This window comes from Aptenodytes patagonicus, chromosome Z (genome assembly GCF_965638725.1).
Source record: "Aptenodytes patagonicus chromosome Z, bAptPat1.pri.cur, whole genome shotgun sequence".
Lineage (NCBI taxonomy): Eukaryota > Metazoa > Chordata > Aves > Sphenisciformes > Spheniscidae > Aptenodytes > Aptenodytes patagonicus.
The window spans coordinates 3,647,999-3,935,066 of NC_134982.1; the positions used below are offsets into that span (position 1 = coordinate 3,647,999).

Sequence of the window (287,068 nt, forward strand, 5' to 3'; positions counted from 1 at the left end):
TGATGGCATCGGGGATGACTTTCCTCCGCCAGCAGAAGTTGTTTATTTTAGAGGCTGCTGATGGCTTCTCCCCACTCTATTTATACACCCGTTGCCCAACTGAGTGCTGGAGATGAAAGCTGTGTGGCTTCCCGAAGGAGAACGCGCCACGGGAAGGGTAGTTGCAGCAGGCACATTAGTGCCGCTGCCGCCGCCGCTGCCGGTGTTTGTAAAACCTCCACGCCAGGAGACATCAAAGAGGGTATGGCACCCTCGGCTCCCAGGCAGCGGGGAGGTGAATTGCCCTTCCAGTTCAGGCATGCCTCAGAGTTTGCTAAAAAACCCCACTTCTTATTAATCTGCTATTGAAACTGTAATTATGTCATCGCTCTGAACAACCCCATCGACAAGTTCAGGCATGGGGAGAGCCTGAACGGTCGAGGCTGGCGCGCTGCGCGCCGTGCACAGCCCAGCCTGGCCTTTCCTCCCGCGCTCGCCGTCAGGGTTATTCGGGCTGGCAAACCCCACCGTGGTCCATGGTGTCCTCTCCAGTGGGGCCAAAATGCCTGCCAGGGTCCTGGGGGGCAAAGCTGCTCGTGGGAGGCGTGGTGGACTCGCGTGGTGTTTGGTCGCTGTCCCCCTGCACCACTGCTGTAGTCTCGTGGTTGCCCCCACCCTCGTGCCACAAATCTGGGTGCCCATCTATCACCACCTTGCCTTCACCCTGCCTTCACCAAGGTCGCCTTCCTGCATTTCATACCTGACTTGGCATCCCTTTGCAAACGCGGGGCTCAGCTGCTTCTGCAGGGTACTTAATCCAGACAGCAGACCCTCAACGCAGCCAGCACCTCAGCTGGGGGGGTGTCTGGGTCCAAAAAGGGCCTCAGTTTCTGATGCTGCTGGTCTCCCACCTCCCTAAATGCCACCTCAGGTGGCTGGTGCTGCCATTGTGCCACTGCACAGAGCCCCAGGAGCCAGCGCGCAGGGGGCATCTCCCATCCCGGGGATGCTCAGCCCTTCCTCCACCCAGGGCTGTTTGACCCAGCAATCCCCCAAAACCACATCTCTGAGCTTTTGTCTCCCCAGGAGCTTCCACCTCTTCAGGTGCCCCTCATCCCCTGGGAAGCCAACCCTGCTCCCCCAGCCCCACACTTGCCTCTGTTTGCTCCGAAAACGCTGGTTTCAGCTTTCATTGCTCTCAGATATTTTTTGGACCTTATTAAACAACATCGCAAACGTTGATGCTAATTAAAATTCCTCCTAACCACTCCCTGCTCACCCTCGTCTCGTAACCCCTCCTTAAAACCTCACTCATTTTTGGGACCTTCCCAGGCTGAGGCTCTCCAGACCCAGCTTTATTCGGCGTGCTTCTCCATGCCACAGGCCTCCTCTGTAAAAAGCTCTGAGATGCAAAGCATCTGTCTGCTTTTTCTTCATCACCATCTTACTATCGTTTTGTCTGTCCTTGGAGCTTAAGCTTGAGGAACATCAAAAGGATTTATCGCGCTTACGCTGGTCTTTATCTGTGCCAGGAACGCAAGAGCCCGCACTATCGACAGATACATAACATCTCGTGGAAACAAGTCTTCATCTCCCACGTTCAGGGTTGGTACTGGGTACATCTCTCCGAAAGACGACATTTTAGGAACCGAGCTCCCATCTGTTCAGCACTGGACCTTAAATATCTGGAATAATGTCTACTAAATCCCTGGGGTTTGCCGTTAGTAATCTCTGCTCTAGGGTTTTTGGTCCCCTGTGTGTGCGGGGTGTGCGTCCTTCGGAGATTTGTTAGCCTTGCTGGAGGAGAAGACGTCTTCCCTGCAGGAAGACTGGTCTGCAGACAAGGGAGAAAAATGCTGAAGTGAGACATTTCCTTAAATTTCAAAATGCAACCCAATCAAGGAGGAAAAATAAACTGAATAACAGAAAATGGGGCTGGAAGAGAGCACCGAAAATCAGCTAATCCATCCCTAAACCCAAGGGCAATTCAGCTATCCTTAAACCACCTGTGATAGGTGTTTTTCCAACCTGATCTTCAAAATCTCAACTATTTTTTCAGGCAATTTTTCCAGGCCTTAATTATCCCCTCCGCTGGCAAACTGCTCTCTGTCACCCAGGCTGCATCTTCCTTCCTGCAGTTTAAGCCCGCGACTTCTTAGCCCTTCCTCTGTGATTATGAAGAGTTTATTTCCTTTCTCTCAGTAGCTATATTTTACGATTTACTATGTCCCCTCGCTGTTTTTATTTCTCTAGACTAAACAACCCCAGGTCCTTCAAGCTTCCTTTTTGGGATCTCTTTTAATTTTCGAAGCACTTCGCACACTCTCCTCCAGACTCCCTCTAGTTCACCACCTTTATTACTAAATCGTTATCTAGCATTCATTAGACAACACTTATTCAGGTAAATGCTATTTATTATAATATCTTTATTCTCCTCATTATTATAGAATAGAATAGCTGTTGTCCAGCCATCTGCCAGCTCTTTATGGCTTTGCAGAGGTGAGAGACGGGTGCGTTACGAGCAGTTGTTCTCAGCACCAAATCGCAATAGGACCCTAAGGGAGCTTGGGGGGTTTTAACGAGATGCTCTCGCTCGGTGGTTCCCAGACTTCCCAACCGTCGCTCAGACGTGCTCGAAGACCCCGTCCCCAAAGGGGTGTGAAACATCACCAGAAATACATCGTTCCTCTGAGGTCTACGTAGGTTTGGGGAGTCCCTGGGCTGGTCCTCGCAGGGTCCTGTGGAAAATCAGGGTGAAGTCCCCAGATTTGTGCTGGGCAGGGAGGAGCACAGCAGCCCGGCCAGGCATTAAATGAAAGCGAGGACAAGAACACCGCTTTTTATCCCTTTTCAAATGATGTTTTTCCCCACAAAGACATTTTGATAAGAAAAAGTATTCTGTGTTATTTATTGCAATTCGCTCTGGGTATACAGTTGACTCCGCTGAAGATAAGGACCCTGGAACTGCAGAAACAGCATCACCAGTGAGATAAGCGACAGACATCAGCGCACAGAGGGTTTCCGTTTCAGACGGAGGACGTCAGACCCCCCGCTAGAATAAAAACTTCCAGCCCTACCCAAACACACGCAGCTAGAAATATTTTTTCCAGCTGAAGACCTGTCCTGGGATCTGTACAATACAGCAGCAAATTGTTGTGCGTGCACTGCATGTCTGCTAAGGACGTTTTGAATGCAAAAGGGGATTTTGAAATAACGCGTTCCTTCTTTTTTTCCCCTGCTTGAACGGTATGTTTTTGGTGGAGATGTCTGCATTCAGTGCAGAGGTTTTGGTCAAAGAGCTCCGTTTACTTTCCTGCAGATTTTAATTCAGGCCATTTGAGACTAAAATACACACAAAAATACACCTAACTGTGTCTTCACTAGCATTTTTGATGGCGTCGGCTCCGTGAAGGGTGATGATCCCAAATCAAACTTTCTGAGGCTCTGTTTCAAGCCCACCATTGCTTAAAGAGGTGGGAGGAGGTGAGGTGTCCATGGAGCGGACATCATTCTGATGTCGAGGCACCTCCGCTAATGACGGGCAGAGCAGTGAATTGCCCCCAAAGCCCTGCTCTCCGGAGCAAACGCGTTGGATCTGGGAAGGGACGGCTGATCCCAGAGGAGTTTGGGCCTCTGAGATGCTTAGTCAAGTCCTGCGAGCCCATTACTTGAGAGGGAGAAGATGCTCAGGCGTCAGGAAAACAGAGGGGGAGCGTGGGGAGTAGAGGGCTGGGGAGGAGGCATGAATTTCCCTGCGGCATCCCGGTGGCTTTGTCGCTCCTTGCTTCACCTTCCTCCTCTTCTTTTCTTTCCTAAGTTCCAGGTACCTTTGTGGAGTGACCCTTAGACCAGGCTGTTTTAGGTGAGCAAAGCCCCTGCCAGCCGCTGCCGATTAATTATTACTTCCATCCTCCTGCTTCCCAACCTTGGGAAACTGCTCTGTATTGGGTAATTCCGATTTTTTTTTTTGTTCACAAATGGACAACAGTCAAAATATAACTCACTCATGCGCTTAAAACCCATTTCCTACCAAAACTGCAGGTCGGAGACGAGAGACCCCTTTGGAAAGGGGTCCATGGATGGAGGGATGCCCATGGGGATGTCCCACCTCAGAGGCGGAGGTTAATCTGCACCAGGGCAGCGGTATTTGGGAGCAAGGTTTTGCCATGACGTTAGTGGCCTGGCAAAGGGACACGGCGGAGGCTGGCTGTTACGACACTGAGCACTTCAGCCCTCGGCACGATTTCCATTGGCACCTGCATCGGGAGCCAAGCGGGAGACCTTTGCTCAGCTTCCTATTAACCGTTTAGTTTTAATTAAAGGCATTCGCCAGTCAGCTGTCACTGCCCAGCTGGGAGACGAAATGGGTGGTCCCTAACCATCATGTCCACCTTTTTTTTTTTTTTTTTCACTGATCTGGCCATTTTTGGTATTGCGGGGGGGGGGGGGGGGAGATGGGTTTAAAGGGGGTGCTTAGGAAAAGAGGTGTGAGGTTGTGCCGGAGCTTTTGGGGAGGAAAGGGAGGAAAACCCTTATGCTGCATCATGCGCAGGGATGAAGGACTGAGCAATGCAAAAGTCCCCTTAGTCCAGCCTGAACTTGAACTCGAACCCCCTCCCACATTGCGAATGGCCACTTTTGGGTGTGCACACCCAAGAAGGAGGGGGAATGCATCACCCTAATCTACCCCAAGTGCTTCGGTCCCAATGCCACCCGGCTGTCCCAAAGGGCTGGGGAGCTCAGGCTGCCCACGCCGTGCCCAGCCGCTGGCCGCAGCGCTGCAAGTACCGCTCTGACGGTGTGTGTGTCCCCCCCCGCCCCGGCACTGACATCTGTCCCTTGTGAGTCAGGGGGGGACAGCAACAGGGTGACCAGGCTGTCGGCCGGCCCTTATCTCCTTCCTCTCTGCCTTATCTGCTTCCAGTAGAAATCGGATTGGGAACGGGCGCCCCGGGAGTGAGGCGGGGAGCTCGAAATGGAGTGGCCGATGGGGGCGGCTGATAACAGCGTTTCCTGGAGACGGAGCACTTGGGCAAGGACTCCTAGAAACAGCTTGCAGGGACGGCGAAGCTGAGATGGGTGAGATTAAAAAAAACCCCTCTGCAGCGCTGGATTCCTCATCTGCCTGCAAAACAGCCGGCGCTGAGATCCCGTGTGACACTTCGGAGGCGAAACAAAGCGGCGAGAGACCCTGAGGACCTGGGATGACTCTGCGAGGCTGGGGAAGATGGACGATGCTGGCGGCCGAAGCTGCAGCTCCCGTGAACTGGGAGTGAACAGGGCGGCTCTGCACCCAAAGCAGTGCAGGGAAGTGGGTGATGGCTGGAGATCAGGACTTGTCCTAAAAAACACCCCGAGGCAGCAAGGTCAGGTAACTGCCTGTGGGGTGAGTGACGTGGGTCACGCCGTGGTAAATACCCCTTGTAGGCAAGCACAGGTACGGTCCCCTGGGACCAGCGATGCAAACACGGGAGGGATTTGCACCAGGGCAACCCACTGCCGTGTGCCCTCATCCCATGCGTAGGTGGTCCCACGCGGTAGGGTGCAAATCACCCACCCCCCCCCCCCCCCCGCGAGGCCTTGGGCTGATGTGGGGTTGGGGTTTGCACACACAAGGGTGACAGTAAGGGACAGAGGCCACCGGTTGTCCTCCAGAGACCCCGGCTGAGTGCCCTGGGTGGAAAGCGTGGCGGTGCCCTGCCGTCTGGGCTCCCTTCCAGGCTCATCATGGGACTCCCAGCAAATCCGCCGGGGCAATCCGATCTCTGGGACGCCGGGCACCTATCCCTCCCTCCAGCACGTCGGGTTTTCCACGGTTTAAGGTGCCAAAGTTCATTGACAGTCCTGGCGGCTCTGGCACACCCACAGCCTGTGCCACCCTTCGTGGGACAACACAGGTCACCCAGCGAGGAGGAAAGAAAGCAAGGTGCCACAGGGATAAAGCCACTTTGCACCCGTATATAAAACCTTGGGGGAAAAAAAAAATAAAATCACCCTCGTGGCACATCCTACGTAAACACCAGAGGTTATATTGCTGCTAGTAGATGTTAGCTGGTTTTATTTCACGGAGCAGTCAGACTTGATGATGAAACTCTGTCTGAAGCTTCACGGAGACAAATGACACATGTTTCCCAGTAGTCCTTGAATGGCTATCAAATGTGTCATAGTTAGGAGCCAGCCTGGAGGGACTTTTTCTCCAGTAGCTCCTATTCCAGGAAATGAGTCTGCCCTGTGCATTCCCTAAATTTGTCAGTGCTCTAGGAGGCATCTTTGTTAAAATTAGAAGGTCCGTTTTGGTAAAGTTTCTATTAAATCTTGAGTAATTTAGGAGGTGAAATAACCACACAGTAAAAGTCTCCCATCTGTTCTGGGAAGAGATGATCGGCTCATTGGGAAACACAACTCGCCCAGGAGTGATGCAGTGCCATTTGCCCCTTTGCAGCTCTGCTAGGGGTCCGATGTGAAAGCTTCACGACCATGTCCTTGTGCTCCTGCTTGCACCAGCTCCCATGGCCCAGAGGGGACTGTCACCCCCCCCACCCCCCCCCCCCAGCCCCGAGTGAGGTGCGCAGCCCCGTTACGTGCTCTCTGCACCACCCACACATCTTCGTGCGGATGTCAGCAGCTTGCACAACCCACGGGGCCGGGGTCAGGGACGTGGAGCACGGCTCCGGCTCCCAGGTCCCTTGGCACGCGTCCAGGCAAGCAACTTCATCTCCACTATGGGGTGGCCACAAGAAAACTGAGGATTAGGAGTAGCGTCAGGTCCGCATGAGCCCCTCGGCGATGCTGGAAGGTTGCCTGGGGGCCCAGCCAGTTGGCACGGGACAAAACTGTGCCAAGAAGCCCTCGAAGGATCCCCAGCGCGGAGTACTGTGGTCCTTTTGCGTAGCGTGGTACCCACCAAAACCACTCCAGTTTTCCCCTTTGCCTTCCCATCCTGGGCTGGGCTGGGACAGACCCAGGGCTGAGCTAAGGGCAGCACAGGGAAGGCTTGGTCAGCCCTGCACTACCCCAACCCCAAATATCTGACACGGACTAAATGACTGTGGCAGTATTTGAGCCACCACATCACCATCTTGAACTGAAACTACTGCGAGAAGAGCTTTTCCAAGCAGATGAGGCAGTCAAATGCTAGCAAAATCACAGAAAAAGCAAGTTTAAAAAAAAAAAATCCAGCGCCCCCCTCCCCCCCCCCCCTTGCCTCCCTCCCCATGAACTCTTTTGAACTGGGAAAAACCAAAACAAAACAGGGCTGAGTTCAGCCTCAGTTCAAGTCGTAGATAAAGTTCAACCTACTTCTAATTTTATCCCGATGGTTCCCACCAGAAAATAGGCTCCGGCGCGGCGCCGTGGGGGTAAGCCAGCCCTGACCCTTACCCCTCCGCCAGCCCCGCTGGGTGTCCCCCAAACCCCCTGCCCACCAGCTGCCCCGTCCAGGTGGGACAGCGAGAACGAGGCCACGTGCCCCAGCCACGCGGTGGGAGCATCTCCCGGAGGCGGCCATGGTGTATCACCGTCCCATGGGGCTGGTTGTCCCCCGCCGTGTCCAGCCAGGGCCACCCTGGGCCGGGCCAGGTCTCCACGTGGTGACTGCTGTTGGACTTGCCTTTGCTCAGGGCTCCTCTGGGGTTTGGGGTTTGGGTTTTTTTTTTTTTCATTGCTTCCCTTAGGAGTGGCGCTTTGATCCAGCGCCACGGGGGCAATTAGGTGGGGGAATTGGGAGGCAACGGGTTGTGCATGGAGGGGCGGGAGGGGCAGGGGGACATGAGGCTCCCTGCAAACCCCCTTGCAGCATTTCCACGGGTGACATCGATGCACACGGCTGGTGGCGATTACTGGTGGGATTTTGGGATGCAAACCCGGCACACCCCAGGCAAAGTGTTTGCAGCAGCAGAAAGTGTTAAAAAGGGAGAAAACCCTTGTGCAAGGTGCTGGGGATCTAAACGGGAACTGCAGGGATGGTCACCTGTCCCCAAAAAGGTGAGTGCAGATGGGGACTGGCACAAGGACAACTCATGATCCCTGAGGAGGAGATATCCTCGGCTGTGGAAAGGGAGCCGAGGCGGCCAAACGTGAGAGCACAGAGCTGGAGAGGGGAAGGAGCCCTGTCTGCAAACACCGAGGGAGCAAAGGGAAATTTAAGTTACAGGACAGAGAGCAAATGGGGGAAAAAAAAATGGGTAAATTGGGCTGAAAAACAGAAGCCAAGCAGCAGAGCCGGGTGATTTGGGCTTAGCCCCCGCCGGGAGAGCGGTGAGCCCCCGCAGCACCGCTTTTAAGTGCTCACAGAAGCAACAGAAATGCAATTTTTATATAAAGAATATATACAGGAGGACGCGTCCATGCAATGATTGTAAAAACCACTTGCAGTCTCCACTGCAACACAATCCCTCTCCCAAATGCTTCATCACCCTCCCCCCCCCAAAAAAGACTGCGTTTATCTTTAGGAAATCAGCACAAAAGCTTGTTTTCTAACGAATGCGCCGCATTTTTGTGCTTTTAAAGAAGAGCACAGCAGACCTGCAAACTGAGTTTGATTTCTCACACGAGTTGTAAAATACAGCCCTAGGGATAGAAGTTACCTTAGCTGTAAAACAATCCACGAACTGGATTTCACAACCTTTGTCGTCTTTCTCTCCCCAGAGCAATATTTTACAGTGTTTGCCCTCAAACCAGTTTTTCATCAGACGACACGTGTAATTACCACCAGACAGGTTTTTGGTAACCCATCTCCTGACGCAGTTTTTCCTCCCACCCTCGTGCTGCGTAGCCGCCGATTTACCGAATCTGGCCTCTTCCAGACTTGCTTTGAAAGGTGAATTTGAGCTTTTGGAGCTCAAAGTTTAAAAATATCAAAAAAACGTAATTTCAGAATTGATCTCTGAGCTTGAAGGGTGCTCTTCGCGCCCCAGCGTGCCGGTGGCATTAACTACTGGGAGACGTGGTCTCGCTTCTCTATTCACGGGGCTGATGGACGAGGAGAAATGCCTGGAGGTTTCTGTAGGATCAAGGGTTGGGCTGGGAGTTTTTGGGAGGGCCAAGCCCCAGCTATGGTCCCTGATTGCCCAGGAAGGTTTGGAGGGGAGATGGTAGGTGAAGAGGATGGTCCTGCAAGGCTGCTGGAGAGGATGAACCTCCAGGAGATTGGATCCATCCCATTGCGACGGGCCCTTCTGCAATGCATTAAAACGCAAATTTCCCCTTGGCACCAGCGCTGGGACCTGTTTGGGGGACACTCACCTGCAGTGAGGGAGATACGCAGCTCTGGGGCACGGCTGGACGGCACACAGGAGGATTTCTCCCTGCCCAGGATAAGTCCAACCTGTAGGAGAACCACCAGGATTCAGGAGATGTTATCGAGGCAGGGAGTAAGTAAATGCTGATCAGGATTTCTTTCGGGTTTTATCCCATGGACAAAAAAGTGCCAATGACGGATAGATTTGGCTGTGGTTGACACATGGGACCTGGGGAACCCCCAGCTCAGCCGATGCCTGACCACGGCACGTCAGGCTGATGCTGCTCATGACCCGCCTGGGCACGGCACCCTGGTTCCGGCTCCTGGCCCGTGCCAGAGAAAAGCCCAGGCTCCTGCAGAGCTCACTATTGTTATTTTTAAAGGTAAGAGCGAGCTGCTTGTTCCCCATCTCCACGCGTAGGATGACAGGTAGAAGGAACTCCTCTCTGGTGCATGCATGAAGCAAAAGCCGATGGGATTTATCTCTCGGACCAGGAAGCCCGGGGACCCCGCCGGTACCTCCGAGCATCCCCCAAGTGAAACCCAGGCTCGGTGCTGCCTGCAGAAGTGTGGGAACGGTCTCCGTAACCACCCATTTGGACTTCGCACAGGTCCTAGACGCCGGGGAATCTCAGGGACCGCTTTCTCCACCTCTCACGCACATGCAGACACTCATTGCGGTCCAGTTCCTCAGCCGGTTGTATTCACCGCACCTTCACCAGTTGCAAAGGCACCGATCTGCTCCAGGACCTGGTTTCTTCTCACAGCTCCATCATCAACGACCGCCGTGGGGTCACCGGCAGCACCAGCGGGGTCTGTGCAGCTCCCTCCCCGTCTTGGCTGCGGGGCCACATGTTCATGTCATGTATTTGGGCGTCTAAGAACGACGCGTGTGGGGACAGACATTAAACCGATGCATTTCCCTGCGGCGGGGCTGGGAGAAGAGGCGCAGAGGCTGAAGCAAGCCCAGGACCACGCAAAGCGCGGTGGAGGTGGTTGCTCCCATCAGACCTTCGCCACCTCCCGGCATCGCTTTCCCAAAGTGGAAACTTTTGACGGGAAAGCTCTATGGGAAGTTATTGAAAAGGTCGGTGCTAATGAAGTCCAAACACTTTGTTTAAATGTTATTGCTACAGCAACATAACATACATTGAAATGAAATGCTTTGTTTGGTGAAAAACTTGGACGATTTTAGGGCAGAATGGAATTTTGAAATCTCGGCATTTCTCTTGAGAGGGACTTTGCATTTTTTCCCCATTAACTCTGTGGCATGGCTACGACTGGTGGGAAATGGTTAGCCGGCTTTGATCCGGCACGGGATGAGGCATCGGCTTAGCAGCCAATCCACCAAGGCTTTGCTCTTTGCAACGCCGCTAACCCACCTCGAAGGCTGCAGCTCCGAGGGGAGCGATGCCTTTGCACGGGACGGAGGAAGCCAAACCTCCCTAAGAAGGCTGCGCTTCGGTGGCCTGCCCTGGGACCATCCATCCTTGAGACCCTGCGCTCATCTTTAACAGCGAGGATAACCAGAGCAACTCTCCAAGAGTTACAGGCAGTGGCTGCGCCCCTGGAAATGTTTAAATCATTAAATTATAGCCCAACGATGGGATTTTTTTTGCAGAAATTCAGCTCTAGGAATTAATTCAGAGAAGTCCTGAGCAGTGGGAAAGACAAAAAGCTAGGCTCAGCAGTCACATTTATGTAGCCACACAAGTCTCCGGCTTTATAATTAGCGATCACAATGTAGGATCCAAGACGAAGAGGCCGTGTAGTCCTGTAACGTGCATTATTGTTTTAATATCGTCGTTCTTCTTGTTGCACCCCAAGCAATAATCATTTAAGCTACAGTTCAGCTTGCAAACACGGCAGCAATGCTGTTACGTTAAGTGCGAACATGCTTTGTCACTTAAGATTTATCTTCGTTACCCATTTTGCCACCAGCACGAGCATTTAACCCCCCCGCTTGTTATTCGGTATTAGAAGCGGAGCTGCTGGAAGAGGAGACCACCCCAGCTCTTTGCAGGTTTGCCGTGTTTTGGGAAAGCCAAGCAAACTTTGCTTCATGGGGTTTCTTTATTTGCTGCCGCCTGGGTTTTTGGCAGCCACGAGGAATTCACGGAAATATTCCTGTATCTTGAAAGCTTCACATCTGCAGCAATGCCCATCCATCTGCTCCAAAATTTTGGGTTTACCGCAGGTTATTTTCTCATTTAATGCATCTCGGTGGTCCCAGGGGCCCAGGGACCGTCCCCGCTCTCGGCTTGGCTGCTCCCGGCCCAACTCCAGTGCTGATAAGCTCTTCCCAAAGCTGGTCCAGATGCTCACAACCTTGATTCAGTGGAACAAGCCAAACTCCTGCTCCAGCACGCCATGGAGCTGTAGGGTCTGGCTGTAGGTTGGGGCGGTTGATGGGGATGTTTAGGGATGGATCCTTGGAAAGGGTGGCTTTGGAGGAGAGATTTGGATGGTTTTACCCCTCGTTTACCAGCAGTGATTTGTCTCGCTGCGAAAGTTTCTCCCACTTGCTTGATGCAGCAACAGAAATTACGGGAAGGACCCGGGAGTAATTAGAAGTAACACGACAAAACCAGTTCCTACTGGGTCAGCTTTTCACTGGCAGATGGCACGAACCAGGTTTTCCCTGTGCTTTCATCAAAATAACCCAAAGCAACGTCTGACGATTGTCCAAAGGACTAAAGAGGGGGTTTATATATTTCTAATTTATAGCCCTACGCTATCATCCAGGAATGACCCCGTTGCCCATCACCAGACGTTTTGGGGAGGCAACGGGCAATCTGCCCTCCATCACCGGAGGTTTTCTGAGCAGGTTGGACAAACCCCGCCAGGAAGGGTGCCGGTGCGGTTGGTCCTGCTTCGGGGCAGAAGGATGGATCAGGTGATGCCCCACGTCACGAGTAACGCTGCCTGGTAGGTCACGTCATCTACCTTCCGTGTCAGTACGGAGAAGATCAGGTGTGGGGACACGGTTGTCCCCTGGGCAGGGGACCCAGCCTGGGTGTGCCGCACCGGGGAGCTGCAGCAGAAATGGGCTTTCGGGGGCAAATAAAACACAAGGGCTTATGAAAAAGGAAAGCAAGCATCATGGATCAACTCGGTCACATTAAGGACACGGGTCACTCCCCACCACCTGACCTTGGCTATGTCTAATTTACCTAACGTGGATGTTGCTTATGATGGCCGAGACCTCGACTGCAGGCTTCAGAAGAGCAGAAAAAGCGAGCTCTTTGGCAAATTGAGTTAAACTCGTATAAAATTCTTTGCATGGACTTTAAGGTTAATTTCTAGCTTCTAGGAGATGCAAGAGGAGGTGATCCTGAAAGCCAGCAGCGCAAGTCAGGAAGCATTTAAGAAACCCAAGGCTCTTTCCCTAAGCAGATAGGGGGTTGCATGGAGCGCTGGGTGACTTGCACTGGTTGCAAGTGGCCTGCACCTCATTTTAACACCTCATCTATTTATTCACGGCCTTACAGCAATGAGCTGAGCTCCCAGCCAGCGGTGGGGATCCCTCTGCCACGGCTCCACCTTCTTCCGCCTCCTTTTTGTATTTATTTTGCAGCTCAGCTGCTTTGTGGTGAGCTCCGAGCGCACGGTCACGTACAGCATTTTGCAAGAATACTTCTTCAAAAGCAGGACCCATTTCACCTCCAATTTTCTGGCTGGAGCCCGATGACACACGGGCACAAACCACTCACCTCCAGTGAACCCGCGTGGCTTCCCGGGCCAACGCACGCATTTCAATTAGCCAAAAATTAATTTGGGCTAGAGAAGGGTTTTCCAGAGGGGACTTCTTAGAAAAACTGGTTTTGGTTTTTTTTGTTAGCAGGCTGAATGGAGTAAAAGGCAGAAGTGGTTTGCGAGCCTTCGGCGCTGCCGCACGCTGTAGCGTTGGGTGAAATGGATGTGATAGATGGGGAGTCCTCCAACGGACACCCAGGTCCAGCTGAGGTAGGACACAACCAGACGGCAAATCCCCTTGGGACAGTGGCAAGGGAGCAGGGGAGCGGGTGGCTGCGGAGGCAGAGCCAGGAGAGGGGCCCAATCCCTCACCCGTGGACCTCCAAACCCTTTGCACCGCTCCCACGGCCTTCATCCTCACCCCCCGCGAGAAGCGATGGGGAGAGGGACCAACCCCAACCGGAGCCGCAGCACCGCGCAGGATCCGACCTGGCACCAGGAGCATGGGCTGAGCCATCCCCACAGAGGGAAGGATCCGTCCCTCCGCTACGTTGCCCAGCAGACACCATTAGGGATATCCCCCCCCCCCCCCTTATCTTCCTTTTCTTCCGTCCTAAACAAAAGGAAGGTCTCTCCCAGACCACCACTAGTGATAGCGCGTACCCACAAAGAGATGGGGAAATGTCAAGCTTTAAACATTTATTACTCAGATGATGCATTTTATAGCATACAGTGGGTCTGGATGTTCTATAAACAAAGACTGAATTGCCACAAAGAGTTATTAGCTCCCTTGTTTTAACAGTCTCTGAAATGCTGAAACGATGAGTTTGTGTTTTCTCTAGTATGAATATCTAGTCTTTATTCTCCCCAAAACCTTTTTCCTTTTTTTTTTTTAATTTTTAAAATTTTTTTTTAAAGCGCTTAGTTTAACAAATATGATTAAATTAAAAATGTCGCTTTTTCAAATGCAAATAAATACATTAAAAAAAAAAAAAAATGAATTGCTAGCGTTAACTCCGTGTTCTGCAGGACACTGCAGCTCCCTTGGCTATCGGCAGTGGACTTCGCAACCCTTAGTGTTGTTTCTCCTGGAAAAATACTGAAAGTATCTCCGGACTGGCTAATAGCTAACACCAAGAAGAGCAAAATTAGTGTAAAGCCATAAAATACCCAGCGGGGCAATTAAATAAAAAAAAAAAAATCGTGTTTAAGATTTTGAGAGACTTCCAAGTGAGGGATGTTATAAAAATAAGCAGGAAAATAAATCATAAGTTATTCTGACAAGTTTTCCTTCAAAGCCATCAGTCATGCCAAGAATAGATACTAATTAATCTCCTTCGGGGGAAGAAGGGAACCAAGCAAATCACTTACTTTTCCTTTTTTTCCCCCATTTTCATTTCACCTCCGTATACATGAGACTTCTCCAAACAGGGGTGAAATCCCTCACGGGGAAACAGAGCAAATCACTTGGCGGGTAGCAAAAATCCTCAGTTTGGAAATAATTCCACCGGGAATGAGGTGAATTAGGTGCTGGGGAGTCTGGCAGGGAGCAGGCAAAGCTGCTCCGCATCCGAAGGGGGACCGGCACGGCAGCGGTGCAGAGCACTGCTCCTCCGCAGGTGCTCCAGCCACTCGCCTTTACACCAGCCCGAGGTTTGGCCCCACACATATTTGGCCCGAGGAGGTTATTTTCCCCTTTGCTGACGCAGCCGTATGGGGAAAAATATATTAAAACCCCATGCGGAGACTTTTATTGAGCGGAGAAGATCGAATCTGGCTAATCTGGGGAGACGTAGCCGGTGGCTTGACACCTTCAAAAATACACATTGTAGAATTACCCTCTTTGGCGACCGTTTCTGAAGCAAGCCAAAAAAAGAGAAGAAAATACTCGATGACATCCCGAGGTGCTCTCACCAGGAATCCCCAAAACTTCCCAGCGCTGCTCCCCATCCTGCCCCGTCAAATGACCTCGTGGTACCTCTTTTCCCAAGACAGTACCATGGTGAATGACGCCATGTGCCCGCCGGCTTCCTACTGATGGACTTCAGAAAGATACCATTGGCAGCACGTAATTTTTAGGGAAAGAAACCCCATTTTTGGTCAACATTTTGATTCTCACGTCTCAATGGAGCGGCTGACGTACCAAAGCGGTTAATGGCTGGACGAACGTACGGTAACAGCGGAGATAAATGGCAAGACATTAAAAAACCGACGGATTTCACATAAAAGTTCTTCGGTGGGAGAAATCCTGGTGTTGGAGGGGAAAGTCATGGGCCAAGCCTGGTCGGTGGGGGTTGCAGGATTGCACCCCAACGGGAAAACTGAATAAACCCTCATGGCTGGTAGGGGTAGGGAAATGCTTAAGCAGAAATTCTGCCACGTGGCTTACACTTCGCCTCTGAATGCCTCCTGATGCGCTGATGGGTGAAAATTCAGGTTTTTAGAAGCAAAATCTCCAATCCTCTGGGTTTTTCTTTTTTTTTTTTTTTCCTTCTTTCACTACATCCCGAGAGCAAATTCCGGGGGAAGGGAGAAGCTGCAGGGGCCGGAGCGGTGGTCTGGATCGCTGCCGGCAGGATCCCTGGCACCCCGACCCATCAGGCTGTGCCCCCGTTATAGGACATTTCTGTTCTTTCGGGGGGGGGGGGGGGCGGAAAAAATCGAGACAAAGCTGGTTTTCAGGTCTTCTCCCAGAAGACTGATGCCGTGCCTGGGCACGCTGCGATGGGTGTCAAATCCCCTTCTCCTCCGCTCCCCGAGAAACCAGGCAGCAGGAGAAGCCAAGAGCAACGGGCGCAACCCTGAGCCTTATAATACTGATGGGCTTTGCCGCCTTAAGTTCAGCGGCTTTGCCGCCTTAATCAAGTTCAGCTGCTCCTTAATACTATCAAACCCCATCGCTACTAACGGAGCTGACCCAACGCGAGGCGCCGTCGCCACGTGAAGCTCCCGGGCTTGAATCCACGAGGCAGAAATTAATTTTTCCAGACAAGTCCAGCGCATCCAGCAATAATTTTGCTGCTTTCTGGGTAGACAAGAAAATTGAACCTCCTGTTTCCAGCTCGCTCCTCTTGCTCCGTGTGTGGATTAGAAACCTTATCAGCAGACAACCAGATGAAAATTCAAATAATGTTGAACCGCAGCATCAGGACTCTCATCTCCTGCAACGCATTCTCTGCTGAAAATTTCTGCCCTTAAAATTTTGCAGCAAAAGCTTCCTCCCCATTGCGGACAGACCAACACATTCATAAGGCACCCGAGAACATACTGCACATCCAAAGAGGTTGGGGTGACATCTCTCTTCTCTACAAGCCACCAGAAATTCAACACTTTGCTTGGAAAAAGGGGTTTGAGCTGCTGAGTTCGAACCCAGCCTGCCTGGTCCGGGGTCCGTGTGTGCCAGCTCCGCAGCATAAATTCTCTTCTTATCACCAGGAAAGGAAAGTAAATTGAGTAACGGGAAGAAAATGGGACGGGCTGCCGGCATCGTGCCTTCCTTGGCTCCTCTTCCACTGCGCAGATGGGACGGGGCAGCTCGCACCCCCATTAGGCTTCGCCGAAACAAGCACCAGAAGTGATTTAGTAGGTAAAAGCATCACTAGACAAGAAAATAAGGAGACCACCAAGTCTTGTTCATGATTCCGGGAGCGATGCAACAGCGTGGCGCGTCCCTCCGTACCAGCCTCCTCGCCCTCCGGGCATTTCCTCGCCCAGGCGGCATCTCGCCATCATCCCCCCCCGCAGCCGCCCTCTCCCTCAGGATGCTCCGGCATGGAGCAACCCGGGGATCCCGGAGCAACCCGGGGATCCCCGAGCAAACTCTCCCCCTCCGAACACGTCATCCATCCCTCGAAGACACAGTGCCACTTACACCTACCATGGGACAGAGCCGCTCCTGTACACCGCACACCTGGAAACACTGGATAGCAAATTCAGCTAGTTAGAAGCCAGGCTCAAAACCTCTATTTTTGGCTTTTCCTATTTTTTCCCTCTTCTTTTTTCCTCCTTTTTGCCATACATTGCTTGTCTTCTCTTTACCAGTCTCCAAAGAAGAACATCAAACCTTCATTTCTCCCTCGCCCTGTACATTATTAGGCCCGACTATAACAGGCCTGGATTTAAATGTATAATTACAACCATGACAGTAATTACAATAAAGCACTCCTTCAGTGGAAACAAAAAAAATTCTTACAAAAAAAATAAAGGGGTTATAGTGGCTGAGGGATAAACGGTGACTTGAACAGCAAGAGCCACAGAATCCCCTGTTTCTTAGAGCTCCCAGCTCAGAGGACACGTTTCTCAATCCATCGAGGAGGCTGCTGGCAAGACGATGGTGGCTATGTTACTTCTGCAGTGGCTTTTGGACTCCTTTAAAATACTCCTTCTGCTTCAGCATCTTCACGTAAACCATTAGTCAGCTCGCGGGAAGGCGTTGCTTTCCCCGCCTCCGAGCTGCTCGCAATTGTCCGTTCAACGATACAATAAAATAAGAAGAAAATACAAACGCCCGAGAAAAAGAAAACCCAGTGCAAATAAGAAAGTCGTCCCGCTCTCCGATCTGCTTTCGAGGGGGTGGCGAGTAGGGGGACACACACAGAAAGTTGAAGACAAGAGGGAGGGGGGGAACCTAACGCAAGCCCCGCTCGACAAAAGCCATCAATTATGAGCGTCTGGTGTAGTGTGTGTCTGGCTTTGTCCTCCCGAGACATCTGCTGCCTGCTGTCTCCTGCCAGTTGGCCGGGGCAAGGCAGGAGGACGGCGTAAAAACAATACTAGCCCCCACTTGGATTCGTGTTGTTTCGCCCCCCCCACCCACCCCGGCCCCAAATTCTCCGTCTTCTTTCGAAAGCCAAACAATAACCCGGCGGGATGCGTTGCTGCTGCTTGAGCAATGAGTTCAGAAAAAGAAACCCCTAAAACAAAACCACGGCGGGGAAGAGGGGTGGCACTTGGCGACGCGGCTGGAAAAGAAACATGCTTCTCCCTCCCCACCCCACGAACGTATTCTCGAGCATGCTGGGGTTTGGTCTGCCGGGGGATTTGAATCGGAAAAGCTCTCGCCGGATCCCGTCAAGGTGCATGTCTTCTTCTCGTCCCTTCCCACCCCACCTTGCCCTGCCCCTCAAGCCGTCAGTTTTTGGATGGTCTTGTTGTAGTACTGCGTGATGGTGGGCGTCAGGGGGTTCCAGTTGTTGGCGTGCAGCTCGATGACCTCCAGCAGCAGGGACCGCGTCAGCATGGACTCGGAAGGACACAGCATCTTGTCGCGTGCTATCGCCAACAGCTCCGTCATCATCTCGGGCAGCTGCTCCTCCAGCAGCCGGCCGGTGCTCTGCAGCTGTCAGGAGAAGAAGAGGTCAACCATGGCATATTGATCCTTAGGGGTCCCTTCCAGCTTGAGATATTCTATGTTTCTATGATTCTGACATTAAAACACCGTGCTGGCTTTCGTAGACACCCTCCACCCCTCCAGTCCTCCCCTGCTCGATGCGGCGGGGCGGGCAGGCAAGGTTAAAGGCGTCGTGGCTTTTGAAAACCAAAACCACCCGGCAGCAGGCTCCAAGAGCCGACCACGAAGGGCGAGGTTTTCAAAAGCATCCGCACCGGGCTGCTGGAGGAGCGAATGGTTCAGCTCTCACTGACTTCAAAGGCGGCAACGCCAGATTGCTTTTGGGGAAAGGAAAAAAAAAAAAAAAAAAAAAAAAAATCCCACCTCAAAATCATGCTATTGTCAAAACAAAGTGCAGGCTGTGATGTGGTATTCCTGCCTTCTACCTGGCCCTTCATTTACTCGCTGATTCACAGCTGTCAGTGACGCCCAGTCATTAATCGGAATGAGCAGAGCCCTCCTGTATGCATAACAAATCCTGCCCTGCCGAGATCTGCATTTATACCCATCCCGCCGCTCCTCTGAGAACAGCCAAGGGTTTTTTTAAAACAATTACTCCTTGGAGAGCCTCCACGGAGCAGCATAAGCCCTAGATGGTCCCACAGTGGAGAAGGTCCAAGCTTGGAGTGGACAGCAATGAGTCCACCGTCACGGAAGGCTCGTGGGGCTTGAACGCAGAGCTCCCCGAAGTCCTAACCTGAAAAATGCAAGCGCTCCTCCTCGGCTGCCTGTCGCTTTGCTGAATTTCAGCCATTCAGGCTGCAATTTCAACCGCTCTCTGCAAGGAAAGCATCCATCCCCACGGGCCAATCACTTCCCAAAAGCGAAGTTAATAAAACTCTGCTACACTTGTACCAGCATTTCTCTGCAAAGCTGCTGCTGAGCACAGCAAACCTCTCTGTGTGAGCCACGGGGCAGCTTTTGCTCCAATACAGGTGTTTTTGCGCTTAAAAAATAAATGCAGGGTGAGATTTGAAGGAACAAGGTGATATAATTTTGTGATGGGACCCCAGCTACCAAACTTTTTGCACCCATTTTACATGCATCAAAAGTCCAGTGATTAAGAGTCTTAAGGGCCATCTCTTATCTCACAGTGATGTCTTTTATTTACTCCGCTCTGGTGAGACCCCCCCTGGAGCCCTGTGTCCAGCTCTGGAGCCCTCAGCATAAGAAAGACACGGACCTGTTGGAGCGGGTCCAGAGGAGGGTCACGAAAACGATCAGGGGGATGGAACACCTCTGCTATGAGGACAGGCTGAGAAAGTTGGGGTTGTCCAGCCTGGAGAAGAGAAGGCTCCAGGGAGACCTTATTGCGGCCTTTCAGTACTTAAAGGGGGCTTATAAGAAAGATGGGGACAGACTTTTTGGTAGGGCCTGTTGCAATAGGACAAGGGGGAATGGCTTTAAACTAAAAGAGGGGAGATTCAGACTAGATAGAGGGAAGAAATGTTTTACGCTGAGGGTGGTGAAGCACTGGCCCAGGTTGCCCAGAGAGGTGGTGGATGCCCCATCCCTGGAAACATTCCAGGTCAGGTTGGACGGAGCTCAGGGTTGGGGGAGTTGGACTAGATGACCTTTGAAGGTCCCCTCCAACCCAAACCATTCGATGATTCTATAATGCGAAGAGGCAACACGGCTGTTTGGGTTTGGAAACATCTAATAGGTGCTTGGCACGTGCACAGCCAAGGACACAAGGGGCAAAGCAGTGAGGACCGGGGCGGGTGGTGCAGGTGCTTCCCTACCTCCATGGAGCAGCAAAGCACAGCGTCTTCCTTCACATCCTGAGATTGCAACAACTGCAAAAGAGAGAAGACACAGGCGGTGAGAAATGCGTGCCCTCCTCCTCCCTTACGACCTTTCTTCCATCTCTTCGTCCAACTTGGCTTTTGCCACTTCCAGGAGGGAAGGACGGAAAATCAGGAAGAGGGGAGGAAAGACATTATCAAAACAAAAAAATTACGATAAACAGTGACAAAACACGGGGTGAAGGGTATCACCAGTGTATCCGCTGCTGAGAGCCAGCAAGCGGGGCAGAATATAGATAATTTAGATTAACAGCTTTCAGAATAAATTTTATTTAGCTTACATTGCTTTTTTTATCCCACGGCAGGCAATGAGAAAACGCACTCGTTTCACATACATGGCGACTAAATACAACCATCAGGTGACAACACTCAAGCAGCACGGCCCTGGGAGCGGCTGTTTGGAAGGGAAGGGCTCTGCCCGAGAGGCAGCCACCTACCACCGAACCTCTCAGTCCCCGTGGGGACGCTCTTCTCACAGCCACAAAATTACCTGATGGGAACGCATTACTTCCAATACGCCGTAATTAATACGGCTCCTTCTAGCCTGATTATATAGTGGTGCAAGTGCAATGGGTTGCAGCGAAACTATGGTGTCTTAGGTGCACCAACCCCAACCCTGCTCTGCTCTCCATGAACTTTGTATTACAAACATGATGCTTGCAAGCATGAGCAACTTTCAAGAGACCCAAAACATTGCTGTGCATGGCATGGGATGGTGAAGGAAGATGCTCGCCCCTCTCGGTTCAGACTCAGGGCATGCGGTGAGGGTCAATGGCTCTACTTGGCAATGGCAAAGCGTAGGAGCTCAGCACGTCTCACCCCACAAACCTTGAAACCACGAGCAAGGACCCTCGAAACCGGATCAAAAATACACATTTTTCTTTGTTTTCATCTTTATGACTTTGTCATGCACACAAAGACATCGTTTCAGGCTTTTTGCTAAAACCACAAGAGAAAACACAGTTTTCTGGTTGTTTTTCAAGCAGATAAAAACCACTGAGATTCTCAATCAGCCAACGAAGTGAGCTGGAGTGTTATCAAACCATGAGGCGGCTGATAAAATCACCGGTGCTGGCAACACTTGAAATTATGGCCGCTTCCACTCCATCACCTTGGGTTGAACAAGCCTCGCTGGCCCTGAGCTAATCCCTGCGTGCAGCGTGGAGCTGAATGCATGCACTAAACACTGTGAAAAAGGAGAAAAATTGGGAAAACTAGCTTTATTAGTATCTGAAATTCATCAGGGAAAGGCAAACTTTGGAAAAGTGGTTGGACTAATTAAAACTGCCCATATAAAAATTGCTCAGCGTAACTAAATGTGCTCCAAAGTCACATCCTTTAGTTCAAATCACAGTTCTGATTCTCAGCCTTATCATCTCTCCTTCCCACTCTCATTTTTTCATGTTTCCTTTACAAATAAACGCCTATTTGTTTACCAGCTCCACAACTGCTGGAAAACAGCTAGGGAAAAAAAAGAGGTAATTCAAGGAATTATCATTGCTCTCAAAGTTTTGTCTTCACCCTCTTCTGTTTTCAGCAGACAGCAGTTTGTTTGCTTTGAAGACGATGTTTACAGCATCTCGATGAGCATGCGGTCCATCGGTTTTTATCTCGCATTAGCCAAAGGTTCAGCCAGGGTTTTGAAGACATGCAACAGTCCGTCATCCCCCCCCCAGTTTATCTTTCTGCTGAGTTGTTTGGAAAATGTTAGTTAAGCCCAAGCCGCATGCTCTGAGATAAGTTCTCACAAACAGTTCACAGATTCTTCGCGAAAAACCATGAGATTATTTTAAACCCAACAACAACAAGGAAAAAAAATATCAATTAGGGACAAATATAAACAGGCAGTAGTCCAGAAATTAACTCCTGGCGTATTTAGCTTGTGAACATGGCATGAAGCAGGGCTGCAAATTAAATATATATTCACCTTTCCTATTTTTGCTATTCTTTAGTAAAGAACATAACGTGAAAATTAAAGCAAGAAAACTGGAGTTAGGATTGATTAGGAAGGACCTATGGTGGCCCAATTCCAGCCCTTCCTCTGCCGTGGTCTCCTTGACGATCCTGCTCTCTGCCAGGGATACGTGGTCAGGGAAAGGCTGCAACTTCACTTGGGCTTTCCTTGCCCCAGCTTCCTACCCGCAGAGTTGGGACACGCTTCCCTACCTCAAGAGGTGGTTGTGAGGATGAATATGCCACTGTCAAGTGCTTGGATATTTGGCTAATGAGGAATAGTCTTATCTACCTATGATGAAACAGGGACACCTACTCCCAGACTTGGGCAGGCACCCTCTACCTTCATGCTGCCCTCCTGGACCTCATCTGGCGTGACCTGGCTGAACAAGGAGAATGCATGTGCTCCATCTTGTCCATCAGGGCACCATGCGCTCCACCTCATCCGCTGAGACACCATGTGCTCCACCTCATCCATCCAAGCACCACGTGCTCCACTGCTCCATCGAGGCACCATGTGCTCCACCTCGTCCATCCAGGCACCATGTGCCCCACCTTGTCCATCCAGGCACCACGTGCCCCACCTTGTCCATCCAGCCACCATGTGCCCCACCTCGTCCATCCAGGCACCATGTGCTCCACTGCTCCATCGAGGCACCAACGGGTATCAGTCCCAAGGGCCACAGTTCAACCTCTGCCTGTGATATGTGGGTTGGGGAGGCCCACAACCTGCCCACCAAACCCAGGCACGGCCCTGCGCGGCAAAGCAGGGCCCAACAGGCAGATCTGCTCGTGCTCTGGGAACCAGAGTCCAAGTCCATGCCCACAGATGGTTGTCAGCCACCTGCATCAGTGCAACGGTCTGAAGCCAGGAGGATCAGAAAGATGTCACTGTTTCTCTGCACGTTCCTGATCATAGCTATGTTTCTAGCACGCTGGAGGGGGGCTCTGGAGCTTCCCTGGGGTGTAGGCACCAGCTATCTGTTGCTGACCCCTGCATGCTGGGACAGGAGGAGATCAAGGAGCCCAGTTTGCTCTCCCTAGCCTGGCATGGGCACTGAACTGCTGCTGAAGGCAGACAGTAAGGGTTGGACTGCAAGGACCGTGCCGCCTGGGGTCCTGCCATCGATGTCCTCACCCACCAATGACATCTTGCATGTATTTCTCAAAGGGTGCTTTGTCCCCACCCACGGCTGCCCCATCCGAACACCAGGCACCCCAAAGCAGCAGGGTGGTTGCTTCAGCAAGAGCACAGTGTTTCCCCAAGCTCTTTGACCCCCCCCGTCAGCCCTGACGGCGCTGCAAGAAAGAATGGTGCAAATGGTTTGAGACCTCCAGGGAAATCACAGCCCTGAAGTACCGGCACTTACGTGACCATAAACCTGAATCCAACCAGTTGCATTCGTCATTTGCAATCTAATTCATATTTACTTAAAATATTTTAATGTAAGCATGCTATACCCATTAAATTAGCACTCCCACATTGGAATTATTATTTATTTAACTATTTATAACCGCTCCTCCCTGCTGCGTGCATCTGCCCAAATCCCACCACGGGCACCATCCCATCCCTCTCCACCAGGTTCCCACACGGTTCAAACTGGCTGATGAACGTGGACGAGGGAGTCGAAAAAGGAGCGTGAGGCAGACAACAGGGCAGGTGAGCTGAGACTCACACGCTTCTCGGTTTAACCTGTAATCATCCCCCGGAGGCTGGGGCTGTCTGCGAGAAAAACTTCCCTTTGCTCTCCAGCCGGTTTCCCCCGTATCGGGCGAAGCCGGGCAATGAAAGCAGCAGTTCCTGCTGGAAAGCAGACAAAGAGTCTGCTTGATTTCCTAAGAGAGGAGGCTGCATGCCAGAATCTGCCCGGCCAGTCATATAATACCCAACCTTGGTTGCGAAAGGCTTCTCACTTTTGTTTCTGGTGCTGGGCTAGCAGCTTTGCAGACTGGTGGAAGACATCGGGCTCCTCCTCTTCCAAATTTCTGTGTCCTGCTGAGAGATGGAGCACTGGGCAAGGTCCTCTGTGAGGCCAGCGTGGCTGGGTGGGCTCCGGGTGCTAAATATTTTCATAAGCAACCCAAAATAAATCATAGGGTCTGCTCCTGGAAGTGTTGCGTGTGGTGGGGGAGCTGCAGTGCCCTGCAGGGTGGCTCTTGAGTGCAACCGGTTTCAGTGGCATGCTAGTGGGACCAGTCTCCCCTGGCCTCCGTGGCCCCAAAAGCTGCTCTTTACATGTTTGCAGAGGTAAGCATCATAAGCCCCATGGGGTGGGCATGTAACGGCGGTTGAGGGGGCAAAGAAGCCCCAAAACTGCAGCTGTGCTTCATCACGGAGAGAATCGGCTTGGTCCTCCTGAACAGCAATGGACGTACGTGCACGCGATGCAGACCACCAGGAGCAAACCAGAGAGCTAAGTTGATGGGATTCACATACCCACGAATATTTGGGTTTATTATCTGCTTTCTGAGATCATCTGGGCTGCTGAGAAGCTAAAGTGCTTACTTGGTATTCTCAGGGGTGCCCACGCCATAAGCAGGACCGGAGAACCTGCCCCACCGTCCCTTATCACCAAACCGCGCAGGTTTAATTGTGTTCTTCAGCAATTCTCGCTGGGAAATGGAGTGGGAGCAGCCCAACGCATACATTATCCTTTCCAGCTGCAAGGATATTTCTCCTGCAAGGCACAGTACTAATTATTGTGTACGATATCACTCGCAAAATGACATATAAGCAACGCTTGCCACAAACTACTTCTTAGCATGCAGTGTTTTCTGATGCTTTGGTGATGACTCTAGCATGAAAGCACAGAAAGCTTCAAAACATCCACCCAGAGCCACGGAGAGGTTGGGATGTCTTTGAGACCCAGCGAAAGCTGGACTGACCGCAGCCCACGCGCCGCTTGCCCCGGCTCCCCGACGGGCATCTCAGGTTCATCCATCCAGGTGGCAACACGCATGGACATCTAGACAGCCTCGGGCATGAAGCTCCAGCCTCGCAACCGCTCTGCGGTCCCTGCCCACAGGTATGCTTTTCATCTAATGCGTAGGTCACGAGGAGGTGCCTGCCGGTATTCCCCCTGGGGAGCGTGGACCACGACCGCAGAGGAACCAACGTGCTGCAAATGCATCATCCAGGTGTAGCGACCAGCTCACTGGTGTAAAACAAGGCAATGGGTGAAAACAGAGTCACATTTTCATGAGGAAGAAGGAAAAAACCAGCTACTTGTGCCACTCGGAGCTTAAGCAGAATAAACATACTGCACTTGAAAAGGTGCAGGAGAGATGGTGCTTCCCAGTCCTGTTTTTAACCAGAGGAGCCCTTGGGAAGGGCCATGGTGGACTTTGTCCTCAACAAGATGGATCTGTTCCAGCTCTGCAGTCGGGATCATCACGGAGACCCCCTTATAAGGGGGCTTAGAAGAAAGATGGGGACAGACTTTTTAGTAGGGCCTGTAGCGACAGGACAAGGGGGAATGGTTTTAAACTGAAAGAGGGGAGATTCAGACTAGATAGAAGGAAGAAATGTTTTATGCTGAGGGTGGTGAAGCACTGGCCCAGGTTGCCCAGAGAGGTGGTGGATGCCCCATCTCTGGAAGCATTCCAGGTCAGGTTGGACGGGGCTCTGAGCGACCTGATCTAGTTGAAGATGTCCCTGCTCATGGCAGGGGGGTTGGACTAGATGGCCTTCAAAGGTCCCTTCCAACCCAAACCATTCTGTGATTCTATGGTTCTATGATCATCCCCTACAACCAGGAGCGCTGTTAAGGCGCAGGGTGTGCTGTCCTGCTGACACGGCTCTGAAGCACTCTTCGTGGTCACAGTTGGGGAACTCCTGCCCCAAAAACCTCCTGGAAGCCCCGCGGTCTGCCAGATGGGTCCTCCTGGGAGCACAAGCCAGTTCTGCTGCACTTCACAGGCTCTCCGCAGAAAGACATTGATAGTAATTTTCTGCTTTTCCAGCGGCCCCTTATTGACCTACTGTCGCAAGTCTTTAAGGAAGATGCCTGAGATAAGATCCATGGGACTGCTCGGCTGCTCTGCATGGGGAGAGTCACGCACTTCTCTGAGCTACAAGCAATTGCTACAACTCCACTTTTCTTATTGTCACACGGCATGGGGTGGTGAAAACAGCCAAGACTGGGGAAAATGCAAAGTACAAACAAGGGTGTGGGGGATGAGTAATTACAAAACGCTCCACCAGCAAGGCCAGTTTCAGGATTTCTACAATCTGTTCCCATTAGAAGTATCAGCTCCTCGACCCAGGACATCAGAAGGTCAGCTGGGCTGATCCTGCACCCACCAACAAGCTGTGCCAGTGCCACCCTCTCTAAAGGGGTACCGAGTCCCTCTCTGGGCGTACCCTGGGAGCTAGGGAGGTCAGGTGAGACCTTTCCCTAGAGAAGAAACAAGTCATCACTTGGAAACAGAAGCCCTTTAGAAGTAAGTCCACAGGCATAAGTGGCATTTTCTCAGCTCCCATTTGATGCTGAGGTTGCCCAAACACAAAGTTTTGGGGAAAACCTCTCCTTTATGGAGCTGCCTGTGCTGATCTCTGCATGAGGCACAGGCTCTGCCGTGCTCCAAAACGTTGTCGGGCTCCGAAAACCCGAGCTGGGTGGGAGAGGCAGGCTGCGTCGGGCTGCAACCACTAGCAATGGTGCTTCCCTCTGCATGGCCTTCTGCTCACGCCTCTCTGGGGATCTGGTGAAGTCTTCATGTCCACTGAATATGCACAAGGTGCCACCAGCCCATGCATCTCATGGAGGGGTCCCTCTTCCCAGTTCCCTGACCGGGGTGGCCTGGTCTCAGCCTGGGTGAGAACATGCTGACAGCAACTTGCGCTGCTCCATTAGGAAGAGGCCACCAGCATGGGTCACTGCTGGTCCCACAAGCAGCTGCCCAGAGGAGGTGGCACAGGGGGGGAAGGAGCTCTGGGCTGGAGCTGCTTGTGCCGGCACGGCTGTGTCGAGAGCTGTGTCCATAGGAGGCACTTTCCCTAATGTATTTTGGACACCTTGAAGGAGTTTGTTTGGTGGCACCCACTCCTTTTACAGTGACGTGCTGCTCTCAGCTGAGGAGGAGACTTCTGTTCTATTACCCAACCAGGACTCCCTGGGAGGATGGTTAGAAGAGGTTAGTTTGTTTATTGCATCGAGTAAACCAAAATGTTGGTTATCATCCTCCTTGTCAGGCTCCTGAGGAACTCAGAGATACTTAACAGCAAACTGAATTAAGGGCAGAGGAACAAAATCCTGTACCCAGTCGTGGGAAACTCCTCCTACTCCTTTCCACTGTAGGCAAGGGAAACCATGAAACATGACTCTCTCCCCCCGGATCTGGAACAGCTGAAGGGATTCCTGCGAAGATGGAAACCATTAAGAGGCAATTACAGGAGACAATGATGAAGAAAATCTGGTCACTCATCAACCCAGACACTGCAATCCAACAGTAGCCTGGTGGTTACACATCCCCTGGCTGGAGGTGCACCTTCAGGACCCAAAGGTGGGTGAGATAGACGGACAGAGCCACCCCGTCTGCACGCACAGGGAGACCGAGCCACCCAGACGACCGGCTTCATCCTGCCCAGCCGAAGACATAATAACCCTGGGAGAGGAGGATGTGATCTCATCCCAAGGGTCCCGGGGAAACACAAAACATGGAAAGAAACAGCGGCGAGACCATCGCGCTTGATTGCGACGGGCTCCACCCTGGCTCGCCGGACGCTCTCCGCTTTCCTGGCTCTGCGGAGGGAGAGAGCGCATGGTGGCAGATGCAAATAGTTGTGTTTACATCCCATTGAAAGGGTTTTTGGGAACTAACAATGCCTGGTACGGAGGGCGAAGGAGAAAAACAAAGCCACGCGAGGAGGAGGGACCATCCTGTGAGATGGTATCTAGCTTCATTTCTTTATCTGCCCTAATTGCTTCCTCTGCCTTCTCCATGGGTCCCAGAGAAACAAGGGTGGCATTTCCCCTCCCCTATTTAAAATACGCCATTACGGTTTTAATGCTGGGACTAAACGAGTCCCGTAGCTTTCCAAGAACACATGTTCCTGCACATAAAATACTCAACAGAGCAGCTGGGCTCAAAGGCATCGCACAGCCCTCCTCGTTTTGGTCTGTCCTCATCCACTCCCAAATAACACCTGATCTCCTTCACCTTAACTCTGCCCTTTGACTGAAATGATGCCGATCAAAGGGAATTTTTTTTTCCCCATACAAGCTGCATTCACAAGAGGGTTTTTGCCAGCGCAGCTACGGGGGTCTGCGTGCGCGGGAGCTTTTTGCACGGCTATTTATTTATTTATTGCACGGCAGGCACGGAGGCATGGGGACAGCCATCCCTGCCGGGAGCGTGGTCCTACAGACAGTCACGCGCCCGTCCCTCCTCTTTGCAGACCCCTGCTCCCACACGCTACCTCCTGCCATGGCTCTGAAGGTCCACATCACCCCACACATCAGTGTATCCCGCTTGCTCCAAATCCCAGACTTTTCTCCCAGCTCTTCCAGGTCTTCAGTCCTCTTCTGGATTGCCACGACATTTCCCCACTTGTTTGCTCTCCCCATTTCTCCTTCCTTCCCGTGTCCCTGACCCACAGTCTCCTCTTTCTCCCTCCTTCCCTGGTATCCCTTCCCTCCCATGCCTGCATCCCTCATCCCTCTTCCATCCTTTCCCCCCACAAACCACTTCCCAGTTTGTCCCAATCCCGCCGGACTGCAGACCAAACCACTGATTTTTGCAGAACCAGATGGGGGGACCAGAAGGAGACTTTTATGAGAAAGTAAGGCCTCTTCTTCACAGAGGACTTATTTCCTCTGGTCAGATCTGGCCTCATGGAGCTACCAGGGTGGAACGGTGGCGCCGGGTCAGGATCTAGCCCCCTTGGTGCCTCTGCTCATTCGATAAAGGAAAAATTCTGTCTCATTCTCTGACTAGGAGAATAATCTCAAAAACCCGAGCATCTCATTACACTGTCAAAGATCCCTTTTTGACTCAAAAGGCTGATACTTTTTAAAAAGTGAGAGTGATTAAAAAAAAAAAACCAAAACAACCCACGTTAAAAGATACAATTTTCTTTTCCAAACAGCACCACCCTCCTTGATCATCTGGCTGCAGCCGGGAAGGTTTTCCTCTCTCTTCCTCTGAAGGAGACAGTGAAAAGGCAGTGCCCTCTTGAAGTTCAGACGTTAATTACCGTGTTAGAATATTTTGCTAAATTACACAGCATGGCCCCAGGAGATAACAGGCACTAAGAGAAGGGAGGGGAGTGGATACCCGTCTACATGCTGCACCGCAGACTCAGACGTGGGGGAAAGGCAATTAGACGGGGAGTATTTATCCTCCCTGCACCACCACCCCGAGGCTTTCAGTTACCAGCGTGTACCAAGGCAGGGAAGCGATGGGAGCGTGCCAAGATTTTAAACGATGCTGAAATGGGACCGTCTCTGCCAACCAGACTGGAGGCAGGAGACAACTCCTGCAGAGGAGCAACTGTCCTGCCTGCTGCCAGCCTGCTGGGTCTGCTCCCCGCCGCCTCTGTGGGGCTGATTCACTGCTCCCGGGCGCTGCCCTCAGTCCCCAGGGTTGGTAATAAGACCATAAAAGCATCGGTCTTGGATCAGGTCAAATGCCCACATCTCCCTTACGGGTGGTGGTACCCCCAGGGTACCCACCCAGCCCCAGCAGCAATAACCCCCTCAAGCTGGAGGGACCTCTGTGAATTGGTCCGGCAGCCACAGCCTCCTGCACAAAGGAGTTTTGCAGTTTAAGTAGTCTCTCTGTGATGAGCTACTTCCTGGGGTTGGCTCCGAACCTGCCCCAACAGCCCCGTCCGATGCACCCACGGGTGCTGAGTGTGGGACGGTGCCGCAGCAAGGCGTCTCCCTGTCACCCCTGGAATCCAGTCCCCTTGTGTCCAAGCTAGGACATCATGGGTGGACAACCAGATGGGTAAAAAAACTGGTTGGACGGTTGGGCTCAGAGGGTTGTAGCTACTGGGTTACAACCCAACTCCACCTGGAGGCCAGTGATGAGGAGTACCGAGGCGTCTATCCTGGGACCTGCCCTGTTTAGCATCCTTATCCATGACCTGGAGGAGGTGAGGAGCACACTCTTGTGAAGTTTGTAGACCAAGTTGGGGGAAACCACTCAATGTGCTCGAGGAGCTGCCATCCAGGGGGACCTCAGCGGGCTGGAGGAAGGAGTCAAGAGGAACCTTAAATATTCAACAAGAAACAAGTCCTGCGCAGGAGAAGAGCACAGGGACATGGGAAAGGGGTGGGATAGGGTTATTATGAGAGGTGAGAGGGGCAGAGCCCACCCTGTGTTGCTTGCCCTTGTCGGACCCCAATGGGCAAGGTGCCTTGAGGGGACCACAGTGACATCGCCACCTGGCATCTTCTCGAGCTTTAGGTCCTACAAGCCAGTTTTTCCACCTCCTCACTCTGCTGCCGTAGGCAACTGCTCAGGTTACCTGGCTGTAAAGCCAGGTCTGACTGCTGAATGGCATCATAAAAATAAACAAACGCATCCAAAGCAGCACTCGACACCAACCACGTTGGCTGGAAGCGGCTCCTCCTGGCAGAGGGCTGGCAAGAAGGTGGCAGCTCCCAGGCCCAGAGGCATGTCCTGGGTTGGCGTCCCAACAACATCCGCTGAGGATGAGATCGAGACACAAGAGGAGCCAAACCTCCTGATACCACTCATCTGTCCCGGCTTCTGCAGAGCATGACCGTGGCTCCAAGCTGGCTACGATCCTTCCTTCCCTGCAGACCTCAGCCATCACCAAGAGCTGGGCCAGGTCCCTCAGGACCCAGTCTTAATGCTTCTCCTCCCCAGCAGCACCAGGGGATGAAGCAGGGAGGGCAGCGAGTTGGGCTGCCTCATGCCATCCTCGTTGACACACACGCAGCCATGGGCAGCACAGAGCTGGATGAAGAACAGCCAGCTCCAACCATGCTTAGGAAAGAGCTAGGAAACACAAAAGTGGTGATAATCAGTGAAAAACAGATGGTAAATAATAATATTTATTATCTCTATGTCTTCAGTAGCCATGGGGCACTTGTTGCACCAGGCACAGGGCTCTGGAGTGCTCCTGCCGCTCGTCCCTGGTCTTAACCCATTTTCTACATTTTGCTGACTCTGCCGAAGGCCACAGAAAAGAAGAAATATGGCCAGGCTGCAAGAACCAAAGTCCCTTGGTTGTTCTCCTGGTTTTAGTTGGTTTTGGGGGATGTGCAACGTGAAGTATTGTTGGAGTGGGGCTGAATGTGGTCCTCGGTGTTTGGGCATGGGGCAGAGGCTTCAGGGCAGCAAGGATGTCAGCACTTTTACTCCCCACCATCCTGGAGGGGCATAAGGAGATGTACAGGGACAAATGTGGGGTGGTTTTGCAAAATAAAGTGAGGCCAGAGTTGAGAGCACGTGGGCTGCAGGGCTGGGAGAAGACAGTGGGATGTCCCTCTTGCTTGGACCATCAAGCGCGGGAGCCAGGACAACTTTCTAAAACCGCTAAAAGTGTTTTCATCGAGCCAGATAAAAGACTCGCGGAGGAACGTGGTTCTGGAAGATGCCACCACTGGTCCCATGTGAGGACAGCCAAGGCTGGAAGCAGGCAAGGGCCAAGCCTGCGGTGCCCTGGCTGCAGTACAGCCATCCCGGGGGAAAGCCTTTCCCCGGGAACAACGCCCTCTTTCAGCTCGCCCTCGATTCCCTGAAGCTCCAAGGGAAGAATAGAAGGAAAGCTCTTTCTTTTATTTCTATTTAACTTCTCTGCTTTGTTATTCTTTTCCCAGGCTCCCCAGATTTGATGGCTGCAATAGTCCCCTGGCTCTCATCTGCAAAGGGGCTCTCCTCTGCTCACCGTAAAAATCCCTCCTTACCCCCGACCATCTTCAATGCCGATCTTTGGGCTGGGCTTGGGCATCCCATTTCCCTTCTCCAACTTAAATTACACACTACTCCAAGCAGAAAAACGCGTTTTGATCTAAAGCAACACCCAAACTCACCGTGCACCATCAAACCATTTTAACGAGAGCTGGACCCACCTTTTACTTCTCTTGGCAAACCATCTCTTTGCCTAAAATCCCAATGTTGACCCCACCAGACCTTGTTGTCAAGACACTCTCCACCTGCACAAATCTCACCCCAAACCCTCAGAACAGTTCTGGAAATTAAACTTTTTGAATCTTTGGGGATCCAGCTCCTGGGAGAGGCAGTCACTATGTCAGACATGGTGGTAGACCCTTCCTTCTCCCCCCACCCTGTTTTCCAGCAGGCAGAGGAGGATGCGGCAGAGCCCCCCGGGATGGAGGCTTGGCGTGGACCACATTTGTGCCAAGGGGCACAGACACTCCCTTGGCTCCCGAAATGCTGCCCAGGCGAGGTGGTAGCTCTGAGCCAAATTTCCTTTGCCGTGATTAAACACCCGTTCCCGTGGCTGACATCAAAACACAGTGGTCTGCCCGCATCCCCGAGGACGGTGATGAACGCTGGTTCGATTAACCGGCAAACCCCAGCATTTATCACTCCAGCCTCGCCTGAAATGAACTTCCCTTTTGATTTTTTTTTTTTTTCAGCCCACAAAACCAACCCATCCACACCGCTCAATAAATAACGCTGGCATCGCCACCCGATGCCCCAGCCATGTCCCCAGCTCCTCCTCACCGGGCCACCCAGCACTGATGTTCTCACTGCCATCCTTGCTTCCTCCCACCCAGCTCCACAACTAATGATGGTGTTAATAAGCTTTTATTTGGGGGGAAAGAAAAGAAGCTGAAGAGAGGAAGCTTTGCAGGGGGAAGGGAAGAGACATTCCTGCCTCAGTCATCGGGCAACTTTCCCCTTCCTCTTGCTCACTCCCTCGCTGACCTTTGGCTGAGTCTGCCAAAGCTATAAAGGAAAAGGGAAAAAGGAAAAAAAAAAAAAAAAGACAGAGAAACTAAAAAGCAAGAGGACCTGAAAGGACAGGCAGAGGGAGAGACGTTATCTCACCTCTGGTAATGATTTATCAGCAAAGGATGGGTGGATGGAGGCAGAGGGAGCTAAGCATGACTGTGAGCAGCACAGAGGGGCTTTGCTGGGGGATACCCAAGGGGGAAGGAGTTAGGGGCGAAGGTCTGAGATTGTACATGGGGACGTATGTGCTGATCAGCAGGAAGGGGAAAAAACCCATGATGAGTGCTACTACAGCCTGTGAACCTGTCCCGAGGCAAGTGGAGGTCCCAAACCTTATAGGCCATGGTGACACTCCCTCCTGCCCTGGGACACCAGCCCATGTGCTTCATGAAGATCACCAAGGGATGAGCACTCTGCACGATTAGGAAGTCTCCACCATCTCACGGAGCACCTGGCAGGGCCAGCCTGTGCAAATGTCCCTGTCCTCTCCCGGGTGCAGCTGGAAGAGCACACCACCACCTCCTCGTCTGCGTCTACAGCCTGGCTTTGGCTCTGGCAACCATCTCAGAGCCTGGCACCTATCACTGCTGATAAATAGGCGGTCCTGTTCTCCTGGGTTGGCCCTGTGCGTCAAGATTAGCTGACGGTGGCAAAAAACAGCAGCAAGACAAAAACCCATCCCAGAGCCATGGAAGAGGAATGGCATGAGTCAAGGTCACAACCCTGCAGAGCGAGCAGTCACAGAACAACCGTTTTGGGTCAGGAGAGCTGGAAGACTCAGGCTCACCCATGTCAGCTAAGCTAAGAGTCGTCTTCTCTGACAAACACCACCACGGGTACAGAGCTGTCCTGCTAAGGAACAGAGAGACGTATTTTTAAGAAGCAAATTTATGCATGACGTGTTGATATAATTAGCAAAGGCTTTTTATGGAGCTGCCCTGTAGCAAAAAATATCCCTGATACGTGAAATTCATGTCCTTCCGTGCACCTCTAGATCATTACCGTGTCCCCACATACCGGCAAGGCAACAAGAGGGACCGTGATGGCATGGCGAAGGCAGACAGGAGTGGGCAGGGAAAAATCCTCGCAGAATCAGGGCTGGGTTGTGTCACGACTGTGATGGGAAGCGGAGGGGAACGGGGACTTTGCTAGACGCCAAGATCTTCCCCATAAGGTGACACACACCCGCTGTGGGCAGAGATTTGGGGGAAGTTAGGCTATTCTTAGCATCCCTCTCCCACCTCCTCCTCTGGATATGTGTGCCTCATCACGACGTCCGGACTCCTTCTCACTGCTACAGTCACCGTCTGTGAACCCTACCCACAATATTACTGCGAAGACAACATGTTTATGATGTGTTTGCATTCAGAGAGAACTTCCCATGCGTGTAAGAAAGTCATAGCCGGCAGTTTCTTTATCCTTCCCTTGCCCAAGGTCTAGCGGAGAACTTATTTTACAGCGAGTTATTTATGGCTCGAGAGAAGCACTACTGACAATTTGAGATTCACAGCTCCAACCCTGGGCAACGAGGCAGATTTTTCTGAGAAAGTCTTCTACAGACAGCAGCAGGAGACAAAACCATCTTTAAAACAGGATGGGGGAAAGCCCTCTCCTGTTCTATTGAACATTAACACTTGAGTTGCCTTTTCCGTTTGTCCTTACCGACGTTTCTGCCACCACCCTGAACCAGGAGCTCAGGCTCTGAAATGTCCCCAACCCTGGTGGCAGGGCTGGGTTTCTGCTGGACTAGGTGGGGAGTAAGGACATATGGGACCTCACCTCTCTCCCTCTTTCCTCCCCTCAGTCTGTCTCATCTATTCAGGTGGCTTCACCTGCTTTTAAGAAGCTTTTTAAGCCCCTTCGGGGGGGATTTTCGCAATGTTGGGATTTGCAAACTCAAACACGGGGTTTGCAATCCCAACCGTTGGGCTTTGCAGACCCTTAGACAAAGGGGTCTTGCTTGGAGCACGTGCTTTTAATTAGCAGAAACACAATATGCAGGAAAAGCCAAACATCCCTGCAGATGTAGGTACTGTTGGGGTGAGAAGTGTTGATGCTGGCAAAGCAAACCTCTAGGAATCATAAAGCAAACATCTACGAATCACGGGCACCTCAGCAACGCAACACAACGGCTTGGCCCGCCGGCGGAGAAGGACAAACTCTGAAGGCATTTACCTCCCTGAGGCAGGTATAAATGGGGCAGACAAGGACTCGAAAGGGCTCTCCGGTGCTGCTCCTCATGGTGCCGAAGACTTCGCAGAGAAAGGTGATGAACCCCAGCCAGCGCTCCACATCCCGCTGCTGCAACTCCTCCCGCATGGTGAAATCCTTCTGCAAGAGGGACAGAGACAACAGGCTGCATCAGCAAAACCGCATCGCCATGGGAGAGGCAACGGCTGTCTAGAGAGAGAATTAGGAGGAAATTGAAACTCAGGGTGGGGGGAGGAAGACAGACAGACTGACTCTTTAGTAACAGCGGGGAGATTACTCAACGCACACGGAGTGGCCGGAGTTTCAACACAGCAAAGCCACCAGAAAGCAGGTACTGTAGAAATATCACCAACCCCTGCAACAACGGTCACGGCTTGCGCTAGAGACGGCGTCCCCCGTGCCCTGCCCTCCCCCTCAGACAGACATGGGGACTCTTTTCCATACGCACAACCAAGATCGAATAAAAGCAGCAATGAAGAGGTTAAATGAAATGCAGGGGAAACGCAATGAATGCCGGTGGCCACGCCGGGCTTGGTGGTCCAGGTGGACCTGCCCAGCCCGTTCATTCCAGTATCTTCAGCAGAGCCAGTGTCCGGCCGGGGGCATCCTAATGGCCTGGCTGCTCCCTGGGGTCTCACGAAATTACGGCAGAGACTGGCTCTCTGCCTGACCAGAAGAAGATCAGGGCAGCCCGGGCTTGGCATTAAAAGGTCACCCTGCTCCCGAGCTGATGGTTGCCATGACCAAGGATTATCCGAATGACGTGATTTATGGAGCAACATCGGGAGGAAGCGTGCAGGGAGATAGCTGCCTCCCCATCAGTCTTCCAGCTGAGGAGAAAAAAAAGGGTTTGCCCGAAGGCAAAGATATGAAAAGGGATGTGCGTGTTGGGAGTGTGTGGCAAAGAGCAAGGGGCAACACAGAAAAGCAAATAAAAACCTTTCTAGAGGATGGCACAAGAGAGCGCATCGCACTCAGAGCCAAGAGGGTTTCCCTGGGCTCTCAGCAATGCTGCAGAGCTTCTTGCAAGATGTCCCAGGCGACTTTGCTTGTCTGTCTCCATAGTGACCTTTCCTCGGTATTAAAAATTAGTAGACACTAAGTAGGGGAAAATTAAAGAACAGGACAAGTTCGTTCTCAACACCGTGTTTTCCCAGTGCGAGTTGCACAACATTTGAAATCCAGCAACTAAATAAATTATCTTGTATCTTTTTCATCTCAGTTTATTCCTACTGCCTGAAACAAAGGGCTTTGCTGCTGCTAATGCTCCGACCTGCAGCTGCACTCCGCAAAGCCAGGGAGATATAAAAGCCACCACACCAAAGTTTGCTTTCATGCCCCGGACAACACACTGGAGATCTTTTTTTTGAAACAAAGGTAAGTAATACAGCTGCTAAAGAAAGCCAGGCAAAAGCGCGATGATTATTTTCATGACACAACCATATGCAGGAGCTATTTATATGTTTCATTACAAAAGGAAAAAAAAATAATGTATTTGCATATGCAGGAAAAAGACTTGTAAAATAACCAAGGCACTTATTAACCAAACAGTGATGACTAATTCCTCTCTACACCCATTTCTATAAGGCAATTGCCCAACTGTGTCTGCGACTCCGAAGTCAACCTGCAGCCAAATCCTGTCGGGTCTTTTCAGACTTTCTGGGGGAGTTTGCAGAGTTCATCCTTTCATTATCCAGCCAGTCCCAGGGCGGTGGTGGAGGAGAGAGTCATTTGCCAGCTCAGGTTATCACCCCAGGGTTACCAAATTACTCATTCTGGAGTTTTCACTTGAATTTTAATTAAAAAAAAAGTCAAAGAGAAATGACCTCCTGACTACTGAGAAATTAAAAAACCAAGCGAGAGCATCCCGTACCCCTCATCTGCACCAACGGGGACCTCCAGCCTCGCCCACCCATAAGGTCACCCACCAGCCACCCTCACCCTGGGACAAAAAGCACACTTTGAACCCTGGAGCTCTTCCTTGATGCCCCGAGCCCTCTCCATCCCCTGGCACTGAGCTGTCTCCTGCATCTCACGCAGCATCCCACCCGGCTCCAGCCCCCGAGCCATCCTGCCCCTCCCAGGCTGGGTGCTCCCCAGCAGCCCCCGTCTCCTGCCTGTCTCATCAGTCCACATTGATGCGCCCCGGGAGCTGGGCTGTATTTTGGGATCCCTGGGGCATGCTGGGAAATTCCTAGCAGCTCGGGATAACCACATGGGCTCTGCGGTCTCAGATTAATGGGAAAGAATAAAAACCACTGAAGGAAACTCTCCTCCTTCCCATTCCTGCTTCAAATACATCGCCCCGCTCCACAGCCTCGAAAGAGAGAAAACTGACTCTTCAACATTTTCTCTTTAAAAAAATATTTTCTGTAAAAAAACCCATCAAACCAACCAACCAAACAAAAAATTTCCATAAAACAACCACCAAACCAAACCAAACTCATCAGGCCTGGGATGGGAGCTGGGCAGGAAGGGATGCCACCAGCCAGCACCCTCTTTTTTTCATCCCACGGCACCCAGTGGGTGATGCCACCCAGCAGAGACATCAGTGAACACTCTGCCCCCAACTTTGCAGCTGAAGACGACCCTTGAGAAAGAAAAGGGACTGGGTTCCTCTCCCAACCCCTCCAAGCCACAAAAAAACTTGTGCAGACTTTGATGGATCCCTATGGAGGACAGGAGTGGGGGATGGAACATGGGATGGATGCAGAGGTCACCGTGAACATTTTGACCCAGAATGTGATACTGCAACGGGAATAATTTTGCTCCATTTGCTGCCTCAGGTTGGGCCAAATTTCGCAAAACGAGACCGTTTGCATGTACTCTGCAAAAGGGGGGAGGGGGTAATACCGATTCCTTTGACAAAGTAGGAAAAGCACCTTGCCAGAGTGCCAAAAATTACGTTTTTTGGACCATGCCTGCCTACAGGCAAGAGTTGGGCTTGCCAGGAGCTGAACCTCCATGGTAGCTGGACTTGCAGCATCAGAACTCTCCTGAAGCATCCTGAGATACCCATCTGCTTCGACCCCACAGGGCGCTGCTACACCAGTGTCACAGCGCGCACGAGGAAGGTGGCCCGGGGAGCTTTGTCCTTAAATTTGGCCTTCAGACAGCAGGTTTGACCAGTACCACAGCACGCACAGATGGGCAAGCCAACACGAACGCTGCCCGTGCAGAGATGTCCCACCTCCCTTGGAGTGTCCACGTTTAAGACCACTGTTGTCATCTAGGTAATTTGGTCAACAGAGTTACGGGTGCGATTCACCTGGCTGCACGTCGGCCATGCTCCCAGCAGGACCTGCAACCCATCACGCCGGGCATGGAGAATGTGAAGAGCAGCTCAATCGCTTCTCCAAAGGTGTGCAACCAAAATGGATGAGCCAGACCAACAGTGTGGGGGAGGCGAAGAGCTGGCCAGCAGCGAAGAGTGGCTCAGCAGAGAACAAAATACATGTCCCGTGTGCCCGGGGCACATCCAATGGAACCGTGCCCTGACCCACAGGCCTCCACACCACCGATGAGAAGCCCTGAGGAGGCTGAAGAGTGCTGAAACCAGACGGCCGGGTCACTGCCCTGCCCAGTGAACTTTATTTGCTCTGGAAATGCCTCACGGAGTTATATAAAAATAACCTGTGGATTGGCTTGCCCCATGCTTTGGTGGTGATGTCAGGGCAGTAAGCAAATTATCTTTCATCAGTTTGGCTGTATTTTTAAACATGAATTGTATTACTAATTTGGGGGTGCCCTGGCCTGTAGATAATCTGGGCGCGTTTACTGGGTGACCTTCCTTCAGTGCCTACAGTTTAAAATAAAATGTATTTATACCAGGTAGCAGGGTTGACCTCCCTTCGCTGCCTGGTTTGGGAGAAGAGTTCATTGGGAAACCATGCGGCAAGGTGGGGGGGATGCCAAGGGACCTCTAAAGAGGTCTCATACAGGACAAGTTTGGGGCATAAACCTGAAGGCTAAGCATGTTCAACACGTTGGGCCTCACCACGCGTGATGGGTAGGTCAGGGGTTGCCCGTGTTCATGCATGATAAAGATGGGCCACGGCTCAGCCCACCCTCTGACATCCCCCCGTTGGACCCTTTCTAAGCTTGGCTGAAGCTCCTACCAGCAATGGAAACAGAAAATGCCTTTATCTTGGGGCTCTCCACTCTTGCACCCAAGTGAAAGCCCACTCCTCATCTCGGTGTAGATACAGCTCATGCAATGTTGTCCTTTCTCGGCCCAGACACGAGACCTCTCCAAGACCAGGACCAAGCTGGAAGAGCCAAGAGGACTGGCCACTCCATGGGAGAGGAGGAAAATCCATCCTCTACCATTTTTGGTGGGCAGCAGAGTCAAGCGGGACAAGAAGCAGCATTTTGCCATCGGATCTAAGCCCTCGCTCCAGCCCGGACAGCTGCAGCCGAAAATTCATCCCTTGGGAGTTCGCCACACTTTTTTTTAAGACGAGTCCCAAATAACTTTTCCCCAGATCTGGGCCCACCGACTCATGGCTGACTCTGTCAGCAGCAAGTTAGAGGGCAAAAGTTTAGCATGGGATAAAAATGAGGGTTAATTTAAGCATCGCCACCTTCTGATGGAAAAAAAAAAAAAAGACACATTTGGGCTTGTTGCTCTGTAAACACAGGGCTCTTCCTCTGGCAGCCCTGCTGTTTACTCAGTCATTGTCAAGGAGGCAGGAAATACTGAGTCAGAAATACTGCGCAAAAAAAAATATATAACGCTTAGATATCAGTGCTAGGCACTATATAAAAAGCTGAGAGAGGCTGTGCTAAATACTTGGTCTTACTGGCAATGGGCTACAAAAGGCTGGAGCCTTAAATGGCTCTTTGGAAAGGGCCCGAGACAAATAAAACGGGTTGGAGGAGGGAGCTGGCGGGTAGAGGCTGGGACAGCATCCGTCCCTTGTTGCTCTTCTGGAGGAGCACACCCTCCGCCTGCTCCCTCCCCAAACCCTCCTAGAAAGGGCTCCAATAAATGACATTTTGCACACTTAACAATGCTGCATTATTCTCTGTTTATAATTTAAATAATATTTTTATTTAGGTCCTGGCTTGGTGGAGGCTCTGGAGAGTAGCTTTGCTTTCTGGGGAGTATAACCCAGTGAGATGAGTAGTTTATAGCACCGGCATTCAGAAGAAGCTCAGGAGGTTGATGGAGAAACCTGTGGAAGCACCAGGGAGTGATCGAAAACCTCTGCCCATGGATGCTCGGGATCTCACCGAGCACCTCTGAAGCAGAACTACCACCCACAGCTTCATTGGGAACATCTCACTCCACATGGACACCACTACACAAGCTCCTTTGCTGTACTAAACCACCAGAGATGGTGGGACACGAGGTGGGACCATCAGCTCTTTCATGGGCTCTGCTCTTCCTCCAACCACCCGCAGCAACACTCCAGGCCTCTCTGCCTGCACCCCACTGACGCTCCCTGAGGACCAAACCATACCGAGATCCCACCACACGAACCCTGCCTATGCTACTGCCAGCCCAGGGACAATAAGACAAAGCAGAGTAAGACGATGATAGAAAACCTGCTTTGAGCCAACAGCTTCCACGCAGGACTGGGCAACCGCAGCACAGGAGACTGAGATTCATTTCCAGTCCTGCGTGGGCTCCCATCACCTCTGTACCCTGACTCCCCAGCTGGCAAACGGGAACGATTTACTCATCTTCCTCTGCAAAGTGCTCTGGGGCGTGTGACTGAGACATGCAAATCACAGCAATTATTGTTACTCCAACAAAGGAGCTATTGACATTCAAAGCAGATAAAGCTTTTAAATTACGGATGACACCCTGTGCCCAGCCTCGCAAAGGTCCCGGCTTCACCCACCCATGAGGCATTTCACTCCCACAGACTTTCATCATGCCGTTTCCTCCAAGCTGGATCTGCACCAGATGAACGTGCACCAGCTTCTTCTCGGGGTGATTTGGCCACTTTGGGAAGAGCAGCAAATCCTACCGGTGGCCTTCAGCGCGGACCTGGTTTCATGATGGCCACAGCTCTGTGAAAGTTTCTAATCACAGATGTCTCCAAAATGCATCGCATGGTGAAGGTCCAGGTTACCAGGACTGTGACCACCACCCTGTGGGCACCTACCACCCATCAACCGACCACCAGATGATATATAACTTGCATTAAATGCCACTGACCAATTCTACAAGAACAACTCACCAAAGATCCTGCAGCCATCGGACAGACACAAATAGTGCTTATTCCTCTCAGAAGGATTTGGGCAGGAAGGGGAAAGTAAGGTCAGAAAACTCCTGGTTCTTCTAAAGGAGATGCTGAGCAAACTCCCAGGATCAGGAACAGCCATGAATTTTAAATTCCTCGGGTTTAGGTAACCAAGGCAGCTGATAACCAGAGCCAACAGCAGCTGCGGGTACTTCCAGTGTCTCCAAACGCCCCGAGGTGAGCAAGCGGGTGGTCACTTGAACCTCCTGCCTCCTGGTCTTGCCGTGACCTCTCCGTCTGGCTCCAAATCTGGGATCAAAGGCAATTACCCACCCGATGTGGACATCTCACAGCTTGAGCCGGCGATGTCCCTGAGGTCCTCGGGGGCTGCAGAGGTGCAAGCAGTTAATTATTGATTTAGTTGAGGTTTAAAGCACCCAGGTGGGAGCATAATGATGGATGTGCAAACAGAAAAGCGTTGCTGTTAACCTAGCAGTTGCTAGAGATCTTGAAGCACTGTCTCAGTGGAAGCTCTGAGATGACTGCGAGGGTGAAGTAGCGTGGTCTGCACACCACGAACAGCAAACACTATTTTGTCCTGGTGTAAAAAAATCTTCTTTAATGACCCTCTGAGCACAGAGAAAGCAGAGCGGGGAGAAGGGGCAGCCCAAAGGAAATCCCCTGGTCTCCTGTTATCTCCTTCTACTTTTCTCTCATGGAGGGGAAAACATCAGAATTGAGATGTGGCCACGTCCTGGGAAGACATCGTGTCCCACAGGTCAGCAGAGCTTACTGCTGAATTGGAGCAAACATCATTTCCATCAGAACACATTCGCAACTCCGCCGAGTTACCAAGGCCTATACCACGTTATCGCAGGAGTATCTCTCCAAATAATTTTCAAGCGGGATAATGCACAGAGGAGGAATACTCTGGAAAAGAGAGCGGGATGCTCTGGGAGCTCCGCTTGCTTCTCCAGAGGATGCTTGCCAGCACTTCCTCCAGCGGTACCCAGGTGACAGAGTTGTCTTCCTCATTACCTAATTTTTACTGCCGCCCTTCCTACCTAGCACCTTTCTGGATTCCCAAACACGTGGCAGGGTGTCAGCTCAGCTGGGTAACAGCAGTTTATCACAGCTTTAAAGCCCTGTTATCCCACGAATCTGGACACAAACACACAGCAAAACGGCATCGCCTGCCCCAGCCAGACCTTACAGCGAGCAGAGGGACACGGGCAAACGGCAGGACACAGGGACATAGGGAACCAATGATACCTTCGAGAGCCAGAAGCCAACCTCTCAGTCCCGTGGAGAGGGACTGGCAGGGAGACAAGGGACCACGAAGAAATACAAATTAATATCCTTGATGGCTTGTCGTCAGAGCAGCCGGGGCGCCCGTTTGACCCGGCCCTGCAGACACCCCACAGCTGTAATGCCCGGAGGAGGCAGCTCCCGCTCGGCAGGCTTGCTCCTCTGGAGTGTTGCAGAAGATCCTCGTTACATTTGTTTAAGTCCCGGTACTGTGGGAATCCTGAGGCAGTGACGTGCCCTTTGCCTTTGCGAGCGTGCATGGGAAAACCTCGGGTCACCTTTGGATGTTGGGAGATACTGTGCACCCTCTCCTGGGCAGCTGTTCCCCAAGGCGGGGGCAAAGCATCCATGTCCCCAAGAGCATCCCGTCCCCGGGCCAGCAATCCCCTCCCCGCTACACGGAGGTGGTAGGAAGAGAGGGGATCAAGCACAGCGGATCCCTGCCCATCCCAGCATCCGCAGAAGCACTGGCACCCCCGCTGCATGGAAAAATATATTAATATAAATCTCCCAGCCCACGGGCCGCGTTTCCCAAAGCATGAGCTCAGTGTAAAACCATGCTGGTTTGAAGAAATCCCCCAAGTAAGTGTATAAGGGCTGTTTTATATGGGTGGGGATGGTTTGATGGGCAGATTTCAAGCCCTTCCCTGCATCGGGGCAAGGTCTGAGCCCCAGCACCATCCCCAGCATTTGCTCAGAGGTCACTTCTATGCCTGAAAAAACACCCATCCCACGCCCAGTGCCAATGTGGGGTGATGACTGGCACCTCAACGGAGGCTGACGGATGGATCCCGCTTGCAAATGCCGCAGCCAGAGATGCCCAGCCTTGCAGCCCGGGGGGGATGCACAGGGACAAGCTGGATTTTACCAGCAGGCTGCATTCTTATTTTAAGCTCTGCACGTGTCCTCTTTATAAGGCGGAGGTGCCGAGGGGTCTATGGGGATGGGCCAAGTTTGCAAAGAGGGATATAAGAGGAGGAAAAGTGGCCATGGGGGCAGGTGCTGCTTCGTCCAGGCACCGTGGCTGGAGGAATGCAGCTTGCATTCAAAGTGAAGCTGCGCCCATTGAAATGCCAGCCTGCCCCCAGATGAATGAAACCAGGCAGGGAAAAAAAAGCAGGCAGCTAATCCCGTTTGCCGTCAGGAGCTTTTCTGCCTGGGCGCTCCTGCTTTACACCGTCTCAAGTCCTAGGAGGGGTTTTCCTGGGTGCCAGGGAGCTGGCAGCAGGACGCTTCCCCTGCAGGATGCTAAGACCTTTCTCGTGAGTACGTGCTTGGTGGTCCTTCACCATGGGGTGGGACCATCAATCTGCTGAGCTGGCTGTGGAGTGCAAGACACTGATGCTCAACCTCTGCTTCTCTTGCAAGCCAGGACTGATGGATGAATGAAGCCCCGGTGGCTTCCTCCATCCCTGAAACCTGCCCCTGTGGGGGAAGCCCCCGAGCTGGGCGGTGCAGGGAAGCGGACAACCTTTGGATGGACCTCAATGCACACAGATGGCCACAAACAGGTCCAAGAGGCATGGGGCGTTATAGAATCATCACAGAATGGTTTGGGTGGGAAAGGACCTTTAAAGGCCATCTAGTCCAACCCCCCTGCAACAAGCAGGGACATCTTCAACTAGATCAGGTCGCTCAGAGCCCCGTCCAGCCTGACCTGGAATGTTTCCAGGGATGGGGCATCCACCCCCTTTCTGGGCAACCTGGGCCAGTGCTTCACCACCCTCAGCGTAAAACATTTCTTCCTTCTATCTAGTCTGAATCTCCCCTCTTTTAGTTTAAAGCCATTCCCCCTTGTCCTGTCGCAACAGGCCCTACCAAAAAGTCTGTCCCCATCTTTCTTCTAAGCCCCCTTTAAGTACTGATAGGCCGCAATAAGGTCTCCCCAGAGCCTTCTCTTCTCCAGGCTGGACAACCCCAACTCTCCCAGCCTGTCCTCATAGCAGAGGTGTTCCAGCCCTCTGATCATTTTTGTGGCCTCCTCTGGACCTGCTCCAACAGGTCCGTGTCTGTCTTGTACTGAGGACTCCAGGGCTCTATTATGGCCAAAGATCTTGGCTTTCTTCTTTAAAAGAGAGCAAAAAAAAAAGAAAGATGGATGCATGAAAATGCGGCGGGTGGGAGAGCAGCAGGGGTCCTGCGGGCAGCCGGCCAGATTCGTCGTGGGATGGGTTTTCCCTTCATCTGCCCAGAGATTGAACTGCACGGGCAAGGAGGGAACCCGAAGAGTTAACAGACTCCCAGCCAGAGATATTCGTGGCACCCAGAGTTCGTGTAAAGTTTCATACCGGGACCCTTTTCTAAATTCTTTTGGTCATGGGAGAAAACATTGCAACTGTTTAGTCTGCAGGGAGGTGGTGGCTCCGGCCCAGCACTCAACGTCGCTGAGCAAACATGCTGGAAAGCAAAGGGGCTGACAACCCTCTTATCTCCTCCGCCTGCTTTTCACCCCGTCTCTCCCACTGCCGTGGCCAAGCATCCGACGGGCATCGGGTACTGGTGCCAGAGCTCCCCGTTGGAAATGCAGCTCCAGGCTCCCTGTGATGGGGGACAAACGACCACCGAAAGCCGAGACTTGGAGGTGAAGTACCAGTCTGCTAAAAAAAGTTATTTACACAAAAGAGCTCAGAAAATCTTTCTCAGGGGCTAATATTTACAAATCCTATGAAGCCAGGGAGCTTCTGCTATAGCAAATGTATTTGGCTATTTATTTTTTAAATGGATGTAAAAGATGCATTAAACTTTTCTGCTCATCCCCTGAAGCATGCAGGTACGGAGCACGTTACAACGCCTCTGAAGCTGCCCGTCCGCGCCAGAAAAGCTGAGCTTACAGAAAAGAGTTGCAGAAAACAACATTAACCTGCAAAACCCCTCGATCCCTCCAAACTTCCTCTCTCTAAAGGGATGCTCATGATTACCATGGCATATTTTGCAGCATATTGGCAGAGCGGCTGACTAGGAGCATCACCATGTAAGACCACTGGATGGCATGGGCTGGAATGTTAAAGAGACGCAAGGAAACACACCTTACTCTTATTAACGAAGCAGAAATGGAAAGGTTTTGTTTTTCCAGCCTGACACTATTTCCTTAGCCGGCGCACACTTTGCTCTCGCTGTCTTCGCTTTCAGTTCCTGCTGCTCCTGGACTGGAGGTGATATCGCTGGGTTTGGGTTCCCAGAGCTGCCAGAGACGCTCCTCCCACCCCCTCTTTATTAAAAAAATAATATGCAGAGCAATAGTAATTAAAAAAAAAGAAAGGAAGAAAGAAAGAAAGAAAAGTGGAGGAATTTATCACCGGGAAGGGAAAAGGAAGCACTGGTTTTGGATGCTCGGCGAGCAGGGAGAGCATGGGGGGGACCCCGTGGGTGGCAGCACCACTGGTGAGACCAGAGGACGTGTGACGATGAGGTAGCATCACCCAGCCATGCTTCGTTTGCTCCTGTCCTCAAGACTCAGAGACTTCTGTTTTGTACCGGTATCAGCCCTGTTTACCGGCCAGGCGTGGGACACGGACCTGAAACACTCCTCATGCATCTCATTTCTCACCCGCCGTGTATCCTCCAGCTCCTCCGCTCTCGGGACTCTTCCCACCAAAGCCACTTCATGTCATCATTTTGCATTTGCTTGTTTAAGTGTCAGCAGCAGGAAAAGATGAGGCTGTGCAAAACGATACCCACGGGGGAGGTAAAGGGGATGTGGACTCCACGGCTGCATTGATTCTCCAAATCCAGATTTTGACAGGTAGGTACACACAAAAACATCCAGTGGTGGAAAAAACTGAGCCTAAGCCTGGCCAGGGGATGCTGAAGGTGCCCATGCTGTGACACCCACGCTGCAGGTCCCATGGGACCGTCCCTCCAGGGCGCCACCGTGGCAGGTCAGCTGTAAAGACCAGTCAAAAGCCGCTTGTGCTTGAGCACAACAATCAAGCCCACGTAGCTGGAAATTAAAATTTGGTATAAATTCTTGTGGGTCAGCTAGAAATCCTTTTAAAAAAAAGAGATTTCCTGCAGGAGCCTGGCTGGTGAGCACAAGAGCATCCCCTGTATCCCGCCTGCCTGCAGCCGAGCGATGCCAGGGATAGGCAAGGCACAAGCTACCCCATTTCCCCCCTTCTCATGAAAGAAAAAGAGGTGCTGCCCTCTCCAGCATCCTTCTACCCAAACCCCAGCTCTGGGCTGACTCTGGTGCCTGCGTCTGCTCTGGCCTTGGCTCAGGAGGTGGCATCCCCGCATGCTCCCCTGCCACAAGGATGTTTCATACCCTAGCAAAGTGACTGGGGGATGCGGGGGGTTTGCAGGATGGGTCCCAGGCAGATGGATCCCATGGTCCCGATGCATCACAGGGTCCCAGTGAGCCTCTGAAAATCCTGTCCCCAGGCGAGGCGAAGGGAAGCAGCTAAGAGCAGGGCTGGGGATGGCAGGGCAGCTGCGGGTACCGGCAGCAGGGATCTTCCAACCCCGCAGCATCCCAAAATCCCCACCTCGGGGCAGCTGCAGCAGCCTGAGCTGTATTTATGCCAGAGCAAGCAGGAGCAGATGGTCTGGCGGAGGGTGCCATAGGCCGGCTGAGTGCCTGGGCTGGCAGGAACGTGCTCCCGCATCCCGGGGTTGGATTTGAGCCTTTCGGGAGAAAATGGAGAGCCAGAGCTGATGCCAGTCCAGCCCGGTCTGAGGGGATCTCAGTGCTGAAGTGCCCCCCCCTACCTCCAGCGTAGCAGGTGGAGGGGGTCCTCAGGCATTTCCTCACCTCTCAGTCAATGGATAAATGGATTTTGAGGCTTTTTTTTTTTTTCCCTGCCTCTCCTACCAAAGCCCCAGGGGGACCCTACCTGGCCCCGAGCATCCTCACCCACCAGCAATGGCTGGGAGCAGCTAGGAGCCCACCCCACCGGTAGCCCGCTGCCTGGCTCTGGCCCAGAGCTCCAGGCAGGCTGCAGGCAGGCTGCAGGCAGGCTGCACAGTCTGCAGTCTCCACCTAGAGCCCGGCGGAGCCTCTGCTCCGCGTTGCCTGCGCGCTGCAGCCCATGCACAGGGTGTGCACGGGTCCCACCACCCGAAGTCCCCTGGTCTGAACCTGGCTGGGCTTTTAGCAGGCAGCAGCTGCGGCGGCAGCAGCAGCAGGCAGCAGAAGCAGGCAGCAGCAGGAGGCAGCAGCTCAGCCGGGGATGCTCCTGACATTGCTCACCACCAGCCTGCGGGACCAAGAGGAACCTCCGTTGAGTCCCACCACCACTGGGAAATGCCCAGATAGGGCATCCACTGGTCAGTGGAGATGATGGGACACCAAGTACCACCCCTGAGGTCACACCACGCGCCGGAGCAGGGGCTGGTCCCCACCTTGCAGCCTCGGCCCCTCCAGGGTGGAAAGGAGCCAGGAGAAACCACACACAACTTATTTATGGAGTAAAGGTGATGGCTATTTTTTCATGACACACCTGAGCATTGCAATGTAAAATCTTACCAGCACATTGAATTCAAGTCGAATATGTCGTTCTTTACATTCTAAGACTTTTTTTTGGTTTTTTTGCAGCTTAGTCCTGCTCCCCATCAATCTCTCAACTGCACCATGCCCTGCTACTCAAAACTAAACACCTTCTCTGTGCAGAGCCATGAGCGTGGCTGCGTCGGACAGACTCTAGCCCCCAGCTACCTGCAGCGCAATGGGGACGATGCATCCCCTGTGATACCCACTGGTACGTCGGTGGCCCTGTGGCCACCTCCAGCTGCAACTCAACTCCTCAAGGGGCTGCGAGCCCTGAAACCCACCCCTGGGCTCGGGCTGAGGACTGATGTGCAGTGCAACCCCGCAGCTGATTTAATTTGGGGTCCGGCTCAGCTATTCCCAGCTCGGAGGGCTCCTAGTGCTTGTGGGGCACAGCTCCTGTCCTCATCCCCTCCTTCCTATGAGTGGGAAATTGTTGCCTTTTATTTGCACTCCATTAAAACCCCAGATCTTGGGTTAAACCCCTTTTTGCGCTCCATTAAACCCCCCCTCATCTCACCATCGGCCTCCAAGGAGGAGATGCCCAGCGCTCCCTCGCCCCTGCCACGTTCCCACATCATGGAAAGGCTGCAAAGGAGCCGGACGGCTCCTACAGCCATCGCTCCGCTTGGGAAAAGCGGCAAGTTTAAAGCACACAGCTCGATATTTAATCTGGGGCTCTCCAATGACTCACAGACCCGCATGGGACCTGTCTGCCAGTGGCTCCCGTAACCTCGACGGCAAAGCCGGGCGAGCGTTATTACTACGGGCAGACGGCGATGGCTTGGCCAGACTCACGGGTAACGGCGGGGCCAGCTCTAATTGATGCCCGGCTCTGCCCTTCACCTGCCAGCGCGGGCAGGGTGCCAGCCCGCTCCCCTGGCTCCCTCTCCTGCCCGCTGCCGACACTTGCACGGGTTACGTTTGGCCCCGGATGACTACACAAAATAGCAATAAAATAATAAAATAATAAAAATATAAAATGATAAATCCAAACCAATAATAAAATAATAAAAATATAAAATAATAAATAATAATAAAAATAAAACAATAAACACCTTGTTACAGAATTACAGAGCATCTTCAGAGACACGATTTGGGGCAAACGAGAGGGACCGCGTCTCCTTCCCACTCCTCCTCTTCTCCGTGCTTGAGAGCAGGAGGATGCAGGCAGCTAGGGATGCTCCTCGGAGCCACCCGCGGGGCTGCGCTCCCCGTCCCCCTCCAAGCCTGCATACATACATATAACGTATATATGTGTGCATGAATTTAGAATTCCCTGGGTGTATAGAAAATAAATCCCATCTGCAAAGCTGCATTTCGCAGGCAGCTTTCGTTGGTGTGTCCCACCACGGTTTACAAAACCAGGAGAGCGCTGTCAACATCAGCGCAGAAATGTAAGGAGAAAGGTTTCCAAGCTCTGCAAGTTTCTGCAAACCCCCAAATGAAGGTGTTTATACAAGGACAGCATCATTTGCTATTTCCCTGCCTGTGCTGGGCTTCTGCGGGGCTGGCAGAGCCCATGCACAGATCAGCTCTGAGGTTCACCACCGAGACGTCCCTCATCCCCCGAGAAGAGCGGTGGGGAGCAGCTTGAGCCGAGGAGGCTTTCCCCATTGAATCACCACTTCACCTTGGGAAGAGCTCATCAAACTCTTCTGGGAGAGAAACCAAAGGCAGCGGCGCTGGGCTCATGCACAGATCAAAGAGATGGATGTGGTGCTGCCGCATGGAGCTGAGCGCGCAAACCCTCACTGCTGTGGCACTCGCGACATGGCTTTAGGGTTTGCCCCAGGGACCTTGGGACCTTTTTTCCCCCCATCTTTCAGTGAAGCAACCTCTCTGATGTCCCCCGGGCAATGCCTTTCCCAAGACAAGTGGTACCACTGTGTTTTCTGTGCACGAACTGGACCATCTGTAATTAAATTAAATTAAAAACAGCCACGGAAAGAGGGCCAATGGGTTTTGCAGTCAATGCGGGACATGGCGTACAGGTCAGATGCTCTCCAGCCGTGCTCGGATCCTCCTGCCTCTACCTCTGTCAAACCACAAACCGTTCCCCGCTGAAGACCCAGACCTTAATCATGTTAAGGGGGAAAAAAATCTGCCTTTCAGCATTAACCATGTGTATTACTTCCATGTCCCAGTTCTCACAGCATCCTCTTGGTGTCTTTATCCTCACAACCCCTACGATGCAGAAAGGGCTGCTATCACTGGGTGGTTAAGTCATCTGCTCAAATGATGAGGAAGCCTACGGGAAAGGAGGGATTTCAGCTCATTCCTCCCAAATCCTCATGCTCAGCATGGTAAACACTTCCCTTTGCACCCCAATTGATTCTCCAGTACCCAGTGCCGCAACATAGAATCATAGAATCATTAAGGTTGGAAAAGACCTTTAAGATCATCGAGTCCAACCGTCAACCCAACACCACCATGCCCACTGAACCATGTCCCTAAGCGCCTCATCTACACCTCTTTTAAATACCTCCAGGGATGGGGACTCCACCACTTCCCTGGGCAGCCTGTTCCAATGTTTAACCACTCTTTCAGTAAAGAAATTTTTCCTCACGTCCAATCTAACCCTCCCCTGGCGCAACTTGAGGCCGTTTCCTCTCGTCCTGTATCTACATCCCAGGAAGGGTTCCAGCCTAAATTTGCCTCTTCCATCCTCCGCCTGGGCTGACAACAGGAGGTTTCATTTTATGAGCATTTATGCCGACCATCTTGGTTGACCCCTCCAGAAGTGGTCACACCGACCATCTCAAACCCAGCCGAATCCACTGAAACCCAAGCGCGACCTCTGCCAAAACCCACGGGATTCGACTCCAGTTTCCACAGCCAGAGCGAAGCACAGCACCGAACCAAGAAAGGGCCATCCCTGGGGCCTCCAGAGGTTAAACTAAGGTGACGAAGAAACCCTGCGTGGGCATGCGATGGGGTGTGCAATAGGGTATGCCACTGGGTATGCATTAGGGTGTGCATTAGGGTATACAATTTGGTATACGTTATGGTATACATTAAGGGATGCAATAGAGTATGCCGTAGAGTATCCAATAGGGTATGCATTAAGGGATGCAATAGGGTATGCCATAGGGTATCCAACAGGGTATGCAACGGGGTATGCAACAAGAGGGTATGCAGCAGGGTTTGCAACAGAAATAGCCCTTCTCCACCGGCACCAAGGCATTTCCAACGGCAGGGACGTAGCAGGCGCTGGCTCTGGCTGGAGGCCGGCGCGCGCTCTGCAGCGGGCTCTGCTGCCCTGTGTCGAGATGTGTACTTCGTGGTGGGGTTTTTTTGGTTTGTTTTTTTTTTTTTTATTAAAAGAAGGTATCAGCCTTCTGTTTGATGTGTTGTTGGCCGCGGTTGCTAAGGGGAGCAGTGTACAATTACAGCCCCAGTGATGTCCACTCTAATAATACACTTGGCTCTGCATAGCTCAGATGCAGACACAGCTCTGCTATAAAGAGCACGGCCATTTCAACAGAGGAATACTCCAACTTATGTTACATGTGAAGGGTTTGTGGCACATTGCTTAACACCCCCCCACTGAAAAAGCACCACAGCCAGTACAAACCAGTGAGCGAAACCATGACAAGCAAAAACCTCTCGCCGGAGACCTACTTTCAATTTATTAATTAAGAAGGTATTTCTAGAGGGGTGAAGAAACCATACATGTGTCCACCAAGATGTTCTTGCATGCCCCCATCCACCCAAGCTCCCTGGGCCCAATTCGGCCAGGTCCATCCCAAGGGCTTGCGCAGCCCAAAATAGCTTCTTGTACCAAACACCAACCCAAGCTCAATGAGGAGAAAATCAAACCCAAATGACCCCCCTCAGTGCTGAGCCCCCACATGGCAGCATCTCCCTGAGCTTGACCAGCTGCCCACCCCATGAGTCCCCTTTCCGCGTCTCCCTTCAGCATCCCGAAAGGTTCGCAGCACCCAAATTCAAGACGCAGCCAAGATTTGGGACCAAAACACAGAGGGAGGGATAAATTCAAACCAGAGTTTTCCCGATAGAACCCCTTAGAGCCTGAAATGGTGCAACGCCGGCCGGGGGGGATGCTCTTTAGAGGAGCTGCCTGCAGGGAGGGGGATGACATGACAGTATTCCCATGCCGCGGCGCTGGCATCTGTTTTGGGATCAAAACAAGTCCCCTGAGATAAGCTGCGAACATGTGCAGTCCCCGAGCACAAGCACCTTGTCAACAGCTGAAAATATAAGAGGAGCCAGGTTAAAAAGGCAGTTTATTCAGTTTATTGCCTGCTCTGCGGGAAAACGCCTTGCTGCTTGCTTTAAGGTCCAGCGGCGTATAGGGATGCTGTCTATAGGTACCGGGATGCTGGTAGGGTGGCTCAACGGGTTAATGCACTAATTTATGAGATCCTCCGGTGGGGCTGAGCTGTTGCCATCGCAGTCCCAAGAGAAAGGGACAAACAAGTCTCTACAAAACAGGAGCATCTGCCGGGAGCAGATGGGGGGGCGAGCGATCCGGCCCCAGGCGCCAGCAGCACGGAGGGGGGATCACATTGATCCCGATTTATCACACCCCGGCAGAGTAATTCCCCAGCTCGCCGGTGCCCGGCGAGCCGAGCTCCTTACGTCCGGGGATCAGATTAGTCTGAAAGGTGCTAGAGAGACATAAATCCAGCTCTGGAGCAAGCGTTTTATTAAAGGTTTGGTTTTTTTTTAATTAATGGTAAATTATCTAGAAATGGCTGATGGAAAATATCTGATGGTGGAGGGGCCAGGACTGGAGCTGGGTAATGTTATATCATCAACCATATATCAATATATCATATTGATATTGATAATACATCATATATCAATACCATCAACCCCTTCATTTCACATCAAGGCAGCTGCAACAGGTCTTTTGCGCTTCATACCTGGGTCTGTCTCCAGCCAGGGCTATCAAGCCTAAATGCATCACAAAAAATCCCAGTTTCGGGCTGACCAAAATATTTCATGAATCATGTGAATGCATCCAATGATTTTGGTTAGAAAAAACTCCTGTGCTTGGAGAAAGTCAAAATCCTTTACTATCAGAAAGGAAATATTACATTTTTTAATTTCACATAGCACTTTGCTTTTGACCTGTAGTGATCTGTCACCTTTTGCCCCATCAAGACGTTTTTAAAAGATGTGCAGTCTGGGGCTGAGCAAATCCCTTTTGCATATTTTTCTATGCTCTTGCACATGAAATCAGTCACCCGCACACCCTGCTCACCCTTTACATTTCATTTCTTCCCAGCCTTCCACAACGGACATCATGTGCCCTTCACGCCGAGACTGGCTACATGTTCCTGGGAAGCACCTTGCGACTCTCTGGAGATATGAGATATATTATTTATCCGACATCCATGCTATGAAGAGCTGAATATGAAGCCAGTTATTGCAGATGACATTGTAGTATCTATCAGTCTACTGGGTCTGTTGGTAGGGGTGGCAGTGTTGGGCCAAGAGAAGAAAGCAAGTTGGAAGACTCCTCCCCAACCCAGAAGCACTGCCATCATCCTCAATTTTTGGGTAACACCCTGCTGCTCCCTGGCCATCGCTCCTGGACTTTATTTTGGATTTCTTAGCATCGCTCAGCCAAATGGAGGAAGATGTAAGAGCGACCTGGCATGGGAGGAGTGGGATGCTCGGTTGGGTTAGAGCCCCTTCCAGCCCTTTGCTGCTAAATCTGGGACTGATGTTGACCACAATTTGTCTCCTCCTGCTTTATAATCGCTTTGGAAAGAAATCAATCAGGAAAAAATCACTGCCTGGTACACACGATGGGCAGATGTGTGTTGTGCCCAAGGGCTTTGCGGGGGAGAGCAGAGAAGGAGTGGGCACAGGGAGAGATGCTGGGTTTGATACGCACCCAGGGCAATGAGAAAAGCAAAACCAGACCAGTGGCTTTGCAGAATTATCTTAGTTTACGTTAAATATTGATTTTCATTATTTTATTTTGCTCCTTATACCCCTGTTTCCCGTGTTTTCCCCATCATTATCCAGGATGGAAAAACCACACGGATTCAGCCCAGCGCAGCCGCTGTAGCCGCTTGCTGAGCAGCTCCTGGCTGTTTCAATGGCAAAAAAAGCCAGAACACCACAAGGACAGACTGGTTCTCAGGTCTGCTCTGCCGTTTCCAACACCTCTCCGGGCAGGTATCTCCTCCCAGCCATCCTCGGGGGGTTTGCCCTGCCTGCGCACAACCTGCCGGCACAAAGCTCTGATCTTGGTTGGGATTCTATCTCCTTGGACCTAGGCTAGGCCAGATCCAGGTGGGCTTTCTAAACCTGGCTCTAACATTACAGCTACACCCTGGTTTTCTCCAGCTTCCTGCTCCATCAGCCTGCACACCTCTGCATGTAGTCCTGGCACGTGGACATCTCCCTGCTATGGCATCACGTGGAGCTGAAGCAGAGGGAGATGGAGGAAAGACCTGCCCAAGGTGAAAGGCTGATTGCTCACACAGCAAACCTAAAAGCCCTGAATCTGGTAGATATCCAAGCCTACCAGACTACTGGCTATCACCTTCCCTCTCATTTTCATATGAAAATCCATTGCCAGAAACATTTTCCTGAAAATACGTATTTCTAGGCCAAGTTTCCATTTCAATCAATTGCCATTTTCTTGGGGGGGGGGGGGAGTGAAAAAAAAAATCCAATTCCCAATATTCCCAGCGAGCACTGCTATTCTGGATGCTGCTGCCCACAGACAGCGACGGCGGTGGAGGTGGCAGAAGAAGACAGCTTCTTCTCTCCCATCCCTGCAAATATGAGTGGCAGCCCTTTGCCCGCTGAACAGACATGAGAAGGTATTTGGAGAGCAGGAAGAAACAACAATCTCATTGCAAGACTTCCTCCACCGCAGGACCAGAAGCATGGGTAACAACCACATGTGGCTTGCCCAAAAGGCGACTTGGCCCAGACAAGGCACAGCATCCAAGGGAGAGGTCTGGCAAGAGCAAGAAGGTCAAGCAGATGTGCCAAAAACTGGAGCGATGCTGGGCACCGAACACGTGCCGAGAACAGAGAGACAAAACAAGAGCTTTGTACGTGCCGCAGATGACACGTGAGGGAATGGCCAAATGGAAATGCAAATTAAATGGATGGAAATTCATGGTTTCAGCTCTACACGTCCTGTCTCCAAAGAGGCAGAAAGATGGAGGTCCATGTGACACCCTCCCCAGACAGCAAACCCCCCTTGCATGGCGGCGGTACAGTAAAACATGCTCCCCCCAGCAGACCGTGGGCAGGTGAGGACAGTCCTGTCTCCCCATCATACACCATTATCATGGACCAGTTATGCGAGTCACTGCCTTTTCCTCCCCCCCAACTTTGCTGTCACTGATGGTTTTGGAGCAGAACAATCAACCAGTACTTTGTATACCAATAAACAAGTCACTCAGAATAATTAGCACATACACAAACTATTTCTGTCTGGGTTGCAATCAGAAACCAGGAGCAAGCCCTTCAGCCAGGTGATGCAACCAACAGCCTACGCAGGGACCATGACTTAACTCGGTATCTCTGGTGCTGAGATGGACTTCAGCCGAAAAGAGCAGCATAGACCCTCCACTGTAAGACCCTCCAAGTTCACTTCTCTTCATGCCATGGGGATGCTGCCACAAGCAACCCACTCATTTCACAGATGGGCCCTGGTGTCAGATACCATAATTCCACGTACAGCTCATTAAATGGGAATGAAGAGCAACTTGACAATGCCCTCAGTGCCACGTTATCTATGGTAACCATTAAAGATGTGCACAGACAAAATCGCAGGTACACTTCTGTTCTCTCATCAACTCGCTTCAAAAGGAATTTGGTAACAGCTCAGCTCCTGTCCAAATGCATGGTAAGATCAGGCGGGGTGAAGCTGCAGACATCTAACCAACTAATTTTATCTCATTACCTGCAACATGTTGAGGAGCAGACTCCGGAATTTGGTTCCTTCCACCATGAAGAGGGCCATTTTGTCACAGAGCTTGGCTGCCGTGGAAGCAAAGCTGCGATCCGTCACCGCTTTCTGGTAGATGGTCTTGACTATTTCCCCCAGCATCTCCTCAGAGTTGGTAGAATTCTGGGCCTCCTCCATGAAGGTGGTGAGCTTGGAGTCAACGTCACTGCTGTTGTTCCTCATGCTGTTGAGGATTTCAATTAATTTGTCCATTTTGTTCTTTTCGGGATTGGTGGTTTCCACCGTGACTTCGTCCTGGTCCGTGAAAAGGGAAAGACAAGGCGTCTGTTACACAAGGAAAAAACAGACATATCAGCCCTTGTCCTTCCACAAACAGCGAAGGGGGAAGGGGATTGAGGAGACACACAAACAGACACAGAAAAAATCAAAGCATCTTTTAGAGGCACAATGGTCTCATCTCAGCATTGAAAACCACAAGTGAATGAGTCCTTCCCCAGAAACGTTCTCTTTCCCCATTTCCCATAGCACTCAATCCCAGAGTCCACCCCCTAGGCTCAGGGAGAAGATGTGCCCAAGGGTCCTGAGCTGGGATACCGAGGTCTGACCACCCCTGACTGCCTTCGGCATCTTGAACAGGCTTCTGGGGGTGTCTACAACATGGTGATAATGGACATTTTTTTGCCTCTATTTTGAAAGTGCACTGATGTTTGCAAAATGCTCAGATAACAATCCTACAAAAATATCTACTTTTTAATATATATTTAACGATCTAAATTGAGCTCAAAGATGTCACATGATCCCGGCATTAGAAAAACTCTTAACTTTTCCATCTCTTCGCTGTTACGCTTTTCACTTCACATCATTACCATAGAATTTATTGCTTCTTTTCAACATTTAATTATGCATTTGTTCCTTTCCCCCAGAGTAAGGCAGAGTAAGGTCTGCTCCCTTCTCCTCCTCTAGTTCAATCTGGAAATGTGCTACACAATACAAACCTGTGGCAATTGTTTGGACAACCCCAACGCCAACCGGCAGTTGGAGTTGTCCAAAACTCCCATCAGGAGGCCAGTCGTGTTGACTACATCCACCCACGAGTGGGTGCTTATGTGATGTCTTATAAGACTATAAATTCGCAGAGAAAGCATTAAAATGAATACTCTGAAAGCCTCTGCTATACTCCCATTGCTTTAAAGAACATAAAAATAACTAACAAAATCTCTTCGTCCCCCTCTTGCCACATACATAAATAGTAAATGCGCATGCATTCAAAGGTATACATTTCCAACATGCACTCCCATGGAATTGTATATGTTCAGGTTATTTTTGCTACACATTTTGGAAATCTCATTGGAGATACCCCCACAGACTCATTTTCCAGTCTGACAAAAGAATCTCAAGAGAAAGAATCTGAGTTTCACAGGGGGCAAGTGAAGATATCATCTCCGAATTCCTCAGAAATCTACGGCTGAATATTGTTTCCAAAAAGGATTTCTCCTCCGTCACTTGCATGCAATAGTTTTGTTATTGTTGGGTTGTTGGAAGGAAGGGGGAAAGATAAGGGCGTTTCAATTCATTGCTGAGATAAATGGATATCAACTTTTAAGTAGCTGACTCCAACTATTCAGCACTCAGAAGTCAAAGGTCTGTAATTGTGGAGACAAATTGCCTTTTTTAGACCTCTTTACAAAGCCGATGAGCTCTGCAGACCGGGAGGCAGTCAGTTGGGATCAGCCCCCGGGAAAGGAGCACCCGCGTTGCAGCTCACGCGTGCACCAGCCTTCTCCGAGGGCCTTTGCGTGGGTAGGGGGAGAGTTCCCAGTCATTCTTGGAGAACACACGCTGGTAGCAACCTCAACCTCAACCTCAACCAAGGAGGCGAGCATTATGTCAATAAAAGGCCTCCTGAAGAAGCATGAAGACACTTTGAGAGAAGTGTTGACGCTGGGAGATTAAGATAAATTGGGTGCATTCATGGAAAGGTCCCTTGAGCCCAACCCACCCTTTGTAAGGAGAATGGCCAACAGCCAGACTCTTGGAAAAAGGGAAACTCAACATTCCCCTAAGAAATAGTACCTTTTCTTTTAGTCTCCTCCGCAGCCTGTCTTTGGAAGACTGAAGCAAATTGATCTTGGGTCTTTCCCCAATGCGCTCGTGAATACTGTCTTTCCGCTTGGTCTCCGACTCCTGGATGTACTGCTGAGACTGCTTCTCCACAGCCTCTGGGCCCCGGTGTGTCTCCACGGGAATATGCACTGTGCAGATGGAGGTGTCCTCGATTTTCAAATTCTCAGTCTCTTTGGCGTTTCTGTGCGTTTCTTTGTCGTTGGGTGAGTGCTTCTGGTTGTGGTGCCATCTCCGGTTCTGGCTGTAGCCGTGGTGGCCTGTCCTGCCTGAGGAGTGAGGGGCCTGGCCTCCTTGGTAGAGTTTCTGGTGGTCCCTGTTGTGTTTGGTGCCACCTTGCTGATGATCTGCGTGCTGCTGAGACTTGTTCCCACCGGGAAGTCTCTGCTGTCGCCTGGAAAGTCAAAGGAAGTTGTTAGTACATCCTTTCCTGCATGGTCCTGTTTGGTCAACACATCTTCTGTCCCACCAAACACCCTGGCCCTTGGCAGGTGGACTCTGTGGGTCTCCCCACCACAAAAGGGGAGCCAATTTCTTGGCATCTAACACAACCTAGTACCAACTCATGCCTCTAAATCTCTTTCAATAACAGGCATGTTTCAGCTGAAAGTTTTCATGAACAGTTAGATAACATGACTTTGGTTCCCAGGAAAACCCCAGGTTTCTGTGTTTTCTATGCTACTTCCACACTAAACCAGGGAAGACTTGGTTAGTCCCAGCTCAGCAGCGGGAAGTCAGGCAGGCAAGAAATAGCAGGAGATTTTTTTTTTCTGAAGACCTAAGGAGCTCCTGATAAGCCTGGCCTACAGCACCACTTGCTCCTCTTGCTTGCCACCTCTGCTGTACCAACATGGCATTGGTTTGCAGTGCATCATTTTAAGCGTATCAGGAATTTCTAAGAGAGCAAAAAAAGCTAAAAAGCGAATTACCGAGTAAAAGAGGTGCCCACACCAAACGGTTTTTGTTTGGCCTTTCTTTATGCGTGTCCTTCATCGTTGCTATGCTGGGAGAGGACGCATGTGTGGATGAAGAAGCTGAGGACCACGCATGGCTTCGGCAGCACGGGGAGCCAGGACCATTACCTCTGGATAGCAGGCTGGGTACATATGGCTCCAAACGGATAACATGGAAATTCAACAGGCACAAAGAGGAGGAATTGCCTGCAAATGGTTTGCTCGAGAGACTACAGCGGCTCAGAAGGGGTAAGCAAGCCCCTGTGTGCTGGCCATAACTGGTAGCCGAGATGGCAGGTCCTCAAAAAATCAATGGTTGAACGGAAGAAACGCTTTGGCAGCCTTGGACATTTCAGATTTCCACACGAGCTGCAGCATGGCTCTCCCCAGTGGAGAAGGCTGAGCCGGCATGCCATCGTCAAGGATGCAATTAAGATGGAGACGGTCCTGGCGTCGGCTGCCTTCGCCTGGGACTCTGCAGAGTTAGTCCTAAGCACGACAGCAGCTCCCTGCCTGCCTGCTGCCTTTTTAACGCTTGGTATTGGCTCTGAGAGCACGTGGGATGCTTTAATGCTCAGCTCCTTACAAGGCTGCTGGGAGCAGTGTTGGAGGCTCGCAAGGGACATCTCCCCAGCATCGTCCCCCGAAACAGGGAAACAACTGTGAGCGCTGCGGTGACCACACTGGTCTGCATCCGTACTGGTTTTGTAGCCGTTATAATCCCCCTGCTCGCCTTATCCCTTACCCCAAGCCCCCGCCCCCGTTCGGATAAATACCAGCGTTTATTTAAAACCCGTCGCATAGCAATTAATTTTATTTTCATCATCTGCACCGCTCGGCTAAGGGCGCTCGGATGAAGGAAGCGGCCATTCACAAATACATTTCAATGGTCAGCGGCTAAACAGTCTCCAACCCTGCCTGCCAAAGCCATCTGCCCATCAAATCTGTATTCCTTGGCATCCCCAGGAGTTAAAACCTATTTTCCGAGGCCAACTGGCTCTTAACCATAAAGAGCGAGGGCTCATGTTTGGCGAACGCAGGACGAAGAGGCTTGTTCGTGGTGGCAGTGGAAGGAATTTGTGTTTAGTCTCAGACCAGCGGATCCGGTTTTTGGAGATATTCAACGTGGTGGGTTTTTTTTTGTTTTTTTTTTTTTTTTGCAAGCTGAATGGCAGGGAATTAAAAAAAAAAAAAAAAAAAAGAAGGACCTGGGGAAAGCTTTCCTGTTTGCTGGAGCTTACAAGCATTTTATGAGTACAGATTCTCCACATCAAGTTTTCCTGGCATTTCTTTGTTTCCTCTCAGTAACGCAATCACATAAACCGCTTTGTAAAGAGCAACGCTTATTAAAAGGGGAATGTCAAAATAAAAGTTAGTTAAAACCCTTATCTAGTACTGAGCCCTCACATGCTTAAGCGTGCAAGAGCTTTGCTGATATAATTCAGCGTTTGCTTTCTGTGGTTTTGCTCTTCTCTCGCCTCAGACATCTGAGTTTAACTGTTTGGGTGCACTTTTATTCCTGGGTCATTAGCCAGACAGGCTGCTACTGTATTTAAGCTGCAAATATTGCACAGAAATGACAAAAGTTGCACACAGACACAGCTTTAATTTAAGCAGAGGTAAGGCAAAATGCCTGGAAACGAGCTGGGAACCAACCTCTGCTGTAAATTCCTGCAAGAAATGCGTGCAGGGACATTTTTTTTTTTCCTAAAGACATAATGATATTATAAACCAAACCGTTTCTGTTTAAGGGCTGTGAAAGAAAAAAAAAAAATGGTTTAAGATTACAAAAAACCACTTAAGCCAATGTGGAATGTGCAAGATTGTTCGGTTTGGGGCTTTTGCAATAGGACAGGGAGAGGACAGGCAGCTCCGTCCCCTTACAGGACAGCTAAAAAGCAGTATCCCCATGGCAAGGAGCAGAGCAAACACAAACCGAAGCTCTGCAGTCACTGACCACAGGACGGAAAACACCAGAGTTAAACAAGTTAGGAAAAAAAAATTGCAAGAAATGAAAGGCAAAGGAAGGAGAATGGCAAACAAGAAGCAATGTCCGTGACTTGGCAGCAGGCAGGGGTCTAGACGATAATCCAGCATTCAGGCAGAGACTCGTTGTGTGCTTTTATCTTCCCAACACCCCAGCGAAGAAGAAAAGCCAAGAAGAAATAGGACTCTGCAGCAAAGAAGAGCCAAAGCAGGGAGAACGGGGCCCAGATCTTAAAACTTTTTTGACTGCACAGCATCGCAAAGCCCGGGAGGTTGGGATGACCCATCCTTGCTCTCAGGTGTGACCAAGGTGCTGGGGACATAGACAGCCCCAGGGAGGGGCAAGATGGGGACAAGGGCACCCCACCACATGCATCCGCTGGGGGCTGAGTTGATGGAACACAACCTCGTGCGTGCTCGAGAGCAGGAGAGCCGAGATGGTGGCCTGGGGTGACCTGCCAAGCTTAGGGAACCAGACCATGTAGGAACCCAAAGGCACCTCCCAGCCCAGGGTTTTAGGCTTGCCATGCCGAAGGGAGGAACAGCTGAAGCTTGAATCCCACAGCAACATCTCCGAGAAAAGGAAGAATCCACCCCAGAAAAATGCTGCAGCTACTGGGAAATCTTTCTTCTGTCCCTCTCTGCTCATCCTTTGCTGTAAGGACACGGTGCCTTGCGGGGAACCCGGCTTCAGCTACAAGAAAAAGTACCTAGAGAGCACAGCGGTCTCTTACTTCTTGCCTCTGTTTAATGTTAAATAACTCTTTTCACTTCAAAGGCCAGATTCTGATTCAGCTCAAAACTCCCCCTGACTTCAGTGGGACCAGGGGTTTGGCCATCAGTCAACGTGGAGACTTAAAGAGACGTTCAGAGTTACAAAGAAACTGCAGAAGAACTAAAACCCAAGGGGAGACAGTCAGGGTTGCCAAGCTGGAAATAGGATGGTATCGCTTGTGCTATCATTTCTCCACTGATTTTTTTATTTAATTAACTAAATGAGATACCTTTCAACAGAATTTAGATCTGACAAATGTCTGCTCTGTCAGAGGAGCCTACGCAAACAAATCTAAGGCTTCAGCTGTCTCGGTGATTACCAGCCTACGTGCTCAGAAATACGGGATTCCTGCAAGTTTTTACTACATCGTTTGCTCCCAAGGAAAGGGGCTGGAAGGCACAAGGCTGGGGAAAATAACTCCAGACACGTGGACAGCTGTGGTCTAAAACACAGTTGCTCCGTCCCGTCAGCCCTGCTCATATCCCCCCGAGCGAGACAAGTCCTCCGAGAGCCCCCACCATTTGTCTGGCATGTGGAGAGCTGGAGGACAACGTGGGGTTACATTCTCCTGGTGGTTGCACGGAGATTTGGTCAGGCAATTCCTGCAAATACTGAGAGGTAAGGAGCTACAGCTCCAATGGCACTCGAGACATTTAACCCGCGGTGCAGAGCATCCCGAACGGACTGAGATCCCATCCGTGGGCTCAGGGACTGGATGCTTTGGATATCCTGGATCTTGCCTTCGAAGAACCTGCCTGGACATCATGCTTGCCCTCAATCCCAGGCAACTCTCCCATGGGACAAACCCTCTTGGGCATGCTAAGCCCCTCACAGAGGAGGGATGCTGGTTTTGTCCTGCTTTCATGCAGAGCCTGATAGCTGGTGGGCACGGCCAGGGCCACGGACTTGCAGCCACTCAGGCAAGAAGTCGAGAACAAAGAGCGGTGCCATGGCCAAGGTCAAACCTTCTGCTTCCCCTTCATCCTTCTGGTGAATGGAAACATTCCTCACTGCATTCTGCAGACAGAAAGTTTCTCTCTTTCTTCTGCCCAGGCAGGATCTCACCTTTGTGCCAGGATCAGGCCCAGGAATATGGTGCTAAGTCTTGGGAGTATCTCATGATCAACTTTGCTATTAACACGCCTGCAATTAATTAGCAATTGCCGTTATAAGGGATAGATTAAGATCTGCTGCAGGAATGGACTCTGTGGGACCTTCCACTCCTATGAGGATCCCAGGTCCCACTTATCCGTGGCACCCCCCAACGCTAGAAGAGTAGAGCATCCCCAAGGCACGCAGCAACTGTACCTGCGAATGGAGGACTAGTGGGGCTGGCTCTACGGGATGAAGGGCCACCTCCCTCCCACCTTCTTTTTGAAAATCCCACAGTAATTTTCCATTGAGGGAGGGAAATTAAATAAAACTCTTAGAGACACCACTGAAAGATTTAAATTCACAGAGACTGATAGCAACTGGGTTCTTCACGGCTGTACTAGCCAGCTGCCCTGAAAAGGGAAAGGGCAGGAAGAAGCAGAGTCCCCTGAAACATCCCCTGAACAAAGCAATGTCTCTAGGCTCAGGCTTTCCGAACTAAGCATTTCACGCACCACGAAACCTGACGGCAACCCCATCCCTGGCCAGGGACGCAGTTGACGATGGCATGGCTTGGAGAGAGGTACCCCGCCAGCCCTGCCAGCTCCTCTGCATCCCACCACCGCGTTCCACCAGCACATCCTCCCCTCTGCCCCCAGCAGCCGTGCAGATTACGTGGCAGTCTTGGATCCCATGAGTAGGGGATGCAGCTCCCCAAATAACCGGACTGGCACCCCCGAGCAGGCGCTGCTGGAGGGGTTCGCCATTGGCACTGGCTTTGGACACCTAAGGGACATCGTGGTCCAAACTGGAAGGCCTGAAGGATCCCAGTTAGGAGCTGGTGGAATTTTACAGCATCTAAAACTGGTCCTGGAGGTCTAATTCTGCACTGGGAGGTCAATGGGAATATTGCTATTAATATAATGAGGAGGAATTTCTATACTAGAGGCCTGACTTCCCCCAAAAGTATTCTTCACCAAGCCTGCCTCCAAAGGCACTGTGATGTTTTACGTGTGTGTACTATGATAACTCAGCGTTGCTTTGGTGCGGGGAGCACCACACTCCAGCCATGGCCACTTTCTATCCTCGCTATGATTGAGAATGGGAAACACTCAAATAAGCTTGACGGTTCCACACAATTTAATCAAAAACCTCAAAACCCCACAGAAAGCAACAACCACCAGCTCCAAGGATGAAGAACACAGGACTTCTGTGTGTGTTTTCCCTTTGGCTTCCTCTCTCTAACTGGTTTCACTTGGCTCCAGTTTCATTTTTGTTTGCATTTTTCTCAGATGAGAAGGGAACAAGATGTCATGATCACTCCTGAAAACAAAAGTGAAATTATTCACATTTCTTTTATGCCTTTCTGTCGCTAGGGTTAAAGTCTATCCCGATCAATAGACCCAGCCCACGCGTCTGGATGGGCATGGCATTTTGGAAGCATAGAAAACCCACCTGTCAAAACGGTGGTGATCAGGATCTCAAATCATCTTCAAACAGTTGAGACATGATGCGTGCTTTAGGTCTTACACGTACGCATCCTTGAAAACATACAATGAACTCCAGAAGACAAGCACAGCCAACAAAAACAACCCTGTGAGGGTAGAGATGTTTTTGATGAGGCTCACAGCATCTGGCTGCTGGGAAAAGCATTATGAAACCTTCAGATGAGCTGCCTACCTGGGAAAAAGTCCTCTGGTCACCACCTTGGTCTTGGGGTACAGCTGCTGCTGACAACCCTCCCTTGGGCCTGGACATCACGCCTGTCTTTGTTTGCTAAAGATGATTTCGTTTGGCCTTTACAACACAACTAGACTCACTATAAACCAACTTGGTAGCATTGATTTTTATGACGAGGATGGTGAAACACTGGCACAGGTTGCCCAGAGAGGGGGTGGATGCCCCATCCCTGGAAACATTCCAGGTCAGGTTGGACGGGGCTCTGAGCGACCTGATCTAGTTGAAGATGTCCCTGCTCGTTGCAAGGAGTTGGACTAGATGGCCTTTAGAGGTCCCTTCCAACCCAAACCATTCTGTGATTCTGTGACTGAAAGACAGAGACACCCAAGGTGCTCATGCAGTAATGCATCCAAAAAATGGGTGTAGGGTTGACGCAAAGCACGGTTCATCATGGGATGCACTGTCTTCTGCTATGGGATGCTGACTGATTTGGCCTTTCCAAACACACAAACGGACCTGATTTCTCCCTGTGCCTTCCTGCAGCATCGCTTCACGCCATCGGTGTCCACTACTTCTCCCACCACAGTGATGGACACCCCACTCACAGGACCACCAGATGAGCGCCCAGTCTGCAGGCTGTGCTGCAGGAGCAGAGACAGCCCTGCTGGGCTGAAACGACACGGCACAAAGTCCATCGGAGCAGACCCAGCAACGCATTGAAGAGCAAACTTGTCTGCTGCTGAAGTCCAATGAAAGTCCTCACATGCTGCAATGCTTGGCCGCACAGGCTGCCTGAGTCAGCTATTTTCTTCTAAGCTTCATGGAAATGAATCTTCAGGAGGAATTTAAGTAGCTGTTTTGCAACACCAGCTTGGGAAAGACATCCCAAGTACAGATGGCATGCGAGATAGCTCCAAAACAGCTCTTTAAATGCTTTGCTGGATCTCCCACAAATCATTAGGGATGTCCAGATGGAGGCCCTTGTTGCACAGGGCGGGCAACCAGCTAGGAAGACACCCCCTGGACTTCAAGGCTGACTGCCCAGACTGGTGTAGAAATCACTGCAGTGATTTCATGTAGAAATTGCTTGGAAATGGTTCTCTTCATAAACTACATTGCTTGGAATTATGTTTTTGGATTCTTAGCGTATTGTAAACATGACTGCAAAAATTACATGAAAACCATAGGAAAATACAGTGACAAGGAACTGAATCCAGTTTAGTTGAAATAGTTTAAACCTGAAAGACACAACCACGGCACACGACGTTTTCCAAAAATCTGCTGAGCGCAAATACACACGGATCCTGGACTACTGGTAAGAATGTGACTTGAATGAATATAGATTCATCTTTTACTACTATGCAATAAAAGAGCTTATATCGCAGACTCCAGGCTGCCTCCTTTAAAAATACACCAAGGCTGATCAGTTATCCCAAGATCCGATAATCCTCCAAGAGATATAAGCTTTAAACCCGTGCCAAGATGCACAGACACAGCCCACCACCATCCCTCCATGGTCCTGTCCCTCAAGACACAACCTAAATAGTACGTACGAGCCCCCACCTGCTGCCTTTTTGTTCAGCTGTCTTCCTTTAGACCTCTGTGACTCTTTGACCTGCAAGCAAGGAGACATCCTAGGTTTTTTCCATCTCCTATTTATACCAGTGCTTTCTAGTGAAGAAATAAATGTCTTTCCTGTAGAAGCTAAGGCAAGATTTGACAGGATCTCCTAACAGCTGTCCAGACACATGAGCTGACCCAAAGTCCACGGCAAGCAATTACTTCCGACACGGGGATCTGGTAAAACACCAACTCAAGGAGCAGAGATGCTTTGGACTTATGTGTGCCAGAAGCCTTTATCAAACACGTTAAACAAACTTCTTTAAAAATGATGCAGCATGCTATAGCATTTAGCGTAGAGCTTTGGGAGCTAGGATCCATCTGGACATCGACTTATTGCAACCCAATGACAATCCTAAGCAGCTTCCCAAATGTTTACCTAAGTCTGTCCCACTGTCAAAAGAAGAGTTGTCTCCTCTTGACCCCATTCCTGCCTCCTCTCTCATGCTACCCCTAACGCTCACGTGGATGTGCTGAGCTGTGCCAGGGTCGATCCACTCCAAAAATTTACTTTCTCTTGGATGAGTTTCCACTCATCAGTTTGGAAGGGAACATGCAGCTCAGGGTGAGGCACAGAGCTGGGTCACCTTCTGCAGCTCCAGCGTCCCGTAGCTGCTTGGAGACCAGCACCCCCAGCTTTAAGTGGGAAATTGGGATGATCCATAGCATCTGCACAACGCTGGGAATGGATGGAGCGATGTTAGTTTAAATGAAATAAAAAGAAGCCTGTTGTCCACTCATGCCCTGGAGGCTGTCACGCTAAATAAAGACATTATCAGAGAAAGAGCAGATACTCAGCGCCTTCATGCCTGTTAATGACCCCGGCACCTTCCAAATCAATCTAGGGACTCTCTTTCCCACAGATGGTCCCTTGGAGACAGACTGCTGTGGCTTTAGTAGGAATAAATGGAAACAAAACAGTTAACAAATATCCAAAAATAGAGTGTAGTTAACTTTTTTTTTTTTTTAATACGGAGATGAAAAATCCCTGGGTGATTTACGTGCCAGCAGAGATATTAGCTGCATATAATAGATGCAATATTTTTAATACTAATATTTTGGGCTGAGACAAGAGTGGGAATGGAAAGTATTTCCAGTGCCTTGACTTCTTTATTTTGCAAACATCAGTTGCTAACTGGGGTCAGACAGAAATATTGTTTCTGCAACAAGAGCCCAAACAACTCGAGCTGGCAACTTCTTCACGCACTAACCATGCCAGGAGGCCCTGCAGAGCTTCAGCACGTTGCTCCGTCCCAGGTCTCCGGGGCCAACGTCCCCAACTTGGGCTTGCAGGGAGAAGGAGTGGGTGGTAAATGCTCTCCTGCAGAGAGGGTGGCTACTTGCTGTGGCCAAAAACTGGAAGTCACCACCCAAACTGTGCAGCCACACCATTGAAGTGCTGCTGGGCTTCTCCAAATGGGCCAGGTGTCATGGAAAGACCTCGTGTGACACAGAGGATGCCGTAAAACCTTTTTTTACCCATCGAAAGCATCAACCTCTGCTTGCCCTTACCTCTCAGTTCAGTTGCCAGATAACTCTGGAGAGCAACCTGGCAGCAGAAAGCCCTCGGTGCTCGTTCCAAGTGATCACCACCAACGGCACATTTATATTTGAGGATTGAAAGCAGGAGAAAGAAACAAGTTATTTCACTTTATATTCACTCCAGCAACCAGCTGCTGACAAGACCTCCATGAACTCGTGTTGGAAAACAACATGTAGATGGATAAACCCATTTCCAGTACTGAGGAGCCGTGCCGGAAACACTCCACCAAAGAGAAAGCCATTTCAATAACAGATCGGTTTCCTAGTGCAGAGGAACCTGCCGCTATATTTCCTTCCCTCAATTCTGGCCGGCTGAAATAGCATCACGTAGACGATTGTGTTTTGCACTACATGACACTAAAAGAGCAGCCTTGAAGGACAGTCTCATGGGTGACGGGGTTCACACATACAAGGATCTGGTGGCCGTGGGTTCACTGCGAGGTCTGCGGTGGGGGAAGGTCCAACCACAGCCCCTTCCCTCCTTTCTGCCTTGGTTTCCTCGCGGGGAAAGGGGGGATGCTGAGAGCAGCCCTCTGCCAAAAAGCACTTTGAGGTTGATGGACAACAAAACACTGCAGCATTGTTTCATCTCTGGCTGTCTTCCCTGGGGACAGCTCTTGCATTGCTTCCCCGTGACTCTTCCTACAGCTGACTGACCCAACAGCACCCTATGCTTGCCCACACGATGAAGACTTTCCTGCCAGGTTGGTTAAAAATAAATAAGTGACATCATCAGCTACCAAAGCAACACCAATACAACCAAGATGACCAAGGTGCCCTGGGTGGAGGGCCACAAAAAATGGTCAGGGGGATGGAACACCTCTCCTATGAGGACAGGCTGAGAGAGTTGGGGTTGTTCAGCCTGGAGAAGAGAAGGCTTCGGGGAGACCTTATTGCGGCCTGTCAGTACTTCAAGGGGGCTTATGAGAAAGATGGGGACAGACTTTTTAGTAGGGCCTGTTGCGACAGGACAAGGGGGAATGGCTTTAAACTAAAAGAGGGTAGAATCAGACTAGACAGAAGGAAGAAATGTTTTACGCTGAGGGTGGTGAAACACTGGCCCAGGTTGCCCAGAGAGGGGGTGGATGCCCCATCCCTGGAAACATTCCAGGTCAGGTTGGACGGGGCTCTGAGCAACCTGATCTAGTTGAAGATGTCCCTGCTCGTTGCGGGGGGTTGGACTAGATGGCCTTTAGAGGTCCCTTCCAACCCAAACCATTCGATGATTCTATGATCCCAGAGCAGGCACTGCTGAATGCTTCTGTTGATGGTCTTGCTTTCAAAATGGTACAAACTGTATTAAACGCTGACTCCCACTTTGCTGAACAGAACTGAAGAGCTAAGGTAGTACTCAATGGGCACATAGTCTGCAGGCACAGCCACGTGAGCACTTTAACTCTCATGACATGAAAAGAAGGATGGTTCAAAATAAGCAAAAGGAGATATTTCTTCACATAATGCACAGTTAAACTGTGGAGCTATGCTATAGGAGATGTGCGTACCAGGTGTTTACAAGGGTTCAAAAAGCACATTGCCAAAGTCATGCAAGGAAAATCCACTAGGAGCTACTGGACACAAAGGTGAGCAAATGTGGTCCTGCAGATCTTCAAAGTGTAAATTCCTGGAGAATCATAGAATCATTTTGGTTGGAAAGGAACCTTAAGATCATCGAGTCCAACCGTTAAGAAGAGGAGAGCACTGCTGGGAAGCAGCATTACATGCATACCTGGTTCTTCTCACTCTCCTCCTGGTGTCCATTGCTGGTCACCAAGCCAGGTGGTCTGGTGTCACCCATCACAGCTCTCCTCCTGCTCTTACTGAACTCCAGACCAGCTCCGGCACACCACTAGCACATCTAATTGCAAATGAAAAACTCCTGCCCCTCTGCTGATGCAGGATGGCATGGCAACCATAAGATAAGACAAGTTATCTCCCAGCTGGGCGGAGGGGTTGCAGTGTAAGGCACTCTGCATGCACAGCCAGCAGCACGTGCAGGCAATTACCACCACCCAGCTCACGTGCCGTAATTCATTAAGCCGCAGTAACGCAATCACCCAGCTGAGCCCTTTTAGGAACAAACCGCCAAGACAATATTGTCCTCTGGGGACCTGCAGTTCGGAGAATTAATTTAGTGTAATAACTCCCAGCGATGTTGCGGACAATCAAACTGAAAGAAACGATGATCTGTCTCTAAATTGCCTGTAACCAACCCCTCAGCTGATGCCCTGCTCATCGGCGACCGCCGGCTCTGCTCGGGCAGGAGGGGCAAGTGCCGACTGTTTGTTCAGGACTTTCATGCATATGAACACTTAATCCTTGAGGAACCTCATCGTGAAGGACCAGCACTCCAACAAGGAGTTCTTCATGTTGTTCTCTGGGATGCTCAGCTTCAGCCAGTGCAGCTTTCTTAAGTCATTTGGTTTCATTTTAGGCAGTCTGTGAGGAGCAGGGAGTTGGACTCGACCCTTATGGGATCCTTCCAATTCAAGATATTCTGTGATTCCTCTCTGAGATGCACCTTTAGTGCAGTTGTTCCTGAAAACGTGGCCTGTCCTTCAGCACTGGTTCAATTTTTCTAATTCTTAAGCAGGACAGCGACTATTATTTTAACAGCATCTCTGCTTAGGTGCTTTCAGCTGCCTAGAAGAGTTTTTTGCATCGTTACGCTCTAAACGCTATGATTTAGCTAGATGCTAGCATTGCTACTCATCATTGCAGGCAAGTACACCACCAGAGACTTACTTTTGTCCTTAAAAAGAAAAAAATTATTGGTCCCGAGTTTGCTCAGGAGAAGAGCTCTCCCACCAATGGCAGCTTTTCGCAGCCACCATTATGCTGGCGCAACTCCTCTGCACCCTGCTTAGCGTGGACGGCTGTGACATCCCTGGTGGGTTTGGGCTGTTCCCTCTGCAACCCCGAAGAGAGTCCCCGTGGTGGCTCCAGTAACCACCATCAGCTCCCAGGAGGGCACGGAGGAGACAGGAGCATAAGGAGGAGGATGAAAACCTGATTTCCAGATGCTGCTCCACGGGTTCAGACCCACGTTAAACCTAATTAATTTGACTCGGAAATCCTACTGAGAAGGAAAAGGGTGTTTCAACCTTTTCAATTCCTTCCCTTCCTCTTTCTTCTGCTTCAACACCGTTTGTTGAGTTCACTAAAAGCACTGCAAATCATTTAGCTCAATGCTAGTTTTCAACAAGTACCCAGTCCATCCAAAACATTTCGTTTTGTTCCAGCTAGGAACAGCACTTCGGCACTAAAATAACGACTTGATATTGTTGCTTTCTTTAATAAACATCCTCTCCTCTCACTGCAAAGCCCTCAGTAAATGGCCCTGGAAGAACAAAAGACATTTCTGTATTGTTTTAAGTTCTCTTCCTTTCTGAAAAACCTCAATTAAAACAGTGAAAAAGCAAACGTGTCGCTACTATACTCTGTAATTATGAACTCATTTCTATTCACTCGCCCAGCAGGAGAGGTTTGTCCTGGTGACCTCTGAAAATGGGTTTCTAAGGCTTTTCCAAAATTTCACAGCCTTAAAAACGACACTTTCATGTCAGCCGTAAAACAGTTCACCTTCGCCTTCACCCAAAATAACTCGCAATCTTAAAATCCAGGGTGAGGGCCATTCCTGTGACTATTTCTATTTGTGAAAGGAGCCCTAGCGCTGGCCATTAATAGATTGGCATGGCAGCGTCTCTGGAAATAGTGCAACCCTTCAAGGCAGCGTGAAAATTGCATGAACACGGGCTGTCAGCTTATTGTAAAGAGTTTTCAAGTAAATACCTTGCATGGCACACCCCTGAGTGATTTTGGGGCTTTTCTTAGTAATCTTTCCAGCACAAAAATTACCTGGCCTGAAGAGGACGTGTGCCGTTGCGATCCCAACCTCTTGACTAGCCCATGCAATGCTTGCGGGAACAAGCGTGGAGTTTTCTTTTGGTAAAGTCTACTGAGAAGACATTTTGCAAGAGAGAATGTTGGGACAACTTGGTTATATATGTATATATCTTGGTTATATATATGTGTATACATATATCTTTAAGCGGAGAGTGAAAGACAAGGAGAGTAAACAAGAGGGAAAACCATTTTTTTATAAGAGATGAAATAGTGGACAAGAAGATGATGCCTGAGAAGTCAGAATCAGATAATAATGATGCAGAGCAGCAGATTTTCATGTAAAATAAAGTAGTATTGTCCTTTAAACACAAGCTAGTCAATAGCTTTAAAATTCACACACAGGACTACGAGCCACACCGCTTTAGGGTCCATTCCTGACCCTCCCATGATTTCACGTGCCCATGACACACCTAGGCACATATATCTCTTTTCTCTTAACATTTAGGACCAAATCCAAGGGAGCACATCCACATCCACAACACAGCTTAGGCAGAGCCAAGGACCCTACAGCTCTCATCAACCAATTTCCAAAATCCCACCCAACCCCAAGGGTTTGGGTCAGCTCACGTTTTGTGTTAGGACATACCAGATCCATGAACTGGACATCCACCCACCAGCTCCCTTCTAGAAGAAACCTTCTAGAAGAAGGTGCAAATTGTTAAGTGAAGTGAAAACGAGTTAGGGATTGTAGCAGGAGTTGGCAATGCCTTGGAGGGGCTCAGGGCTAAACCTTTCCACCTGTGATGACAACGGTTTGCTCCGTCGACACCTGTTTACAAAAAACTAAGGGCAAAACCCCCAACTACACGCTTCACCCAGGCTGCTGAAACACCCGTGACTGGTGTCAACTCCTGCTCATTAGCAGTGCTGAGCTGGCTTGGCTGGTAGACTCAGGTAGGATGTACCTACACAGCTGATGGGTAAGGAGGGCTCGCTCTGGCCAGTGAAGCCAGGCAGCCTCAACAAGGGGTCGAGCTAAATGTGGGTGAGGGATCTCATCAGCTGTGTGCATATTCCAGGTACAGACACAAGCCCGTTTTCTTCAGACACCAGAAATACTTATGGCAAGCATGGTCAGAAGTGGACACTGCTGCCCCCAAAGCTTCTCAAGAAGTGCCAAGGCAGTACTCTCTGCGAGCACGAAAATGTCTCGGTGGAAACCCTTGCTTTCCTTGGCTGGGAAGAGATTTCTCCTCCATGAGACGGGACAGAACGGGATGCCCAGTCTCAAGTCTTTGTTCTTGCTGAAGAGAGCCCAGAAACAAATCCCCGTCCCAGCGCTTCCTCCGGCACAAGGTGTTTTGGCTCAACTCCTCACACAGCTCTTTGTTTTTCAGACTTCCTTGGTTCTGGTCAACATGGGAAGGCACAATAAAGCAAGGAAACCTGTTCTCATAAGATGGCCAGACTCATTTTTCTTATGTGGGCACCAGAAGATCTCAGTGAGAAGCTTTCCAGGGCTCTCCAAGCACCTATGATTTCCACCTTTGGGAATCCCCACCTTGTCCCAGGGGAAGGGGAATCCTCCCTCCTCTCCACGCAGCATCAGATTATTGTAGGGTTGTTCACAAAGTTCAGTCTTGTGCAGGACTTTTACCAGAGTGCCATGGTGGAGACTTTCAGGCCCTGTGCATATGTGCCTAGCGTACAGAACCACAAGAGAAAATACCATTTAACGCATGGAGCACACAGGCACGGGGAGGGGATTACACAGCTTCACACAGATGGTGGGTTCAAATTGCCTAATTTTAGGTGTCTGCGATGTCAGAGGCCAAATGTGAGGTGGGGATCTAAACTCCATGGTAGCTCAACCAGGTGGTGGAGACTGGGGAGAGAGTCACCAGGCCAAATGCCTGCTTCATGCTGAGATGAACCATCCTTCAAACTACAGTGACTGCATCCCCTCTGAGCATAACGGGAACTTTGGCACCCAGTTCATATATAGTCAACTTAGTTATGGACACATGCGGTGGGATTTAGGTGGTGGTGTCACTCGAGATGCTCTGTTGCATTTTGTCAGGCTCCCACCCCATTTCGGTGCAGGTTTCACAAGGTCCAGTGTCCGGTAGCTCCTTCCACGGGTTTCATGATATGCTAGGGCATCTGAAATAGCAGCTGTGATCATGGAGGTGAATCCCAGCAGTCTCTGATAAAGGTGAGGACTGAAATGAGGTCTGCCATGTTTCCCCCAGGGCCCTGGACACAAGAGCAGTTGCCTTGCTAACCTTCTCCCTAGTTGTATAGCCACCACAAGCTCCTGCTCCCCGTTCCCTAACACTCACAAGAATGGTCAGCAGCAGAAAAGGAGCGAAGAGCTGTCCGTGCCAACAACTCACTGTCCTGCAGCCCAGCCCCTGCCACCACACAGGAGAAAGATACCTAATAAATACCGAGTTTTGATGAAATCAGGTGTCCCTCCTCCACAGCCACACACCGAAGTTCTCCTGGATTTTTTGCTGGAGCAATTATTTTGCTTTCTGTGAAGTAACATCATAAGACCCTCAGCTTATCCAAGCAGGCCATTACATTTCTATTGAGGTTTCGTAACAGTAAAATGTTTTGCCGGTGCTACATAAAGTCTTTCAATCAGCTGCAGAGATGGAGAAAAACAACCTGCAAAAGCCTCCTGATGCCATAAAGTCTACTGGCAGCTTGGCAATTCAGGTTAAATTTAGTCTGCAGGACAGAGGTCACTTCAGTCGCCAAGATCATAAAAAAAAAAAAAGGAATAAAAAGTCTTGTGTTGTAGAGTTTTTATGTAATGACAAAGCCGCTCTCAATAGAGAGGTGGCAACCCTGCAGCTGGGAAACGCACCCAGCTCTCTCCTGCCACTGCCTCCTGGCATTAAAAAAAAGGAACAATGAAAGGAAAGGATTAAATTTGCTTAGATGAGTATCTTTTAACCCTTCTGCACCATGCCTTTGGCTAGGCACACAAGGAGGACGGAGCAGATATGGAGAACAGTAATGGATACGCATCTCCTGAAGTCCTGCTCATGTGGATTGCATCCTGTTGAACTCATAAAGGTTTATTTTTCTCTTTGCATTAGTCTTGAGCCCACAGAGCGCTCCGATATTTGCAGAAGTACATTTTCCCCGCATCACATGAAATGCAAAATCCTTTTAGTTGTTGCTAGCGTCGGGAAAGGAGCTGTAAATACGGCATCGCCTTTCGTGGCGTGTTTTGCAGCCGCACCATCTGCCTTCAGGGGTGACTCACGGCTGGGCCTATTTTCACTGACACCCTCAGTGTGTAAGGGCTTAGCGCTGATCACAACAGCAGAAACAAGAGCAGCTGGGTGGAAAACCCCTACTCACCCCGCCACAGCTTGAGACACGGGTGACAGGCAAAACAAACTCCCTGATGGATGCTAAATACCAACTGCTCCACCTTACTGCTACTGGTGTTTCACATGGACCGCTCAGCTAATGGGAAGATCCCACGTGTGCAGCTCTGGGGACGGTGCTGGGGCAGGCAAGTGGCTCTAAGATGAGCCAGTCTAGGACTGATGCTAGATATAAACTTGGTTGAACTTCAGACGGCTTCTGCAGAGCTGTTTGATCATCTGTGTCCTGTAGGTACCAGGGCTGGGGTTACTGCACAGGGATGGTGTTGGACTATTACAGCCCCATGCCATGCTGTGTCCTGTTCACTGAGCTCAGAGCACGGTGCAAAGGCAGCGAGGGGTCTTGATGTAGCCAAGCCACCTCCAGATCTCAGCTCCAAGAGGTCCCTCCTGACAAAAAGCTGCAGTGCCGCCCAGCAGCTCCACCCGTGGCTGAGTCACCTCCAGCCGGATGCCCGCGGGTCATCAGGAGGCGGCTTTTTGATCATTCAAGGACTGCTCCTTCAACGGGGAGCCTGGTGCAGGCTTTGTTCTCAACAACCTCCTCCTGAGAGCGGGGTCCCAGCACCATGACCCCTGGCAGAGCCTTCTCCTCGACGCCTGGAAGGAAGGGCAGTGGGGCTGGGCGATGCCAGCGCGTCTGGCCAGCGCAGCTCTGCGGGTAGGAAGGGGCTCCTGCTTGACCCCTCCTGATACCATCTCTGCCCTGCTCCATCACTGCCTTGCCCAAAGAGCAGCTGATGGACTAACCAGGTCCCAACGACTCCAGGTCTTCGTACGGACCTACCCGATAGCCTTGTAAGAGGGTATGGGAGTAACTACAAACACAGGGAGGAAGGACTTTGTGCCACTGCAACCCCCTCCAGTTCCCTACATCTGTTACTCTCTTGGTGGCAATCAAGGCAGACCTTCCTCTGATTTCCAGTCTTAATTACATGGCCAGTTTTATCTGCTTGCTGTTCACAGCAGCGCATTTCTTCAGCAGAAATAGCCCTTCTCCCCCTGCGCCGTTTACCCCCGGGTACCTCGAGAGCATCCGCATCCGCTCCCAGCCTCTGCCGGGCAAGGCTGAACCAGCCGACATGTGCGAAGCAGCATTTCCTTCTCTGGGCTTTCAAGTTTATTTTATCTTTCACTTCCCTGGGTGACCCTGGCTCCTCATATTAACAAACAACAACAAAAAAAAAGCAGAAAACTTTTGCTTTACGTCTCATCTCATCTCAAATCCCCCTTGCTAATGGCTCCATCTCATTCCAGCGTCATGCAGTCCTGCAACTCCCACCCGACCCCATACCTCCTCCCCGAACGAGGAGATCTTGCCCTTGAAGGAGCAAGCTGGGCAAAGCTGATTCCTGTGATGTTTTATGACAGGGTAAAGTGGTAGAGTGCCCTTTATGGTGTTTTGAAAGGAAATTGTACAGGAACAATGTCCCGAGCAGCGTGGCTATTGAAAACCCTTCACAAAAGGAGTTTGCCACAAGAGGAAAAGCAGCTTAATCAGTCGAACTAATCACTGTAGGTGGTTGAGTGTCCCTGAGGGTCTGTAAAATCAAATATAATGGGAAAAGAAATATATCACAGCTTGCCTACGCTCCTTGGCGGAGCCACCGGCGGATCTGGGACGTTCCCTGCCTGGCCCCGAGCCCGCCGTGATGGTCCTTTGCAGGTCCCTATGCAGGGCCATGCTCGCCTCTGTGCAAGGCCCTGGCTGGGGCCAAGTGGACCAGCTGGGATATGCCCCGGGAGGTCCCTCAGCAACGTGGTGGCCCGTCGGGATGAGCCGGGCTCCGAGCAGGGAGGCAGGACGGGGGTGCCCACCCACGTGCACTCACCCCAGCTAACCCGGTTTTCGGCGTGGGCGCGAGCAGGAGGGGTCAGCGGCGCTTACACAACCCTCCTGCTTCAGGAAGAGGAAACCGTCCCTGACAGCCACCCGGGGCTCTCCGGGGAAGGAGGATATTTCTGCCTCCCCCAGCTCTGAATCTAATTAAAAACAGAAAACAACACACACACACACACACAAAAAAAAAAATCCAGACTGTTTTTTCCTGATCATTTAAGTGTAAAGCCAAGTTAACGGTAGGAAGCAAACTGGGACAACGCAAGAGAAAACTTGGGGACGTGTCTGTAATCCTGTTGTCAAAAGCTGTAAGTATTTGGGGCACGCTGAAGGGAGATGGGGAAAGCACACAAGCCTCTTTGCTCCCACCCCTTCTCTCCGTGTATGAGCCAGGAGGAGCTACGCAGTCTTCTGCTCCAGCTCCTTATCCCCACGCAAGGGCTTTATGAGGGATGGATTTCCCAGGTGCAGAAATACCCCTCTTAAACCCCCATCCAACAGGAGAAGGAGGGGATGACACGAAGTTCAGCCACAGCTACGGGTGACGGTCCTTCACCCGAGGCTGGCCGTGGTCCCCAACAGCCCTGGCCAGGTCAGGCAGAGCAGCCCCTTGTGGCTCCGGTCATCCCAAAGCCTGGAGACACACCAGCTGTGCACGGAGGAAGCACAAGGGATCCACACCTTTTTTCCTGAAGAGAGGAATTCAGATGCCTTTTGGAAAGGGGGGATTGATTAACTCTTAGGCTTTTACTCCATCCTCTCCAAGACATGGGGCTGCGCTTCCCTCTGTCATCCTCTCCTGTCCTTGCCCATAGACTGACCACCAAAAGCCCCGTGAGATACCAGCCAGCATCTACGCACACATGAGGATTTCCTTTTGGTAAGGTATTCAGCCTGATTTGACTTCTGAATCCAACAAGATGTGATTGAACCAATGTGATTACAATGGCGCAAACTTTTTAAGACTTCTCCAGCAACCTTTTCCCGGTCCTCAGCAAAACTGTCCCCTTCCTTAGGTGATGCAGAACAATTTCAGCACTCTCTTAACCAGAAGACCAAGAAGTAGGTACGAATTCACCTGTCTTAACCCACTGCAACTCCATATATTCCTTGTAAATCCTATCTAAATGGGGCAACATTTCTTATCACTCCTACAAGGCTGGTGCAAGCCTCTGTGCATGCATTTTTGGGCCATGGGGTTTGGCCAGCTGGACCCTCCATCCCAAAACACATCATACCAGGATGCCATGGGAACTGGAGAAACCCTGTGCAGCACCAAGTTGACTTGCAATGCTTCGATACTTAAGAAAGGGCGTTTATCGGGAACTTTTTAAAAACAAGGGGCCAAACTCAGAGCCCACCTGCCCAAGGAGACCACGTCCCAGCACAGCTTGTGCTCCGCTAGCAGAGAGGCATTGGGTTGGGAAGGGTCGGAGCAGAGGACTTGAGAAATGGGTCCGTTGTGCCCCATATCCCAGAGTATTTTTTTTCTCTCGACGGCTTGCAGGAGAGAAGGGCAGGAGAGGTCCTGCCACCACCCAGGGAAAGTCCCTCCTACCCAAGAGGTAGTTGCCTATGGGAGGTCAAACCAAGTTGCCTTTGGTGATATGGAGGTAGGGTGGGTCTTGTGCGGCAGCAAACGGCGGATTAGCGTTTGGGACAATAAAACTCTCATTGGTGTTCAACACTTGCTCACGTGGACATCTACGAAAAAACTTGCCTCTGCTGCTCTCCTTCAACAATCCCATCAAGCAGTGATGCTCTCCACCACCCTCATCAGGAGGTGACAAGTTACACCTCATGTGTCTAAACCAAGAGAGAAAACACCGGGTGTGGGATTTCTGTTGGGTGAGGTGGGGAGGGCGATACTTCTCCCTGGTCTCCTGCCCTGATTATAAGCTCTTTGCAACAAGGACCTCACCACCTCCCGTAGGCTTTTACACCGCCTTGTGCAACCAAACCCTCCACCAGGTGTGGCTCTGATGTTGATCGCTGTTACCGAAAATGTGTCCAACAAACCCACAGTGGTCCTTAACAGGGAAAGTCGAAGCCTGTTTTAATGACACCTCTAATTCGCTCTTCATATCTACCTTATGCAACAAATGAAGCATGCATCCCATGGAAAAATGACTTGTGGAACATAAAAACGTATTCTATATGCAAGGAGAGAGCTATGGTTGCACGCCCATAGGGTTGCTTGTCCCCAAGGGAGTGAAAGGTGCACGGCAGAGACCTCAGGGTAGGTGAGCCGCGCTCCTCCACAACGCGGTGACAGCATTTCCCGAGGAAAGGTGACGGGAAGGAAGCAGGGACGGGCGCTATTTATAGCATGGCCGGACGTCAGCATCATTTCGCATGAGAAACAAAAGGTGCTTCGCTAGCCCAAGACGTGGCCCCTTCTGAATGTCACTGTCACGGAGGGGAGAGGAGCCCACGCGCGCTCTAGGGGGGAACCGGTATCATTTATAAGACCAGCTGGAAAAAAATAGGCAGATTTCTGGGTACCAATGTGCTTTATCAGCTCTTTTATAATAGCTGTGTCATATAAAGTACCAGCCAACCTGAAGGTCAGCTACAACCAGGCAAGGCCAGCTGGACCTGCGCATCGTGCAGAGGTCAGCCTGGGGGCTGACTCCTCGACCCACGCTGGATGTCCACTTGCGAGTGGTGACTCCTGCACATGGCAGGAGGATGCCCACCGTGGTCACCTGGGATGTGTCATCCTTCTCAGAGGAGGCAGGTCCTGGGCAGGGAGAGACGGTGCACTACAGACAGGCATTGCTCGTGGGGTGTGGGGCGCTGCTTAGTGCCAGGTGCTCACCGCCTTCAGGAGAAGGGGAAAAGCTGCTCGATGAAAACCAGACCCAACTGCGCCAGGGCTTTGGGGCCACACCTGCTTCTAAGCAACGGAGCAGGACAACCTCTTTTCTTCTTGCAAATCCATTGCGCATCAACCCTACTCCCACCCTTGGCTGCTACCAACCCCTTTCTAAGAAACCAGCTCTTCCTCCCTTGGGTCCAGGCATCCTAACTGCTTCCTAACCCCCCTCCCAACCCACGCGCCACCAAATGGCCTCGCTCAGCCTCTCCCAAGCCTCGCTGCCTCCGATGGCCCATCCACTGTCCTGCAATTTTGAATCCAGATGAGGTTTAAAACAAAAACCCCGTAACTCCCAACTGTTTTGCTGGCCATAAAATCTCATCCTGAGGGATGTTTATACCACCTGTGTGGCTCCACCAGCTCCGAAATGAAGCTCTTCTCCCCCAGAATGATGCCTGGGACATTAAGATAATAGCACTGCAATAAAGTGTGAACAGCTTTGTAACCTGTTTGTGCTCCAATACAGTCTGGGTTTTTTATCCTATTCCCTTTTTTTTCCCTCTATTTCTACCCTTTTTTTTTTTCTTATTTCTACCATTCTGAGACCTCACTAACTGCTAGAAATCAATTTTAAGGAGCGAGTGCTCTCTGGGGGCATCTAAAGAGGCACTAGAAGGACTAAAACTTCCCTCCTAGTCCCAAATGCACTGCAGAGGCAAGGGGACCCTGAAAACCCCCAGCATCAAGCCATGTGGTGCGGGGAGAAGGGGGCTGCTGAGGTCCCCAGCCGAAGTCTAGGGGATGGGGCCATGCCTTTTCAGCTTAGGTAATTATTTAAGAGACTGTTGTTTCACTCCACTCCCTCAACCTGGGCTTCTTAGCTTTTTCCAATTAAAATAAGTATGTTTTTCTGTCTAAGCTTGGACACGACCATGGATGTCTGTGCAGGACTGCATCCCCTCTGCTCTTTCCATTTTATTTCATTCGTGATTGCTTAGAGCTGAAACGGTCCCATGTCTCCTCCCGCATGATGCCATGTCAACTGGGTTTTAAGGCTTCTGTCTCTCCTCCTGGGATATTATCCCAGTGCTACTTGGTCTGGGCTGTATCTCACCCTGTGATCTTCCAACCCCAGCCCAAGGCAGTTTCTTTTGCTATCTCTCCTTGCCATCTGTGCGGGAGGCAGGGATGCCCTGCGGGGGCTGAATGCTTCTGTCTGCTGATGGTTTATCTGAAGGGACCAGAAAGAAATACACATCTGGCGTGATCCCTCAGGCCGGCTGTGTTTTCGGATGGGAGGGAAGAACCAACACGCAGTTCCATGGCTCTGGTCCAGCGCAGCTTTGGGCATGGGGCTTCAGGCAGGAGACCCCTTGGCTCTGCAGGTCTCCTCTCCCGCAGCATCACGCACTCTTCGGATGGTGGAGGAAGACCTGCTTGGTGAGCCGGGATGGGAGCAGGATGCTCCAACCTCTGCTGTGATTTCTCAGGGAGCCCAGCCCAGCGCTGCGAGGAAGCCCACCCAGCCCTCTCTTGCAACACAAGCAGACTTCAGCTTGGTTTTAACCACGTTTCGGTGATCACAGAGCTGCAACCCAGCTGAAACAAGCCCTTTTTTTTTTCCCTAGATCACAAGACGAAATTGTCTTCAAATTGCATACAAGAAAAAAGGAGGGAGACCCAAAGAGGAGAGAAAACAGAGTTTGCTGCTGACGAACCGCCCTGCCCACAGAAGAATGTTTCTAGGATGCCGGAGCAAATTCTTTTCAGCTGTTTTTTGGTCCCTGGTAAAATTTGGGAAAACCAAACCAAGCACAGGATTAACTACATCATGGCTGTTCACGAGTCGAGAAGTGATGGAGAGATTTGAGGACACACTCCAACAGCTGTTACAGGTGTCTGTAGGACTCCCCCACAAATCCCCACGTGAGGCATCACAGCTCAGACCCAGATTTCGGATCACTCTAGGAGAAGACACTGGCCACTTTCTCTCCTGTTAAATAACATTAACCTTGCAAACTCCTGGTTTTAGAAATGCTTTATTGCCCCAGTTGTGTTGTCTCAGCCACAGCAGAACACACCGGCAGAAATAAAGCTGCATCTACAACTAACTCCCTTGTTCCCCGCTTATTTTCACATTTAACCATAGTCGTGACTCCTATCAAGGACTCTAGATGCCCTTATATAATTAAATATGCAATTTACACAATTAAATATCAAATCGACCCAATTAAATTAACTCAATGGATTGAAATCACCACTGCCACAGGAACTCAGCTGCCTATTTAGCACACCCCCTCCTTCACGCAGACAGGCACCCGACGCTTGCTGCAAACCCCTCTCAACCATACCCACTTTGCAGGCGACCCTGAAAGTCAGCAAATTTTGCTTTTCAATAGAAAGGGAGGAAGCAAGTCACAAGGACTCAAAGCTTTTATAGATAATACCTTGCCAGCTGCCTCTTCTAACACAAGTTGGGGGGATCTGGCTATGCTGGAACAAGTATAAGGGGAAGAGGAGGTCCTTAAGATACTCCTGGAGCAATATAGGACATACCCCACATTTAAAAGACAAACCAGAGGGATGGACAGACTCTGCATTTTCAGGACGTTAGTGCTCAAATAAGGGTTTATGCATTAACCCAACGCTGGCAGCTGCTGAAGAGCAGTATTGTCCAAAGACCCTCCATGAGACAGTGGGGGAAGATGTGCAATGAAGAAGAGAAGATAAAAAAAAAAAAAAATTAAAGAGGTTTCACCTACCTCCGGTCGTTTCTCCTCCTTCTGAACAGTTTTTTGGTGTGTGCAATTTCAGCTTCATGAGGCAACGGATGGTAACCCTGTAAAACAGAGGGAAAAGCAGCGATCAGCTCCAAGTTACAGGAGGCATCAATATGGAAGGGGTCAGCATGAGACAGAGCTGTACACCCAACTTGTGAGCATGATAAAAGAAACAGTTCCCATCCAAACACCCTTACAACATCTCAGACCCTATTGAAGCAGGTCTGGAAATCCACAGACTTGTGCCCTCTCAGGGCCGTTGCAACGAGCAGGGAATGAAGTTACCTGCAATTTCTCTATGGGAGAAACCACACGGGGCAAATAACTGGACCACGTATGGATGGATCCCAATATACACCATCTACAGGGAATTCACCCACTTCACACACGACATTGCTGATACTGGTGCACCTAAACCATCCACTTTCACTGAGTTGTTTCCTTCGGATTTATTTATTTATCTAAAACTCAGCTGTAACAATGTCCGCACGGGGATGATGCTCAGCAGCATTTTGAGGATACTGGAGTAAGCAAACATGAGCCACAGCTAGCTGGTCTGTTGGGGCTGCGCCCCCATGCCGTTAGCAAGTCAACGACATTGCCATGAGCATCTTGCTGTGCTTGCCCACTGTGAGCTAGTCAACCCATGCCACCCCTGGGGTAGGGACGGGTGGCATCCACCTACTTGGAAACAATTGAGATGACCAGGACATTAAATGATTTGCCCCGGTCACGTCAGTGGAAGAGCTGTGTGTCTTGGACAAGCTGCTGCCTTGTCCTCTCTCCACTGAAGGTGCCGACTCTCTGACTTAGTATGTTCATCTGATAAGGGGGATGCTGTATTTACCATCCTACTATGGGCATCGTGAAGCTTCATTAATGTGAGCAAAGAGCACTGAGGTTCCTGGACGAAAGGCACTATGTAAGTGCAAAGTATTATTTATTTTCCAGGGACTACAGAGCTGTCATAACCATAATGATTTTTATTTATGCAGTATTGTACTTCCCAGGCTGGCAATAAAAGCCCTGTAAAAGTCGCTCCTTTTATTTCCATCGCAATCTATCTTAGCCTCTAAGGTCCAGCTGCTGCTGGTGAATCACCATGTGCAAGGGGCCACGAGGGAGCAGCCTGGGCAAGGGCAAGGGCTGGGTGGGAACGCGTCTTATCGAGCAGCAGCTTTGTCACATTGGCATGACAACATAACACACTGACTTCAAAAAACAGTCCCTCTCTGCGTGAAGAGCCTTAAAAATGACAGTTAATTTTAGTAGCAGTTACTGAGTTAATAATATTTTTTGAGTTCCTCTGGTGGAAGATGTAACGGAGGAGAAAGGTTGCTGGGGATGGTAATAAATTTAGGCTTGCAGACCGGAGAAGGCATCCCCGAGTCCAAGACCAGCAGGGTTTATTGTGACCACCCATCCTGGCCATCTGCAAACAGCCTGGAGAAACTGCTACTGCAGCAACCCTACAGCTCCCACGGCAGCTGGAGCCTTCCACTTCAGAGACCTTCGCTCTTCAAGACTTCAAGCAATGAAGAACTCACCCAGCCCCTGGGTAAGTCCTGCTGCTGGCTAGCACGTCCTCATCTGAATCTTGCTTTGGCTGCAGTCTTCAAGTGTGCTTCCCAAGAAGGTAGCTTCCCTTTTAACTTTCTTCTTCACTATTAACTCTTCCAGAGAAAATCAGATGTGCCATGATCACATGGTTTAGCACAGGCATTAGAAAGCATGTTATAGAGTAGTACCCACTCTCAGTGACCAAACTATCCTTCTCTCCCACTAAAACACCCTTAACACCCAGAGGTGCTACACCAGCCACAGCATCCTACACGATCCCTCATAGCAACGGTAGAGAGGCCACCGTTACGTGAAGTTGCCTTAGCTTTCTTGCAGATCTCATCCAGCGAGGATCTGCTCAGCGACGCACGTTGTTCTGTGGTCCTCTGCTCACGTCCCTGCACCCAGCAGCAGGAAGAGCTCTCCTCATGCTCCCTAGATCTCTAAACATAAAAACATCTCTAAACTAAACGGGGGTAGATTCAGACTAGATAGAAGGAAGAAATTTTTTACGCTGAGGGTGGTGAGGCACTGGGACAGGTTGCCCAGAGAGGTGGTGGATGCCCCATCCCTGGAAACATTCCAGGTCAGGTTGGACGGGGCTCTGAGCGACCTGATCTAGTTGAAGATGTCCCTGCTCGTTGCAGGGGGGTTGGACTAGATGGCCTTTAGAGGTCCCTTCCAGCCCAAACCATTCTGTGATTCTATGGTTCTATGAACTCACCTCACTGCTCAAACATAGCCCACCTTTGACTAAGAGGAGGTAGTCTGGGAGTAGGGAAAGCTGGCAACCTGTCCTCCTGAGGCTGTGGTTGGGTTATCACCTAGTTAACCAGGTCTGACTTGGGCTTCTCCTGCAGCCAAACACCTCATGGTTAATTCTGTGTGGCACCTTTGATGTCTAATAGCTTAGAATCATACTGAACCTTCTTCATTACTGAGGGCTGTGGTTTGAGTCTTCTTCATCACTTATTTTCCCAATCCCTTATTTTCATGGAACGTATAGGAGGAGCTTAATATCTCCGAGTTCTCTGTTCCTCTTAAAATTTGCTTGAAATTGGCCAATGGGTACCAAAGCGAATGAGAAAAGGAAGGGAGGGAGCAGACACACACAGCCCAATCACATCAGCCATGCTAGTTTAGGAAATCAGGCTAAAAATAGCACAATACTCAGGGAAACTGTTTCCAATGTTGTACTACCACAGCAGGCTAAAGCTTGGGGTATTTTTAAGAATTTAAGCTGCATTGCAGACACATGTGCAAATACAATTACCCTGAAAAATGAAACCATCTCTGCAGAACGCAAGGACCTAAAGCACGGATTTCCTCAACGTGAAGCCTTCATTAAGTCTCAGGAGCTGCCTTTCTGCTCTTTCCAACTAGAAATCATACGTACGGTGGTGCATTGCTGCATGTCCTCCTTGCAGAGCATCCCTGTGCTTCCTCAGACCTCTGCCCACCAGCAGCAGGCAGCATCGGGGTGAGAGATGGATTAATTACACAGGAATAAGGCTCCTAATCCAAGGAGCGTGCCTGTGCCTGAACAGAGGAGAACTTTGTGTCCCCATTAGGAAAATCAAGGATCTCCCTTCTCCAGCCGAGCAGTTCCCTTCCTTAGTCCTAGTCATGAGACAATGTTTTGGAAAAAAACAGTCACTGGTCCCTACTCTTGTCTATTTTGGTGCCTAAACAGAGCTAAATTTGGAAGGGAGAAAAGTCGACTTTTTTTTGTGCAGCGAGCTGATGTAAAAGGAAATACCAGCAACTTGCAAGAAGGGCGGAGTGGCTGGAGAAGACCGAGGGTGCTGGGTGGGTGGGGACAGGCCAGAGTCCCAAGGGCACTGTGAGCGCCTTGATGACACGGCTCTTGGGTTTGTCTGGAGGCTGCTCCCTGCCACGGGTCATGCAGGCCAGCAATGGAAGTGCCCTCAATAGAGCTGGCTGGCTGAGGACAACGTGGACCTGAAATGCAGCTCTTCCATTTTTCAGTGGACACACTCTTTATGAAGCTGAAACCCCTGAACAGAGCCAAAGGGCAATGTCTTGCAAGGCAGAAGACCACCCTCCGCTCTGCAATGGGTCTACAAGAAGACCTACACAAGAGGGATGGGTTTTGCTCCTGCTTGGGCCAGAAGACACCATCACGTCCAGGTGCTCATGGTTTTCATAGGCAGGTTTGCAACTTCTCAGTGGGCAGCAAAATCACATTTGGTCTCTCTCCCACATCGGTTTTATTTTGGTATTTATTCGCAGGTGGCTCGTGGAGAATGTAACAAACCAACATTTCAGTGCTGCTGGTTCTGGAAGCAAGGGGTGTGGGAAAAGCAAAGAACAAGGAGCCCATGGTCTTTGGAAGGACCATTAATAGGGGTCATTTTCAATTTCGGAGCAAAACACTCTGCGGTTTACATGGTGGGAAGTTTGGAGCAGAACCTGAGAAACCCATGGGACTCCTAATGCATGTACGTGTATGTCAAGTTTAAATTATAAACATGCGTGCTGTAGCAAGAAAGGCCAACAGCTCTGGAAGAGAAGGGGCATTCACAGGACCAGTCTGCTCTCCGGGCCAGTCCCCTGGAGATCAGCTACATTGTGATGTGCATATTCATTTTTAGATGTTTCGGGGAAAGCAGCTCTTGGAGAAGGGAAGGTGATGTCTGGCAAGCTTAGGTGACTGTCATATGGCCAGCTAGCATATGCCAAGGGAAATCTGTCATCTACCGAAATTGCTGCAAACAGACGGCAGAGGGGAGCAGGTCTGACGCCCACGTGCGCTCTTTTTGTGCGTTACCTTCTTAATGAAGGTGTCTGCCCAACCCTCAACCCCATCCACCTGCCCGCGGGAATCCAGAAAGCCGGCAGCTGCCCCTCCGCTGCCCCAGACCCATTTACATCAAAGTTTAATGAAAGAACTAATAAAAAGCTTTCAAGATCTTGTTGGCAATCTGCAGCAACCCAAGAGCCTCCACCTCTCCCCCCACTGATACCTGCCCCTCCCCAGCAACATCCCTCTCCTGAGCCATCCCATCCCACGCCTCAGCCCACTAACCTGCGGGGTAGTGGCCTGGGAGGGACACGAGGAAGAGGGGCAGGACCAGAAGAAGGAAGTGGTTGGTTTTAGAGCTACCCTGCTACCAGCAGGAGCTTCGCTATCTTTTTTCTCACGCCTCCTCTGCAGCAGCATCAACTGAAGATGTTGGAGGGAGGCACCAGCTTTGCCTCTTTTACTGGTGATAGTAAATCACACGGCAAATCACAAGGAGATAAGCAGAAATGAGGCAGGGTTTTTTGCTGCTGCTGGTCTTTCTGTGACCACCCTTAGGTAGCAAATCCCAGGGACTCCTTTGGCATCTGACAACAACTGCCTTACAAAAGGGATGGTCCTATTTGGGACCAACCTGCACCCTCCCTCCTTCTCCTCCGCTTCTGCACTTCTCAAGTGCAACTGTTGCCTGGGGTGGCCAAATTCATGGGTGTTTCACAAAGACTCTAGGGGCTATGAGAGGTTGGGGTTCATTGCTTCATCTCTGTGGTCTTCATGTCTAATGCGGCCTGACTTTCAGATGTGAAACCTCACCCCACAAAGGGACTGTGTTCACTCACACCCACTCATTCAGCCTCTTCCATAGATGTTCCCCACGCAGCAAAAAAGCTCCCAGCCTGTGATGGTTAAGCAGGTGAAGATGCCTGAATGCCAAACAGCAACACTGAAATCCCAAGAGCAAATGAAAGGTTGAGAAAAGCAACCGGACTGATGGAAAAACCCAACGCTGGAGTGATGAGAGAAGGAAAAGAAATGATCCAGCCATATCGCAGGATCAGTCTGCATGAGCTTTATCTCAAGAGCCTTTTGTGCCCTCAAGAAACATCTCCACCCTTGCTTATCTTAAACAAATGGTTGCAGAAGGCCTGAACTGAACAAACAGGTTATTAGGCCTGGGGTAGGCACTGGGAGTTTCGCTCCGTTTTATTGCACACAAAGTTCAGGGTGGGATTTATTTTCTGGGGGGGCGGGAAGGGAGAGGTGGGGCTGGGTTCACGGCAGCCCCGAAGATGCCCCATCTGCCTGCACAAAGGCGACAACAGAAATACTGAGGCTGGAGGAAGCGTAAAAAAACAAATACATTGTGGTTCCAGAAATGATCTGCAGAAACCAACCCAGTGACTTGCAACACCCTGCAATAAGGCTTTCATCTGCCTATAGGATGGATTATCCGTGGCAGGAAAGTCCGGGACAGCACAAAGCTGCAGAAATATTTAACTTTTATTGTGCCGGTCCCACACTCATGGTGCCTATGGGGTTGAACGTGCCGATGCTCAGTACAACCACCCCGGCCATCCAATTGCACATGAAAAAAGTGGCAAAGGTGCCGCTACCTCCCCGCCGGCATCATCCCCATCACCACTACCCACCCAAGGCCAGCATTTATCAACGCACGTAAGTCCTGTGGGCACTTCCAGTAGAGCCACCTCCTTGGAGGCTACTTGCCGTTGCCTCTTCCCCTTCCAGGAACTCCCATGGCGCTGGCCTGCCACACACGCTCCTCTCTTACATGAGGGGAATTTTTTACCTCTTGAAAGGAGAGGGCTGGGGCACAAATCAGAGCCTTGACCTGCTTTGGAAGCCATGGAAGAATACCAAACAATGTCAGGAAGCTGCCTGGAAATGATTTCCTCGCTGTTAAAATTTAAGTGATAAATCTGTTCCTTCAAATTGCAAGCTATTCATTTTTCCTGGAAGGTGCTTATAATAATAGTTACTTCTGTATAAGGAATCAATCAGTGCTCCACATCAATGGAATAGAAAGTGCAACAATTTTACAACATACTCCTCACCCAAGATAAAAGGCAGGTAAATCCTTACAGCACTTCATGGCTGTGGCTCTCCCATCACTCCTCACCCACACCACAGCACACATGGGTCCTGGCCACCTCCGAGGATGCTTTCTTCAACCTCAATCGTTGGAGCCAGGGCTAAATTAAACTATAGGGTTGGCAAAGAGGACTTAGTTTCCAGCCACCCAGGAGCTGGAAAAGGAGCAAAACTCCTCTGGCTTTGCCACTGCCGATCCGACAAGCCCCATGGCGGAGGAGGGATGCTCTGTGGGACCTTGACAGTAGGACATGCTTGCCCGATGAATCATGGCATGGCGCAACATGCCTCAAATGGGAGGCGTAGGAAGTTGTTTCTTGGGAGATGTCCCGGTTTGGAGGATTTCCTGATTAACTGCATCTTTCGGGAGCGCATCACAAACTGTACATTGCCAGCAAAGGCTGAATGCATAGCTGCAGCAAATGTGCCTCGGTAATGAGCACCTCGGAGAAGACTCTTTTCCCAAAAAAAGGGCAGGGGCACAGAGGAACGATGGCTGTGACAGTGATTAGGACTGTCACAGCTAAACACCGCTCTTCAGTTATCATTAAAAACACCGGCACTATTCCCTATAGGGCTCTGCCCTCCCACGTTGCCCCAAGGACGCAACCTCCTGGATTCCCACTTGCTGAGCATTAATGATGGTCTATACGTCCCCTCTCACAAAATGGTGGGCGTTTTAATGAATTACAGACTCTACACATGCAGTCCCAGACCCAAAGAAGTATCATTTAGACCCTTACCTTCCCACCGCCTTTCCTTGGTGTTTGCTATCGGCTCCTGGCAGAGAGCGGACACCCACCCCAGAGGGAAGACAAGTATTTAAAATGGCATTAAATACTTGGTGGCATTAAATACTTGGTGGCAGACAAGTTGTCCCACCTCATCCTTCTGCAGCCAGCTCCGGGATGAAACAAAAGACACAGAGAATGGCAGAGCAACCCAGTGTGAAACTCCCTGTGTGGGGTGAAGGATGCAAATGCAATTAAAGCATTAGAATAATTAGGTAAAGCATCCCAAGTGAAATGTACCCTGAACCTTCCTCGATGCCTTCTGCTGATTACTGACAGCGAGTTTTCCGGGGTCTATTTTTAACTCTCGGCCCCATAGCTCCTGAATTATACATAATTCAGAGATAATAAAACTTTAAAATCCAGGACAAAGTCTCCTAGGAGGAACTGCCTCTGCAAACACACACGTGCACATCAGTACAACCACACTGGGCAGGAAGAAAAGCCCAACCAGTGCCACCAAGCCCCGGCTAAGCCACCGAGATGGGGACAGGCTGGAAACACTGCTGCATTGAAACAGGGTGCTCCAGACACACCGACACGGACACGCGGTGCCATAGGAAGAGTATAAATAACAGACAAAAGAAATCCCCTTTTGTTACAAGAATCCGCAAATCCAAAATCAGTTACAAGCTGACTTAGGAAATGGAGTTTTTTCCCATGTTATAGCAAAATGGGAACAATACTTCACGAGTGGAAGTAACTCTAATTGTTTTAACTGATGTTATTTTAGTGTTGTTTAGGTTTATTGTTTATTTGTATGTATTTCCTCTACCCCGGTCAGGCTTAAAACCAAACCTTACTGTCAGCAGTAAAGCGTCGCATCCATAAATAAATACATTTATCCAGTAAATATAGATATAACCACACCATTGTTCAGAGTCCTTAAATGCAGAATACTTAAAGAATCATTAAAATAAACAGCGTTGGTGACCTGGGTTTGCTTTCCCCTGGAAAAGAGCCTTTTTCAGCTAATATTGGGACTAAATACCACCCACATCACTTGTGACCAGGAGGCACCACACCTGGTATTTGGTTTGCGGTCTGTCCAGGTAGCCCAAGCTCATCCTGAGAAAGGGCTGCACTTGCTGCTCTGAAAAGCTTTTCCTACATTTTGCTTGGCTTGTGCTAGTTTGGGGGTGAGGGAGGAATTGCTTTAGCTGGGACTTACAGTGTTATGAGGTTGCTATGGGAATATTTGTAACTCGAGTTATTTCAGTCCCTCTGGGACCTTGCATTTCTTTGAAGTATACTTTTCCTCTATATTTTTCATGTTCCCCAGTCTGTTTTTCCCCGTCTCTTGTCCCCTTCAAAGCCTACCACCCCCCAGCTGTGAACCTCGATGTGCCATCTGACCACGCCTCTCCAGCCGAGACGAAGTGGGCAGGTGAGATGGCAGGAGGACCCTTCGTTCACCGTCTACCCTCAACACCTCCCCATCATGCCATCGTGGTAGACGGCGTCGCGAGGAAGTGACCTGCAGGCAGAATAGGGACCTCCCTGATGAATTTTTAAGGTGAACTATAAACAGACCCCATAGGACATCAGGGAGTTTGGGACCAGAGCCCAGGTCACCCTCTAAGCTGGAGGGTCTGTTGAAGCTCTGTGCAATCCCCGGCGTTGGTACAGCCTCCTCTGGCCGGGTGTGCTCACCTCGAACCTCAGCATTGCTCTCAGCACAAGGTAAGGGCTGTATCCAAGTATATTTTCATTTCACCCTTATTATTAATAAAAGATTGCATGTTTTTCATGTGCATTTGTGCAATCCCCCAGCACTAAGCCCCCACAAATCTTCTCTTGGGTGGACCGGAGCTTCAGCCCATAGGAGCTCCAGCTCATGCAAGCTCCCAAGAGTTGGTAGAGTCCAACAGTGATGAAACCCCTTATTTGCAGAGTGATAACTTCTTAATGTTACAAACAAGAGGTGGCTTCCCTTTTCTTGCAACATGGGTAAATCCAGAGGTGCTAGGAGAACTTTCTCACTGCTGAGCCCTTGGCACTTCCCGTTGGAGGCCTTCCAAGTGCATGAAGTTTCGCAACACTCTAAGATCACAGGCAATAGTTAATAAGTCAACGAGCATTTTTTGCCATGATCCGTATCACTGCGATCCATACGTTGCGCCACCAAAGTCAAAGGGAATTTTGCCATCAACTTGAATGAGGTCCTAGTGGTGGTAGCCCCTCTTGGTCCACCAGTGGACCTTTCTTGTAGACCTTCATGACTGAAGCAAGCTGTGCAGAATTTCACCGTCCTCTCCTTCTCCAAGCCCCTCGTATTGTGCTGGAAACATTTTCACACAGCGGATACCCCTGTTTGCAGTTGGCTGAAGACACAGCCAACACATTTTCCCCAGGACTATACCACAAAGACATAGTTTTTCTCCTTTCTGAAGTCTCTGCTTGGTCTAGCTCAGCCCAGAGAGAGCAAGAGAGGATCCCATGTCGCAGCCACCCCAGCTCGGAAAATACCCCAATGTGCAAACGCCAATTTAATCCTATGAAAGCCTCATTCTTCCCTTTGAAAAGTCCCATTCCTCTTCAGGAGTGTGGGCTGTGCAACACAAGGGCTTGACTTTCTCCTTGCCAGGTTACTGGCAGTTGGTACCTGGGTGGAAGAAACTGCTTCTTGAGTGTCCGTCTGCTCCCTTCCAGGATTTTCCTTTTATGCATCGAGCACTACGATTCCTCCTGCTGTAATGGGTTTTAATGCAGGGATAAGCACAGAAAACATTATGCACTTGTCACAGAGTATCAATCATATCACATCATATATTAATTACGCCGCTGTTTTTTCACTGGTGCTTTGCAGACCTCTGGGAGCCATGGACTACTTCGAACAATAAAATGAGGACGAGTAGGAAAGGCAAGTTTGTAGCTGCTTTACAGCAGTCTCCAAATATGACATTTGGAAATGGATCTGGCATTTCCACCAAAAAAAATTCCTGAAAAACTGCTTTTTATCCAAAAGTTGCTACAGGACAGGCAGCAAGACGGCCGTATCCACTCTCCCGTGTCTTGCAAAGGCTGAACCTCAACCACGACAACTCCAAAGACACAGGCATCATTCAAACATCAGCTTTCCTGCCAGTGACAGCATGCGTTACGGCTGCTTTTGTGATGACTGCCAGGAGCTGGGTGAAGCCGCTTCGATTCATTTCACATTGGCCAAGAGGACACACCTTCAGGTGTTTCATCAGAACCAAGTGGGGACAAAGAAGAACCAGCAACAGAACTCAACAAACCCACCCAACTCCTGAATATTTTCATGTGCCAAGCAACCAGCACCAAAGGCCTTGCTTACTGGGATGTCTTGGGTCACGTTGCCTCTCCTCATTAAGGCTTTTTTAGCTCCTTTCTCCTTTTCTTGGTGCCCTTCTTGCTGGCGGGACCGTGCCCGTGTGATAGGCTCAGCTCCAGAAGCTGGGAAGGGTCTAAGAGCGGCATGACCAACGAGCAGAAAGGGGCATGATGGCAAAACCGCAGATGCACTGCCTTACGAGCAACTCGGAAGCGGTCGTCAACCGGCTTGCTGCCTAAGAGAGATGGGAATTTTGGCAACCAGCACATCCCCCATGTCCGGTCAGCTGGCTCCCTCCTCCGTCCAGGATCCCTGCCCACCACCGTCAGCACCACAGCCATAAGCATCCTACGGATGCTATACCTTCGCGGTGGCTCTGAAGTCACGCAGGGACCCTACGGCAGCCCCGGGATGCAAAACAAGGTCTCCCACGCTAAACTCCACGCTCACCTGGGTAGCTCTCCTGTGGGTCTACCTATGGCCTTAAATTAGGTAGCCAAGTACCTTACCGAAAGTGGTTTTAGACATCCTCACCGGCATATTGCTCTTTGCCCACTGTATATAGTTACGCCCATGTACAAGATGCTAAAGGCACATGGGGTCCTTCCTCCTGCCTGCATCTCTGCTGGGATCAGAGACAACCTGGAGAGCTGGGATGGCTCAAGCCTGCCCTTCCCAAAATCAAGTCATCAGATGCCTGCGTCTCTGTGCTTGGCAGCCTCAGCCTTTCTCTCCTTATCAACGCCAAAAATTATTCATTTAACGTCCATGGCCTTTCGCCAGCAAGAACGCCGTGCGAGGAGCAGAACTGTCTCCTCCGGTCCTCCAACAAACCGAAACAACAAAAGCAAGGCTCTTCCTCATGCAAAGCAAAAAAAAAAAAAAAAAAAAAAAAAATTCCCACCAGCTAAGAAAAGCTGGAGGTTAATATAAATTCCATGGGTTTGAGGGGGAAACGGAGCTGCATTCAAAGACTCAATGGCTAACCACGCTTCCTTCGTCTGGCAACTGCCCGCTCCCCCAGCAGTTATTGAGGAAGTTAGATGAGCGCTGTATTTGTTCCAGCTGCAGATTTCCCTTAACCCCTGGTAGTGGTGTTTTCGAAAAAACACAGATCTTGTTTTCTGCTGGTGGCTTTTCATTTTCATGCGTGCCACGGCTACAGTTACTAGCTTTAAGTGCTGTCATTCATAGATTAAAAATAAAGAAAAAACCCAACTTTGCCACTCTAAGAAGTCCAGGCTGGATGAGCAAAAGGGGGATTAAAAGAAGGCTTTCAGGAATTAGCTTGGAACACGAAAGAAGAAGATAAAGCCATTATAAAAGCTTGTGCTAATACATGACTGCTTCTTGTTGTAAGTATTAATGCAGCCATGCAAATTCCTATGAAGATTTATTAGTCAGGTCATATAATATGCTCTCCTTCCTCTTCTGATGATAAAATCAAGGCTATTTTCCTCCACTAAAACATTCCTCTCTCTCAATTAAGAGGAAAAAAATTGTATTTTTTTCCAAGACTGTGTTTGTGATATACACAAGGTTACCTGTGAGGCTGATGCCTTCAGAACAGCGAAATACAGACACTGAAATTAAGGTACCCATTTAGAGACTACACTGTTAGGATGCTCCCTGTAAGGCGAGCACAGCCCCAGGTCCACGGTATCTGACGCTGAATAACTTGACGGAGCTGGGATATGCAGCACCGTCCCCTTCCATCATCCCAGACCTGCTATAGCATCCGCTGTCCCACGGGACTTCAGTCCAGTAAAGCATTTACTTTATGCGAATCTGCTCCTAAGTCTACTATTTGCCTTGGCCCTCAGCCAGCCAAGCACTTAGGCACATGCTTAAAGTTAAGCACAAGAGTAAACAGATTGAAGTCAGGGGGACTTAAAATTAAGCACATATTTCAAGGATTTACCGGATAAGGGCCTTAACCCCAGTGTGCGGCATTTAACTGGGATGATTCCCAGCTGATTAGCTCCCCCCTTTCCCCAACCTCCTCTCCATCGGACCAGGCAACAAACGGTTTCTGTTTTGCCACCACACTAAAGGCTTGGCTTTAAAGAAACCTTGTCTAGCCTCCAGGCAGAGCATGTCTTTCTTTAATTATACCTGCCTGTGAAATACCTTCCAGAAATCCCCACCCAAACAAAGCCTCAGGAAAGGAAATAACGGAAATTCTTGATGGTTTCCATGGGGGAAACGATCCTAACCAGTGAGACGAGGCGCACGTAAGATGAGGCTGATGACTGTTCCTACTGTACACGGCTCCCAACCCGGAGAGACTCCTTAAAGTTCCAGGAGAAACTCACAGCTACCACAGTCCTCATCTCCCAGGGCAGGAGCCTCCTTGAACCTGGCCCCAGATGTGGCTCTCTGCACGTGTTAAGATCTGAAAGGCCTTTTGGTGGACACGCAGGGGAAGAAGAGACATGTGGCAACACAAAATCCATGAAACAACCATGCTCTCCCCCACAGCAAAGTGCAGCACTCAACGGGGAATCTTCCAAGAGGGCACACAGCGTCTAAAGGTCTGGAGGTCACCTGCATGACTTTTTTTTTTTTGCTGTACATGCCCTTTCATGTCAGCTTCTTTACTTTATTTCAATTGCATCTACCCATGCTAGGACCTCGGTGGCTGTGGGCACGTGTGCAGGTCTGGCAGAGTGAAAGCCCTCTTGGCACAGAGGGGCAACCACTCCAAACAGGCAGCACAGGCAAGACTTGGAAGATATGGACAAAACAGATGAGCAGAAGATTGGAAACCTGGACACAGAAGATGAAGATTCGCTGTTGATTTCTCCAGAAACAGGATTGCTCTCATCAAGGAGCAGCAACTTGCCCGGACTTGACAGTGGACTAATGGAACATCACCAAGTCCCACTCCCATCCCTTACCCGTCCCCATCCAACTCACTTCTAACCATCCTCTGCTGCATTATCATCTGCTCCTGAACAGTCAGTCCTTCCCACCAGGGCATGAACATCTGATTTGCCTGTGCTACGCATAGCAATGGCACTAAACAATCAAGTACCTTTGAAAAAGCACCTGTGAAAGATGCCTGGATTACTCCATCCAAACTGCAAACCACTCTAGGTGACCACTAGATCATCAATTTTCACTGCAGCACATGCAGAAAGACTTCTGCGCTGCCAAAACACCTTCTCTTTTGATCCAACCTCATGTCAGGAAAGCTACCTTAGACCTCCCAGAAGAAGGGCACGGCCATCAGCTGCTGCACTGCAGCCTTGCCCTTCCTGAATCAACAACTCTCAGAAGTTGAGGGCTGGCAGAATAAATTCAAGTCCTGTCTTGTATGCAAATCACAGCATGAAAAGACGTGGCAAGTACGAAGCCAAACAAGGCGATCTGCTTCCACTTCAGACAGGAATGGCAGGATGGTCAAGTAGTCAAGGAGCTCCACCTCTAACCCAACAGGTTCCCAGCCTCATGTACACTTGCAGCCCTTGGAGCTACTTGCGATATATTTTCGTGGTCTCGCTGGCCATGGGCAGCTGGGCACTGTTTCTTCTTCTAGAGGAGGAAGAGCAGCAAAGGAGCTCTATCTTGGAAGTCTGTCACACTTCACCTGCCCTCCACCGAGGTCAACATAGCCCATGTAATTATCATTTATTATGTGTGTAGCTGCTTGGAATTACCTGTGTAGCTGCTTGGAAACACCATTGAAATCCTGGAGCTAGATGCTGTACGCAGAGATCAGAAAGCTGCTCCAGTACCAGCAGAAAAGCAGCATAATACCAAGGCTGAAAGAAGAACTCGCAGCTCGCTTGCTTTTACCTTCAAACAAGGGCATTTGTAAAAAAAAAAAAAGTTTAAATAACAAATCTGTTTGCCTAAGCATTTATAAATTGAACTAAAAATAGTTTTCCTTTCAACTAAAGGACCCCATAATGTGTGTAGTCCCGACACCGTGGCACTGCAAGAGGGGTGGGTGTGAGACCCTGAATTTTTCCCTGGCCATGAGTGTTCCCACCATGCCCTTGGGATTTCAGGCAAGACATGGGACAGCTCCCCCCATCTCCATTGCCAGGGGTCCTGGTCTCTGACAGTTTTCCATAACCAGGTTTGCTCTTGCTTCAGCCCTCGGAGCATTTGCAGAAGAAGAGGAGCTCCCACCCGCCTGCACCGACAAAGTGGACGAGGGGAAAGAGGAGCCGCCGCCGTGCTCTTCGGATCATGTCAGGTCGCACGTACGTTTGAAGTTGGCCACCCAGTTCTCAGCAGCCAGGAGCAATCTCGTAACGGCTACTTCCTCCACCGTTCGCAGAGCCGATCTTCAGGAAAGCTCTGTAGTGCGAGGAAATCCTGACCATCGCCACCAAAGCATTATCGACACAGCAAGGAGATAATAACGACAGGAACTGCCTTACGGCAAAATCACCATCATGATTCATACGACTGCTTGGTGCCAAGGTCCAACAAGCTGGAACACAGCGAGAGGAGGTCACACATGCTATTAGCCGATTATTGTGTTTAAAAAAAAAAGGGGGGGGGGAGGGGGGGAAAGAGGTGGGTTCCTACAATTTGATGAGCATCATCCACTCTCCCTCTGGCAAATGAATCAGGTCTTCAGTGCACGATACGGCTTACTGCACGGAGCTCGCTTTCTCATAGAAGGCCACAGGTCCCACCTTCTCCTTTGGGAAGGTAGGTGGTATCTAGCCTGGCAAATACCAAATGTCACCTGGAAAAAGTATCACCATTCATGGTGGCAGAACCTAGCGTGGTCTGCAAGCTTTGTGACTGCTCTGGATTCACAAGAAATATCACAGAAACACCAGCAGCCCTCTGATCTGTGTACAGCCTCACCCAACAGAGAGATGCAGGCTGCCTTAATGATGGACAGGACTGGCGGGCACACTGCTGTGGGTCAGGCCCCATAGCACTTCTCCAAAGACCTTTTACTCCAGGGATTGCTGGCTCAGACCCTCATGGTCTGTGATACGCATCCGAGGAGGAGCAGGCACATCATTAAAGGTGCCGGCTTGAAAACCTGGGTGCTGCCAGATGGTGGTCAATCCCTGGAGTAAGCACAACATGGCAAGCAGCCGTGCCTTCTTCAACCCCATCCTTGCTGGAGACCAGACACCACCAGCACACAGGCTTTGCACGTGCACTATGAGAGCAGCAGAAATTCCCCCATCTCGGACAACTAGAGAAATGGAGGAGGTCAAGGGCTGGCGAGAGACGAGGGTTCACCTACTCTCTGTGGGGATTTGGCCACTCGTTGAGCAGACGCTGGGGAAGATGCTGCCGTGGCATCATGGAGGAGCACCTATGCACGGCAAGGGGACAGATCTCCCCCCACCATCAGAAACACCCATCGGTACCTTCTCCAAGCACAATGCTACACCAGAAATAGAGCACCTCGGAGACTTCATTTTGTTTTTTCTTTCTTTTTTTCTTCTTGCAGCTCAGGATTACTGAGTTCACAGAGTCTCTCTTTAATGTCACATGTGCGGCTCAGGTCCCTCAGGCCCCAGTCGAAGCAGCCTGGGATATTTGCACAGACCCCTCACAATGGAAGGAAGAGGGTGTAGGAGGGAGGATCAGGCTGCTGACCCCTTTATTGTTCTTGGGCCAGAAGAAAGCTTCCTCCTGGCTTAAGAACCACGGCGCTGAAAAAGTTTTCCAGCCAAAACGAGTCAGATGGAGTCACTGGGTGGTGGTTTTTTTTTTTTTTTTGTCTCTCTCCTTCCCCTGCCTCCCCCTTCGGTCAAGCGACGGGGAGTCACAGGGTTGTGCTCCATTCACAAAATACCTGCTGCACATCACGTAGTCCTTCCCCCCGACGGCGGGGAAAGGCGCTGTAACCCAAGCAAACGAAAATAAACCTTTTTTTTTTTTTTTCTTTCTCCACAGATTTGAAAAAAAAAAAAAAAAATAAGAAAGGAAGAAAGGACCCTGCTCCCAGACTGACGCCTCCAGCATGCGCCCGCCGGGGAAGGGGTAGGCGGGGGGGAAGCGAGACAACGATATGAAAGAAAACAAAACCAGCAAATTCTGCTTCGAAAGGATTAAATGGAGGTTTTCCAAAAAAACACCCCGCCATTATATAATGAGGCTTAACTCGGAGTCACCGGGGTCACACGATGCAGCAGACTGGAAAAACCAAAGCGCAGTGTAGCCTTTTAATTGTTAAGCCAACCATAAAAAAAAAATAATAGAAAAACGATATTGTGATTGTACGACAAGGTGGCCGCTCACACACTAATGGTTGGGGTATTTTTTTTACCCCCTTCGCTCTTTCTGGCTGAAACACCATTTTAGTACGAGTTTGACTCCTCACCTTTCTGCCCATCGGGGCGGTGACCTCTTTTGCTGGGATGCTGCCGCCGCCGGGCAGCAATGCCACGGCGAGCACGGGGACCTCACCGGCTCCTGAAGCCTTATGGCACGGGGGGCTGATTTGCACCGAAAGCAAAATAAAGCACAAGTCAAGGCTATTAGTGGAAACTTTGCCCTGGCAATCCAGGTACCGAAACCCATCGCTGGGTTTCCAGATAAAAATCTGCATGCAAGGAGATGACTTTTTAGCATGCTGGTTGCATCTACAAGCCCAACCATAATCCATGGTCACCCGTCCAGCCCCTAGGTCCTCTCTGGTTCTCCATAGCCTTTAGGTTGAGCTGGTTGTACAACCACAGGCAACCCTGAAGCTCCTCCATCCTCAACACGTCCCAGCACTGTCCTCACTGGAGGTCCCATGGAGCTGAGCTGTGGGGCTGAACAAGCTCCACAGACCCAGAGGTGTGGACGGGAACAACCCAAATGAGAAGAAAGCTTTATAAAAGCCCACCCTAGCCCTCTGCTTTTGGAAAACCAAGCTTTCATTGACCACGTGCACAACAGTCGGAGCTGACTGGCCACCGCATGCCCAGGAGGTCCAGCTGCAGCTGTAGGACCTGCCGGTGCCATCAGGCTGGAAACCTGGAGATCATCCTGGACTCATGTTTTCTTTTAAATTACAACAAATGCAAATTTGTTCTTCATATTTGACTCTTAAAAACTGGCTTTGGTCCAGATTGTCATTGCAGAGTGACCCTCAAACAACAGGACAGGGCATCTCATTTCTCCCACTGTTGCTTCAAACCATGTCCATGCAACTACTGACCCCGAACCGTTTCATTCTTATCTAGTAAACGTGCAGCAACCCAAACTTGAGGAATACAATACAAATAAATCGTATTTATTCATAGCCCCAGGAGGAAGGCTGGCCAAGCGAAGGCACACGCAGCTCACCAGCTTTACCGAATAATGTCGGGCGCGTGATGGAGTGAGTGTCGGTGGCTCCCTCCCCAGGACCAGCGAGCAGAAGCAATCCCTCTCTTATGCCATACCTGCTTATTTTGCCCAGCCAAGGGGTCTTATTTGGCCCAGCCAAGGGGAAACAGCTCCTATAAGCATACATATTTTCTTTCCGTTCGGACAAGGCGCCTCAAAAGAATATACAATGAGAAACGAAATAATCAAGCGGGTCACAAAAGCAGGAAGAAATGAAGCTTTATCATTCTCCAGTGGTTTCTCTGCTCATACATTACAGGAATTTAAAAAAAAAAAAAAAAAAAGAGAATTAAAAAGAAAGCACGCCAACAATGAGGAGTTTCTCTACGGCGGTACCAGCAGGTGAAGGGCAGAGCAGAATAACCCTGGGAGACATGGACACCGGGGCAGCATCGCGCGGCCAAAGGTGTGGAGACCACGTTCCTCTCGCTATTTCTATTAGCCCCGATGAAATCCTTCAACCCCACCACCCAGCACAGGCATTTTGGGGATGGCACAGAGTTTCCTTTCACTGACCATGCCAGCATGTGTACAGACGAGCGCCTGCCATTTTTAGAGCCAGCAGAAAAGTTCATGGAGCATCTTAAAAAAACCCCAAACCAACCCCAAAGGGATTTTTAAAGTCATAAAATGAGGGACAATATGAACGCGGGACTAGAAAGGACCTCTGGGTTACAGAGCTTGGTCTGCTACTGGAGGCACGGACATCATTTAACTCCCTTCGTAAACAGCCTCTATTTTCCCCGCGGAAGAGACATCCAGGCGTCGTGTGCAGCAATAAATTTCCCACTTAAGGGACAATCTTTGACCAAACCACCTTGGATTGCAATAAACACTTATCCTGCCACTAAATACCTATATTTACACCCATAGCTATATATATATCTCCCCAAGCTGGATGGGATTCACTTACCTGCTGCCTCCAGGCAGGAAATTCGCATTTTAAGAACTTCTGGTCTCATTTATTGTATCGGTTGCTATTTCCATAACATCAGAGGAAAGGCAGCAGAAAGTGGGGGGAGCATCTTCTGGTTAAGAAGAAATGTTTAAATGCGACAGGAAACATTTAACCTCATATTTTGTCAGACAAGGGACAAGGACATCCCCCATCAGCAGGATTTTTAGAGCGCGATGTGTTTCTAGGCTCTGTAGGTCCCTCCGCCAATGGGGACGTATGCACGTCTCTCTTCTCTGGTCCTGCGGTATGTCTACTTTTTTTTAGAGAGAAAATTCCTTCCTTCCCTTTATTTTATTAAAAATTCAGGTGTTTCACGGACAGCGGGGAAGGGGATTAGGATGTGGAAATAGCCAAGCCAGCAGAAATAGCTGCTTGACAAAAAAGACATTGAGTTTTTATTCGGGATCTTCAGAAATCTGGATTTTTTTTCCTCCGCTACTTTTAATAACTTTTTTTTAACTTAATCATTACTCCACAACTGGCTTCAGGAAAATATTCAGCAAATTCAAGGGAGGGCAGCAAAAGCCTTCTCAGATTTCTAATGAATCCTCTAGGAACACAAGGGAGAAAAAGATGCAACACTATTCAAAAGTTAAAATTCAGGCAGGATTTGGGGGGTGTGTGTGTTATAGTCTATAGAAAGGACCGGGGAAAAACAAAACAAAACCTTTCAGGCTTGCTTTGGATATTATATAGCTGCACAAAAGCAAACCTTTTTGAAAGGGAAGTCAACTATAAGGCTGAGAAAAGCCCGTGTTCTTCTCCAGTGTGTTTAAGCCAGAGTTCAATGTGGTGACATTTTTGAGCCTCAAATGCCTGTCAAGTTGTTATTTATACCGCAGTACAAGTCCCCATATCCAAATCAGCTAGTTCCCCAGAAAACTGCAGTTCTCAGGTCTAAAACTACCTGTGAACTCCTTAAAAACAAAACAGAGGATCTTTCATCATCCTCCCAGGAACAGACTTACCCATCCAGCTCTCCCATCCTCTTCTCTCATCTCCTTGTGGTCCCTGGTCGTGAACCCAAAACTCACCACCTATTGGTAAGCCCAGCCTAGTCCTGCCACTCATCTGCTTCGTGTCTACCCCTCCAACAGCCCGGCCCAAGGAAAAGCTGCAAAGCAGCCAAAATCCCATTTTTTGTCTTTTTCTGTGGCACAAACCAGCGCCTGGCAAACTGGGGTCTAAGGAACAGAGATGGTCCAGCAGTGGACACCACCACGGTCTTCACCTCCCTCCTGCTGAGGTTGGCATGTCCTTCAAAGTGGGGTGGGAACAACAGGGTAGATGGGGGACAGGGACAGATGGACAAATGGAAACGTGGGTGTTCAGAGGAACAGCCTACATTTGATGGGGCAGCAGCATCTTCTGGAGAAAGGGAGGACCCCCTCAGCACATCTGGCACCGCTCCTTGGTGTGAGGAGCATTGCTTCGGACTGAGCCCTGCCGGAGAATCCCATAGGAAACATGCAGAGTTGAGGATTACTTTTGCAGAAGTGGGATTTCCAAGAGGAGTCGGGGAGGTGTCACGATGCAAGCGAGGGAGACCTGGGCTGTGGGGCATGTCTAACCCCTAGGCACCAGCTCCCCTCAGGCTTGTGGTGCTTGGACAAGGCAACGGTGGTGGCGGGGTTCACAGACATCTTCGGTTTTAACCCTGCCCTGCTCAGGGCCTCCATCTGCTTTGAGGCTCATGATGATGCACAGTGCTAACCAAATTCAGTCCCAGGTGCAGAGAAACACCTTCCCCCTCTGCAAGCCCCAGGGTCCCCCATGCTGGACATGCACCCTGAGCCCGAGGTGGGCACAGAGGGATGGAGAGCGGCATGACCTGGCGCAGGAGGGTGCGAGACACAGCCACTGCGGAGTAAGGTTTCTGCTTGGAAAAAGCCTTTGGAAAAAGCCTCGTTTCTTCTGCGCAGAGCCATGTTCCGGGGCCGTGCAGCGAGGTCGCAGTGCCCTCTAGTGCCACCAGCCCTGTCCCCTCAGCCACCAAACACCAAGCCAACTTTCAGAGCTGCAACGTAAGCCACCCTTGCCCTTTCGACCGACCCTCCTTGCATATCCCAAACGCCTGTCTCTGAACCCAGCCGACCCAACCAGGGTGTGAGAGCACCCCAATGCCTCCCATCCTGGCAGAAGCTCATTACAGGTCCACCACTCTCCAAACAACAGGGCAGCCTGGCCCCAACCCTGCCCAGCTGAGCAGTACCAGCTCCAGGAACCGCAATAAAAAAGGCATCTCCGTGCCCACCAGGTTGGGAAGACACCCCCACGAATTACGAGCCAACATCGCTAAGTCTGCTTGAATTGGGTGACAGCCAGAAAAATAAAACCAGCCCTGAGAAGAGAGAGTCCACCTCATTTGTTACAATCAGAAACCAGCTCTGAACCCTAATAATAATAATAATAATAATAATAACAACAACAATAATGGAAATGTCAAAGCTCTTGGCCATTTCCCTGGTGTTTCCTTTGTGCAGTGAATAAGTCTATCATATGATATGGAAGACCATCATAATCTGAAAAACCCACTGGAAGATCTCCCCTTTTCTGCATGTCCGATAAAAACCATGGGTTTTTTAACCTGCTTCAGGGCTCACAGCGACCGTGTTCTACTGCTAGAGCCCGGGCTTGGACCTTGCAAGAACCTGCGAGCCGGTGACCTGCGTGGAAGGTAAGCCAGCCTTTGTCCAGACCTCTCCTCTCCAGTGCTTTGGAGATGGCAACGGTCTCATCTGCCTTCCTTGATCAATGGTGGCCTTAACTCTAACATGGGAGCGATGCTGAAGGGGCTACAGGTGACCACAGCAGTTTGCCCTCTCAGCCCAAGGAGATGGTCATTGTCAGTTGGGTTAAATGCAACAAAAACCAGGCCACAGAAAGACCATATCTTACTGGAAGTCACAGCAAAACAAAAGCTTTTTACTCAGCAGTGGAGATCTGACTCCCAATACGTTGTGACCTATACTCAAATAAACCTTGGCTCTTTGACAGGGACTTTCCACAGTGGTTTTAGCAGTTACAGTATTGGAAAGACCCTTGGGATATGGGAAGCTGGCTTGTTAGACTAGAAACCTTCTGTGAAAGCAATGCCATGCCTACACGCTCTGGATGGAGTCCAGCAGGATCTGAGGGCGGGGAGAAGAAATCCCCCTAGTTTGGGGCTCCTAGGGAACCACCACAACTTCTTCATAAGTGTTTGGTGGACATGTAAAGGACGTCAGGGTTACACCTGGCAAGTGGCAGGAGGGACATACAGCACATGGGGCACACCACATGGACCAGGTCACTCCCAGTGGGAGGGAATGCCAGACAGAGGGATGAGCCCACCCCAGCTCCACCAGCGCAGAAGTGTCTGCTGAGAGAGGGCCACGTTGCTGTTGCCAAGGCTCTGAAAGGGGAGGGATCTGGGCTGGCTAACGAGCTGGCTAAAACGAGAACTGCCCAACCTTGTAGTGCAGAAAGAGCAGGCAAGAGGGGACACGGAGAGGATGAGGACTCTTTATGGTGATAGTAAATAACATCACCCCATCAAAGAGCTGTCCCTGAGCTCCAAAGAGACCTGTCCCCCTGCCACCACCCCCCTGGAAGAGTCAGCAATCTGTAGGGTCCAGAAGAAAACCTTCACACCAGTGCTGGACACTGACCTCCTCACCTCGCATGGAGAGTGACAGCAGAGGGGATGCTCACCCATGATCCACCCTTCTCCCCCTGGACACCTGGGTTGGCTTCATCTCCCTTAGGGCATCTACCATGTCTGAACAAGTCCACATGTGAGCTGGTCCCTCTGGGCTCCTTGCAGAGCCGACAGGGAAAGGACATGGGTATCCTCAGATGGGAATCACCCGACCTTCTCTAGACCTCTATGTTGAGATGCAGCGAACCATGCTCCAACGTGTCCATGTCTCTCCTACGGCAGGAACCCCAAGTCACCAGCCCACGCACAGGTCCCACCTTTACTCACACGATGTCCGCACTGAATTGTAAGGTCTGACTTGAAAATACTTGTCAGTGAGGAGGGGTCCCAAGGAGAGTGTGCAGAGACGCCTGTTAGGTGCCTAAATTGAGGTGGGATCCCAGCATGGTCAGGAATCCCGGCGCTTCTAAGGCTGTTTGGACAAAGTCAGGAATACAGCGGTGCCAAGAGGAACACGAACAACTTACAGAGTCTGCCTTTCTCCAAAGGAGCTGCTCCCTTGTTTCTCATCCAACAGGGAAGCTGGATGACAACTGTAGCCAGAATAGAAACAAGCAGTTTATTGTAACTCCAAGCACATGACAAAAAGGGTCAAAAATCAGTAAGGAAACGGAAGGAGGTGAGCTGCGAGGCAATTAAGATGCCAAACCAAACGACATCAATGCTGTCTTCCAAGTTTACCCCATAGCACCAGTAAAGCCCAGTATCCCTTTCAAAAGTGCCACATAATTTCTACCTCCTAAAACGCAGTTTGGAGGAGGGCAGGCCCAGCCTGGAGGCAAGAGTCCAGCAAACCGAAAGCCAACAACTCCAAGATGCCAGTCCAGAAACCGCTTGGGATGTGTCCCAAAACTCTCTGCTCGTGTCTGTCAGCATTCACAGCATGTCCCTGTGACATGCAGCCTCCTGCATCCTTCGTGACCTTCACAGGGAGGATGGAGGGTATCTTGTAGGACATGACCCCTTGGGTTGTTTTCTCTGTTAAGCGTAGAGTTTGCCAAGGGCTCGCAGTCTTCAGACCGTATCTAGGACCGGGGCATTCGGCTGTGACACGTCCAAGCCTGAAAGCCTTTCCGAGCATTTGCCAAAGGGAGCAAAAGCAAAATGCACTGACTCAGCCCTCCCCGTGACGTCTTCCTGACGCCAGAATGGTTACATGGTCTCCTCCAGCAAACCAGCTGAGGTGAAAACGGAGAGGATGATGAAGACTGGCTCTGCATCTGAGCTGCGCCTCCCTAACGCAGCAGACAACCGATCCTCCCTGGCGTGCAATAGAAAGCAGATCTTATGAATGGGTAATACTTATCTTCAAAAGATTATTTTCTTCCAAAGTCACTTTTTGGCAGCACTTAGGTGAATCAGTGCCCAAATCCAACTACAGACTCCTGTGAGTAAGGAGAGATGAAGAGGTTACGGCTCACGAGCTGAGCCAAAGCAATGACCTCATGCACTCCTAAGCACGATGCTTTCAAAACAAAGCCTGTTTACCAGTAAAAACAAGCACCCCAGATGAGCCTTGAAAAGATGGGGCAGAAGGAAGCTTCAAAATACCAGCTGTCAACGCTGTCACGAAGGAATCGCGCCCAGCGCCGACGCGGAGCCGGAGTCGCCTGCCTGTGCGTGTCCACGAGATGGCAGAGCGCGCCGTGCCGTGGAGCCCGACGAGAGCATCTCCAAGGAATGGGATGCATGCGTTCTCCAATTTCAAAACAAAAGGCTCGCAACAAGCATTTTCCCCTCAGACAGCTATGAAGAAAGAAAGTTTTGGGGGAGGTTGTTTTGTTTTTTGTTTATTTTTTCACCTTTTATTTGCCAAATAGTCACAGGCTTTCCTTGCAATACTTTGTTAAAATACTATTGATAGATTCCAGCAGCAAAACTCATGTATATATATTAATGTCCAGATATCCAGAATATTCTGCTTAACCCACTAGGGGGGTCACTGTATCTCCCTGTAGAGATACACATACAGACTTGGATGTATACTGGAAATTAGTTCTAGATTCGTGTCCTACGTCCATCCTACTTTACCATCAAAGGAACCCAAATTTCCAAAGCAGCCTGCAAGCGCGACTCTCTACCTCTCTCAAACTGGTGCTCTTAACCCTGCTATAGCTGCTGAAGCACATTCAGCAGCAAAACGTTTGCATCCGAGTTGCGCTGGAGGATGCTCGGACCAGCCCAGTCGCGCTAGAGGATGCTTGGACCGACCCCTCCGTCCATGCATGGCTGCCGTAAGCAACCCACGAGATCTTAAACACAGACAGAACAAGAATTTATGTATCTCCAACCTGAAAAGCCTCTTCTTCAGGATACGACACAAACACGACCGCAGCGTGGGAAAGCCCCATGCAAGGTGAAAGATTTTTCTTCCATAGGCTCACACAAATATTTTCCCTTATGCCCCCACGCACTGTGCTCCACAGAGCCATTTAAAACAAGGGATAAAGACCAGCAAAATCACTGTCGGCATTGCACGATCACGTTCAAATCCAGTTAACAATGATATGTCAGGATTAAACCAGCTGTCTGCAAGTATTTCACTTGTCAACGCCAAACAAGATAAATCCTCACCCAGAACTACCCGGCTCCTAGTTCCCACAGGCACATATGACTGTTCATGCCTAGGTAAGCGAGTCTCCAAAATAACGTAGTATTGCATGAGTCTGCCCAGAGGCACAAACAAAACACCAAATCCAGCATTCCCACCAGGTCTTCCAGCTTAGAGCTGCCGCACTAAGAATTAAGCTAGGTATTAAGGTATATATTGGTATTAATTCACTGGAGTCTATGGACTCAACCTGGTGTTATGACAGGATGAGATCACAACCAGACCAGGAGGACCTGGCTTATTTAATAGCTGTCAATTATAAAAGAAGTTAAACCCTAGAGAAGAACGTCAGCTTTTCACACCAAAGATGTTTGATTCCTCATTTCCAATTATTCCCCAGGGAAAATAACCTTATTTTGCAGAATTACTGGAGTCTGTATCAGCTGAACCTGGTGTTTTCTCCCTGTGACCTAAAGTCCAGACATACCGAGCATGAAAGAAACTGAGCAGAAAGCAGCTGCAGGCAGCGTTCCTCCCTGCCAAAGTCAGCAGCACTTCTCCACTCTTTCCACTGCTTTGCGTATTTAGTACACCCAAGAGAAATAGTAAGATCATCACATGGTTTGCACGGTTTGCAGGATGAGCGAGGCTCTTCCTCACGTGATGCATGAGCAAGAAGCCCGGCGAGCTCTTTGCTCGGCACTGAAAAGGGTAACGCTACCACAGCACATGAGATGTCTCCGTCCTTCCCTCTGGAGGCAAAGAGGAGACTTCAGCAAAAACACGCTGAGCATCCTCAGAAACTTGCCCAGCCCAGGACACTCAGCTCCTTTGAGGACTAGGGCTCTGGAGAGTGAAAAATTACTTTTTGAGTACTGCGTCCAGCTCGGGAGCCCTCAGCACAAGAAAGACATGGACCTGATGGAGCGGGTCCTGAAGAGGACCACGAAAATGATCAGGGGGATGGTTAAATAAAGTCATTTAACCAGAACTACCAAAACTGGGATGTAGAGATAGATCTGGAGAAGAAACAGGCTGGAGAAAACGTACAAGTAGATGACCATTGCATATAAACGTATGCGCACCCCATAGGGGAAACATCTGGGTCAGCACACCATCACTTCTGGCTTCCTGGCAGCAATGTATTTTGGAGCTGTCAGGAGGCTTGGTGCTTTTCAGAACCTCCTTTCCTAAAATATATGAGCCCTGTGCCCATGTACGTGTGTGTGTATATATAGGTATATATGTATGTATACATATACTGTCCTCAACGTTTCACCTCCCAACGAAGTCTCCGCTGTAACTGCCCTTGCCCAGCACGAAGGTTCACAGCAAGGCTTGCTGAAACCACGGGCATAATTCTCCATCACAAACCTCAAAGGACCATAGCTCAGCGCATCCAGCCCAGGCTTTCCCACTTCTGGGGAGGGTTTCCTAAGGAAAGGTAAGGCAGGGAGCTGCTGGTCTCCACCGTACCGCAGGCAGGAGATGTCCTCATCACCTACCTGCCACACTGGAAGTACTTTCTCTATGTCATTCAAGTTGATGCCGTCACCATCCTCATATTTCCCTTTTCCAAGCCTGTGGCAGGAAGAAAACAAAAACAAACCCAAGTGAAACCTCGCTGGAACCAAAGTTAATTTTCTATTATGGCACATGGGGAAGATTAGTTCTTACTGCAAAGGACCCTCATGAAAACAAAGAGGATCTCTGAAGCAAGTAAGCTGTGCCTCCAAAACACTCCCACATGGGCGGAAAGCCATTAATACAAAATTAAATGCTTTTCCCAGTCCTCTCCACCTGCACTATCCGCCACAGTGTTCAAATGCTTTTGGTAATAGCAGCAGTGAGAAGACCAAAGGCAGTCCTGAGCAGCAGCGTTGGGTGATTCAATCCCCAGACCAAGCAAAACCGCAAGCACAGCCTACGTGGAAAAAAAAAAATGGGGACACAAAAATGTAATGAAAAATGTTTCCTTTGAAGCACTGCTCATTTGTTGGTCTCCACGGGAGCTCCTGTTCCCCTGCCGAGAAAGGTGTCGGCGAACAAGCACAAACAAACAGCTCAGACAGCAAACAGCAAGCAATATAAATACAAACATACAATTTGAAACGCAAAAAGATTGGGGTGAGAAGCCAAGCACTGACAGACCAAACGCATAGCTGGCAGCTGAGGGACTTTCTTGTATCAAGAAAGGAAAAAAAACAATCCAAAGATAATTAGTAGCTGGATGCAGAGAGTTTGTAATCATACAGAAGGAGAAAAAATGGTCAATAAATATCATCCTTCTGCATTTATAAACAATTGAGGTGATCTATTCTTATTATTCAAGGATGATAATGTATTTTTTGGTGAATTAGTGACAAAATATTGTTAAATAACATATATTAGACAGAAACTTTGATAGCAGCAGACCCAGGTAATCAGTGCCTAGAAGTCAGAGAACAAGAGATCTTGCTGGAATTACAGCAAATGGGGGGAAAAAAATCGAGAAAAATGGCATGTGCTAAAGCACCAGGCTCAAAAAACAGCAAGCTGAATGGAAACACTTAATTAAATTAACACCCTAACTGATTTATGGGAAATCAGAGGTGTTCAACAATTGACTTTCCCTCATAGATGAAATAATGACTTTGATTTACAAAGGCAAAAATATAGTGTGTGTGTATATAAAATATATAGATATGAAAAAATATCTATTTTTTTAATATATATATTTATATATATGAGAAAAGTCAAACACCTGGGGACAAATAACATCCATTGCAGGTACAGAACGGGCAAGAGTATCGTAGGAAAAGATTATCTGAAAAGGATGGGGACTGTCCCAGGGTGAATGTCTGAAGCTGGACTGTGGCATAAAGGCGGGGATGAGGAGGCAGGGATTAGGGGGATGAAGGCAGCTTTCCTCTACAGGCAGCACGCCTGAGCCTGAACTACAGGACCGCAGGCAGCTCGGGCAGTCACGTTTCAAAGAGGTGGTTGAGAGATTTCTTAGAGTACGGGAAAAACTAAACTGATGCATGGGCTTGGGAGATACCTGGAACGAAGAGAAAATATCAGCTACAAAAGGTTGTTTGAACTGGAAGAGCAAAAGCACAGCAAGAGCTAACACTGGAAATTAAAGGCAGACAAATGCAGGTCAGAAACGAGGTACAGTTCCCTGGTTTTCCTTAACCACTCCACTTCGATTATTCATCATACCACCAAACTCAGTATCTGCAAATAAAATCAGATGTCTTCCTGGAGGAAAACGCTTCAGCCAAGCAAAGGACACTTGAGGTCAATCAACTGGATGCAACCACATGGCCAGCCTTGGGCAAGTGATCAGCAACAAAATGGTCTCTTTGGTACTTAAAGTGTAGAAAACACATTCTGAACAGCATCTTCCCCTTTTTTTTCTATTAAATTTTTCATTGCACAGCTAGCATGTTAAAAAACTCCACTCAAGCAAGAGGGAAAACACCTAGCTAGCAGGTGAAGATTCTGGGAGGTTCAGCAAGCTGAATGGCGCTCAGCACGGATTTGGCTGATGAACACACAACAGAGACAACTTCAAAAGTTAAAAAATAAAACCAGTTTTGTCTGCGCTTCCTCCATTCTAGTGCAGGGTACTTACATGACCTGTATTTTGGGAGATGCACTGCTTGTGCTGATGGCATCTGTTTAACTTTTCTGCATATACAGTCATTCTTATTCCATTTTTACAGCTGTAATATTTAGGAGTGATTAAATATCTCATCTCCATACTGCCTTCTCTACCTGTTTGCACCCTGGGCATTCACAGTACACCAGGAACCGGAGGCAGACCATAAAGCAGACCCTGCTGCATCCTCCCTATACGTAGCAGGTGGCGCTGGTAGGATCATCTTGGCAAGTGCCATCAACCAGGGAGCACGTTATATCTTATTTTACAGAGGGCCCTTCATCCCGTTTTTCAAAACCATCTGTAGAAATGGGAGTAAGCATGACGAAGGCACTTAAGTGACTTGGAAATTTAGCGTTGTTCCAAATATTCTGAAAATTGCTGTTTATATACTTGCAGTAAATACTTACAGCGCAGAAAATAGCCTTCTACAGTTGTGCGAGTGTCTGCCTGTCACTATACGGTACAGGAGCCTCCTGCAGATGTTGAACTGGGCTGGGATTGCAACAAGATACGCCCAGCGAAGCCTATGGCATTGGCCAGTACTCTGTCAAAACCAACTTGTCAACAGAAAAAACTTATTTGAAAGAGGATTCCCATCCCTACGTACAACGTGGCAATGAGAAATCACCTGCAATCTTCTCAGCCCCATCTTTTAGACCCGTTCTGATTTTTTTTCCTTCCTCTATGGGCAGGAAATGATTAATGACTAGGAAAAAATGGCAAAAATTTGATGGGATAAAATGTGGTTATGGAGTTCTTACTCTATTTTTTCTTTAGCCGAGATTTGCAGTGAGTTGCGTCAGGGATGAGTTGAAGCCTTGTCGTAAGTTGGGATAACAGGACAGGTAATACTGCCTGCAGCCCTGAATAGCACTGCCAGTGCGTTAAGCACCAGGACTGAACGATAAGGAGAGGAAAAACCACGCTACGATTGTTTCTCAGCCTGCAGAGAATCTGCGGAGAAATGGTGATGTCCATCTAAGCAACATCGGTGAACCACTTGGTGTCAGTATGCATTTATTTGGCTTGACCAAATAACCAAAGAGGAATCCAGCGATACTGTGGAAGCCTCTAGAGGCTGTCACCACCAAAAGAAGCTGCTTAGTATTTTCACAGCTAGCAGACATTTTACCGCTAGCAGATAGGGGATGAACACTTGGATCACACTGATGCTCTCTCCTTCCCTGAAGTCTTGCTGGGGAGAACAGCAGAAGCCTTGTCGCTTTTGGGAACTGTAATTGAGATCAGCACTAAGCCAGGATCTTTCCTCCAATATTCAGAGATGTTTAAATCTAGGAGGCTTGGATCCAGGAGGCTTGGATCCAGGAGGCTTGGATCCAGGAGGCTTGGATCCAACATGGTTTAAAGACTGATGCAATGCAAAATACAGCGAGCAGCTCTGCTCCAGCCCAGAACCAGATGATAGAGGAGTCAGATAGACCGATCGTGGCATCCTCAAACCCCGTATATGGTCCAGCACCTCTTCCCCATGTCCTCCACGTGAGCCATGCCACCAAGCTAGCGTTCCCTCTGCAAGGGAGAAGTTAGAGACCTTGCTGAAGAGCACGGTATTGCACACACGGCACTCACCCTTCTCTGTCTATTTGAGGCAGCGGGTGTTTGGAGGTGTTTCGCAGCTTCCTGTGAAATTGGGTGAAATCTAGTTTTTCAGGCTGCAAGTCCCACGTCGCACCACTAGGAGAGAAAAACAGGGAAAGACAAAGAAAGTCCACTATTAATTAAACACCACCGAGCTGAAGAGCAGAGGGCACATCAGAGCCTGCAGACAAGGAGAGTTGGCACTTCTGGAGGCACTGCTCCCTGCCGCAGATGCAGGCCTCCAACCTTCACGCTGCTCCATCATGTTTCTTTTAATTTCTTCTGGTTTTTTGGAGATGCTGAGCTCCTGTTGCTTGCACTAAGCCCCTAGTTTTGATGTATGATGCAGCATGATGCAGCACACACCTTGCTAACTATACTTGCTCTCTGTATCAAGGGGGTATCATAACAGGTGGTGGTCTGGTCCATGCAATGGATATGTTCTCTCTGGTCCTGCAAAACCTGCTCGCTCCAACAGCCTGGAGCAAGTCCCAGGTGGGAACTCAACCCCTGCAGACTCTTGCAGTGCTCCAGGCACAGAGATATGCATAAAACTGGACAGAAAGCATATTTCACCACTTTCCCTGCATTGAAGCAGCAGCTGAAGAGCTCTTCTCAGCAGCTGTGAAGCCAACGCATGATCACACCACCAATTAATGGAAGAAAGAAGTCCTGGAGCAGTAGCTCAGAGCTGCCTCAAGTCCTGCCTGCGCAGCTCTCAGATGATTACAAGTAATTACATCAAGTATCGGCTTCAGATGTTTGGACTGCAAACCCATCCATCGGCCTCTCCTAAGCACGTAGGATGCTTTAAGTCGATCGATTGTGTGTAGTGCTGCGGGCTAAATGGGGACGGGGAGGAGGAGGAACAGCGACATGAGTACCGGCAGGGTACTCACCGGTGCCTGGGTACCGGCAGGACGGACATGTGGGCAAAGGCTAAGAGAGGGCACAGTCCATCTCTCTCAAAGCGTTTTAAAACCGGCTTACCTGAAGGAGTCAAAGGTGTTGGCAGCCCAGATGTCCGTGCCCAGCATGTCAAGGGAGCTCTCCTTGTTGCCATTCTAGGAGGGAGGGAAAGGCGGTTACTCGCTGGAAGGCACGCAGCGCTATCCGGACCACGGCACAGCCTGCCACAGCCTCTCCTGCTGCCAGCCGCGGAGGTGTCCCGGCTCTGCACGTGGGCTCCTCCGCTCCTGTGTGAATCCAAGCTCACTGCAACGCAGAGTCCCCTTGCCCGCTACTTTCGTAGTGCACCGTGAAGGCAAGGAGTGACATAGTTTCAGCCTTGGGGACACAAAGCTGTGGACAACATGGAGCAGACGACACATAGGCTCAGCTCTGACTCCAGCCCTGTCCTCCTACCCCACCATCCACAACCTCCAAGACCCACTAAGGTCCAGTGGGCAGGTTGACATCCCAGCCATGAAGACACTCAACTTCAGAGTCACAGACCAGTTGAGGTGGGAAGGGACCTCTGAGGGTCCAACCCTCCTGCTCAAGCAGGGCCACCTACAACCAGGTGCCCAAGACCACATCCAGATGGCTTTTGAGTATCTCTGAGGATGGAGATACTCTTCACCAGAGCCTGCCAATAAGGACGGGGAAAGCCGTCCTGCTTCTTCAAGGAGTCATGGCGGCATGACTTCTCCTTGCTCTAATAACAGGCGGGGGATGTCAGAACCCTGCACCGTGCCACCGCTGCCACGCACACCGGCAAATGAGTTCACACGGTTATTCTGGTACATGTCCCACCAACACTAAGGTGATGGTTCCTTCCCCTGAGAAGCAAAAGCATCTCAGTATAATCAGGTGGGAATTATGAGAAACCTCCGGCAAACCGCAAAGCACCTTGAATTCTCCCGTGCAGCTGCTTTTGGCAAAACTGGTGACCTGAAGCAAGAGCATCTAAAGCAAAGACCTCACACTTGGCCTTCATGGCCCCTTTACAGTCATCAGCCTGCAGAAAGAGGGCTGCCCTTTCCACCCTTTACAGGCGAAGAAGTAAAGCAGGTTGGATTTTGCCATTCAAGATCATTCAAGAAATCAGATTTGACTCAGACTCATATGGGATGGACACGTAAATGCACTACAAATAGGGAATCCCATATTACCAATTTTTCCCCAACATTTCTTACACATATTCAGATTATTCATCATCTTGCATATATTCAGATTATTTATTTCAGCCCAAATGGTCCCACTCTGGTGAAACACGTGCTGGAGAAGGTGGCTTCCATATATTCCCCATCCTATAATTTCTGCCATTTTCAAATATTACTAATAATAACTGAGACACTAAAAACTCATAAAAAATAGACCATTTCTTAATGCAGTCCAGACCTCAATCTGCCCATAAAGTGAGCAATCTTTTCCCAACGAGCAGGACGCGCATCCTCGGTGCACGCTACAGATGGTCACACTTCGCAGCCATTCCCACCACAACAACCAATTTAGACATCAGATACTCCAAACGCAGCCCCACTGCTCCCTTTTTTGCCTCCTCCAAGGGGTCTATGGACTATGATTTTATCTTCCGGGGATCTGCAGGTCAACATGTCTCTGCACAGAAACAAACTACCAGAAATATATAAAATTCTCATGATCAGTTATGGAAGCTGAGCTTTTTATTTTAGGCAAATGTAAGCAAAATTTTCTCCCACCAAGGAGACAAATTAGTTTTCTAAATCCTTAGAAGCATCCTCATGCAGTACAATGAAAATATACATGTGCAGGTCTTTATCATCCAAAGAAGAGATACCTCTTCTTGCAGGCAGATCCAGTTCCCTTTCCATTTCCTATGGACATGGGATATTTTAAGAACCTGTCAATGAGCCAGCTACAATAGGATTTCCTAAGAGTAACGTATTTGGGTTCAGGGAGAAAGACTGGGAACGTGTAACCAGTTGCAATGAGGCTTAGACAAATCAGCGACAAAGACACTAAACAGCAAAAATTTAAGATAACGTGGGTTTCTAATGCAACAGGTTGTGTCCTAAAGCTGTTGCCCAAATTCAGCTTGGTACAGGGCTTCTGCAGAGCCCCTTCTTGAGCCCTGAAATAAAGCGTCTAGCAATTACCGTCCGATGCTCGGCTTGAAATCTGTTTGGATGTGGAGGGAGAGCCTTGGCACCAACACCTCCTAATCCACGGCGTAAGCGGAGCCCGCACAAGCTGTCCCACCCAGCTCCCCCGCATCTCCTCGGCGCATCAGCTCATCGGTGCTATACCGGTGAGCACAGGCAGGTCAGCCCTGGCACTGATCCCAGCAGTTAGGGGAAATTGCAGCGATGGTTCAGGTAGTGCAGGACGTCAGATGGGTGCAAGCTTCTAGGCAGCGGTTGGATGCTCCCACCCAAACCAGGCTGCAACTCCTGGTCCTCCTAGACGATGTCCCCATGACCTCTCGGGGACACTCCAAGCATTAGCCAGACTCCATAAAGACGGCGCCGGGGCCAAACAATAATGCAACTTGTCATTAAGTCGTGAGTCACTACAGTCATTTCGAGATGTCCTTTTGATCTTCGATGACCTGTCTCTATAACCGGTTTCTGTCTCAACTCACAAGGCAGGGAGTGTGCTTGCTGCCCCAGTGAACCTGAGCTGCAGGGCACTTACTAAAATGCTCACAGCATGGTACCAAGACTTAACAATAAGACTTTAAAAAAGCCAATTCTCAAGTCCAGGGACAAAAGAAAAAACTGCATGTATTTAAGAAAAGAAGTGACTTGCTGTCAGTTCCCCCAGGACTGCAATTATAACTGTAAGCAGTTTTAACCTGAAGCTCCCAATGACCCAACCCTCAGCTTTAGATAATAATTTTCACCGCGAAGGGGTTAGTACTGCTGAAAATTAATTAAGCTACCAGGAATGATGATTGACAGACACACTGACAAGAACGACATAAATACCCAGAATGATCAGAGATCCGGTAAAGCCGATCCTACACCCAGTAGGGTTTAAATGCAGGTCCATAACCTCTGTCCTCCAGCCCCTGTGAGCACACATCAACTCCATCCACCGCCGCCCAACCCCTGCGGCTGCCCGCACAACAGGACAGACCACGCCACCGGCCGCATGGACTCTGACTGTTTATCCATGCATGCAGCTTCAGCAAATTCCCCACAAAGTCAGCATTTGCATGCACGCAGCAGCTTTTCAAAGCCCAGCTCAGCGTCCCACTGGTTCCTCTCGCTGCTCCTCATTACTATCCTCCAGCAAACCGCTACAAATACAAAATCATGCTCTTCGTCACACGATTGCAACAGCGTTAGCTCATTGCTGTGCTTAGCATTAATGCAGAACAATGCCAAGTGGTCGGCTGAGTCCGTGGTATAAATTCAGGGATTATCCTGCGGCATGTGTTAGTTCTTAAGCATTTTTCAGTTCTGCCTTTGAGAAGATTCCCCCACCTTTCCTCCTTCTCAGCTGCCTACAACCCCTGGCTGCACTTTGGTAGAAAACAAAAGAGATAGATAGACACCGAACTGTCTGAAAAGGCTCTGATTAAAGGTTTTCTTGTTGAAAACTGCAAGTTTTCATAAGAAATCTATAGACATTTTGAGGAAGACGTTATTATCCCTGCTCAAAGAAAAAGGGGTATGTTGAGTCTCGCTCCTCCCGGAAAGGACCATCACTTTCCAGCAACGACATGGTTCTGCAGGTCCTCTCCCACCACAGCATGGCTCAGGAGGACAGACTATTTCCTCAAGCTCTCCAGGACGGATGAGATGGATGAATGGACCAGGACTTGAACCACTGGCCCCAAATCTCTCAGAGTCCGTCCTCCATTTCTGGCACAACCAGTGCTCACGTGTGCAAAAGCAGAACAACTCCGAGAGGACAGAGGCTGACTAAAACACGCAGAAGAGGTCCCTGGTCTGAGTTCAAGGAATGGACCTAAAACCAAATCAAATGCAAATTCTTAGTCTTTTGCAGGGCAGGAAGGTAAGTCCCCATCTAGCCCTGCTTACCGCTCCCACAGAAAGCAGCTGGACTCAAGGTCACCATTTAACACCATCTATGTGGTGCCCACTCACATATCAACTTCTAATGAAGACTTGCCAAAAAATAATTAGACATCTCTTAATTTCCCAAAAAAAGCCTAATTTCCTTTGCACTAAACCAGCTGACTAGGGACTTCTTTCCCAATATTAAGGCACTCGGCACACCTCAATGGACTTCTTGAGGGCTACAGCCCTCAGCAGCCAGGTCACACATTATGCATGAATTAAGTAGGTCTCTGAGGTGTCCATCATAACTGACATGCACTCACACCCTATGCGTAGACACACACACAAAACACGCCATTAGGAGGATGCCTCCGATAAACAGCAAGCAAAGGACGTGACTTCAGCACGTCGCTACCAGGTATACCTTGGTGGATTGCCTGAACTGGCTGCTTCTCCCGTGGCTGCCAGCCCTGGATCCAGACCCATGCCTGGAGTCCGACCCCGGCCGGGATCCTGCACTCCCACTGCTGCTGTGATCCCAGTCTTCCTGGAAACAACAAACAGCTCGCTTTAGTCAAGGGCAACGCCGTCCCGCACCCACAAAAACCACCGACCCGGTGAGCCAGGAGAGCTCCAGCTCCCAGACGACACGTGCAAGCACCTACAAAACCATGCCCATGCATGGGACCTTCTTGGAGTCCTTTTAACATGTTCTATTTACACATTGCAAAGGGATGACATTGTGGGAGGCTTCAATGAAGGTAAGATTTGGCTCTAGTGCTCTAGTCTATGCATGGGGAAAAATAAGTAGAGGTAAGTACCTCCTCTAACTTCATGAGGATTAATTATGCATATTCAGCAACCCCACATCCTCTAAAACTGCTTATATATCCTTAATTCCCCTCCCAAGCCCAAATCAACTTCTCAGTCAGTTTTTCCCTGTGCTCAGTCCACCGTTGGAATCCAGCTACTCGCATACCTGAAAACACTTGGAGTTCGCCAGAAGACACGTTGCACAAATAACTATTTTTGCCTATTAAGGAGCTGTCCCCAATGTTTTCCTTTATTCTTCTAACACTTGTTCTGCTGTCAAGCAACCTGCAGGTTTCTTGTTCAGCCGGCAGCCCTCAGGGCAAGATGAGTCATCTGAAAACCAGAATAACTCACCCGACCAGCCCTATCTACCCAAACATCCCACCAGGTGCTTGGGGAGAAAGGTGGATATTGTCAGGGTAATTGCTCCAAAAGCTTTGCTCAGAGGCTTAGGAAAGACCTCTGAAGTGACCTAAGATGACTAAAAAAACATGAAATCACAGACTGCAGAATATTCAACTCTTTCAAGGACTCTGAAAATCTCGGAAATACAAAGGGGAGCATGTGTTTCAGGACTGGTGTGAGAGCTGACACTTAAAAGAGGACTTCTCATGTCTCAAACATCCTTGTGGGACTGCCTGAGTCTCTGTGGACACTGCCACAGCCTAAGGGCAGAGCCACCTTGGCCTTCAAGAGCCAGAAGGACTCACCAGCAGAGCAAGGCGTGAACTCCTCTTTGCACACAACAGCCAAGTCCAGGTCACTAATCTGGGGGCACAGACCAGGTCCCAGCTCCACCACTGCCACCTGGGTTGGATGGGGCACGGAGATAGCTGCACAGCAGACCCTAAGCTATCTAAGGTGATGCTACCCAGTGGTCCAGCACAGACCTTAGCACATGTAAAACATCTAAGTGTTTACCCAATGCGAGGGACTGGAAGCAAAATGCATCAGTACCAGTTTCTGCATTGCTCCAGCTGCACGTTCTCCATCCTCAAACCTAGCAAGTCTCAAGCAAGCTCAAACATACTGCGGTTGCTATAGCCCAAAATCTGTACTGACTTCAAAAGAGGAGGTCAACTGGTTTTCAAGTTGTGTATAGATGAAATTTGAGAGGTTGTGGTTATTCCCATGAGATGTTACACCAACAGCAGAAAGCACCTTCTTCCCTCCTCGCCACATTGTGACCTGAATCTCCCGATGGCTGAGAAATACCGAGTGCCACAAAGTTAAAGGAGTTGTTAAATTGGCATGGAGGGAAAAAAAACTTGATCGATGCCACTTGTGAGACACAGGCCGGTGGCCACTTTGGGAAGCCTTGGGGAAGAGCCAGTCTTGCGGGCATCCTGAGAAGTGAGAAGTATCTCATTTGACGTGGGAAAGATGCGCACCAACTGAAAAGGTGGTTGGGAGAAATGAACCCTCACCACCTAGATGTTCGAAGGATTAATTACCAATTTACCGTATCCTACACACTGAACGTCTTGTTCATCCACGTATGAAAAATTTCTGTGCCAAGTGCTACATGGGACCAGGTCAGCATATGCACCCTTCGCTTTAAAAGACACACTGAAAATAAACATCACCACTTGGTTATATTCAGTTGACCCAACTTTTGGTTGTGGTTGACTGCAGACAACCTGAGGTTATGCAAATTCCAGAAACGCGGCTGGCCACAATAAAACCCTTGTGAGAAATGGGGAGATTGGTACCACCATGCATCAATGTCCAAACTCACCGAGACAAGCCAGCAGATACGGCACGAACCAGTTAGATAAAAATCACAGATACCCTCCCACTAAATCAGCTTGTCTCCTGGCTCTAGCTCATGGCCTGGGGTCTTTTCCCTGTTCACATTCCTTATCTTTATCACGCCCTATTAATATTTATATTTAAAAACAAATTATTTTAAAAATAAAAATTGCTGAACTAAAAATTGTTGAAACTTCTGTTGAAGCTGAAACAGTCCAACCGAGTATGGCCTTAATACACTCATGTTCAAACTCAGCAGCACAGCCAAGCTCAATATTTTACCTAAATTTCTGATTAATTGCCAAAGATGAACAACTTTTAACTGCTACCTTACTGTCGGCGGTTCAGATCTCCAGAACAGAAATACATCCACCAGAAACTCTCCCAGACATTTCTGGTGGCTTTGTGTCCTCTAATAAAGCCCTTTTGTGCTAAAATGAACCCTCTCTGCAGATCTCCCTGCTGCGGGAGCAGGGAAGCTCACACCAACCTCATGGGTGATGCAGGAGGAGCGGGCGAGAGTATGCAGGTAACGATCGTTCCCTAAAAAACAACAACTGAGCAACAAAAACTCTCCATCAGCATCATCGCAAAAACCATAAAAACCCCATCCCAAACCCATACAGGCAGCTGGACTTCAGCAGAAAGCTGTGGCTCCGCAACGGTGAAACGTGGCACTGCTCACCCTCCATCCCACAGCATGGCCACCTACATGTCTCCCACACAGTGCTCTTGCTAAAGTAATTCAGCATGTTGAAGGAACAGATTTGAATGCAGCTCTGACAAAAGCTGAAGAAACAGTTGTAAATGCACGAAGTTCTCCATCCCATGCCCTTGTCGCCTGCCAACCCAATCCCCCATCACCTGGCCCCGTTACTCTCTGCTGTGCCCTCAAAAGACCAAGACTCCCCTAGTCTCTCCCAACACCCCAAACAACCCCTGAACTCTTGTTCCCAGCTCTTATTTGGGCTCCTCCACCTACAGTTCATGGTCTACACTCACCAACAGGAGATGGGACCTCTGAGCCACTCTTTGGGGCTTGGAGGGAAACGTCACCCCCTCCAGAGACTGATTCCCAGCAGCTGTTCTCATCCATGCCAAACCTTTTGGCCAAGTTCTGCACCCTCTTGGGAACAGTGAGGCTTGCGCACATTAACACTGCCACCCACCCTCCTTCGGAAACTAGCTGTCAAATCTAACATTTGCATTTTAATTAGCAATAATCGTATGTTTCACTTACACTGCAATTTCTACCTTCACAGCTAGCTCTCTGAGGCATGAACTAATTAATCCCGCTCCCTTTGCCAGCTCAAGAGTTAATACTTTCTGCTGCTTCAGTGCAAGTTTCAAAATCCCATTTGCAGAAAAAGGAGACAACTTTCTCCAGTGCACAGGCAATAAACGGAAACACGGTGACCACCTACGTGGTTGCTCTCAGTGACCATAAGTATGGGTGAAGTTGGCTGCGTTGATAGAGGTGTAGACCAAGCATGGCAATGCCACTAGCTTTAAGTGGCCTGAAGACATCAGTGGATTCTTGATGGGATTCACGTTCAATTGTATGTAAAAATCTCAATATTCAATGTACAGCATTCACAGCCTAAGGTGGGCCAGAGGAAAAGGAAAGACAACAGAAAGCTAGAGGGCTTCTCAGGACACAAGAGCCTCTGAGATACCCCCCAGCTTTAACAACTGTTCCACCACGGCACCTACAAGGAGCTCCCTAGACCAAGCTGTGGGGTGTCCTTCAAATGACTCCCAAACTTCGAGTCTTAATCCTAGTCAGAAGAGAAGACAGCTATCATCTAAAAGGTCCTTTCCGAGATTTTTCCACAGCAGAGGTTTTCATGTGCTGCAGCTAAATCTTGCAGTTATGCAGAATTTTGACACCGGACTCCAAGTATTTAATGCAAAATCTCCCTGCTCTTCTAGACTTATTCTAGAACAACCACTCCAATTTTCCCATGGAAAAACAATGATTTATATGAAAACAATTATTTCAATAATTTTAAAAGCACCTTTTACAAAAAAATATAAGATTACTCTAAACATTTTAGTAGGGACAAATTTCCAGCTTCTTTCTTCTTAACGTATTGCATAAAACTATAAGAAAAACAAAAAACTCGCCCCTATAAAAATATCATGCAGAAAACCCAACCACTTTGGCTCTGCTCCTTCCCTCCCCAGGTCCATGTCCACCGTCCCCAGCCCGCTCCAATCTGGTACAGTACCTGCTCACTGCTTAGGTAAAGGCACAGCAGAAGGGACACCAAACATCGCTTGGAGCTCTTCTCCCACCAGGAAAAGTAAGGTTTTACCTAAAGGTGTGCCACAATACAGGACCAAAGGACCTGATGGGCTTGGAAGTAGGAGGTTAAGCCTACAGGATCATTCTGGACTCCCCATGAAAGGGCCCAGCCTGTGTGGTTGTGTTCCATCCAGACACCACCAGAAGAGATGTGTTAGCCAAGGATGTATTAGCTAGCTCGTTTATGTGCATGGATGAGGATGAGAAGGCACACTGAAAGCACCCAGAATGGCACCAAGAACTTCAGACATGCCATGGAAACCCAGCAGCAAGCCCCCGCCCGAGCCTTGAAGGAAATGGCTCACATCAACCCTTCCCTGCCAAGAGTTGCGGCACTTGTTGACCTATTCAACCAAATCTGGAAGAAGAATGAAGACCTCAAAGGTAACTCAGCTACTGCAAGTTTCACAGAACTGGAGTGTGGGAAGCTCTCCCTTCAACGGGCAGACAGGCATCACCCTGTCTGCTCTACACAAATGGAAACTGAGGGTGACAAGATGTCCTCCCACATGAGTCACTAGTGACACCAGGCCTAGAAGACACCTTCCTCCGTCCTCTGTAAGCAGCAACAGTTCTCCTAAATCAGACAGCAAAGCAGTGAAGCATTTCACTCCCAGATCTTCAGACACTCAAGCAGGTGTCTGTTTCACGAGGGGTGGTGCTGCTTCACGAGGTGTATTCCGAACAGAAGTCCCAGAGAAAGTTAAACCTATATATTAGCTAAAGGACTTGATTTCTTTCTCAGCAGTCCTCTCTGACCACAATTGAACAGGGCTGCATTCACTACATGGAGGGAGCGTCACCCAGCAATTACAGGCAGAAAACCATTAAGCGACTGGTTTTCTCAGAGCTGCTCTTTGATCACGGGCAGGTCACCCCACTTAAAGATTTAATTTCTGCCTCCATCAGGCAAGGGCTACACCAACCTGTATTCACTAGCAAAGCCTCAAAGTAACTCCCTGTCTTTCGCTTTCTCTTTTTCTTTTGGAAACGAGACAATGGTGACTGCAGCATCTGCCAGCACCCGCTTGTTCCAACAGGTCTTCTTCTTTGGCTAACCTCAACCAAGTTCACTGTACAAACTGGCCCTGGGCTATGATACAAGCGGGTCGGTGAGATGGAGAACCCCAAACTGCCCCCAGGATCATCCTTCACGTTTTGCTGAGCAAGAAAATCACTGTGCTTCAGATCCGGACCCAAGGATGGGCAACTAAAGCCAGACAAAGGCTGTCTACCAGCATGGGGAAATGAATTACCTCTTCGGTCAGGAGATCCTGCCAGCCTCTTCGCAAGCAGCACCCACCCCCTCTCCAGCACTGATCTGGTTAGCCAAGGATTTGGAGCATTACACGCTGCCTGCTGATGTCAGTGGATTTAAGCCGGCAAGCGGACGACTTCACCGACGACTTGAGAAGTTTACATGACGGCGGTGCTGGTTGCAGGAGCCTCAGTCCAACTCTGGACCTAGTGACACGGCCACTGCCCGAGACAGTGATCCCTTGCCACCTGCCTCTGCAGCATCCATCAGGGAGGATTTCCTGGTGTTTGACCCCAGGCGGTCAAGCAGCACTGATGCCCGCAAAAAAAATCTCTGGAATTGCAAGAGAAATCTGCACTGATACTTTGGTTTTTCCACTTTCTATAAAATTAAGTTCCACTGTGCACTGAAATCTGCTGGTTCCCAAGAGATGACCTTCACACATCACCCCATCCCTACTATTGCCTTGGCTTTGGCAGCGTAGCAGCTTTTCCAGCCATGACTTCACATGGTTGGAAGTCATCGGGAGGGTTCAGGTGAGACACATGCAAGAGGGACCTGAAAGGTTTAAGTGGATCTGCTCTGCTCCCACCCCACACACAGCAGTCAGACACCTCCCCCGGCTGCACCTCCCCAGATGCAGGCAGGTCAGATGTCCTTCGCCTACAGTCTGAGCTCACACGACGCGAAGCATCTCCTGCCTGGAAACGTTTTGGCGCTAGCACAGCACTGTGCTTCTTTGAGTCACGGAGACATCAGAGATAAAGTTTCATGCGATATTACATTTGATTTTGTGGGACCTTCTCATGCTTTCCTTATCAGCAAGGCTTGGGCTTGGGTTCAGACACCCTTTGGCAGGACGTGCCAGGCTTGGTGACAAAGGCACACAATCCCTGCAAAGCCCTCTACATCTCCACGCTACTGAACAGCGCAGGACACTCAACATCTTATGCTGTTAACTTGATAGCGCAGCCCTTGGGATGGTCTTGACCCCGGCCAGCTAATCATCTCCAACCAACGGCCAGCTAATCATCTCCAACCAACACCCAAGGCTGGAAACCCACCACCTCTGCCTGCCACAGGCGTGCTGCTGTTTCTACTGGCTTAATGGGAAGGCAAACCGAGTCATCTCCTCCACCACCAGCTCCTCAGGGAGGACAGCAGAAGGGTGCTACCAGCAGGGTGTAGGATAAGCCAGATGTGATCCACACACCCTGCCTGCTCCTTCACTGCTCAGTAGATAGGCAACATGACCATCAACTGGAGAAGCCTCCGAGGTCCCCAATCACACAACAAGTCCCTGCTGCACCTGGTGGGACATGGACACACATGCAAATAAGCAGTAAAATAAACTGCAGTCCCATTTACTGCCAACAACACAGGCTTTTGCTTGGTGATGATGGGTGACAGCCAGCCACCATGGGGGAAGGGATGGACTTGGCCGGGAAGGAGGATTTTCAGCTCTCCCTCTCCCACCACCTGGAGAAATGGGACAAACCTGCAGAGTTGCTCTGGTTTTTATTAATGCCCTTTACATAAGGGGAGCCTGGGATGGAGCTGCTGCCAGACCTTTCATGTACCAAGAGCTCCGCTGGCTCTCTAAATACATACCATACCAGAAGTCTTCTACTTAATGAATTGCTCTCAGAAATATATCAAAGAGCTTCCTACTTGTGACAGCCTCACAGGGGGAATGCAAATAAAGTATTATATAAAATCTTCCCACTGGGTCCTTTTAAGAAAAAAAAAAATCCAAACATAAAAAGATTTAAAATGATTCCATTATCTAAACTTTCCTCATTTAGAGGTAATATGGTGCTCAGATAGTATCTTGCGTACCTCGATGGAGTGGTCTTCACCCTAGAGGCTCACACGGTGCTACCAGACCCTTCTGGGGGGTATCGCTCAAATGCAGCGGGGCTTAGCGAAGCACGGCAATGCCATGCAGCAAACGAAAGCGTTCACAGTAGGAAACAAGGAGAATTATAGATGAGCTGAATGTAATTGTGAGGCCAGGATTTTCTCAGCGCACCAGGAGTTCATGAAATGTATCTCATGAGATCCTCCATGAGCAGACCATCTTCTCGCAGCCACCTGCCCAGAGAACTGGAAAGACCACAGTAAAAGGTTTCCAGGGGGAATTTTCTCCATTTTTTAAGCCACTGCTTTGTACGGGATGCACAAGTGCCAGCCTACGGGCACTGTCCCCCATATAGTCTCCCACAGCTGCTAATAGCAGATGTCTCACCAAGCAGTGCAAGAACAGGGCAAGTATGGGGTGGTCTTTCCCAGAGATACCCAACAATGTCGGAAAAACAGCAATTTAGGAATATCCTGGACTGCAGGTTGCATCAAGACACCTTATTATTACCCTTAAATTGCAAGTTATCCAGGAATTGCTCTCAGCCCCACACTTATACAAAATCCTGTGGATGCTTATATACACACATATTATATATAAATGTCTATATAAATACATAATACACCTATACACACACACAAAAAAATCTTTCTTTTATTTGCCTTAACCTTGCTGGATCCTAGAGACAAGAATTTCAAAGGTATCAGGTACTTAGGGATGCAGAGGGGGATTTTCAGGCATGGGAAAGTCAGCTTCACTCTGGGCTCCCCTATAACCTTTAGGAAGCCAATTTCTTTGAAAATGTGGCCCTGGACTACTCTGCCTTCGCAGAAAAGGAATCAGATGCTGAATATATTTCCAGGACTAACCTGAATTTCCGTATAAATGCCCTTTCTGATCATCAGGTTAGAACTGTGTGAGGCGTGTCATGGTCACTGATACATAACCCACATTTTTCCAGTAGCTGAAGCCAGCAGAAATCTCACATCCAAGTATTTTTCAACTAAGACTGGTGCGTATTGCACAACCAGCAATGCAGCAATCTCAGCTGGAAATAAAATAGGAAAAACAGGAATTCAATTTTCCAAACAAAACCCTCAAAATCCATTAAAAATTGCAACAAAAAACCCTTAACAACCTTTGGGAAATAATTAGCCAGCTTTTTCCTTAGCAGGTTTGAAGAGTGATTGATAATTTACATTCAAGACAAACACCTTCTTAATGAATTTTCTTTTTTTCGTGTTTAAAGCTACTAGTGAAAAAAAACCAGCCAGAAACGGTAATAAACTGAACCTAGTCCTCACCAGCAGCGTTTCACTCGTATATCAGTAACAGCAAGAGAAACGCTTGCCTGGACAGAAGAACAATAGCTTGCAGCTCCTCTTTGGTGCCAAGGAAAATTTGTTACTTGCTGTTAAAGGAAGCCCAACATGGAGAGAGATAATTATTAGCTCCGCTGCAGGCTGGGAGAGAGCCCAAACGCAGGGAAAACAGCTTGGGCATCAGTGAATGTTATTTGTATATAGAAAACAAACTCCGTTCTGGAGGAGATCAAATAGGTTTAATGCCCAGGGAAAAAAAAAAAAACAACAAACAATAAAAACCCCACAAGTTGAAACAAAAGCGAGCACGGCACAAGGTAGATGGAAGGTGTCAGGGCTGTGCTGATTGGAGTCAGGAAAGCATCACTCGTGTGACTCCTGCATCCTCCTGTGGTACCCGCCAGAGACTGGCACGTCAGCTGAGCCCTTGGGTAAAGAGCCAGGGACCTTCTTCCCCAGGGAAAACACCTGGTCCTGCTAACACCCCGAGCAACCCAAGAGGCCAGCTTCCCAGCTGAATTTCAAGCAGCCAGCTGCAATGCTGGGAGGCAGCCCAGACGAGCTTTTGCTGCCGAATATTTTGGAGCAGATCAAAGCTATAATAAATTAAATCCACAATTTCATCTGGCACCTTCAGAGGCTCATCTGAAGCAGTGTCTCCATACGGCGTGCACCTTCCTACACAACAAGAACTTGTCTTTGTTGTGTGCAGGTGTTTGTACAGATGCTCTCAGCATCCTTGCATCCAGGCACATGGCAGGAAGGGGACACGTGAGCCCCCATCCCGCAGCTGAGCAGCTTCCAGCACAGCCCTGCGTGGGAAGAAGCCGTGCCCAAAACGGGATGGGGGAGCTGCAATACGCACTGCTTAGACCAGAACGTCCTCTTGTACCGCCCTGCAAGGGGCTCACAGGCTTCTTCTCACAGATCCCACACGTGAGGACATCAAGCAGGGCAAGAGCACCAAAACCACCGGCCTGAAGCCCCTTCTCCAGGTGGCACATCCATGAGCCACAGCAACTGCAAACACCGCTTCACCCTTTCCTGCAGCCCACTCGGTCTCCTATCTCCTCAGGCGAACGCTGCTCTTAGAGGGTTGATGGTCTCATGGTGGCACAGCAGCTCCTCAACCACGTGACAATGGTCAAACCCATGCCGCCACCCTACCCAACCCTCTCCCACACCGGTAATCACATGGAGGAGAGAAAGCCACCTCCAGCAATGCCAGCAGCGCTTGGTAAATACTCTTCACTGATGTTCACACCACGTACAACCGCCAAAACCGACTCACACCTGGCTTCTGTCATTGCAAACCCAACACAGGCCCTCAGCACGTGCAATTTTGCTTCTTCTCCCAGTTCACCCTCTCAGCTATTTTATCCTCTTCCCTGCAACACCATCCTTGTGCTGCAGCACATAACCAAGAAGCACAGCTACACAAAGATCCCTCATCCCAGCTACCTCTCATACTTCCAAGTCAGCTTTGATGCTCCAAATAGGCCCCTCGCACAGGTGGCAATAAGAAGCTCTTCAGGAACAAATGGGACGCTCCATACTTTTTCCCCTTTATTGCAGAGCAATAAGCTCCTGGTCAAAGCATCCATCTGCACATCGGGATGTTGCCCATCTCCCATAGTTTCGGTGGGAGCAAGCTTTCAGATGCCGAGCAGAGGGACACGTCTCCCCTTCCACAGGAGGGGGAAAGCTGGCAGCACGGGCAGGCTTCACACTGCCAGATGAGGCAGCACAAGAACAAAAGCGAAGGTTTGGTGAGGAAGAGCTAAACACAACCCCTACCTGATTGTGTTCGTGAGACGACGAGCCCTTCCCTCGGGATGGGGAACAGCTGCCATCAAGCTGCTCGCTACAATCCGCCGTCCACTGTAAAAGGGATAAAAAAAGGGATTGTGTAAAAAAATAGCTGGGCTGGGGAAAACTGCTGTGTCAGTCCACAGCACACAGCAAACACCGTCTGGCTGCGGGCATCACTGTATGCGTGCGGCCCGCCTCCCCCCCCCCTTTTTGAGGATGATCCCAAAGGCTTTGGCTTGCAAACGCTCCACCTGCCAACAGTGAGCAGAGGGAAGATGCAGGAACAATTGCAGGAAGGCACCTGAAATGATGCTTTGCAATAAAATCCATCCCCACTATTTCCTCGCAGACTCCAATGCTGTTTGGTATCTCAGGCGTGTGGTACGCACCAGGGCAGCTTGACTTGATTACTCTTTTCCATGGAGTCTTCCATGGAAAGTTGGGAATTTTCTGCTTTTCCCAACTCTGTTCGCTTCAGGGAGAGCTATGAGGCCCGAGCTGCCAAAAACCTGTGGTTCTATTTTGAACAAAACAGAAAACAGAGCTCAAAGCTGCAGGTTTGGCCATTGCTGTATGCTGCAGCCCTGCTGTCACACCAGCTTCGCCCCATGGTGAAGGACATGGGCATCAGGGGACTTCCCGGCCATACTGGGAGCTCAGCAGGACAGCACAGCCCATGGCAGAGGCGAGCAGCTCTGGAATATGACCTGCTGTTTCCCCCAAGGTTTGACAGCAAGGTGCCTCCACCAAAATAATTCAATTTGGGGTCATTTGGGGTTTCTCCCCCTCACAAAGAAATGAAGGGTTGCATCATACTGGGTGTGTGTGTGGAAATATCAAGTAAACAAACATAAGAGATGCTGCTTAATCCTAAAGTCATTTTGTTGCCCCCCCCCCCCCAAAGTTGATACTGAACCTTGGTGACCAGTTCCATTTCTGAGGTCTTTCATCCTGGGAAGCACTTGGCTGTGCCAGAGACACTCACCACTTGGATGCCATCACCAAGGCTGATGTGTCAAGAAAAATGAAAACTCAATTCTGTACAAACAGCAACTACCTGAGAGCTTCTTGACAAGTACGGATCAGCCCACAAATAAGAGGAAGAGCCACCACTAGACCTGCTCACCATCCCTGCACAGCTCCGCCCTCATCGGAGAGCCCATGCTAGCTCAACCAGATGGGAAACATCAGCCTCACCTTTAACGAGCTCTTTAATGAGCTGCCCATTGCTCTCCTGCCACCTCTGCTGACCTACCTGGAGAAGCTCATGATGCTATCACGCTTGAGAGCCTTCTGCTAGACCTATGCATATCTCCTTTAACGATTTTGAGTGCAACCACATGCCTGGAAAGTTCTCTCAAGGTACAGCTCAGCCATTATTATGTCCACAGCCGAAAGAAAATTGCATTTTCCCTCCGACTTTCTTTTTTTCTGGTGGGAGCAAGGCAGGAGACACCCCCATGATGGAAATGTCCACACTCTGGGATTCTCTAGACTGGAGATGGACTCAGCTCCCCTGTGAGTGGCATGGAAGATGGAGGAGCACACAATGTGCCTTTCCTTCCTTCCCCCGGCATGGAGAACACTTATGCAGGGATGTGGTACCATCCGAGCATCTCACACACATGGGTGAGTGGATTTATCCTCTCTCAGGCAGGGAAAACATTATTACAGCCGCAAGGAAATGAACCGCAGAGAGATTAAGTAACTTGCCCAAAGTTAAAGATTAAGTTGTCGGCAGAACCTTGCAGTTAAAAACAATTTTCTTGGTCTCAGTCCAGTGCCTTCACCATAAACTCAGCCGTTTTCCTCCAGCTCTCGTTAAGAGGGAACATGTCACCTTCAGTCAGGCTGGCTTCCACCAAGGTTACTCCAGCAAGCTGTAGGATATGTGAGTGCTTATTCCTTGCTTTGATAAGAAGTGACCAGGAAAAGAAAACCAGAAATAAAAATTCCTGGCTATTTCTTACACAAATTTGGGGCACGAGGTGGGAAAATGAATATCTTTGGGAGACAACAGATAATTCCTTCCTAACGCATCCCTTAAGACATGGCTCGATAAAAGCAGGTGACCTATGTAAAAGCCCATCCTCACTTCTCGTCCCATATACAGCCCTAAAAATACGAAATACTGCATTTTGCTGGAGTTTCACACAGAAATCCTAATTCCACGTAGACACCAATGGTCTGGGGTACAACCACATTGAGCTGCTTCATTTGAGATGCCACTAAAAGGGGTCTAATTGAAGTGTTCAATGTTCAGGTCTTTCATTATTACTCATTTTTCTTTTAAAATAAAACCTGACCACCTTTAAAGGCAGCATCCCTAGCATTGTCATAAAAACCCCAGCAGCTCCTACTTTCAGGGTAGGTGACGGAGGGAAGTTAAAATCCCGTTTCCACAAATGGAAGATGGATTCGGTTGTGGCAACCAAGGATCTTAATGCAAAAATTGTACATGGGCTGCCACAAGAATTAGCAGCTTTTGTCCTGAAGACGGGCAGAGGTGTGGACAGGGTGCAAGTGGTTGTAAAACTCTGACTATTAATTTATTTCTAATTCAATGGTATTTCTAAACGTGACACGTTAAACAAAGCAGCACTTGCCTGTTTGACCTGAAGCCCCTCCAAAGCGTCACTTCAAACACAGCCATTTTCTACCCTTAGGTTAAAAAAATGCACTACAAAGTACTTTGGACCACTTAATTTTTAAGTTTATTTTCTCCCACTTCTAACAGCTTTGATCCTCAAATTGTAAAAGACCTCTTCAGCAAAATCTGTTCTTAAAAAGGTTCCTTTGATTGGTAATTTCTTTACACCAAGCTCATGTATAAAGAGTCCAAAGCTCTGGATCAGATCCTCAGCTCCAGCAAACCTGCACAGCTCAGATAAATCAGATAAACACTGCTGATATCAGATAAGGATGGGATCCTTCATATATAGAATCACAGAATGGTTTGAGTTGGAAGAGACCTTAAAGATCATCTAGTTCCAACCCCCCTGCCGTGGGCAGGGACACCTTCCACTAGACCAGGTTGCTCAAAGCCCCGTCCAGCCTGGCCTTGAACACTTCCAGGGATGGGGCAGCCACAATTTCTTTGAGCAACTTGATCCAGTGTCTCACCACCCTCACAGTAAAGAATTTCTTCCTCATGTCCAATCTAAATCTACTCTTTTTCAGTTTAAAACCATTGCCCCTCGTCCTATCGCTACAGGCCTTGGTAAAAAGTCTCTCTTAGTCTTTCTTAGAAGCCCCTGGTCTCCCTGGAGCCTTCTCTTCTCCAGGCTGGACAACCCCAACTCTCTCAGCCTGTCCTCACAGGAGAGGTGCTCCAGCCCTCTGACCATTTCCATGGCCTCCTCTGGACCCACTCCAACAGGTCCATGTCTTTCTTGAATGGGGACCCCAGAGTTGGAGCAGTACTCCAGGTGTCTGGGAATAGAGAAGGAGAATCACCTCAGCCTCAGGGCACGCACCTTGAGACCATGGAAAAACAAAACCCAGTTGGCAGGAGACCTCTACCAGCTGGTTGGAGACCTCATATCTGGCTGAACCAGCAAGCTGCCCCAAATCCGGTCTTTTATTATGCCCTGCTTTACACCCCAATGCTCAAAAAGCTGCTTCAGCTGGATGTGCATCCCCAACCCAGGTGACAAGCCACCGGCATCCCACAGCCCCTCTCCCACCCCACGCTGTGCCCTTCGCCCACCTGCGAGATGTGGGACTGCGTCTTCTCGCTCTCGCCATCCCCTTCCGTTTTATCTGTCAGCAGCCCCTGGACCTGGTACTCTAGGACGTAGCTGTCGATGAAACGCTCCAGCTCCTCGATCTCCTGAGAGCGGCTGCTCCCCGCCTCCGAGGAGGCCGATGCCACCGACGAGTTCTCCATCCCTTCAGGAGAGACGCTGAGAACGGAGGGGGCCTGAGAAAGTAAAATAAAAAAAGGCACGAAATTATTTCCCAGTAATTATAAAAAGGTTAGAAATCAGTAGCCAAAGCCTATCAGTTACCACAGGCAGGATACTTTTGCTGTACATTCAATAACATTTATAATAATCCTCGGTGGTCACATTTAGAGTTCCCATGCGTGCACAAACAAAAAAGTCCCATTTCTGTAACATTCCTACATCTAAGGACAACAACGGACATTTTGCTTATCCTCCTTCCTAAAACCCAAACCACTGAAAACCTCCAGACACGTGCACAAGAGAAAAACAAAATTAAAAACCTTAATTTAAAAAGCCCACAGCATTAGCTGTGCTGGATAAGGGTGATAAGCTGGGGATGATGGACAGGGGTGTGAGGAAGAGGATGATAATTGAAAAGCTTCTCTAGGATGGCAGCAGTAAATGATGCTGAGTCAACAGCGCGACTGTAAATGGTCCAGCGAGGAGGTTTGCACATGGAGGTGAAACAGAGATCACACCAGAATCTATTTTTAAGACCTCTCCTTGTTAAAAATGGATTAGAAAGAGCAAAAAAAGGGAAAAACCCTGCAAAACAACAAAGCATGTTTTGCATCAACCAGTTGACTGGCAACCACAGAAGAAACGATGCTATCCCTCCGGCTGAGCTCTGAGCCAGCACAGCCCCGAGCCCCTGCCACAGCAAAGGTATCACCTCCATGGAGGCACAAGCCCACGTTCATCTTGACCAGACACGGGTGCTGCTTCTCCCAAACCCAGTCCTGCTCTGCCAGACCACCAAGCGCCATGGATCCATGGTTTTGCTGGTTGGAGCAACATGAAGAGGTCCTTTCCTGGCTCCGAGGGTCCCGTGTTTCCAGGGAGATAAAACCCTTGCCCACTTCACCAGCTACCTAGCGTGAGCTCTGCAGGAGAACCAGCTCTATAGAAGACATAGGGGCTTTATGATGCTTTTAAGATAAAGCATCCTCAGGATGCAAACTGACTCTGGGAAATCAGCAGATAGCCCAGCCAAGACACAAACCTTCAGAGATGGTAGCCTGAAACACTAAAAGTTCTGTATGTAGGTTTTTAACATCTTCTTACGGGTTAAAGTCAAAACACAGGGCAGAGGAGAAAGAGAAGGCTGTGCAAATGCACACAGATGTATATACAAATTAAGTCACTGGCTTTAAGGCTTGATTCAGCTACCCAAGCGTCCCGACAGCCTGGGTTATCCCTCCCTCCAGTTTCTGCTCCAGGAGCACAGCCATCTCCTAAATATGTATATGTAGATTATGGCTAGCAGAATAAGAAGCCATTATCCAGGGGCTTACGTTGCAAACCCTATTAGGATAGTCTTGTTTAGGGCACAGATCATCAGGGAATTAAGTGTTCTGCTGTAAAACAAAGCCAGATCCCTCTACATCCCCAGCCCCTTTCCAAAGCCAACACATGAGAATGGATACACCACCCCACAAACACCTCTTCAACCGATGCAAGAGACCAAACTCAAACCACTTTCACCTCCTCTGATCCATATACTGAATTAAAAACCTTAGCAAATCCTGCAGTTGTCCCTTAACCAGGGAATGAACACGTAAGGACGTCAACAGCTGACATCCAGATCATCTGAAGATGTGCATCTAATGAAGAAAAGCTGATGACACCTCAAATGCAGCATTGATAGTAAGGGCAGCTCTAACGATGTTCAGGTGGATGCTCCTGTGATCACTATGTGCACCTACCCAGTGCATCCATCCCAGATAACACACTCCTTTGAAAGTTGGCCAACGTTGTTTTGCAGCAACAGACAGGACATCCCCTTCATGTCACTGAAACACCACCTGCTCTGGCAGAGAACAGGGCAGCTCCACCATCGCCAGGGACAGAAATGAAAGGTACACTCCACAGGCAAGCAAAAGGCACGGAGAGGTCCTCCTGTGGTCTCCTGAGATGGAAACAGCACCAGGAGACCTTCATCCTGATGAAAGTGGCCATGGATGCTTCTTCAAACAAGACTTAGGTTTACAAGACTCCCAAAGCCCAGGCTGGAGCAAGGAGCCACAGCTCGTACATCTAAGAGTGGCTGCACATCGCATGGTCAACACAAGAGCTTCCAGTCCATGAGGACCGCACATCTGGTCACACGAGCAAGGACAGGTACAGTTTGCTCTGAGGTGAGGAGGGGTCTGCCACCACCCAAACCACCCTCTTACATGGTCCTCTCCCCTGCCCACGCCTGGGGTGCCTGGGGGCACAGAGCGGGCAGCGGGGACCATCCCAGCTGCAAACACCTGCAGATAACACTCTTCACACCCCACACTTCAGCACACATCGCTGGATTTTCTGGGAGGTCTCTCCTCAAGGTAGTGACCCAAGCAGGAGCCACCTGGTTTGCAAACATGGGCTGAACCCACAGCAGCAAGGACAAGAAGAGCCATCAAAACTAAGTATTTTACATGTGACATAAAACCTCTGGTACTCATTGCTGTGGGAGATGGGACCGCTCTGGGGGCCTGACACCCCTTCTTTGGCCACCAGTCAGGTGCTGGCTCCGAGTTCACCCCAAGCTCCACATCCCCCACCCAGAGAAGCTGGGGTGAGTGATGGGGAGGGGGCTCAGCATCCCCATCGTCCCCCACCCAACCACTGCGGAGGGAGCTTGGACCAACCCCTCTCCTCCTTCCTATTTCTCCATGGCTGAATGCCACTCACACCTTAAAGAAAAGAAACCATAAACTCCTGTACCTGGGCTGGGCATGTTTGCACACGAATTAAGCTCTGGACCAGTGTCCCGTGGTAAGACTCATACTGCTCCTTCCCTGCGGTTGGGCGGGAGAAGACACAGGAGCTCCCACCATATTGCAGGACGCCAAGACTTCAGCCCTCACCCTCTCTTTCACCGGGAACTGGTATTTACAGTCTGTTTTGAGACAAGTATAAAATTACCAAGCAAATTTGGAGTGAGTCACATGCCATCCGGAAGGGAAGGAGGGGGGGGGGGAAAAAAAATCTGTTCCCAGCTCGTGTAATTTCCAGCTCCTGAACCATTTCTCATCTGTCACTTCTGAACAATTGTGGCTTCATTTGGAAACTGCCGAGAACGAGCAGTTCTGGCCTAAGGATTTCATCTGCTCAAGGAATTATTCCCAAATGTGCCCGGACTGTCAAAAAGGCTCATTATGTAGATCAATATCACACATTAGCTCCTGAACAAAAATCATGTGGCGTATTAAAAAGGAGAAAGAAAAAAAAAAATAGACAAGAAAAAAAAAAAAGAGGTGCCCCAGACAGCATGGAGCCCTGGAAGAGGGCATGCTTCTCCCCTTTACCTAATTAGTGCCAATTACCAAATGGAAAGCACCATTTATTAAATAAAAAGTGTTAAAGAAAGAGTTGGGAGAATAGGTAGCTGCAATGAGTCCTGGAGGGCACGACGGTGTGGGGAGGTGACCGCGCGAGGTAGGGCACAGCTGACACGGGTGGCATCACTTGGGATGGAACAAGCAGAGTCAGAAGGTATCCTCCATCCCCTGGGGCCAGGCAACACAAAACCAAAGGGGTTTTGCCTATTTTATTTTGAAGGTGGCACTGGAGGAAATCAAGCCTAGGGCTCTGCCCCGGGGATGCTCCCCCTTGAACACCCGTGACAAAGCATAAAGCAGAGCAAGGGCTAACACACACGGCTCCACTTTTGGGGTGCTCACCCCATGCCCAAGCAGCATTTTGCTGATTAGCAACAGGAGAGACGGTGGACTGAAAGGGAACGGGTTAGTCAGAAGTCACCAAGTCCAGCAAACGAGCACAAACCACGTATCTGAGAGATTTCTGGGTCTCCAGCAGGAAACTCTAAAACCAAGTCACCTTGCAGTACCGTCACCTCTCTCTAAAGGAAACCAGAACTCAGCAGGAAAAAACCTCCCCTATGTTTAAGGGTGATGAGTTATCGCATACACCCGGGATAGGATCATCATCGTACACAAAGATCCCTAGAGCAGATGTCCAGGCATGGACAGCGCGTTGGTTGACATCTCACCCTTACAGTAAGATAGAAGACTAACAAGTCACGGTCCGTAATCTTTATATGCTTAGTCTGCACCAAGTCAGTGTGAATCACGTAATGACACAGAGACCGGCCGCCCCATGTGGACGTCCCAGTGTGCCAGCTGTGCTGGGGCCACTGCCAATATGCCACCGTCACCCAACACAGGGCATCAATAAAGAGGCTCAACAAGCAGAGGAACATCTTGACTTTGTGGCATCTCCTGGCACTCCCTGGTAGCGACCAGCTCTGCGTTTTCTGAATTTGTCCTTTGAATTCCCCTTCTGACCACGCTCCCTTCCTATATCGGGGTTCATGGTTAGGACCACACGTGTCTGCCCACTACAGGGTAATATCCGCTACAGTGGGGTAACATCCAAACTTGATGCTGACCCTGCTTTGGGCAAGTGGTTGGACTAGAGACCTCCTGAAGTCTCCTCCAACCTAAATGGTTTTTTGATTCCATGAGATGATGTTCAAGCACTTCATCACTTTAAGAAAGCCTCCTCTGCTCTCTCAGCCTACTTCCCATACTTCATTCTGAGCAGTCCCTCCCATTTTAGATGAGTCTCTCAGTTATCACGCAACTGCCCTCCCCACTTCCACCAGCCTGCCCAGAGATGTCCCAACGCTCAGGTGAGGGTTGTTTCAGTCACCATCCTCTAGAAGCTTTTTCAAGGCAGGGCTTTTTCAGCTGTTACCCATTGATTTCTGGGCTCTACCTAATTTTACCAAGTCTGAGACGCACGTATATAAAATGTGCTTGACAAAACAAACCCAAGACAATCACAGGTTTACAGAGGCCCATTTGCCAGGTCCTGCAAGCTGGTTCCTGCTCCCAGCAGCCTGGCCCTTCAAGAGAGACAGATTTTGGAGCTCCAAGAGTGAACCTTCTTCCTTGGCAGGAGGCACCTTGGGAAGGGAAGCTGCCACCTAGATTCAGACTGGATTCAAGTCCATCCGCAAAGGTTTAATCTCCACGTTGATGTCTGACTAATGCTAAACCTTCTCTCCCTTTCTAAAATTAACCCCCTCCGCTGGGAAGGCAGCGCGGGCTGGATGGTCTCCTGTTCTTGTTGGTGCCACGTGTCAGGAAACCTCTGCGCCTAGAGCAGGTTTCCCATCTTGCCTCGCCCTCAAAACATGTACAAACAAGAGGTTTTCAAACAAAAACCCAAACTCACATTTGAGCATCAAAGCGGTTGTTGCCTTCCCAAACTGAGCAAACACATGTTCTTGAGAGCTCTTCAGGGGGTGGTGATCCCTTGGATCTGTGTTGGCATAGTGCCTACCACCAAGGATTCCCAGACCCCAGTTACACTCCTTAATCATAATTAATAGAGATCAACCTCAAATCTATATTTTTTTCCTGTTCCCCCCTCCTCCCCCTACTTTGTCAAAGCACAAAGTCTGTAAGTTTTGGGGGTCTGAACATTTCCTTCCAAACCTTTCTTATGAAGCCCATGCCGTGCTCATTACTATGACCCTAAAACATGGAATTGGCAGCAGAAACAGCCAATAGATGTGCAAACTGCTTATTATAACTTAGCAATTATCAGCATTACTGTAATGTATAATTATTATTAATAGCTGTTATTTTAAAGACTGATCTAAATGGGGTTCTTGCTTTAGCAAGATTATACAGTTTATGACAATTGTACAGTTTTACCCTTAATCAGCAAATAAACTCAATAAGAACAAGCATTTTTTATGACGTTTGTAGGTTCATTCCCCTTCTCCCAAAGGTGCTGCAGGCTTGTTGAATTTGAGGAACCAAGTGGTGAGTCTGATAGGTGAAGAGCAGCAATGGAGAAGGAACCCATTTTGGGTAAGATGGGTGGGAGGCAACAGCACAGGGGAACTTGCAACCAAAATGATGTAAGAAAAGGTGAGTCCATGACGAGAAGAAGACAGACATGCAGGAACAGCGATGCATTTCCATCAGCTCACTGCAGTCTGGGTGAGAGGACCCCATATGTACATCCTCCCCCAGGGAAGATGCTCCAGCCATCCTCTCTCCAGCACACCAAGGCAAAGCTTCTCCAAAACCTGGACTGCAGCAGCCCAGCAGTGCCGAGGCAACACCGCAGGGCAGCCACAGCTCTTCCCTGGGGATGGGACCCACCTGTGCCCCAGCCATCCCAAGGGAGCAGGGACTCCAGCCCCATACAAACATCATTCCCTGAAGTAAGCAGTGGGGTCTTTTGGTCCGAAACATGCTGACATGACAACGTTGTCAGCAAGACTGCTGCTCATGAAGAGAGCTTCCTAAAACAATTCTTGTTCCAACTCAGCAAGACAAACCGACATCCTAACCTACCATTAAGCCAACAACTGTACACCTCCTCGCTCCTACCCAAGGTCCAACCTGGTCAGGCATCAGAAAGGAAACAAAATAGAGAGGTTGCTTTTGCCATTTTTATTGCTTCCATTGGATGGATGCTGAAAGCCTAAAATGCTTTCTCACGCACGACAAGTTTCTTTGAAGGTTGTGGCCTTCAAAGACAAGAGAACCAGGAGCACCACGCTATCACATGCACCCAAATAGCGAAAGTTGGAAGTGGATTTACCCCACAACTACATTGCCAGGAATTAATGCTAACAACTAGGTAAGATGATTGGAAAAGATCTCTAAAATACACCGTTCAGGCATAACTGCTTAACACAGTGCTTAGCATCAGGCATCTCCACATTTAGGCTCCTGTATCAATGTTCAATTATCAAAATGTCCAATGGCCACCAAATCCCGATAAATAGCAAGCGCCCAGCCCATCTTTCCAACCACCCGGCCTCAGCCGTTTAGATATGGGTTTAAACAACTCACTTAAGGCATCCCAGTTGGAAAACCCATGTCTCTTCCTTATTTATCCTCCAGTTAAACGCTGAAAAAGTTCCCATGCCAATCCTTTGTTCCTCCGCAATTCCAACGTAGGGCAGGAGGAACGCAGAGCAGCCTCTCTCTGCCGAAGATTTAATCCCCAGAAATGCCACCGCAGGCCAGCCGCCGGAGAGGCAGGCTGTGACAGGCTCCAGAGCTACCCTGACAGATCACCGAAAGCCTTTTTCTTGCCATTTATCATGCCAGGTTTTGCTAGGAACAAGAGATGCTTCCTATAAAAGGCAGCTGCGGTGCAAATTCTTCACATACCAACGCAGCCACCTCCTTCCAGAGTCTTCTGTGGTAGGATGTCCAGCGTCCCTCTCGTGTTTGCTCTCCCTGGGGAGTGTATAATAAATAAATTTTAAATACTGCTGTGATCCAGCAGGTCCCTTCTGCTCCGAGACACCTGTGACATGCATCGAGAAGCACCCCAGCAGCCCACAGATTTATTTATCTGTGCCCGCATGGGATGATGGTAAAGCCAAACTGAAGAGATCCCCAGAGAGACTCAGGGAGACGCTCCAGCCCAGCTCCAGACAGCAGACACCACGTCCTGCCCCGTGAGCAACCAACATCAATTTTCACATCTCTTTTCCCAGCCTCCAAAACCCCATTGCTCTCCGCTCCCTGCAGAAAAGACCTGTTGGACATCACCTCTCATGGAGATGACACCCTCCTCTGCTCGGTGCCCCTCTCTGGGGCTGGGCAGAGAGGAACAGCACACGGTCAAACCCTCCATCATCACCTGCCTCACACTGCTTGCCCACTGTCTTCTCCGAGCCAGCCTTTCCGAAGCCACTGCTGACGTGCACGGGGAAGGAGGTCCCTTCAGCCACAGACCTGGGAGGTGAAGAATGCGTTGACTGCACAGACTAGCTGGTGCAGGACAAGTTTCCTACTTATCTGCTTCTTATCAGCGCCTTCAGGTCAGGTGAAACCCTCTGCACGCTTTGACTCCGCAAATAATCGTCTGCCAGCTAATGCTCCGGCAGCAGTAAAGGCACAAAGACCTTTGACCGTCTGCGTTTGGGGTTTGAACTCCTGCCTATCAGCACGGCCGTGGCCAACGGGCAGCCAGCTCACTTCCCAGCATCTCCTTTAAATGAGCTCCTTCAGCAGCAATATTTTCTCTCTCCTAATCCAGCCCATTTCCAATAACAAGTAATTAGCAACGTGTCCTTCTAAAGCGGTGAGAGCATCTTGGTGAATGAAAGAAGTTTATCTTTATTGCCGGCGGCCAGCATTCGCATCCAGCAAACCGTAGGAACAGTTACTATGGAAAATGAAAGCAATCAAGATGAACCATGACTCCCCGCATCCAGGTACTGCTGCATCTCCGCAAGCACAGATGAAGCATCGCATATCTGGTTTGCATTTGCTGCTCCAAAGCCGGTATCTTTCCAGATGCCAAAACATCCAGCGCAGCAATGTAAAGTATTATATCCTGGATCTGACCCTTTTCTAATTAAAATGTATACCCCTTTGAAAACTGCATCGAATGACTGCTGCTGGAGCTAGCCTTGGGCTTTTCAGATACTGATGCATCCATGGCTGGCTGAGGGTTTTATATATTTCACCACCCTTCCAGTCTCAGGTCTGGTTTCTGGTACCTGGTGATGCAGAAAAGCCCAAGTGACAGGACAGGAACCCAACAACTGCCACATTGCAGTGCCATCCACGAGCCTGGCACGCCACAGAGCAGGCAAACACCACAGTGCATCGAAACAGAGCCATTAAAATAAACACAGAAATAAATGAGGGGGGGGGGGGAGAGAGCCAGGAGACAACCAAGTACAAAAGCCCACAGAATCCAACCCAAAACAGCCGCCTTGACACAGTGATCCAGCAAGGAAGAGAGAGAAATAACCAGAAAGCCAGAAATGCCTTGTTCTCAGCCAGACAATAATTTATTATGTAGCTTGCTTCACTGAAATAAGGAATTTTCTGCAGTTCGGAGGTGGATTTGTTTTTCTCTTTTTAAATAAAACCAAAGCCTCATCACCTTTAGAAACACAAAGTCTTTTAGTGTGTCGAATCTGCGCACGAGGTTGGAGCAGTTTCCCACCAGATGGGCTTCCTTGCCCCGGGGGGAAGATGTTACCTTTGGCCTGTGATGGACGTTGCCAAGAAAAAGAAAGGAAAAACCAGCACACGGCTAATAAAAGCACTGTCTCAACTTCAGGAGGTGAATGGAGGCGGGCTTGTGGCCCATCTGATGGACGCTGGTCCCACCCCGCAGTGGGATGCTCCACTACGTGGGATGCCAGGGCAGGGGGTCCGCTGGAGCATCGCTCTGGCTGCAGCACAACAGCAAGGCACGCTCCCTGTCCCCTCATTTTTATACAAATTCGATACATGGAAATACATCAGCATTTCTAGAAATAAAACCTGAAACAGGTCATAAAAAACCCGCAACCACCAACACCTGAATCAAGAACAGCCCAAGTTTTATAACCTATTTATCCATCGGCTGATACTACAATCTGTGACTCAAGTTAGACATAATCCGTTTTCACATTCCTCTAAAACCTAATGGAACAAGAGCCCACATTACATCTTATCCTTGTTATTTTTCACCTTTCCAAAGGAAATGTTGCCCGTAAAAACATTTGAAGAAATAGCAAAAAATGCAAATTTCAGGTGTGCTCCACAATGTCCTCTTTGGAGCTGCGCTGTTTCTCCTTCAAGAGCAACGGCATCGCACCGGCTGGCTGGGTAGGACATGACGGCTGCAGGAATTATACTAGAAGACATGAACGAAGGATGTTCTCCTGCCAGGAGAGCTTGCACACGCACACCGTGCACACGCGTGTGCCCCCGTACAATGCACGCAGCGGGTAGCAATCCTCAGGCAACCAACACGTGTATTTTGCCCAGGTCCTCCGCAATCCCGGGGGATGAGCCCTGATCCCATGGAAGCAGCAGCCAGGGTGCAAAACTCCCCGCGCAGGCAGCGCTCTGCAGGCCGAGAGCACAGCCCACGTCCTAAATAAAAGCATTATAATAACCAGCTGATCCATACACTTTGCAAACGCACGTTTCGACCGCATGCTCGCACGCCAGTGCTGGCCGCCACGTACCGTCTTTTGTAAATAACTGAAGGGAAACCATTATCAGAAAGTAAATCTTTTCTTTTCAGGCACCCAGGCAATATAATGGGCACTTGGGCTGTGAAAAGCCCCGTAATCCTAAAAGACACAACCAACTATAAGTTGAGATGTCAACCCGCTAAAGTATTCTATTCCGCGGGTCGGGCGGGATGGGGCGGGAGCGGCATCCCCCGGTCAGCAGCAGGGCAGGCGTGGAGGGTGCTTAATCCCTATTAAACCATGCCTGTAGTTTGCTGGCAAAGAGCATTTTTGCATCCATACGCCGGCTTTTAGCAGCATTCAGAGGACATACCTCGGCCACCGGCCAAAACGCTGGGGCTGCCACTCCGGATGGATGGAGGGGATTTTACGCTAGGAGAAGCCAGCTGGTCCTCTCCTCCCGGGAATCAGAATCACAGAATGGTTTGGGTTGGAAGGGACCTCTAAAGGTCATCTAGTCCAACCCCCCTGCAACGAGCAGGGACATCTTCAACTAGATCAGGTCGCTCAGAGCCCTGTCCAGCCTGACCTGGAATGTTTCCAGGGATGGGGCATCCACCCCCTCTCTGGGCAACCTGTGCCAGTGCTTCACCACCCTCAGCGTAAAACATTTCTTCCTTCTGTCTAGTCTGATTCTACCCCCCTTTAGTTTAAAGCCATTCCCCCTTGTCCTGTCGCTACAGGCCCTGCTAAAAAGTCTGTCCCCATCTTTCTTATAAGCCCCCTTTAAGTACTGAAAGGCCGCAATAAGGTCTCCCTGGAGCCTTCTCTTCTCCAGGCTGGACAACCCCAACTCTCTCAGCCTGTCCTCATAGCAGAGGTGTTCCATCCCCCTGATCATTTTCATGACCCTCCTCTGGACCCACTCCAACAGGTCCGTGTCTTTCTTGTGCTGAGGGCTCCAGAGCTGGACGCAGTGCTCCAGGGGGGGTCTCACCAGAGCAGAGTAGAGGGGCAGAATCCCCTCCCTCGACCTGCTGGCCACGCTGCTTTGGATGCAGCCCAGGATACAATTGGCCTTCTGGGCTGCGAGCGCACGTGGCCGGCTCATGTCCAGCTTTTCATCCACCAGTACCCCCAAGTCCTTCTCGGCAGGGCTGCTCTCAATCCCTTCATCCCCCAGCCTGGATTGATACTGGGGGTTGCCCCAACCCAGGTGCAGGACCTTGCACTTGGCCTTGTCGAACCTCATGAGGTTCACATTCTCATGGAATCTCGCCTCCATCCCCACCGATTGCTTCCCTTCATCACAGCTTTCTTCATTTTTGGAAATGAAAGTCATCTGTGCGACAAGGCCGGGGGCAGGAGAGCCTCAGGTGGCCCCCATATTCAAGGTCTTTGAAAGATGAAATGGGAATGAGAAAGCAAGATGCTTTTTGCAACATCAGCCACCTTCTGCACCATCAGCAACGGAGAAAAGCAAATCATCCCTGGGTTCCTGCTGCTCCGACCAAGGGGAACAATCCTTCCCAGCCTCGGATCCGGTGATGTTTGGGCTTCGGTTTCATGAGCAAAGCAAGGAGCGGATTTCAAGGAGAGACAATTCCCTATGACCCAAGTGCGGCTCGCTCATAGGGGATCTTTGTGCCTTCTGCCTAATATGAGCTGCTCAACTGGACCTGGAAAGAAAAATCATCCAGTAAACCTCTGCCATTTTGCAGAGGAAAGGGAAAATAAACAACTTACCATGCCCCTCTCTGAGCTGGTTAAACTCATCTGAATGACTCCATGCACAGATAAGTATATTCAGAGATTTTTCTGAATCTCTAATTACGTTCAGTGCTAAAAAAACCTCTAAAAAACCCCACTCAACAACACCCACAAACAAAGAAAATTTCCAAAACCTGCCTCTGGATCCTGGACCCCCGCTCCTCCACCGCATTTAAATATTCAAGTTATAAAATAAACAGCAGATTGGCTTTTACATCACGGCCACCCCGGGAGCATCAGTCATGGACCTTATCAGTTCCCATACAGGCAGCGGCCACGGCACTGCCATCGATGAGATCTTCTAAATATTCCAGTGGAAAAGAACAAGAATTGGGGAAATTGGCAATTCTGTACACACAGAAGGAAAAGAATTCCCTTCCTCATAACGCTTCTGGTCTAACAATAATAAATTAAGAGGTGGGGAAGCAAACAAAGCCCTGGGGAAGCACAAGGGGACAGGGAATGCTGTGGGATCGGTGTTCCACACCACACAAGCGGGTCCAACGTGGCACAGAGCTGACATCAGCGTCACGAGAGCTGAGCTTTCCAGGACCACTGTCCCTGCTTCTGGCTTCCTCCAGATTTAAATATACCAATGTAAGAGCTGCAGCCGCTTGCAAAGACAGGGAAAAAGCCACGAGCGTCATCTCCCATGTCCTACCTACTTGTTGAACCTTCTGCTTGGGAAAGGACAGAGCCCGGCACACAACCCAGCAAGGCATCCAACCCTCGCATATTTAAGGACAGGTTTTTGACCCAGGACTGAGTCGGTTGCCAAAGCTTTCCCTTCCCCCGGGGCTGGACACAGTGTCCTCATTAGCTCCTGCTCCTGGCCACGTGGACTGGATGTGGTCTAGACAGCAGATTTCCATCCAGCAAAGTGATTGCATTTCGGAGAAGTGATTCTCACTCCAACCAGAGGGACCACCCGAACTAAACCTGGCTCCCTGAGATTGCTGAGGGCAAAGGGCATCATCTAAGACAGCTCTCACAGCTTGGGAAGATGCCCTTGGAGACCCTAAATCCATTTTTCAGCCTACAAGGATCTCCTGCGTGTTCTCCCACGTGGTTTCTGATAGCAATTCAGAGAGCACATCTGATACCCAGATGGACCCAGGTTTTGCACTGGGCTCCCAATAGCTGCTCTAGGAAGGGAGGTGGCCCAGCGCAGACACCGCAGCGCCCACCAAGGCTCCCGCCAAGCCAAGGGATGCTGCCGCGTCGGGCAGGGATGGGCTCCAGTTCCCTGTGGACCCACGACCTCACTGCGCTGGCCAAAGCTGCTGCAGCAGCAGGTGATGCTCAGCCCTGGGAATTTTTGTGAGTTACTGGCCGGCCACCACCCTCCTTTTTGAGGCTTGAAGTGCATTTTTTCGCAATCACTCCCAGACTATCGCTCTGCTCGCTGGATGCTCTGCAGCAGCAATGCAGCCACACATCTCCCCAAAAGCCCTTCCCCAGGCAGCCCCACTCGCCCTTTGGTTAACCCCCCACTAAATTGCAGCAAGTAAGGGGTGATAAGAAGCCAGCAATGGGGATGGGAGGAAGAGCAGCCTGACGAACCCCAGAGAGTAAAGATGCTACCAGTATTTGTGCGGCTACGTTTATCGCCCAGGGGACCGCTGGGTTTGATTAATAAGAGGTAAATGAAGCAGTTCAACTCCGCTGAGCCTCGGTGGGCGGGTGGAGGACAGGGAGGTTTTCATTAATACAAAGCAAACAGAGAGACAGGTACTTCCAGGACACGATAGCTGACCTATTTTGAGATGAACATGAGATCAAGCGAGCTTTGGGAGTGCCTGTTTACCTCTACCAGCAGCAATAACAGTCTAGACGACTGGCCCAGATCAAGACAGCTGATGTTCAGCCTTGGGATCCACCAACCCTACGTCCTAACGTGCCCTGCTGACACCGTCCTTGACATCAGTCCCTTCTGCAAACCCCAGGTCTCAGATGCCCCGCTGAGCCCCAGCATTGCTGCCGGTGTACTGGGGACAAGAACCTCAAGTTCATCCCAAAATGTCCTTGAGCTGCTCCTTGTGTCCAAGCGCTCCATCACGGACCCAAGCACGCCACGTGCTGCACGTGTGATTGGGATGTATTGCTGGGTCTTCCGAGCGAGCCACCATACCTCGCTTCCCTCTCTTGTAAACCACAACAAGCCCTGCTAGGACTTATCTTAAATGCTTGGCTTTCCCTTCTAGCTTGGGGAGGAGGAAAGAGGTCTTGGAACTTCAAGGTGCTACTGCAGGGAAGGCATCACAGATCTAGAGGGTCTTATATGAACATCAGAAGTTTGGCCTTAGTTTTCAGAACGCCTCTGGGGTGACTGCATTGAGTAAATACCCAGCAGCTCAGGAAACCAGGCCAGGAAGGCACCGAGAAAAGCTTTTTCTCCACAAATACAGCCTGGTCAGGGATAGTGCCAGAAATACTTATTTTGATAAGTCTGCCTCCTGACCCAAAAGGAAACGCTGATCCTACAGGGCTGGATGACGACTGGAGGACCCAGGACCACCTGCAGACATCAAAGACCAACAGGATCCATCTTTCAGGACAGCTGTGTCCACCCCAAGGCCCCACTTGCAGTGGAAAACCCACCAGCCATGCCCAGGACTGACACCCCCACTCCCACCCCTCCCAGCGACTGGGGGACCTGCAGGCATGAGGACAATCCAGAAACACATCCACGAACGAGTTTTACACTATTTTTTGTTCTTTTGTCGAAGGGTCCTTCAAGTTTCTCATTAAGGTCTTCCCGTGATGACCTCCACCATGTGGCAGCCCCACTGAATATGGCCGCAGGGACCAAAGGAGCTCGTGCCAGGCCACGTCAGCATCTGAGAAAGTCCCCTCCTGCGCCTCCCTGCACCAGCCAACCTCTGTTTACACCCAAGGGATTAACAGCCCCGAAGTTAATCATAACGAGAACATGGGGGGAGGACTGTAATTGCAGCAAAGGGGAGCAGCATCAGCAGTTTCAGCAGAAACATCACAGCAGGATGCCTGCTATTCACATACCTTTGACCTCAGAGACACAAATAAAGAGCCCAAACTATTTAGCTTTGGAAAAAAAAAGAAAAGAGGTAAGGGAGAATTCGATTAATTAAGAGACTGTGTAACGCTATATACCCAGATGGTATCTCACACTAAAGGGCCGTGCAGGTGGAAGCCCATCGTTGCCGGCTCTTGGATGCCTGTACGGTGCAGGTCAGACGAGGGTATCTGAGGGATCTTTATGACCCACCAATTAAGTAGCTGAGCTTAACAAGGGCCTGGAAAAGGCACTTCTGGAATAAATTATACAACACGAATGATGAAGAAAAACTCTGCACCTAGCCCTGAGTTATTGCAAGCAGTTGGAGACTTCAGAGGAAGGTGCAACCACTGCTAACATAACCACAAAATGCCGGGGCTTGGGCCAGGCTTTCCCCACTCCCACTAGAGTTTTCTTCGGGGTTTTTCTCTCCCAGAGGGAGCTTGAAGAACCTCTGTGCTTGCTGAGGAACGCCCCGGTCCCCGGCGACACCCTGCTGCTGGTGAGCATCCCCACACGTCCAACAACGTCCAGAAGAAGCCTTCCAGCACCAGGAACTGGAGGTGACATCTGGCACTCAAGTCCCACGCGTCCCCTCCTCCGGTGTGGGACAAGGGTCACATACCTCCCCTACCTGCCTTCACCCGAGGAACTGAATCCCCTTTTGCAGAAGCAAAAGGCTGAACCTGTCAAATAATAACAATTAAAAAAACCCAACCAACAAACACTTGTTTGCGAGCAGCCCAGCTTTGGCTTGGTGAATTTTAAATAGTTTTGGTCAAGTCACTGCAGCCAAAACACTGGGAATAAGATGCTGGAAAAAGTTCTTTCGGGGTTTTTTTTAGGGTTTGTTATTTTTAAACACAGGATTTTTACTTTTATTTCACGGTGACGTACACTAAATTTCCACAGCTCTCCATTACAGTGTAAAATACTTAAAAACAGATTTCATTTTGGATTGAATAAAGCCTCTTTGACCTGACATTTTTTTGTTTCCTGTTTTAACGAAATAAAAATATCTATTCTCATTGACCCCAGCTAAAAATCCTCTTATCCCCCACAACTATCCTTACTACCATGATATTGCTACAGGCCAATTAACTGAAAAAAAATACAGTCACCATCCACTATTTGTTCTGTGGGCTGATATTTAGGAGTATTCAGAATACCTAAGGGTAATTTGGCGTACCCACCCAAAGGATGCAGCAGTGCTCCAGGACAGAAGACATAATTCACATATATATTGGAAACTCGTAGGAACCTCAGGAAAGTGCACATCTCTCTCTCTTTTTTTTTTTTTTTTTTTTTTAAGAAGAGGGAAATAAGGAAAATGGGACACCTACATCCCCCCAAAGAGAGGGGGAACCGCTGCAGCCCCAATGCTGCAGGCAAGGTGCGACAGGAGGCACAAGCCCGCTGCCAGCCCTTTCGGGCTTTATCCTCCCAGCAACGCCTCTGTTTCGGCTTGTTCCCAGCTCTTCCACCGGCTGCTCTGCCCCAGGAGAAAATATTTACTCTCCGGAGACTATCAGGCATTGCACAAGATAACACCCGGGGCTGCAGAAACCCCAATGCAGATAAAGCCTCGCTGATGCTCGGATGATGCCCCGCTGCATCCTCTACCGCTCCCTTTCAGGTCAAACTGGATTCTGTACATGACAAGGGGATAAAAAAAAACAAACAAAAACCCACAACAACAGGTTTTCAGGATAATGCTGCTGACTTGTTGTTTTTTCAAACCCTCTGCCACCAAGCCCCTGTGGTGCTGCTAACCTCTGCTGATCCCATGGTTTAACCGGGGAGCTTAGCGGTAAGCCCTGTCCCTGCAAGGAGGCACCAAGTTATATCGGGTTATTCTCTGCCCGATGGGGACTAAGCTTTCAGATAGCACAGGGATAATTCCCAACTTCAATTTTCAGGAAGAAAATTAAGTTTATGAGTGGAGGGAATGTTTTGTTGTTGGGTTGGTTTTGTTCTTTTTTCTCTCCTGGGCTTTATTTTATTTCTGCTGAAGTAGCTGTTAAATCCTGTTAACGTGCTGCAAATCCCTGCCTTGCTGAAAAAAAGAATTTGGCACCTTTAAAAGGTAACTGGCCTAACTATACCTGTACCCAAACAAACCCCTTATGGAAAGGAAAGGGGGCAGGTAGGGAAGGCAGCATCCGCAGCGGGGAGGGCAGGGCAGCAGGAGGGGTCTTGGCGGAAGGAAGAAAAAATGGGATAGGGAAGAACAGCAACAAAAAAAAGGGACAGGCAACAAAAAAAAAATGGGATAGGCAACAACCCTGCATCCATGAGCAGGGCAGAAAGTGGCAATGAACAGTTTTCACCCATTAAGTTCGGCAGCCAGAGGACTTCTGCAGTAAAGAGGATGCACGAGAGGGCAGGGGGAAGAGGAGGGAGTCGCGATGAAGAGCAGGGCTGCAAGCAAACGCATGCAGGGGGGCTGCCTGGAAGGTCTGGCAGGCTGGGGCCACCCAACCCAGCAGGACGGCCATCGGAGCAGGAAAGGTAGTTCACAAGTATTGCACTGTATCTGGCTACAAACCTTATTCTCTGGCTTTACCTAGCCTGAGTGAACAAATAATACTATTAAAAGACAGATGAGAAATCAAACAGCAGCTTGGAGAAACCAGGGAAGCCTCCTGAGAGCCAAGGAAACCTGCACTATCTAGGGAAGAGCGAGATTATAATAATTAGGTCAGTTGGCGATAAGCCTTCTCAGTGCACACAGGCACACGCGCGCTGCTGCCTTGCTAGAAAGTGGTGATGTCCCCGAGGAGCTGAGCAACCCAACAGCGATACGCCAAGGGCTTGGAAAAGACCGGTAGCAGAAAGCCTTCTCCAGCAGCAAACCACGGCAGCTGCTCACCTCAAGGTCTGAGGATCAGTAGCTGCAGTATGGGAAACTCCGATGGGATATTAGAAAATACCTTCACTGTGAGCATGGCTCAGCACCCAACAGGTGACCCAAGGGGGTGTGCGGTCTCCATCCTTGGAAACAGTGCCAAGACTCAGCTGGATGAGGCCCTGAGCAGGCAGGTTTGACGTAGAAGCTGGCCCTGTGCTGAGCAGAGGGCTGGACCAGAGGACCTCCAGAGCTTACTTCAATCCAGAGTAACTCCAGAATCTCGCCGAGGGAGACCTTCCCTTAGCCCAGACTTCCAGGACCAAGCCACCAGGTCTTGCCTCCAGCCTAATCAAGACCAAAAGAAACTTCTTCCCAGCAGCAAGTGGCCTGGAAGTCCAGGCTGACCTTTAGGAGAGGTAACAGAGGCTGACATGAAGCTCAAATACATGACGACCACTCATAGCGAGCAAAGCTGCCTGCTCCAGGAGGCAAAGAGGATGGTCCCATGCAGCAAGTGCTGTACAGGGTATGTATGCACTTTTCCCTGTAAAAAGGGAGCCGGAGGCTTTCTGTTACCCATCCTTTCCTTCCTGGATGGTTTGACATCAGCTCTGCCTGTCCTGGCCGCCTCAGGGCTCAAGGAGGAGCCTCAGCTACAGCCCCAGGGCAGGAGCTGGACTGAGCTCACATCCAGATGTTTGACACCGGACCAAGCAAACAGGAAAGGCAGACCAAAGAGGAGATGTGCTCACTGCCCTGACCCCCCCCCCTTCTCTCTTCCTCCCCATCTGTACCACGCAAGAGCCATCATCTGTCTCCGATTTGGCTGTCCAACACTGGGGCCCAACCTCCATTCCAGAAGACAGAAACCAGTCACCTATTGCTTGGGCTTTAGGGTCTCCCTCCAGATGGTGACTTGAATAAAACCCTCACCTTCCAAAAGCCACTTGCTTTTGTTAACATTGGAGGCAGATACTCCTTCACTGGTCTCTCCAAAATTTTTTCTAAGCTGTTTCTTTGTCAACACCTCACCAATATTCCTGCGTGCCCCTACAACCCACATCAGCTCCCTGGACAGCTCAGGGCAACCCACACATCAACCAACAGTATGAGATGCTCTTGTGAAGCCTCACGCTTTCAGACCACACAGCCGTCCCTCCAGCAAGCTGTGTTGATACCAGCAAGCCTTTCCCAACAGCCAACTGCCGAGTAGTCCACCGATACATGAAGTCCTTCAAAGTACTTCACTGATTGATTGATACCAGTTAAACCCAATCGTCACATAAGAAGAGCATCCTACAGACTCAACTGTCCTGTACGTGCTTCATACAACCATGAAGTTCCTGCAGTCACTAGAGCTCACTAGCCAAAAACCAGCAGCCCCCCCTCAAATATACACAAATATTTTTCCATACTCCTAGGTCATGCAGAAGACCTCACGCACGATGCTCATGTTCAGCCAGCAAACTCCCCTCGTTAGCTTCCCAACCGATTCTCTCACTTGGTTACGTATTCCGACCTCCCTCCAGCACATTAGAAAACAGCGGCCACAGTTTCTCATGTCCTTTGAATCAAAGTTCGCTGCTTTTCTGTTAAAATAATCAGCTAATCAAACCCATTGCTTCCAAGCTGACATTCCTCCTAATGCTTTAATCAATAGACAGAGATGCTCAGAAGAGAGCTAATACGGCCTGAGTTGAGCGTAGGTGCGAGGACAACGCTTTTCATTCATGTCACCGGATGACGTGGAAGAGACCCAAGAAGAGAGAAGCTGGAAGCACACAATGGACATGTCCACTGTAATAATGTGGATAAACAGACAGAATTAAGGAAATAAGTGGAAAATTTTAGTTTGAGGCTTATTAACCTGCGGAAAGAAGGAGAGGAAGGCTTTACTAGCTGCCACTTCTCGTCAAGCACAGCGTAACGCTTGTAGACAAGTGGAAAAGGTGGGAAGCATTAAGGGACGGAGGGGAGGACTCGCCAACAGATCCACCTCTTGACATCCACTTAGATCTGAGAGTCACACCAGCGGATGCTTTACAACCACCACGCTGGTTAACTAATGGCCTTTGACAGGTTCATGATTTGGTTGGATTTCTTGAAAGAAAAAGAAAAAAAAGATGAACACAAGCAAGCAAAACCGAAGTTGGGTTACTGAAGCATTTCTAGGTGATGACCAACTTCAGACTGCCCAGCACACCTGACCACCTCCACACAAATACTCACCTCAGCTGCTAAATTTCCACAACTCCTCAATTACAAGTTTTTTCACAACTTCAGCCACCATGAAGCATGGTTAAAGCACTTCCCATAAAACTTGACTTTAATGCCTTTAGTGTCTCACAGCAGCCAGAACTGGCCAGAAAAGGCAACGTGATGTCCCCAGGCACCCATGCCCCACCTGCTGCAACAGGCTGGCCCAAGGCAAGGGCCAAGAGACTCAAGGAAGGAGAAGAGGTGTGATCTGACATGGGTATTACAAGAAGCAATGGCCTTCATTTTCTGGGGTTTCTTGTAAAAGTACCTGGAAATTCTCAGAGTTTACATTTACTTACTAGAGACAGCTTAACCACCAGCATCCCCATCAGCGTACCACCATATTTGTTGACTACCAGACCAAAGAGATGGCTTCCTTACAAAGTGCCTCCTTCATCTTTCCAACCAGACTCTTTCCTTGTGTATTTATGGTTGCCAGTGCCCGGAGAGAGCCTCCTCCGCACACTTCCCATGGCAAACAGCTCCTCGAGAAGGTAAGTAATGCGAGGGGCAGGTGAAACATGCCTCCTGCAAGGTTACCACACCTTCTCCAGAAACTTCTGGCTGAACTGGATGGTCTGATTCAACAGAGATCCCAGTAAAGATCAGATGTAACTTCTGGGTCCTGGGCTCTGTGCTCCTTGCCCCAAGATCTTCATCTAGTCAAGGCTCTGTTTTGGGGCACTCAACAAGATACCTTTGCTACCGGCAAACTGCATTTGCTGTTCAATATGAGGACTCCCAGGTAGCCCCTACGTACTTGGAGGTGCCTTAGAGGTGCTCCAGTCACACTGCAGAAGCTTGGTCTCGCCCTGCTGAGCAAACATAGTATTTTACCAAGCTACTAAAAGCTCTGCTGGCACGGATCCCATGACATGAGACCACCACCCGCCGTGCCAAAAGGCCTTACTTTTCAGTTCTTCTCAAGCACCTGGCAAAACAGGGTCATGATGAAGGTCCATATCAATAGCTACAATCCTTGGTGCCAAACGAGGTGTTAATATACACAAAAAAAAGCTTAAATCTTGTGACCACCAGAGAAGTCCTTGCTCACAGCACATGAGCTTCAATAAGGCCATGCCCGGAGTTACCGATGTTCTACCAAAGGCTTGTGGAACCCTAAAATTCACCACTCGCTGAAATTCAGCCATGTCAAAGTGGGATCAAACTCCGCCGCATGCACCATGCAGACCAAGAGCGAGGACTTGTTATGAAGCATCGGTAGCCCTATTACCATAAGCTACTGGAGAAACACCGCCCAACCTTCCGCAACACATGCTCCCGTGACATTGCTCCCAGCCAGAGCCAACCCAGGAGCCGAGAGACCACCCAGGAGAGCCAACCGTCAGCAAAGGCACAGGACTTCTGCCGCGGAGGTAAGGTCTCCCCAGCAAGGATCCCGTCACATACAAATTATTACTCCTGAGAGTAATAATTTGAGAGAAGATAGAATTTGAGAGAAGAATAATTTGAGACAAAGATCATTCCCACTCCAGCAACCTTATAAAACAAAGGGATAAGTGGCGCATGTTGGAATTTCCTGAGCAGATGAAAATTGCTTTCAGGGTTTGAGTCTCTGGGTTTTGGAGGGGGAGAGGAAGGGTTCTGGGGGGCTTGGGAGTTTCTTCTTCTTTTTATTTTCCCTTCTCCCCTTTAGAAAGAAGCAGAGTCTGCAGCCAGCTGTGCTGGCTTCCAGAAGAGGAGAACAATTAACCTGAAAGGAATGCATTTTTTTTTTAATATAGTACGTGGCACGCCAAACGCCTGGTATCACTTAGAGTGGCAGACGATTCAGTGACTCCCTCGCTGAGCAGCAGCATCTGAAAGCCCTGCGGAGAGCAAGCGATGCTTCCTCCCCGGTATTTAGCAGCCGGTTCAGCTCTGCCGTGAAAGGCAAGCTGGCAGCAGTCCTGCACGGAGCGAGCATCACCATCCATCCATCATCCACACAGACCTCTCCCATCAGTGCCTGTGCGAGCATGGCATCCTTCAGCAGTGCCGCTATCACGACCGGCGTCATCTTAAGTCTCCTCTCCCTGGTGAGTCTGTGCCATCAAATTACATCAATTTTTTTATGCTATGACTAGGCTAGCCCCCAAAATTTCATTTGGCTGGACTTGCCTGCCTCTCCACAGATGCCCATGCTCACGGACAGGGAGCAGAGCAGGAGACCTGGAGCTGCTGCAGGTCTGGCAGCGTGTCCTCCTCGCTGCGTTACTATCCTGCTGGCACAGGGAAAGCTCCTGCCGACGGCTCATCCTCCCCCACCGTGCCCTTCCCCACCGAAACGTGCGATGAGGAGGCCGACAGGCTCCTGCTGAATGAAGTGAGAGTAACCGGAGGTGCTCAAGGAAAACCCTGGCAAAGCCAGCAAGAGATGACTGTGCAAACCAGAGCAGGGGAAAAGCTGAGTCACTTCCTCCCCCAGAGCCCTAAATAGAGAAGAGTGTAAGGAAAATCATTCTCCAAGCTGACAAAAAAGGAAGAGAATCCCCAGTTTAAAAAAAAAAATAAATCAAAGTGCAGATAGTGACGGCAGAAGGGGAAGGGACAGAAAAGGCAGCCTCGTGCTGCAGCTGTAATGGGAAAGGCTGTCAGGAGCAGAGAGGGGCAGAGCATCATCCCCGGCTCCCTTGGGAACTGGGGGTCCACTAATCACTTTTAACAGCAGCACCAGCTCCAAGGCAAGTTCACAGACCATCGATGGTGCCGAAAAGCCGATGGTGCTGCAGCCTCATCTCCTCCAGGCGATGCTGCCGGCCGTGACCTCGGTCTCAACAGGAAACTGCAGCGAGCCCGGGCAGAGCCTGGCCGAGCTTCTGGGGACAGGTTTGATCCACTCCCCAGGGTGCAAACGCTCTACGTGGCAGCATGTGAAATGCCACTGTTAGGAGCAGTAACAGCATAATACTCAATTATCCATCCCAGCAGGTACACGGCGAGGCTAAGCTCAAGGCTGGAAAACCCTTTTGAACGGTGGGGTAGCGGTACAGGCAGGAGACTCTGGAGGTAAATCAGCCACCAGCTCTTCCCTGCAAGCTCGGTGGTCAAGCACAAAGTCCTGGGACAACAGCGCGGCAGCACAGAGTAGAATAGTTTGGGTTGGAAGGGACCTTTAAAGGTCATCCAGCATCATCCCATCGCATCCTCCCCGGCAGCATCCCTACAGCCAGCTCCTCCTTCCCCGCATTCAAGACAATTTGGGTTATTTCCGTAAAGAAAATTTAGTGACTTACTAAAGCCACTTCTGAGTTAACCGACCCACTTGCACCCAGATAGATATTTAAGCTCCCGATTGCTGCAGCCTCTCCTTGTAGGCAAGAAGAAATTTGGATTTCCCTCTTCCACCTTCTTTCTTACAGCCTGTAAGTTCTTATCTTTGAGACCTGCACTCCTCTGTCAAATTTGGCTGAAATTAGTCCCCGGGTTAAAAAAGCTTTTGGAGGAATAGCGAGTGACAGCCAGTCTGAGTGCATAAGCCTCATTTCTGTTAATTAAAAAAAAAAAAAAAAAAGCACAGAAATCTAGAGACGCTTCAAAGTGGCCATTTGCAGTCGATAAATAAATCTTCCACCCCATGTAACGCAAATATAGAGGAAAAAAAAAAAAGCTGTGCAAATATCCTTTCTCGGATCCGATTCTGAGAAAGACAATGTGTGCTCCACAGATGCTCCGAAACCCAGGAGGGAGGGAGAGGGATCAGCACCCTGGGGTGAATCTTTGCATTAAAAGCATCCAGGCAGGGAGGGATGCTGCGGGTCTGCCAACAACCAAGTGCTCCATAGGGATACGATGTCCGGCCCAACACCGATGCTGCTCCGAGCATCCGCAGAAGCAGGAAAAAACACCCCACTGCCCGTGCCAGGCCGGCACGGGGATGGACAGAGCAGGGATGCAGGAAGGGATGGAAAACTCGTCATTCACCAGAAGAGCTTTCCAGAAGCCTGTGTTTCATTTCAGAGCTGCCGTCGGATGCGAGAAACTGCCGGTCCCAAAACAAGGGGAAAAAGCCGTCGGAGAAAGCCATACATCACCTCGTCACAGCTGGTCCCCTGCAGCGCTTCAGCCTCTTCATCTGCATCCGTGGCCTCCTCCTCCTCTAGCGGCATCCGTAGCCATTGTGGTGAGACCCCACGGCCCCTGAAAACTCCACCTAACTCATCTACCAGCTTGCAATGATGAAATAGGAACGTGGCAAGAAAAATAAAGAAATCATTTCCAAAAGCACCCCGAGCCTCCACGTCCTGCTGTGAAGCCTCCAGCTGCAAAAATTATTGCTGCAAGCTTTAGGATCGCCAGCCCGGCTTCCCGAGCCAGAGAAAAATGTAATCAAAGATGCCTCCAAGCCATTTGGCATTTCTTGGATCATCGATATGCCCTGATCTAAGGGAATATGGCTCCTGTGGGTGCAGGCATCCACCCCCATCTCTTCTCACCATGCAAAGCGAACACCACCTTAAACATAAAACATTTCTCTGTTATTAAACTCCAGCTGACAACCACAGCACAACCACAACCCTTCCTGCTTTCTTTTCCTCTCTTGCCCAGACACCCAAGATGGTATTTTTCACGGCACATTATTAAAATCCCCTCTGGCTTCGTTGCAGCCAGACACGGCGCCCAGGAGCCCTCCGGCCCAGGGGGTTTGTTTCTGGCCAGGTGATGCAGGGAGATGCCAGCACCCAAAAGCAAAACAGCATTTGCAGACCACTGCTTCAAGCTGGCTTGGTTGGACCTAGACTACACCATAGTCCTGCCGGTGACCAGAGCGCACACTTCTCTGCAGGACAAAAAAATCCTTTAAAATTCACCCCACAATTATTCCTGCAAGATCCCCCATTAGCAAACACTAAGATGTGTTTTTGCAGACCTGAACACCCTTCAAAGCCACCTGCAGAAGCTGGTGGCCCTAAAATGACGTCTCCGCGAACCACATAGCAGAAGGAGCAGCTCGCAGCCACGGCCATGGGTGAGCCCAGCTCTGCAAAGCGGCTGCCCCAGCCCCCATCTCGCCCAAGGCTGTGCCACCCGCGACCGGCTCCATGCCAGTTGGCAAAGCTCTGGCTTCACAAACGAGATGCTCAGTGCTTGTGACGGCCGAGACCCCTGAAATATCTGCAGTGCATTTCTGTTCTAGCTCAAAAGCATTGTGCTTGCATAGGCAGACTTGTGAAATTTAATCAGACGATGCAAAACACTCGGGATCGTTCCTACTTATTTGCAGAAGACCTTTTCAACGCTAGCTTGGGGATGGACTGGGTGCCATCCCTGTCGCGTGGCACAGCACAACTGATCGCAGAGACCCAGACCCGTGCCACCCTTCCCACGCCAACCCAGCCGCTTGCCTCCCGTGCCAGCTATCACCCAACGCAACCGGCGGCGGAGGGATGGCGACAGCTTGGTTGTGAACACCAGCTTCTCCCAAGGTCCTGGTGAACGCAAGCCAAGCAAGATGGCTCCTCCAGGATTCCCTGAGTTCAAAAGCGTTTTTCAGATTTAATTACGAACCCTGTTAACGGTTCCCCGTCGCAGGTGGCTGGGGAAGCTGGTGGCAGCTGTGTGTCTCCCTGTAGCTTCTGCTTCGGCGTGGGGCAGGCTCCAGCAGTGGTGAAGCCTTCCCGGGGCAGCGCAGGCTGTACAAACCAGTCCCAGTGAGCCAGGCCAGCTCCAGAGGGAGGGGGAAGGTTGGTTGGAGTTTTTTTTGCATTAAGGCCAATTAAAATCGCTGGTGAGAAATGAGAAGCTTGTGGGCACCCGCGTGCATCCTCAGGTCACCTGGGCATGACGTGACACCAAGGGATGGGGCACACCACACAGCTGCCCACCTCCGCTCCCCATCCAAGGGACAACCCCCACCACGGACACGTCATCCCACCCATAACCCTTTCCGTCCCGCCACCTGAGAGATGCAGATGGCTTCCACCACCACCCAGCAGCGTGGTGGACGCAACCATGTTGGGGAAGAAGGCGAAGCTGAGCTAGTGCTGGTGGCCACAGAGGAGACGCCCTCGATAAATTGCTGCATGTTATGAAATACTCCTGAGGCAGGCTCCTGGCCGACAGGCGTGGCAGGATTTGGTCCTGCAGAGGTAGCAGAGGCAGAAGTTTAGTTGTGTCACCGCAGCTTCTCCTACCACCTAAGAAACCAGTTTTTTCTTCTCCTGTACCACGACTGCTACGTGCCTGGGGGACAGGGGAGGCCAAGGGTTGTCTCTCTAGGAGGGGAGACAGAAGCAATGGCTTTTCTGAAGTAAGCACGAGACTACTCCTAGTCAACCTGTGGTCCCTAAAGCCTCAGAGGTCCATGGACTGCCTCAAAGGAGTCTCCAAAAGCTAACTCAAACCAGCAAAGATCTCAAATCCATTTACAGAGACACCATCCCCATTCCTGGCCACTGTTGGGGCACCTCTACATTTCAGAAGACCGACAATGATGATGCAGAGTCCAGCAAGCCAAGACCGACCACGGCACAGCCCAAGGCAGACATGGGAGAAACAAAACCTCTCTTTTCAGCAGGAAAGTTGATGGTTAAATGCACAAAAGCTTTGAGAACATCCAATGTCATCCCCATTTCAGTCTGAACTGAGCAGGAAACATATTTCTCTTAGGATCACCAGCAAGGCATCTTGTTGTAAATGACTCTATATATATATATATATATGCACACTCATATATATAAATAAATAAAAATAAAATAGCCAGTCTCTCAAACAAACAGAAAATGATTGGTTAGCTACACTAGCCCTTTATTTCGGATGACTCAGTAATGCGCTAATTACACTCAGGTAGCAGAACTGCGCCTTCTCCGAGGAGTTTCACAAGAACATCCCAAAGCATTTACGGATGCTTTGTCCAGCATTTACGGAGATTATTTGTCCAGAAGCCTCAACGCTTCCAGATTTTCGAGACAGGAACAGTTGTCCTTTCCCCAACCTGATGAAGACCATGAGCTACCCCAAACAGAGCAGCAGACTGTTAACTCTGAAACTTAACGATGGCATGTGTAATGTAAATGTCTTAATATTTCTGCCAAACTGAAGAACAATGAAATCATTAACAATATTTATTTGCTCCATATTTTAATAGAAATAGTCAGGCAATATGCTAAACGTGCCCCAAATACCTCCTGAAATAGCTCATCTGCTGCCCCCAGCTTCCACAGAAACCATAGGGTCTTGCCGTACTTTTAGATATAGCTCCTCACAAATACACAGGACCCCAAAGACTCCCTTGAGCAGCAAGAATATGAAATTAAATGAGGTCCAGGAGGGTTTTCTTGCTGCTCTGCAGAGACCTACAGGCAAAAACTCAACCAGTGATAACTACCGCAATTTCACACCACTCCTGCTGGGAAAAGACCAAGCAGCAGCAAGGACAGCTGCAAGGAGAAATAGGAGAGAGAGACCCAAAATGAGAAGGAAGGGGAGAGTCAGCACAGCAAAATTTGTGCTCACCAGGAGACCACAGTAGAGTGAACCCAAGGGAGCACTTCACCCCGAAGTGGGGACGCTCAGAGAGCAAAAAAAGAGTATTTTTCTCTTCCAAGACAGAGTGCTGAAGGAGGGACATCTGGAGATAAAGCTCAGCACCTTGTCATCTTCCCTTCCACAGTTTGGATCAAGGGCTAACAACTATGAAGGATGTTTTCATGCTTTGCACGTTATTTTTCACGGCGCTCAGGAACCCTCTGTAGACCATTCCCATCCCGTTTGTGCACGAGGCTGACTCAGCTACGGGAACAGAGGTGTCAAAGCCAGCCAAGAACCTCAGGTAGCTCGCTCCTCTCTCACATCCCCCTGCAAAGGCAGAACTTCATCGCCACAAACGGTTTCTCCGGTCTCCCGTTGGCTGGGGAGCTCCTGGATGTTGGGCTTCACCCTCCAGCTCCCCTGAGACAAGTCGCATTCCCACGTCACCTTCACCATCCAACCGCTGCTCCTCCGCTTTCCTTTAAAAGCAACCCGAGATCTTATAAATGATTAAAAAAATGCTTCCTAAGAGCTGGACAAGTCCCACAACACTTTAACCGTGACACCTTAAATTCGCAGAGCCCTCCAGTGCAGCACCCGCATCGCAAGGAGGGCTTGGACAGAGCTCAGAGGGAAAGAGCTTTACATACAAGCACAGCCTGAGCTTCCTAAAACAGACACCGCTCATCTCTCTGCGAAAGACAACACACAACGCAGGGAAACCACAGCCTACAAATTTCACTTAAGGCTCAAGGGATTAAAATCCAGCGCAAGGTTTTGCTCCCGGACCTCACGATCAGCAAGGGCAGAGCAAAGCCTTTACGGTCCTTACGGGGAAAAATGATGTGGATTGACACAATAAAATGGTTTTTTTCCACTCACTGGAGACAAAGTGTCAATATTTGCTTGTCGGGGTCACATAAGCCATAAGCAGACCAGGATGCTTCCCTCTCCATCCCACGTGGCACCCCCCTGCCAGCATCTGGATGCTCAGAGGATGGTCCACCATCAAAAAGCCTTCCTAGATTTCGGAGAGGAGGGACTGTTAAATCACCTGGTCTTATTTTGGTATCTTTGGGTTGAGAGAAACAACCTGGAAGCTCAGTGTATCTTCTGCTTCCTCCCATCTGTTTCGTTTCCGTTAACAAGGCCGTGACTTCAAGCTTCATCCTGCACCTGCCTGAGTGGTGGAGGAAGAGTAGCACGGATTACTGGAGCGGGAGTGAAGGTGGCACAGACGGACACGTGGAAACAGCCTATTTCAGAGGAGCCACCAGGTCCCCAGAGAGGCCCGGGTCACTCCAGCCCTCCTCATCATGCTGGGAAACAGCACCTGCCCCTTTCCAATCTAATGGGATTGCTACCTCATCCAATGTGGGGTCTTACTGGTGGGGGTCTGACCCCTTCCAGAGGAGCCTGACACAGGGAACGGCCCTGGGAGATGAACCTTTAGTATCATTTTATGGAAAAACAACTCCAAGGACTGAGTTTTGAGGCACTGGGACGCCAGGGATACCCGGCAACTGCGCCTCCAGACGTATGGCATTGCTGGGAGCAGCTGCGGCAAAAAACGTCCCGCGACTGCCGGCTGCTCTGCTGCCACTAACATCTGTTGTCCCCTACTGTCACCCACGGTGCCCGAGACCACGTGCAGCCAGAGTGACTCTGCAAGAAAACCGATAATAATAAAATAACAACAAAATTTAGCCCCCTGGTGAGTCCTCGCTCGCTACAGCCAAACCCAGCCCTGCATCAAGGATGGGGAAAGCACCTCCCAGGAGGTGGGAGATGCTCCCACCTCCGGACCACGCAGCAGCGGACATCCCACCCGGGGACGTCCCCCCCCTGTAAAGATGCTCAGCCTTAAACCAGGTGGTACCTTTGTGCCTGCGCACGCTGCCACCGCTCTCATCCTCCCGCCCCGGCGCTTTGCTGTGCACGAACCACCGCCAGCTTTGCTGCAAAGGGGATAACGATGAACGACGCTAATTGCTATAGGGTCCGGCCGAGCGCTTGCGTCCGATGGGTTTCCCCTCTCCTTTTTGTCTGGGGGGGGGGGGGGGGCGGGTGGTCCTCGCCGGAGGAGACGGAGGGAGAGGCCAGCCCTGCCCTTCGTCAGGCACCCGCTAACGAAGCGGTCCGGGAAGCTTCCAGAGGCCGAGAGCCGTACCCGAATCGGGCCCCGGACTTCGGTCGCCCCCGTGCCCGCCCTTCCCGCCGCTCGCCTTTGCGAGGAGAGGGAAATATCGGGGGGGGGGGGTGGGGGGGGGGGGTGAGGGGGGTGCGCTCAACCTCCACACACCAATTGTCAGGGAAGGGAAAAAAAAAAAAAAACCCAAACCCCACACGGGACGAGGCCGCTCATGCAAGGCGGTTACCGAAACCAGCCGGGAGGCCAAATCCCGGCTTCATCTGCAAAATCAAAACCCAACCCCACGGCGGCCCAGCCAGCCACGCCGCCCGCAGCCCGGAGCGCACCCACGCGTGGGGCTGGGTCGGGTTTTTTTTATCATTTATTATTATTGTTTCCGAGGGAGACAAAAGGCGGGACGTGCCCCCCCCCCCCCCCCCCGCCGTCGCCGCCGCCCCGGCTGCTGTGTCATCGCCCCCCCCCCGGCCTTACCGTGCTGCGGTGCCGGGCGGTGTCAGGCCCCCGCCGGGAGGCTCATGGGCGCCGCGCTGAGGTGGGGGGGGAAGGGGGGAGGGGGGGGGAAACGGGGAAGCGGGGGGGAGGGGGGAAACGAGGGGAGCCGCCCGCCCGGGAGGAGACACCCGGCTCCGGCTCCGGCGGAGGGACGGGCCGGGGCGGCCGGAGAGTGACGCGCCCGCCCGCCCCGCCCGGCCCGGCCCGGCCCGGCCCCCGCCGCTGCCTCCTCCGCCGCCGGCCCTGCCGGGAGATGTAGTCCGCGCCCCACCGCCCGGCCTGGCCGCCCGACGCGGGCCGGTGGCGGCTCCCCCGACATCCCAGGGGTTCTTCATCAGCCCCCCCCCCCCTCCCCCGCGCCCCGGACCACCGAGGCCACCCGCCCCGCCGGGACCGGCTATTAAACCGCCCGGATTTCAGCCCAGCTTTTGCGGTGCCATTTCCCGGCCCCCCCCCGGGTTGAACACCGTAATTCTCCTTTTCCCACCTCCACCGCCGGACCATCTCCCCGGGCAGCCGGGCTGCATCCTTGGGGATTCAGCCCGAGAACCGCATCCTCTCCCGTCCCTCCTCCTCCTCCTCCTCCTCCTCCACGGTCAGTGGCATCCATCCGGGCTTTAAGGAGGTGGGTTTTAAGCTGAGCTTAAAAGAAGCAAACTGCAAATGTTTCCATATAAATCAAGCGTTTCCACATAAATACACCAAACTCTGAGTCGAGAAATGGAGAAAACAGAATTGGAACACCTCTTAAACACCCTTCTAGCCAGCTGGGTCCGTTTAACCCCTTCAGACCTGCTCAAAGCCACATGGAAATGTTCCTACGAGCCATTTAAATCACCTCCTCCTTCCCCTTGCCCCACCAGGCTCCCAAAACCACCAGCCCGCCTAATCGTTCCTCTTTTCCCGTTGTTTGGGTTATATTCAAGAGGTAACTTTTTCCCTGGCCATGGATTCTTTGTCTCTCTCCGTCTAGTTCTGCCGTAACATTCATCCGGATAAACGGATCATGTTAATGAACATCAGTGGAAGAGCCGCAGCCATAAATTAACCGGGAGAGCTGGCCTCTGAAGAAACCTTAATTCTACTTTGACGGCAAAATCGGATTCAAAAGATCTCTCTCCCTGCTGTGCTTTATTTTTGGCCGTATCCTTTGCTGGGCAGGTTGCCATGACAACCTTATATTCACCGGAGGGTGGCTATAATTGGGAGAGCACATCGTTAATTTAGCTCCAGGTTTTTGTGTGGTGGGTTTTTTTTTAATTTTTTTTTTTTTTTTTATTTTGTCGTATTTTAAGCAAGGGGAACCGCCTGGATTTTCGTATTTGTATCTGTGATCATACTACGGCTTAATTATTAATCCGAGCGCCAACAGCGTCGCTCCAGCGAAGGCTGAGCTGCCGTGCAGAGCTCACCGGGGCAGACAACGGCTCTGCCCGCATCCCGTTTCTCCGGCTCATCTCCTCCTGCAACCCCCCCCCCCCCCCGCCCCCCCAATCCTCTCCAGCCCCCCGAGCCCCTAAGCCGAGAGTCCCCAGGACCAGGGTTTCCCAAGGATGCTCCTGGTGTGTGAGAGCAGGGTCGAGGTAAAAAAAAAAGGTAGGATCCGCTCTTACATTAATGAGCATTTTTTGCAATGCCAGTGCGACTGGGATTGTCACCTTTAACCTGATAACAGTTCTTCCCAGCTACTTTTTGATAGCAAATCTCCCTCTTTGGAGAACGCCGGCCCGTGCGAGTGATGATAATGGCGTGAACGCGCTGGCACGTGTAAAGTCCTGCTCCTGGGTGGGCAGATTGGGTCCTGGCCCCGCGTGGTGGGACCTCTCCGAGCATCCCGCTCCTGCCCCAACCTGCTCAAGGCATCCCTGACCTGGCGACGTTGCAAAATGCCACCGGGCGCTCGCCTCCACCCTTGCTGGAAGGAGGAGGGCAGCAGGGCTGGGGATTGGGTGCTCTGGTTCAGGAGCCCAGATGGGTGCTGGATCAGGGCACACAACTTCCAACCTGAGATTTTTTTGGGGGGGAATGACCCATCCCACAGAGCGCGGTGTCTGCGGGAGCGTGGGAGGGAGCTGGATTCATTCCTCTAGTAGGTGGGGGGGCGAATTTGGACCGGGATGACAGCAGGGTGACTAAAGGGAACGTGGCACGTGGATCGGGTGCTGTGAGCTATGGACGGGGCAGGGTACACCGCCTTCTGCCGGGCAGCATCAGCCCAGGACTCGGGAAAAGGTGCCATCTCTGCCATCTCATTCCCACCCTCGCCTGGGTTTGGAGCTCCACGGCCACGCCGGTCGTGGCATTCGTTATTAACCTGTCCCGGCAGGAAGAGAGAAAATGCAGCTTTACGGTAGCCGGGGACTTTCTCCGGGAGCTGGGGCGGCTCCAGGTCCAAAGAGCAAAGCGGAGCTGCCGGTCCCGTCCCCACGCGGGTGTAACCCTGCTCCCTTCCACCCCGGCGCCTCAGCCCCTCCGATGTGCCCGCTCAGCGGCTCGGCCTCCTCCTTTTATCCCTGCTTCTGGCTTCGTCCCGTCGTAGCTTGGCAAAGGAGGGAAATTGGGAAAGGAGAGGGTTTCCACTTCAAAGAAAAAAAAAAAAAAAAGAGGAGTTGTGAAAAGCCGGGGATGGAGGAGGGAATGGAAACATCCTTCTTTCAAGGAAAAGATGCTGTGGCTGCTGTTCTGGTTACCATACGCCAGGTAATAACACGAGGTGACTCAGTGCTTGGGAAATTAAATTGGCTCTTTATTAAAAACGTGTATTTAGGGAGGTAGTGAGGCATCAGGGGAGTTCCTCCATCGCCGTAGCAGAGAAAATTGAGGCAGGCTGCCTGGCTCCTTATGCTGCCAAGCACAGAGTCCACAAGATGCTGGGACCCGCGCGGGCAGGCCCGTATCCTGCCTCAGCATCCTCCGAGGGATGCTCCCGGGAAAGCGCTGAGCATCTCCGGGAAGATGTTAAGAGCCTCCCTCAGCTCTCTCCCAATTCAGTGGGAACTGGGGGATCTCCGCCAGTGGGAAATGCTCCAGCCTCAAGACTTTTGTCCCAGGAAAATAGCAAGAGACAGAAAGAGCAGCCGGGGACGCAAAGATATTTGAGAGCACAAGCTGCAACCAAAAAGATGCCGTGCCGAACTCTGCCCTCGCCCTGGCAATACCCTTTAAAATGGCTTAGCGATGATGGGAACCTGCTGCTTCGAAGGGGAAATATAGAATATTTATGAAGTACCTTGCCTGTGGCTGTGGCGTGCTGGTAGCTTGGCCCTCCTTCGCTAGCTTGGAGTAAATCTTGGCTTTACAGAGCGTAGCTGAAGGCAAAGTTCAACGTTCTGTTCAAATTATACATCCCCCGCGTGGAAAGCTCGGTTATACATACAGATAGGTACTGGAAAAAAATAAACTGAAGAAGAAGGGAATTCCTTTCTTCTTCCGCAAGTACTTCTGGCATAGGTGGGATGGTGGGGATGTCTCCCAGGATGGAGACACAGTGATGCCCTCAGCAGGTTTCTAAGAAGTGACCACCAAAGTGTCACCATGGTCATCAAGTGCTTAGATGCTCCATCAGAGACTCCTGCAGGAAAAGAAATCCTTTCAATAGTTGGGTCAACAATCTTCCTGCCAGAGTCAGAGAGATCATTATTCTGGCCGGGCTACAGTTGAGTTGAAAGCAAACAGACCTCCTCTAAAATCCAAATAATAGACCTACTGTAGAAGCAAGGACTGGAGACAGACAAGGTCTTTATTCCCGTCCCGACAGAGCCTGAGCGACGGCTCTGCCCTCCTTCCCGAGCGTGGAGATGTCTGTCCGTGCCTGGGGGGCCGGCGGCGTTGGACGTGGGGCTCCAGCGGTTCCTCCTCCACCCAAATCTTACGGGGTGAGATAGCCTGGCTGCAAAGCTGGAGAGAAACTGAGGTGATGGGACGTGGATGCGGCCAGCCGAGACATTTGCGGCAAAAGACAGACAGCACAAAGCTGTGAAGACTCTCTCCTTTATATATATGTGTGTGTGTGTGTATATATATATATATATATAAAAAAATCAAATTTCAGAGCAGGGTACCCACGGGTGAAGCAATGCTTTGCTGTGGCAAGAGGAGAAGCTGGTTTTGAAACGCCGAGTGCGGGGACAGGCTCCTTCCCCCACTTCTCAGTTATTTTTAGAAGGGCATTTGTATCCAGCGCAGCGATCGGTGCCAAGGCTGTTTTCGAGTCAAGGCTAAATTCACTGGTATTCGCCGGAGGTCTGGAACAGGATGGGTCCGGGCTCCTGGAGAGCTGGGCTTATGAAGACCGCTTTGCTGCAGATGGGTTGAAATCCAGCTCTGATGCTGCTTTCCATACTGCGGGTGAGAAGGTGCAACTCAGAACATTTGGATTTTCTCCTTGACCTCCCATGTTGCTTAAAATTATATCCCTCATTTCCCATATTTCACATAACTCAGCTGTGTAATGGGGCTACCTGGTCATAATTCATGACTTTCCTCCCCTGACTTAATTCACAGCTACACCTTTGGATTGAAGAGGCCTTAGAAATGCAAAGTATGATTACCCAGGTAAGAACAAACTACCAGTTTAAAGGATTGCCGCTGTTCTAGCCCCAAGGAAACACGTGGGCATTTGCAAAGGTCAAGCTGCTGAGGAGGCCGAGCCGAGAGCTGGCAGAGGCATCGCAAGGACTTGGGATGGGTGGTGAAGGATGTCCTTCCACACCAGGCAAGGCAGATCTTGTCAGGCGCCTCCTTAGGGTGACAGAAAGCATCTCGGACAGGGTCATCAACAACGGTGGGTTTGCCGGAGAACGGAGTCAAATTAGCCATTGACAAGCGCGTTTTGCAGAGGCACGGCTGGCCAGGAAATGTTCCAGCAGCCCAGAAATATCTCTCTCTTCCCTTGGTTGCAAATGGGATTTTTTTTTTTCCATAATCCTTTATTACGGATATTAATTGCATGAGAGGATTGCGATGCTGCTTAGAGGGAATCGCTGATCGGTGGGGTGGGAGAAGAAGCAGGGGAATTTCACTGGCGTTAGGGCGAGGGGTGTGGAAAATCCAGGGCGCTGGATGGAGGATGACAGCAAGGCACTCTTGCAGTTTCACTCTCCGGGGAAACCTTATTGCGGCCTTTCAGTACTTAAAGGGGGCTTGTAAAAAAGATGGGGACAGACTTTTTAGCAGGGCCTGTTGCGACAGGACAAGGGGGAATGGCTTTAAACTAAAAGAGGGGAGATTCAGACTAGATAGAAGGAAGAAACGTTTTACGCTGAGGGTGGTGAAGCACTGGCCCAGGTTGCCCAGAGAGGTGGTGGATGCCCCATCCCTGGAAACATTCCAGGTCAGGTTGGACGGGGCTCTGAGCGACCTGATCTAGTTGAAGATGTCCCTGCTCATTGCGGGGGGGTGGGACTAGATGGCCTTTAGAGGTCCCTTCCAGCCCAAACCATTCTATGATTCTATGGTTCTATGAATTGGCCATTTCATCACTCGCTATTATATTCCGTGCACGCAATTTTATTGCCACTGTTGATTTTTTAGCCCCAAAAGAATACCTGGAATGAAGTAGTAGCAAGAGGAAGACTAAAGGATGGTTTTGGAGGAAAGCCTTGCTTTAGGCAAGCTGGAGATCTAGCACTCTGGTCCGGGGAATACTTTTCATTAGAAACAAGGCTGAAGAGGGAAGGCTGGGCACCACACCGAGCTGCAATGGCTGCACCATATGAGCTGGCTCTACCAGAGCCAGGGCAGGTACCGCCGTGGGGCTGGTAGCCCAACGCTTGGCTCGAGAAGGGTGGAAGGCAGCATGACTCAAGGGGCTTGGATGACCTGGGCTCTGCCACTGGTGATGATAGATGAAAGCCTCCAGTTCTCGGCTTCAGTTTTCCTCCCCTGAAATGGGTACAGCTCTACTTACCCTGTTGGTAAAGTACTTTGTGAGTCAGCTTTTGCCAGGGGTAAATCACCACCCGTGTTTGTAGAGCTGCCAGCAGCCCCGGGTTAGCAAGGACTGAGAAGGACTCTTTGAACGTCTGCCTCTGGTCCTCAGGACAAAGTCCTAGGAGAAAATCTTCCTCTTTGGGAAAATGAGAAGTGTCTCAGGGTGTTACAGTCTTGTGCCTCATCTCCTTCAGGGTGGTGGCAGCTTCCTTGCCTGACCTTGGGTTACTCCAGGATCTGGTGGGGAAGAGGACGGAGCCCACCAAGGAGGCTTTCACCACACGCCTACTCACACCCGCAGCCCAGCTTCTTGCTTCTCCTGCTCCTGCGAGCCCACATCCTCTGCAGTCACCTTCCTGCACTCGCTGTTATCTCCCACGCATCTTCTAATGGTGCCTTTCCTGGCTCTGACTCACCTGCTGGTATGGAGATCCTCCCTTCCTCCCAAAATCCTCTCTCATCTCCACCTGCCGGCGGAGCCACCACAAACAGGAAGGAGGGTTGGCCGCAAACATCCCTCCAGCACCATTTAAGATGGGATCGTGCTTGGCTGAGCTTGGAAAATAAGTATATTTTTTGTCAGGTAAGTATAGTTTGTATATTATGTGCAAGGGGGAAACCATCAGGGTTGCTCAGACTCCGTTCCTTCGAGGGGAAGGACTTACGCACCTACCTCCACCAAGGAGGTATGATGTCTCAGAGCACCCGAGTCTTTCATCCTCTGTTTCCCACTGGGCATCTCCACACTATGAAATGATAGTCCTTAACCACATAATAAAACCCTACTCCGGACAAGGCAACTTGCGGTTTCGACATGCCAGCAGGTCAGGCTGAGCAATGACAAGAGCCCAGGATTTATCCTTGGTCTGCTAATAAAACAAACAAGCTTATCTTCACGTGGGCTTTGCTTCTTATCACATCGCTTTGATAAAAATACGCCCGGCTGAAGTCCTCCCCTCCCTTCTCCGGCAGCTGCCGAGGGCCGGTGCCCCAGTTTAGACCCCTTCGCCTTCCCAGTAAGGTGACTGTGGAGGAAAGGGAAACATTTTTGTTCCCTCCTCGCTGCAAAAGGTGTTAGAAGGGCTCGACACGCTCCTGCTTTTGATAGGGGGAAAAAAGAGATAACAGTATCAAATCACCAGCACGCCGGGCGTATGGCAGGTATTTTATCATGCTGTGGCCTTCAGGAACCAGAGCAGGGCAGATTTGTATTAACCATGCTGGGACAGAAATATATACATGCTATAGATATCCTCATATATGCAGACAGGATAGCACGTACGCGAGATGGAAATTGGCAGCTGTCGAATAAGCAACAACGTGAAGGTACCTACTGACCCGCTCAACAGAAGTTGGTTATCCCCTCCAGGATAGGCACTGGTTAAAGATTCGGCTGTTTGAGAGCAAAAGTTCTATTTATTTTCCCCAAAAGACAGAGTGCACGAAGTCTGAAATAACAGAAATAATGAAAGACCTTTTCACCTGGGTCCGACCGACACTTTGCACGCCCGTGAGCTGTGGAGCGTGTCAGGCACCGAAGGGCCAGAGGGGCTGGGGGAGCCTCCCGCTTCCCCGTCACCCCTGGGTGCTGCTAGCCACCCACCCCTTTCTCCGGTGGCTTAGCATCACCCTGCCATCAGGCTGTCTGGCATATATTAATTTATTTTCCAAGCAGAGCAACGCTTCCCAGCTAACAGCCTCCTTCCCCCCTCGCTTAGCATCATTCACGGCTCTCACCGGAGGTATCTTACTTGTCACCTTTTTTTTTTTTCCCTAGCTCTTCCCCCAAAAGCCTCATTTGACCCCGTGCCACGACTGACACCCAGAAGGGAAACTGAGGCATTTACAACAGCCATTAAAAATCAGTACCTGGGGCCCTCTGCATCGCCAGGGTGGTGGGTAGCTTTTGCCCCAGAGCCGCAGCCGCTCATAAACGTATCACGCTTTAGCTAAATCAGGTTGTTTTACCCAAATCTCCTCAAACCATCCTGTTTTGCTGACTGGAGGAGACAGGAGGAGCTCTGTGCCTGGGGGATGGCTTCCAGGAGGCTGAGCTGGGGCTTCCCGGGAACATGAGGCTCACCAGGAGCCTTCATCTCCTGCTACCCCTTCCTCATCAGCCTCCCCCCATCAGCCAAGGACGACGGATGAGCTTCAGATTCCTGACGGCAAATCCATCAACCCCAAGGCTTTCTCACCCTTGAAATTCACGCCCAAGGAGGATGCACGCATCCCTTCTCCCCTCTCCTGCCTCTCCCTCCATCACCAGCACCTCCGAGCTGCCTATTTCCTAGGTTTCTGGTAAGAAAAAGACGGCTGAAGGACCACCGCCGTGAGAGAACTGCAGATCAAATCACATCCACAGCTGTCCTTCGGATATTTGGACTCACACGGTTGCGAAATATTTTACCGGGTTTCCCAGCTTAGACGAGAAGCCAGCTCCTACTTGCTGGGAAGGGACGTGTTTCCCTGGGACACCCCTCGTGGGGGGACGTGCAGGCATGGGTTGGAGCACTGAACACCCCACCCCCGTTTGCTACAGGCTCTCAGACTGCCCACGCTTTTTCCTAAAAAGTCACCCAAATGCTATAAAGAAGCAGCAAGCTTTTTCAGAGCTTTGGCTGTAAAATAAACTTGCTTTTCTAATATGTCACTATAGCACGACGGTTCTCCAACCCAGCTGGGGAGCCCCGGGCAGGGATGGTCCCACAGCACCCTGGCTTTGCTGCGTACCAGGACTGGACCATTTTCCCCAGGGATGGGACACAAGGAGATGTTTTCCTATGTTTCCTCCCTACGTCGCGTGAGGAAATTCCCTTTGTTTCAGAAGTGACGGTAAAATCTGGGAAGATGCTGAGTTCACCTCTCCTGAGCTTCGCTCCTATGAACAAATATTAGCAGGTCTTTGGAGCTAGACCAAGAATGAACAAGCTCATCCCTTCAGTCAGCAGTTATTCCAGTGTCCCCTCTTCTTCTACTGCTGAAATAAAATGTTTAATTTAACTTGATTTCTAAATTATCCTCATTAAAAAGGGCTAGCAACACAATTAAGTGCACTCCACAGAGAGAAACCGCTTTCTTGAAAAGAAAGTAATCATGAAAGACCTGCTTTTGGACTCCAGATAATACAATTTCCAGCAGATAATGTTTAATTTCTGTATAATAAACCCATGTTCCCCGGCTGGGCTTCGTTCACACGGGCTGAAGTGCAGACAGTTATAGCAATAGTAGACTCAAACCTTGATTAGCATCTTTCAGGTCCTGGAGCTGAGAAAAACCTTACTGATTAGAAGTCCATGAAGTTTGTAAGGCACTTCTAGCCATTTGGAGAAGTATTGCAAAGCCAAGCCCCTCAAAATCCTCAGCATCTTCTGGAAAACCATGAGATTTTGGGTTCTAGAACAGAATAGTTCAGTTGGAAGGTACCTACAACGATCATCTTGTCCAACTTCTCTCCTGGCCAAGTTCTGAGCATTTATGGGGCGCTTGGCAATCGCACCAGGTAAAATCCTCTCTTAATGATATATTTGATCCATTTCTGGATTCTAGCAAGTTTTTGGAAAAGGCATCGGATGTTGCCAGAGTCATGCTACAAATCACAGGAGAGCAAGGTGATGGGAAAGGATTTTCTCCAGTTTTAAAGAAAAAAAAGCCTGGTCACCTCTCCCAAGCGACGTATTCTCCTAGGAGGGATTGGACTTCAGAAAGGGCTGAACTTTGCTACAAAGATAGCCCTGAATAAATCTCCTTCTATTCGTTCTCTCCAGGACACAGTGATTATAACTGACGAGAAATGATCAAGAAATACAGGGATGCATGGCAGGACATGAAAGATGGACAAATTTAGTTGGAAGCGTTTAACAGCAAAGGTAATTAAGGGTGTGGGACCTGGGGCTGTGGTGGATTCCTCATCAGCTGGAGTCTTTAATCAAAGTCGTTTCTTTTTTTGGTGTATTTAATAGAGGCTTCTAAAGTAGCGTGCTAGGGCTTAAACAAAACGGTGGACATTGTATGGGGATTACTGGGTGCTGTCCTTTGGGCTACGCAAGAGAGGGCATCAGAGGAGACCGTCCCTCCTGGCCTTGAGCTCGGCAAGTCTATTCCTGCTCGCCTTGGGAAATATCCACATGCAGACATTGCCTTGGAGATCCTGGATAAATTATTTGGGTGTGCTTGGATGCAAAGGGAAGCGTCAAACCTTGTGGCATCCCTGGCTGTGACGGGGCTGTGACCACCCCGCGAGGGCACCGGCCGACTGAGGGCACTGGGGAGAAAACGCGTGAAGGGAAATAACTCTATCTGGAGAGATAAGAGTTTTGGGGTTTAATAGATTTGAGTTTGTATGAATTAAACGGGCTCTTTGCAAAGGATTTATCCATCAACCAGATCTCAGGCACTGGGAGTACCAACACCCCTCACAGTGCTGCAGGCCTGAAGATCAGATAACATATCTGATGGCCCCAAGTAGCTAAGATACTTCCAACATATATAAGGAGGTTTCTGTTTCCCATCTCCAGCATCAAATTATTGTTCGTGCATGCCTTTGCCTCCTGCTGCCTGACTCCCCTGGCGTCAGGGGGTTTGGCAGAGGTGTTGATAAACCACATCCACGTAATATAGAGGAATATAGTCTTCCCCATAATAATGGGAATATATAATTCACAGTAATATGTGGGAATTGTGGGAGGACATCTCAGAGCAGCAAAGGTCCTCTGCGTCGCCGGGGGGCACAATACCTCCACCAAGGACCAGACTGAGGAGCTCCTCCTTGGTCCCACCGCACTCCTTAACTAGCTCCACGTCAAGCACGTTTCCCCCAGAGCTACAGCCCCATCTTTCCCCATCCCCTTCCCTCCTCTTAACACCAGAACCTACCTGAGACAAGAGCGGGGAATTGGCTGCCTCTCCTGTCCCAGCAGCACCACATCCAACACCGCATCCAACGGCAGCTCCAGCTTTGAACGCCGGCGCAGACCAAGCAGGCCTTTGGAACTGCCGCCCTGGGCTCCTGTTGCAGTTCACGGCAGGTGAAAGGCGGCAGCGAAGCTTACTCAAAGCGTAGTCAAACAGAGCTGGGTTTCTGCCTCTGAGCCATCGACCGGAGCAGCCGGTATTTTGGTGGTTTTCTATAGGTTTCATGCAATAGTTGGTCACATAGAGAACGAATTCTAGGAATGCTGGCGACCACGGTGAGAACAGGTTCTCACCACCGTGACCCTGATATACCAGTAGCCTCCTCTTCCCGGCCCTTTTCCCACATCGGAGCCTTTGCTGGCAGCAGCCAAGCCCCAGAGCAACCTGAGTCAGGTCCTGAACAAGCACCGAGAGGAGAGGAGTCGTCCTGTTCCCCTGCGGCTGTAGTGCACAGCCTGTTCCAGCCTTGGATGTTTCCTGCTCGCGAGATGGAGGCGTTTGCTGGCATGGGTTATCGCCGTCCACCGTCTGGCCTGAGGACACCCCGGCAGAAATACAACTCTTGGTGCATTCACCCCGGTGTTCAAAAAACTAACCTGGAGCCACATTTCTCCGTGAATGCTTCTGAAGCGCACGATTTATTAGACCGTTTCTATTAGACCATCAGACCATTTCTCGTCGACCATTAGACCACATCTCTTAGAGACCCTCACCCTCAGCATCCCCAGCCGTGCAGTAACATCCAGTACCGCATCCCTGCCTGGTGCCCTTTTCTCACACAGATGTTGTTCCCATCACTCCCACACCCATCCTCCGTCCGGTTGAAGTCACCAGCAGCGGCGACACGCGGAGTGGACATCAGGACATTTCCCTTTTGGATTTGGGAGAGCAGGGAGAGAAATCTCATTTGGGGAAAAAGAGGGTTTGTTTTGTATTTAAACCTTTTCCTCCTACTCAGAGTAAGTCCGGTAGAATCCCCCTTTACTGAGTTGCTCTTTGGTTTAGCACATACCCAAATATTCCTGCGTCTGCAGAACAGCACTTGCTGTTCCAGTGCGAGTCCTGGGGATGCTGAGGGATGATCCAAAACGGCACCAGCATCACAAATAGAAAGGGCTCTGTTGAATTGCCCGAACGCTGGTGTCTTATGCCAGCTGAGACACCCTCGGGTGCTCAGAGGTTAGAGGTGCTGGGCAGCCCCAAATTTCACAAATTTCACTGGAGCTTCTCTTCTGCCAATGCAGCTTGGAGATGAGTGGCATTTCCAGGGGGGGACACTGAGATTAAAGATAAGTTTCATTTTTAAGGAGCAATCATCTGTTTTGGCTCTTGCAAGGGGCTACAGCACAGCAAGCCCGCGAGGAGCACATAAGCTAGTTGTTTAATTCCAGCTATGTCGTTTCATACATAACATCCTCCCTTGGAGGCTGTTAAGCCACTGTTAGAGCGGGAATTGTTCCTGAGCGCTGGGTTTAGCGATGAATCGGGTTGACCATGGCCATAAGCTGCTGCTCGAGCCTGCGTACGGGGAGGTCACCTCTTGGCAAGAGCCTGGCTGCTATCTGCCAGCTCAGGAAGGCTGGTTTGAGGTGACATTCAGAGATGAGGTGAGGTCTACCTGCTCCCCCAAGCCATGGTGTCCCTCATCCTGCCTCAGAGCTGCTAACGGTCATGATGACGCCCCAGCCAGGAGGGTCTTCATCCTCCGGGTCCTCCTGGGCAAACCCAGCCCAGACACGGCACGTGCTCTGGGCATGGGCGGGCAGAGGAGGAGAGCTGCCTACCTCGTGTGTGGAGCAACAGGATCTGTGAAAGACAAGAAGAGCAGCGGTTACATCAGTGTATTTGGTACTTGCTACCATCTGAGCAGAGCCTTTGGGTACCTCGCAGCCCACACACGCAGCCGTGCGCCTCACGGTCATCGCCGGGCCTTCAACACCGCACCACGCACCACAAAGCCTATCTCTGTGCCCTGCGCTGCCCTGCACCAGTGATTCCATCTGCAGCCTTCGTAAAAGATGGGTTGGAAATGGGCTTGTCTCTGGTGCTTCTGCAGCCCGGTGCTCCCCCATCCCCATGCTCCTGCCTCTCAGTAGCCCTCCATCCTGATGCTCCACATCCTGGCGCTCCTGCGTCTCCGTAATCCCCCCCCACCTCCCAGTGTTCCTGCGTCCCTGTGCGCTTACATCCCGGTACCTTCCCCCATCCTGGTGCTCCCCCATCCCGGTACCTTCCCCCATCCTGGTGCTCCCCCATCCTGGTACCCCCCATCCCAGTGTCCCTGCATCCCGGTGCGGTTGCACCCCCGTACCCTCCCGCATCCTGGTACCCGCCCCACGCTGGTCCTCATCCCAGTACCCCCTTCCCTCATCCCGATACACCATATCCCGATATCCCACCTCCCGGTGCTCCTCAGCCCGGCACTCCCATCCCGGTGCCCCCATCCCGGTGCCCCCATCCCGGTGCCCCCATCCCCGTGCCCCCATCCCGGTGCCCCTATCCCGGTGCCCCCATTCCCGTGGCCCCATCCCGGTGCCCCTATCCCGGTATCCCCATCCCGGTGTCCCCCCGCCCTCCGCCCCCTCCCGGCGCTGCTGCCCCCCCGCCCCGCCCCGCCCCGCCCGGCAGCGGCGGGCGGTGACGCTGCGGCGCCCCCTGGTGGCGGCGGGCGCGGACTGCGGGCAGCGCCTCTGCCTGCACCCCTACCGGATCCCCCGCCTGCACCCACCGGATCCCCTACCTGCACCCCCACCGGATCCCCTACCTGCACTCACCGGATCCCCTACCTGCACCCCCACCGGATCCTCTACCTGCACCCACTGGATCCCCCGCCTGCACCCACCGGATCCCCTACCTGCACCCCCACCGGATCCCCTACCTGCACTCACCGGATCCCCTACCTGCACCCCCACCGGATCCTCTACCTGCACCCACTGGATCCCCCGCCTGCACCCACCGGATCCCCTACCTGCACCCCCACCGGATCCCCCGCCTGCACCCACCGGATCCCCTACCTGCACCCCCACCAGCTCCCCTACCTGCACCCACCGGATCCCCTACCTGCACCCCCACCGGATCCTCTACCTGCACCCACTGGATCCCCCGCCTGCACCCACCGGCTCCCCTACCTGCACCCCCACCGGCTCCCCTACCTGCACCCACCAGATCCTCTACCTGCACCCCCACCGGATCCTCTACCTGCACCCACTGGATCCCCCGCCTGCACCCACTGGATCCCCTACCTGCCCCCACCTGAACCCCCGCCTGCACCCACCGGATCCCCCGCCTGCCCCCACCTGAACCCCTGCCTGCACCCACCTGAACCCCTTCCTGCACCCACTGGATCCCCTACCTGCACCCACCTGAACCCCCACCTGCACCCCCACCTCCCCTACTTGCACCCACCAGATCCCCTACCTGCACCCCCACCGGCTCCCCTACCTGCCCCCACCTGAACCCCCACCTGCACCCACCGGATCCCCTACCTGCCCCCACCGGATCCCCCGCCTGCACCCCCGCGATGCAGCCCTGCCAGCAGCCCCCCCGCCCCCGCAGCCCGCCCCACCGGCTTCCCCTTCCAGCCAGGCCTCACAGAGGGCATGCGGGGCGCGGGGGGGGGGGTGTCCCTGCCTGCCACCCTGCCTGCACGCCCACGGCTCCCACTTGCAGCGAGAGGACACGGGGGGAGCCCTTCCCACCTGGACCCATGCGGGGCATCTCCCAAACCTTCCCCTAGAGCGCCATGGGGGATGGCGCAGAGGGGCCCGGCAGCGTTACGGAGCATCCCGTGGAAAGGGATGAGAGCAGGAGGGACGCTGAGGGTGGTGGGGATGGGAGCTCAGCAGGTGGGTCTGCGGGGAAGGACCACGTCCACGAGCTGCTGAGGTGCACGTAAGCCCTCGCACGCTCCGGGTCCCACCCACCACATCTCCTCCAGCGCGCAGAGCACCCAGAGAGCCCAAACAGCCGCATCCCAGGAGGAGGCTGGCAGGCAGATCGGGCTGCGCTTTCAACCCCGGCCGTCTCGGCCGCGGGAAGGCCAGCGACCGCCCCACGAGCTGCCGTGAGGGACCATCTGGGACAGGCTGTCTCATTGCATGTTGCCCGGCTGCCCGCAGCCCTTTGGGCTCAGCAGCTGTCCTGCTCTCGAACCAGATGCATGGAATCTTCTGCTCTTGCAGCCCTGTCTTCCAGTCACCCGTCCCTCCCTGCCCGCGGTCTTGCACAAGATGAAGATTTTTCCCTTGTGCCTTGGAGCCAACGAGAAGGGACGGCGTGTTCCCGGCCGTCCCCGAGGACGTCCCTTCCCCCAGTGACCCACCGCAGGGCCCCACAGCTGTGACAAGCAAGCGGGTCCCTTTGCCACCTCGGTGTCAGACCATCCTGGCAGGGTTCATACACGACCAGAGGAAGGTTTTAAGATTTCTTGCTTGGAGCTTTATCAGGCAGCTTTACTTTGGGGAAAAGTTTGGGAAAGGAAAGAGTCGGCAGGGAAAAAGCACCGGCTTATGACGGAGACGGGGACACCAGGAAAGCCCACAGCACCTGCTCCCAGCCCAGCTGCCAGGCACGGCAGGCTGGATTTACCGTCGGCTGGCCTGGATGTGCCAGCCGCTGAAGGTGCTCCCGTCGCTGCAGAGATGGTCACCGCTGAGATTTCAGTGCCCAGGCAGGGTCCCGAGCTGAGCGCTCCTACCTAGAGCAGTTTGGGGTTTGTTGTTTCCCCTGCCCAAAGGCATCCCGAGGCTGAAGACGTCCTTATGAGATCCCTCCAAGTGTAACTGTGGTCGGACCCACTCCGGACCCGGTGTCAGCCTGGCTGCAACAGGCTGCAGAGCGCAGGCTGGGAGAGCAAGCTCTGCCCCCGCCATGGGGACAGGTATCATCTCCTAACCCTAACCCTTTAGGGATGGAGACCACTTGGGGAAATGCTGCCAGGAACAGCATGGTACGAAGTGACCTAGCTTCCAGCAGCCAGGCGTCAAAGGTGTGAATTGGATGCAGCTCCCAGCTCAATTTCTTCTAACCACCCCTTCCTCCGGGAATGCAGCTCAGGGCCTTCCTGAAGCCAGGGTTGGAGATGAAAAGGCAGAGACAACCTGCAGCAGCAAGTCCCATAGCTGCATCTTTGCAAGAAGATACTTTAAAGTTTGTTTTAACTTGCTCCTTGACCTCCTTTGGATGCTGTCTTGTTCTTCCCCTGGAAGTAATGAGTATTTTGTTCTCCAGAGGCCACCTCCACACCCATATGTGAATGCATCTTCTCTGCTCTCGCTCTTAAGACTTCACGGGCATAGCTTGAGACCTGTTCCACTTCCCTGAACATCATTTGCACTGGGGAAAGTGCTGCGAGAGGTAATTGGAGCTGCAGCTTATTTCAAATAATAACAATTTTAATGTACAGGACTGTGCCAGCAAGCTAAGAACTGGACTCAGGCATGAAGGTCTGGTGGGACACTAGGAAGTTCTTCCATGCACAGGAGAAAGTCCAGGGCTGTGTCTACGCAGAGCTGGCTTCCCTGCCGGAGCAGCTGGCCGTGTCCCAGCGACGCAGTTCTGTACTGGGAAGGATCTGGCCCGGGAGATCTCTCCTGGGTTCCTGTGCATCCACCCAGCAACCCAAAAGCACGAGGGCCTTTGATTTTAAGATCAGGACCTTGCCTTTGCCCGTGACTGATGAAGCTTGCTCAGCACCGGCTGGTGGTCTGCTGGGTGCTGACAGGGTGGGTGGTGCACAGGCTGCTCTGCTCGGCCCACATGCCCTCTCAGTGGCCATGGTGCCACACAGAGGGTAGCATTTGGTGGCACTGAAGTGACACTGAGCCCACTGCCATCTTTTTCTCCAAATGCATCTGAGCCAAGGCCCTGCGTGCCGCTCCAAGCCCAGGGGCTCTTACTTACACTCTCCACCATTTGGAGAAGAGCCCTTCCAGGCTTTTCTTCCTCCTGCCCATCACCTGCCTGAGCACGGCTGCTCCAGGGAACCCCCACACGCATGCAGAAACCTGCTGCCCACACGTGGCACAGCCGGACATGCCACATGCCCACCATGTCCCTGCAGGTGCCACAGGAGGGACCGGTGTTTGCAAGGGCCAGCCCTGCCCCCGGCTATGGTCAGCACTTGTCCAGAGGCAAGAAATCTAGGTCCTGCTTCCATCCCTGACGCCTTTGCAAGGTGGGTCTAACCCCTCCGAGTGCTTCCCCACCTCTCCCAAGAGGCACGAAGAGGGGTAGGAAACGAGGTTGGGGAAAATCCACCTTTCCCGAGTTCCCTAGGAATGGAAATTAAATTAGGGAGTAGCTTGGGGACCAATGTAATGAGAGGGCTGGGTTACATAGCAGGATAAGCTGGAGGCCGGATGAACGAGGGTGGAAGGAACTCCCCGTTTCTCAGGGCACCTTGCTGGAGCACCGTGCTGGAGCATGCTGCCTCTGAGCCAGGCGCTGTGGGAGCAGGCTCTCGCTCTCCTGCTGGGATCCAGTGATGGGAAACTGGAAGGGATCGGGGCTTGGAAGGGGACTGGAAGGCCTCAGGGACCTTCTGACCTTGGATAGGAGTGGGGGTTTAGTCCTCTGCAGAGCTTCCCACCCCCAGTGCTCCGATACCGGCCTGGCTGTGGGCAGCCAGCTTGCAGCACTGGAGTTGTATTTTTGGTTATTTTTGGTTTCTCAGCTGTTTTACCAAGGAAGCAATTTGGGGTTAAGAGGGTTAAACCCAGCTAACAGCATCGCTGCTGCACCATCCATAGCCTTATAACACCAGCTTCCTGCTATTTAAGTCAGATTACAGCTATCACCATGAGCTCCCCGTGTAGATACAGTTTATATCTCCACTGATAGCAGCCAATCAGCGTAAAAAAAAAAGCTCATTTTCTTGCTCCCCTGCCCCAGCTGTACGAACACAGCAGCCAGGGTCGCACCCTGGCTGTGCCCAGGCACTGAAACCCAAAAGCCTGGTCCCTTCCTTAACGCTATGCTCCAGGTGCCCATGTCCATAAGGACCTCCTGGCCCTGCACGGAGGACAAGAGGGCTCCCATCCTTCACAGGGACTTGCTGGCTCGACAGACAGGATTTATCCTCCCCACTAGACCCTTCAGAAATGCTTCCCTGTCTTCTCCGCTTGCCAGGGAGCTGCTCCCCGAGGAAGGCTGCTGTCCCCCCCTTCCCCCCCCCCGGGCTGTGATTGTGCAGGTGGCCACACAGGGGTGCCAGAGACTGCCTGTCTGCAGCCACCCATCCCTCTGCCAGGCACCAAACCCATCACAGACAGCACTCTCCTGCTGCTGCAGCCCAACAAACCGTCCTTTCAGGGACGTGGTCCAGCATCCTGGACTCTGCAGACCCTTTGGAGCCTGCAAGCTGTGACAGCCAAGCATGCAACACTGCTCGCACCATCAGGGTTACGGTCTGCTGCGAGTCTCGCCAACTGTTTTCAGCGCAGAGCAGGACAGGGAGTACTAAGATTCCCTACAATAGCCCATGGTAGTTGCAGGTCAGCCCTTCAATAATCCAGGAATAAGGAAAGAATAATGCTGAATGCGGTTTACCCAAGTTCTGTCCCTTTGGAGTAACGTTTCGCCGATGCGCTGTCAGCAGGTAGCAAGTATTTGCAGGTAAGAAGAGTTATGCAGGGCTTGGAGCAAGTCATAAGGAGCAACCTGTGGTTTTTGAGGAAATCCTCAGCCCCAAACCCTGATCTTCAGGGAGGCCTGAGGATGACCAGAACAGTTTTTTTGGTCTTCCATGAGGAGTTACAAATCTCTTTCATCGAGCCCCGTGAAAGAAGAGTTAACCAGTCCCCGGGACAAAGCTGGTTTTAAAGCGTGCATTACAAATGTAGGCTGGAGATCCCCCAGCTGCAAGCGTGGTGCGTTTCATGCGGCTGAGAGATGCTGCAGGATTCAGAAGACTCACACGTGCTGCTTGTTGTACGCATGCTGCGTCCTGTCCTTACTCAAAGAACTCGCTGGATGCTCCTTGGGCTCTGCTCGCTTGTCTTCCTCTCTGCTTCCTTTCCCCTGAAAGCTTCAAGAGGAAGAAACATTTCCTGGACCGCATTTATTAAAATATACCAATTTTAATGAGCATTTAGGATGCCCAGTTGCTGCTGCAGTGAGCGTGTAGCTGGCCAAATGTGTGTCTGAGCAGAAGCATTGCATAAGGCACCTCGCAAAGGAAAGGAAGAGCAGAATCAGCTGAAGGAGCTCAGGATAGGGGAGAACAGCTGTAACAGCTGGATGAACAAGGAGGGCTCGCTCGGAGGCAAAGACAGGGTTGTTTTCATAAGATAAGTATGCATCCATAAATCACAGAACTCCTGCCAGTACCTTGACCTCTTGTGTTAATGACAAGGCAGGACCTTCAGGCAATTAAGTAAGGACCCAGACTGAAGTGCTGCCAAATCACTCAAATTTATCATAAGTCACATAACAATGTTATTTAGGGCCCTGCTCCAGGGATTTAGACCATTGCATCTCCTCGTCCTTCTAGAAACACCCCCTCACCCAAAAAATAGTTGAGTTTCTAGCCCTCCTAAAAGGTGGGGGACAAGAGGAGTGGAGGAACCTGCAAAACATGAACCAACTTTAACCTCACAGTTCAAAAAATACCCAGAAAGGAAAGGAGACTTGGAAGAGTTGAGGGGGGGGCCTGACTCACGGTATTTGAATGCTTGGGGTTGGCAGCGCTGCCTGTGGCATTTCTGTTCGAGTCCAGCCCATGAAATCCTGGAAGTTTTGCAAGACGCTGTTAGATGATTTCTAGACCAAAACTATGCTTCAGTTCGGAGAGTCCCCCCAGCCCTGCTCCGACTGTGGCTTGTGACAATGATTTTTCAACCTCTGTTCAGGGACTGAGTGGAAGGATAACTAAAGGCTAACATCCCTGCCATTGCCCTTGTCCTCCAGCCAGCGCTGGAGACCCAGAGCAGCGTGCTGGAGTACGGTTTTGGCACCGAACGTGAACAGCCGGTTTTCTAGCACACCAGCAGCTCCAAGGGTCATTTCAGGCACAGCCTGACTTGGGGACAAATCCACAGAAAGTCTCTGTCCCCGCCAGCACTTGTGGCGCATTAATAACAACCAACTTCTTCACGTGATGGAGGAAAGCCTGTGGGTTTCACAAGGGCAGGAAGGGGCGTGCTCCTCTGCCTGGATCTCCCGATGCAGGCGGTGCAGGAGGGCAGGAGCGGGATGCAGACACCCCGGTGGGATGAGCACCTCCGTCCCGATGCTCGGGCGCTAAGCTCACTTGCAAAGCCTTGGACCAGGGCTAAGATTATGCCAAGAGTGGATACTGAGCGCCAGGTTTGGAGATCTCCTCGCTGTGCGGTTGGGTACCAGAGCCACCAGCTGGGACCATCAAGAGGAGGTGGAGGCACCAGTCAGTGGGAGCAGGATGAGCTGGGGAGAAGGGAGAAATTACTGAGCGCAGGCTAGCTATCTGCGTAGGGGATGGCTCAGAGCCAGCCGATTAGATCTGGAGACGCAGGTCTCGTAATGCTACTGTCTGAGTTGTTTTGCTGACCCAAGGCAGCTAAAAATAAAGGCCAGTAGACAAAACATCGCCTGCTCTACTGACAGAGCACATTAGTAACTAAGGGTGGCCTTAGAGAACCAGATTAGTGTGGCCAGCTGGATTCTCTGCAGCCTGCCCGATGCTCGTCCTGCGGCCAAGGACTTCCATAACACTGTTCTGCCTTATCGATGTTTCAGGGACCTCCCCTGGCAGCCTTCCACTCGCTGGGGCACTGAAAAGGTCTTTCTCTTCTACCTAGCACCTTATTTCCACCTAAGGCATAAGTGTATCTTTGGGACTCCTAAACCTTTGCCAGCTTGAAATATATCTAATAGCTTTAGAGGGCGAGACAGGCAGAAGATGGAGTTTCTTTAAGAAGGTAAGTTTAACCCCCACCCCACCTTCTGCCTCACCATAAATGAATAATCAAGGGAAAACACATCACTACAGAGCACCAGGATGCTCCCAGCATCCTTTCCAACACCACATTTATCAGGGTTAAGCCAGAACGCAGCACAGCTCTCGGTCACTGAGCCTCCAAAGATGGAGAGGTAATTTATAGCAACCTGCTCCTTCCTCCCCCAGACTTTGCCCTTCGCCTGCTCTTGGGGGAGCACAGGGCTCTCCACTGTCTCGCTGCAGAAATGGGGAAGCTGCCCCAGCCTTAAGGGGCTCCTGAACCCCACTGAAAGCCAACAAGAGTAAAACCTCCTTCTGCTTTTTTGCCAGGCTCATAAACTGGTCTCTGCTGAGCCTTGTTCTCTACCAGAGCGGCCTGCCTCTTTCCTTGCTGTCTCAAACTATGCATCTCTTCTTTATTCCTCTCTCTTTTTGCTCCTCCTGGGTCTCCTCCTCCAGTCCCAGGGCTGCAATTAAAAGTCCAGGTCTCTTCCGTTTCCCATGGAGAGAGTCACAGAGAGTCACCCCTGCCAGACGGAGGATTTCAAACCTTCATCTGCGATGTGTCTCACCTCCAGTCCTTGGCCTTGCCTAAACTTTCCCAGCCCTTTCTTGTGGCTAGGAGGAGAGCTTTTCTTAGGATGCATCATCAAGAGACTTGGGTAAATGTGGAATGCAGGTGCCGTTTCCAGCAGCATATGTTTCCCTGGAGCATTTGGCTGCCTCCTAATGGGAAAATTGTCTGCTAGGATGAATCCAAGGGCTCAAAGCTCTGAGCGCTTTGGAAAACATTATGCCTGAGTCTACTGTTTGAGGCAGGTAAGTAACACGGTTTGGGTTTGTTTTTCTTTTTTTGTAGAAAAATAACCAAAGATACAAAGGTCCTGAGCTACACAACATACCCATAGCAAAATTTTAGATATCTCCCAGGCTTCTTGTTTCTGTCATCCTTTCCCATTTCTTTCTGTTGCACTACAGAAATGCTGTAGGCAGCTGGAATACAGCTCGCATGAAAGATGCTGCGTATAATATCCTCGCGCCGCACACTAGCACTCGCCAATGTGACCTTGGTTAAAATTGGAAGCCATCCCAGACCTTTCTCCTTCACTAATATATTTAGAAGCCTTTGCTGAGCCCGGCAGAGCAGCACTAACCTGCGCACTCACAGGGTGTCAGAATAAATGTGCTGTGATATATAGCTTAGAAATCGCAAGGCTACAGTAGAGCAGCAGGCGTGGAATCGGACTGGGCGTGAGGATCCAAGAGTCATCATCTGAACCTTGGGTAAAGGCTCACTGAGAAACAAATGATGTGCTGCCCGTCCCAGAGGCTGGCCAGGGATGCGTATGCTGGGTTTGAGGGAGTCTAATGTACTCTGCTGGTGGGAACTGCTCGAAGACACCTTTCTGAGTTGTACATGCTGATGCTCAGGTTTTTGAAGCCTTGCTGAGATGAATGCCAGGATTAGCTTCTCTTGCGCACTTCCCAAATCTCTTTGCCGCTACCATAAAATATCTTGGCAGGAGATTATTTCTCTTTCAGGAGCGTGAGAGCTGGGAGCAGCAAGCAGGGAGCTTGTTGGGGGAGGTCTTCCCACCCCGGCTATTCTGGAAGTGCCTGATAATAGTTATGAGTTATTACACTTCAAATTATCAGGACTCAAGGGAAACCTTCAGGTGACAGACACAAGGACTGTCACCACCTCCTACCAAGACAGATAAATCCGTGCATCACCTTCCTAAACCTTGCTCAGGGTAGATACCATTTGAAAAGAGGATAGCTTCTCTCACCTAGTTCTCCAGCCCCTTCTGGTGCAACCACCATTTAAACAGGAACATAGGGGTGTGATATACCGATACATGCAGGGTAGCTATGTTTAAAATAAGGAAGCTGAAAGAGCAGGCATAGCTAAGTAGAGTTTAATGATATCCTACCACAGCTGAGTGGCTGTAACTGTCCTCACGCACGATCTAAGCCCATAACAAGTGTCAGGTATTTCAACCTACCAACTAGTGGTCACTAACCAGAGGGATATAGGTGTAGAGCATATACACAGAAACCACAGCTCTGCCGGTGAATGGTAACTTGCCTATCTCCATGTCCAATCTTTCTGACTATCAGAGATGTGCAAGCTTAAAATCACTCGGGGTGCTGCCTCCTTGTAGAGCCTCACTGATGCCTGCAAACAACTGTGCCTCTAGGCACTGGTGGCATGATTACTTATGGATAAGCTTGGAGGACTCCTCCACGGACAGGGTCTAGCTGGGTGATTGGGGACGGCTGAGACAAATTCATTTCTAGCCCATGTGAAGTAGGTTCACAGAGGGCTTTTTGTGCATGGTGATTTACCGGTGATGAGAGGTACCAGCCTGGTCCAGGCTGTATGGAGTTGTATTTGCTGCGTTCACACATGCTGTGTGTAACAGCACGGAGCACCTCCTCGGTGCTGGTCACAAAGTGATGGTATTCAGAGGCAGTGCAGACCTTGACACACTTCAGTCAGCCTTGAAGAACCACCTCAAAGCTCAAGGTGTTCAGTTTCCATGCCGGTTTTGTCCCTTGGCCTTTTTCCCAGCAGTATTATCTCCAAACCCAAACCACTTAGCATGTTCTTAGTCTGTTCCTGGCTGTGTTGAACCGAGCCCTCTCAGGCACCTGGCAATTGGTACCCATGCTTATCAGGTTGCTGCTATCCACTGGCTGGTTTTATCCGGTCTTCTATTTGCATCTTATCATCAACATCCAAGAAAGAACTTGCAGAGCTGTTTGCGCCGCACTGGGCAGATCCCTGGCTGAGATCTGCTTGCATTGAGGTAATGCTGCATCCAACTGCAGTGAAGCAGGACTGAGAAAGTGACACCAGCAATAATGAGTCATTAATAAAGAGAAAAGTGCTCAGAGGTGAGAAATTTCCTATTAAGCTTAACAGCATTAGGCCTGTTTAGTTAAGTTTAAGAGATAATTGCTATAGTGACATGTTCACACTTTTAAAGTGCAAAAACAGTAGTTCCTTTTTGCAAATGTTAAGACATTTCTCTTGGAAAAGAGAAGGGAGGAAGGAATGAATGAATATCAGCTTGAGGAAATGAAGGCACATGCATCACTGAAGAAAAAATGAGGATTTTAGCTTGGAGCACATTTAAAAACAGAAATAGGAGAAAAAAAAATGCAGAGATCTTCTCTGGATGAGGTTGTGCTCCTGCTGGAAGAAAGGGCTGCCCGCTGCAGTCAGCCCTGCTTGGGAGTGGTTTGGTACCTCTGCTGCAGAGATAACTCCCCTGAGCATGTTATCAGGCGTTGGAAACTGCTGGTTTTGGCCGGGATAGAGTTAATTTTCTTCCCAGTAGCTGGTATGGGGCTGTGTTTTGGATTTGTGCTGGAAACAGTGTTGATAACACAGGGATGTTTTTGTTCCTGCTGAGCAGTGCTGACACAGAGTCAAGGCCTTTTCTGCTCCTCACCCCACCCCACCAGCGAGCAGGCTGGGGGGGCACGAGAATCTGGGAGGGGACACGGCCGGGACAGCTGACCCCAGCTGACCAAAGGGATATCCCACACCGTATGGCGTCATGCTCAGCGTGTAATGCTGGGGGAAGAAGAAGGAAGGGGGGGACATTCGGAGTGATGGCGTTTGTCTTCCCAAGTCACCGTTAGGCGTGATGGAGCCCTGCTTTCCTGGGGATGGCTGAACACCTGCCTGCCCATGGGGAGGAGTGAATGGATCCCTTGTTTTGCTTTGCTTGCGTGCGCGGCTTTTGCTTTACCTGTTAAACTCTCTTTATCTCAACCCACGAGTTTTCTCACTTTTACCCTTCCGATTCTCTCCCCCATCCCACTGTGAGGGGAGTGAGCGAGCGGCTGGGTGGGGCTTAGATGCTGGCTGGGGTTAAACCATGACAGAAACCTCCAAGGTCACAGCTGCCAGCCCAGGCACCCTTTTAATGCCTCGTAATGACCTTGAAGGACTTTTTCACTTTTTAAGCTTAAACTTAAACTGATGGAAGGGGTTGCTGCTGTGGTCCCACCCTTGGCCATATGCCAGTCGTAGATGAGATGTCATGTAGTGAGTCAGAAGCTAAATTGGTCCAAAAAAAAGAATCACTTAAACATCATAGATCATAGAATGGTTTGGGTTGGAAGGGACCTTAAAGATCATCTAGTTCCAACCCTGCTGCCATGGGCAGGGACACCTTCCACTAGACCAGGTTGCTCAAAGCCCCGTCCAACCTGGCCTTGAACACTTCCAGGCAGGGGGCAGCCACGACTTCTCTAGGCAACCTGTTCCAGTGCCTCACCACCCTCACAGTAAAGAATTTCTTCCTAGTATCTAATCTAAATCTCCCCTCTTTCAGTTTAAAACCGTTACCCCTCATCCTATCACTATACTCCCTGATAAGGAGTCCCTCCCCACCTTTCCTGTAGGCCCTCTTTAAGTACTGGAAGACTGCTATAAGGTCTCCCTTAGAGTCTTTATGCCAGGCCAACCCACCAGACACTTAGCTCAGGGCTGTCCTAGCCAACTATATACCTCTCCCCACCTTCTGCCCTACTCTGTCCCTCCTGCACATCTCCTGCACCTCCTGGCTTCAGGTGGCCCAGATATTTCCCTGGCCTGAAGAAGGGTTCGTGCGCCTGAGAGCTGGTCTAGTTTTTCTGACTCTACCAGTTGGCCTAATAAAAGATAGCATCTCTCCGCACACACCACTGACTTCAAGGAGACCTCGTATGTCGCTGGTTCTGCCCAAGATAACCTGTCACTCCTCCGTCTTTGTGCTTATCTGTGGGAACAGGGTGTGTGCAGCGGGAGCCTCGCCTGGGTCTCTGGGTTTCCCTCCCTCTTCTGCACCTGAATGCACTTATTGTTTGCGCGTCTTTGTCTGTTGGAGGGGAAGAAGGAGGCCTTAAATGAATTGGGTCAAACAAGTTTTTCAGCTGCATGCAGGTTAGGAGAGGCCACAAGAAAAGAACCACAGCCTTTTGAAGTCAGGCTGCTTCTTTTCTTTTTCACAGGCTGTTTTTTAATTCTGACAGTGAGTGATACTTCCTCAGATGGAGATCAATTCACTGAACACAAGAACAAAGGCTCTCTAAACAAACCACTATCTAAAGGCTTGCATTGCAATGACATATCATTGATGGAAGGCCAAGCGGCAGCTCCAGCTAAATCATGTTTATAGTAAGGGCAAACCTTTCCTCCAGGGCCTTTCACACTAAAAAAACCCAGGAATTGGGCAAAAATGAGGGCATCTCTCCATTCCTAAGGAAGGAATCCACCATCCACAGATGTTACTTTTATCACTTGTATTTAGATGTCAAGGTGGCAGGTACTTTTGAAACGCCTGATGTTCAATCCATGCAAAGACTTAGGGCCCGAGGTCCACCACTGAGATATGTGGTCTCCAGGCTTCCCCTGATCCCTGGGCAGTGACGCTAAGGAGGCCACTCTTGACCTGGAAACTCCACACTCATCTCTCCTCGTTAAGTCTTGGTTTAACTTTCTGGTTTCCTTTGGGTACAAAGAAGGTCCTTGGGCAGAGTCTGTGCAGTTATGCGCAGTTTTCTGTTTAACTTAAACATTCTTAAGAGCAGGGACTGGGTCTTCCCCTTCTAGATAAATGCCTAGGCAATGAGCTGTAAACTCACATGTTCTCTCTGTCTCTCTCTCTCCGCCAGTTAATTATTTTATACAAAACAGAGGAAGAAGCTGAACAAGCCCCACTCCAGAATAACTTGCCAGGTGGCTCACCTCCTCGAAGCTGGGAAGGGGTCTTCAAGGTCTCCTCAAGCACTTCCAGATGAGTGCGCTAACCCATGGGTTATTGAGTAAAAAGGCACAGCTTCCCCATGGCACTATTTTGCAATAAAAGGATTAGCCTGTACATGAATCTGCAGGAGATGATCCAGCACAGACCTCTCAGAGGAAGACTGCACCTCCTTGCTGCCTGTTAGTCACCTGCCCGCCATGGTCTCATCATCCCCGTGGTCTCATCATCTCCTCCCAGCCAGCTAAGGCAGCTCACACCAACAGCCATTCAGGCCATGACTAAATGATCGGCTAAGCACGCATCCAGACCTGGTCTCAGGATTGGATTTGCCCGCTGTCTTTGCTGCAAATGCTCAAGCTCAGACTAAGACAACATTCGGCTGACCTCTGAAGCTCTTCGCCTTGTGGTATAGATGTAGCCCAGCTTTGCTCACGGAGACCATCTCACTCGGGTCTCAGGGTCTCCTACAAACACGGTGCAGCAATGCCGAGCTCTCTTCTAAAACATTTTCATGTGTGCAAATGAGGCTCTGCAGTCATATCTTGACACAGGCTGAAGAGTTGGCATCACAAAACTAGGATTTCTTCCAAACCGCCACTGGGCCTCCCTATGGACATTTTGGAAATGCCAGGACTCTTCCTTGGGGTTTTTAAAGAGTCTTTCTGGGATGAATAACAGAACCTGCAGAAAGGTTAGCATCAAAATAGCTGTTGGAGCAAGAGCATCTGTAGGGGACGCGTAGCCAGGGGTTCAGCGTCACCGATTCTGTGCAGCTGTCCTATGGCTAATGTAAAAATCTGTATTCTGAAAAGGTCAAAAAGGCAATTAAAGAGACAAAAGACCAGCCCTTTCCAGTATTGAAGCAGATGCTCAGCCAAAACATTTGCCTGTAAGATTGTATCTCCTTAAGGTTTATTAACCATTAAGTGTTTTTAGGGACGGGATGATAAAGATAATGAACTGAACGACAAGTATAGTCAGGATTCCTTCACAAATTATTCCCATTGGGTTAGACAAGCGTTTGAAAAGCAAAACGCTTTGCTATGATTTTACAACAGGAGACCCTGAGCTTGTCCCTGGCAGCTCGTCTCCGCTTTAACTTGCTGGTGAAGCCAGGTAACCTGCTGGGTTAAGGGAAAGCCGAGCAAAGCAGCCGCATTGAACCAGCAGCAGGATGATTTGCAAGGACTTTCTCCCTTGCAGCAATGCCAGCTTAAAAAATTTCTGCTCTCCCCACCCTGACGGCTCACTACATCACCCTGTGCTCTTCAGTTGTACTGGCACTCAAGCAGATCAGCGAACTGGTCCAGGTTAAAAATAAAGAGTGAGGGGTTTTGGGGTGGGGTCTGGTGCCAAGAACAGTTTCAAACAAACTGCCTAAATTTTCAAATGCGGTCATGTTTGAAAACATTATTTTTAATCTTGTTTTGCAATGAGAGTTCTTTTCTTTTTCCCTAGGACATTTACTAGTAACTCTTCAAATTTGCTGATTTCCAACTAAATATAACATTTTGCTAATTTTTTTGTTATTTTGTTAGGTGGATACGCGATCAAAGTGGACATTGTGGAATATCCATCACCGGAGATGAAAACTGGGCCAGAAATCACAGCTAACCTTGTCTTGGGTGTAGGGAACGGATGAGATGAACAGCCGAGGTCCTTCCCAGCTCTATTTTGCTATGACTTTAGGACAGAAACACATATTTAGGTCACCATATAAATGAATCCCCATTTTTCAGAATTTTAAAACATAGATGTTTTATATTATAGAACAATGGATGTTGCACATGTATTTACTCATTTGTACCAAATCCGTACAGAATTTCATGGAATCGAACGAAAAATGCAGTGGACAAATGAATTATTAATGAGTTTCGTCAAATTTATTCTCATGGAGCTGGGACCTGAGACCCGTGCCCCAGCGAGCAGTTTGTAGAGGGCCACCCTGTTTGTAAGGATGAGAGAGTCTAACGGCACGGACACGGGTCGCTCCCCGTCAGAGCTCTCGGGGATGAAGCCTAAATGTGTTGGATAAATAGAAAGGGAAACGGCAGTTTGTTTAAACCCAACTTAAACGAAGAAAGTCCTGTTTTCAGTGACCTGACTTGACAGATGTACATAGTGACCAGAAACAAGATTTTTAGAACTAGTGGATTTTCACACCTCATTTTTTTACCCCCGGAGGATTAAAACACACTTTGTTGCTTATTTCGATTGCCAATTCTCTTCTGAGTCCTGGATGAAGAAGTCATTGAGCTGAGCTAGGCGAGCAACTGGAAATGAAGTAAATAGTCTCCCTGCATCCGTGGAAAAGTCGGCTTCTGTCAAAAGGTGCATTAGTTCCTCAAGAAACCAGGGCTTCATGTGCTTCGCCTTGACTGTGACTGCTCCACTGATCTGGTAGCATTTGCAAATTTGGTAATTAAGGAAATCTAATAGAGTGTAATAAGCCTAGGACTTTCAAGAAGGTGTAATCCTTTCTTTTTAAAGGTGTATGTAATTTAAATACAAAACCCCGCTCTAAGTAAAAACCATTAAAAGAGATTATTTTTGGTCTCCGTCCTGCTGGCTTTCTGCATCTCAAGTGGGAAATTGGGATGTCTGATCTGTGTGCAGGGGAGGTCAAAGTCCAGGGGGAAAAATGAGGCATGTTCCGCTCCCTGACCCGGATCTCAGGGCCATTGTCTGCCCTGGCCGAGCTCTGGAGCTCTCTGGGAAGGGGTGGCTGAACATACCCACCACCTTCCCGTGGTGCACTCATCCAGATAGCCTGGCTGAACGGAGAGCCCGGGAAAAGTTACTGCCGAGCCGAGCAGCAGAAATGGCACGTCTCGGGACAACCTGTGTGCAGCATGAACGTCAAGGGCTCAATTCAGTTGCCTGAAGGTAGGTCTCCAGTGCTGCGTGAGATGCTCTAGGTACTGAGATGGAGCCTGGTGGGCATGACACAGGGCTCACAGGAGACATGTCATGGAGTGGTGGCTGAAGGCAAGGCCAGAGATGGACTCAAACATCTCAGCTAACACAGGAGACCCTCGTTTAGGCAACCCAGAGGCCCATGGGCCCGAGCTATAGCCACGCTCCTCTCCAGTGAGGATGGGAACCATGCAGGTCATGAGACTCCACTTGTTGTGCCCGTTCCAATTCACTCTTCCCCTTGCAGGGCAAACAGTCCTGAAACCTGAAGGACTTCAGGGCAAAGCAGCTGGATGGAGCCAACAGAAAACCCCCCAGGACCTCTCAGCTAGAGCAGACCTCGCCTGGCTCCTGCCTCATCCACCACCCAGACCCAGGGGCAGGGATGCATCCAGGGCAGCAGGGGCTGGGCAGGGTGTAGGGCTGAGGCTCTTTGTACTCTGATTGTTCCCAGATACCGCGTGATGCATTAAAATACTTGGCACGGTGAGGAACACGAGCTTGCCTTCGCAAAGCTCGGAGCACGGAGAGAGTAGTCATCCTAGTCTCTGCCCTCCTCTCCTCCCCATTGGGGAGATGCCATTCAATCAACTCGGGCTACTTCATATAAGCAAATTAAATCCACAGACCCCTCCTACCTCTCTACCCCCTTCTGCCCCCACATCTGTATTTCTTGATTGTACCTGCTAACGGCAGCTTTTGCTACACCCAGGGAAGGCCAGTAACAAGCCCATCTGACGAACTGGCACCCACCCCTTTGCGTGGATGAGCTTAAGAGGGACTCTCGGCAGAGTTGTGCTAAGCTCTTTTTCTCCTGGAGGCAAAATCCTCATTCCCAAAGTACACTGCAGCCAATTTACCCTGGCCCAGAGCCTGGGAACAAGAGACTATTGCTAAACTCAGACAGCCTCTTGAACTAGGGATGCTGCTCCGTGCCATTTCCCCCAAAGGCAGTTTGTGTCAACGCCTCCATTCTTAACAACCTTGCCTCCACTGGATGGCAAAAGTGTGTTTTCGGCATCTGGTTTGCAGCGTTATAAAGGAAGACAATCTTCCTGCCAGGACAAGAGAGAGTCAGATGTTATCTGCACTCGAGTCCACGGGGCATGCTGTGGGGCTGTGTCCAGACACCCAGCGCAAGCTTTAGATGTCAGAGGCAGGGTGCCGGGAGGAGCAGCCCAGAGCTCCAGTCAGCTTGCCTTGCGTCTCTGCAATGCCGTGCTGTCGAATGGAGAACGCTCCCACGGACACCCCGGATCAGTCAGTGCATCTCCATCGCATGCCAGCTGAAAGTCCCCCAGACATGCTCCGGAGGCATCCCTGCTTTCCCTCAGAAACTGCCCCCGGGATGACGGCACGGCAACCAAGCTCTGAATGTCTTACTGCCATCCCTGTAGCAGCTATGAGAAGAAACTCTTCCTGCATGGGAAGGTTGCTTAGCTCAGGAGGTGACCCAATGTTGAAGGCACCTGCCCTTCCTGTCCCTGCCACCAAAGGGATGCGTTTCTGGAGGAGCAGGGAGAGGGTGCCTGGTCCTGTACCTCTCACAGGAGCTTCTTCATCTTTATTCTTTCTAGGCCAGCTTGCGTTATCCCTCTCATAAAGAGATCTCCAACGGCACCTACCCATTCCTGAACCCATCCCAACGCCTCCCACACTCACCTGGGAACCCCTCTGCTCTCCCCAGCTTTCCTCACTTCCCCAGCTCTTATTTCCAGTGCTGGAAGCAGCCATTTCATACTCAAGCCTTTGCAACCCTGGGCTGGAGCGTGCCTGCGGCAGAGAGTCCTCGGAGGACAGTGTTGTTAATCTGTGGCCAGATCTGTTGAGCACATGCAAACCATGATTTGCAGACCTTATTACTAATTAAAAATTAAACAAACTTTCCTGGAAGTGGCAAATGGCACTTTTTGACAGCAGGACCAAATTTCATGCTCTTTCTTCAATACATGGAGGCTTTTCTCTCTTACAGCAGTTTCATGGAATTATTTATTTTCAAAATCTGGGCAAAACACTGTGCTTTACCCTCATTCTTGGAAATAGTCAAAATAGTTTGGCTGAAACTTTCCAGAGAACTTCAGCCTAAGGCAGACATCTGGCATGGAAAAATTTTAGCCCAAACAATTACAGTTTGACGAAACTATAAGCCGGATTACCAGCGCCTTCAGTGCTGGGCTCTGTTGCGCTGATAACTCTGGATATGCTGGGGACTTGCACTGGCCACGAGCATGGTCTTTAAACACCACGAAGCTTTAGGGTCTTCTGCTCTAGGAAAAGGTAGGGGAGAGCACAGCCACGAGAGGGAGTGCAATTCCTTATTCTCACCATGCAGCACAGCCCCGCTGCTGCTAACCACACCAGCCCTCCGGCTGTAAGCTGTGTTTCAGCTGTGGATGGGTTCTGGTGCAGGCCCTGTGCTGTGGCGAGTCTCTCCCAGTAAGAATTATGAAGAAAACGATGAAGCACCACAGTATGCTTGCGTTATGTCTAAGAAACGGCCCACCCGCAATGCCAGGCTATTTCGACATCAGGCAATTTGTTTCTGAAACCAACAACAGTACGTGAAAAGTTACAAGGAGGTTCAGAGAGGTCTCAGTGCCGGATCTCAGGAGCCTGGGTCTGAACGTGTGGATGGATCCTAACAGGTCGTGGAGCACGGCGTATCTGTCCCAGCTCCTTGCAGCACCAAAGGAAGAGGGAAGAGCAGGCCCTGATCTTGAATGGCCACTTGACAATTCAATCTGCAAAGGTCCTGGCCTCCCCAAAGACACCAGAGAGACGATGGGCTAGCTCGGGGGAATCAGGTCCCCACACCATGGTTCCCAACCCAAGTACCTCCACGTGAACACTGGGCTCAGTCTCATTTTCAAAGTGACCAACTCCATGAGGTCAGAACTGCAATGGACTTTTTGCTCCACCAGGGATGTAGAGGGGAACGTGCGGGGGACCTATTTGCATCCAAGCAACACCGCAATCGCTGTGTGCTCCAGGCATGTTTTATTCACTCAGGGCTCAGGCCAAATCTGAAACACGCCATCAGATGTGACCAAGTTATTGTAATATAACAAGTTATGGCCTGTGATCTGGGTTGCTAAATCGTTCCTGTGTGTGCTCATGGCCTGTCCATGTGGCGAAGGAAAATGTGTCAGCTGAACTTGCCACGAAAGTGGTTTAAACCACATGTTTTACTTCAGAACTGGAGCTTGTTAAGAGCTTACACAAGGTCAGCAGCTCCAAGACAGGTTGGTAACTTAGACTGCTGGGGTAACAGTCAACAGGAGAGGTTTGAGACGATGCACTTTATCTTGCAGTTTGGGTTGTCTTCTAGTACACACCAGGACAGTCGCAGCAGCTCAGCTAACCTACGAAGCCACCATGTTCCAGCTGCATTGGTTCAGGAACCTAATGCCACTGAGCCTGGACAGGCACAGGCAGGGCAATTTTGCAGGCGCTGGACTAGCCACAAGAGGGGGATCACAGTGAATGCAAGAAATGCTGAAAACTGGAAAACATACTGGAGCCCCAGCCTTCCGAGTACCTTCAGAGGCACGGATCTCCCTGCTCTGGCTGCTTTATCTCCCATTCACAAACCAGTTTCCCTAACAACACCTGACGCTTTGCTTAAAATTACGGGTGAAGGAGAGCTGCACTTTGTCCGCTGGAAAACCAAGAACATCTCTTTGTACTACGTATTTCAAATATAGCCTTTGAAAAATACGTGTGTTTATATTGGCCCAAGTACACATGTCCTTACCCAGGCTAACTCCCACGTCTTACAGTCAGGCCAGAAAATGTGCTTTATTCTCTTATCCTGTGACTTACAGTCAAACCCATGAATATCACGTATGTGACCACACAGGGACAGCAGGCACGGCCGTTATGGCGAGGAGGACAGACTCCTATGACTCGAGCTATCAAATAATCACCATTAGCTGTCACGGGTATAGGAAGATGCTGCACAGCCAGGCAGGATCTGGTTTTTCCCCTCTCAAAGGGGTGGCACGCAGACACACTAGTCACGGCAACTGTCATCTTGGGTGTGATCAGCCAGGTTTTTAATTGGCTTGCAGATGTTGTGCCCGGGCCATATATATTATTTTCACTTAAGTTAATGTCAGCAGGAAGAGGACTCTACTAAATTTATCCCCTGCGCTCGAGACTAACTGCACAGGCCTTGAAGGGTATTTTTAATAGGAGGTAAACCTCATCCACAAACAGTCTCTCATTTCAGGCCTACAAATGAGATACTTTCCAGTCCAGTTTAACTCCAACCCTGCCCCTTCCTTCCACAAGCCCCAAATGACTGTTTTCTCCTGATTCTTTGGTCATTGTGTAAGTGTGATATCCCTTGGCAGAGCCTACAAAAGAGCTGGGGAGGAACACGGTTCCTGACTATTTGGCTCCTTTTAGGGTTAAAGCCGGGATGGGGTTTGTGCCTAAAGCAACATCCTTCACGCAAATGCCAGTATAACATAAATTGTGCCGGGCTCCGAGGAGAAGCAAATGTCAAAAATTAAGTTATTCTTCTGCTTGACTCACAAATCCAAGTAGCATGCAAATAAAGAGGAGCCATCTGTTCAGTCCCTGGGCCATTTCAAGTTAAGCATCCAGCGCCAGCTTCAGCTCCCAGTTACATCAGGTCAGCCCTGCTGGCTGGCCTCCACAGGACGTGCTCAGCCTTGCCCAGGACCGCCTGTCACCGCACAAGTGTCCGTAACCCTTCATGCTCCTCTTGAGCTCAACTGGCTCGTTGCTGCTGAAGCCGCCTTCAGCTGCTCGCGCTCGGATGCAAGGTTTCCTTACTTCCAGGCAGCTTCACAAGCAGGATTTCGGGGGTTCTCCTGTTTTGCTTCCTTCACTGCATGTATCAGGCTACGTTCCTCGCTGCCCCGTGATTCTTCAGTGATGCATCAGAGCAGTTGGTGCATTGATCAGAAATCAGATTTGACAGTGGCTTCAGTGGAGCCTGTGCTACACCCATGGCTGCCTTCCTGCATCTCCAAGGACACTTTATTATCATCAACATTAATGCAGCCTTTGAATAGCACACTGAAAATGCAGACCCGCTGGGCTAAACATCGTTGGAGGAAGAGAGGATTGCCACCTCATTTGAGAGAGGAGGCAAAGTGAAAGAAGAGCTGACCGTGCTGCAGATGGGTGCAGAGAGGTTTGGTCGGCTGGCCGTGACGCAATCTTTAAGCATTAGCTTGAGAGAATCATCATACCAGGGACAGGTCGCCCTGGCAAAGCCTGGCTTGCATGTCCTGATGGACTTGGACTGTGTTAGGTCCACCAGCATCACTATCCCAGCTCTCCTATTCACTGTGCGAGACGTACTCCAGTTGCAGGAACGATGGCCAAAACTATTCCCACACAGCGCGCGTAGTCTGGCACCGAGTGCACGTTAGCGCTTGAGCAGGTTTTACTTCCATGTGCCAGGCTGAAGTCTACCAGGCGTTAATTATCATGCTGTAGCGAGGGGACCAGAGCCGTAGCTGTGAGCAATATTTGAGGCGGCATAAACCTAAGGACGAGGAGGGCTCTAGGTGGGAAATATGATTAGGAGAAGGTTTGGAGTCTGTGCTGGGGGCCAGTAATTAACTACTGAGCAGCAGTCTGGCGTACGGTCAACATGCGAGTGCTTCCGTCTCACTGCAAACTCAGGCAGGGTAGTTTAGGCCATCGTTGACCCGAGATCTCACGAGCCCCAGGTCGGTTGCTGCCCTCCCTCTGCGCTTCCCTCCTCCCAGCTAAAGCAGCCTGGTTGCAGCGCCTCTCAATTCCTACCTCTTCTCCAAGGCCTCCTGACCCCCTCATCCCACCCAAACCGACAGAAACCCCAGGGTAGCTCCAGGGAAGCGAGCAGAGTTAGACTGCTGTCAGTGCAAGGGAAGAACAGGAGGTATCGGTGAAGGAACACTCCCCGCATCCTCAATGTATAAATAAAGTAGGAAAGAATCCTATCCAGCTTTGTCACTCGTTTAAACAGGCAGCTACAGACCAAAATCCATGACCAGGTTATTGGAGTAAAGCAAATAATGTTGCAATGGTAAGAGAAGGACCGTGAGATTTCTTGGCTGAATCCTGCACTTGAGCGGGAGCACTCGAACGTTTAGAAAGGCCGACAGTTCAGAAGCACCGATGTGTATCTGTGGTGGACGTGGCGATGTAAATTTGGAGAACGCGCTTTTGGTATGCCATTGCCTTCAAACAGGAATGGCCAGACCCTCACATAAACACGATGGAAGCTACGAGCGAGGTTCCTCTCTCCTGCAAGATGGAGTGAGTTGCCACAGCTTGCGCTCCCCTAGCCGTGGGTTTCCTATCCACGCTGCCGGCTGTTAGTTTGGGGCTCTAGCATCCAGATGGGACATCCGCAGGAGGACCGGGCTGTACGACACTCTGCCTCATGCAGGCTGGACCTAATCCAGACTATAGATCCTGGCAAGAGCCCCACAGATGCTTTGGTGCCATCCCTCCAAGGTCTGGGCTTCGGGATTTCCCTAACAGGGCCTTGAAACCTTGCAGAGCTGGGATGGAGAACAGACGCAGACATGCTGAAGCAACCGTGACGCACTTGCTGAAGAGGTAGCACCAGGAGCTACTGGAGAGCTTTTACGTGAGTCACTCGCTGAGCTCCATCTCATGGCACATTAAGCAGTATGAATCAAAGACTGAAAATGCAGGGCATGTCTTGCCCTACAAAACCACCATCAACTACTTTACTTTTTAAGTAATTATTTGCTATTGATCATGTGCATGAAGATGAGGTAGCTCCTTACCTCTCCTGCCAATTCCCACACTCAATCACATTACAAGCAAATGCCAGAGTTGAGCCCGCTCTAACAGAGCCGAGTTTGCCGCTCTTAGGAGGGGATAAACTTGGCACGTCAGAAATCTCTAGGCAAATGCCTGAGAGTACTTGAGTTGACCAAAGACCTCTGTAAGTACAAGTGGAACGAACATGGCAGTAAGGCAGGGGTGGCCACGTCTTCCTGACCCCATAAATCACATGCCAAAGTCTTCACAAGTCGAACAGCCACAAGAGCTGCCATACGTGCCTTGGAGAGCTAGGTAGGGAACATGGTCTAGAAGCAGGGTGCTCATGCAACATGGTTCCCAGGTGCTGTGGTGCGTTCAGGTTCAGTGATCCTTCCTGCCAAGGGGAGGTGAGTCAAGTGCCAAGGGTGTCCACAGCGCAGGCGGTGCCTTCGCTGGCCGGGACGCAGTCCTGCCAGATCTGAAGAGGGCTGGCGGGGCCAGGTGCTGGTAAAAAGGAATGACCGAGAGTCCCAGGCAAGGTGAGGGGATGAACTGGGTCCAGGGACCGCTTGGGAACAGCAGGAGGACGGGATACAAGGCTACAACATAGGTCTGACACTGATCCAAGACACGGGACCACAGGCAGGACTACAGATAGGTGCTCCTACAACACAGCTCTGGCAAGGTCTAGGTGCCCAGGCCTGAGCTTAAGTGGAGCCTCTGGACTAATGAGTGAAGGATGCATCGGTGGCGGTGAGGTTGGTCAGGGTAACTAAGGCCAATTAGTGCACTCAGAACCCTGACACAACTAGATGCAAAGGGAAGCAGAAGAGTTATGTTTCTATTTTATCCATGCCTAATCACAGGCCAAGGTCTTCTTTGGTTTGGTCCCATCTCAAGTTTGCCTGTGGCTGGGCAGGAGGAGAAAACAATCACGAGCGGATACGAGCGGCACTTTCCGCCTCGTGACAAGCCTTGTCTAAAGCTGCCCTCCCTCGCAGCCTCTCGCCTGCCATGCCGGTGAGTGTTTGCCGGACGAAGGCGTGCGGGAGTCCTTAGCGCACGTCTGTCTTGTGTCACGCACTCTCTCCAAGATGCTTTTGCCGCAGCGGGTTTGGATGCTTGGGAAGGCAGTATCATCTGGATGGATTTTTGAAGGCAGGACATGTACCGGGGTGATCAGGGGGTAGCATCACATTGTTCCTGTCAGCATGTTTTACACGAGCTTGTTATTTTAAAAATAATCAGGTGCTGACTCTGGATCTAGAGAACAAGATAAAGCTTGGGGGTTTTCCATAGGGGACAGCGGGGATTTTCCCCAGGGAGGCTGGAAGCCTCCCTGGGGAAAATCCCCTCTGTCCCCTATGGAGAGCTTCTATAGCTGGACCGCATCCTTCCTCTGGATGGAAAAGGGCTGCTGGTCCTTCACGTCTGCCCACCCCTTGCATCCTTCCTCTCCAAAACCAGATGATACAGAGGACCCATAGTTTTATCATGCGAAAAGCTCTCTGCGGTTCTTTGGGTGGTATCCCCAAATCCTGCCTCCGCTTTCTGTCGGGAACAGACACTCCTGCATCAGCGGAGAAAAGTCACAGCCGCTGCTCCTGCCTTTCTGATTTAAATCTTCCCTTTAAATCTAAAAATGCACTAGTAATGAAGGATTTCCACTGAAATCGGAGAGTTTTGACTAAGTAACGCATTCAGAGTCAGATCCCGGGCTGGATCAGCAGTTAGCAATGGTTATACTCGGCCTTAGAGCAGAGATCCCAGGCTGAACCGCAGCATCGCCGTGCCAGGGTCCTCCACCTGAAACAGACGGACGGCGGAACAACGTACCCTAAAGGAACAGCTTGAAATGGCGTTTCACTGAAAACATTTGATGAAAGTTTGCCGCATCCACCACAGAAATCCTGGAAAATAGTGTTCAAATATGTTGGAAATGTTCTAGACGCACATGGGGAGGACACCCCCCGCCCCAAATAGCTGATATTGAGGGTGAAGACTCAAATAATTTAAGCCGACAATGTTCTTCCATGACTCAGCATCGTGCCGACTGCACTCAGGGACCCAGTGGGAAAGCACGGAAGCCTGATGACGGGGTAGGCTGCCAGATGAAATAAAAACAAATTGTGATTTTGGCGAGGTCTGACTTAAAAAAAAAAAAAAAAAAAAATCAAAAATCCCAAATCCCCGAAACAACAGCCTGCCAAAGAAAACAACCATCAAAAAAAACCTGCTGTCAGGACCTCGATATTTTTTCCTTCGTAATACCAGTTTTGGGACCGAGCTGCTTAAATGTATAAAGTAAAAAATTAAATGTATAAAGTAAAAGACTTCTTGCTATCCTGATTTCACGGTGTGAGCTGGATTTAGGTGCCTTCTTTGCCTACTTTCTCTGCAAGTCGTATTTCATTTCCTCACAGCCCAACCCTTAAGAGGCTGACGAGCGACACGGGATCGCCCCCAAGTTTTGTCAGGTTGGCTTCAGGGATGATGTCGGTATAACGAAACACGGGGCAGGTGGCACCCTAAGCTTGTGATCCGCGTGAACATGGAAACTGATCCTTTCAGGAAGTTTTTTTTTTTTTTTTCCTCAGAAGAAGAACTTTTCTCTTAAATCCCCTTTCCCAGAGCACTGGAGAATGCAGGCGGACAATTAGGAAGGGGATGCAGAGGGGATCCAGGCCGGCTAGATCCCCAGGGAGACGGGGGCAATGCCGTCAGATGTACCCCACCCCACCGTGCTCTTGCCCGCCAGCGGGACCCGGGGGTCTCGCGGCGGGATGACGATGTTAGAAACAGCGCTGCCGCTCTGTATTTTGGGTTTTTTTTTTCCCCATCTGAGGGTTTATTCGGCTGGAATTCTCCAATAGCCCGGGACATGACAGCTCGCTTCAGTTTTTCTCCAGAGGGCACGGCATTTCCACCGTCAGCCCTGCAAACCTCTTCAGCGGCCCTGAAGGCCGGTGACCGGCGGCAGGGGGGGGGGGGGCTGAAGGTGGACGCCGGGGAGCTCCCCCTTCCCAACGGCACCGGCTTCCCCAAACCCTGCCCGTTTGCTGCGCCGGGGCCTGATGCCAGCCCGCAGCCCGGCTACGGGGCGGGCTCCCCGCCCCCCCCGCTCCCTCAGGCACAGCGGCGGCGGGGCTGAGGGGATCGTGCCTCCGCGTCCCGCCCGTGCCCCGCTGCGACCCCACTCGCGTTGGTGGCCGTTGTTCCCCCTCAGAGAGCCCCTGAGGGCCGGGAGGGGAAGGCGGGCGGCGCTTCCCGCCGCCCCGGCCCCCAGGCGGAGGGGAGCGGGCGGCGCTCAGACCCCGGGGCGCCGCGGCCGCCGCGCTCCCCTCGGGCGGCCGCCGGCCCCGCCCCCCCGCCCCGATTGGCCGAGCCGCCCGCCCGTCCGCCGGGGTTTGTTTGGTCGCGTGGACCTGTCAAGCCCGCCGCGGGGGGGAGGAGGGAGGGGCGCCCCCCCCCCCCCCCCCGGCCGGTCCCACGTGGCACCGCGCGGCGCCCCGACGGGGCGGGCAGGGCGGCGGGACCCCCCTCACACCCCCCCCCCCCTCCCCGCGGTCGGTGACACCCCCCCCCCCTCCCGTCGGGGGTGGGGCCGCCCCGGGCTGCGGCGGCGGCGGCGGCGGCGGTGGCGGGGGACGAGCGAGCGAGCGAGCGAGCGGCGCTGAGGGGAGGGAGCGGGCTACCGACATCCGGGCCCTTCGCTCGCCGCCGCCGGGAGCCGCCGCCAGCCGGGGGTCAGCGCCGCCGCCGCCGCCGGCGGACGGGGCGGGCGGGCGGGCGGGCGGACCGGGGGGGCGGCTGCCGGCACGCAGGTGGGTCCGCGTCCCTGTCGTGTTCCCCGTCCCCACCCCGTCCCTCAGCCGCCGCCCCCCCGAGGTGCGCCGCGCTGCCGCTGTCCCGTCCCGCCCCGTCCCGCCCCGCCCCGTCCCGTCCCACCGACGGGGCGATGCTCCCCCCCCCGCTCCGCGCCGCCGGGGCTCCCTCCCTTTTAATTTCATTTTAGACGGTAAGTTCTTTTTCTTATTTTATTTAATATATATATATGTAAAAAAAGCCCCATTTCCTCCTGCCCGGTCCCACCGGAATTCCCGTACCGGGGGGCGTCGTGGGTGGGGGGGGGGGGGAGAAACGGCGCTCGGGGTCCCCCGCCTGCTGCCTGCACCGACGGGGGACCGGGGGGCTGCCCTGGCGGGACGGGGCCCCCCCACCCCACCCCCAGCGCCCTCCTCCCCACCCCGCGTGGACCCTCCTGCGTGGGGAGGCGGCGGCGGCGGCGGCAGCCTCCCCTCCCTCCCTCCCCTCCCCGGGACCGGGAGGAAGGTGCCTGGTTCTCCCGGCGGGGTCGCAGCACCGGTGGGTCCCCGAGCTGCGGCAGCATCACGCAGAGGCAGCACCGCTGCCGCTGTCACCGTCACCCCTGGCTTCCAGGTCTGCTATTCCCCCCCCCCCTTCTTTTTGTTGAATAATTGCTATTATTAATTTTTTGGTTGATTAATTATTAATTTTTTTTTTTTTTTTGGTATTGTGGCAAAACTTTCGCTGGAGTTGCTGCTGCCTGCGGTTGCTCGCGCTGCAGCCGACGTGATCCTCAGCGCTGCCAAGCGCACGCTGACTTACAGGATCAGCTTTTACTTGAAATTAAGGATAGGATGCGGGGGGTGACCCCATCGCGGCCCATCCCTTCTCCTCTGCACCTTGCACCGGGGCAGGGACCCGGTGGCTCAGGGTCCCGTCCCCCCCCGCCCCCGTGGTGCTGGGGAGTCCTCGGTGGTTTTTTATTCCGGTTATTTATCCGGCTGCTGCCTGAGCCCGTGTAAACTCGGAGGCGGTTGTGGCTTGTGCACGGGGTTAGGGTGGCACCTCGGGCGAGGCGTTGTCCCCGCTGACGCTGAAGGGCTTCACGCTGTATCACCGTGTCACTTAGGTTTGCCTGGCGCCTCAGGATCCACCAGATAACCCCCGCGTCCTGCCTCCCCAGCGGCAGCACCGAGCCTCGGCGATGCGGTATGTCTGCCGGCGTGTGCTCCTGCCGCGGGCAGGAGCGGGGCTGGCTGCCCTCTGGGTGGGCTGCCCGGAGGAGGGGGACCTGGGGGGGACTGCCGGCATGCCCCCGGCCGCGGTGCCCAGGGACCGGTGGGCCTGGTGGTGAGCATCCCCGGGACGGGCTCAGCCCGGGTGCGGGGAGCGTGGGGCGAGCATCCCCGGGATGGGCTCAGCGTGGGGCGAGCATCCCCGGGACGGGCTCAGCCCGGGTGCGGGGAGCGTGGGGCGAGCATCCCCGGGATGGGCTCAGCGTGGGGCGAGCATCCCCGGGACGGGCTCAGCCCGGGTGCGGGGAGCGTGGGGCAAACATCCCAGCCGATGTGGGTGCTTTGCCACCTCCTGCGCTGCTGGCAGCGGTCCTAGCGTCCCCAAAAGTCCCCGCTGTCCCCCGGCCGCACACGCCGTGTGGCAGGAGGGGGAGCTCGCACCGTGCCGGCTAAACAGGACGGGGAGCTGTGCGGGGCAGGGGACAGGCCCAGCCTGTGCGGGGTCCCGGGAGCCCCCCTCTGCCCTGAGCAAGGGGAACCCCCTTTCCTCTGAACCCCCCTTTCCACCAGCCCTGGCCGCAGCTCCGGCGCTGAATTTCCTCCGAGCCCTCCTGCCTATATTGTGCTATTGATTGCTGAGCTGAACTTCCTCCCGAAATCATTAAAGCTTAAAAAATTGATGGCACAATAGAGCCCTTTATTAGCTACATAACTTTTCTGGCTTTCTTTCTTTCTTGTTCTTTTTTTTTTTTTTTTTTTTAATCAACACAAAAGCGCAGAGCCTGAGCTCAGATTTGTGTCCTGTGTCCCTACGAGAGCCAGGCAGCGTGCCCTCCTCCACCCCAGCTACCCGTCAGCACAGCCGTGCCAGGCTATTTCTTAGGAAAAATGGCAAAGAAGGAATCGATGTGCGCAGGTTTTTTCTTTTCTATTAATCGCAGCCTCCTCTCTTTGCAGCCTGCAGATAGGTCTATTTATTTCTGCTCTTCTAAATAAAAATATTTGAATGGGGACTGTAATATTTTATTCCCTGTCGTGCCCATCCCTCGGTCTAGCGGCGGTTGAGTTCTTGCTCGGTATTAACTTACCATTTTAGTAACAGTTGAGTTTTCCTGAAGGAAATCCCTCCGGGCTGGCCATTACCGTGTCATTGTATAACACAGCAGAAAGATGGATTACCTGGATGGAACTCCTCCAGCGTGACTTCTCCAAGTGACAGACTTCAGCTAATTCATCCCCGCTCCCATTGCAATCGTCAGCCATCGGGGTGGGTTTTATAGCTTCTAGGAAATATTTGCAGTATCTCCCGGCGTGCTGTTGTAAATACAGGCACTGATTTTCCAGGGGGGCTGTTGGCAGCATCCTGCTTCGTGCAAAGCCCCGGCTCCTGGAGCCAAGTCAACCCCTACGAGGTCTCCTTTAGTGGAGAAATACGAAGTTTTTACTTTTTCTGGTTATTCAGAGAGGTTTTGAAGTGCGCTTGAGTGCGTCTGGAAAGATAAGAAAGGAGGAGGCAAAAAAAGTGTGCATTTATGTGTGTGCGTGTGCGTATGGGAATAAAATAAATCACACTATTTTGAAGCCAATACAACATTTTGTTGAAGGATCCCTTGGCGATCGTGTGCTGGAGCAGGGACTGAAAGTCACGTAGAGGGGACACTGCCTCGCTGCGTGGCCTTGGGCCTGTCATTTGTCTTCTCTGCTGCAGTGTCGGTATCTCAGGAGTGTGGCTGCCTGCACTGCCTGCGTTTTCTGCTAGCCCTGTCTCAATGCTGCACGCCGCCCCCCTCCTCCTCACCGTAATTTTCACGTGGCTCTTGCACCCTGTTATTTTTAGGGTGCTGCATCAGGGTGGAAACCCTTGGGTTCAAAGCATCCCCCCCCCAAATGCTTCCTTCCTAGGGCAGGAGCAATAGGTGCATCCCTCTGTGCTCCCTGTTTTTCAGGGGAACGTCAGCTTGGTTCTGGGTAATGCCGACCGCCCTGCATGCCCACTGTCTTCGCTACAGAATATTGCATGCTGCTGCCGAAAATGATGAAGCTATAAAACCAGACTAGCTCAGAGGGGTTTATATTTGCACATGACACCAAGCTGAGTGGTGCGGTCGACACGCCAGAGGGACGGGATGCCATCCAGAGGGACCTGGACAAGCTGGAGAAGTGGGCTCATGTGAACCTCATGAGGTTCGACAAGGCCAAGTGCAAGGTCCTGCCCCTGGGTCGGGGCAACCCCCGGTATCAATCCAGGCTGGGGGATGAAGGGATGGAGAGCAGCCCTGCCGAGAAGGACTTGGGGGTACTGGTGGGTGAAGAGCTGGACATGAGCCAGCAATGTGCGCTCACAGCCCAAAAGGCCAATTCTATCCTGGGCTGCATCCAAAGCAGCGTGGCCAGCAGGGCGAGGGAGGGGATTCTGCCCCTCTGCTCTGCTCTGGTGAGACCCCCCCTGGAGCACTGCCTCCAGCTCTGGAGCCCTCAGCATAAGAAAGACACGGACCTGTTGGAGCAGGTCCAGAAGAGGGTCACGAAAATGATCATAGGGCTGGAACACCTCTGCTCTGAGGACAGGCTGAGAGAGTTGGGGTTGTCCAGCCTGGAGAAGAGAAGGCTCCGGGGAGACCTTATTGCAGCCTTTCAGTACTTAAAGGGGGCTGATAAGAAAAACAGAGACAGACTTTTTACTAGGACCTGTAGTGATAGAACAAGGGGAAATGGTTTTAAACTAAAAGAGGGTGGATTCCGACTAGATAGAAGGAAGAAATGTTTTACGCTGAGGGTGGTGAAACACTGGCCCAGGTTGCCCAGAGAGGGGGTGGATGCCCCATCCCTGGAAACATTCCAGGTCAGGTTGGATGGGGCTCTGAGCGACCTGATCTAGTTGAAGATGTCCCTGCTCGTTGCAGGGGGGTTGGACTTTCTTATAAGCCCCCTTCAAGTACTGAAAGGCCGCAATAAGGTCTCTCCGGAGCCTTCTCTTCTCCAGGCTGGACAACCCCAACTCTCTCAGCCTGTCCTCATAGCAGAGCTGTTCCATCCCCCTGATCATTTTCGTGACCCTCCTCTGGACCCGCTCCAACAGGTCCGTGTCTTTCTTATGCTGAGGGCTCCAGAGCTGGACGCAGTGCTCCAGGGGGGGTCTCAGCAGAGCGCAGCAGAGGGGCAATTACGCCCTATCGGAAGGTTCTGAGTTTGCCTAGACTGGGGCTTTGCAATTACCAGAACCAGGTGCCTGAAGACATATTTAGGCAGCTAAATCTATGTGAAACCCTTCGCCTTCCTGGCTTGCCCAGAGCATCCCTGCTGTCCCAGCTGCCGTCCCACCGCAGCGGCACGCTCTCCTCGGCTGCGAGGACTCTCTGTTCTCTTCTCCTGCCACGCTCCAGAAGCTTATACAATTTTTTTGGCGCTTTTCCCCGAAGTCATTATTCTGGGTAACATGGTTTGTTTGTTTATGCGTTTTGGTTTTAATCATACATTTATTTATTTTTTTTTATTGTGTCTGAAGAGCTACAGGCTTCTGTTCCCCTCCCCGCTCCCAGATGGTCGCCTATTAAAAAAAAAAAAAAAAGAAATATTAGGAAAAAAAAGGAAATAGTTCGGTTCTGTAATGAATGAAGTTTGGCTTTTCCAGAGAGGATGTGGGAGAGAAAAAAGAGGGGGGGCGGGAAGTGGCAGGTGTGTTTGGAGGGAAGGGTGTGCCCTGCCGTGTATTTTAAGCTCTGCTGGGTCTGTGCCACTTGTTTTACAGCGCTCCGGTGAAAAGGGATCCGGGTCTCGCTGTGCTTTTTAATCTCACCGTGACCAGCTCGAAGAAACAACCCTCCCTGGTCTTATGAATCTGTTTAATTTATTTAATTAGATCTTAGTTCTCCGTTGTCGTCATTGGGAGGAGGTGCGTTGGCTTGTTTACCTAAGCTGGTTGGTCTGAAAGGGTTTGCCTTTTTTTTTTGGAGGAGGAGGAGGAAGGAGCAGGCGGGTGGGGAGCGGTGGGGCTTGCCAGGCTGCTGGTTTCCTCTCCAGTGGATCTCCAGGAGCAAAGGGAGTTGCTGTAAGAGCAGGGCTCAGAAGAAAGACTTCCAAAGGGTGAGATGACACTGCTTGTTCCTGGTGGCAAGGAGAACCAGGAGCCGGCTCTGCCTCCGTGGCAGATGGTGGTGCAATTCCCAGGGAGCAGGACCAGGCTCTTGGCAGACACCAATGGCTTGGAGGTCCAGCCCATCCTGGTGACACCTTGGCTGCTGTGGCTCGGGGTGGCAGCGGCTTGTTGTCACCCGTGGCAGTGGTGGTTGTCCACACGCACGGTCCTTCATGCAGTGGGACAAACATCTGGCACGGGTAGAGGAGGTGACACAGGGCCTGGCCACAGGTGTGGAGTTAGCCCACATCCTCATGGGTGCTGGTGGGCCCCATCAACCTGCTTTTGGACAGCATGTTGGCTTCGTCAAGGTCAAGCGTGGTGCAGGTCCGCACCTTGCCAGACCAGAGCTGGGATACTGCGAATCCACCCACCGCTCCTGCATTGCTCACCAGCAGCAGGACTTGCACGCTGCCTCGGGGCACTCTGCAGAGAAGAGGAGCAGTATGGGCTGATAGCATCTCATCCTGGCGGTCCATACAAACCAGCGCTGGAGCACGTGTTGGGTGTGCTTGTCGTTCCTACAGGGAAGCAGGTCTCTGGGGCAGGCAGGGAGGCTGTCCCAGCTAGGACAGCTTTATCTGGGTCTGGCTTTGCAGAGGTAGGAGCTGATAGCCTCCAGTTGCTCTTGTCATGTCCAGGTATTCTGGTGGGACATGCATCTCAATATGAAAGGTCTGTCTGAGACTCCTTGTTCTGCCTGAGATGGGGCTTCTGTGGTCCTCTTCTGGTTAAACACTTAGATGGGTGCTCTGGAGACCAGGGTTCTCCTTCTGTTCATTTTGCTGGGGCTTTCCTTGGGATTTGGGGACATCATCTGGTTTCACCTCCATTCCCCACCTGTGAAACGCCAGTCGTGGTGCTTTCTTTTCTCCTGTGTGGTCTGTAGAGCCGGTGCTGTCTCTTGCTGCTGCTGTCAGGCTGCATATCGATAGCATGGCCTCGGTCGTGGTTGGCACCTGAATGAATTACTGCAATACAAATAAATAAGAAAAGAAATAATAGTATTTGCAAGAGTGACGGGTTGGAGATCTAACATTTATGCAGGGCCGTTCATTAGAAATGACGCCTAAATGTTCTATAAACTGTCATATGCACATAAAACGTCACTCCCAGGCTTCAAGACAGCATCAACTGTTTAATAACAAAACCACACCAGGGTTCAGGACCTGAAATGCAGAATTACTGCCTCCACTTGGAGCTGCAGGGAAAATTTGCGTCCACAAATAGGATGAACCCTATTGGAAATTGTCCAGGACACCTCCTATGAACATGATGTGGACATTTTATTTGTGTCTTCCAGTGGGCAAACCCAGCAGCTTTCTGGCTTATCTGAAAGCTGTCACCTCTGCCAGCCAAGCACCCCCAAGAGGGACATGGGACCTTTTGGGTTGTGGGGTGAACGATGCTCTAGAAAGCCTGAGTAACCTTACGGGGTACTGATTTGCTGAGAAAAGTGGTGTCTCCCAACCTGTTGTGGCTACTTCTTGCAGATTTTGGGTCTAGTGCAGATGAGATTCACCAGTCTGCAAGATGGCCTTTGGTCCTGTAGGACCTCTTGAGCTCTGTTCCTGGTGGAAGGAGCCTTTCCAATGCTATCTGAACCTTCTCATTGCATCATGTTGCAGCAGAGGAGGTTGGGAGGGAGGAGAAAAGTTTACTTCTTGCCCTCTTTTTTCGGTTTAATCCAAAAATAATATTTTTATTTATTTATTGGCTCAGGCCTTCTCCTTTCTCTAGGTTTTGCCTAGTGTCATGCTTGATCAAATCTGATGGGAGTAACCAAATCAGCATTAGCAAATGTATGGACCTCAAGCTAATTGGCAGGTGATGAACTCCATGACTGCAACGAAGACGAGCCCTTCTGTAGAGCATGTTGTACCTTGGCACAGGGTCACGAGTGAGAAACCATTGGCAACTTTTAAATATAAATCCCTTTGGGGGATTTATTTTTAGGTTGCCCTGCTCTGTGATGAACACACAATCGAAGTAAAACCAAAAAAGAGTGGGCAGGAGCACAGCGACCTCAGCTAGGTCAGCAGTGAGCTTGAGGTTAACATCCAGAAGATTCACAAAAATTGGTGACTGTTTGCAGCTTGAGAATTAAGTTCCAGAAGTCAATCATGGTGACACTGAGAGGGCTGTGAGAGAAACCATTTGAGGTATTCATTGTCACTTTTAAGCATCTTGATTGTCTATTAAGTGGAGGAGAAGAGAAACATGACTGATGATAGTCACTGCAGTTGCTCAGCGGGGATTTGCAGGCAGCGTTGTTATTGCATTGCTGTCTGCCGGCGGTGCTCCACTTGTCAGCCTTGCCTTTATAAATCGTCCTTTTTTGGATGTTTGCAGCTTGGAGTTTCTTTTTGGGTCTGGAATTTGGTACTGGGGGACTTGGTCTTCTCTTCAACCCAAAGGTACCAGGCGTTGGTGCGGACCTGGTGTTGGTTGGTGCCCTGGATTGATTAAATTAATCCCTGATATTCGGTTTTAGCATCTTTTTATTTTTTTTCCCCAAGAAGACAAACGCTTCTTGGCCAGCCTGTTGAGAAGCATAGAGATGCCATGTGAAATTGTAAGCGGGAAACAAGCAGCAGGGTTTCTTTAACGATCACTGTTTCAAATGATAAGGCTATAAATGAGCCCTTTGATAATGTGCAATTAATATGACGATGCAGGAATTTACTGGGTTCAGGTTGTAAATTTAAAGTGACCAATGGTAACGACAGGCTGCACAAAATAAACATCAACTTGTAAATTAGTTTAGTGTCACTTTACAAATAACTCATTTTATGATTCCCCTTCAAAATATGAAAAAGAGGGTGCTAACCTCATTTTTTGTGATGTTGATGCAACTTGAGTATCCCACTTCAGCAGCTTCATCTGTACCTGTACGTACGTACTCCTGCAGCACCGCCTGTGTTATTTTTTGATGCCTTTTTTTATGTCTTTTATTACGGACTCAGCTCACAACACTTCCGAGTGTGAGTGATTTTATTCGCCTGGCTAGTCCATTGATTTCAGGAGCAGACCTTCTCCGGGGCCGTTGCGTGCAGGGTTATTCTAAGCCCGTTATCTTTATCGGGCTTTGAATTGTAAAGAAATGCCCGGCCATCCTTGTAAAATACCTGTTTGTTCTTGGTTTGAGCATGCAATCCCAGCTGAAAGCAAGAGGTAGAAAAACTATCGCGTTAAAACACATCGTGTTTTAAACGTGCATCGGTCTAGGGAGAAGCGGGGAGGAGGAGGATGGTGTCTTCACAGCAGTTGCTGATGTAGCTTCAGAGGTCACCTTATTTACACCAACAGCTAACTGCAGACCTGGGACTTCTTTAGACACATCAGAGCCATTAGCAAAGCCCCAGAGCAAAGTGCCATCAGCCCTGGCCGTGGATGAGCATCTCATCTCACACATCTCACACCACCAGAGGTGGTGGCATCTCAGGGCTGGTGATGCTGAGGGGCTCTTCACACCGTGATCCGTATCGGACCTGGACTGCTTCCCCGGGATGTGCTTGCTGCAGAGCTGGGGAAAAAAACCATGCGGTATTGGAGCTATTTGTCCTGTGGCCAAGCTGAACTGTGGGATCGCTTGGTTTTGGGCGGGGGGAGTAGAGGAAAAAGGCACTCAGGATTTCGAAATGGGAGCAATTGGGGAGGATGCTGCTGTGCCAAGCGCTGAGCCTCCCTTCCTCGAGCAGCTGTGGATGAGTGTGCCATTGGGATGCTCCTCTTCTCGGAGGCGTAGCTCAAAGGCAGGCGAAGGCATTAAAAATAAATAAATAAATCAACCCCTCTCCCCCCCCCCCCCCAAATATCAGAGGAGGAAATTAAAGTCACCTTCCAGTCTCGAGCGAGTTTCCTCTGCTTTGGCAAGAACTGGTGCAGCGTAGGAGGGGAAATCTGCTGTAATTTTCCATTGTTGCTGCCCAGGGGTGCTGGATAAAAGGGACCGAGGTGCGGGGAGCAAGGGTGGGGGGATAGGGGTGCTGGTGGCAGGATTTGGGGGATAGAATGCTCCCCTTCACCCCACCCTGCATGGGGTGGTGATGCCTTCCTTGGTGGGATGAGTAGGGGCATCCTCGCCTTCACAGGTGGTCCTGCTGCATGAGCATCCTCCTTGAGAGGGACCTCGGGGGCCTGATTTTGGGCAGAGGAGCGGCCAGTGGGTGCTTGGGGCTTAACTACCATACGGTGTTGAGCCTCCTCTTGCCCACCTCGGCCCGGTGGTCTCGGTGCCGCTGCAATTTTGGCCCTGGCCCCTATTGTCTCTCGTCGGTGCCTCCTAGTTGCTGGCAACCCCGGTGCTGTGAATGGGACTTAGTCATTCCCCGGTGCTCCTGTCCTCCTCCTCCTCCCCAGCAATAGGAAAATGCCGCACAGCCAAGGGGGTCCGGCATGGCCACACTCCCCTGCTGGCCCCCGGGCTCCCCAAAACGGGCTTCACAGCTCGCCGGGCTCCTCTCTCCGTGATCAACTCCAGACCTCCGCAGTCAACCGGGGGCGCAGAAGCTCTCCCTGGAAGAGTGGCTGCGTGTCATCGGGGTCCCCAGCCCCAGGAGAGGACCAGGGGAAGGGTAAGGAGCGGGGTCAAGCCCCATCTCCTGCTCTCTGTTACCTCAGATCCGTGCAGCCCACCTGGTCCCACAGGGATGGCTTCAAACCACGTTTGTTGGGAGGCTCTTTTCCTTCGTTATTTCTTCCCTGGCTGGACTCTGCCAGGTTGCGTCTAGAGGTGAAAAAGGAGTTTGAAGAAACGTGCTGCCTCCAAGTTGGTGGGGATGGCTGGTCCTCCCCGATACCCTCTCAGTCCTCGGAGCACGTGCGCGGTGGATGAGTAGTAAAAGCGTTTCCATTGCATCTTTTAACTGGATGTGCCAAATGTTGTATAAACTTCCAGGCAGGCTGCTGACATGCTTGCGTAGGGATGGGATGGATTCTCCATCATCTTTAGTTCAGGATTGGGTGTCTTCCTGAAAAACGTGCTTTAGCTCAAATGTCACACGTGGGCTTTATGAGGCTCTGCTCTTCGGGTTGAGGTGAGGTTAGGTCATCTTGGAGGTCCCTTATAGATAAAATCCTGTGAATTTATTGAAAGCTGTCTGGGATCAGTGAATGTTTTTAGCCCGTTCCTGTGATGGAAGCCCACGAAGGAGCTGGAGGATGATCTTCAGGTTGGGAGCAGAACCTGGAGACAGCCCATCGGCTGGACCGCTTATCAAACCAGGAGATCACTCCATGATGAGGCCTGAATTTAGAAATGGCATGCATGCAAGAAGGGACTCTAATTGGCCAATTGCATACTAATTCAGAGTAATTACACATGCAAATTAGCTGCATAATTTTGCATTCGTTTTGTGCAGGCATTTATGCGCAGCGTTTCCTGCAAAATGCTGGGATGGTTTCACGCCAGCTGTGGTCCTGGCTGAGGACATGCTGGTGATCCCGGTGGCAGGAGGGGTCGAGGGTGTGACATGCTCAGGCATGAGAAGGAATCCATTTTTCCATGGGATTTCCAGAGCTGTGTGCTTCCCTGCCCCTGGAAAACTGCTTCACCTTCAGCTCGGTTCTTTTGATGGCTGTGGGGGAGAGCAGACATGCAGGAGGGACACCCCTGAAGCTGTTCTAGGAGATGCTGCTTATTTTCTTTTTTCATATAAAAATAAATGAACTAATGACCAAAGGGGCTTTTTGTTTGTTTGTTTGTTTGTTCTTTAGAAAGCACTTAGGCTTTTTAATCTCTGCTGAGTGTGTCATGGCTGGAATCTGCATAGACCTGTGCCTGCTTCATTCCTGCCTGCTTTGCCTGTCTGAAGAAGTCGCATTAGCTGCAGTTTGCTGCCTGTGCTATCCAGAACCACCGTTATTGCTTCACGCTCCGGAGCCTGATCTGGGATGTAAATCTCAAGTCTCTGTTTTGCCTTGCAGTTCATTGCATCCTGAAGCTTGTGCCTTTACAAGGGCTGTCCTAATGATCTCCAAAAATGTTTCCTAATCTCTGTCTGCATCTGTCTACTTAATAGCGCTGTGTATTGATGGTGGGCAATGAAGATGTTTTGATATTCATCTAGCATGCCCAGGTTGCCACGTAGGTAGGAGCATCAGGGTTTTCTTCTGTAGGCAGTCCTAAATAAACAACAGGAATATTTTTAGCCGCATCACACCACCCTATATTAGGTATATGTTGCAGTTTGGTTTATGTTTTACGTATATTACAGGTATACCTTGGGAATCCAGGTTGCTCGGTTGTAATTAGAGCGTATCTATGGGGGCTTCAGGAGGAACGGGGAAGCAGTTCATTTGCACCTTCGTTAAACTAATCTAAAAACGGAGTGCTGTATGTAATACAGCTGTAGTTGTGTTTTTTTTAGGGTCATCTCTGTTGGAGCCCAGTATGCTTGGAAACTATAAAATAAAAAGTAGTCTCAGTTTTCCACGGCTGCAAATCCCCCATGTTATTTTCACATGTTGCAACAATTTGTACTTTAAAGGCACCATTTTAGTCAAGCTTAATATTGCCTCTCCTGCATTTTAGACTTACATAGTTTTGCAAGGGATAATTGCCTGTTTGGGAGACAAAAAGCTGATTTTGCCCAGGGCGCTATTCTTTTTCATAACAAAGTTGATCCTTGTTGGGAAGGGTCTTGCAGGTAGTGAGTGTTTGGATGAGTCTGGAGGGGAACAAATGGGTGGACGATGTGGAGGTCTGGCTCGTAAAAAAACCCCACAAATCATTTTTCTGCTGCACTGGGTACCACAGCTGAACACCTTTTCCTTGCACGCTCTGCCTCATCTCACGCTCCACCACGAACTCCTGGGGACGGGGACATCTTTGTGGGTTTTGGCAACCACCATGGTGGGTTCAGCATGGGATGCGCACCCCCAAAATATTTGCAGCTGCACTTCTCTTTTGCTCTTAAGCTATTTTTTGTTAGTATTAGGGGATGGTTTTATATCTTTCCAAATATGCAAATGTTCAGACAGCGCAGTCTGAAGCAGGCGGCTCCACGCAGCCTTTCAATGCTTCCCCAGGGCTCCCTGCATCGCGCTGGCCCCGGGGCTGGTGGTGCCTTGGGTGGCTGAGGTGGCTAATGAGTGTCTGGTGACTCAGGTCCCGGGGGACACCCAGGTGACTGAGATCACCCACAGGGCTAAATCTTCCCCCCTTGCTGCGCCCCATCCTCAGGGATGTCCTCTCCTGCTCCCCCATCTCGGGCACCTCTCCATCACGTTGGCCTTCTGCTGTGGGGCTTCCCCAGTGTCCATCGCCGGGATGATCCCCTCCCCACCTGCCCATGGGCTCTCCTCCTCCATCCCCATAGCTGAAGCTCATCATCTCACCACCTCCAGGTCAGATCTTTCAACAGCTGAGCAAGAAGAGGCTCCGCTGCAGGCACGGCAGGTTGGATGGCCAGCTACCTGTACAGGTTATCAATAATAATTCATTAGGAACGTAAAGGAGGTGGCATATCTGCATGGAGCAGCTTTTCTTCATGGATGAGGGATGGATGCCGGCGGGAGGGTTGTGGTAGGTGGCTTTGGTGTGCGGTTGGGTTTGGGAAGGGGGCTCTGCTGGTGCCTCCACTTGCTGCCGTTTTCTGGAGGGACAGCAATCAGGTTTTGCTCTTCTTTGGAGTTGGAGGTGCTCGAGATGAGTCTTCACGGAGGGCAAAAGGAAAAGGGAATCCTCCTTAATCCAGGCTGAGCACTGCAGAGCCCCATGGGGGAGGTTTGCAGCCCGTCTCGGTTGAGATCCATGTGGAAGTGGCAGATCTTCAGTCTTCACTTGGGGTTCACCTCGCTGAGACGTACTCAGTAAGATGACCTTGTGCAGGCTGGTGCAACGTCACCTGAGACGTCTGCACCGTTTCTGACCCTCCTCTGCCTCCAGTTTTGGTTTGCAAAAGGGCTGTAGCTCACTGAGGCTCAGTCAGACCTGACAAAGGCACCAAAAGCAATCCCCAAGCCACGTGCTTGCTCCCAGCCCACCCTCCGCTTTGCCGGTGGGGATGGGGGCAGTGGTGGGCTTGCGCATTAACCCTGCAGAAACAGATGCGGTGGGAAAAAGCCAGACCATTTCCATCACCCAACTCACTGCCCAGCTTTGCAAAGCCCACGGTCTTCCAGTTTATATTAAACTAAGGATGGGGGTGGAGATCTGGCTTTATTTTTTATCATTCTGACGTGAAAGTTTAGAAATCCTTATTTGAAAGAGGAGCAAAGGTGGAAGCTTTGGGTTTTAGGAGGTGCCCAGAGAAGCCCGCGCAGTGTGTCTTGCTCTCCTGCAGGCATCCTCCATGACCGGGGCAGGTCGCTCGGGCATAGCGTTGCTGTAGTTATCATGGCTCATGTGGATGTAGCCAAATTAGCTGGAGTCCTGTTAGCAGGGAGCTGCCGCCATGCGAGGCAGCCATGCGTAGCTGTACGCGTCCCCAGGTTGCTGGGTGGCTCTGAGAGCTGGGGCTGGGTGCAGACGGGGATGGGACATGGGTCAGTGGGATGCGGGAGGTGCTGTGGTCTCTCTTTTCTGCAAGATGGAGGGAGAGCCCCATCCCGTGTCCAAGGAGCTGAGATAAAAATGCCTTAAAGAGGAGCAAGCTCTGACATGCGAAAAAAGAAGAATGTGACTTAGACGTGTCTGCTGCAATTGATAATTTTGATTTTTTTCTTTGCAGCTCCTAGCACGGAGGGCCCCAGCCAGTCCAGGGGTGGGCAGAGGGTTTTATGGCTGGAGTAGGCAGAGGAGCATTGGTGTCTGTAGAGGGAGAGCAGACCCTGAGCTGGGCTCAGCACTGCTTCGGGCTGAAGGGATGCTGTGATGTTTGGCACCAGCTGAAGATGGACTCGGTGGCTTCTCTTCTGTGCCCAGTGCTTGGCAGGGTGTGCTCATGGTCTTGGGCAAAGCCTGGGAAGCGGTGATCGGTGCTGTCTTCTAGGTCTGGGCAGCTCTGCTCTGCCCCAGGAGGTCCCATGCATGGAGAGAGTGCCCTGGATGAGGGTGCCCTGCGTCTCCAGGCAAAACCAGATGTCTGCACGCAGCTCTTTCTGCACCCTGGTGTCTTTTCTCCACCATAAGCTTTGAGTACCTGGACTGAGGCTGGACCAAGCCTTGGATGTGCTGGCAACTAAATTTAAGCAGGAGATTTTTTGAGTCGCAGTGTGATGAGTAGAGAGCCAGGGAGTCGTCCTGGGCTCAGCAGAAACCTTTGTACCCTGTTCAGCCTAATTGTCCTCGCTGTCCCTCCAACCCCTCCATTAGTACAGAGGAACATCAGTTGGGGTTGCCTTCCTGACTGATATGGGTGCTTCTGCTGGCAAGTTGACTTTAGGTTATCAGCTTTTTTGAAGTCCTCCTGAAGTCCTAACAGGGTGGATCTGTCCCACAATATTCACCCTTCCCTGACTCCCGCACTCCCCAATCCATCTTTTGGCTTAATCTTGCCTGAGCCCTTTTGAATTGCCCGTGGGATGTAGGAGGAGAACTCGCGTCGATGGACAGTTGTTTAGTTGGGGTTCCTCTGGGTTTTTGTTTTTAATAAGATATGCCATGCAGCAGTGATAGAGATTTTGGGTTCCTTTCAGGGTGGGCTTCTTACCTTAATTTGTAAGAAAATGGCATTTGCGACTTGCTTGTTTTCATTATGCCTGAAGAGAGGAGTGAAAGGTGGCCCAGACACGGAGATAGTTTTGGGTGAGGAATAAAGCGTGAGCTCTGGTCCTGTTACAGAGGGGGACGTGATGGGTGAGATACCAAAACAATAGGAAAAAGAGATAGGGGAAAAAATGTGTGATACCGCGGGGTGGGGCTTGAAAGGGTGGTTGGGCATTTGGGAGATGGCTCATGAGCTGCAGGTGAAGGATCTGACCTGGAGGTAGCTGGAGGACGAGCCTCAGCTGTGGGGAGGGAGGAGAGGAGCTCATGGGTAGAAGGGGAGGGGATCATCCTGGTGATGGACTCTGGGGAAACCCCACAGCATGAGGCTGATGTGATGGAGGGGTCCCCAAGAGCAAGAAAGGACATCGCTGAGCGTGGGCTGCAGCAGAGGTAAGAGTGGACCTCATGGCCAGTGGTGGGGCGTTGGAAAACATAATGTTTTTGAGCTTTTCTTTGGAATGACGAGGGTGAAAAGTTTTTAAGACTTTATTTTTTGGGTGAGTGCGGCTGGGACTCTGCTGTAATCACAGCCCTTTAGGAGATGGGGCTTGGGGAGAACCACCAGCGTGGGCACCACGGCCGGCGTGCTTGGTGGCACCTCGCGCAAGGGCAGCGCAGGCAGGGCTGGAGGATGCTGCCTGTTTCTCCCTGCCCGCAGCGTTTCGCTGGCAGCTTGCTGCGAGGAGCAGCAGAGCGGGGCGTTCCCGTGCCCTGGCTTTGCCAGCCAGCAAAACCCAGCGCCAGGTGGCTTCGTGGCCAAGAATTCCTCATTATAAAGCAACAGGCAGGGAGAAACCTGGGCAGCATAAAAGTACAAGCCTGGTGCTAAACCAAACCAGATCCTGCTCAGGCCACGATGCCCCGTGGTCCGTAGGAGCGAGGACGTGGAGGCGGTCGCCCATAGCCTGCACAAGGGGCGGTGGGGAGAGAAGGGAGCGGCACAAGCCAGAATAATCCCTTTTTGTTTTGTTTTGTTTTTTTTTTTTCCTGGAGCGTTTTGGTCTCGCCCCTGGACAAAAGCAGGATAGCGCGGTGTGTCATTTCCTCCCTGGCAGCTATTCAGCGTGGCATCGTGTGGGCTCTGCCACCCCCCTCCCCTGCCCCGGGCACAGATTGCTCCTTGTTCCAGTTGTCTGTACCACCCAGGGTTTCCTTTCCAAGTTTTCTCACACCCTTTTATAGATGTGCAGAAGAAAGCTTTAAAGCCACACAGCCAAGGAACCGAGTAGGCAGGAGGGGTATCTTTCAAAACTCGGCATGTTTCTCTGCCGAGCCGTGGTGATGGAGGTGGGCTGGGTGAGCCCTGGTGATGCCCTGCGTGAAGAAGATCAGGTTCAGCCCTTAAATAAGCTCCTGTCTTGTGGCCAAGAGGGCAGCTGGTCATGCATGCTGTGTGTCGATGGGTCTTTTAAAAATGAGAGCAGCTGCCTTTTTAGGTCCCAATCCAGGCACAGAGGCAGACTGGGAGGACTGGATCCTGAGTGGGATGAATCTGAGCTGGAGAGCACTGGTTGCCCTTGCAGGAGAGCTGGCTCAGTGAGGTGGCCCTGATACTGATGGTGAAAGCATCAAATACGGTGGTGTCTCATACATTTTTGGGGACGAGAGAGAAATCCAGATGTCCTGATCCGGGCACAGAATCAGCGTTAGGCTGTCCTGCTTTCTATTTTTCTTGAGCTGATCAGCAGCTCGTTTCACCAAAGAACCATCCCATGGGCAGGACCTTTTGCCATCACCAGTTTGCTTAGGTGGCAATCAAACAAGTGACCTAGAGGCAAGCAGCAATTCATTACAGCCCTCATTTAGCATGCAATAAAATGCACCGTATACCTTGCCTTTCAGTCAATAAGTTGTATATTACACAGAAGAGCTGTACAAGTCGACGTCTTTACATCAAACGAAGGCTTCTTGCAGACTCCTTTTTGCTGGAGTCTCTTGGCCTGGATGTAGGATCGCCGCTGAAATGATGGGGAGTGATATTGTTAAACAGTAATTGGTTACTGAATTATTTAGCTGCACAATCCCTGTAGCAGCAACAACACCAGCAAACACTTAACTTGCAATTGTCTCAGCTGGGAAACAAATACAGGGCACTGCAAACTCAATGGAGCCTGGAGGCAGAATAATTCTGTAGAGACTGCGCTTTAAAAAAAAGGTTTATAGTTATTTTGTCGATGATGGCCTCATGCAGTGGAAGGTGTATGCTAATTGCTTATTGGCTCCTGCTTTTTAATTTGTAAGCTGAATTCTGCTGCTTTTCTAAGGAAAAGGTAATGTTAATCCATTGCAGGTTCCCCAAATTCAAGGCCAGCATCTCCCTGCACCTTCCAAATTCAGCAGTGTTTGCTGCGGATGCGGCTGAGTCGTAACTCATGGGCTCCTGACCTGGGTCCCTGGAGGAGACAGGCTAATTCACAAAGCAGCCTAACTTAGCAAGCAGAAAACCCCAACCAAAACAGGCGCTACGTCCCCCAAAGCCTTGTTGCAGCAGCTTGCAGCTGGTTGAAGACCACCAGCTCTTTCCACGCACGGTTCAAGACCGGGCGTTGCAGTGGCAATGCTCTTCTTGCACTAACCTAGAGCAGAACCTCACCACCCACGATTGTCTCCCCAATTTTCAGCTTGGCCGTTGCTGACAGTCCTGTGCCTTTGAGATGCACCGAGAAAACCCACCAGCAGGTGCTGTACCGGCAGAAAACCCGCTCTTGGTTATATTTGCCTGCAAGTTGCAGCCAGCGGAGCCAGGCAGGAGGCTTTGCACGCTGGTGACTCTTAGTACTAACCACCACAAGTGCAGCCCTTCACTTAGAGCAGTTCCAGTTCCTCCCCTGCCAGGCAGTTTCTTCTGTCCCTTTGGTGTCTGTGTGTGTAGGAGTATCTAAGAACTGCCTGGTGACTCTTCAGGGTTTGCTTTGAATTGGCCTGTGATCTGGCAGCTTAAACGTATTTCTCCCGTGTAGGTGCCGCCTGTGTTGTCAGTGTGGCTCTCACGAAGGATGGCATGACCCTGATTCAATGTGTCAGCTGCTCTTCTCTTTCAATTGAAAGCCCAAAGCTAAATTATTTTGCTCCCGTGGATGGAGGGCGAGTGGCGGGGAGGGGGGGAAAGGAGGTGCAGGCTGTTTGCAGGGGCTTGTTCGCAAGCTGCTTGTCCCAGCAGTGCCCGGTGTTTGCCGTGGGATGGGCTGTTCCCTCACCGCTTCGTTATTTGAGTTCGTTTGGCACTGAGGAATCGGGACATTCCCCTAATTTAGGGATGGAGGCTGCGATACGTGCCATGGCACACCCTGGAGCACCAGTGGGTCTCCATGAGCATCCCAAGGGACTAGCAGCCAGCTGAAGCTTTCCCATCCCACCACATAGGTGCGACCACTGGTAAATGCTCCGTTGGCTTTTCCAATCGCAGTTTGATTATTGCTATTCATCAGTTATTGACTTGCCCTGGTGCCCGGCACACCCAGCACTGGAGCAGGGCTCTGCTTTGCTACACGGGGCATAAATATTCTGCTGAAGTGTCCCAAAGAGCTGATTTTTCTACTGCCTTGCGCCCGTCCGGTCCCACGGCAGGAGGTTTGATGCTCACCAGTCCAGCCCAGCTTTGCTTTTCCTCGCCTTCGTGCAATTCTGTTGATGCTGCGTAACTGACAGCAGGATCCAACCCTGTGATTCAGACCTTCCCATAGATGCATCTCGGGGAAGATTAATCTTCCTAATGGAAGCTGGGCCTGTGACAGCTGTGACTTTCAAACCTCGGTCTGTCTCGGTACCAAATAAACCAGGGAGATCTGGAAGGCTTGTAACTTCCTGAGCAAGTGATGTATAAAGCAAAATAGTTATAATTAACTTCAAAGCATGAAACAGTCTGTCTTTCAAGCAAAAAAAAGAAAAAATTCCTCCCTAGGCTTGGGTTGAAAATGAGTGGTTTTTTCATGTCACATTAGCTGTGCCTTTAAAAAAAAAAGAAGATATTTTTTTAATTCTGCATTGTAATAGGTAACTGATAATGAAGTTCTTCCTTTCATAGGAACAGTGTGGTTCTGTCACTGGGGAGAGCTGTTTAAAGCCCGTGTGTTTGGAAACAGGGTTATTGTTGTGTAAATCAGCGTGCGGTCACTTAATTAAACACAATCAAGGCTTTGTGGGTCTCTGAAGACGGCAGCATCGAGCAATGGCTGGGGCAGAGGGGGCAGCAGGGCTGGTGCAGGGGATGGAGATGGAGCCTTTTGCACAGTCCCTATATCTATACGTGACCTGCCTTGTAGCTGATAGAGGCGGGCATGGTATGTATGGATGGGGAGCATGGGAAGACCATAAGGAGCTTTACACCTTGCCCATCTCCCCGTATGGATTTTTAGGGGTGCTGCATGGACCCCATGCGTGCACCCCAAGCTTCAAGGATCTGGCTGTTGCTTTCCAAGCACTGTCCGGCAGCTCTGGCTTTGCTGCCCCACCATCTCCTTCCTGCACGGAAATGCCGGGTGAGGAGTTTCTTCCGAAACAAACCCTGCGTTGGCAAGGCGGCATCCTTGCCTTCGGCGTGGGGACGGAGCTTGCATCCCAGGAAAATAATACGTATCCAGGAGGCCAAGACAAACAGTGTCTGCTTACTTTTTTTTTATGACCTCGTATCGTTCCTCCCAGCCATCAACATTATTCCTTTAATAGAGGACGTTTTGATCTCTGTAAGGGACTTCCTTACTTCTCATGGTTAAAGCCAAGGCGGTTGGCAAGGGGAAGACCTGGAGAGACTGGGGGCTCCTGCTCTCTGCAGCCCTTTTCGTGGCAACCTTTTGATTTAGATCCTCATTCCAGTTCAGAACTGGGGATGATGAGCAGGTTTTAAATGGAAATCTAATCTATTTAGATTAGGTATTAGGAAGAAATTCTTTACTGTGAGGGTGGTGAGACACTGGAACGGGTTGCCCGGAGAAGCTGTGGATGCCCCATCCTTGGAAGTGTTCAAGGCCAGGCTGGACGGGGCTTTGAGCAACCTGATCTAGTGGCAAGTATCCCTGCCCATGGCAGGGGGGTTGGAACTAGATGATCTTTAAGGTCCCTTCCAACCCAAACCATTCTGTGATCCTATGAAAAGGACTGTTAGATTTTAGTGAGAAATGTAGGCAGTGCGTTTCGACAAAAGGTGAGGTGCATCAGCTGATAGCCATCTCCCCCGGGACTAACCCAGCAGCTGGTCTCATCCTGGTGACTTCAAGCACAGATGGTGGCCCCGCCACCCCCAGGGCCCTTTGAAAACCCCACCAGGAGCATTGGGTAGGTGCAAATAATTCAGCTCAATGCTTGGGACAACAGCATCAACACTCTACTTGAAGCCCCAACTCCTGGCATCAGATGCCGGCGTGGGTTGTCCGCTTTGGCTGGTGGAGTGAAAGGGAGAGCAGGACGCGCTTCTGCCTTCATGGTTTGAAGGAGAAGCTCAGGAACTTGTCCGCCATGCAGACTTAGAGGCAAAGAAGTAATTTGTTTAAGCCATGGGAATTTTTTTTTGGGAAGTGCAAGAAGGGTTTTGAACCTCCAGGGCTTGCAGTTCCAGGTGTGACAATTAAAAGTTTGGGGTATTTAGTGAACTCTGCATAGCTGTTTTTCGTCTTTCATAGTTCCATCATACCTTCTAATTAATTCTCTTTAATTGCTTTTAATTTCCTCTCCTCCTTATTTCTCCCTCCGTATAACTAGTGCTGTCATCCTTTTAGTTTGCCTTTCATGTTGGAGACTCTCTCTATTTGATTTCATTTCACCCACGTTGTGTCTTGCAGCTATTTCATTCCTGGAAAGCTCTGGCTCCGGAGATAAGATCTAAGTGGATTCAGAGAACCTGAAAGGATCGCATGCTTCATGGCTTTCTCTTTAGTAATATAGGAGATAAACAGAACGTAATAAAAGATCCATCCTCCTTGGAAAAGGGCCACTTTCCATCACCTGTATTTTTGTGTTACTGTCATGCCATGGATGCTCTTAGTCACTGGTGACAAGATAAAGAGCCTCCTGGTATCTAATGCTGGCGGGTGTCTGAGGCTGAAACAGGCTGTTAGGATGACACACTGTCTCGTTGTATTTTGATTTACACACGGCTGCCATCCTACCCGGCAGCCCCCCCAGATTCTCATCGCTGGGACAGCCGGCATGGGGGCTGGCACAGGGGAGGGTGGCAGGGTGCTGTTTTCAACCGGATGAGGATCTAGCCCGTTATTAAAATTTTGACATTTGTCTCTGATAGCTCTCGGTTTTAATGTGCGGTAAAGGGCACGGCGTGTTTTGATTGAGGTACTTTCCAGCCTAGTCAAAAACAAAAGCAAGCAAAAATGATGACAAAAAGAGACCTAGAGGCTTGGATCCAGCCCTCGGCGGGTGGCTATCAGCAGAGCTCTGTGGAGCTTGGCCAATATACACCATCTGAAGAGCTGGCTGAGGGATGGGAATCACATATTTAAGTTTCCTACACCGTCTCCCTTCTCCAGTGAAATCGCGATTGCTTTATCTGATCTAACCTCTCTTCCTGCTGCTCCTCCATTCGTAATGGTATTTAAACACTGTATGCCCCGTGCTTTCCGTGGTCCAAAGCTACCAGGCCTTCAAAACCTCCTGGGCAACCTTCTTCCCAGCTGCTGAAGGATTTACGTTTCCAGTGCTATCATTTATTTGCCTCCGAGGACTGCGGGAGCGAGAGCAAGCAGTGCTCTGAGTACAGAGCTACGTTTCTGCTAGGCTGCATTGGTGCCCAGCGTTGGGCTCTCCAGCAAAGGTGTTGGCTGGACAACATGCACCCAACAGAGCTAATTGAAGTGGTGGGGGCTTCCTTTCTTCTTTGGAGGAAAAAATTGACCAGCAGCATCTAATCCCACCTGGAATTGGCCTACTTTATCTCGTAATGCTGGTAAAGCCCTGGAGGAGTTAAAGCTGGGATCGTGAGGAGCGTGGCTGGGAGTCAGCCGGGGACTTTGGTGGTGGGGAAGGTCTTGGTGGGGAGCAGAAGGTAGCGTGGAGCAGCAAGGGCTGTCCTGGCTGCTGTGGGTTAGGGACGTGCACCTACGGTAGGGTGGGGTTGTGGGACAGTGTTTCAGAGGCTGGTGGAGAAAATTCCTTGGGCTAATCCAGATGCTGGGACAGAAAGAAACAGCTGAGTTTGGGTGGAAACCATGATAGCGGAGTGAGCAGCGGGAGGAATGTGGTCCTGGGACTTCAGGGTGCCAAGAAGAGTGGTGCTAGAGACAAACACATCTTCTGCCACCAAAAAAGCTGACTCATGCTACCTTGGAAGTTTAGTATGGATTATTATTATTATCCTACTAGCAGTCTGAATAGTAGTAGTAGTAGTAATTTAGCCTTGCAGGGTCCTCAGCCAGTCCTCCCTGAGTCAGTAACCTGTTCTGTTGGGTGGCCGTCACAGTGAGATGGTGGAGCAGAGCGGGTGGGAGATGTTCAGGGCTGGTCTGTCAGCTGCAGGGTCTGGTTTTGGAGAACTTAGCAGCTTGAAGTCCCCTTTTATAGGGTGGTGCAGGGCTGTTACAGAGGTCTTGGTGAACCGTCTCTCTTTGACAGGGGAGAAGTATTACAGCAAATACTGCTCTGTCCAGGTGGGACCAAGCTACGGCCAGGAGATGGTGGCAGCCAGGTTAGCCCTGGGGCTGTCCCCACCGTCTAGGAGCCCAGGACTGAAGTGGCTCTGGGCTAGGCAGTCACCAAGATGTAATATTTTGCAACGAGCTGATCTGAGCGTTCTGCACCTTTGCATTTGTGGGTGAATCATCATGGCGAGAGCCGAGAGCGAGTGAGCATTCCCCAGAGGCGCTGAGATGGCAGCGGCGCAGGTTGCTGGCAGCCCCAGGCTGGGTGGCAGTTGCAGGGGAGCCTCCTTGTCCCCGTCCCATCTGGGCACGTCCTCGTGGCTGAGGCTGGGGCTGAGATCAGGGGGGCTGAGGGAGAGCAGTTGGTTGCAGACTTGGCCCCTGGTCCCAAGTGCAGCATCTTCTTCTTGGGACTTTGGGGAATCATAGTATCACAGAATGGTTTGGGTTGGAAGGGACCTCTAAAGGCCATCTAGTCCCACCCCCCTGCAATGAGCAGGGACATCTTCAACTAGATCAGGTCGCTCAGAGCCCCGTCCAACCTGACCTGGAATGTTTCCAGGGATGGGGCATCCACCACCTCTCTGGGCAACCTGGGCCAGTGTTTCACCACCCTCAGCGTAAAACATTTCTTCCCTCTATCTAGTCTGAATCTCCCCTCTTTTAGTTTAAAGCCATTCCCCCTTGTCCTGTCGCAACAGGCCCTGCTAAAAAGTCTGTCCCCATCTTTCTTCTAAGCCCCCTTTAAGTACTGACAGGCTGCAATAAGGTCTCCCTGGAGCCTTCTCTTCTCCAGGCTGGACAACCCCAACTCTCTCAGCCTGTCCTCATAGCAGAGGTGTTCCAGCCCCCTGATCATTTTTGTGGGCGTTCTCTGGACCTGCTCCAGTAGGTCCAAGCAGCAGGACTGAGAGATCCTTCTCCAAGCTGTGGTGGGGAGATGCACGTCTCCTCTTTGGCATCTCTGCCTGCAAAAAAAGGGACCACAAGAAGGTTTTGGGGAGCCAACCTTGGACTACCACCCATCCAAGAGCTTGGCAGACTCTCCATCACCCCTGAGCGAGACAGGGCGCTTTATTTCCTCGGTAGGAACCAGGTCAGCTTCTCGGCCAAGCATCCCTCAGCGCTGCGCTCCCGACTCTTCCTGCTCCCATCTTAATAACTGTAAAGATCAGGGTTGCCAAGGTCTTCCCGTTGCTATAGTGAGATTAGATAGGGCAGAGCGCTGCATTCCCTCTGCCGAGGGGAGAAAACACTCCCATCCCTTCCCTGGGCTTCACCAGCGAGGTGTTTTTTTTTTTCCTCCACCAGCAGCTACTAATTGCACCTGAAAGACACACTACGTATGTCACCGAAATTAATATTTCATAGCCTTTAAAAAAAAAAAAATTAAAAAAAATTTAATTATCAAGGCATTTTCTCCTGGAATCAACTTAAGAGACTCTCTGGCTGGAACGAGTTTACAGTGCTAACTGTGAAGTTAAAATATTTATCTTCATAAACATGTCACTCGAGCCATACTCTTCCTCGCGGGGTAATTAGCAAGAGGCACGTTAGTCCAATCAGCAGGTGCCTGGGAGACACAGATTTGCCTTTTGCTTCTGGGCGTGGTGAAGAGATGATTTATTAAATGAATTTGAGAGCTGCGAGTCTGGCCAGACCTCTGAGTCAAACAGCTGTAGGAAAAAAAAAAACCACCAGCCGGAGCGTTTGCAGGCGGAAGATGGGGCACAGTCGTTTCAATACGGTTGATTATTTGCTGATGTGGAGGTGTCTTCCCAAAAAACTCCCGAGGACGTACAGCGACTGACCCGGGGACCGTCAGATTGCAGGAGGTAGTTTTTATTTTCATTTTCTTAGTTTTTATTTTCATTTTCTTAGTTGTTATTTTCATTTTCGTGGTGCGCCTGGGGACTTGGGTTGGTTTATATAAAAATTCGGGTGAGATTTCCCTGAACGTAGGAACGCACGGCTTGGGGGATGGCATGTTGTCCCTCCCCTCCGCCTCCTTTTTCGGGTTTAAAATGTTATTTTTGAGGCCATAAAGTTTAACCCTCTATAGCCTGGTACCAAACGTGCCCCGGAGAGGGATCTGTGTGATCTACTGGGTGTGTGTGGGATGGAGGGTTTAGGTAACGGTAAGGTTTTTGGACCTGAGGCTGTATTTTGTGTGTATTGGGTGCTGGTACCCCAGGACGTGGAGCGGGGTGAAGGACACGTGTGTTCCCAGGGTCTTCTGGACATGTTGCTGCAGGCTGCATATCCGAAAACTCACATCTTTCCTGGGGGGCCGGAGATGTTCGTGTCCATAAACCTCTCCAGTCTTCAGACCAGTGAGGAACGTGCAAGGGAAGGGCTAGTGGTGGCCCCGTAGCCTAGGAGAAGGTCCTTGGCTGGTGGCAGTGGCAGCCTGGTGAAGATTATTCAAGCTGAAGGTCTGTCGCTGGGTTTTTGCTCTCTGAAATCCCCTTCTGCTGCTGGGGCCCCCATCAATCGTTTATGCAAACCGCACAAGCAGTGACACACGACTGAGATCATTCCAGGGTCTTGCACCCCAGTCGATGCGTGGGGCTCGCCGTTTGCTGCAGCTTTGGAAAGCTGGAGTGGGATTTGCAGAAGAGGTGCCTGATGTCTGCCAAGTTTCTCAGGTTCAGAACAGAGAAGTGGAAAATGCAGGTGATGCTGGGTTTGTGGCCTGGGAAGGGTCTGGTTTCCCATTCTCTAAGCAGATAGATGTATTCTTAGCAAGGGTTGAGATACGTTAGTCTTCCTCTCCGACAGAAAAGCTCAATATTTAGTAAAAAATTTAGAAAACGGGTCTCCTGAGCAGCGTTGCAAGTTATGCAAAGAGGACTGTTGTCAGAGATCCGGTTTTCTGTAGGAAACCAGTTCTCATGGAGATTTTCTGGTGGGTCCCAATTTGTGCTGCTGTTGACCCTTGCCTACTGTCTGCCCTTGTCTCCTTGACTCGCCGTCCGCTGAACTTCTCCCAGATGTGCTGAGGCTTACAGCCGGAGGGGGCTTTCAGAAGATCTTTCCCTTGGTTTGTTTGCAGGATTTGCTGTAGCAAACATTGCTCGATGTTGATCGTCTGGTCTGCTCTGCTTAAGCAACCTCATATCTTGATGCTCTCCTTGCTCCCACTGCTGCTCTTCGCTCGTGGTCGGGCTGGGAAGCACGGGCTGGTGCTCCCCACGTACTGTGTTCACACGTTTTTCCTTAGCTCTGTCATGACTTAATCTGATCATCATTCAGCGGTGATGGCTAAATGGCACGGAGTGTGCTCAGCGCTAATCACTCGCAGGAGATGTATTCAAAGGTTACATCCTGGTGGTAAATGTCATGCCCTGTGCAGTTCAATCAGGGCTGATATTTATGTGATCGTGCTCCACCGTGCCGGGTGGAGAGCTCTCCTCCCAGGGAAACCCAGGTATTTTGGTGGCAGCATGATCTAACCCCCATTTCTGGGAATTTTTATTGGCTTCTTCCCTGCCCTTTTCTGGCAGATGGTTCCTGCTGCCGCTTGGGTTGCAGCTGCCACAACGAGCATCCTTGGTTTACAGCAATGGGGACCTTTTGAAGGAGCAGCAGCTTCTGCTTCACTGTGGTATGGCCAAGAGAGTGAAGGGTGACGTGGTGGCATCGCAGTTGGTGCCCCAGGTAGGTAGGAGGAGGCTGGACCTGTCCAGGAGGATGGTTTCTGGTCCAAGTCCTGCATCTTTTCGATATAAAACGGAGGGGGGACTCCCCCGTACGTGCTCCCCGTCTGGCTTCTGTGCTGGTGGAGGAGCTTGGTGGAGGTGTGATCATGCATGTGGAGGGGACCGGGTGAAGCCTTGGCCCTGGCATGAAAGCCACCCACGGGCGTCCAGGGGAGGAAATCTCTTTCATGAAAGCCATGCGAGCTAAAGGGCGTGATTGCCCACAGTGGAGTGGGTTTATTATGGGTTTCAGTGAGAAGAGCGTTTTGGGATTGAGTAAAACTTGGTGTAAGATGCTCTCAGGGGTTTCCAGGGATGTGCAAAACTTCCTGGGATTTTTAGGGAAAGACCAAGGGCGCAGGAAGGGAGGGATCAGAGTGGGCTGGGGAAGAGCACACAAGGGGAAAATAGAGGGAAAAAGGGGTAAAAGCATCTTCCCTGGAATGTGGGGATAAGGAGGGAGGGTCACAGCTGGGGTGAAGACTAGCTCTGATGTCTGGGGAGGGCGTACTAGAGGCTGGATAGCAGGAAACTAGCCGAGATGATGAAGAGGAGGTCGATGGTGGACTGGCAGTGGGAATGGAAAGGAAAGTAGCAGCAACAGGCTGCAAGGGAGCAATTGCATGGGGCGCTCTCAAACTACCATGGAGACCTTTGTGTGTGGGGCATGTCATACCTGGACATGCACTTAATCGTGCTTACAGCTGATGAACCACTCAATGAGCTTTTTTTCATACTGTATGACAGAGAGGGGATGTGTGTGAGCGAGACGCTTGGCCCTCGTCCGTGCCAAGGGGCAGCAGTTGGCTGGTCCACCAGCACATAGGTGCCGGCCACGATGAAACCATCCATGTGTTGCTGCTGCATGGGGAATGTGGAAAAGAGCTGGGATATGGTAGGAGACCAGGGATAGAGGGGAGGATATGTTCCCAACTGCCTTTGGGATTGTAGGGGACACTTGGAGCTCTTCTTGGTTATTCAGCTGTCCAATTTTTTTGGCGTTGCGGCCGGCCTTGCCGGCTGTGGTGCTCATCTCCCGCTTCCCCAGTGATGCCAGAAGACATGCATTATGTATGGCCACTAAAACTCTCACCCTGTTGCTTCTGATTATGGAGAAATTACGGGTTACTGGGCCAGACTGTGCAGCTGGTGACGTCTGTGGAGCTTTGATGCCCCGAGCAGAATTCGGTTAATGATGCATTACTAAGTGCAGGTGCTCGGCAGCAGCCTGACCGCAGCCCCGGAGCCCCTGGTTATCCAAAGCCTGGATTTCACAGGGAATTTGCAAGCCCCAAGACTTGCCTCAAACTGTTTGCATAATTTTGGTTTTTAGTCCTCCAAAGCTTTGGGCAAGGCCTGTGTTTTGGGTGCTGTTTCCCGTGACTCAGAAGATAACTAGCAGTTGGCTGTGCTCACCTGGTTTGCTTGCTAAAAATGAATGGAGAACAGTTCGGGGGTTTGTTTCCTGCAAAGGCAACTTCTATTTCAGTCGAGTTCGTCTCTGATTACGGACTGTCAAACCTCAGAAATTCCTAACTGCCTGTCCACTCTCTAATTTTTTATTTTATTTTTTTTTAAATAGAAAAGGAACATAGCCCTCTTTTAGTGGAAAGCCAGAAATATTCATAAGAGCAGGTGGATTTTGGAGGACTCCTCGTGTACAGCAGATGAGGATGTGTGCCTGGGTAGTGATGCAAACTTGGTGAGCAGCCCAATTTTTGGCAGTAGATGGTAAGCACTGAGAAGCCCCATCATGGGCACATTAAAACATAGAACTCCGGCTCCGCGGACCTCCCTTGGGTCATTTGTTGTGTTATGTCGTACCAGGAATGTCATGAAGAGGAGGTCTGTCTTTCTCTGCTACATTTAAGACCCACCAAACTGTAATTATATAATTTCAAGGCTATTGCCCATTTTGTGGTGCCCAAGTGGAAAGGTAGAAAGACAGAATTGGGTGATGAAGATGTTGGAGTTGGTTTGGATTGATATCCAGGCAGGGCTGTGCTTGGCGTCGGAGGAGACGGGATGATGCCGGTACGAGTCTGGGAGGAGATGGTTGCACAACGTGACCACAGAGAGGCAAATGGCGTTAGTTCAGGTCTGCAGAGACAGTGCTGCGCTGCGGGGAGGAAATAACGTGATGTCGGCGCTAACCTGACGTGGTGACAAAGCAATGTCACCACGGCTCTTTGGAGGCAGGATCGCGCGGTGACATCTGATGCAGGGCTGCCCGGAAGCGTGCAGCGAGGTGGCCGCCCTTCCAGCTCCCCGTGAGCGCACACACAAGCATGCGTACTCACACACGTGCACGTGTTTTCTTTATGCCAAATCATTATCCCAGAGCAAAGACCATTATGCATCCCTCTGGCACGTGCTGGAGCTTGTTGAGATCAGCTTGGCTTGTAGGGGACTGAAGACAAGATGTTGGTGTGTTCCCCATCCCTTCTGCTCAACGATGAGCCTTCCCTGTCTGAGAAGGGCTCCAGTGGTGGGCTTGGGGCTGGCGCTGGGCTCCTCTTCGATGCTCTGCCCTGTCCCCGGCACGGGAGGCCCAGCGGTTCGTGGCTGTGGGATCCCTGTTGCTCTACGTGCAGTATTTGCATCGATTGGTTTGCACAGGACGTCAGGCAGCTCGGTGCTTGTTTGCGTTGGTCTTGGCGGTGCCTGATGATGATTAACCCTCGAACAGGGTTTCTTCGGGCAGAGGAGTGGCCTTTGAGGACACGAGCTAAGGAGGGTTGAGGAAGGCAGGGGTACAAGGAAACGTGCAGAAGGGAGGCCTGAATGTGAAGTCATCTTTGAAGAGATGGCTTGAGGCTGGGCTTCCTTCTGGAGGTGATGGCAGAGTGGCCCTGGGGTCAGCGGATACGCAGGGGTGAGGAGTTTCAGTAGCAAAGAAAAGGGGAAGATGGGGAGGGAGAGGGAAGTGGTGGGTGGTGAGTGAAGGGTGAGGGAAGGCAGCTGCCTGCAAGCTGGAGGAGGCAGGGAGGGGCAGAGTGCTTGACATTCATAAGCAAGAGGGTATTGGGCTTTGGCCACTGCTGCCCTGGCAGCTCTGCAGGGTTCGTACAAGACCCGTCATCGGAGAAGCTGCTGCTCTGGGGACGTGTCCCATCGCTTTCTCAGACTAGATATAAGGAAGAAATTTTTTACGATGAGGGTGGTGAAGCACTGGCACAGGTTGCCCAGAGAGGTGGTGGATGCCCCATCCCTGGAAACATTCCAGGTCAGGTTGGACGGGGCTCTGAGCGACCTGATCTAGTTGAAGATGTCCCTGCTTGTTGCAGGGGGATTGGACTAGATGGCCTTTAGAGGTCCCTTCCAACCCAAACTATTCTGTGATTCTATGATTCCTCCTGGGTTCTGGCAGCTCTTGTCTGCAGCTGGGAACCCTGCTGATCTCCACGCTTGCTGCAGAACTGGTATCTACCCACAGGTCAATTTGGGGGGGAAGTAAAGCGAGGACAGGTAGCAAAAAGCTGATGTTGAGGACTGGAATTCATCCCAGGAGGTTGGGTACCCCTGTGGGGACAGCTGGGCGTTTCCCTGGTTTGGCCACTACCTGCCTGGGTGATCACGGCAGGTCACTCTAGGTTTTGTGTTTCCACTGCTTTGTCTGCGGAGCATCTCTGTGCTTTTCCAGGGCAGGGATTGTCTCTGAAGTTGCAAGTAAAACATTAGTAGCTCACCTAGCATGATAATATGCCCTCTTGGCTAGGTCTCTGGACCTCTCTGTAATATGGGCAGTGAATTGTAATGATACAACATTCTGCTGGTGCCCAAAGCCAGAAGGCTGCAAGTTGTTGTGATTCTTAAGATCTTCCACCTCCTTAAGGAGGGAGTCATCAGCTCTGCGGTGAAATGGCCCTAATTTGTACTGTCCAGACTTTTAGATTGCTGCCTCATAAAACTTGCACAAAATACACGCAAAGTTCAAAATAACAGATGGCTTGCATTTCCCTCTTTCTTCTCAACAACAAGGGACCCCAAAGTTTGTTATTTTGACATTTGCAAACTTTATAGAAGGCAGTGACGAATTTGCATGGGTGGGATAATCAGCTGGAAGGAAAGAGGTCAGTGAAAGAGTTTTTTGGCAGTGAAAAAGAGACGGGGAGCCTTAGACTGCTGGTCATCCAGTTAACCCAAACTATAGCCAAGGCGTGTCCATCCCCCCAGGATATGGTAGCATCATCCTGTACGATCCAGCTGGTGGTAGATGGGAATGGCTCCGGAAAGAGAGAACGTGGGGTATGGACTGGGCAGCATGAGGGAGGAACACGCAGCTCAGCTGCATCTGCTGGGAGGCTTGAGCTGAATTTTGTGTTGGTGTTAATTTCTGCTAATGAGAAAAAGGCAAGGCTTGAGATCCAGCTGCTTGATGGGTGGGTTGATGTTTTAGAGCAGAACGGGCTTGGATTAACGCAAAGTAGTTCAGATCTGAGAGGGGGAGAGGTTTTATTCTCCCTTTCAAAAGCTCGGTGGGATCTTCACAATTCATTTCTTAGTGACTTCCATGGTGTGAGTTCTGCTCAGACTCAGTGTGTGACCTTGGCCAAGTCACTCTAGACCAAGATTTGATGGGTACCTAAATAAGGGCTGGAAGCCCAAGCCCTGTCGACCTGGTCCTCAGATATGAAGCCCATGAGTTAATCCTGTGTGGATTAGGATAGGCTTAAGTGCACATAGGCTTAAGCATGTTTATCTGCTAATTGAATTCCCGTGCTTTTTTTTCCCAGCTTGGGGGGCAGAGATGATACTCTTCTCCCAAGCTCCGGGAGGATTATGAGGCACCTGGAAAAGTGGGGCTGTGACAGCATGGAGCTTCCCAGAAAAATATAGGGGAATTTGCCATCTACCCCTTGTGATAGTGGTTTATAAAGTCAACTGATGTCCACGTACTAGTGATCACAGATCGCCGAGGGTGTATCCTGCAGGTCTCTCTGATGCTCCAGCTCTTTGCTCATCTGTGGGTGGAGGTGGCTGCTCCACAGCATGGGTGGCTGAGCAGGACGCGAGCTTGTTCCTGCACTGCCGTTGCACGTGGCCGCTTAAATGCGTTTAACCTCGTATCGGGGCAGATTTTCTGTTGCAGAGAGCAAACAGTGTGGCCAGTAAGTGCTCTGACAGCGGGGTCCAGAGCAGCCCTGGCTCTCTCCTTGCCCTGCCAGGTGATGCCTGCAGGCAGGCTGTGCTGCTGGACACCCCTTCCCTTACAACTCTTCCCAGGCTTGTGAACGAAGGGCTGCAGCAGCCGCCTTCGGGCTCAGAGCCTTGCCCAGCACTCGCTGGGAAAAGCCAAAGACCCAGCCTTGATTTCTCCCCTGGTCTTCTGAGGGTTGGCATGTAAAGCTCTCGCCTGGGCTCTGACGCAGCGAAGTGGCTGCCAGCTTCACATTGGCATTTCAGAGCCCCAAATCCCCAGGAGGGCATCTGAACAAGTTGTTTTTGCTGCAATTTTCGCTTTTAGTCAAAAGCCCTCCTCCCTTCCCCTTCAAAACTTTCCTCTGCTCTCCATTTCCTCTGCCAAAATCCTGTTTCCTCCTTCCCACCAGGATTCCCTCCCTACCAAGGAAATCCAAGCTGCATATTTTAATGCTTGAGATAGATATAAAATATGATCAAGGGTCCGGACACCTCCATTTCAAAATGCCTGCGGTGCCTGTGGAGGTTTCTCCAAATAGCTACTGCCTGCAAACATTGGCCCGGTGGAGGCTGGCATCTCGGAGAAGGTTTTTTTGCAGGAGGTGACTGGATGCTGGGGTTCAGAACATCATTAAATACAGGCTGGGTGGTTCCCCTCCCATCGATGGGTTTTCCAAGCCCTTATTCCCATCTCCACACACCCGGGGTTTATCCCAGGTTAAGAGGAAACAGTCTGGGGGAGTCCCAGCTCTCGGTACTGCTGGTGTAAGTCATCTTCACCAGGCGGCAGCTCTAATTTTGCTCTCATTTACAAGGGTGCAGCTGTGATTGGTGCCGCTGGGAGCGTCACCCGTGCCTGGTAATGGAGGAGTAGTCAGGGGTTTTAATCATTTATTCCAAGCGTAATTCCGAGGCCGTTCTGAGTCACATCAAGAACTGCAAAACAAGGCGTCTAGCCTCCGTCCTTCACATTGGTGGCCGATGACATCGTCGCGGCGAGCGGTGATGTAGCGCGCGCCCAGCCCTGTGTGCCGTGCCCTGGCTTTGCACACACAGCCTGGGAAAAACGAGGTGCGCAGCACCTTGTCTGGTAGGGAAAAGAAATGCAAGGGGAAAAACGGGAGCCGAAGGGCGGTTTGCAGCAATGACAGTAAGTACAGCTCTTAAAAATTGTCTCGGAGTTGTGTTGCAGGTCTGCGGCGTAATGTAAAACACACGCAAGCAAGAAAAGCCACCCGGCAGTCAGAGGAGATGCTGCCTCTCGAGAGGTTGCCTTGAAGGCTGTGATTTAGGAGGCACTCTCTGCTCCCTGCAAAGACAGGTTGCTGTTAGGGAGTGCAGATATGTGGCTGTCGGAGAAGGAAGAAGAGGGATGCAATTATGCTCCCTCCTCCGCGCAGCCGTTCACCCTCGCGAGCTGATCGGTGCACGGAGGCAGAAAGGCTCGTGAGGGTATTGTACCCTTTAAGCTGTATTTGCTTAAAGTTTTAGCTGCGCAAGTGGGAAATGAGATGGTGAAACCAGGAGGAGGAGTAAGGGTACAGACTGGGCAGCGAGACCCCAGTGACTTTGCGGCGAGCCATTAAAATCAGGGTTTTCCTTGCTTTTGGCTGGAATTGTGCAGTGGGGAGGGTAAAGGGGATTAGATTTAAGTCGCTTAGTAGGTGCGAGAGAGGCTCCGAGTTCGGAGCACGTCCCCGTCATTGAGATCTGGCACAGTGGATGACACGTTCATCTAAAGGCTGATCCACAGGGAGTAATCACTGGGTGAGCTACTGCCCACTGATTTCCCATGTGGATACTTTGGGTCTGAAGAGAAAATGAAATAGCTTCCAGGATAACCTGGGACTTCAGACTGGAGCAGACCATGTTGCAGGCATCCTGCTCCAGGACTGTCCCCTGGATGGGTTAATGTGGAATATGCAGTACACCCCCAAATGATGGTTCGGCGCCTTCCTCAGCTCACCCCTTTGTAAGACACCGCATCCAACCCTGAGACCGTTCCCCGAGGGACGCAGAACCATTGCTTAAGTTGTGTGTGGAGATGGAGTTGGTCCCCAGGTCTTCACTCTCCCTTCTCCATGTTGACTTGCTTCTCTTCCTCATGGCAAATGTCAGTCCTTAGACTTTGCTGGGTGAACCTGTGCCCCTTCAACCAGACCATCCATCTGAGAGAGTTCCTTTCACCTGGGGGCTCACCACCCCATGGAGCTCAGCCATGCTGGCTGTCCCTGGGTGAGGGACCTGTTTCTTCTGGCCCAGGAGGGGTTTCTGAAGGAGCCTCCCATCTGTAAACTGGCCAGGGTGGACCTCCAGTGGTCCTGAGTGAGCTGTACACCAGACCCTGGCCTGGAGACTCACCTGTCTGGGATGAGCTCAGACATCAGAGAAGTCTGGTAAAGTCCTCTCATTAAACTGTACCTTGAGCGGGCCTTACCTCGTTGAACTGCATGCTCATTAATCCCACATGAAATTTGGAGCAATGGGAGTGAAAATGGGATAGAAAACTGGCATGCAGAGGCGGACTTGTGCTTAAAATATGATCACTCCTTTGCAAGATGTCATGATGTTTGCCGTGCCCTTGGCTCTTGCGTGAGCTCAGAGTCCTCCTAGCTTCCTGGTGATTCAGCCCTGCATCTGCTCCTCCAAGGTGGAAATGTGATATTCGGTCTAGCGATGCTCTTCGTCCTCGCTGAGGGCGGCCTGCCATCCTCATCCTATGGCTGAGGTGGCATTTCTTGTGTTCACTGACAAGTGCATCTGGTAGTTGTCAGGGCTGTCCCTGAGCCATTACGAGATCCCTGCCAGGATCTTCTCTGTGCAGGAGATCTTGTGTGGGGAAGAGAGGAGGACTGTAGATGGTACAACGTATCCGTATGACCGCTGTCCTCTAGCTGTTGGCTAGGAAAGATCATTGCTGTGAAGTGTTCAGGAAAAGCTACGTCTTTTCATCCGGCAAGGACAAGTGGCGACCTCTGACATTGCCACCTCCAGAAGGCCCCCAGAAATGGTCTCAAATCTGCGAATATCTGCCTGGATGTTCAAGTCCTGGACCTAGTGTTCAGCCAGTGAGACCCAAGCTTAGGCAGGTATTGGTCCTGCATGTACCCGTAGCACTTTAGCAAAACGCTGAAGCATTCATTTGTTGACTAGCAGTGATCAGCTTTAATGAAGAAACTGCCAAGAAATTCAGAAAGTAAATTCATTCCTGAGGTCGTAATGGGTTTAGAAAAGAAGACAACCAAACAAAAATGCACGTAGTGAAATGAGGCATAAATACTCCTCTTCTGCTCCTTGGGATCGTTCCTGGTGGCAGGAAACCTCCTCTGTGCTGCCCACAGAGCCAGGTCACATCGGTCCCCGCTCGGTGAACTTGCAGTGGAGCCTCCTGATACCCCACAGCAGGTCCCTCTGTCCCTCTGGGCGGCAGTCAAGCCAGCTTCTGCAGTGTCAGACTCAATGGTGATGGGCTGCTCAGAGAAACATCTAGCCAGGACTGTTGGTGCCCAGATATGCCCAATGGGGAGAAGCAGCCTCCTGGGAGAAGGATGAGGTTGCTGGGAAGGAAACCTCGCATCTCTCTCAACCCAGCAGGCTGGGGGAGATTGGGTCAACATCTTGTTATTGTGGGCCTGCTTGGGAGACAAGGCTGTTTTACTTTATTTTACGTTCTTTTGATATTAAAGACATCCTTTAAAGAAGTGTCAGCTCATAGGTCGTCACATTTGTGATTAAAAAAAATTGTAGCCGCTTGCCTGGGGTGTATTCAAGAACAGCAAGGAGGAGACTGGTTTAGATTAATAAGTGAGGGCTTAATTAATTTTCATTATTTGCATAATAGTGTCCTCTAATTAATAGGTAATGGGCAGCCTCTGAATTAATGCGGGAGCGGGGTCTCCAGTGATGCCATCGAAGGAGCATTTTATTGCTGGGAAGTGCAGCTTTGCTTGATCTTTCTAGTAAATTTAGTGACCAGGAGAGCCAAAGGGTGTCCGTGAGAGCGTTGTGCTGTGCCTGGGGTGGCAGGGACTTTCAGGGACAACATGCATCTTCCCTAAATGCATCAGACCTCAAATGCAAACAGGGTCTTGTTCAAGTCCATTGCTGGTCTGCTGCAAGCAGAGGCCACCCAAGAAGCTGCCCTTATGTTTTAATCTGTCTTAAGTAGCTTGCAAAGTAGTTGCTTGTATCGTGGCCAGGGTTTTTCCCCTTTTTTTTTTTTTTTGCCCTTAAAAACCTAGCACGCTGTCATTTTGTGTGTCCCTTCTTCAACTGGCAGATACCTTACTGCTGGTCTAGAGGCATACAAATGGTACTTGTCTCAGATATATGCTGGAGGGGGATCTCTCTCCGTCTCTATTTCTTTCTCCTTTTATATGCTTTGGTTATACCAGCGTTAGTGATAACAGTGGAATGGGATTGCATTGAATGACTTGGGATACAGAGCTTGGTGTGAAGCAGAGGAAAAACGGTGTTAAATTTTGGGGTGGGAAGGAGAGAGAAGATGGGAGGCCAGCCTCTTTGCTGGAGATATGTCCTGGCAGTAGCTAGGACTCGAGGCTCAGTGAACTAGGTGCTGTGCAAGGTGCAAAATGCAGTCAGCATCCTGAAGAGCTCACCTTGTGAGATGAGACGGGCAAATGGATGCAGACGTAGCAAAGAGCTGGGGAGGCAATGGGACACAGATCCAGGATAGCTGTTTCTTGGTTTTCCTCTTCACCAAACTGCCCGAGGGCTGTCCCACCTTAATTTCAGTGACTGTTTTGCCCCTTGTCAGTCTAGTGATTGAAGCACTCTTCCCTACATCCTAATGTGTGCTCAGAATTTCCCGCAGCGATAATCCTGCTGCCTTCGGAGAGATGATGTGGATGTGGCCTTGGCTCTGTGTTGGGATTCGTGCTCACTCATACCAGCGGTGAGCTGGGACCTTAGAGCTTATTTGTTTTTCTTTCAGTTAATCCACCCCCTCTCCTCAAAGGAAAGCTTCAGATATCTACCCTGGGAGTTTTTCCTCTCATTTTCCACTGAACCTTTGTGAGATACCAGGGGCTTTGAGTGATGGTTATAGGCTCTGACAAAGGAGGAGCATCGTTCTGACAGACAGCAGGTATTTTGGAAATAAATGACAAAAAAAACGGGTCGTGGAAGTCGAAAATGTCCATTTTTGTTGCATGTGCAGTTGCAAACAATCTCTCCTCACCAATGGCAGCTCTTCAAAGAGGGAGCACAATTTGGCTAAAATGGCTCGAATGAGGTAATAAAATTCTACTCCCATGCAAAGTCCCGTTATTCACAAAGCACATTTGTTTGGATGCAAATTACTGAAGACCTTTCACTGGTACAGTGGGGAAAAGAGAGAGTTTTCATGAGCCTCCCACGGTTTAGCCGCTGAGCAGATTAATACTAATATAACAGGCAAATACCCTATTAGAGCCCATTTCTACTCTATTACACTCTGGGGGCTGTCGCTCTTTGGATGTAATCTTGAACAGAGCTCATCAGATACTGCTTACAAGAAAGTACATTTATGTAATACCTTAAATCTCAAAACGGGTATCCAGGAACCCCTTTCCCAAAGCCTGGAGCTCTTCCTTGCCGTTACTCCTTTGGGAAGTTGCTGCTCATGCATGGGATGTTTCTGAACGTGCTTCTACGTGAGCAAAATAGTTAGCAAAATTACTAGCCGTGCCAGTCAACAAGCCCAGGACTCATTCTTGCAGAAAAGAGTCAAGGAACCTTTAATGCATCTTGCCTAGAAGAGTGCATGTGCGCCAAGTCTTGGAGATGCCACCTTAGTGCATTGGTCCAGTACTAACATGCGCTGGCATGCTCAAGAGTATTTCCTTCACTGCCTTGGTTTTCAGCTGGAGGATTCTTGTTGAAGAAAAGCCCAGATGTGACTTTATACCGAGAGGTTTTCAGTTTAGGAGTCCAGAGAAAAGGAGCAGCCTCCTTAGGAGTATTCCCAAGAGCTGTGTATTTCCCATGAGGTTGCTTTTGAATTTTTTTTGTTGGTCGTAGTTCAACAGGTGAAGAGGCAACTTCATTTAATAAGGGACATTGGTTGAGCTTCAGGAATCGGAAGTTAAAAATCTACAGAAGGGCATGGATTAAATACAGAATTGTGTGGAGAGCGGAGAAAAGGTTGAATGTGAAGAGGCTTGTTCTTCTGTCCCTAACCTCAAAAAGGCAAGAGGTAAAGGGATCCAGAGAAAGGACAACAGGAGAGAAAAGCGAAATATAGATCTACATTTTTTTCTATTGCATCAATTCTTTTTTCTGCAGCTGTCTCATAAAAGCAGTGTTTTGTCGTCTTCTGTATTTCATACCTCCCATGACCGTGCTGGGATACCTGCTTTTATATGATGGACAATGGGAGTGCAGTTGGCATTGAGCCGAAACCTGAGCTGTTCTGCACCTCATGTGGATTTGAGTTCAAATAAATAGTTTGACTCACTCAAGGAGTGAATCAAAAGAAGGAACTTGAGCCTCCAGCCTACAAGCACCGTGCTGTGCCAGCAAGGCATATAAACATGTAAGTTATTCTTTAGTGTGCAGTTCAATGCAAAGCTCGCGCTGGAGGAGAGTCGGCATTTCAGACCCCCCATAGCCCTGTTCAGGGTCTTGATGGAGGGTGCAAGGATATTTTGCGTTAGACCCTTTAGAAATCCAGGAGAGTGGAAGTTTTTTGTCTCTCCTAGGCAGGTTGGTTGTCTGTGCCGTTCTCAGCTTTGTCTTTGATGCTAAGTGCTTTCAGTCTGAGCAAATTACAGTGTTAAAAAGTAAAAAGAGGAAAAACAACCCCCCTGAGCTATCACAGCAAAATGGGGATGATATGCTGCTAATGGCAGGGGACCCTATATTCAGATTTCTTGCTGTCGGGAAAAAGTTGGTACCTTGCTGATGATGCTTGGGGACAGGCTCTCTTGGCCTTGCCTGACTCGAAAGCACGTCGCTCCATCAGTCACCCCAGGGAGGTCACACCAGAATGGTGACGGATTAAAGCCTAATGGTGCAAATTTTCCTTTAGCCACTGTCTATCCAAGCTGGCTCGAAACCAGTGAGCGTGGTATCTTCTAGAATGATGGTTGCAGGCAGCTCCACCACGTCGGACAGCCCAAGTTCCTGGTGAGCACTGCAGCTGGTCTGGTGGCTCTGCTGAGTCCCACCACCAGCCTAGTGGAAAGCAAGCATGGGTGTGACCACTCGCATGTCCCCAAAACCCTTCACCAAGGCCTTTGGTTGATGGATGTGCCTATCCATATGAGTATTACTCATCTGAAGAGGGATTGCGAGACAATAACCTTGGTTGTCATTGCCAGCTCGTTTTGTCATGCCTCCAAAGCCTTGCAAATCACTCATGGCCTGACATGGTTGTCTGTGTATGTGAGGAGAAATCTACTGAGAAATTGTTTTTATTACGTGTTAGTGCTAGCAAATGCATAATGTTCCCTCTGTCTTGTGTACGGGGAGATGGTTTTCTTCCGTGCCTTCAAATGGGGTGATTAATAACAACCATTAATCCCCATGAATGACAGCAGTATATTAGGAGCGAAGCACATGTTAAAATAATTTGAGAGGCTGTTGTCAGGTCATAGGCTAACCCATTCTCTTCATATATAATATTTTCATAAGGTGTAAATATTTCTAGATGTTGGCTGGAGATCAAGTTTTGGGAATGTACAGAAGAGAATCATGTCCAAGGGCATCACAGGGTCTCAGCATCACAGTCTGGATCAAAACTGAACTGAACTTCCAGTGTAAATTAATTCAAAAGTTGAATTTGGGAAAGCCTGGACTATTCATAAGCTTAAGTTGAATTTGGCAACTGGATACATTGAAAATCCCCGGGGGGAGGTAATTTATTTTTAATGTCCAGGCATTTCATTTGAAATGTCGAAATGAAATGTGTCACTTCGGAAATGCCAAAACATTTCCTTTTTGACATCTTCTCAATGAAGCTTTTCAACTTTTTGTTTGGAAATGGCAGTTTGCAGTTAGAAGGAGGAAAGGTTAAACAAGACTTGGAAGTGAACGAAGACATTTTGTTTCGATTCAAACAAAACGTGGAGGGGCAGCAAACTCTTATTGTTTTTTATGTCCCTGAGCCCCTTTCCCTTTCCCCCCAAATCTGTCTCTCATTGACACAAGCCATTTTCCTCCTACTTTTAGCACAAATAGGAAATGTCACCGGATTAAAAAAATTCATTATTAACCCCCTTCCAGCTCCTGGAGGGCCCTGGTTTGGAAATGGTGAAAAACATTGATGGAAAACCCATGCAGGAATATGTAGAACAGCCCCTTAACATCTGATGATCCTAAATACAGGATTTCATGGCAGGGCTGTAAGGATGCCCATGGTGCCCAACGCAGCATCCCAGCCCAAGTTGGCCATCCTGGGCTTCATGGTAAAGCAGGCGAGGCCCTGCATAACCCAGTGGCAAAAGCTATTGCAGGATCACTGTGTGGCTGGAGGAGGTGATGAGGCACCTTGGGGAGGTGGCATCACAGCTTGTGGAGCTTCGTCCTAGCTGAGCCCACCAAGCCCAGAGAGGTGGTGGATGCCCCATCCCTGGAAACATTCCAGGTCAGGTTGGACGGGGCTCTGAGCGACCTGATCTAGTTGAAGATGTCCCTGCTCGTTGCAGGGGGGTTGGACTAGATGGCCTTTAGGGGTCCCTTCCAACCCAAACCATTCTGTGATTCTAAGCCACTGCGTTGCCTGTCCTCTCTTACCACCGTCTTCCTACCTGTCTAAAAGCAAACTCTGTGATTTTTTTTTTTTCAAGTTGATGCTCGTTTTTATGGAGTGTAGGCTCAGCGGGCGGCTTGGTGATGCAAGACGTGTTTCCTGTGGCAGGGCTCGTTGCCACCCGTCTGGTGGTGGAGTGAGACCACGCTTGCACTGGGGACTGAAGCAAGCCATTGGTCTTGACGTACCCTCTCTGCAGGCAACAACGCGTGCTCTTTCCTTACCGTTTTGGGCAGGAGATGCATCATGCTGCCTGCTGGAGCCCAGGGAGGAGCATCATCAAAATGAGGGATGCGAGAGGCTTAATTATCTTCGAGGATCAGCCCCCTGGCTCGTTCCCGTCTTCAGCTCCTTTCCACTGTAGTCATTCCCCTCAGTTAGAGGAATCGGTAAGAAAAAAAAGCAAGTTTTGCATCCGAGTGAGCTCCTACTAATTTTATTCTGGGTTCTGGAGGAAACTGTGATATTCAATAGGAAGAAAAGAGATGAAATAAAAAAAAAAGGCAAAAAAAAAAAAGGCAGGTTATCCAGAAATGACTCTGAAAATGCTGCTGAATTTCCAAACCGGAGCATGAAATCCTTTGCGCTCTTTCTTCCCCCTCTTTAAGCCCTCCTTTGGCAATCTGGAGGGGGGCTGCAATTTTCTGTCGTGTTATCGGTCGCTCCATTGAGGCAGAGAACAGTCTGTGCTTGCTGAAATACTGGAGAGCTTTTTGCAAGGGCAGCATCCCCAAAGGGAGGAGCTGAGGACGTTGGAGGGCAGGGGTGGACACGTTGACTTCCTTTACCCTAATTAACAGGCGAAGCTTCCAAAATGCATCCCAAAAGCAAGTCGGAGGAGGTTGGGATGCGGGGAGGGGTGAGCGCTCCCACTGGAATTGCTGGAGAATCCCAGTGCCCACCGGCGACTCGGAGCTGTCAACGCCGCGACGTGCAAGATGGAGGTCGCGAACCTCCGGAGGAACATTTTGCACAGCGTGGGTCTAGCAGCTGTCATCCAAAGCTGAGGTTTGGGAATAACCATGTGCAGGGTGATGGCAGCATCCCCGTGGCTTTTGTTTCTTTAATTGCTAACAGCAAGGCGTTGCTCTTTCCTGGAGGAGAGGGGGGATGCTTGAGTTTATATTTTCTCTTCTCCCATTACTTTTACAGGACTTGCTTCAATCTTTGCTGCTGAGCTCTGGAGGATTTTTGTGCTTTCAGAATAGACTTAACTAGCACCAAGGCAAGATTCTTATTTTTAAAGCTCATTTCACAGCAAGATGGCGAGAGGGAAATGTCACCAAACATTTGCTTGGTTCTGCCTACGTGTTGGTGTAGCAGGGCTTTCAGATGGTTGCCCATATGTGGGGAAACACGTTTTCTGTTACTCATACTGGAAACAACCGTGTCTGGAAAAGGCGACTTGTAGCTCTCTCTGCTGCAGGGCGCAAGACAAAATTCATTTTAGGCGGTGAAGAGACTTTCGACAGCAGCAGCAAACTTTGGATGGGGTCTAGAAGTGATCTGGGAAGCTGATGGTGTAAAAACATACCTGCTCTGCATGGTTGTTGTTCTTTTGCTGCTTTAGCTGATATGGCCCTAATCCTGCAAACACACTGAATTGTCACCCTGGGGCTGTTTTGTGCAAGTACCTGCTGGACCGGGGTTTGCAAGTGGTTGCTGGTGGAGATGTCTCCACTTTGCACAGTTGGGACAGATATCATAGAATCGTAGAATGGTTTGGGTTGGAAGGGACCTCTAAAGGCCATCTAGTCCAACCCCCCCGCAACGAGCAGGGACATCTTCAACTAGATCAGGTCGCTCAGAGCCCCGTCCAACCTGACCTGGAATGTTTCCAGGGATGGGGCATCCACCCCCTCTCTGGGCAACCTGGGCCAGTGCTTCACCACCCTCAGCGTGAAACATTTCTTCCTTCTATCTAGTCTGAATCTCCCCTCTTTTAGTTTAAAACCATTCCCCCTTGTCCTATTGCAACAGGCCCGGCTAAAAAGTCTGTCCCCATCTTTCTTATAAGCCCCCTTGAAGTACTGAAAGGCCGCAATAAGGTCTCCCTGGAGCCTTCTCTTCTCCAGGCTGGACAACCCCAACTCTCTCAGCCTGTCCTCATAGCAGAGGTGTTCCACCCCCCTGATCGTTTTCGTGACCCTCCTCTGGACCCGCTCCAACAGGTCCGTGTCTTTCTTATGCTGAGGGCTCCAGAGCTGGACACAGGGCTCCAGGTGGGGTCTCACCAGAGCAGAGTAGAGGGGCAGAATCCCCTCCCTTGACCTGCTGGCAGTATCTCCCCAAATATCATCTGGGGAGGAGCATCCTATTCCCACACACCCACGGGCAGGTGTGAAGCACTCGTGGACGCTGGGATCTCCCATCCATCAGCTTGGGGACTGAGTCAGTGTCTTCAGGGTGGTTGGAGCTTTCCCTTGCAACCTGTGTCTTAGTTATCCTTCTCCAAACCCAGCAGTATCTGTGCCAAAGGAGTGCTAGCTTGTCTGGCTGAAAAAAAACCCCACCCTCGAATCTATTTAGGGTGGCTGTGAATTTTTTTTTTTCTTTATATAGTGCAAATGGGGAGTGCCTGCATGGCAGTACAAAGCAGAGAGGGAAATGCTGTTAAATGCTGATTATTTCTTCATGTGGGCACGGCAGGGTTTCAGAGGTCTGGGGAGAAGGGTGTTTTCTGATACTGGAAATGGCTGCGCTCAAAGGAGGTGATTTGAATTTCTCTGGTCCCTTTATATATATATATATATCAGCCCAGGTAGAGCCAGTGGCGAGGCTTTGGCTCACCCCCTCCCCTTATTTGTGGGATGCTTCTGTTATCTTTTGAGATGAAAGCTGCCCTAGAAATGTAAACCACCGACGAGCCGTACTGCTTTTAATGTAAAATAGTAATAATAAATACTATCCTGCTGTTCCCCTCATCCCTCGGGGTCACAAAGCACTCCATAAATTGCACTCCAGCCTTTCGCATTCCAGCTGTTGCGCGTACCGAGATACAGCCGTGCGTGGGAATAGAAGAAATACTATCTTTGGGGCCATTGCTTATGTTACCCACAGGTTAATGCGAGTGGTTCGTGTTTCCCTTCACTCCCCCTTATCCCAGTCTCTGATCTGCGTTGATTCGGAGGCCGAGTTCAGCCTGCAGCAGTTTATGCCTTTATTTCTGTTGAGTCCTTAATAGCAGCCGGCACATCTCTCATCCCTCCGGCCGGGGCAATGTTGTTGACCTGGTCTTTGCTCGCCAGGCAATAGATTGAGGCTTGATGAAATACTGGGTGTTCACCTATCCTACAAATGGGACAGGGTCATATTTTTTGCCACCTTGCTTCGCTGCCCTTTCCCATGGATCTAAAACCGGCGCCTGGCCCGATGCGATGCTCAGATTTCCCTTTGGCAGGCTGCGTTCCCCTCCCTCCTCGGCTTGGGTCTTTGCTCACGGAGGAAGGTCTCAGCCATCACTAAATCATGTTTGCCTTCTGTCAGCCGCACCTCCTTCCCATCCAGCATCCACTCAGAAGATGAGTGTTTTGGAAGGAGGGATGAGTGTGTCTGATCCCTGATATTTCTCCATGGGGACCTCCTGGCTCCTCAGAGTATCCTCTAGCTCCCTGATTGCCCTTCCTTCCTCATCCTCATGCTTTTGGCCAGGGAGAGAACATAAGCTAGTAGGTCAGATGCTGTCCTGGCCCACACACAGCAGCCTAATTTCCCCAAGAGAAATGTATTTTGTAATTTCATTAGACACTCAAGACCCTTTCCTAGCACTGAACCATCCGTGTTTTAGAATCACAGAATGGTTTGGGTTGGAAGGGACCTCTAAAGGCCATCTAGTCCAACCCCCCTGCAAGGAGCAGGGACATCTTCAACTAGATCAGGTCGCTCAGAGCCCCGTCCAACCTGACCTGGAATGTTTCCAGGGATGGGGCATCCACCACCTCTCTGGGTTGTTTTTTTTTTTTTTTTTTGTCCTCCGAAAGTGAAGGGCTAAAGATGTAGTTGAGGTTCAGCTGCAAATTGGCCTCCACACTCTTGTTTGCTGGGGCTCAGCCAGAAGCCATATCCAAATTATGCAAATTCAGACCGGGCTCCTGTGGGCTGGCAGCAGCCCAGGGGACCACAACGTCCATCGCGAAGGTCCGATCCAGCAGCCTGGGTTATTTTAAAGTAGGCGAGTGGAAAAGCCCACCGAGATAAATGCTCAGGTAATCACACGGGTCCAAACTGTGCAAGCACCTTATGTCATCAAAGCAATTTGAAAATCAATTTGATGTCTGGCAGGGAGGCAGACATGTCGGGTCCCTTCACCATTCATTAGCATTCAGGTGGCAGCGCTCTGCCAAAGCTGCTTCTTCTGGGAAAGCCATTAAAAAAAAATAAATTAAAGGAGGAGGAAAAAAAAATTAAAATTAAGCATTAACCATAATTTCCTCTTGTTAAAGGCAACAACAGCCCCAGTACCAGCCTCGAACGGTTGATGGGTTTCCGAGACGGGGAAACAGAGTGCACACCACAGAAGTGAAGTGATGATCAAATAAGAAAGCAAATGAGGCTCCCCCCTCGTTTTTAACAAAGGCAGGAACGGGGCCAGTGGCAGAGTGGTTTAGCTGAGCAGTTAGAAAATTGGAGGTCAAAGCCTGACATGGCTATTGATGAATCGGAGGGTGATGGAAGAAGAGTAGCAGACATTACGAGTGGGCTGCAGGGACTGAAACATGAAGCAAGATTAAAAGAAGTTAAGTACCTGGAGGTGGTGTGGCTGCACGGCAGCGAGGCGAACCGTAATTACAGTCGCCGCACGCTGCAGGCTGGAGAGGGATGGAGGGAGAGAGGATCAGAGCGGGGTAAAATAGGTGTAAGGCAGAGGAAAGGGGTGAAATTCAGGCTGTTCTCCCCAGATGCTGAGTTTGGTCAGGTTGTGTGGTGCATCACCTGGCGGTCACCTCTTTTTGGCCATCTCTTCTTGAGTTATTCTGGTTTATACCCCGATGTTTCCAATAGAGCCGCAGGTCGTTAATGAAGGGCTGGATTCTGTTCTGCCAACGGAGGATGTTCCTGTCTAAGGCAACCTCCAGTGCCTGCTACTGTAAAGCATCCTCGTGGGCATCGGGTTCAACGCTTGAAGGAGCAAATCCTTTGAAGATCTGGTCTGCCCTTGGTAGCTCATACCGTGTGGGGCTTACTGGGCAGGGTGTTGGGATGGAGCCGGCTCAGGGCTGGTAGCAGCTCTCAGGAAAGGGTTTCTGCTGGGAACGGTCAGGTGTCAGGCTCACATTGCAGCTTTTCTCGCAGTGGTGTCGCTTACCGGCTCTTGCTTGATGAGATTGCCCATTTTCATGAAGACTTTATGAGCTTCATAACTTCCTATCATCCACAGCTCCCTTTGAAACTAGAGTGCAGATGGTGCCCTGGGCAGGTGACGTACCGAAAGATGTAGATGCAGAGACTTGCACGTATTTTATTACACTCACTTCTTTACAAGGCGAAGCTCCAGATGAATCCCTAACCGCTGCGACTGCAAAATTGTCTCAGTGGATCTGAGCGCTGCAGCACCTTCCTGAGTCTGCAGGTAGCCTGAGACAGTAAAAGAAAGGATGAACTCTCCTGCCTCTTACCAAATGCTTCGGGGAGCTCAGCTCGGCGGCTTTGCCTTGGTTGGTCTAGACTAACTTTTTCCTGATGGTTATTTCAGTGGCTGGAGTGGCAGAGGGAATGGATTAAGTCTGTTAGCGTCATGCTTTTCCACGTTTGCATTGATTGCATGTTCAGTTCATTGATTGAATCCGTGATTGCACGTACCATTTTTCAGCCTAGCTTCCAAGGAAGCAAATCTGAGACCTGGCTCTTTCTCTGTCCACGTATCTCCCTCCAGTAATTCTTCAATGATGTGGTGGCTGAGGGTCAAATTTGATGGAGGGCTAGGAAGAACTTGAAATGCCTAGGTTTCTTGAGAATAAATATCTCACTAGAGACCCTACTAATGACCTGAGTGAGGAAACACCTGCAGTGGTATTAGACACCGGTGAATCTGGTGATGGTAGAGCCATGCGATGTGGTTGTCACCCGACTGCAGGGGCTTTCTGGGTGGATGCTTTTAATAAATTAATCCTAAGGGTGCCTGCAGTCTCTGTACAGACACTCCTAGGATAAATCCCGGACCTAATTCCGAGCTGTCTGGCATCTCATGTAGTCATTCAGCTTCTGCAGAGCAGGGGCAAGAAGCAGCCAGACTGATGTTTGACTGCGAACCTTTTGCATGCGTCTGAGCCGGGCAGACGTGAGTCTTGAAACAGATAAAAAAAAAAAACAAAACAAAAAAACCCACCAACTCGTTAGTTCATTAGACATGACTAAGGGCCGCTTGGGTTAATGGAAAAGTTGAGCAAAGCTTAATTGTTCCCGCATCAAGAGCGCATGGAGGAGCTATGGAGGCGATCAGAGGCGATGCGTATAAGGTGTTGCTTGTGCGCTTGTAGGGTTGAAGGGAGTAGATACGCCAGCGTCACTTTGCACGAGAAGGAAGAATATAAAAATAAAACTCACAAGCTTTTATTCTGAGAGCTGCCGGTGCCAGAGCAGCCGCAGCAGGATGCTGGCCTGGGATGCTTTGGGTTCAGCTGTGGTCCAGCATTTTTTTTTTTTTTTTCCACACATTTACTTTATATCGGGGGATTTTGTGCCAAATGAGATACTGTTTGCTTGTGGCAGTCTCACTGTGTGCCACTCGGGGCTCGGCTGTTCCCCCACAGCTGGCACAGAGCCCATCTATAAGTGCAGATGGGTGGAAGGGGCATCCGTATGCCTGCGTGCTTTGAAACCCGTTTCAGCTCGCTCACTGCTGGTTGGAGATGTGGACCAAGCCAGAGGTCGCCGGTGCTTGCAGTGGAAGTCGGGCAGTGATGCAGAGTGCGTCAGCGCCGGTGACCTCCTCCCTGAAATGATTTCCCGGTGCCTTCTCCGGCCACATCCAGCGACAGAGCAGTAAGGGGGCAGCTGCCTTTTCCTGCTGCCCGAGGGTGGGCAGCCTGCAAGCCTCGAAACAAAGCCTCAGCAAGGGTGTCACCTCCCTTCTGCATCCTCCTCCCTAACCACTCCATCCCGTTGCGTGGTAACACGGGTTTTTGCCTCCCTGCCTTCCTCTCCTTTAACCCCTGGTCGCCACAACCGGCCTCACCTCCTTGCTTGTGGATCAGATCAGCAAGCTGATCTTTTATGTTTTTGATCTACCCAAGGAAGGTGAGAGAGAGGCAAAGAAAGGCGAAAGGGGTGGGAAAGGCATCGCGATTGTCGGGGTGACCGCTCGGGTCCCTGCCGCTGCCCCGAGGGGAGAGGGGGACACCAGGGCAAGCGTGGGAACCCCCAGCCAGCGTCCGTGCAGCACCTTCCGTCACACCGGTGAGGAGCTGACTTTAGTAAGTGTTATATCGACACAGAAAAACATACTCGATGCAGAAGCAAACTGTCTGTGAGGTGGAATGAAAATTTTATGCGTCATCTCTTTTTCTTTTTCCCTCTTTTACACCTCAGTAGCACACATTGATGTTGTCTGGGTGGGTCTGATCTCGGCGCTCGGGTCATTTTGTGGCTGTTCTTGCTGTTTTCATGGGAGTCAAGTGATTTATGCACATCTTTGCAGATCTGGGCCTTTAGATAATATCTAAGTGCACACCCACGCATGCCGCCACGGCAACATCTTATAACCCCTGTGTAGAAAAATATTTCCTTTTCATTGTAGCAGTAAAGCTGGAATTTCTGAGAGGACTGATGGTGTGAAGTGCCTAACTCCCACCCAGGTAAATAAGGATTGGGCACGTTATTCTTTCCGAGACCCTTTTGGGAAAACTCGTTGGTGCGTGTGTCTGCTGACGGTAGATCGCGGGGGGCGAGGGGGCAGCTGGAGCTTGGGTAGTTTCCCGGTGGCCACTCTTGCTGGTGGCTTTGAAACATTTAGACTTCACCCTGGAGTTCCTGTGCTGGGGAAAAAACCATCCAGCCAGTGCTGTGCAAAGCAAGGCTGCTCGATGGGGGGGATGCTGAAGTCCATCCCTGGCTTTCCTGGATAACTGACTCTCCCCAGGGTGGCTGCAGGGCTCCAAGTCTGTTTTGGGTAGCCTGGTGCTGAGATGGCAGTTCTGGCTCCCCACCCTGCTGCCTTCAAGGGCTGTATCTCCCCTGAAAGAGGTTTGCACCATGGTGGTGATGGTGAGATCCCTTCTGGTCCTAGGCTGGGCTCCTGATCTTCAGCAAGCAGGTCCCTTGTCCTCAATGTGCTCCGACGGTGCTGGTTTGGTATCAGGGCTTAAGATTTAGGAGTAGTGTTTGGCCCCAAAGTGTTGTCTCACCCTGGGTGACGCCAAGGGATGTTATGTGCAGATACCAGGGGGAGATCCCTGAGCATGTTTTGAAGCCAAGGGGAGAGAGGGGAGGAATAAAATAAAAATAGGAGACTGTTTTGTCCCCCCAACCAGCAAAGCAGCATTAATGAAATTCTGCAGAGGGCAGAGGGGAGGGCAAGCCAGCGCAGTCAGCAAAAAATGAATCCGGATGGCTGTAACATAAATATCGAGGGGGATGGAGGAAGCTGGAGACATTGCCCTGCCCTGTGCCACGCTGAGCATTGTGATTTAAGACTGCAGTGTCCTGGTTAGGAGAGCAGCCGTTCGCACGTGCGCACTCATAGAATCACAGAATGGTTTGGGTTGGAAGGGACCTCTAAAGGCCATCTAGTCCAACCCCCCTGCCATGAGCAGGGACATCTTCAACTAGATCAGGTCGCTCAGCGCCCCGTCCAACCTGACCTGGAATGTTTCCAGGGATGGGGCATCCACCACCTCTCTGGGCAACTCATTTCAGTGAAACTTGCCCCTGGTTTGGCCAAGGTCTTGCTCTCTCTGATGTCCCAGCATGCTGTTTATCCCTCCAGGTCCTCTTCTCCCACCCACATGACCCACTCTCTATTTTGGGAGCCGCTGCAGATGAAGTGATGCCATGGCTTTACTGTGGCTTGGACCTGGAGAAGGATGACTACTTTTTTTTTTTTCCACCTCAACCATCTGGTGTGTAGGGATCACGGGTGCAAGCTGCAAAATTTAGAGCCAGATGTCCAGAGCCCCAAAGCTTAGGGATGTCTCGATGGAGGGTTTTGGGTTCTGCCTTGAATTCCTGATTGAATGAAACCTTGAGTCCTGGGGGCTCCTCTCCCGGGAAGCCAAGGCTCCCAATTAGAAATGCGCACCATGTCTGAGGAGCACATAGGCTGCCCGGGGCTCTCTTGGCCTTTGGACCGTGGCTGTTGAAGGATGATCCTGATCCAAGTGGTAAGAGATGCCATCCCAGCCTGTGCTGGGATTCTCTTGCAAATGCAGAGCTTGGGTACAATCCCAGGGGTACGAAGCGTTCTGGCTCCAGCTTTGCTTTGAGGTTTTGGGGAACATCAACGTGAAGGCTCAGAGTTAGGTTTGAGGAGAAGGCGATTTGCACCACTGTGCTCAAGGCTGTGTGGGCAGAAGGCAGGAGAGTGAAGACCCTTGTTGAGATGTATATAGCTGGCCTTAGGTGAGCAAGTGTGGAGGCCAGAAGGGGGTGGGAGGCCAAAAGGGTGTGGGAGGCTAAGGAAAAGTTGAAGCTGAGCAAGGGTGGAGGCCAAAAAAGGGGTGGGAGGCTGAGGAAGAGTTGAGGATGAGCAAGGGTGGAGGCCAAAAGGGGGTGGGAGGGTAAAAGGGGGTGGGAGGCCAAAGAAGAATCTAGAAAACAGGGGAAAGAAGGAAATGCTCATTTTTCACCGTGGCTACCAGGGGAATCCTACGGGGATGCGCACTAGTACCTGAGCTGTTCAACAGATTCATAAATGATCTGGAAACAGGTGACCGGGGAGATGACAATATTTACCAACTCTAGTGAATTATTTCAGGTAGTTAAAACCACAGAGAGGTGGGGAAATATCTCAGCATCGCTGTGGATACTTTTTTTGAAATGTTGGCTCAAATCTCAGTTGTTGTCAGAAAGGCAAATTGAACATTAGAAGTTGTTAGGGTGAAGGTTGAGAAGAAAAGGAGAACATGAGACACGTGGCTGGACTTCATGTTGCAGGAGCATCTTGGACAATGTGCAGCCCCATGCAGAAGGAGTGACGGAGGTAGGAAGAATGGAGCGGTTTCTGTAGGAAGAGAGGCTCAATGGATGAGGCCCCTTAGGGCTATAAAAAACCTGTCCTTGGAGGTTTCATATAGACAGGAATGTCAAACCATGACTGGTGTGGAGAAGGGGAGCAGGGAACGGTTTATTCATTGTCTCTTTTCTAACCCAGAAATGAATGGCTGTGAAATGAAATTATCTGGCAGCAGGTTTAAAGCAAACAAAAGGAAATAGTTTTTCACACAGTGCATAATTAAATTGGGGAGCTAGTTGGCACCAAGTATTTTGGAGGCCAAAGGTATAAAAGGGTTCAAAAAGCAATTAGACGAATTCAAGGCTCAGTGAGGGCTGCTGGCTCTAGGATTCAGATGCAGCCTCCAGCCTGGGAACCTCTCACAGGTGGATGGATGGTCAGCAGGCGGCAGGTTGAGTGGGAAGGAAGCATCTCCATATGTTCATACCTTTCTGTACATTTCTCCTGCATATCCCATGTCAGCCACTGTTAAAAACAAGATATGGGGCTAGACTTCCCTTTCTGAAGGTGTTTCTTCCCATGTTGCAGACCTGAGCTGACGTGTTGTGGTCCCGTGTAGATTACCCATCTCTTACACGGTGCTCTGCAGAGGGACTCAGTCCTTCAGGTGGTCCCTTGTGGTCCCCAGGTTCATGTAGCTCTGCCAAACACCTGCTAAGGCTCTGAGGCCCATCTCTTAGAGCTATTTCCAGTCTTCTGCTCAGCTTTTTAAACTCCCCGTTGACCTGAGCTTGCTGCTTAGCTCCTCTTATTTCTGCTGGAGAGCACAGCACACATGGACTAGGAGAAGGAAGGGCTGGCTGACACGTGACCGTCTGAGCCTGAATAAAGCTACCGCTGGACCCAGCGAAGTGGTTTGCCCATCTCTGGTATTCAGTGCCATTCTGATCTTTCTGCAAGCTGGAGGCCAGCAAGGGGTTTGACCTTAACAGAGAAGGGATTTCTGAGGGCATTCACCATTGTTCTAGCGCTTTCGGTTTTGTGTTATTAAAAAAAAAAAAAAATAGTGAAGAGCATTTTGCCAACATGCATTTGCTATTCCATTCACTGGAAGCAGAATTAGCTCAACGCTGGCCGTATTTGAAGCCCCTGCCAACCTCAGAGGACCTCATTCAGTATCCACTTTGTTTCAACAATTAGCAAGACGAAAGAGCATCTGGCATGCAAATTGTATGCTAGGACAAATGCCCAACGTGAGGTCCTACACTGGCAAGCAACAGTTCAAAACAAACAAACAAAAATATCTTTCAGTCGAGAGATCTGCTGTTGGGTTGTCTCCAAATGCTTGTCCATTGACACAATACAGTTTTTTTTTCTCATGGTGTCCCTCCGGAGCTGGCCTGTGCAGCAAGAAAAGCCGCTCTGCTGCGTGCATCATTAGTTGATTACCAACTTCTAATCGCATCTGGTGTAGCTATCTAACGTGCCACGTCTTGGCTGTCATTGCGGCATGATGCAACCGTGCGCTAAAGCCGAACCTGTTCATCGTTACAGGTGGCCCAGAGAAGCTGTGGATGCCCCCTCACTGGAAGTGTTGCTTTGAGCAACCTGGTCCAGTGGAAGGTGTCCCTGCCCACGGCAGGGGGGTTGGAACTAGATGATCTTTGAAGGTCCCTTCCAGCCCAAACCATTCTGTGATTCTATGATCCTCCAGCTTGTGCTAAGGAGCTCCTGCAAACAGCTCTGGAGCGCTTTGAAGGGAAGGGTTGGAGGAAGGCGTGAGACGTCGTCCCAAAGGCTGATGCTCTTCAGCCCATGATGATGCTCCTTTACCACTGGGTAAATGTCAGGTCTTGTTATGGGGCCCTGTGCAGGAGAAGGGGAGATCCCAGATCGCCGCTCAGCTTGAAAACGCAGGGTGGAGAGGAAAAACAGCTTTTCACTCCTATCTACTGATCTGATTTAGGAGATGACGCTGACAGGGTTGGAAGCCACAGCAGCATGTTGCCTTTCTGCAGGGGACCTCCCTGTCCCCTGGCGAGAGGTGCGGGGAGTTCTCAGGGATGGCGGTCCCTACCCACGCAGAGCGCAAAAAGAAATATTTTCAATATTTTCTTAAAATGCATGAAAAATACAGACTTTGGGGTCAATATTTGCTGAAGCATCAGTGAAAGGGAGGAGATCTCTTTGCTGGAAGCGGAGACTGGCTTTCACGGGAGAGCATGGGCTTGGTTGATGCTTTCATGTTTTATTGTCTAAGGCAGGGTTGACTCAGCGGTGGTTGCCATTTGGAGCGTGTGGATTCTCGTGGCAGGGTTTGTGGGGTGTCCTGCTCTCAGGTGTTATGACTGCTGAGGGAACAACCCTTTTGATGGAATAAAGAGAAAATGAGTGGATGACTAACCAAACAAGTTCTGTAGGTACTTGGTCAGAAAGCAAACGATTGATTTCTTCTCTTGAGGGTTTTCAGACACTCTTCTGCATTCAGCTTTGCTGGAAAGTTAAAGGGAAAACACTGAGAAAGATGAAATTTCCTATTCAATCCTCTAAGACCTTTCCCTGAAGCTTGTGTAAGGATCCCTGGAAGGTCAGGGGCAGCTTCTGCTGTGGCGTGATGGACTCATTTCCCTTTCCCCCACGACGTCCCCGTAGATAACCCCAGCTCCAGACCCTGCTGTCACGGTACAGCTGTGCAAGTGGCAAAGTGCAGATGCTAATTGTTATGGGCTGGCCAAGCCTTCTGCTGTCCCCGCGCTTTGGCAAAGGAGGCTGCAATTCAGCGCGCGGCATCTGCCGCGGCGCCCGGGCGCTTGGCATTGCATGAAAGCGAAAGTGAGTTGCAAGGCCAAGAGGGAGGCGGTGGGGCGGTTAGGACTGGATGCGGCCTCAGGAGGGGTTGGAGGCAGGTCCTGTCGCCTCCCCGTAGCTCCCGTTTTCCCTTCTTCTCCGTGTCTGTTTGTGTTGGACATCCCAGCAGATCGTGCCCTCTGCAGATGGGCTTTGACCTTGGCTGCCGCCCAAGCTTGCTCTGTTGGGGCAGGTAGAGATAGGAGGAATTCAGAGCCTTTGAGACCAGCAATCAGCCCTTAAGCATTTTCTGAATATTATGAGGTGTGATTTAAACCCGATAACTACTTTTTTCCACTGTAAAAAAAAAAAAAAAAATTGATAATTCAGGGTTGTGGGAAACTGCACTTACTTTAGCTTGAGGTAACTTCAACTGAGCTTGTTGGAGTCTCTGATCCATCCCAAACCTCCCGAGCTCAGAAAATGAAATTAAAACGGTGATAACAACAATCCCGGTGCGCCCCGAGAGAGACAGAGCGGGGCAAATAGCAAGAGTTTGGGGGGTTTTGATCTTGTAGCTTTGACGTGATTCATGGAAAATAAATGTGCTACAACTTTAAGGCTTTGCCTGCAGCTAAATATAAGGGTGTGCTGGCTCCACCCTGCCGCTTTGTTAGGGATACAGGCATTTATTTTCTGGGGTGGGTTTTGGCTTTATTTTTTTTCCCTTCTATTTTATTTTTTTGGTGAACCTCCACCATGAAATAACCAACGGTTTAAGAGAGTGGTCTTGGAGCATGCAGGAGAGGTACCTCCTAACATTTTCCCCAAGGAAAATTAGAGGATTGGGACTTAACCAGATCCAAATTTCAACTTTCACGTAAGTGCTGCGCGCTCTCGTCTGGTGGGGAGATGATGATGGTAGGGATGAAGGCTTAAGATGGCAAGTCTCTGTCTTAACTTGACTTTCGCGAGCCCCCAGCCTGGTTGATGTTAAGCCAACAGCCAGGTAAGCCAGGGGCAGCTGATCTTCGCATCACGGGCTTGCAGATGATCAGCCCTGAGCGGATGACTCTTCTTTTCCTAAATATTTTTTTTTTTTTTAGGTGAAAACTCTGTGTGTTGGTAAAACTCAGAGAGGTGGTGGCAGGGTGTGTTTTCAATCAGTGTTTGCTCAGTCTAAACTTAGTCTCTGTCTTTCTGTTTTTGAAAGAGAAGCTGGTTTCATCTTCATTTTCTATAATCATCTGTTTATTTTATTAGCTTTTTCAAAAAAGCTGTATTTCCCCTGATGCCTGGCCACCTGTTTTATATGAGCTGCTGAAGGTCTGAGCTCTTGCTCCGCTTGTGCAGAGCGGATTTCTTTCAACAAGCCAAAAGAAACGGCACGACTATATACTAAAAAGGGCAAAAAAACCCACACGCTGTGCTATTTTGGTAGTAGCAAATTATGCGTCGTACAAATTACCATTGGTTATGAACATCGTCCGTTTGTCTGGATGACAATGTCCTGCTTTCAGACCACCGCTAATACGGTTAGAGTTAGGATAATACTCATTGAACTCCAAAGCGTCTCCTCTTTTCTGAGCCCTGATTTATTCCTACCAGCAAATGTCACATGTAAGTAGAAGTTTTATGGCTGTATAATTCACAGACTGTTAGGCATCTTATTAGGAAGGACTTGGACTTTTTAAAAAATGACTTGAGGTTGTTCCTTTAGTATATGGAAACTATCAATTCTCTCGTTTTTCCTGCTTGCTGGCTTTCTCTTTTCTCTTTTCTTTTCCTTTTTCCTTTTTTCCCCCCTTTTTCTTCCCTTCCCTTTTCTTTTTTCCCCTTTTTCATTTCCTTCTTTCTTTCTTATTCTCTCTTTATTTTTTCATTTCTTCTTTTTTCTCTTTCTTTTTGTTTCCTTTTCTTTTTTACTTCTTCTTTTCCTTTTTATCATCTTTTTCTTTGTTTTCTTTTAATTTTTTTCTCTTATTTTCTTTTTTCTTTTTCTTTCCAGTAAAGAGCAAGTTGAAGATCTACTCCCCTTTCAATCTTAGTTTCGTGAACATCAGCTCTGAAATACCACTCTGAATCCACAGTGAGGACTGTGATACTGTAAATACCTTGAGAGATAGATTAGGTTAGATCGTCTGTAAGAATTTTCCCACAGTATCATGAGCATATTCAGCATTTGATACTTTACAGATTTTTTTGCCAGCTGTAATAGAAAGCAGTAATTTGCACTCCCTCTCCGTTCGTGCTTTAGGAAGATGATAAAATCCCAAATATTCCCATGTGTATTCCTGTCTCTGTTGCACACTTATCTGAGGTGGTGTGGCAGGCTCACTGTGAACTGCTTTTCAGGCTCCTGTGCATCGAGAAGCTCCAGCAGCCGTTTTCTGGATGATTTTGAGTAAGGAGCAGAGGAGCATCACGAAGGGACATCTGCCCATCAGACCGGTGCTCCGGTCACTCCTGCATCCCGCTGCCCTCCCACCCCGCGGGTCACCTTGCGGAGGTGGTTCATGCCCACGTCTTGACCTATAGTGGTCTTTGTATGCGGTGTTTAGTGAATGCCCTAAGCAGATGTTGCCAGATGTGAGGTCGCATGGGGGCTCATGGGCAGGGGTGAGGCCCCTGATCCTCCAGCTCAGCTATGGTGTGTGCATGTGCTGGATGGATCCCAAAGTAGAAAGCCCAACGGGCAGCTTTCTGCTCTCCTACAAGCCCTCCCTGGACCAGAGTGTCCCTTGCAGCCTTAGCAAGGGCAGGTTATGAGCCTTCCAGCTGTGAGGCTCCAGAACAGATGTTGTCTTGTCCCACTTTCACACCACCTGTGGTTTCCTTTCCAATTTTCCTGAGTCTCCTTTTTCACAAATGGGATTGAAAGAAAGAAAGAGAACAGCACGTCCGTGGGGGCAGGTTGGTTTTTGCCTTCCACGCTGCCGGGCACGTTCCTGTTAGAGAGTGTCTGGTCGGCGTTTCTGCAGCATCTCTCTCCCGTAACACATCCGTGCTTCTCCTCTCCGGGGTCTCCTCCGTGCTGGTTATCTGTGCCAAGCGGAGAACAGGAGGTGAGCTGCTTTACTGACTGCCTGGGGAGAAAACAGTACGGTGGCCTCATTCCGTGCCGAATGGATCCAGGCATTGCTCCACTTCTGTTAAATATATTAATGATGAATTCAGAGATCTCTTCCTTCCTTCTCCTCCTTTCTCCTCCTTCCTTCTCCTCCTTTCTCCTCCTTCCTTCTCCTCCTTTCTCCTCCTTCCTTCTCCTCCTTTCTCCTCCTTCCTTCTCCTCCTTTCTCCTCCTTCCTTCTCCTCCTTTCTCCTCCTTCCTTTTCCTCCTTTCTCCTCCTTTCTCCTCCTTCCTTCTCCTTTTCCTCCTTTCTCCTCCTTCCCCTCCTTTCTCCTCCTTCCTTCTCCTTTTCCTCCTTTCTCCTCCTTCCTTCTCCTTTTCCTCCTTTCTCCTCCTTCCTTCTCCTTTTCCTCCTTTCTCCTCCTTCCTTCTCCTTTTTCCTCCTTCCTTCTCCTCCTCTATCGTAGCCATAACCGCATACTGGTGCTGCAGCAGGACCCAGGGACAGGTAGATCAGGTCCCAGTGTGCCAGATGCCACACAAATCCAAAGCGACATTCCCAGCTCTGACTACCACATCCACGAGCCTTATCTGATGCCAGAGCTCTCTGCTTCTTGTACCACAGAGGCAGCCTTTGCAGAAGGGAGACCCCACGGCATCTCATCTGCGAGCAGACGAATCGGAGCAGAGGGGTGGTGTTGTGAGACTCCCGGGAGCTGTTGCGAAGGCTCCTCTCTTCGAGTGCCTGGGGTGTTTGTTGCCAGGATCAGTCCCGCCGTCGCCCTCCAGCCGCTGCTGCGGTGTCTCAGGGCTTTGGGTGGCCAAACAGGACAGCAGCCTCGTACCTGCTGGGTTACTCACACAAGGGTGCAAGGCAGGAATGAAGCACCTATCATTGCAAGGGTGCTTGCAGAGGGCTCCGTGCATGGGGAGTCATTTTAAACGGGCTTTTATCCGTCGCAGTGATGAATGCAGGATTTGCTGGGCTGCATCCTCAGATGCTCAGGAGCTGCTTTGCACGGTGTTTCAGGTCATAAAACCAGAGTGCTGTGCCTGGAAAGACAGATTGCCACCACAGCATAAGCAAATCTATCGAAACCAGACATCTTGCTAATTCACCCTGTGCAACGTGCGTATCTCTCCACCCCTCTCCTGCTTCCCTGGCCAGACTGAAAATGGCTTGAGCATTGGTGCCTTCTCAAAGAGAAGGAGAGAGAAAGAAATTGCGCTTCCAGAGACCAGATAAAGCAGGAGTAATCACTTGGGACTCTGGGGCGATTCCCCATCATGCTCCCAGATGGTGAATCATGTCCCAAAGCTCTTGTTTTGAGTAAAATGGGAGTGATAGCTGCTGTCTGGCTGAGGAGGAATGCTGGTCCCAACAATGATGAAGGACTCTTGGAAGTAGCCTGGGCTGATGATTAAGGCTTTAGCCTTAAGACTCTGGGAAATGGGTTTGTTTGGCTCTCCGGGGCTCAGACAAGCAGCCAGATGATGACAGTGTGAGAGGGGCTGTGTGACAGCCGCACCAAGACCCTCGCAGCTGGGACTGCCGCTCAGCTCCCCGTGCCTTGGGAAGTCTGCTGGGGACCAAACCCCACTCAGCCACTGCTGGAGAGAGGGTGGGATGTTGTCCCCTGGCCTCTCTGTGTGTGACCCCATGCCTGGAGCGTGGTCATGGGTGGAGCGGGTGCTCTATGCCCTGGTGCAGAGACGTCCTGCCCGGGGTGATGCGAGTGCAAACGTCCTGCGGGACCCCCGGGTGCCCCGGTCCAGCAGATGCCCCAGGCAGGGTTTCTCAGTGCACCGATGAAATGAGGATGAGGAGGCGGAGAGACAGACCTGGGCAGGTCCCAGCACGCGGGGAGTGGAGGAAGCACCACCAACATGCTTTCAGCTGGTAGTACCTGGCAGTGTCTGCTCAAGACCGGCCATTTCAAGGCTGCACCGAAGCACACGAAGCCACTGTGGTCAGTGTGGACTTGTTGGGGTCGGCAGCAGACAGGGATGCTTTGGGCAGTAGCTATGGAGATGGCAGCAAATAGAAGGGACCCACCGCTAAGGCTACTTAGGAGCTGCTTTGGTAGGACAGCCCCAGCAAAGGGAATGAGCTCTCAAGGCACTGCTTCACTTCAGTAGTGGTGTTGCTCCAGCTGTTGCTGGTGATAGCTGCGTTTCCCAGAAGAGGGAGCATGGATGGGAGAAGCCAGCCTGGATCTCAGGTGGCCGGGGCCACTGGGAAATGCCTTGCTTGAGCAGGGAAGCTGTACCCACATGTGCAGGGAGCCCAGAGGGGATGCCCAGGGCTCTCCTGATACCAGGACTCTCTCAGAGTGACTTCGTCTCGGTCCAGCCCTGGCAGAAGATGTAGCATCAGAAGAGGGATGAATCCCAAAGGGTGCCGCCAGGCAGTGTGGGTGAGCTCCCGGGACAGGAGCAAGGTGACGTGTATAGATGGGAGAACTTAAAATGAGCCCCACACGGATCCCACCGAGCTGGGACTGGCATGAGATGGTACTAAAGTTTCATCAGAGCCTTTGTCATTCTGTCTGCGTGAAACCCCTTGAGTAGGAGTGAGGCCCCTCTCCTCTGGGTGACTTTGGAGGAGCTGTGTAATGATTTCTGGAACATGTGTATGTAAATCTCTACCTACAGGTCCCTGAACTTTTGGCAGCGGATGGAAATTAAAGGCTGTTTTTGTTTAAGGATTAATGAGCCGCAGCTGATGTTGCTCATTTACACCTTTTCCATCTCCTAATGGAAGGGATGCAGTGTCCACTGGCAAATTGAACAAATGCTCTATAGAGCACCTAAAAAGGAATGTGTGTGTGTGTATGTATACGCTGCAGAGGGGGAGTGCACATAGACGTGAGCGTTAGCACTTCTAAGAAATGGCAATTCTCCTTTGGAAGCCTAAGTGAACACCACTTTCCGGGAGTTGCCTAATTTAAATCATCTTTGCTCTGTTTTGTCCTATCCATTATTTTCAGCTGTCACGTTAAGTGCTACGAAGACTCTTCAAGAGGCTTCTTTCTGCTTCCCTCTAATAATCCCAGAAACAGGCACTGGTCCCTTTGTCCGGGGCTCTCTCTGATGGCTCTCAGTGTTCAATTTGCTGGAGAGGAACCACTTTGTGGAACAATAGGACAATCAGTGCTGCATCGGCTCAAGTGCTGCCATCCTGCCCTTGAAGAGGCAGGAGAGAGGAGTGAGGTGGAATCGTGTTTTGGCCATTGCGGTTAATGACTTCTAGGAAAAGCTTTGGTGGCGGCTCAACAAAGGTGATCCTGGCTTGCAAAAATAGATGCTCGCATTTAATTTGCTCTGAAATTTGTTGGGGTTTAGCGTGATCCTTGGTGCTCAAGGAGAGCGATAAGCTCTGGTGTTCAGGTCTGGATTAGAGCTTGGAGTCTGAGTCCAACAGGAGGATCCAAGCCTTGCATGTCAAGGCCAGGATGAAGTCCAGCAGAGGTAAAGTGTCGCCTGACTTTCTTGGCTTGTTGAGCAGTTAGTAGGGGCCAATGACGGGTCTTCACATTGAGAGCAGATCCTTGGGGCAGTAAAGTACCTCTAAAGAAAAGGCTGGTGAAACACCAGGGACCTGTCAGCGTTGTGGATCCATCCGTGGCAGTCCTGAACTAGACAAGCATCTCCTGTGCGTCTTTGGGGATCCCTGCTTTGGGCCAGGGGTGAACCAGAAGACTTCTTGAGGACTCTTTCAGTACTTTGATGCTATGGTCTTCATGTCTTCCTTCGGGGCTGTGTAAGGCATCCTATGCTTAACTCAGCATAGGCTTGGGGGAACTGTACCCTAGTTTCTTGGGGAGAAAGCACGTTCTCCTACTGGAGTGGAGGAACAGCAAGTGCCCCCATTGCCCAAAATATCCAGCACTCCATGTGACTCCATACTGACTTTGTGCTAAGCTTTCCTTATTCTGCTCCAGCTGCTGCCCTCAGCTTTACCTGTCTGCCCGTCTCCTGCCCCTTGTGCCATCGGTTACTGGTCCAGACCTGCACTCCCAGTCACGCACCAGTCTGCTTCGGAAATTCCCTTTGCCAGTCAGCTCGTGGCAGCTAAAAGTACCCTAAGTATGGCTTAAAGTACCCTAACGATGCTGCACTGGGAGTTAGAGGACTTCTTCTATCTGTCAGTTAAGAATGGCTCTGCGACAACTCTTTTCTAGAGATATTAGGGGAAAAGAGGTGTAAAGATGGAGTTTGATGTACTTTTGAGGAACTGATTTGAAGGAATTGAGGAACTCCTCCATGCATTGCCTATGCCTGCTTTCTCGTCCAGCCCTCTGGCCCTGGATGTGATGCGGTGTGATAGAGGAAGGCACCAGGACCGCATGATGGAGGGAGTCCTTCCTCTGCCAGCTCTGTCCCAGGGATGGCTCGGAAAGCAGGCAAAGGCGGCTGTAGAATGCAGCTTTTCTATAGGTGCATAAAGAAATAAACCATTACGATGGGAGCTATTAGTTAATGCTGTAAAATACATAAATAACAAGGAGGAAAATAACTGTTCAAGTAAGTTTTAAAAGTAGAAGTAAATTTTGATTTTTTAAATTTGCACTGTGCATACAGAAGCACAGGGTGGTTGCTTCTGAGTCTATTTAATCCTGAAGCTTGATCCTTACAGCGACCACTGTCAGAAGTTGTTTTGCATTGGGTTTTTGTTGGCCGGTGCTGCGTTTCATCTGCCATCCAACTGCCTAGTCCCTTTGCCTGTTGCTTGGCTTTCTTGAGTCCTGCTGGAGTTTCTCATGGGTTTTTGTGGCCTTGAAGCCATAGTAAACTTCTCTAAGGCACCAACTTCAGGAATTAAAATGAAGTTAAAAAAATGCTATTAAAAAAGCTGTTGGTGTAAGGTGATTTTTGCTCAGTTCTATATGGCTGGGGGTGTCCCAAGCTCATAAAAATCCATTTAAAGTGTGCTCTGTCTCTGAGGAAATCCCTGTGCAAAATATCCCCTTGCATGTTAACGTGACCCTTGACTACACCCGGGTGCTTTCCGTGAAGTCCCAGGTCTGAAACCGGGTGGAAAGCTGAAAATCTCAGGAAAACTGTCATGACAAAATCTGGACATGTTTGTCCCCTGTGGTTATGGAAAGAAAAGTTGCAAACTGAACCTCTGAGCTCTCCCAAAGGAAAAGAAAAAGAACCCAGTGTGTTTACAAGAAAAAAAAAGCACCGAGCTGACAGCGTTGAGGGCAATCTTATGGCTTTGGGATGGTCTGAGCAGTCAGTGCTGCAGCCTTTCCTCCTGCCCCCCCGGCAGCTCTGGCTAGGGCTGGCAGTAAGCCGAAACCGTGGTTGAGGAGAGAACTTGCCCTCCAGCTTTTCTTCGGAGGCAAGGAAGGTGGATTGTTTTCCGGCGATGAAATTTTCTATTGAAAAATTGAATGCTTCCTTGTCGCGCTTGTGAATGGGACGCCCGGGAAGCGGAGCACGCTGGTTCCAATTACCAGCGCAGTGAGGCCAAGTGCTGCAGTTGGGCAGGAATTTATACCTTTTCATACATACTTGAAAAGATAAATCCTTTTTTATTTTTTTTCTTCTTTTTTATTTTTTTTTTAACGTATGTAATGAATTCAAAGCAGGAGCCCAGCCAGCCAAGCTGCCTTTGATTTGTTCTCATATTAATATTTTATGTCTGAATATGTGCCTAATCGCTCAAATTAATCAAACTTGCTACCTCAGTTGGGCCAAAAAAAATGGTCCCGAGGAATCCAGGCTCATTCCTTGCTCCCCTTCACATCGTCTCTAGGGATGGCTTGTTTATGTCTGGGATTTTCCTGGAATAAGACCTACTTGGTAGCACGTCTGCAGGGAGAGCTCAGAGTGGTTAATATTGATCCCAACCCAAAAGTGGCATCACGAGATCATCAAGAAGGTAAACAGCATTGTGAGCTCATGAACAGGAGTGATGTTTTCCTTCAGTGGTGTGTCCCACACACATGGAATGCTGTAGAGTTGAGCACATCTGGGATTTCTGGCTATCCCACAGAGTTACTGCTCCTCCATTAATGTCCAACATTTTCACGTGCTGCCAGGGCGAGATTTCCATGTGGAAAAAGATGTTTCTTGAGATGCATTGGTGTATGAGCTACAGGGGAGGCAGTCAGGACCAGTGTCCATCAGCCCCGAAGGACAGGGGTGTCGTTAGAAACTGGAAGTGGGCTCAGGACATCAGGGCTTGATTCCCACCTTGGGCACAGCTTTTCTGTGCAGCATTTCTTACACGGTGTCTGGGTGACACTTCCCCACCGGTAAAATGCCTCCCACAACGTGTCTGTCCCAACCATTTGAGGTGGGAACTCTTTTGATGTATCTCTGTACAGTGCCTAATGTGCAGCGATGCTGCCTTTGCTTGGGGCCATAAGTCACCTGCAAACCAAATACTCATGGTGGCAATGGCAAGAAATTTGTGGTATGAGGCTCTTTCTCTTGGTCTAATTAGTCATAAGAGGACCCGTTTCCAGCAACAGGGATTTCCTGATCCTGTAGTGGTGCATCTGTTTATTAATCCCAGTGGATCATCCGGTCTCTCCTGAAGCCCATGCACACTTGCTCCCGCAAGTCCTTCAGCAAGGAGTTCTGCAGATCCACCATCTGCTACAGGGAAACCATCTCTGTTTCCTTGTCTTGAACCTCCTGCTAGCTCAATTTGCTGGCCCTAGGTGAATAAAGGGAGACTGGCAGTGATCATAAGATGGTACAGTTGCCCATCGTAGCAGTTGACCCAGTTGATGGCTTGTTTGTTTCATTGTAAGGCTATGAAGAACCAGTCTCCTTTAGGTACCTCAGTAGAAGAGAACTGGGAGGGAGCAGAGGCACTGATTTTAGGGACTCACTCCTGACCAGTGGTCTGTATGTGTAGAACATCCTGGGAGGTAATGTGGACGTTGTACGGTAAAAGAGGCCAGTTGGTGAAGGGGGCAAGAGAGGGAGGGGGACATAACTGGGCCATAGCTGTCGTAACAACACGATATATTAAGTCTCATATTCAATTCCAACTATTGAAAGGGGGTAGAACCACTGAATCCAGGTGTTGGGATGGGCTGAGATCACGTAGCTGCCTGGTTTATTTGTACACGGACCTGCACCAGTGTTCCTCATCTAGACAAAAGCCATGTGGAGCACCAGTGCTGCTTGCCCTCCGGGACCCCTTCTCCCCAGATCTTTCCCTGCCTGAGCGGGTAGGGTGACTGGCCCAATTTTCAGGCAGTGCTGTGTGCAACCGGTGCTAGCTGTGACTGCAGACGGGGCCGTAGTCTCCAGCTTTGCATGCTGCCTTCTGCAGATACCTGGCGGAGCACGACCACCTCGTTGAGATGGGTAGTTTGACGATAAGTGCACACCCCTTCCAGTGCACACTTGGGGCAGGTGGTGCTGCTGCCCTACCAAGCTGTTGCTTCCCCACGTTCCTCTTGATATGTAAAATGAGAGCATGCATCTCTGTTACTGTTTGCATCCCGGTGTCACCTACAGGTCTTCAAGCAGGATCCCCACTTTCCTACGTGGTTGCACAAAGCCTCAGCAGAGCCAAAGCTTGCCCTAAAGAGACGGCAGTCTGCGACAAGGGGCAGCAGGCAGATGTAACTAGCTGGAGGAGAATGAAAAAATAATGATCCTGAATTGGCCACGGGAGATGCAGAGGTCCCACCGCACACAAAGTAGCTTATAGTGTATGGAAATGTTGCGTATACGTCTGCATGGTTGCAAAAGATGCACGTTGTTCAGTTGTGCTATCGAGAACTAGTACGCGATCATTAGGAGTGAGCTACAATGGGAACACCTGGAGGGGCAGAGTTAAGGGTGATTATGTAGCCCAGCCCTGGCATTTCTTCACTTTGGAGAGCTACACGGCATAATTTCGTCATAGATTTATGTACAGCTAATTGGCACATAGTTTGATATGCAAATAAACCCATCATAAATATCAGAGAAAGATTTAAAGCTGTGCTTTCCACTGTCATGCTACAATCCTTGCTTTTCTGGTCAGTCTAATCTACTCGATTACTCCTTTCATCATTTTGTGTTTTGAAGACGTGGTATCTCTTTCAAAGAACATCTGTCAGACATATTAATTAGTTAATTTTTCTGCGTGGAATCAAAAAACAAGGGTGGGGAACCTAGAGCCCTGAGGATCAGATGCGGTGCATGGCCAGGTAATTATTTTGGGGTAACATGGAGATGTGTCATGCGTGCCCTGCACTCGGTCTATAAAGGCCTCTCTAGCTCTTGGCACGCAACAGATTTCCTACCAGAGATACTCAGTTTATGCTAAAGATCGAAGTGAAATTTTCTTAATGTGGGTAGTAGAGTATCTGTAGTAGACACCATTGAGACGTCACTTCCAGACTGAGCTTTCTAGATCAAGGATACTACAGGCAATGGTGCTGAAGGATGTTTTTAATTTCAGAATTTTTAATTCAGAAGATTAAGCTGAAGTAGTTTAAGAATGGGAGGAAGTGTGGATAAGGTCAATATTTTTATGTTCAAGGACAAATTGAAAGCGTAGACTTGTTTGCTGGTAACATCAAAGGTCGCAGCTAGCTTGGGACACCTGGATGCTTCTCATCTGGTGTACCCTGAGAACCAAATTTATTGGAATTTTTGTGTTGTGTTCTTGGGTGAATGTCTTTTACTGTCACTGTGATTTTTGAATCAGATACATTTTATGCAATATCAAGAAATATGTTTTATGCGAAGGGACTATGACCGGGTGTGTCATCAATATGCACAGCAGTTTTCTTCCAGTTCAGCTGGAGAAGAGCTTGGTGTGCAGTTTTGGGGCCAAACCCAGGCCTGGCAGCAGTGCAGAGGAGTGAGTTGAAGCAGGGCAATGCACGTGTAGGTGCCGGGCAGGAATTCCCAGAGAGTGTCAGTAGTGGTGGAGCATGTCTCTCCATCAGGGAGCTTTGGAAATCCTGCTAAAGCACGGTCCTCTCTGTCAAATCCCTCCTTGACACCTCCGGTTCTCCAGGGATGAGGAGCCCCCAGGGCTCCCTGGGCAGTCACCAGCCTGGGTGCCCCATTTCTGACCCCATGTGGGAGAGCTGCCCCTCGATACTGGACAACAAGGGTCTTCCTGTTGGCAATCAATACACGGCAATGTGCTTTCAGGGGAATGAGGTTTGGATTTCTTCAGGTTGCACCAAAGCTGTGTTTGACTTCCACCATCTGTCTTTACCATCCCACCATCCCTCCTTTTTTCATGTTTTTTTATTTGCTTACTGGCTTCCAGTCCTCCTGATAACGCGTTGGGTGTGAGCTACTAACCTGTCCCTAGAGGAGCAACCCTACTTGTGTTTTCCCTTCAGAATAAAGATAAGAGAACACCCCTTATCCCTTCTTCCCACCCCCCCCGTATGGTTTCTTCTCTTTTCCATCATCCTCCCTGGCACCTTTTTTCCCCATCCATTCTCCTGCAGAGCTGAAACTCACTGAAGCACGACCTCTTCCAGGGGCACAGGAGCCTCAAGGCTGTAAACCGGTCTCTGAGCGTCGTGTCTTTTCCCAGAGAGGTCCCTAGGGGTGGGAGGAGGCCTGGAAGTTGATAGCTGGTGTGATCCCTCAAAGAAAACACTTTTTTTTTTTTTTTTTTTTTTTGGTGGTGGGTGCTTTGTGTATTGCATCCAGCTCTGGGGTCCTCAGCACAGGAAAGACACGGACCTGTTGGAGCGGGTCCAGAGAAGGCCACGAAAATGATCAGGGGGATGGAACACCTCTCCTGTGAGGACAGGCTGAGAGAGTTGGGGTTGTCCAGCCTGGAGAAGAGAAGGCTCCAGGGAGACCTTATTGCGGCCTTTCAGTACTTAAAGGGGGCTTATAAGAAAGATGGGGACAGACTTTTTAGCAGGGCCTGTTGCGACAGGACAAGGGGGAATGGTTTTAAACTAAAGGGGGGGTAGATTCAGACTAGATCTAAGGAAGAAATGTTTTACGCTGAGGGTGGTGAAACACTGGCCCAGGTTGCCCAGGGAGGTGGTGGATGCCCCATCCCTGGAAACATTCCGGGTCAGGTTGGACGGGGCTCTGAGCGACCTGATCTAGTTGAAGATGTCCCTGCTCGTTGCAGGGGGGTTGGACTAGATGGCCTTTAGAGGTGTCTTCCAACCCAAACCATTCTGTGATTCTATGATTTGTGTAATTAGGCGGTGGACTGCTGGTGGGTCCTAAAAGTTTCAAAAAAATGCATCATTTTCCCCCACCCCCAGCCAAATAATCACAAAACTGCCTGGCAGAGAAGGGGAAAGGATGGTCATCATCAGCTGGGGATCCGGTAAACACTGTATATCATGAGATTCACAGTAAAGTCACGACACTGGCAACGCTAGGCTAAGGATTTTTGTTGGGGCTCGTGGTTTCTTTGCCTTGCTCGATAAAATAAAACCTGCCAAAGCGGTGGCGGCGAGCTCCCATCTATCTGTTCTCATACTTCCAGCCGCTTCTGCTTGAATTATTCATGTTGGGTAAGTGATCTGCAAACAGCTCCTGTGATCTCCCTGTGATCTGTGTGTGTGCGCGCGAGACTCACCCCTGCTTAGGTCAGGGCATTTTCTTGTTTTCTTCCTCACGGCAGGGTGTCTGTGGGAATCTCCAGATTGCTCACCGCCTCCTTCTGATTAACCCTCCATTATTTATTATTTACGCGGTATGATTTGTTCGGCTGTCCCAGGCACACGGTATTATCACTGGATAAGCGAGAAGACTCCGTGCAAACATCTGTAGCTATTGCTTGACAAATCCTACTGTAGAAATAATATCAAGGAGCTGCAGAGGCACTTGTAGGGCAAATGTCCTTATAAGTGAAGGCGTGCTGCCAGCTTCTCACCCAGTGTAGGATGCGTTTCACCTGCATGTGCATCTCAATAGAGCTTTACTGGGCTGTTTTTTATATATATATATGTGTGTGTGTGTTATGTGTTTGCTTGTTTTCCACAAGCTCTGCTCTGTGTTTATTTTAATTTTTTATAACGTGTTCTGATTTGGTCCTGGAAAGAGGTTTGTAGAACTAGCGAGGAGGGCAGTTTATGGTCAGGCAATTGGCAGGTGTCCTGTTTACTTTGCAATCCGTATTCATTAGCAAAACAGGCTGTACGCCCACCTCTTCCAGCACACCCACCCCAGGGAGATCTCGGATCTGCCCCTCCAGTGTCATCTGCTTCATCCCAGCGTGCTGTGATAAACCAGTCCGCATTTTGGGATGAGGGCCGGGATGCTGCAGGAGCCCTTTTCTGAGCGGAGCTGGAGCTGATGCTCTGAGCAAGGCAAGGCTCAGCAGAGAGACAGGGACCCCCAGGTCCCTTTCCGCAGCTGTGTGGGGGAGTAGCTTTGGGTGAGGAAAGCTCAATTTAGGGTACCTTCACCCCTTTGGGTGAAAAAAGCTCCATTTAGGGTACCTGTTTTTATACAGTACCCCTGAGGAGGACCTGTGCCTTGCCTAGGATATCCCTCACCTATGACATAACTGGAATACAGTAGTGAGTTTGTTAAAACATCCTGCCTCCCTGCATTCTGGAAAGAAGATTTTCTATTAAACCTTAGGGAAATTACTGGTCTTGTTAACTAGCGTAGAAGTAATGAACCACAGCAGGGTTACTCGAGAGATTTGGGCCCTGGCTTTGTAAGACTGCATTGTTTCTTTAAATGAGAGAAATAATTTAAGCAAACAAACGAACAAAGAATTTCTGGAAATTAAAGTACGGTACGAATGGGATGATTTGCTCATCTTCTGTTTAATAGGAGCAGTGCAGTGAACAATTGCATGGGCGACCTCAGAAATCTATCCATGGTAACTAGTCACAGGAGAGAAAAATAGACAGCCTGCCACCAACTTGGTATTAAAGTTATATTTTCCGTTTTTTCCACGGTTGTGGGCCAGTCAGGGACTTTCCATGAGCACTCAGCACGGCAGAAATCCCCTTCTGCTTTGTAGCAACCACCGCCGCTGAGCAATGAAAAATCTGATGCTGGTTTTGGCTTTAGTGGGTTTTGGTCCCAGTTGCCAGTGGGATCAGGCTGGGGCAGACCCTTCCTGCTGAACGCATCCCGCTGGACCAGGGCTGTGGGTGGGTGATGCCCCCTTGTCCCTTCCATCCCATTGCCGAAGCTTGCTTGTGATGGGGTCTGGTGGAGGAACCTCACCTTTTGGCTTCGTCACCTCTACAAGGTGCTGGATGTTAAATCCCCAACTGGGTTTGGGGTCTGTGCAAGCCCTGCATGATCCGTGCAGCTCTGGGCAAGTCCTGCAAGAGCCTGGAAGAAGGACAGAAAGACGCTGCCAGGCTGGAGTTCATCCAAAAATAAATAAACCAGAAATACTGGCCGTTCGGGCTCGATCGTCTGTTCCTCAAAAGACGTTTTTGGAAGGGATCACTGTGCTTTTGTTCTTCTATTAGGCAAGCGAGGAGAGAGCATTGTTTTCCTCCCCTCATCCGTTCCCCTTATAGGGGAAGAAGAAGGAGGACTTGGCCACCCCGAGCCGAGCATCTCGGGGGACCTCCCAAAACAAAAGGCTGTACGGAGAAAAGTGCCGTCATCCTGTCCCCGTCATCCTCTTCCCTCCCTTCACCCTGCTCTTGGCACAGCCCTGCCAGCCCGGGGCTGGCGTGTCGCGTGTCACTGCCAGCTGGCAGAGAGCATGGAGGGGTGTTCCTAGGCTTCCTCCCTGGAAACCGGGCAAACTTCTCTTATCTCCAGGTTTATCGCTTCCCGTAGACTTGGCAAGGCAACCCTGGAGTCTGTCTTCTGCCAGAGAGGTGTGTTAGCTCCGGGATGGTTGTTGACAGCGTACGTGTCCACGTACGATGGCTTGGATAAAGCAGTACTCCTGAGGAACACAGTTTTGATGTTCCTGGATGCGGATCAAAGCTCTGTGGACGCATCCATCCCGGTGTCGTTTCTCTCCTGGATGCTGCAGGCAGCCATCCCTGATCTGCAGAGAATGCCCGTGGGTTGGAGAGCATCTCCCTGGCCACTCTCTGCGTGACCCTTGCCGTTAGTTCCCCGTGCAGGAACACGGGGCCGGCACGTGGAGCTGGGATGGGGTTTTTTTTTAATTATAGGTTGTATAGGGTTTTTTTACAAAAGACTGGACTAAGACCAACGTATCTTGTTTTGCCCAGGCTCCAAGGCTGACCCTGCTGAGAGCCCCTGAGATACTGAACTCTATGGGAGCGGAGACCACTTGACTGCACTCAGCACCTCTCAGGATCAGGCCCTAGGTAATTATTCTAATTCTCTGCCTGGATGATGGGTGAAATTTGATGTTCTGGGCTATGCAGACCATCTGAAATGACATTCCTGGTTGTCCATCCCATGAATCCATGGATTTTTTCCTCCCTGAAGGTTGTCACTCTGTAGATCAGTGGCTTGACACTACAATAATAACCACTGTTCCCTCAAAAATAAAGCAATATATCTCCTTTGCATCCAGAGGGGGAATTATAGAATCATAGAATAGTTTGGGTTGAAATGGACCTCTAAAGGCCATCTAGTCCAACCCCCCTGCCATGAGCAGGGTTCATTCTTCAACTAGATCAGGTCGCTCAGAGCCCCGTCCAACCTGACCTGGAATGTTTCCAGGGATGGGGCATCCACCACCTCTCTGGGCAACCTGAATTGCTGGATCACCGTTCTGGCAATGGTCACCAGCTCTTCTGTTTGGGAAGTTCTCCTGAAGTTAACTTGCAGAAAGCTGTAAAAACCAACCAAACAAAACATTTTCACTCCTATCAGAAGCAATCAAAAGCTTAAAATATCAATAGTTATTGGCAAGGATGCTTGTTCAGGTCAGACTTTTAAGAAGGGCTCAAAACCTACAGCTGCAGAAGCCTGCTTTTTAAAATAAATCTAGCAACTATTTTCTGCAGAAAAATAAATTGTGAAAATCTCATTTATCCGGGTTCACAGCAGCTGCATTCTCTCCTCCAAACCTGGCCTCGTTGTTGTGCCTTTGAGAAACTTTAAATCTTTGCTCCAGGGTAGGTAGATGGAAATCAAAGAGCCTAGGGCCAAGCAGTGCCCTGCTCTGCGTGCTCATGGAGATGCGGTGTCAGCCCGGTGCCTTGCCCAAGGGGGCCATGGGCAGGATTTGACCCAAGATTTTTTTCTTCCAGCCCAGCAAGGCCAGCTCAAACTCAGAGCATGAGCTTGAGAAGCGAGGATCTCGGGGGTGAGTTGTAAGAGGACTAAGAAGGAAGCCAGCAGGATGCTGTGGATGTTACTCTGAAACACTAAGGATGAAGGATTTCCTGTAGGGTTGGCTTCCTGAGTGAGACTATATTCCTTACAAAATTCTCTATGCCGATAAAAATATCGGCCAACAGAGGTTTATAATTTTTAACCCCCTCTGTCGGATTTTTTCCTCCCAATAAACCAGTTAATAAAAACCAGTTTCCCACTGATTTCAGCAGAGGTTAAAGCCCAGCTCTCCAGATCAGGGTGGCATGAGGGCAGATCGTGTGTCGCTGGCTGCTCTCCCAGAGCATCCTCCCTCCGTGCGGGAACAGAGGGCTATTCTCCGTCCCTTGCAGCTCTGTACGGTGACATTTTCGGGACCCAGGCCTGAGGACTTTGACTGGGTTGTTTCCTGTTTTGACAAATCTCCATTTCAAATACTCTATACACAGCCTTGTACTGGGAATTAGAAAAAAAACCCACCCCGTATCCTTCTCTCTTGAATATTGCGGCAGGCGGTGGGGAGCTAAGCTCACATTTCCAATGGTGAGGGAGAAGACACGGATGGTGAAACAGGCTCAGAAAGTGAAAGAGAGGAAAATGAAGAATGAGAAAGAAGAAATATATTCACCGTCAGGGCTGCGGTGCAATATTTTTCCCCATCCACTCCGAATTTGTGGGGATGGGGTGCTTTCTCGGTACTGAAGCTCATACGCTCTGTGTTTAAACCGCTGCTGTCAAAGCTTGGAGAGTAATTAAAACAAAAATGTCACGGGTCAAATGGATGGTTTCTAATTGACCGGAGTGCAATGTAAATCCTGGGGCAGGAAATAACCCACCAAACATCCACCAGCCCTGTGTCTGCGTCCCCCATCCCGGTGGGGGCTGCCGGTGGCAGGTCCTACTAGAACCTGCAACTCGGTGGCAGTGCCGGGCAGGCAGGCAGCTGCCTGCCTCAGCATCCCGAAACTTTCTGCAAGCAGCATCCTCTCCCCAGTAAATTTTTGTGCAAATATAACAGTATCAGATCCGGATTTGATCTAGGTCAGCGATTAGGAGGATCAAGAGGTTGCTTCAGGTGAGCACGGTAAGAGAGAAAACATCTGCCTGTTGAGTGAGGAGCCTGGGCTGGAGGCTCATCCTAAGCCCCTACAACACATCTTCAGCCAAGGGCTGATCTTTGCTGCTATAAATTCAGAGGATTTGGATAGGCAACGCTTCCGGGGAGCGTCAAGGCAAGTGCGTCTCCGCTACCGTTTCGCGCCATCCCTCGCAAAGTCCCCCCGAGGTTTCGGCGTGGCCGATTGCTCTTCGATGTGTTGTAACCTGAAAATAAGGATAGATAAAGGCAAAATGTTCTGGGAGCGATGCCAAGCCAAAGGCACTGAATTATTAAGAGATCCCTATCTGGATAACGGATTTATGCTCTTTAACAACTTCTAAGAAAATGTGGTGTTTGCAGGATCAGATGGGATCGTCCTAAGAAATAGAGCTCTCCTTTTTAAATTGTATTGCTTTTATTAGTATTATTTTAGTAATAATAATATTTCCCCAGTGAAGCCATATATGAGAATATTATTTGCGCAGGAACTGGAAATGAACCTGAAATGATCAGCGTATTTTTTAAAGGCACTTTACAAGTCACTCAGAATTGGAAACTATCCGTCAAAGCAAGGCTTGGGGATAAAATAATTAGAAATCACACAACCATAGCAAAGGAAGATTAGTGCTAAAATTAGAAGCCATAAAGTTGTTTTTAGATTAGACTGGAATCTAGGCAGGCTGTTTTATTGTACCGTGTTACTTAAGAAAATGCAAGGTGAGGGGTGTGAATTGCCTGCGTTTGGTTATGTTGCAATGGAAATGCTATCGCTAATGTTAGGTGGGATTATCTATGAGATAATTTTCAGGGAAATCCTTAGGGAATGGAAGTACAAGCCACCCCAAAAGATGACGAGCTGCTAAAGGCCCTGGGTTCGGTGCTGGGTTCTTCTTCCCACTCCCCGTGGACACGGGTGTCCTGTAAGGCTGGTCTGCCCCTAGTTTTGTTTCAGGGTTGTAGTGGCCAAATGCCCATGTTGCATCCAGAAACTCTGGTAGGATGGCCGGGTGCAGAAGGGTCTACACCCGCAGGCAGTGCGGGTGCGAGTCAGAGCTGCTGTGGTCCCGGGACCTGAGCTGGCTCTTTAGGGCCAGATAGCAACATTAGATGGGGCATAGCCCGTGCAACCTCATCACTTCATGTATCTGCTGGAGCTCCTTATGCATGAACAGGAATGAATCCTCTATCAGAGGAGGGCCACAAAAATGATCAGAGGACAGGCTGAGAGAGTTGGGGTTGTCCAGCCTGGAGAAGAGAAGGCTCCAGGGAGACCTTATTGCAGCCTGTCAGTACTTAAAGGGGGCTTAGAAGAAAGATGGGGACAGACTTTTTGGCACGGCCTGTAGTGGTAGGACAAGGGATAATGGTTTTAAACTAAAAGAGGGTAGATTCAGACTAGATAGAAGGAAGAAATGTTTTAGGCTGAGGGTGGTGAAACACTGGCCCAGGTTGCCCAGAGAGGTGGTGGATGCCCCATCCCTGGAAACATTCCAGGTCAGGTTGGACGGGGCTCTGAGCAACCTGTTCTAGTTGAAGATGTCCCTGCTCGTTGCAGGGGGGTTGGACTAGATGGCCTTTAGAGGTCCCTTCCAACCCAAACCGTTCTATGATTCTATGATCTGTGGTGCAGGCTGTATTATATCTGAAAAGTGTGTAAGGCAATGGGACCCACCTTTACTCTCAGCTGGCGTCGGCTCATAGAGGTGCATGTCTCTCTAGTGCTGGTCTTCAGCCCTATTACACCATTAGTTTCCAAGGGACCTCCTTTGATTAACACCTGTGCCAATTAAGCCTATTCCAGGGTGTGTTGTGTTTTGGGGACGGGAACATACCAGTTGTTCCTTGGTTCATGTGCCGGGGACAGGGCATGGCTGGGGATTTGCTTCTCCCTGTGTGGAGGTGCTGGGAGCTCCTCCTCACTGCGGTGGGTTGGGATGCAAGGATCTGCCACCACGCTGGGCAGCGGATGTTTTTTTGGGGAAGATAGGAGCCAAAAGTGTGTTCCATTTGGCACGCGAGAACTTGTGGTGTGACAGGAGTAGGACGGAGAGGGGGACAAGGAGGAATGACATGGGACAGCTTCAATGTGAAAAGTGGCTGAACAGACTAAGCTCTTCAGTCTGGAGGAGAAGGAGCTGAGGAGACATCTAAGTGGGGTATATAAACCCTATGTGGTGTGGAGGTGGATAGGGAAGAGTTATTTGTTGCATCTCGCAGCTAGAGAAAAACCGTGAAACGATGGGTCAGAGGCCTTAAACAGGAGGACGTGCTTTTTTATAAAACATCTAATTAAACTGTGGACCTCCTTGCCACAGGATGTTGCGGATGCCAGAAGTATAAATGGCTTCAAAAACCGATTAGGGAAATTTGTGGACAAAAGGTCCATCAGGGGCTGTTAGCGCAGTGCTGCAGGTACAGCCACCGGATTGGGAAGCATCTCGGCTGCTTGCCGGCCGTCAGGAGCATATACCCGGAGAAGTACTCCGTGTGTGCCCCCTTTCGTACACCTCTTGGTCCCCCTCAGAGCTGGGATCTTGGGCTGCAGGACCTCAGGCACCTGCTCTGGTGTTGAACCCGATTCATGCTGGTGGAGGACGAGGAAAGCTGCGTCTGCTGTCCCCCTCTCCTGGGCTTCCCATGGCAAATGCACACCCATACCTGAAGATTGGACATCGCCAAAGCGGGCTAGCTGGGTATCGTGGGGTGTGATATTCCCTGATATAGCAGCAAGCCTTACCCTGCGAGTTGGCTTACTCCAGCGTGCCTGGCCAAGGCAGGAGCACAGGTCCAGATGGGTTAAGATTCTCCAGTGAAAGTGTCCTAGCACCAAATTCCTCCTAAGTCCAAGTGAGTATCCCAAGAGGGTACGGGGTAGGGAGGAACCGGTATGCTCCATGAATAAATGCCTTCGGAGAAAAAGTGTCTTGATACTAAGAAGTTTTCTGATATAGTTGGAAAGGCATAACATGAGCGAGAGGTTGGAGGACAAGGTCAGGCACATCCAGGCGTTTTCACCACGGGAGGTGGCCAACTAAAGGTCCCTGTCACCCAGAGAAAGGTGAATTCTTCAGGGCTGGTGCCTTGAAAGGGGGGTTGGGGGATTTCTGGGAGAGAAACCTGAACTTTGTGGGATGTGCTGCCTAAATATGGACAAAGCCCTTTGCCTGGTCTGACCAGAGGTACCAAATGAAAGGATCTATAGGTTTCCTCCCAACCGGGAAGCACCAGCCCCCCTGTGACCACCCGCAGCATCTTGTCAGCACATGCATTTCCCGGTGCCTGCAACGGGAGAGTGGAGTCCAGCAGACTGCCTGCTCCCCCCAAAACGCTCCCCGCCACGCCTCCAGCTCGGTGAAAGCAGGACAACTCCTCATCGACTCTTTGTAGCCCAAGAACAGAGCCGTGGAAAAGTCCTGCAGCGGGAACTTTACTAATTCCGACTAATGACTCCAAAATACTGACTGAGGGGAACAATTGGGCGTCATCAAAAGGCGCAGACAAAAGAAATGCACTGTATTGTAATAGCAAACAGAGCTGAATTTGGTCTGATGGAGCACCTTTCGTATTCAGAGCATTTCAAAGTGCTTTGCAGAGTAATGAGCTGCATGCTGATGGTGGGCCGGTGGAGCGGTCTTTATGTGCCCAACAATAGCTGGCACAGCTGGTGGAGGAGGACCTGCTTGTGGTGGGAGAGGGGATGGTGGCATATTTAAAGGGGGCTTATAAGAAAGATGGGGACAGACTTTTTAGCAGGGCCTGTTGCGACAGGACAAGGGGGAATGGTTTTCAACTAAAAGAGGGGAGATTCAGACTAGATAGAAGGAAGAAATGTTTTACGCTGAGGGTGGTGAAACACTGGCCCGGGTTGCCCAGAGAGGGGGTGGATGCCCCATCCCTGGAAACATTCCAGGTCAGGTTGGACGGGGCTCTGAGCGACCTGATGTAGTTGAAGATGTCCCTGCTCGTTGCAGGGGGGTTGGACTAGATGGCCTTTAGAGGTCCCTTCCAACCCAAACCATCCTGTGAAGACTTGGCTGTGACTCTTCTGTTGTCCTGATGCTTCTGTGTCTGCAGCTGAGATGTACCTGCTGGGTGTCTGTCTAGCAGCAGTCCATCAGCACTCTGGGTTGGGCATGCTGGGGAAATGTGGGGTAAATGGGAGTTGGTTTGGAGGGCCAGAGCGGCTTGAGGCACTCAGGACAGTCTGTGAGATGGAATTACTCTTTCCTTCCTGAAACTGTGCAGAAGTCCCTAGGTTTACCTAGGGATCTGCTCGTCTTGGCATCGCTTAGAGGGACAGTGAGCTTGGCCTGAAGGACTGGGAAAGCCTCTCCATGCTCTAGCCTCCAAAAGCAACTGAGCTACTTCATCCTCCCAGGAGTGCAGCAATATTGGTGCCTGGTGCTGCCTGCGGATTTACCTGGTCCTGTGGACCTGCAGGTCCTTCACGTGTAGGTCTGCACTCTTGATGGGCTCAGTTTCTCTGCCCTTCTTTTGTCTTTGGGGAAACAGAGGATGAGAAACATGAGATTCCCTCGGCGCAGCTGGGAATAGGCCTTGGCCTCCCAGGCCACCATCTGGTCCTCTAATCTTGCGGTCTCCGTGACAGTTTCATGAAGGCCCACATACGACTTCAGCTCTTTAATTTTAGCTAGGCCAGAATAGCACTGGCGCAGCTGCGTGAGCAGATCTCTTAGTCCCAAAACCATTTCTGTGGCAGGCATGTTTCTTGCCCCTTGCAAGGAGAGGAAAAGGTTAATTGCCTTTTTTTTTTTTTCCTTTTTCTTTTTTTTTTTGGTTTTTTTTTTTTTTTTTTTTGAAAAGAGGAAATAAATCTACCTACCCCACCCTAAGGGGACTGCACAAATCTGTCAGCCCTTGGCGGGTGGGGGCAGGCAGCTGGGCTGCGTTAAGGAAGTAGCCCTTGGGAGGGAAGGGGCTGGGGGCATGGGTGGGGGGCCTTGGCTGCCTGCCTGGAGCTGCAGGCAGGGAGGGGGATGCTCTACCGGGCTATATTTGGAGAGCCCAGGCTGTGATGCTGTCTGCAGAGCCATGGGCACTTGTGATGAGTTAATATTACCGGGGGTTGGAATAAAAGATCTGCAGCAAAGCCTGGTTTGGGGTTAGAAAATTGAGTTCCGGGGTGAGGAAGGAGATCTCAGACCTTCTCCCGTGCGACCTGAGTCCTTCGCTACACCAGATCCCTGCTAACCAAGATGACCAGATTCCAGCAGCCTCCTGGCTTCGCTGGAGGACCACGCTGGGTTGGCGTTGGGTTCGCTGCATCACCCCTGTCCCAGCAGAGAAAGGAGGGTGGGAAGCAGACCGAGATGCCTTGGAAGCCTGGATTCTCCTCGCTCCTCCATCCGTGCTTCCATGCCGCCTGCGCTCCAACTGGGTCGGGCTGATGTCATGGCAAGACTTGCTCTCGCAGGCAGCGATCTCGAGTGCTGTCGTCCGGCAGCGGAGATTTGATGGTGTGCAGACGACTTCGCTGTTTCCCTTCCCGTCTGCCTCGCGCTGAGGCTGGCCGGCGCTGCTTTCCAAGCGGGGGTGTCTCAAATGGCCGGTTGAGCGGCAGCGGTAGCAGAGGCAGGTTCTCCGTGATGACCCAACCTTGTGTGGGTATTTTGGTACTGCTTCTGAATTAATGCTCAAAGGAATATGTAAAGACCCAACGTTTTAAGTTTCTTTGGGAGCTGATTGCAATAAAAATAAAGTCTCGTGTGGTGGAGCCATAAGGTCAAAGCAAAATAGCAAGGTTATGTCTTGAAACAACTCAAAGCAACTTTCAAGCTTCTTGTTTTGTTGAGCTTCAAGGCATCTAAATTCAAAGCTATCGTGCATATATCACACATGGTGTGCTGTTTGCACAGGGCCTATCCAAATCTTTCTCACTTTGCTTTTATATCAGCAGTGGCTGGTGTGAGTAACCTGTACTCGTCTCTTGAGCCTAGTAGGAGGCAAGTCAACTCTGGAGGCTCAGTGGAGACTGTGCTAGGAGGAGGACAGGGGCTGAAGGTGGAGGTGATGTTGGTCCTGGTGGTGTGTTTGAGGTGGATTTACATCTTCACGCTCTTAGCCAGATGGATGCTTTGGCCGTGGTTCTTGTTTCAGCTGAATGGTGCAGTAGGGACAGGAGGGAAGACATAAGGAAGGCAAGAAATGGATTTATAATCCCAAGCCAGCACCACCTGGTCTAGGAGAGCATCAGTGGAGCCTCACTGGTGTTTTCCAGTGGAGGGGCAGACCTGCTGAGCCTGGGCATCACCGTGGGGGCTGCAGGAAGATGCGGTGCCTGACGGTGAGGCATAGCCCTGGGGTGGAGGGGACGCTCGCTGCCCTCTCCGGCACAGCTCTGGGGCGAGGGGCTCATCTGAATTTAGCAGAATGGGTTTCCTTGCCTCCTGTCCGGGATTCACCATCTGTTTGGGCTTTTAATATCACTTCATTCTCCCTCCCTACATCCCACGCCCCTGTCCCAGATGTATTTGTTTAAGTGGCTTTAATTAACTTACATTTTCCTGTGCGTGACAGCTCCTTGAGGTTTTGGTAGCTGTTTTCTGTCCTTCCACAGTTGTCACTGACATGTAGCACTTTCCCTGCAGACTGGCCTTCAAGCCTACCGTGTTTGTTCCCTGCTCTGCGGAATTATTTTAACATACTGGAAGGGAATGGTTTCCATGTGAGCCTTGTTACACACACTCAATTGATTATTAGGTGTGATTTTCCTGATCCCTGCCGGTATCTATGAGGATTTTGAGCAAAGAAGCCGGAGGGGTGTAGGATGATGGTTTAGGTCAGATAGATTTATCTTCACGAGTGACAAGACAGATAACTCTGGAGTGGCATGGCTACAGGTGTTATCATTTGGGTGTCTCCTCAAGAGTGAAGGTTAATGTCTTGCCACTACTGATCCATCACGGTGTTATCTACAGGATTTATAGGTCTTCTTGTGCCTTTCCAGCAACAGCGGGTTCACTTTTCCGGAGCTCAGAGCTATGTACCTGCTCCCTGGCTGCAGCAGCCGCAGCGGTCACGTCAGCAAGCCCCTGCTCTCCTGGGTTCGTTTGCTTTTAAGCCCAATGTTAGGAATAATCTCTGCTCGTTATTGTGTAGGTTTGCACTTCTCCAGCGGAGGAAGGTGGGACGGATGGGGGCAAGCCCAGTGTTGGAGTCCTCTCCCAAGGGAAGGCATCAGGCAGATGAAGGCAAGACAAGCCCTGATCCTGCCTTCCCAAGGATCACCCTAAGAAATGTGAGCAGGAGGATGGCAGGGAGCAAAGAGGGACTCAGATCTTAAAGTAAAATCTCTTTTTTAAAAAAAAAGCAGCAATAAATCTAACAAATTAAATTAAAAAGGCAACTAACATGAGTGGCAATTGTACAGTATGAGATAACACCGCATCCTGAATTCCAGTGGGATGGGAAATATGAAGCAAAAATCGCTGAGGTGCTTCTAGATAGCGATAAGGAAAGCAATTCCCATTTACCGGTAGAAATAAAATAAGAAGTCCTGATAAACCCTCCATGGCTAGACTGGATTAGGGCTCTAGCTGTTGAAATTCATTACGGGCGTGCAAAAGAATGCATATCTCGCCGAGCTAAACTGACTACAAACGCCATGTATCTGGAGAAGAGCCAATTCACTCAGAATAAATAGATTTCTTTCAAAGGGAAGGGGGGGGGGGAATCTGTCAGAAGTCTGTATCCCTGCCTTGTCATTTATTATGCAAATAAGTCTCGCACCTTTCTAAACCATGAAGGATGAGTTTGTGTTGGAAGAGCGATCTTAAGCTGTTCCAGCGACTCCAGGGCCAGGAGCTGCTGATTTCAGGAGGGCTTCTGGTGGCGAGACATGCCAGTCCTTGTCAATGAGGGTAATGCAATTTGGTCGGACATTTTCAGAGTTCCCATAAACAAACCCATTGCTTCACATGATTTTGTATTATTTATTTTATTTTATTTTATTTTATTTTGCCTGTTCTCTGTAGGAATGACTCTGTATCTGGGTCACGTGCAGAAGGGAGCCCGTGGCATATTCTGCTCCGTCCTTGTCATCAGCTCTCTTCCTTTTGGTATCAGCGCCGGTTAAAGCTGCTTCGCTCTGCTGGGTAGGGCTTAGTGGAACAGGACGCGTTTGAGCTTCAGTCTGTGGTTGACTCTGAGGTGGTTGTAGGTGGCTGCAGAAGCACGTAGTGTGGTGTGCAGGGACCAAAACATGATCTAACACCTTTTGTTCTAGCAATTAAGTATCTCAGGATGCTAATTTTAGGAATAGAATTGAGCTGGTAGGAGCCATGAATAGTGAAGGAAACCTTGATGTTCCCTTCGGTGGAGTGTTGAGCCAATGTTAAATGAATGAAAAAAACCCCACCCAAACAGAAAAAGATCTCTAGAAGGTTTTTTTCTGACAAGGAGGTTTTAGTTTTTGGTCCTGTATTTTGGAAAAGCTCCTGATGAATCATGTGGCCCCAATTCTGTATGTGTGAACAAAACTCCAGGGGTGGAAACCTGACCCCACAAACCCACCAAGCTCCCATCTCCGAGGCAGACTCTGAGCACGATGTGGGAGAAGTGGGTCTCCTCTCTAAAGCAATGTGAAAGTCAGGGGGATGCTCAGAGAGTAGAGGGATCCAGCTGGGACATTGTATGTGTTCGTAAGCAGGTTGTAGGACACACAGAGAACCTGGGTTATAGAAAAGCACATTCAAAGGACTTTCCTAAATGCTTGATCCCAGATTTCTCAGGTACCTTCTCCATCACAGCCAGTAGAGATATTTGCACTGATTTCTGGCTCTGGTGATCTTAGCGTTGCCTTTCCCTCTGTGGCCTTAGGAGACCACATCAGTAGATAGTCTCTGGGTGGGGAAGAGGGATGGGGCCTTTGACGGGCAGGAGGGACCCGACCACCCGGCATCTGCTGTGGCTGAGGGGGAAGGCAACGCACATTGATGTTGGCCATGGCATGAATCTCTCTCACTTCTTCAGGGGCATTTTACACTTGTGTTTTGCCCTCAGCATTTCTGCAGCGCTAGGCTGGCTGGGCTCTTGCAGTGCTCCGGAGTGATTCTGCTAATGGGATCTGACCTGATGGCTTTGCATGTTTTAAGTAAATTAAACACAGCTGCTAGGAAAATCCAGTAACCTTAACAGCACCATGGCTCTGTTGTCTGCGTTGTAATTACAGCGGCAACTGCCTGGAAGTTCTACTTTCTGGTTTATTTTTAAATAACTTCTGAGCTACCCTTTGATCAACTGCTTCATCCCCGAGTCCTGCCTGTCCTCTTCCTTGTTCTGGGTTTAACCCTTGCTGCTTCTTCAAGCATCCATCTCATTGCAATTTAGTCCGTTGCAAATGCAAGCGGCTGATTGCAACAATTACACTCTTTCCTGAATATATACTGCAATTTTGAGCTGAGGGTGAAACTGGGGAGAATTTTGAGCCAGAGCTTATGAGGTGAGTGCCTACCGCAGGCATTCAGAGAACAGTGTTTTAAGGCTGCTGGGGAAGAGCATCTTGAAACATGCAGCTTTTTCAATTGCTTCAACCGAAATCCTCTGTACCCCTTCAGAGAGATGGGCTTTCTGTCACAGTGACAACACTTCAATCAGAAGTGAAAGGAGTTAGTTTTATGTAGGAAGCAAAACTAGGAGCCTAATTTTCCCTCGTCAACCTATGAGTGGAACCCATGCCTGCAAGAGCGAATGATCAACTCCCAGCACGGGTGTAGCTGCATGCTCCTTCCCTTCATTAAAAACTCACGCTATTTTCACTGCAGGATCTGAACAGGCTTAAATTTCTGGAGGAAACCCAGGCTCAGGGAAATGGCTTAGCATTTTGCATCAGAAGCCTGCAAAAGGGCTCAAAAACCAGCTGAATTTTAAACATGTCCCAGTGCAAGGAGGGAGGTTGGCTCAGCATCACTGGATGCTGGTCCCACCTCGAGGGCACCAGAACTACAGCTCCCTGACTGTGCTCAAGGTCACATCGTATTTGGTTATAGAATCATAGAATCACAGAATGGTTTGGGTTGGAAGGGACCTCTAAAGGCCATCTAGTCCAACCCCCCTGCAACGAGCAGGGACATCTTCAACTAGATCAGGTCGCTCAGAGCCCCGTCCAACCTGACCTGGAATGTTTCCAGGGATGGGGCATCCACCCCCTCTCTGGGCAACCTGGGCCAGTGATTCACCACCCTCATCATAAATGATGGTTCTGGCTACCCTTCGTCCTGCTGGGATGAGCTGTCTCCTGGAGATCTGAGGGTACTTTCAACAGAGCCGTTTGCCAGCTTGTTTTCCAACCTGACTTCTTTTCTCTTCCACCGGGCTGGCCAGGACGGGCAGATCTCTGCTGTGATGCCCTGGTCTGCTCTCCCATCTGCTGTCTGCAGCGTGTTGTCGTATATCCACGTCGGAGCGCGAAGCAGGTGCCTATGCGTTTGATCTGGGCGAAAGCAGTGAGTGAGTGTGATTGGGGTTGTAAAGTTTATGAGATTCTGTGTTTTATGGTATGACTTTGCAATCAGGGGACATTAGAGTTTCTAAAGGGAAGTGTGATGTGCTGCAGAACACAAGGTGGTAATTTCCCCTCTTATATTGATGCTATCAACAGTAAAGAATGAAGCAGCTGCTTCTCAGAGGATTGGTTTTTTAATGCATTCGATTTATGTAATTTATAGACTATTATTTATTACATGGGGTTTTTCCCTCTTTACTCGCTTTGCCTCTCCCTCCGTTACTAGAACAACGCAGCACCATCTTATCTACCACTTTTCATCTGTAGATTTCAAAGCCCTTTCCAACCACAGCCGACATCATTCTTTCCATTTTCACACTGGAAGGGGAAAGTTGAGGGCTGGAGATGAGAGATAATGTCAGCCCAAAGACGCAGCCAGGCCACTCCTCCTGAGCACGATCCACGCGCTCATTTCTCCCTGGGTTGGGAGGGATAAGCTGTCTCATGGCATTTTTGGCCGGAAGGCACAGTCCCTGGCAAGCCCTGGTCCGGCAAGGAGAACCCTGTGCCACCGCTCTGCCCGTGTGGTGCCCTGGTATCTACCGTGGGTGCTGCCACCATGTACCCACGCCGGCACCATCAGGATACTACAAGCCAAAGCACCCTTTATCCACACACGAATATGAGTTGCCGTTAAAAACGGCAATAATCATCACAAATGCTCTCCTAGGCAATGAAACGTCCGCGTGTGGCAGTGCATGGTAGATGTGCCTTTTCAAAATACGTTTGCCAGGTGGGATTTTCTGCAGGGACATGGGTGACTTGGTTCCCTTGACTCCAGGGGGCTTCTCCAGGACATCGCCCTATTCGAGGCAACACAGACTTTCAGCAAGGCTCAGGCTCTGAAGTTGCTCTGTTAGTTGACAGAAACGGGGTTTTTAGCTGAGCAGAATATTTTCTGGCGAGGTGGGATTCAACTGTCTGCGTTTAGATAGCTGGATGGTAGCCACCTCTTCCCTAGTTGCCCGGGCTGCCTTCACCATCGATGGAGAGCAGTAAGCAGAATTTCAGTGGTGTGGTTTCTCTTCTCCTAAGGTAGATATCTAGCTGAGATCAGCTGGATCTTGCTGTAGCTTCTCTCTTTTGCTGATGGACTGTAGCTAACTAGCCCAGTCTAGCTAACTACCATTTTTCTGCATTTTTCCTTCCCGCCACGCATTTCAGTATCTCGACATAAAACTGAACGGCTGGAAGGAGAATTATCCCCAAAAGACAGCGTGGCATGGGTTTTGCACACCCGATGTCATGTGCTCTGGTGTTCCACCGTGGCCGGGCTCTGTGGTTGCACTGCAGGTCCTGACGCACCATGGGCAGATGTCTTCTTACCGACCTCCGTGCACCTCCAGAAGGGATGGGGCCACCCCGGTCTGCCCACCTGACCGGTGAGCATTGCTAAAGGAAGCTATAGCTTTATTTTTGCAGATGGCGAAGGGGCCAGTCTGTAATTTCATCGCTATCGGGACACCTCAGATGCTCAGGCTGGCACGGGAAGGCAGCACTTCAGAGTTTTCTCCTTGTCTTCACTGAAGCCAGGGTTCACCCCCATTTCTCTCTGACAACATGGCAGTGTTTGCCTGCAGCTCCCTATTTTGCTTGCAGTTATTAAGCCTGCTAGAAGACAGTTCTGGCACCTTCCTAATTCGCTAATGTGTCTGGTGAGGTCAAAGACTCTTGAGCATATGAGGGAAATGGGCAGAGTCCTCTGGGAGGAGCCTGGGGTCACCCGGGCGGGAGGGGAGATGTGAGATGAGCTCTTCCCCAGGCTGAGGCTCGTTCATTAAAGCTGAATCACAGCAAAGGTGTTTTATGATGTTTGGTTTTCAGATATGCCAAGAAGATGAAAAAAACTGATTGCAAAAGTCCTGGGCATTTTAAAGTAATATTTGATGGGGGTTTATTGAAGATGCTGTAATACAGCCTGTAGCGGCATCTGCTTTCCAGATTAACAGGGGGCTTGCAAACGGCACTTTGGAAGCAACCTCCGAGATTATTTGAAAACTAGAGAGAAAATTCCATTTGGTGAATGATTCATGACATGGGTTTGCCTATCAGTTGTTCCTTCTCCTTTCTTTGTCAAATTTATTCTCTTCATATTACGCAGGAGGCACACAAACACTGTAACCGTCCTGGAAGTGTTTATGTGCCAGGATTGTGCCACTCATCGCAGCAGGGGCCTGAGTGCAGAGCTGGAGGGCATCCTCTTCTAATGCAAATGGGTTTTATTTTGGGGCTGTTGAAACTTGGACCAGGAGTTGGAGGTGGGCTGCAGTGGAAAATAAAAATATGAACT

General features: G+C 50.4%; 1 protein-coding gene and 1 long non-coding RNA gene across 5 annotated transcripts; one reads left to right on the top strand and one right to left on the bottom strand.

Moving 5' to 3' along the window:
- Window positions 1–13,597: 13,597 nt before the first annotated feature.
- On the bottom strand, window positions 13,598–163,334 carry LOC143172346 (CBP80/20-dependent translation initiation factor-like). Of its 4 annotated transcripts, none has more exons than XM_076361661.1 (13): window positions 162,768–162,805; window positions 162,024–162,102; window positions 132,607–132,819; window positions 128,883–128,966; window positions 113,810–113,883; window positions 112,811–112,915; window positions 109,077–109,152; window positions 82,515–82,591; window positions 58,146–58,587; window positions 56,067–56,396; window positions 35,135–35,290; window positions 20,045–20,098; window positions 13,598–18,251 (listed from the first exon to the last, which is right to left on the bottom strand). In XM_076361661.1, the coding sequence occupies exons 2-13, from the start codon at window positions 162,054–162,056 to the stop codon at window positions 18,036–18,038; spliced, it is 1,860 nt and encodes a 619-aa protein (XP_076217776.1). In that variant the 5' UTR covers window positions 162,057–162,102; window positions 162,768–162,805; the 3' UTR covers window positions 13,598–18,035. The 4 variants fall into 4 exon arrangements, with proteins under 4 accessions (XP_076217776.1, XP_076217777.1, XP_076217779.1 ...); XM_076361662.1 differs by having other exon boundaries at window positions 56,067–56,366; window positions 162,768–162,803; XM_076361664.1 differs by lacking the exons at window positions 162,024–162,102; window positions 162,768–162,805 and adding an exon at window positions 163,276–163,334.
- A 39,619-nt stretch (window positions 163,335–202,953) lies between these two features.
- Window positions 202,954–273,355, top strand: LOC143173015 (uncharacterized). Its single transcript, XR_012997443.1, has 4 exons — window positions 202,954–203,010; window positions 203,929–204,008; window positions 272,101–272,199; window positions 273,094–273,355. It is a non-coding gene; the product is annotated as an uncharacterized LOC143173015 (long non-coding RNA).
- The last annotated feature ends 13,713 nt before the right edge of the window (window positions 273,356–287,068 follow it).

What these genes read in the sequence shown, in the direction of transcription:
- LOC143172346 (XM_076361661.1), bottom strand. Translation starts at nt 162,056, where the DNA reads ATGAGAGCGGTGGCAGCGTGCGCAGGCACAAAG. An exon ending in GGAGGAGACTAAAAGAAAAG is followed by an intron (nt 56,397 to 58,145) that starts GTACTATTTCTT and finishes CTTGTGTAACAG; the next exon opens with ACGCCTTGTCTTTCCCTTTT. An exon ending in TGCTCCTCAACATGTTGCAG is followed by an intron (nt 35,291 to 56,066) that starts GTAATGAGATAA and finishes TCCCTCTTGCAG; the next exon opens with AAGGATTTCACCATGCGGGA.